Raw genomic sequence first — 268,358 nt, forward strand, 5'->3', positions numbered from 1 at the left:
CGGTGTGGTTCCAATAAGAAAGCCAAGAACCGGGGAGCCAAAGAGAGCCGCTCGGCGTGTGTGTGTGTGTGCGAGTGTGTGTGATGGAAATGGCACCAACCAGCAACGACGGCGGCAGCGACGTCGCGTCACAGCAGCGTGTTAGAAGTAACAAGGCAGCTGACACCACTGCGAGAAGAAGAAGAAGCGCGGTCTGTCAAAAGGCGAGTGGAGTGGGGTGGGCGAGTGTAGGGGGTGGCGCAGGAGAAGCTACAAAAAGGAAAAAAATAGCAGTAAATCACAGCCGCCGGGGGATAAATGGAAAATGGGGCAGGGGCGGCGCGGCGAGGGGCTGTAAGGGGGGGCCAGGCCAGTTGACAAATGACGCGCAAGCGAAAAATGCGCTTCAATGGTCAAATGTTGGCACTGTGGCGGTGGGTGGCGCTGTCGCGAAAGTGGGCGGCCAGGGCGGGCGCTCGGGGGCTAGGGGACAGCGAGACAGAGATAAAGCAGCGGAGAAGCACTTTAAGGCACAAAAGTTGACCTACAATGACCTCCAGACAATCAAAATGGCACTGCCAGAAAAATGAATAAATATTTTAGGATTTTATTGATGCTAAAATGGGTTTATTTCATAATGTCTTGATAAGGTTTAATACAAAAAATTAGGAATTAGGTGAAAGAAATATTCTTAAGTGGCTAATATAATTTAAAATGTTTTTAAATAAACAATCATTATAGTTTTTTGGTCAAATAAGAAGCTATGTATCTATGGATATCTTAAAGAAAAGAACAGCGGAACAGATAGCCCCATACGATAAATGCCACGTTTTAAGAAATTTCTGACGTTTTTAAGAAAGTTGCTTTGAAAATTGTATTAAAAATTTGCAATAAAATTAATAGTTAGAGGTTTTAATCTTGAAATCTTTAATAATAATTAATACAAAGATAAATTAATTCAAAAAGACTTGAAGAAGAAAAGGATTCCTTGGAGACTTTTTTTAAGAAAATGAAGAAACTTTGTTTTTGAAAAAATATTAAAATCTAAAATATCAGATAACATTTTGTAATGCAATTTAGATAAATTTAAAAAAAATCGATAAAAATTACCATTTGTAACGGTAAATCCAGGAAAATCTTGGGGATACGACGTGATTTTTGGGATATCCTTAATTTATTATATTTATTTATTTGTTCTCCCGTTCTCGTCCTGATGCCTGATGCCACACTTACATAAGCAAATGCCACCTACCACATGCCACCACCCCCTGACCATCGCCCCCTACCCCCCGCTAAACGCTTGTTAGCCGCTTTGGCAGCTTTTATGCGTCCAAAAATTCCGAAATGTAAACGAAAAGTAAAAAAAAAAAAATAAGTAAAATAAAAAGAATGCGAAAATAAAAAGGCAGAGGAGCTGCCAGCGGTCGGTCGGTTGGTAGCCTCAGAGCCGGCTGAGGCGATAGCAGAGACGCTGGCAGCGACGCGTGTGACAAACTTGACGCTAAGTTAAGCGCAAACGGTGGCGGTGCGAGCGAGACGGCAGCAGCGAGACACGGGGCGTCGTGCAAATGAAAGGCACAAGCTCAAGTCGCACAAACACAAATGCGGGTGCAAACACACAAATACACACACCGACAAAGAAGCCAAAAAGCAAAAACGGCAACGCAAATGTATTTTGTCACACGTTGCTCACACACAGAAGCACAAGCACACACACACACCATCACACCAATACACCCAAACAAAAAGCAAGAGACAAAGAGCGAGCCGGCAATATGGTGGCGATGGCGTGTGTAAGAAGAAGACGACAAGCTGAGAACTTGCTGGTTGCTGGTGCTGCTTCTTCTGCTTCTTCCTCTTGCTTGTGTGACAAGTTTAACCACAAACACACACACACACACACACACTAACACACAGATACACGTGCGGAACAAACACGAAGAGCGAGGCGAAGAGAGCGGCAGCTAGTTAGCACCACACCTCACAATGGCGGCCCCTCTAATTCTCTCTCACCACCACACCACCACCCTCTCTGGGCCGGAGCTGGGGGTGGGAGCGAGATGAAAGAGCCCAGGTCGCAGCAGCAGAAGCAGCAGCAACGGTGGCGGCAGCGGCGGCAGAAACAGCGGCAGCTGAGGTGACAACATTTGTTGTGTCGGTGTGAGTGTTTGTGTGTGTGTGTTTGTGGTGTGAAAAATTACAGCAGCAGCGACGTTTTCGGTTCTTCTTCTTCTGCTGTGCTTGCTGGTTGGTTTTTTGGCTCTCTTCGTTTTTTTCTTAACTTTTTTTTGTTGTTTTGGTGTTTGTTGTTGCCTCTTGAGTGGGATATTCGAATTGGAAGATTCTTCTTCTGCCCAAGAAGGGTGATAGAAAGGGGGAAGACAATAAGGACTCTGGGCTAGCTACAAGAAGAGGAGCAAGGCGTTTAATTGAAAAAAAAGAGCTTCGGAAGAAAATTTTAAGAAATTATAAATATTTTTAATACTTTTTATTATTTATTATTATTTACCCTAGTTATTTTTCACTTAATTTGATAATTAATTTATAAAATTAAAGACATTTTATATGTAATTATAATCTTTAAAAACGTCAAAAATATAGAGATTAAGATGTGGATTTTATAAGAAAATTCTTTCCAAAAGGATTTCAAACTTAAGAAATATAGCTCTAAGGAAATGATAAAATTTAGAAATAAAACTAAGTTTTTAATCATTTCTTAAAACCCCCCTAAAATCCAAAATTAAAGCCCCCTAAATCCTAAATAATAACCTAAATCCTAAGCCCAAGTACATCCAAAACAAAACATTGAAGAATCCCCAAAACAAATACCGTTAGCATCCCTTTGATGTTTAGCACAAACTTTTGTTTGAACCGGAAATGCCAACACACCATGAAAAGTCAGTGGAAGTAAAAGCAGAAAAGGTGTTAATAAACAACCAACCAAAATGCCTTCAAAAAAACAAAAAAGAATAAGCTTTGAGTTTCGAGTTCTTCAAAGAGACTGCATCTTTGCTGGCTCACTCGCTCCAGCAGGCGTCTTCTCGCTCTCTCCCGCTCGCTCTCTCTGGCGGGGTATTGATTTAGTGGCGTGTGTGTGTGTGTGTGTCGAGAGTGCCTAAGAGCGTGTGAGTGTGGTGTGTTGAAAAGCTTACACCACACACACAGCATCATCTCCTGTCTGCTCTCTCGCTCCCTCTCACTTTAATGGTGCGATTTCAAGTGATTTCTTTCTTTCTTTATATTTTTTTTTTTGTTTCTTGTTTTGTTTTGTTTGGCGCTTTGTAGCTAATTAAAAGTTTATGTGTATAAACACAAACATACCTACATACATACATACAAGTGAAAAGGGAAAATTCAAAAGAAGAAGAAAAGGGAGAAGAATCATGAAGAGAAGAAATTGGAGAAGAAGAGGGGTCTAACCAAAGTCATAATTATCCGGGAAAAACTTTATTTGGCGGCATTTATTTCACTGGCTGCCTTTTACAGCTACCCATACATCTAGCCCTCTCGCTTCCACTTGTTTATTTACTTAACATGCTTTAGTTGCCTCTCTGTGTCTGTGTTAGTGGGTGTGTGGGTGAATCTCTTCCTGTGTGTGTGTGTGTTTGTGAAAATTTACGAGAGGCGCGCGTTAAATTATCTAAATATGTTTGGGGGCAAAAAGGTGACGACGAATGGGGTTAACACTTTCAAAGTGTCTGTGTGGATATGTTTGTGTTTGTGTTGGTATTCGGTGTCGGTGTATGCTAGTTGGTCCCGTTAGAATATCCTTAATGGCAAGGATCCTGTTGAAAATGCACGAATATCTGCATTTATTCATGCAATTCCCCATCGTTGGGGATTTCCAACATTTTCATTTTAATTGGGAAATCACAAAATGTCATGATTTTAGTCTTTTCTGGTATTGAATAGGATTTAGAATTTTTCAGTTTTTGGCTTTTATGGAATTTTTGACTTTTGAGGATATTTTTTGTAAACTATTTAAGTTTGAAAAATCAAAAATCATTGTTTTAGATATATTTAAGAGTTTTAGATATCCTAGAAAATGAATTCATTAAGTCTGACCAAAAACATAATGAAAATGTCCTGCTGAATTTCCTATTAATTCTCGTCTGAAAATAAGGAGTTTAACTCTTCAAGTGTCACACGATTTCTTTTTAATTGAATAATTACCTATTTTTAGCCCTAAAGATCAATAAAATCATCTAAAATATTTCAATATATTTTGTACCATATTTTATTTAAAACTTTACTTATATGGTGTATATAACTATATGGTGTATTACTTGTATAAATGGTGTATAAGACATATTTCTATATATTTTCTATATTTTTTTTTTTTAAATATTCATAATATATAAGAAATGCATAAGAAAACTTTAATAGTTTCAAGCTTTCATAGGTACTTTTCATTTATTTACAAATAAGCTATTAATTAATATGTATATTAATACTTAAGTACTATATATGTACATTAAGTATATTAAGTACTTCAAAGTTCACCTTTCTTTAAAAATAAAATCATATGTATAACCTTATTAGACTGCTATTTTGATTTGTTTTAAAACCCCCATTTTATGAAACCTCTTCTTACAGTCTGGTATTTTCTTTATATTTCTTTCAAATAATTAGCTAAAAAAAAACAGAAAGCTTTTGCTATGAATTTTTTATAGATATATTCCTCCTTTTATCATTATTATCATTTAACGTTAATTTATGTGTTTCGCAAAGAAAACATTTCTAAAATGTGGAGTGTTCGTTTGTTTTTCTTGTTCGCTTGCTGGGGCGATCGATAAAATTAGCATAAAATTAAATGTTATATACACATAAGTATATGCATATATACATATACATACATATGTATATGGCCAAGGAAAACAATGGAAAAAAGTTGAAAAGAAGGTGGGGAAATAGCATCGCAAAATGGGGGACATGCAGAGAAAATGTCTAGCCTTATGTAAACAGCGGAAAATCCTGATAAGTAAGAGTGTGTGTGTCACATATGGTGTATGTACATATACATATGTATGTATGTGTGTTTGGTTTTCTTGTTTTCTTTGGCTATCCTTGGTTTTCTTCCATTGCTTTTGGAAAATCGAATCCGCCTTTGGTTAGTGTTTATCTGAGATATTTATGTTTATATACAGATACGTTTTGTGTGCAGATATCGTATATATGTATGTATACATACGTTATATAGAAAGCAAATGCTCTTTAGCCTTTTGCTGCTGTAGTCTTTATCCTTTTATTTTTCTCTGTTTATTTATGGTTTTTTTTTTTGCTTTAATCCAATTAGAGTTTGGTTGGAAATGTGTATTGAAAGCAAAAAAGGTTAAGAGTTCAAAAGAGCAGTCACATCAGGTGCTTAGATAAAAAATAAATACCAATTACGTCTTTAAATTTAGGACTTTATAGCTTAAATTATCTTTTTCAATTTTTTTCATTTTTTAGTAAAATATTTCTTTAGTTTTTTTTTGTTGAAACACTTTCCCTAGAAACTTTTCCCTTTGCAGATTTTCCATTGACTTTATGGAGAGTCCATAGTCTGAAAAGAATTTCTTTTGGGGGGCAGCATCCCTTTCACTCCCTTTTGACTGTCTCGTTCGCTCTCGCTGCTCTATCTCTGGCTTGCCTTGGCTGGCTGATGAGTGTTGCCTACTTTCCAGCGCCAAGTAAATTGCCAGGCCGTTTGTGGGTGGCTCGGGTGGCCTGGATGGTTTGGGTGGCGACTGCAATTGCTCAATTACAGTGCAACAGACAATGCACACACCCACACACACTTACCAACACAAACTGTGTGCCGTGTGAGTGTGTTATGTTGTGTTGAATTTCACGCCAGGCTGCCAAGTGTAGTCCGTAGTTTTTCGCCATTTTTAACGCGTCTGCGTGTGCGTGCTTGTGTGTGTGTGTGTCTGTTCTCCACAGTGTCTGTATGTGTGTGTGTATTTATTGTTTAATTAACTTTACGCCTGTCTATCGCACACACACACACACGCGCCCACCCACGCACGCCCCCTATACACACATACACATTCACTGTTACATAGACATAGCAGACAGAAATGTTGTTTGCTCTGCGCGGCTTTATCTTCTCTGTCTGCCATTTATATACACATACATACATACGTGTGAGTGTGAGTGTTAGTGTGTGTGTATGCAACTGTTTGCTTGTGCATAGTCCTTGCATCCTGCTGTTAACCCCCCCACCCCCTCCTATCCCCCAGCCCTTTGGTCACCTCCATTTTGACGCCTTTGTTGTTGTTTTACAGCTCAACACAAAAGTTAATCAGTTAGGGCAATGTGTGAAAAACAAAGTGCATTTCCCTCGAGAGTTTTCCCTCTTTTAACCACCCCCTACCCCCTCTCGCTCTCCAACCTGCCTGTCTGTTATCGTTTATCGGTGTGAGTAAAGTTGGAAAGCTGAAGGATTACGTTTCTGGAGTGGCATAATAAGTAAGTAAGCTCGTTAGCTTAACTAGACAGCTAACATTGGATTCGATTCGATTCGAGCAGAGTGGCTTTTTGGGGATTTATCGATTTAATTCGATTATCGGTCTGCCATCGATGGAGTGTTGGAAAGTGAAAAATGAAACCAGAACATGGGAGATTTGTATTTTTTAATCCATTTGGAGCTTATATGGAATATAATTACATAGAATGATTAAACAAAAAGGGGAATTTTTATTAATAAAATTTATATATTTTAAACTGGCAGCTATTCAATATCTAAAGAAAAATAAGTCCTGGATAAAGTGGTAGGATATTTACTTTTTGAAGGATGTACAATTTATAAAATTGTATATTTTTAGGTCTAAAATTTTATTTCATTTATAATTTATGCAAATATTCTATAAAAATATAGAAAGTTATAAAAAACATAAGTTTTTGTTTCTTTTGGGTTATTTCTACTCCCTTTTGTGATGCCTACTCCTACTACCTTTCTTTTCTACTACCATTTTTTGTGACTCCTACTCCTACTCCCTTTTCATTTGCTACCATTTTTTGTGTCTACTCCCAAGCTTCTTTATCCCTGCTCATTTTCTCCTCCGTTTTCCACCTTCCGGCACTTGGTCCGGGTCCGGGTCAGCTTTTGATTTTGCTTTTGTTTTGCCTCTCGATTCTCCATTCTTCATTCTCCTTTCTCCGTTCTCCATTCTTGTTTCTTGGCCCACTCCCAGCTCCCCTTTCCGCTTCCTCCTCCACCTCAACCTCCGCCTGTCTCTTTTCTTCCCGCTGTTTGGCAGTTTCCATTGAAAAGCGCTCTTCACAAGCAATTAAACACACAAAAGCGTTTTGCACGCCGCGCCGCAAGCGAAACGGACAATAAATGGGGGTACAGAGACAGGAAGAGGGGCTGCCGCCAGCGGGGATGATGCAATATTGGGCGGAGGGGCCTGTGGGGGTGGGGAGGACTAGGTGGCAAATTGGACGGACGGCCTGGAGTTGGTAGCACCAACAATGTGGCCAAGATAAATGGACGGCAAACTCCAAGCTGAGCTGCAAAACTGCAATATGAATAATCGCCTAGCTAAAAAGGGCCTGCACTGAAAGAAATTCACGGAAAATATTACGAAATTTACTTATCGATTATTTCGATAGGTTTTATGAAAGATGAGAAGAAATGCCAACATCTGTAGTAGATATTAACTTTTCTGATAAGTTCTTTAATAAATATTTTAATTATCTTTGTGTTTTAAATTTATCTTTCAATTAAATGGTATTTTAGATTATTTTTCTTCATTATAATCGATAAAATCGTACAAAAATTTTGGGATTTTTTTCAAACAAATCTATCTCTGAACAAATCTGAAATTTAGATATCTTTTATTTAGATATCTTTGAAGCATAGATATCTTTCTACGCTTCCTAAGAACTCATTATAGAGCCTTTCCTTATAAAAGATCCCAAGTTATTGAGGCTGTGTTTAATCGATTAATTAATCAATTATCGATTTAATCTTTAAAATAAGAAGTTGAAACTTGTTCTATTAATTTCTGAATAATTGATTGATATAGGTATTTTAGTAGAATTATTTTCTTTATAACTTTCCATAACCGTTAAGGTGTTTCATCGATTTTATCGAAAATATTGTAGTATTTGTACTGAATGTGATAGTTGATTAGAATTAAATATTTAGCCAATATTTTTAACAAGAAATTAGATAGCTAATAACCTAGATCTTGCCATTGACAGTGAAGCTATCATTTCATATCTATAAACACTATCGAAATAATCGATAGCCTTTCGATAAATCAAAGTCGTCTCTTTTTTTTTAGTAATAGCTTAAAAAAAGGATGGAAAAAATGCTCTCAATTTTTTTGGTGTAGGAGAGTGGGGGGGGGAGGTTTTTCCGGTCGGGAAATGGAGGTATACGGAGTGGGTGCCACAAAAGAAGGGCGGAGGGCGCAGGGGAGGAGGGAGGACTGGTGTGTGCAGCCAACACTTTTTGTGTGAAAAGCTCTGAGGGCGTAGGGAATGTCTGGGCTTCGAGTGTTTACACAAGCGATTGGCCAAGACACAGCCCGGGCTGTGTGGCACAGAGCGAGCGAGAGGGCAAATGGAGCAAGCGAGAGACACGAGGGGGGACTCAGCTCGTAGGATGACGACGAACAGAGGCGTAGGTAGGGGGTGGACCGAGGGGGAGTCGGTGGGGGTCTCAGCGGCGAAGGAGTGGCCAAAGTACACAAAATTCACACCAACACCAACACTTGACAATTTCCCACTCACACAAGCCGAAGGAAAATGGAAATGTCTGTGCCTGTGCCTGTGTCTGTGTCTGTGTTAGTGGCAGTGTGTGTGTGTGTGTGTCCCCAGACAGAGGAGGACAGCACGAGTGGCAGCCAGCGTGGGGGCGAAAGAGAGCGAACGACAGCGAGGGAGAGAGAGAGTGTAGGCGATGGCTTGCCAATGGGCAAACGGCAAAATTGTCTTCGTTTCTAAGCCAAGCCGGTCAACCTACGATATGTGAAGATACAAAGATACAAAAGCACCCACACACACACACACACTAAGAAGCACACTTGCAGATGCCCAGATACACCCACGTTCTGGAGTGGGTGTTGGGGTGTGTGGGTGTGTGTGTTGTTTTCCTTTAGCATCTGCGGATGTGTCAAGGATGCCAAAAAGAGGATCTGATCTCCATTAAAAGCTGTCATAGATACATCCGCATAAAAAGAACATAAAACACACTACAAGATACACATGAAATCTAAGATGATAGTTGGGTTCTTGGATTTAAGATATTTTTGTATCTCTCTGTAAGAGTATCTTTTTCTAGTTAATTTTTAAGCTTGAGATATATTTCATAAAATTCTGACGAAAATTTGGGAGAAAGTAATATTGAAATAAGGACCATTCCTTCCACAATACTCTCCTTAAACACTCTACCTATTTGTTAAAAAAATAATTTCATAAAAGGTATCCCCAAAATAAATAACAACTTTGTAGAAACTTATAAGAAAACTTCCTGGAGAATCTCAGAAATTATTCTTTGTACTATAATCCTAAAAAAACCTTTTTAAAAATCCATTAAAAAAATAATCTATAAAAGCTCAGAATTAACTTCTATAGAAACCTTTAAAAAAAACATCCAATTCTTCTCTAAAAACTTTATTTAAATAAAAACCAAAAAACCCCCAGTAATAGTAAACACAAATATTCCGGCACTTGATTTGATCGATAAATAAGCCAATAGAAATTTCCCAGATAGTTCTCTTAATTAATTGTACTCGTTTTCCACATTTTCCAATCGATGCCAACTTTTGAGGCAATTTCGAGAAAATCAATTTCGAGAACCCCCTCCTATCCGCCCGGAAAAACTGACTCGAAAAACAGATGAGAAAATCACATCGTTGGCCAGAAAATTAGTAGAAACCCATTTGATATTAATTATAAATCATTGGAAATTTTGTCAATCGATTTCGGAATGGATACGATATTCGAGAAAAAGAATAAAAACTAAAGGAAAACTTTCTGTTTCCCACTGCGAGTTGTGTTGGCAGCTATTGCTGTGAAGCATTTCAAAAAGTTTTATTCACATATTTATTTATTCATTTCAGTGAGTGAGTGCGAGTGTGTTTGCATTCAAGTGTCTGACTCGTGTCAGGTCTCTTTCAAAGCCAACTACGATTCCATTAACAAACAGCCCAGTCGGCCCGTCCCGGCCCGGCCCAGTCAGCAAAAGCCAAGGCAAGCCAAAAGCAACAAAACTCTCTATGACTATGACGCTCATAAAACTCGGTCTCGGGGCCCCATGCCGAGTGCATTTGCTAGAAATGCTGGAAAAGCGAGGAAAATGTGTGGGGAAAAGCGCCGGCATAGTGTGTGTGTCAAGGGGCGAAGGGGTGAAGGGGGTGTGGCAGCGGGAGCAAAGTGTAAATGAAAACATGACACCTGGCAGAACTTTTATGATGCGCTAAAAAGCAAACTTTCCGTTTATTATGCAAAGAGCATATCTGCAAAGGAAATAAAAAACAAACTAGCAAAGATTCCTATAGTGTGGATTTTCGAATAATTAATACCTAGTATATATTGACACTCTGGCGCCATTGATATGTTAAAACTTTTGAAAAAAGCATGCTTTTTGTCGAGCTTGGATTGGGTGGCGAGTAATTGGTTGATGGGATTTTTGTCTTTTTTAAGTATTTAGTCTTCATTAATGTACAAAAACCTAGTCAGCAGACTTTTGTTTCAAGATTTTTGCAAATATTTTTAATAACATTAAAAAAGCATGCTTTTTGCCAATTTTTATAAAAAGTCTTGTATTTAGTCTTCAATTGTCTTCAACAATCTAGTCTAATATATAACTAGTCTGTAACTAATAACCGCGGTAACTTATTAAGAGCTTTTTCAAAGAACAACAAAAAAGCATGCTTTTTGGAAGGTCAGATTTTTTATTTTAGTGATTATTTTTCTGATTATTGCTTCTGACTAAAGTGCTAAGTGTTTTAACTAAATTTAAAGCCAACAAGTAGTATCAATCCAAAACATAGTGACTTTCCTGGCAATATATTTCTTAAAACTAAAAAAAAAACACAAAAAAGCATGCTTTTTGAAAGCTTTTTGGTTTTTAATCATTTTAAAATCATTTTAATGTTTCCTAAATTATATTACTTTATGACTAAATAGTAGACTTTACTGACTTTTTAGAGAACATTATTTCATACCTAATCTTTAAGAAGCCCTGTCCGTTTGTCCGCCTGTCAGTTAATTTGCTTTTAAGCTAGGTACTCCCTTAATTTTTAAGCTATTGAGCTCTAATTTAGAAAACAGTCTGCTTTTTGTTATGATAAGCTTATATAAAGAAATCTAAGAAATCGGATGACTATATCCTATATAACTAACTTTGTTATATAACCAAACCATATCTTAGCTTTATTTCAGACTTTATTTATTACAAATTTTAAGAGAAAGTGTTAATGTTATTCTAGTCAAATCTTCGTATATAAAATCTATAAATATTTAAAAGCTAATCCTTAAGTAACTCCCCTTTTTTCTACAGGGTAACAAATGCCACTGGCTGAGCGCACTTGGCGCATTCTATTGGAATCCGAAGCAACCTGAAGAGGTGCGCTGACCAGCGGATAAGGAAAAGGAAAAAGAGGTGGAAAAGGAGCAGGAGTGGGAGCAGGAGCAGGACCTCATTACAGGACCTGCGGCTGTGTGCGTGTGTGCCAAGTTTGTTTGCCTGCATTTGGGGGCTGGGGCTGGAGTGAATGTGGCTTTGGGATGGCTTTGCCTTTGGATTTCACAGTCCGGTATAAACGTGTACATATGTATGTATATGCTATCGGGAAGGTTGAAGAGGGCAGTGGGCAGTGGGCAGAGGGCAGAGGGGTGGTGTTGGCCAAAGGGGCGTTGCAATAAAAAAGGCGCCAGCCCGACGACGCGTTCAGCAATTATGCCACACAATGGCTAAAATCGACGTTGGATGGTTGGATGGAGAAAACGCCAAAGTTTCCCAAAGAACGGCGACAAAGGGTCAACACACCCTCTCTGGTGCTAGACTTGGTTCTGGACTTGGGTCTTAGGTCTGGTCTCCACCTCACCCCAACCAGTCTTTATTGTAGGTGCGATGGGTAAACATAAAAACATGGCCAAGACGGGGATTTGCGTGCCATAACTAATGGAACAATTTGCTTATTTTCCATCTTGGCTTAATACTTTTTGGTTGGATAAGAAATCAGGGGCTTATATATTAGAATTGAAACTTTTAAAGATATTTTTTAAAATGAAGTACTTTTTATTTTTTTCATTTTATGAATTAAAGTGAAAAAGCATGCTTTTTTAAGGTTTTTTTTTGGTGAGTTTTCATATTTTTCTAGGAAAGTCAAAATTTTTTGGGTAGATTCTACTTGTTTGCTATGTGTTTTAGTTGAATTACTTGAAATAAAACTTTTTGTTGAAATATTTATACATATAATTAACTAACAAACAAACCAAACTTACTTAAAGCATGCTTTTTTTAAGTTTTTTGTAGAGTTTTCTTATATTGCCAGGAGAGTTGGTAGGTTATATTGGTTGGCTATATATTTTAGGCAAGTTACTTTAACTAAACCCTTTAATTTAGACATTTAAACAAATAATTAATTACCCCACCCAAAAGAACCTTTCTAAAAAAGCATGCTTTTTCAAAACCACTATTGGGCTGTTCTCTTATCTATTATGACGCATTTCTTAAACACATTTCTTTACTTTAATATTTGTTTTTTTGAAAAGCTAGCCCTTTTTTGAAGCCAGCCGCTACAGAATAGAGTTATCCTGGCCTTTAAGAATCCTTTGTATCTTTATTCCCCATATTGTATTCTGCTTTTTTCGCCAATCAACTAAATGAGTCTGGACCATCAAATGAAATCGGTGGAAAATCCATCGAAATGTCAAGCGAGAGGACAGTCATGAAGATTGTGGGTGGGTGGTGCTGCGGGTGGGTGGTGCTTGTAGCTGGTGGTGTGGTGGTGCCAGTTGAACAACAAAGCTCAAATAGCGAACAAAGGCTAAAGTGAAAGACTGGCAGAAGAAAAGCCGCGACTAGAAGAAAAGAACACTTATAAATGAAAACATGCTCATTAATGTAAAAGTCAGCAACAGCAACGGCAACGGCAGCAGTCGCCGAAAGAGATAGCCGTGGTGGCGTAGAAAGAGACGGCACGAGCAGACACTTTAGTGCTGGCAGTAAGCTCCTTTTGGCCATTATGATATTGTATTGAAAGTGCCAAGTGAGATGCTGTCATAAAAAGTTTCGCTCGGTTTGAGTTTCTGGATATCTGGATTTCAGGAAAAATAGAGAGGAAAATAAAATAGGGAAAATATAGAAGGAAAATTACAAAAAAGCAGAAACAAAGTTATGAAAAGTCGGGGAGTAGTTGTGGATAGTGGAAAATTAAATGGAGGGACTATCAGTTAAAAACATTGATTGGATTTGTTGATTTTTACTTAATTTTTTGGAAGGTTAAGACAGAGAGTAGGGTTTAATTTTTAGACTAGGACTATTTTTAGATTTTTTGAGGCTTTTTTCTAAATTATTTTTTTTAGTTATTAGGAGCCTAAGGGTTTCTATATTTTTATTTTTAAAAATATCAATAGAATCTATAGTATACTCTCATAAATTCACATTCCTAAAAAACCTCAACAAAACCCTCTTATATTTCTTTATTTCCAAATTAAAAACCTTTACACCTACTCCGCTCTTATCATCCTTTTTGAAATCCCTTTGAAATTCATACAGCAATTAAAGTTAAAGGAAACAGTCAAGTGTTTTCTTTTTTTTTTTGCAAAATTCTTAGCTTTTTTCTTAGGAAACCTCTTGAGAAGAAAAAACCAACAAACAAGGAGGAGAAATCGCGTGAAAATGCGCCAAATTGTTAGACAAAAATTTGCCAAATACATAATGCAAAGCCACTCAAATAAAAAAAAAAAGGAGAGGCGTGGGTGGGAAGGAGGAGTTTGGGGTTCAGCTGCCAAGATGTTCAAGACTTCCTCCTTTTTTCTTCTAATTTTTTTATTTTTATTTCGGCGGACAAATTATTCGAGAAATGTTGGCAAGTCGGAGAGAAGGAAGAATTTCCAGGAATTTTTAGTTCTGGCATTGTCAGACAAGGTTGGGGAGTGGGGGGTTGTGCCCCAGAGGGTGTGGGAGTGGGTGTGGGTGGTGTAGGTGATGCACTTGACAGCTGAAAAAGTTTTTTTTTTTTTTGGACGCCATCAAAAGGCTCGATGAAGTGCTTGAAGTTTTTCGAGAAGAGTCTCTCCAATTGCTAGCCCCGGAAAATCAATACGCCTTCTGGGGCAGATAGAAGATTCTTCCCTTAAAATCCACCCACCCTCCAGGACACTCTTCCAACAGCAAAAAAAAAAAAAATAGAAACCGGAAAGAAAATAGAAAAGAAGGAGAGACTTCCTACGTGTGCTTGCTTATAAATTAAATTCGTAATTGATTCCTGAATCCGCAATCCTGCAAATGGGATTACAACACGTTGGAAAATCGCCCGCATAACCACCCCCTGACAAAGCAATCATCCTGGGGATGGTCCTCCTCCCTGGGCGGAGGTGGTTTTTGGCTTTTTCGGATGGGAGATGGGGGTGGTGGAGAGGGGTTCGGCGAAAATTGCGTGCGCTGTTACTGAAGTTTGAGGCCAAAAAAGGAAGTTGCCTGGATGTCAGTCAGTTCTTGCTCTAGACAGGACTTTCTCCATCTCCTGCCCTGCCTCCTGTTTACAGTCAGCTGGCGTGTTAGTCAGTCAATAGATAGGCCAGGATACGATAGGATATCAGCCACAAAAGGATCTGGCCATTGAAAGTATACGTCAGACACAGACATGTTCAGAGATATAGGACAATTTCAAATATTATATGCTTATATCTATATAAAACTTTCTAGTTTCTTTATAATTTTTTGCATTTTTCTCGAAATTCTCTTTAAAACCCATTCTAAACCCCAAGCCCTAGACCCATTTTTGTGGACGGAAGTGTATGTGCAGCATATATGGTGCGTATTTATCGGTTAAGTGTTGTTATTATACCCTTGCAGAGGGTATTATAATTTTGGTCAAAAGTGTGCAACGCAGTGAAGGAGACATCTCCGACCCTATAAAGTATATATATTCTTGATCAGGATCACCTCCTGAGTTGATATGAGCATGTCCGTCTGTCCGTCTGTCCGTCTGTCCGTCTGTCCGTCTGTCTGTCCGTCTGTCTGTTTCTACGCGAACTAGTCTCTCAGTTTTAAAGCTATCGTCTTGAAACTTTGCACACACCCTTCTTTCCTTTGCACGCAGTATATAAGTCGGAACGGCCCGGATCGGCCGACTATATCCTATAGCTGCCATATAACTGATTGATCGGAAATGGTATAACTTTGGTGTTTTTAGAGTTAGAGAGTTCAAATTTGACATGTGAGCTATTTTTGGCAAAACATTACGTCATGCCAAATTTCATAAGGATCGGCCGACTATATCCTATAGCTGCCATATAACTGAATGATCGGAAATGACCCAACTTTCGTGTTTTTGAAGATAGAAAGCTGGAACTTAGTACAGATTTAATTCTTGGTCAGTTGATCCAACCTACCAAATTTCATTAGGATCGGCCGACTATATCCCATAGCTGCCATATAACTGAACGATCGGAAATGGTATTTGGTAGAAATATCAACTTTCGTATTTTTGAAGATAGAAGTTTGGGACTTTTTTTAGATTTTGTATTGTAATAAATTGGATTATATATTCCTATTCCCATAAGGATCGGCCAACTATATCCGATGTTTGCGATATATATCCGGTTTTAACTGCAAGGGTATATAAACTTCGGCTCCGCCCGAAGTTAGCTTTCCTTTCTTGTTGCGAACTGGTTTCAACCCCCGAAGGATAAGTACTATCCTGGCCCTGGCATCCATTCCATTCCACTCCACTCCACACTCTATACTCCACACTCTACACGCCACTCCTTGCTGCTTCATCCTTCGTCCTTCGTCCTTTCTTCCGGCGTCAATAACAACAACAATTGAAGCAACTGAAACAACAACAATGGGAGCGAGCCATTGTCGGTGCATTTTAGAGTAGAATAATACCTAATGCCTAATACCCAACAGTATCATGGATGGCTCTATATTCTATATACTTATATCCGATGAAATTCCACCCCGGAGACTGGCAGGCAGGCTCCTGCAGTGTCCGGCAATGGAAGCCTCCTCTTCGCTTCTGATTGAGTTTGAAGAGTCAGGAATTTGTAATCTGTAATTTCCAAACAGGATTGGGGAAATTTTTGGCAATTCGGAAATGGAAAATGGGATTTTCTTCAAGTTCCTTTTTGTATTTTTTTTTTAAGAGAAGTATTAATAAAATAAAGATAAACATAATTATTAGGTTTCTTTGGAAGATATCTTTCTTCAAAAATACTTAAGGTATTGCTGGGTGTCATTATTTAAGAAAAGTTTTTAGAACTCTATATTAGAAATCTATTTCAGGAAATAGTCATCTATCTTCGAACTTCAGTCTAAAATCTTTAACCTTAACTCTAAGAGTACTTTCCCTGCAGAGTCTACAGCAATTGTAGCTTGTAGTTTGTTGACTTTTTGCAATTCTTCCGCTGCAATTCTTCGATATCTGCGTGGAAATCCAGTTCTAGAGGCCCCCCCTTCTGCGGAGTGTGCGGGGCTCTTAGGCCATAAAAACCGGCTCTACTTGAGATATTATGTTTTCCGCAGCTGTCAAATTTGATTTGACAAATGTAAATAATACGATGGGGATGGATGGGGAGTGGGGAGGCTAGTCAGGCAGACAAAGAGATTGTTGACATAATGGAAGGCGAGCTGATTTACACTTTGGAGCTGAAATGAGCTGCGTGTCGAGATCTCAGATCGTGATCTCCTTTTGAAAAGCCTCCACTGCTATGAGTACTACTACTACTACTACTGCTGCACCCCCCTTTGTGTTGAGCCCCTGGCACTATGGTCATGGTTGAACAACTCGCAAATCTCCTCTCGACTGTTTGTCTGACTGCCTCCGGCTAATGGCTACAAATTGTCACATCAGTTAAGTAGCTATACGGCTACTATATTCCACAGCTACTGAGCTATATGCGAAAAACAATTGACGAGGCGATAAACTGATGATACGGACTGCAGTCACATATCGAGATATTAGCTAATTGGATAATGGTTTTTGATTCCAAGCCGATTTCGTTGCGCTCCACCGATTTCGGGGCTAGGCAGGGGCTTGTAGATACATATGTGCAGGATTAAGGACCGGTACGTCCTTATGGATTTATCAAAAAAATAGGGTTTTTATTTAATTGAATATTATTGCTAGTTATTAGTTTTATTTTTTAGTATTTTAAAATTTTTGTTAAATTAAAGACTAAAATGAAAAAACAGAAAGTTAAGAACTATATGGATAAGATCTGATGGATATGGAAAATATATAATTGAAATGGAAATTTTAAAAAAGAAAAACCTTTTTCCTAATTAAATAAAATATTTTTATTAAAAATGGCATGAAGTGGAAAACAATCTCAAGTTGAAAATCCTCGGAAAAGTTCTAAACTTTAAGTAAAATCTATATCTAATTGGTTTTCAATGAAAACATATGGTGTTCAAGGTATTCTTTTAAAAACAGGAGCTTCCAAATATTTGCAAAATAAATATAAATAAAGACCTTTTAAGACTCTCTTTTTATATAAAATATAAAATTTCTTAAAAACCAAACAAGCAACAGTTTAAGGATAAACATCCAACGAAGTTTGAAAACCTTAAAGAAGGAAGGCCTGAGAAAAAGAATCAATTCATAAAATATATGTAAGTATTTAAGAAGGTTCTTTTATTTTTCAGCTTCATAAGAAAAGATTTTAAGATGGACTTGTTTATTTTCTTATAAAAAGTATCCAAAACCCTTATGACAAACATCAATTAACACAAAACTTTCAAAACTTGTTGTTTTGATTTTCAAATCTCAAAAGCGGCTTTTCCTTTGATTTTCTGGTATAATTCCCACCTTGTTTTAAAATAGATTTTCGAATTTATTTTCAATGTTAAAATACTCCACACTTGCAAGCACTTTTTCAAGAAATTGTTAGCACTTTTTGGAATTTCTTCTCTTTTTTTTTTATTTATTTGTTTAGAAAAAAACAAAACAAAACAGAAGGTTTAAGGGTTAACCGTTTGGTGGTTCGTACCGGTTACCGGTTAACGGTTACCGATAAACACAAACACAAGCCACTATTTGCTCTTATTATTATTATTATTATTATTGTTGTTGTTGTAGTTTTGCATTGTATGTAGAGAAGGGGGGTAGAGTGGGGTGGCTGTCCAAGAGAGCGACAAAAACCGCGCTGAAAACGCGATAAAAACGCGACGGCAAAGCGGCGCTTTTTTTGCTCAAAACGTGAGTGACAGGCGGCCGAGAACGATCCGAATCCGAATCTGAATCTGAATCCGAAATCGAAATCCAAAATCCACGGGCCAAAAAACAGGGCCAAAACGCGACTGCGACGCCGGCAGAAGCAGTGGCTGTGGCAGCGCCACCGGCAGCAGCAGAAATTGTGTGGGGGGCAGTGTGGGGGGTGGCACTGGGTGCCGGGGGGGACCGGTGTGTGGATGGTGGTGGTGCCAATCCCCAATGCTACTTTTCACCACGAAAAGCTTAGTTTTTCTCGGCTGTCTCGACTGACAAGCATTTTGACACCGTTTTTGCCTTTTCCTTTTGCTTTTTGCTCCACCTCCTCTGCTTCGAAGCGAGAGCCCCCCCTTTTTTGCGATGAGACACCCCCTTGGCTTTTTTTCTGCTTTGCGTTAACAGCGATCCGTACGTCTGCCTTCCACCAGTTCTCGCTCTCAATTCGCCGGCTCGCTGGCTCTCTGCCCAGCTCTCTAACTCACCACAGCAGCGCTGTTAACGTCGACGCACGCAGTTGCTGCGGTAGCAGCAGCACCACGACTGCGGCACGAATTCGCCTCGTTTCGCCTTCGTGGGGCGAAAGAGACAGAGCGACAGGGAGGCAGAGACAGAGAAAGAGAAAGAGAGAGTGACGGTGGAGCGCAAAAAATCAAAAAGGTGTGAGTTTGAGTGCGAGTGTGTCGTAAACTTCACTCAAAACCGGTTTTTCGGCAGGATAACAGGATAACGCATCCTTGGCGCTCGCAAAGAAGCCAACGGTAAATGTGCGAGTGCGTGTGGTGGCCATTTTGGGAGCCGGGAGCCACAGGATATCCAATATTATGGCCTGCCTTCCCCCTAAAAACGAAATTGGAGCAAAAATCACACACAAAGATTAAGACAGAAGGATATTCTAACTCCTAGGAGGAAAACAAAAAAACAAACAAATCCTTTTTGTTTTTTGGGAAGTAGGGACTTTGTTTGTAGGTCCTTTGGCATTCAGGGGGAAAGGAAGAGGGCTAACTTTTTAACTAATTTTGAAGTCAACGATAATCAACTTTGGAAATCAACATATTTTTTAAAAGAAATTGGTTTTTAGAAGGATAAGTTATTTGAATTTTGAGACAAATTATTAAAGAAATGCTTCTAACAGAATAGAAATCGGATGTCCTTTTTTTGTGGCTTTCGTTTTTTGAAAGATTTTGGGATAATATCTTTATTTTTAAATGTTTTTTAAAGAAACTTTTAATATTTTGTAAGTTGTCTTTAAAATATAACAATAAAACCATTCATATTTATTTGTCTGAAATGCTTATTAAGTAGTGTTTCGGATTTGCATAGTATTATTAAATAAATCTTTGTATTAAAGAAGTCTCATAATTTTAAATAAAAAACCTTAAAAGCTTTAAATAATTTGTTTAAAGCTACAATTGCAGAATATTGAAATTTTTAAGAAGTAATTTTAACATTGTCGTTAATCTTAATAAAAAAAAAAACTAAACAATTATTTTTCTAAGAAATTAAGACAATAAAAAATAAAAGCTTGATTAGAGTAAGAGTAAAAGGTAAGGTCTTGATGGTGGTGGGGCGTTAAGGTGGCCGAGTTAACGGTTAACGGCAGCCCGAATGCCTTATGACACTTTCTTGGCATCGCTTTCATCCGCCGTCCGCCGAAGCGCCAGAACGTAATGAATAAAATATGCAATAAGCGTAAAGTAGCAGAAATATGCAAATTCGTTTACAGCGCCGCCACCTCTCTCTCGCACTCCCTCTTGCACCCACCTCACGGGCCGAACACGTCGCCCCAACGAGTTGGAGCAAGACGGCTATTGAGCAACGCCCCCTGCAAGGCGACCATTTTACAAGCATACACTACTGTGCACGAGCGAGAGGGAGAGAGCGAGAGAGTACGCTGGCCCCCTTGCTTTGCGCCAGCGTGGTGAGAGCGGGAGCGAGAGAGCCAGACAGAGCTGTGGTGAGTTTTTCTCCAGTCTCACGATCGCTTTGGGGGCGGAGTCTCTCGCTAACACGAGCGACTGTGCGACCAGGACAGAGCGAGCCTCGGGGAAAAGACTCTCTCTTACACACATACACTAACACACGAATACTTGGCGATTTTGTCACACAGCAAGAATGTCCTTTTGGTCCTTGTAGCCCGACTCCGTTGCCTCTACTTACTCACCATTTCCCACATTTCCCATTCCTTGGGCTCATTCCTCCTGCCGTCGACTCGTGTTTGGCTTTATTTTTTATTTAATTTTGCTTTTTGGCGCGAAATTTTATGCTCAAATTGGCAAGGGAGTGCATGGAAAATAAAAAAGAAAAGAAAAGGCAGGGAAAACGGCTCACCAAGCGTTTGAAGTTAAAACCATTCGAAGGGATGATGAATCCTTTTCTGCGTCTCCTATTTTTTTTTTGACATCCTTGTTCCTATCATTTCCAATCCAAGGAATCAAACAATTTATTTGGAATTTGAAAACAATTAAAAATTATTGATAGGCAAGGATTGCTCCTCGGCGAGGCAAGGATTATAAGGTATATTTTCTGATATTTCTTTTAAAGACTTACAATAGTTTCCAAAACAAAAGCAGATCTCAATAAATACATACTCCTTTATTTGTAAATATTTAATGTGTATATATTCTAAGAAAGTTATTTGAAAAATCTTCAAATATAAAACATAATCCAATACCACAAAAATCTTTTTTTTATTTTCCTTAATTTTATGCTGCAAGTGAGGAATTAACTGTAAAATGTGGCACAATGTACAATTGCTGATAATGGGGCATGTGGCGCGCATATCCTCCCGTCTTTAAATTGCGGATACGGATTCGGTTTCGGGATTCTGAATTCTGGATTCTGGCGCCTGCGCCTCGCCAGCTAATTAGTCGAAGCTCCCAACGATCCCCATGGGGATCCACTATATAAGAAATTGTATATATATAGAAGGAGACAGGCAGTACTCCATCCTTGTATTTGCTAAACTTTGCATTAAATTTTGGCGCTGCACACAGGCTGGGGCAATTAATTTGGAGGCGCAACAAGCGTTGAAAGCGTCGAAATGAAGTGTGACGCGAACCGCCGAGGAGCTGCCACAGATGCACTTCCTCAACCCCAAATGGGGAAGGCGAAATGCACTGAAACTGTCAATGAAACTATTTGAAAAATGTTACAAAAATATCTTTACTATTTTAATCTAATTTCGATTTTTTTGAATGAGTAGTTTAGGGCTTCCAAAAGGTATGAGTGCTAATTTTTATTTGGACACCTTATCTGGAATATAAACCTTAAACTATCTGGAGACCAAGCTTAAGTTCCTATAATTTGCCAATATTATGTACATATGATAGTTTTAAAATTGGAAAACATTTTTTTTGTGAAATTTTTTAGCATATTCTTTCTTTTTTTATCAAATAATTACATATAAACATATAATTTTGGAAATACCTTAATGAACCGTCTATATTGTAATATTCTTATGAAAGCTTATAAATACATGTTATATTGGTATCTACATAAAGTATTATTAATAATTATAGAACTATTTTTTCCTGCATTATCCTGGAAATAAGCTCCCAACAATTTCTTGTAGTGTGATGTTTTTTGGATAGGGAGCAATGGCTTTCCCACCTTTCCTGGACTTTCAAACCGTGACATTTTTTTTTACTTTGTATATATTCCTTACCAGAATATATACATTTTTTTTTGGGGTTCCTTGGGACGACTTGTTGTTTTTGGACTCTCCTGTCGCTTCGGCGATTTCAATGTGCGTGACTTTTGCGGAGTTGTGGGATTGTTGTTTCTATGGCTCCTCTGCCTGTTTTCCAGTTGCATCATTCAACCATGACAACAATCATCTCCTCCGCTACTGTTGCTGCCTCTTGTGTTTTTGTTTTTGTTGTTGTTTTTGTCCAAACACTAGACAACAAATTGTTGTAATTATGTTCAGGTTGCGTTTCGCTTGTCGCTTCCCGATGTCATAATGCGTCTGCCCCCTTATTTCCCTTATTTTTTTTTTTTGTCTTTTGTATCTCTTTGGCTAGCACTGCAATTATGGTAAAAGTTGCATGAAAAACAAAAAAAAAAAAAAAAACAGCAGCAGCAGCAATAATAGTAGCACTGTGGCAATAATAATGGTAACAAAACAACTACAGCAAAAAAAAAAAAAAAAAAACAGAAAACAGAAAACGTTTCATTTTCAGTTATGAATTGACAACAGTATTTTTTCTCTTCACCGCTTCACTTTGTAGATTTTCTTTTCGGAAGGGCCTGGGCTGGGGTGGATAGGCGGAAAATTGCGAGGGAATCAGGGTCTGGGAAAGACTAGATTTTCCAAGAAGTTGGTCAAGTCTTGGGTCTTAGTTTCAGGGATTTTTAAAGTGAACTTATGAGGAAGTTCCTATTGAGGAACGCCTCAACACTCTTATAAATAACTTTAGAATTTTCTAGTACCTTTTTTTAAAGAAGTTTAAGGTCCATTTAATTCCACTTTTGAATTAGAAAACATCATCATATCATCGTACTTATTATTTAATAAGGTTTATTATAATTACGAAGGTTTTTGGTACGAAGCAGTACCAGGGAAGTTAAGTATTACTAAATGTACTTTTTCAAAACTTACAAATTTTAAGAATCACCAACGAATTCTCCATCTAGTTACCTTTGAAATATTTGTGTCAAGCATTTGTCATTTCCCTTCAACCTTTTCTATAATTCATCAGTTTTCATTTAAACTCCGAAGCGTAACTTCTCCTAACTACAAAAATTTAACTGAAAAATTTCTTTAAAAAAAAAGTAAGAACAAATTTTTATAAAAAGTAAATAATGTAATCATCTAATTTTAATAAACCTACAGACGTATATCTAACTCGAGCAAAAGAAAGGACCGACTTGTCCAGGATAACCCCCAAAATGCTTCCTAATTTCTACGAGTTGGGGCGTAAAATAATTATTTTGTTATGTATTGTGTTTTTTGGTTTGGTCCTGGTTTGGTGTTTGACTACAACTTATGCATGGGTTCCTTTGAGTCTCTTGATGGCTTGGCTTTGTGTGTTCGAGTTTAATGGCCTGGGCGATGAGGCAGCTGAAATGATCTGCATCTACGTTGGTATATTGTGGACCACATCGAAGGATATACTGAACGAGCTTATGGATAAATATTTTTAAAACAAGGCAGCATATAGTGGAGCTTTTCTGTTTGGTTTTATTTGTAATTTTAAATAAATTAATATGTTTAAATAAATGTTAATATGTTAAGGTTTTGTTTTTATATTTTGGGTTTTAGAAAAAGGCTATTTTTTTTATTAAAATCTTAGTTTGTCAATATATTTTTCCAGTCCTTTATTTATTTCTTTTTTATTTCTTGACAAGATTTTCTAAAAAGGTTTGTTTTCATATCCTTGAAACATTTCTTAAGCTGCATATGTATGGAAGAATATTAATATTAACTCTTCAAAAGAAGATTAAAATAGAAACAAAAAGAAAGTCTGTCCTTTAATTAATTATCATTCCATAACCTAACCCAGAACACCTTAATAGTTTTAAGATCTAAAAATTAAGATGTTGGCAAGTTTCCTGGCAATCCTTTTACCTTTCTTGTAAACTTAAAGAATAAGACCTTAAGGATAGGACCTTAACCAATAGGCCAACATCTGTTATTCGGTTAATATTTTGATGAGCTACCTTCAAAAGTTGGCGTGTTTCAAATAGTTTGGTTTTGTTATATTTTTATAAAATAAAAGCCGCACTCGAACCTTGACACGGACACGGACATCGTCACGGGAAATGGGAAAAGGGAAAAGGCAAAAGGAGACAACACATGACACTTTGCGGAGCTGCAACTGCAACATGCAACAAGCTGTGGCTATTTTCATGATATTATTAAACTGTCGCCGTGGCTCTTCAGGAAAGTAGCGAACCATAACCGAAGTAACCGAGATAATTATGAGATGACCGTCGAGCACTTTTGACCTGGCCGCTAGCCGTCATTGCGTGTCGAAACTGTGCAAGGTTTCACTGTACTCTATGGTACATACATATATGTATGTATGTACGTACTGTGTGGCACAACATGGAATATGTGGAAGTGTGCGAGTGGTATTTGCTTTTTCCCGAGCACACGCACACACAAGTGAAATGCAATTTAGCGTAAGTGCCTCTAGACGCGACAATTGTCGTCCTTTCCCCCTCATCCTGTTCACTCTTAGCGCTTTAGCGACCGCCCCCCCCTTAACCCCTAAAAGGGGCCCTCTTGGCCCCTTTTAGCCCCACACCCCCCTTTAGCCCGTCTGAATCCTTCACATCCTTGCAGCGTCCGAAGGGTTGGACCCAAAAATTGCCCCTGGCTTGCTTACATATGCAAGTTCCGTTCAACGCTTCCGCTCCGCCTCGCAAATATTGTCTGCACTGTAAAAAAAATTTTAAGAAATTAAGCGGCTTGAGAGGGGGATTTTTTAAACAAATTTACAGTGGGGTTAATGTAAATAGTCTTTAATAAATACCATTTATCATATTTCTGCCATGTTTCTAAACACCTCTCTACAAAATATTAAATATTAAATAGTTTTGTTGGGCATAAAATTTATTTAAAATTTTTAAAATATCAAATATTTATGAATACTAAAAAATAAACCATTTTTTTGTTTAAAATCTTAAAAAAGCATCTTAAAACTTACATTCTCAGTGGCTGTCGGGGGTCAGAGGCTGCTCCGGTCGAGTGTCGAGTGTGTGGCTGGAGTGGCTGGCTCAGCACTTGGCAGCGAGTCGCCTGGCTAATGTGCCAATAATAATCATGGCCCAGAAGAAGGACGAAGGAGCCGTGGAAACAGGACCAAAAACGCACACAAACACACTCACCGAGGACCGAAAAGCATCTACGACATCAAATGGCATGCTAGATTCCCGTCTCATATACGCCCGCCCGGTACGTAAACCCCCTACCCGGAAATATTTTACCAACCAGCCGGGGCATTATTAGCTCTCATTTAGGTAAATCCCATTAAAGGAAAACAAAAAAAAAATAGGAAAAATTAGCGAGCCAGGGGAAAAGTAGCCTCGTTTGACATTTGGTTGGCTGCATTTGGGGTGTTTGGGTGGTGTTAATGCAAAGCCTTTTACGCCACCGCCCAGACCACCTAAAACCACCCAAAACCCACCCAGTTCGCCCTCCCAAGCCACCACCACTCACGTTTGCCCAAAAGCCCATTCAAGTCGCCTTCAAATGTCGAGAGAAAAAGTGGCTTTCTTGGCTGCGACAATTTCACGCCTATTTAAAGTCTGTCAAATATTGGGGTTTGTAAGCTAATCGATTTGGAAGTCATTCCTGAAGGAGAATTCAATAAATTTTATATTATAATTCAGATTTTTAGGTATCAGCAAAAAAACGTAAAATCTAGTTACCTTTTAAATATTAGAGTCAAGCAGTAGGCAATGCCTTTCAACTTGCTCTACAATTCATCAGTTTTCATTTAAACTCTAAAGCGTGTGGACTAAAAATTGAAAAAAAATTGAAAAAAAAAATCTTAAAAAAGGTAAGACATTTGCATAAAAGTAAATAATGTAATCATTCAATTTGAATAACCTTATAGACGTATATATTACTTGAAGAAATGGCGTTCTTTAACTGGGATAAGGAGGAAGAACCGCAAGTGATTACCAGCTTCTTCGATAGTTCGATACTAACTTATTTGTTGTATTTGATATATGCTGTGTTTTTTTTGTATGCCTGGAATCGAGTAGTGCGCTTTTTTGACTACGTATTTTCTGGATGTTGTCCTTGGGGCTTTATTTCTTTTATTTTGTGTTTTCTAAAGCCCATGGACTTTCTCGAAATTCTAATTAATTTCATCTGGTTCCTGGCTGATATTTTGCTGAGAATTTGGAATAATATACTGGCCCAGGGCTAAGAATGCACCAGAGGAGACAATTGTTTGATGTTTTCAAAGATCAATGTTTTATTCAAGTTTTCATCAAGTTTTCAAAGATGAATATTGTATTCAGTTTATCTTTTTTGGATTTATGTGTAATTTTAAATTATTAAATATGTATGCAAGTTAAGGTTTGGTTTTTGTTTTTGATTTGGAAGTGGTTCTTTAGGATAATTTAAGTAGTTTTGGGGCTTAACATATAAAGAATATTTAAGCCAAGGAGTTCGTCTTTAAAGGAGGGGTCCAAATCCCGCGGGCATAGGAAATTTCCCTGCCTGAGCTCTGCCACACACACACAGTATAACACACAGGTGGAAGGTGGGAGGGAGGCTAGCGGACTGGTTGGGGGGGCGTTGGCTAGGGAAAAGATGGGCGGGGTCCGGGCATAGAGAATAATAATAAAAATAATTATGCATATGCCACCCTCCGGTGTTCTCCGAAATGCTTCGCAGACTCGCCCCTCCAGTCTCTCTCGGGCTGGCCCCCTTTGACCTCTCACCCTCTTACCCTCTGAGCTTCTGATTCCCCCCATTCTGATCCCCCCTACCACCACCTCTCTACCCCTTGCCTTAGTCCGCCTTTGCTAATTTAGATGAGCATGCTCGACAGTAATTTGCATGCCAGTTTCAGTTCCATTCGCTGTTTGAAAAGGGGGTGGTGCCACCGTGCAGGAGGGGGTGGGGGGTATGGCTAGGATGGTGCTGGTGCTGGGACGACCTAGCGACCCCAGCTGAGAGCCACTTGTCTCTGCCCCATCTCTGCCATCTCCGCCAGCCCGAGCCCGCCTGCCCCCCCTTTTTGCCGTGTGACAGTTTGCAGCGTTGACAATGCCGCCTCCATGTGTCGTTTGCTGTGGATGCACTGAAAGAAATCATAAGCTTGAGGTATGAATCAGAGCTATAATTGAGGACATATTTCTGTTTATAAAGGCCTTTCTTCTTAAAACAAACGCTTTTTTCAAGTCAAAGTCTTAGTCTAATAATTTTAGATATTCTGTTTAATTTTTTAATATTTTCTTTCAGTGTAGGCTGATGTTGCTGTTGTCTCGTTGCTTTTGCTTTTGTGCATATGTCGTATATGTCGCAGCTGTCTTCCGATGGAACAGCCGCTGGCTGGGCCATGTCATTCACACACCGAGTGTGCGACTCTCTCGGCTAAAATGGCACACACTTGCACACTTCCCTCCATCACCACCCACCACCCCGGTCCCCCTCTCCACCTTCTTGGCCTCAATCAGAAGGAGGCCCCAATCCCGGGTACCCAATCCAATCCAATCCCAGAACTGAACTGAACTGAACTGAACTAAGCCTCCCCCATGGAACCTCGTTCCCCGTGCCCCGTGCCCCCCTTAGAGCGCTTGCGTTGTGGAGTGCCACTAATTGAGGCACCCAACTGCACCGAAGCACCGACAGCAATGGCGCAACTGTACCCCACACACACACACACACAGAGAACACAACACACTCATATGCCTCATTCCGTATCAAAATCTGGAAACTTGAGTTCCCGCAGGCTTAGACTTTCCCCCCAAAATTCGGACTAGGCAGTGGCTCTAAATTCTGCAAGCCTCACAATTTGAATTCCTAATCGAAATTTAAAAGTCGAATCAAGCTTAGAAAACTTAGTCTATTGTTTAGTTAGAAGATAGGTATGTATATCTAGGAAAGAATATAGACAGGGATAGAACCTCTTTAGAAAACCTTTAAGAAATCGAAAAGAAACAGGGAAACCTTATAGTTTGATTTTTTTGTTCAGTTATATTATCTTTTTACGATATACATATAGTCTATTCCATGACCTATCTATTCCATATTCCAAGACCTATTTCAAGATCTTTAAAACTTAAAACTAAGCCAACATGCGGCTACTACCATGATACTATAAGTATCCCTTGATCCCTTGAAAATGCAGTTTTCCCTATGGGGTCCACAGGGATGGCTATATCTTCCCCAATTCTCATCCGATTCTCAAGCGGAGTACCTTAAACGATTTCTGGATCGATTCGCCACCATTCTGCATCTAAATCTAGAGACAGAATATTTTTTAGATTTTTTGTCCATTTTTCGTGATGGGATCCCTTGAAAATGCAGTTTTCCCTATGGGGTCCACAGTAATGGCTGTATCTTCCCCAATTCTCATCCGATTCTTAAGCGGAGTACCTTAAATGACTTCTGGATCGATTCGCCACCATTCTGCATCTAAATCCAGAGACAAAATATTTTTTCGATTTTTTGTCCATTTTTCATGATGAGATCCCTTGAAAATGCAGTTTTCCCTATGGGGTCCACAGTAATGGCTATATCTTCCCCAATTCTCATCCGATTCTTAAGCGGAGTACCTTAAATGACTTCTGGATCGATTCGCCACCATTCTGCATCTAAATCCAGAGACAAAATATTTTTTCGATTTTTTGTCCATTTTTCATGATGAGATCCCTTGAAAATGCAGTTTTCCCTATGGGGTCCACAGTAATGGCTATATCTTCCCCAATTCGCATCCGATTCTTAAGCGGAGTACCTTAAACGATTTCTGGATCGATTCGCCACCATTCTGCATCTAAATCCAGAGACAAAATATTTTTTAGATTTTTGGTCCATTTTTCGTGATGAGATCCCTTGAAAATGGGGTCTTCCCCTGTAGGGCCCACAGGAATGGCTATATCTTCCACAATTCTCATCCGATTCTCAATTATTAATTGAGAATCTAATTATTGCAGAAAATACTCAAAATAAATGAGTCAATACTTTGCTTTTGGCCATCAACAGCCTTTTAAGCCTTTTGAGTTGCATTGTTTCGTCGTAGATGTCTATGAACATGAATGCAAATCCCAAAATCCAACAGTCAACATCCAACATACAAAATCCACAAATCCAGAACTCAGAAACCAAAATAGGTGATGGGTGACGATTGGTCTGTCTCCCTTTATAGATTCTAGAAAATAATCTTCGATATTTTTGGCATTGAATTGTTTGTGCCTTTTGTGGCACTTTTTCCCAGAAAATCGGAATTTATCCACAAAAAACCCGACCATGGATGCCAATGACAAAAGCACAAGAGTTGGCCAAGTTTTCTGGTCTTTTTGAATGGAGGAGGATGAGGAGAATGAGGAGGTGTGGTGGCCACTAAATGATCCAATGTGTGGGGCAACAACGACAACACCTTTCCAAGGGAAAATGGCAGTAAAAAAACAAAAAAAAGTGAAGGCAAAGAAAAAATTGAGGAAAATTCATGGCAGCACAGTGGTGGCAACGTCAGTCCCAAAACGGAAGCCATGCCAAAAGCCGGCAAAAAACCTAAACCAAACATGGTAATGTAAAATGGCGGACAGAGTGGGGTAAGGTTCTGGGGGACACCTGCTCCTCCTGGTAGGTGCATACGTCAAACGGTAAACTATGGAGCCGCCATCGCCATCATCACCGCTCCTCTGTGTGTGTCGAGCGCATTTTTGCCGCCCAAAGTGCGGCGACTAACGCCAAAGACCAAACAAAAAAATACTGAAAAAAGTGCAGACTCTGACTTTGGACTCCAAAGACCCAAAAGGGAAAACGGCAAATGTCAGAGGTAGTGGGGGGACGGGGTTCTGGAGACACTGAGAAATATATATTTCGATTGGGATTGGGTTGGTTTGTCACTAGTATTTGTTTAAAGTTGATGTCAATCGGACTTTTAGAGTCCGAGATGATTGTGGATTTTATTAGATTTACCACCCGAGAATATATATTTTGATATAAAAAATACGTTAAATAAGTAATAAGGTATAAAAAAAGAATACCTTATGTTATAACATCACTTAGAAGAAAGTCTATTGAATATTCAAAAGTTTGTTGTTTTCAAGTTCTTTAAACTAAAAATATATCTGGGAATTAGAATACAATCTATACTTATAAAACTAGTCTTTAATAAAAGAAACAAATCATTAAACTAAATACAAATAACAATTATATTTCAAGTCTTATTTTTGGAATTTCTTTCAATGAACTGGGAGGCGACGTATGAATATGTAACCCTGATCCGGGGACTTTGGCGACAGAGTTTTTATGGCACTCAGTCGCCTCATTGTTTTGTAGTTTGTTACCACCACTTCTCCACCCCCTCCTCACTCCACCCTTTTTTTTAGCCATCTTTTTTTCGAGTGTTTTTTTTTTTTGTTAGACGTCGACGGTTTTTACTTTACTTTGTTCAGTTTTGCGTTGAAAGCGCTACAATGGCGTGAAATAATATGCAAAATACTCTGACGTGGTGGGTGTGCTGTGCATACACTGCAAGAAAAAAAAAACGTCAATGGAGTGGGTGGGTGGTTGGTGGTGCACTCGATACCACACGAGTGGTGTTGATCGCCGCACGGCTGCTAATTAGGCCACTTAGAGCTCCGTTCGGGGCACTTTCTGCAGGAAGCCACCGAGCCTTAAAAAGGCTCTCTGGAAACCAAAAATCTCAATCATAATGGGGTGGAATTCTCAGACGATTATACATACTTTACATACACGTATGTATGTACATAAGTATGGGTAATATATAAATGCAAAAATCCCTGTGAGAAATTCCCACCCCATTTTTCGGCCATTATTTCCTAGTGGCATGTAAGTGTGTGCCACATACATGTGTGTGTGTTTTTTTTCGCGTGTGAAGAAGGTCAATGAATTGGTGGTGCCACCCGAGAATTCCCTTAAATACAAATTAAAGCCTCTGGGCATTCGAAGACGATAAGAAAATTTAATTAACATTAACAAGAACAAAATGGTCAGAAAAGAATGAAAAGCTGCTGGAAAGAATAAAGTTTTAAAAGGGTTTCAACAATTACATAAGGTGCTAATTTAAAATAAAGTTTAAAAATTAATTTTATAGTTTTTTAGTTTAGTTTTAAGAAATTATTATAATAATTTAAAGTCCCACATTCCCTTATTTTTAAGCTTGTATGCGGCTTAATCTTGAGGCTTCCTATTATTACAGATTCTTTAAGCTAGAATGTTTATTGCTAACCTTAATATTTTATTGTCCTATATTTATATTATTTGAGTTCCTTATTAAAACATTTTTTTTTCAATTTATTTCTTATTTTCTTTTTACAAAAATTGTTACTTAAAAGTCTGCACAAAGTCTGTTTCATTGACTCTTCGATTGAACGACCCATTCATTGAGGGTTTTAGGTTCTTATTCTTCCCCATACACCATAAAAAAAAGATATTTCCATATATATATGTAAATATATTTATACAAATACATATAAATAATGAGATATATGAGTATATCCTTTTTTTGGGGGGGACTTCTCAAATTACCATAAAGTTGGCAAGCCGGCAACTCTTCTCTGATCTTTTCCTGGCTGTCTAAGTTTTCGAGGCAGCTAACCCCGCCCCTCGACTTGCACCGCCCACGCCCTCGTCTCCCCCCGCCCCCTTCCCCCTCTGTCCTTTCAGCATATCCCTTGACTGAAACCGGGGATCAAAGATACCGCATATCCTGTGCTTGAGTTTCATTCATTCAAGCCAGGCGAGCAGGAGCTCGTGTAAGCTTATACGGGGTCCATTCGACTGAAGGATTCCTTCTTTTTTTTTTTTGTCTCCGATCTCTGATCCCTGATCCTTGTTTTTTTTCAAAGAGTTTGTGATGCTAATTCTCAATTTGGGCAGCTCAGAGGCCTAATTAAGTTGTTGCTATTGTTGACGTTCCAGGCTCCTTTTTGTTTTGTCTGGAGGACTAGGCTAGAAACCCTCAACTTCCAGGTGCGAAGACTTTGCGCAAAAAAAAAGTGACATCTGCCGGGGTCTTTTTTTTTTAAGTTTAGGCTCTTTTTAGATTCATTCTCCAATAATTTGCATAAAAAAAAGACAACAATAACATACATTTTTTGAGTTTTTAAGGAAGAATCTCTTAAGAAACTAGAAAATGCATGCATGGATGAAAGGCTATCGTCTTTTGAAGGCTATATCTTCGGCAATTCTTATTTGATTCTTAGCCCCAGAATAGCCCGTAGATTCATGGACTCTATAAATTTACATACAAATCTAGGGCCTACATATCTTTTCCATTTTTTCCAAGCTTCCTGGAGGGTCTCCTTTAAAATTCTAGGAAATACATGGAAAGTCCCTTTAGTCTCTCATCGAAGGCTATATCTTTGCGGAATATTATGATTTTAAAAGTTTTTTGTTTTTAAATTTTTCGAAAAATGTGACTGTAACCCAGCAGAAGGTGACTGTATGGGTCACAATAAAGTCTACCTTCTATATCTTTGAAAGTAGTAATCTTATTCTTAAACGTAGGGCTTTAGATGATTTTAAAAATGTGTATATAAGCAATTTTTTGTTTAATTTGTTGTCAATTTTTCTAGGGCGTTTTCTATAAAATGTTGGGAGTCGAACGAGATGGCCAATACGACCCCATCGATGGATATTTCTTTCTTTGCGGCCTCCTATGAAGACTATATCTTGGCCAATATTCTGCAGTTTCTAAAGGGTTATACCTTAAAAGATTTTTAGATCAATTTGTAGTACATAAAAACCCAAATAAAAAATGTTAATTAAAAATCTCTAACCCCGATCCTTCAAAGTTATGCTACTCCCGCAAAGCCCATATCTAAGCCAGTACATACATACCCCCATCTTGTAAGGAATCGTCTTATAAATCTTAATAATTCCTTATCATAATTCAACCTTATTTAATTTCAAACAAAAGAAAGTATTTATTATCGAATTTAAGGCTTCGATAGACGATTTAATGGCAAACAAGCTGGCAGATAATTATGTAAAATGTGCAAACGGAATTCTGTTTGTTTGTTGACTTTCTATAGCCATCTCTTTCGTCCTGTATGACTTTATCCTTTCCTGTCTGTGTTGGTGTCTCTGTCTGTGTGTGTGTTCCGGTGTGTGGGTGTGCTCATGTGTGTGTGAAGGTGTGAGCTTACCGTTTGAGTGGCCGGCGGCCATCATTAATGACGCAGGCGTCAGGTCAAAGGTGCAAATATTGATTGACAGCTCATATGCCATTCGCCATTCGGGGGCCGAAATGTACTTAAACTTATGAAACCATTTCGCAAATTATGGCAAAAAGCTAAGAGCATTATTTCGATTAAATTATACATGCATGTATGACATATAAAAATGATCATTCAAACAGATTTTTGGCTTGAGATTTTTAATGTTTTTTACATATGGTTGTGACTTGTATATTATTCATGTGGTTAATGGGTTAATGGAGTAATTCTTTATAAAAATAGATCTCTTTGTAGTTCTCTGAAGTGAGTGCTCAAAGCCATTTAGCATTTAAAGGCATTTTAAGTCCAAAAACATGGTTTCTTGTTGTCGGATTTAAGTCGTTTAGGACTCAAAATTGTCATTTCGAATCATTTGCATTTGGGCTGACATTTCGAGTGATTCTGGTGCGGGCTTTGGCCTTTTGTTTGAATCTAATTTGATTGACTTGTTTCGGTTTCGCTAATGACCCGGCTCGCAGTTTGACAGCCACTGGGTCGGAGCAGTATCTCCTTTTCGTCGTTTTTAAGGTTCTTTTTTTTCGGGATCATAATAAACCTGTTGATGTGGGCTTGTTAGGGCGCGGCAAATGGACCCTTTCGGGTCTCGAATGAAAAATAAAAAAAATGAGGCGAAATAACCGAATGCCAGGTCTCAGTGTCCAGTCATAAGCGTAGCTCAACTTTGTTTGTACAAGACTGGGCTTTGGCTTGGCTTGGCTTGAAGACTGGCCCGGGCCGGCAGAAGACTGGGCTTTGGTCTGGCAGACCAGACCGGAGCAGAAGACTTGCTGTGTGGCGGCCGCCTGATCTCCGGCTGTTGTTGTCGTTAAAGTCGTTATTATTATTTGTGGCTCTTTAAGTGGCTCATTCGCTAACTGCACGACGACGACGACGATGACTACGTCGGCGATATTCGTGTGCCTCCAAAAAAGCCAACAGCGAGAGGGGTCTACAGACGGGAGGGAGACTGGTACCCGTAGACTCAATACTGAAGACTAAAGACTGCAGACTGGAGACTGGCGTCGCCGCTGACAGCGACGGTGGTCCACTTGGCGCTCTCGAGAATTGATTCATAAAATATTATATAATTTTTCTTCAGTCTTCCCTCCCGTCTTACCGTCTTCCCATCTTCCTGTCTTTCTTTTTCCTTTTTTTTTTTTTGTATTTTGTGTTTTAAGCTTTTCTTTTTTGAAGCTCGTTTGAGGGTTTTGTAATTAGCGTGCATGTTTACCCGAATAATTTCACTTCATGGGGCTCGTTGAAGAAGTTATTATCAGTGCCCCTGCCATCCAATTTTTCGATTTTTTTTCTGTTTTTTTGGGTTTTTTTTGTATTGCCCAAAGCGGGCAACGTCCGCCAATTAGTTGGCCAATGTCCGAGAGAGTTACTTGGATTTTTTGTCCGATTTTTCGGGCAACTGTAACGGAAGGAAGTCGTCGTCGTCATCCCACTCTTTTTCTGGACTGATCTCTAACCCAAAGCTGGGGGCGCTGTGTTTTCTGCACAGCGGAAAAATAAATCATTAATCATTAATAAATATCTCTCTAATTTTCAGAAAATTTACCCCTAGTTAGTCAAATTATAGGTTTTTTTTTTTTTGTGGGGTAACCTGTCATCATTTAAAGTGATTTCTATTGGCAGGGAAAATATCTTTATTTGATTTTAATTTGGAGTTTTTTAAGTGGCTGGGAAAAAATCAAAACCTACAAAGTCTATAAAATATCAGTTGTATTATTGATGTATTTATTTAAATCAAATAATCATTAGAAAATTGTGCCACTTTTTATTTCTGTGTAAGGGCAATTGCATAAATCAGCTGCCAGTAAACCGCTGGCTCTTAATTGACATACATAGACCACCGTGACCGGCCGACTTTCCGCCGAACTCAGCTCGGTTCGTCTGATTCCGGGCGATCCAATTTATGGAGGCAGACAATGGCGGACAACCGGCGGACAGGAGGACAGGCGGACAGACGGACAATCGGCGGACAAAGGGTCACAGTCACATCATTGGATTTGCCCTGCGCTTGACAGCAGCTCGTAACTTCAAATTCTCAACTCCCGATTCGAAATTCGCAATTTTCAACTTTGGCAGGATCAAAAATCAGGGATATGACTCTTCAGAGAGAGAGAGAGTGTAGAGTGTAGAGGGGGTCTTGAGAATTGTCAACGAAGGCTGTTACGAAAGTTATGATCGGCTTACGATTTGCTGGGATGTCTGTTTTAAAAAGAGCAGGTGATCTTTGATGGATGGCATTTAAAGAAAAGTCTTTCAAATTCAAGTTCAATGATTAACTAACAATAATGGGTCTAAAAAAAATTATAAATAAATTTAAAAGGCAACAGAAATCTTTAGTCATATATTTAGACATATATTTTTACAGTTTTTGGTCGAAACTGAATTTATGGTTTTAAAATAATTTCAAAAATCTCTTAACCTTAATTTTCAGAAAGACTTTTGTATAGTTTTCCTTAATTTTAAATAATTCCAAACCCTACTATTTTAGGCTCTTAAATATTCCCATTAAAAACCATTCATCAATGAATTTAAATTTTGGGAAAAAGACTCACCGAAAAAAAAAGGGATAATGGATTTGAGTTTCATGTTCGAGCCAATCAAGGTTCGAACTTAAGTATGTTAATTATATTGTTTTGTCTAAACGATTATAGAAATCAGACCGTTAGGTGTTACAAATGACCCAACACGCCATTGTGAGATGGGGGGATATACTAGTATATTCAAAATATTTTTGGGGAAAAATCAAAGCCACGGCAGCGGATAAATCAGTGTGCGGTGGGGATTTCTTTTTTTTTGGGGCCAGGCCACCAGATGCGATCAAAGTTGATTAGATGACTGCGGATGCTGTACAGACGGCAGGCCTCCTCCTTCCCCTGGCCTTTTTATATTGTAGATGCACTGGGAAAAATATTAAAAATATTTTAACATATAGCATATATAGGTACATATAGCACTTAAATCGGACAATGCTAACTATGTTAAAATCGTCGTCAAAAATAAATAAAGAAACCAGTATGTCATTACCCGAAAACCTAATAGTTTCTTTGGTAAGATAGGAACCATGCATAGACCACTCTTACTGAACATATGAAATCCTTTTTTTTATTATTAAAATATATTTCCAACTAATTTTATTCTTCAGTGTATAACTTCTTGGGTGTCGGACGTGCGTGCGTGCATTTTATTACGCGCGGATGTGATGAGTCTATCGACGTGGTTGGGACGTGAACGGGGATGTGAATGTGGATTTGGATGGGGCTGGGATTGGCTTCTCCGTCCACTTGAGTCTTCGGGGCTTGTTAAAAATCGCTGAATGAGAGCATTTTACGACCCGCTTTGATGGCCATCAAATCACTAGAAAGGGCTGGGGCCGGGGGACTTAATCAGAGGGAAATCAAAGTCGGCCATATAGATACTACATTCGAGTATATGGCGGTGGTCTCAAATGTCTCAAAATTACTTTTTCCTCTTTCATTTTTTTTAAATTTAACTAGTCTAGTGGCGGCTACTGAAAAATCTTTCCTTCATTGCTTCAATTAAATTTTATTATTATTATTATCGTGTATTTTTTATTTGATAATTCAAGTGTTTATAAAAATAAAGAAAATGGAAAAAGTGTGTTTGGTTTTTGGGATTTTATTCCAACTACTAGCTAACAAGTTTTTCTGATAAAAAATATATGATTATTATTATTTTGGATTTCCATTTTTTTGTTGATTTTTTTTTATTTTCCATTCACAATTAGTGAACAGTTAGCCGGGCACTTAAAGAAAACATCTCCAACAATATTCAGCCAACTTCTGGGTGGACCACCCACCCAAAAAAACGAGCCAAAAAACTTGTCAACATTTTCATGTTTCTGTTGTTGTTTTTCTTAGCCATGGCTATTGTTGTTGTTGTTGCTAAGCTGTTGCAATGGCAGTTGTCTGTGTTGTTGTTGCAGTTGCAGGATTTTTTTTTGTTTTGGTGTCTGGAGCCTCGAATTTGTGCAATGTCCAGTGGCGAGCGGAAAGCGGCATGTGGCATGCTGCAATAGCTGTCCTAACATTTTTACACAAAAATTCAAAATTTCAGAAATTTTTAGTAAGGACAGATATTGTTTGAAATTTTTTAAAGTTCATTAATATAAGAAATTAAAAGACTTTAATATATTTTTGAAATTCATGTAAAAATTGAAAAGAAATGTTTTAAAGAAGTTGTAGGAAACTAGCTTGTTTTTCAAACGTACTGTTTAAGAAATGGCTTAATATTAAAATAAAATTTTCAATAAAAATATAAATAAAACTATATTAGAACCATAATTTTTTATACTTAACTCATTTTCTATATCTTTAATTTGTTCTCTTATTTTAATAACTTTATCAAATGCCTCTAGTCTTGGCTAGAAAATGATGATTTATTTAAAGCTTTTTGGCTCTGTGCAGTGAAGGGGCCACCCACGCTGTCAAGGGGGGGTGGTGAAAGGGGGCGGGGCCAGGCAGTGGCAGTGGCAGAGGCACAGGCAGCCGCAGATGCTGCGGGCCGATGGGGGTCTTGGTTGCTTAGAGGAGCGGCGGAGAGAGGAGGCACTTGAACAAAACGGTCATTGTTGCTTTTATTGTCTTTTTTTTCAACATTTTTGACTTGTTGTGATTTTTGGGCATAAAGGGGGAGATGGAGGGGTGGAAGCTGCAGTTGCTTTTGGCGTTGGCGTAACTGCTGCCAGTCGCTAAATTTTTGATTTTTAAATGCTTTTTTTATACTTAAAAAAATAAGGTGTTTTTCCTATAAAAATATAAACCGAAAAGCTACAAAATAAATAGAGTAAGATATCCTGTACTCTAAGAATAATACATAGATCCGGTACTTAAACATTGTAAGATGTAAGCGAAAGCTACATGATACCCGGTACTGTAAGATAGACAATTCATTATACGCGGTACTCTAAGAAAATGTATAAAAATTTAAAAATAATACCAAAAAATTCGATAGTATTATCTATAAAGATATTAAGTATTATATTATCTATCTATTATCTATAAATAATTGTAGAAAATTAAGATAATGTAAGTGTAAACAAAAGTGTGAAATTAATACCAACATGAAACTATATATTACCTGGTACTATAAATATTGTGGGAAAAGTCAGGAAAATTCAAAAACCAAAAAGCTGCGTGTTGGATCCTTGGTTCTCAAGAATACCTATGTTATTCTTGTATTTGATTTTCTTTAAAAACTATTACCTATTTTTTTTCTTAGTGCTTTTATGGCTTTTGTTGTTTGGCCTTTTGTTGTTAATATTGGGCATTGTTGTTGTTGTAGATTTGTGGGTGACCGCGCACTCTCTAAAAACGTCAATCACTCAATTAAACTTAATTATAATTGCGAAGCGATGATGGCGGGTGGGCACTACAAAAAGTTAACAAAAAAAAGCTAAACATTTTCAAGAAAACAAGACAAACCAAAGAAAGAGATGGTGCAATGGCAGAAGAAAGAGATGGGTATAGGGAGTTTATTAGGAAGAGTGGGAGTTTTTAAGTGATTGTGACGGGGGAGGGAGGGAGTGGAGATGGAGAAGGAGAAGGAGGATGGGAAACAAGATAAGGGGGCGTTCCGTTCAGATTTCAAGAAATTTCGCAGAAAATTGTAAATTCACGATGCTGCTAAAGACAATGATGATGATGATGATGGAAATCATAATAATGATGATGATGATGGCGACGCGTCGCCTCCACTTTAGTCTCAAATTTAACTGCCTTCCGCCTGGTCCTCCTGGTCCACCTCCTCCACCCACCCCCTTTATGCCATTTATACCCTCCCACTCCCCAGCTTGGAGCCCAGCTTCTTTTCTGTTCACATTTTGATTGCTAGCCTGAGAAAATGAAAGACCACCACAGACCAGACCAGAAGAAAATCTACAAAAGACACTGAGAAAAGATAAATTTTAAATTTGGTGAATTTCTTTACAAAAGTAAGACTGCCAAGTCGGCGAATTTATAAAAACTGACAATAAAAGGTCCTACATGGCGTATACTTAATATTTCTGTATAATAAAAAACACAATACATTTCTTACTTAAAATAATCTTTTAAAAATTGCAAATTCTAAGCAGAAATCAAATATTAAAGCAAATATCTTTCAAAATATAATTTTTCTTTTTGTGGAATCTTGTTGAAACCTTTGCATGCTGTTGTCGCGTTATGCAAAAATGCCCCTCTCTCGTTCTATCTCTATCACCCACTCCATAGCCATCTCTTTCTTCTGCCGAGGTGGCCACGCATTCGGTGGGCGATCGAGTGCCCACCCAGAAGACGAGTCTTCTTGAGATATTCTTGAACGACCAGAAAATGGCTTCGTGAGAGGAAATTATGATTGAAGAATTACGAAACTGAAATGCAACTTGAAAAGTTAAGTAAATTTTATTTAAGAAATACTGATTTTTTTTACATAAAAATAAATACTACAAAGAATTGGAAATATTTTATATTTTATGGACTAAAAGTTAAGAATTCCCCTGTGATACTTTCACCTAGAGCCCAGACATTGTGACTGTAAATTATAGCGGCTACTTTAGTTAAAATTAAAAAAATAAAAAAGAGCCTCCACACTCCCCTTGGGCTGTCCAGCGGTAACTTGCACAACAATTGTATTGTTTACAGTGTTCACATGGTACTTGCTACCATTTCTATAGTATCCATTATGTAAAGAGGCGACGCAACGTGTGGGCGTTAACTGGAGCGACCAGTGGAGCGGCCAATAAAATCAACACACTTGGATTTATTTTTACCTGGTACTTATACTATTTTAAGCAAAAATTTAAAAAAATGTATATATTTATATCAAATCTTTCAAATAAATAGATGTTCGTATACCTGTGTTCATACTTTTATCTTCAGATTCTTAGAGGTTACTATAATAAGGTAAAATATATACTATAGTATTTCCAAACTATGTATATACAGAGCGTTGTTTGGAAATATTCTACATATTCTCTAGAAATACAAATAATAGTTATATACATTTTTTTTTTATAAAATTTAAAATATATTACCTCTTAAAATTAAACTATATTATTTTCAATGCATTCTCCAACCAACAGTGACTTCTCTGACGTTGTCACATATTTTTACGCTTTTGCGAAAAAAAATTGTTAAAATTAAATAAAATGGGAGGGGGGAAACCAAAGGGAGGGAGGTGTGGTGACAGGGGGAGTGAGGGGGCGCCTATAAGCCTGTAATTAGGGGCGGCCTTTTGTTGTCGGTTGGCTGACAAAATGTTGGCCAACTGGGAAATTGGCAAAGAGCTCAAGTCGGTTACGAACCGAAAGGTGGAACGGTTCACTTGACTTAAATAAATGTGATACCATATAGTTTTAAAAGACATTATTGAAATTAAATAAAAAATGTATCTTTGATAAAGAATCTATCAATTCTAGAATCTAGAATCTGTCTATCACCTCTGCAAGTCTGAAGAGTATCTTCTAATTTAATCAAAGCCCATATAATTCCTATATTACCCATTTTAAGCCCCTAATTTCTTTTATAAAATAAACCTCTATAAAATGGAAAAATTCTAGAAATTTTATAGATCTTCCAGACTATTGATTACACGAGCAAACTATTTTCATCTGCGAATTCAAGTGAAATATTCGGGGGAGTGGGAGTTGAAAATTGTCGGGAAATAGAATAGGGAATTAAGTGATCTTGTCGACTCAGCCAGAGAGAGAGGGTGTGAGGAGGGGGAGTCCAGGTACTCCGAAGGACCTTCTCCCTGTCTATCTAATGGCCTTAAACGATTTGGCCCGATCCTTTGTTGGCAGTGCACCTTTTGTTGCTGTTGCTGCCTCAAAATCCCGCCCCTGCCTCATTGTTTTCGGGCATTGTTTTATTTTATTGTAATCGATATTTGGGCAAAATGCAATGCCAGCAATTGAAATTAATGAAATCGAGAACATTTCCAGATTCCAAATTCCAGATTCCACCAACAAAACAAGCCAAACAACTGAAAAACACAGACACACACACCATAATACTTGAATTGCAAAAGCGGAAAAGTGGAAAACAGAAATCTATATCCCAGGCATTCACAAAAAAAAAAAGAAAATGTTTCAGGGCCATCGGCAATTAAATCTACTTGACTGCATCCCGACAAATCCCATCTAGATCTACAGCCACCCCCATATCCGTATATCTCTCTATACTTTTCTTTCAATAATTTGCCGAAATTATCTGCAGCTGCGGAATATTTCGGATCTAGTTTTTACTAGATTAAATATCTTCTGCGGGTTGACTAAGTTTTTTGTGGCTTGAACGAAATAAATATATGGATTACATTTGAGATAACAAATATTTCCAGTTTATAATTAAATTATATGTATATGTATAATTACTCTATAAAAATGGGGGTAATATTGCATGGTAATATTTTGAAAGTTTTTATTGTGATGGTATTTCACTTGTTGTATAGATTTTGTGTTTAGAAAAAACATATTATGTACATATTTAATACTATTGCCTACCTTTGTAAGCATTTATCATTATTTAAAATGTTTAAAATTTTATTTTTCGTTAACATATACATATTTAAAATTCTTCAGTCTTAATAAAGAAGCCTTCTTGCGTTTACTACTGCTTTTGGTTCGACACCTACCGTCCGACCTTCCACAGTGATAGGAAATAGTTCCTAACTCTTAAGTAATAGATATTTATTAATATTTTACACAGTATATAACCACGTATTGTTTGTATAATCTTAACCTTTTATTTATAAAGAGAAAGTCATTAATTCAGCTTGAATTTGTTTCACTAAATATTAACCCTTAAAATATATAACACCATATACCTATTAGAAAATTAAAAGCTTTTCAAGACCCTTCTTTTTGGAATACATCCAACCTTATTTTATTTTCTTTTTTCTAACCAACTTCTTTAAAATTTTGTTAATTAATTTGTTCCCCTGTGAAAAAAAGAGTTTGTTTTTCAACCCCTCTATAATATGATTTCCAAAGTACACCCACACTGGTTTTGGCCAGTTGTTTGGACAATTTACGCGTAATTGAGGGCTCAGAACAGATCTCCTTCTCCGTCTCGATTTCCATTGCCATTTCAGTTGACATTGGGTTAGTCGTCGTCATTCATCAAAGGCCTCATCAAATCGATTGTGGAGCGAGTACAGGGTACATAGTGCACCGTGTATAGTGTACAGTGTATAGTCCCCCTTCTACTAGATGGATGATACCTATTATTTGTAGGTCATAAATTTTATTGCTCAACTGGCGTTTGTGCAATTAAATCTCAATGGCTTGACGGCGGCCGCCGTCTTTGTTATTTTGTCATTTTATTCCCGGGCCATGGATATGCGACGAGCGGCGCGACGCGTGTGCACTTGAAAAAGTCACCATATCCTATGGTTAGGGGTTGCTAGCAGCCGATACTATATATCAGATAGATAGTTATCGCTCGAAAATTTAGCAAAACCCACCCATCCGTTGGTGGCGCAAATATTTTGACAATGTTGCAGGCCAAGGATGTCTAATGACCAATTTTCGGTGGGTGGCTTCTGTTTCTGGGAAGGCGCAAAAGTCCCATCAGGATATATTCTCTCAGATACCCGATAATCAGACATTTAAAGCGTTCCTCATTAACCACAAATGTTGGCAAGAAATTACATAGATATATGTATAAATTTCTGTAGATGTTCACCCGACTCTTTTCAATAACCTCTTGACCTTTGGAGATGAAGTCATATTTTTGAAATGCCACATTCACAATTTCCTCAAACTCGCCTCCTCAAACATCTCGAAAGCCATAACTCACATGTGAGTTTATTAGCGACTCTCGAGCTGGTCCATTGAGGGAGTTCAGTTCCCTGATCCTACTGGGCTACTGGTTTTCGCCATTCACTTGCTGGCATTTGGCGGGAGAGGCGCGGCGAGGTCAGAGGGCATCTGCGACAGGGATCTTAAAAGTGGACGTGGTTATGATGTGGAGTCTGCAGTCCGGGATTTTCAACGTGAGCTATTACAGGGCACACCCTACCTACAAAAAAAAAAGGTTTTACATTTTATTTTCTTAATTTGAAGTTAAGGACTAATTTCGCTTTTAAAAATGGCCTCAAAAATTATAATTTATAGAATTTTTTTAAGGAAAAATAATAAAGTGTAATATGTTAATTTTTCGAGTGCATAAATGGGAAAAAAGTTTCTCAGTTTGGATGGCATTTTCCCAGAGGCGCCGCCATCAGGCGCTGCGATAAACGAGCTACGTGTCGCCATCATCAGGTGGCGTTGTGCCCACCCCCTCCCAGCCAGCCCCCTCTCGGCGCCAGTCCCTAATCTCCACTCGAATCTCCAGCATCATAAACATCCTCCGCTGACGGCGAAATCATCAAGCATCCTCTGGCTTGAAAATCCACAAAAAAAATATATAAAAAGGCGACTGGAACAGGCGCTTAGACAAAGTCAACCCTTTGATGAAGTTGGCGAGATGGGGGGGAGGGGAAAAGCTATGGGGGAGCTGGGGGTACTGTGGGGGCTGTGATTCTATTAGCAATTTCCGCGGAAATCGACGCTCATCTCAAGAACCGTTAGCATCAAAGGGCAGCGCCACTTGCCCGCCGCCAGGCCGTTCCGAGCCGCCAGCAAGCGAAGCGCTTCAGCGAGAACAGTAGCGCCGTACTCCCCTCGGACCACGCCCCTCTTGTCCCTAGAGAACTACCATTCAATCTACACTTAACGAAAAAGCTGTATTTTAATATATTTCATCAAAAGAACTATCATCTCTTGAAACTAGTTTATAAATGGCTTGTAAAATATCTTAAATATTTAATTTTAAAACATTTATATTTTCCCCAAGTGCACCATTCATCGACCCAGTTCCAGTGGCTGCAAAAACAAATGCTCGAGTTCAAAGCCTAATGCGAAAAATTCGCAGAAATCTGTCATCGCCTTGTCAACGCTTCGTCATCGCCATCGCAGCACAGGAAGAAGCCAGGCAATGCCACCGCCACCGGCACCGGAGCCAACTTTTCATAGGCCCCCCCTTCGGCCAGCCCCGTTCCCAGGGCTCCCCTCCAAAGTGTGGCTCCAATTGGCGCTTGACATGCCCCCGACAACGGACAAACGGACAAGCAAAAATATTGTTTCGTCACAAAAAAAACAAAAAATACAAAAATCTGGGCAAAAATCTGGCTGTTCTTGTCGGCGATCATATCAAAGCGGCGCAAATTTCCTGCCGGCAGGCAGATAAGCGAAAGGACTGCTATTTTATCCCCTCGCCCCTCTTCTCAGCCACCCCCTTAATTTTTGTCTTTTTTTTAAGGTGGGGGGAGGAGGCGGTGTAGATTGGCGACAGAAGAAGCAGCAGCAGGTCCAGGTCCCGGCCAATCTCCGGCGTCTATCAAATTGCTACCAAGATACTCTTTAAATAATACTGGTCATAGGGAATTATTTGTTGGATTGGATAAGGTTTGAAAGAACTGGTTGAAAAATAAGCTTTCTTGTAGAATTTTAAGAAATATTTAATATACATATTATTATGGTGTTTATACTTATAAACGGTTTAAGGTTTTTATATTTTAAGGAAACTATACATTAGATATGTTCTAATGTATGTATAGATATTTATGTTCTGTTTAAGAGATTTCTTAAATTATAGTTAAACTTAATATTAACCTTTATAAACAACACTTTCTTATGTTTAAAACAAGAAAGGAAAGCTAACTTCGGGCGGAGCCGAAGTTGATATACCCTTGCAGTTAAAACCGGAATATAGAATAGAATCTGTACCAAGTTCCAGCTTTCTATCTTCAAAAACACGAACGTTGGGTCATTTCCGATCGTTCAGTTATATGGCAGCTATAGGATATAGTCGGCCGATCCTTATGAAATTTGATAGGTTGGATCAACTGACAAAAAATAGAATCTGTATTAAATTCCAGCTTTCTATCTTCAAAAACACGAAAGTTGGGTCATTTTCGATCGTTCAGTTATATGGCAGCTATAGGATATAGTCGACCGATCCTTATAAAATTTGGCACGTCGTATTATTTTGCCAAAAATAGCTCTTGTGTCGAATTTGAACTCTCTAACTCTAAAAACACCAAAGTTATACCATTTCCGATCAATCAGTTATATGGCAGCTATAGGATATAGTCGGCCGATCCGGGCCGTTCCGACTTATATACTGCGTGCAAAGAAAAGAAGGGTGTGTGCAAAGTTTCAAGACGATAGCTTCAAAACTGAGAGACTAGTTCGCGTAGAAACAGACAGACAGACAGACGGACAGACGGACAGACGGACATGCTCATATCAACTCAGGAGGTGATCCTGATCAAGAATATATATACTTTATAGGGTCGGAGATGTCTCCTTCACTGCGTTGCACACTTTTGACCAAAATTATAATACCCTCTGCAAGGGTATAAAAAAAGCTCTAAAAAAACATTTCAAGAAAACTTAAATTCCTCAAATTTAAAAATTCCAAGCATTTATGATTTTTGAAAAAATATTTCAAAGTTTACAATCAGTTTATTATAAGCGATTTATTCAAAAAATATCAAATAAATAACTCGAAATATTAGGAGCTTAATTAATAATACAGTAATATTTTTTAAATAATTAATCTTTAATGCTAAATCTTAGAAGAAAGAGCATAAAATCTTTGCCTTGAACAACGCTCTCAAAATGATTTTGTTGTTCGTATCCGTACTATATATGTATGTGGCGATTTTTGTTCTCTGTGCATATATGTATATATGCCGGCCTGTTGCATGTCATTTGTGTCATTTGGCCCGAACCGAGATCTCAGACCCAAAAAGCGTCTCAGGATCGGCGCTATTTAATTCCCTTTGAAGTGAAACGCAACTGGGCGCAGAGCATTTAACGCCGAATTTCCAATTCCCAGTTCAGAATTCTGAATTCTTAATTCAGAACTAAGAATTTCGAAATTCCGGACAACAAAGACTGTCAGCAGCAAAGACTGGCAGGTAGAGGGCACATTTTTTGTCGTTAGATTTTTGTGAACTTAATTGCCGCAATTAGCGTGGGGCGCTTTGTAGTGATGCCACGCTGCAAGTGAAATGGTCCGGCAAATGCTTTATAATTCTTGTTTTTGTGTGAGCCCCCCCATCAGATACCCCTTGTGGCCGAAGATACCCTTCGCTGCCTTTTTGGGTAATTTGGCAAACGGCATAAAGGACGGAAGACTGTCAAGCGAACTAAAAGCTCAAAATTGTTCTGCCGAGAAAGTAATTAAGGATAGCATTAAAAAATAGCATTAAATTAACAACACAGTTTTTATTGCCTTATTTTATTTAGAATATAAAGAGTTTTGGTCAAGAAATGAATCTAGAAGATGGTATTTTGATATTTAATAGATTGAGTTTCTAGATATACTTAGTACATATTTCCAACTCTATTGGATTTTTATTTGGTAAACCCTCTCTTTATACTCTTCATTGATTCTAGGCGTTTTTTTTTATATATTTTATTTTTAAAATAATTTGTTGATTTTAAATAAACCAAAAAAGAGCGGGAGTTTTACACAAACTCCTTTAAACATCGAATGTATCGATAAGTAGGGACCTGAAGTATTGGACTGGATCTGAAGTATTACGCCAAAAGAAGGCGATTCACTGGATTGCTAAACATAAATTATAAATTTATTTATCTGGTTTCCAAATTATGATTCCTTTTAATTACTGGATTCTTTAAAATTTACCATAATGCATTTTTTACCAAAGTAAAACCAAAAGTAACTATTCAACAGCGACTGGCGCGACTACCTCCTCCGACCTCATACTCTCAAAGCTACTTTCCAAAAACTCCTATTAATCAATAGACTATTTATATGTTATCTTAATTAATTTTTTTTTACTTAGTAACAAGGCTCTTTATTCGCCTTATTCACACGAGTGCCAAAAGTGAATACTCATCAGCGACTCACTGGCTCCGATCTCAGATTCTCGAAGCTCTCGCCGCCAACTGGCGCTGTCAATAAAATTTGCGTCTGCTGGGAAACGGGGGATTGGGGATGCGAATATCGGGGATCCAGGGGCGTTGCAGAGCAGGGGGGGGATAAGGATGCAAAGAGGGAGGGGGTACAGGCGCCGACAAGCGACCGGCTGGCGCGCCTGTCGTGGCCGATCAAAATCAATGCGCGCCATGGAATTGCGAATCAATTGGCGGAGCCCGAAAAACTTCAACTTCAACAACGTCGAAAGAGACAGAGTTTCAGTTTCAGATACAACTCGGTCTGAATTTCGTTTTGAGCTGCAGATACAATGCAGAGGGCTACAACGTCAGCTTTTCAACTTCAGGCTTTCAGATACAGACTCCGATTCAGATTCAGATTCAGTCCCCGGCTCAGCTCAGTGGAGTTTCAACATTTCGAGCAGTCGATCAAAGACAAAGTCCCGGCACTGATCTGCTGATCCGTTGATCTGCTGTTTTCCAGCTCACAGCTCACCAGCCTGGATCCCCCAATTCTGATCCCAATCCCCAATTCCAGGCCCTATCCTCGATCCCTGTTACGATTCCTGCTACGATTCCCTAGCCATGAGCCCATGAGCCATGACAATGAGAATAATGCTCTTCTTCTGATCGGCTTGGCGATGAAGACGACGCTTCGGTTCTACTCCTTTTTTGTAGATTTGAATATTTTTTTTTTGGTTATTTTGTTTGGCGACAACAACATTGACAGCCAACAAGGTATTAAACTGGAAAAAATTGTTTAAATATAACTAAAAAATGGCTAAAATATTTAAAAAGAGGTTCAAGAAAGTGGAAAGAAGGTGATTTAAGAAGTTGACTCCAATTTTAAAACAATTTGTTTTGAAAGTAAAAACTTCTACTCATTCTTTAATGCTTCCAAATACTTTTTAATTTATTTAAATGTTTATTTTTTATAAATTGTTAATTTAAAAAATTTTATTTCATAGAAATTATGTTTTAACTTGTACAAGAACCTATTTTCTAAAGAAAACTAGACTAGATCAACGGACTAGAACTTTTCCTGAACTGGCTCCCAAATTTGTAAAAACTTATCAACATTTTTAGAGTTTTATTATTAAATTTCGTCAATTTTATTAATATTAACTTTCTTTATATTTTTCTCCTTTATCATTTAATTTTCTTTTAGTTAAAAATTTATTTAACTGCATGATCTGATTCCAATGCGAGTGCGAGTTCGGGAGTATTCAAATGGACTCTGAAAAGCCGAGATCTCATCGACTCGATTGTTTTTGTTTTTATTTGATTTTTTTAGTTGTATTTTGCCTCGTTTTTTATGGTTTTTTTTTTATGTCTGCAGCTCTGTGGCAGCAGCTTCTGGTGCCTCACGTTTCGCCTTTCTCGTCGTGGCGCTTGCAACTTGATCGATGAATGGCCACTCGGCTCTTGGCCCCTCCAGTTTCCCTCAGGGCCCCAGGTCATCATCCCAGCTCCTTGGCGTCCCCAAAAGCGGCTCCAGTCTTTCCATGCCCCAACTCCCAAAAAAAAAGAAAAAAAAAGAGAAAAATTCAACTTGAAGTTCGACTTCGGCGCCGCTGCCGTTGCGAATCCAAGCGCCGCTTTTGAGCCCGCTTCCAACACAATCGCAATCACAATGGTAACGGCCAAGAGACGAGTCAGTTTCGGGCTCAGTTCTGGTCTCAGTCTTAGCCCCATTCCCGATCCCCATTCCCATTCTCATACCCATTCCCTAAACCGATCCTCATACCAACCCCAGAGCCGACGACAGTTGTTTTTGCCTCATTTTCGGAAGCGATCAAGTCCCTCTTCACAAACACTTCAAATGCGCTACAGGGCCTTAAAATAATACAAATATTTAAGCATAATCTTTTAATGATTACTCTTAAGGTTAAATCAATTAATAATTAGGATAATTAACTAGCAAATATTTCTTTTAAAGGGTTTGAAAATAAAAGGGGACCTTCTAAAATCCTCATATTTTTAAATGAAATTTTATAGATACCAGATACTTACCAGACCAGAAAGACCTTAAATATTTTATATTATTTTACAATCTTAATAATCCCCCTTAATAGGCTATTTATAAATTCAATTAGAAATTCATTTACAACCATAATTAATTAGAAACACACTGCCAAAAAACACCTTGCTCTTTTAGGGTTACATCTTATATGCTTAACCCTTGACCCGGTTAACCCCTTTAGCCCTATTCGACATCTGCCGGCCAAGATCCCTCTAATTAGGACAAGAAATTCATTTTTCGGTGGGTGAGGTGATTAAGGCTCATTACGCTGATTCTAATCAACAACCTGTTTGTGTTTCTCTTTTTTTTTTTATTTTTTTCGGGCATCACCGCAGGGCATCTGGCTTGGTGTCAGACTGAAACCCTTTTTGCACCAAAATTCGATCGGATCCGAGGGATATAGGGATCCCGGGGGCATGACAGTGGTCATGTCCACTTTGTTTGCCTCCAAATGACAGCTGATTGCCTTTCAGCCTTTCAGGATCCGTTGCGGTTCGCCTCGGTTGCCAGTCTCCCACCGCCCGGAAACCCCAAAGTCCCCTGGAGTCCACCGACTGCTTGCCAAACCCCTAATTCCCCGTATCCTTCATCCTGCGATCCTCGAGCGACCGTTCTCAGGTTCTGTGTAAGCCGGCGCCTTTAATTGGCATTTGAATGATGTGCACACACGCTGTCTGTCCTGAGTACACTCGGAAAAATGCACTAAAAATGCACTAAGAAATGTTGTTTTGATCGTTAAGATAGATAGATAGATATTTGAAGATAAATAGCCGAGAAGTAAAGAAAATATTGAGCAAGTCTTGTCCCTAAAACAAGACTTATTCTTTTACTTGTATCCCTTTTTAGTCGCTATTTTTTTTTTTGAGTGCACTGCCTTCGGGTTGCAGCGCTCTCTGTTATCAGGCAGCAGCAACGGCAGCCTCCTTATCAAACTTGTCGATCGCCTCTGGCTGGCGCTTATCTGATGCTCGTTTTGGATAAACGCATCATTATTACTGTCGCCGCCACAGCGACGGCGTTCGGTTCTCAGTCCACCAACAACAAAAAAAAAATATATCTACAAAATACAGAACAAACTGGGAACTGAAAAAGTGAAAAAAAGGGAACCAAAGGGTTCAAAACCATTGAAGACCATTCGGATCGGAACGGATCGGATCCGTCGGAATGGTTTTTGAAACAGTCGGTGGTCGGTGCGTGGTATTCCTTTTTTTTTATGGCCACATACTGCCTATATGTTTGTTTCTTTTATCCATTCTTGTTCTGATGTTTTGCTGTTGTTGTGTTGTCATTATCGGTCGATCTCAATCGTTGCTAATTAATTTCTAGGGTATTTAAGTTAATTTACATACGAACAAGCAGCACCCGCGTACAGCTGCCACAGGCCACGAGAAAAAAATACCAAAAAATATATACAAAGTGAGTGAGAACTTATGCCACGCACTGTGGGTATGCGTAGGCGTCACTCATTTCAACATTTAGCCATTTAGCCACTTACCCATTAAGCTATTTAGCCATTTGGAAGTTTGGCTCAATTTTCGTTAATTAAAACAAATGTTCCAGCATTCCCTTCCCACGTAGTGTGAAAGAGAGGGCCGGTGGGTGGGCGAAAGAGAGGGCGAGTATGCGTAGTTGGTGAAAAACGCTCGACAATTTTCATTTCCGTGCCATTAAGCAGGCAGTTAAAGGTCCCAGCAATCGAAGCACTTCAGAAATTAGGTATAACACTCAATGCCATTTAATAAAATGCAATATTCTATGAAATAGATTAAAATTTTGGCCAAAAATATGAAGGAAAAAATTCATCTTAAAAAATGATAGCTTTTTGTTTGAAATAATAGGTTGTTTCCTGAAAAAAGTGGCATCTTTATCATAATTTTTAAGCAAAACATTTCCCAAAACATATCCAATATATATCCTTACATACATTTGAGAATATAAATTATAGGAAAAATATTTATTATTTTTTTATAAATCTTAATAAAGAATCATCTTAATAATTTGTTAAACATTTAAATAAATTCTTAAATTCTCACAAGACCCTAAACCAATTAACACTCCCTGCCCAGTTAATCCAAAATGATTGTGTGGCCAGGAATAGCTCATCGCCTTGGGATGTCCTTGGTCCGGGAATCCCCGCGGCGCACAAAGTGGCCAAAACACATTACAGATCCGATCAAATCAAATCAGCAACAACAACAACTAGTTAATAGCCAAAAACTGGCAGGACCAGCCCTATGCTCCTTCTACTCCTTCTCTATTTATTTATTTTTATTTTTTTCCTTACCATTTTTGGCAGTTGGGCGAAATGTTTTCCTTGCGATTCACATTGTTCTCCATTGCGCGACGTTTGCGATAAAAACTTAATAAATAAATTGACTTTATGGTTATGGGGCGCACACAGATACAGATACATTGGCCAGGGAGGGGGTGGTGGATACAGATACAGATACAAACATATGACGCGCTGGCGAACAATGTCCTCGAATGTCTCGAATCCTCAAGCTCTCGATTCTCGAGACCACGGCTCGTGGCAGGCTTTTGTGTTGCCACAAATAAAACCATAAATAAAACGCAAACGACGGCCCACACCCCTCTGACCCCTCTCGCTCTCTCCCTCCTACGACTATCTACCACACCCCACCCCATCCCAGAATAAAACACCCGTCAACCCCTCTCACCCCCGATAGATACACTTATCAGGCGCAAAATGTATTCATGAGTAATTGTCACGCGGGATGAATGGAAGTGGTAATAGAACTTCGAGTACATCTCTTGGTCGAGATGCACTTTGAAAAAATATTTTTAATTATTTTTAACAATTTGGGAGGAATTCTAAAACTATGAATAAATAGTTTTTAAATAAATATCAATAGTATTTCATCGGTAAAGCTTATTTTCTTGAAAACTCTTTTAACTTCTCAAGGAACCCCAAAAGTAGAATTTATAGAAAATAAGTCTTTTATATATTTCTTAGCGGTTAACAAACCTTAAGTTTTGGTAAAAACCTTATAATCAGTCGATAAATAGCGATATAATGTAATCGATTCTTTGTAAATGATTCTTACAATAAAATCCATGTTTAATTCTTATTTTTTTTTACTAAAATACCTCTTAGAATTAAAAAGTATCTTAAAATTAGAATTTATAATTAAATAAGCTTTTATTTATATTTTTTAATCATAAAAAAAGCTTTTTAAGTAATGATAATAAAATAAATCTTAAAAATCCCACCCAAGCCCAAGCCCAAGCCCTGTCATATTTTTTCCAAGTGAAGAGCTAAACAAATAGATGAAACTGGATGAACGGATGATGACTGAGTCTCTCGGACCTTGGAACCGGACCGACTCCGGTTTATTTTGAAACGGACGGAAGCTATCGGCCGGGCGGAAGTGAACGGCCGCCGCTGGAATTGGCGTTGGCGTTTCAAAATGCCACGTGATCGGAAGGAAGCTCGACTTGCGAATTGAAACATCCGACAGTGGAAACTCGATGTCAGCGACAGTGACTGTGACTGTAGCTGTGATGTCCTTTGTCGGAGGGGGTGTTGAACGGGAGTAGGGGAGTGGCTGGTGTTGGGAGAGTGACACCAAATTGTTGGCTAATCTGTCGATGACTTTTCATTAATCCCACCACCACCCGAGACCACAGTCCTGAAAGTTTGTCATGAAAAACTCAACCTCCTACCCTCGAGTGGTTTGTTTCTATTAGGGATTACACTTATATCTCTTTCAGTTTATGAAAAGTTATATATTCAGCTATTTGATAGTTTTATTAATTTTATTGAAGGTTTGTATACAATGAAAGAGGACTTTGTAAGTAGGAACCATTCTAATATCTTATTTTAGTTTGTTTTAATTACATGTATTTTATTTATTATTTTAGTTTTGTAATAAGTACTCATAAGTGCCTTAAAACTCTAAAGACTACCTCTCTGTACTCTCTAAAATATATAAAATTAGACTTTCTAAAAATGTAAAGCAAACCTTTATATAAGTTCTTAAATACCTGAATTATAGAATTTCTATAATTCTATAGAAATTAATATAATTTCTATTTTCTATAAATGTATTTTTTTTTTGAATATTTATATATTTACTTTTTAATAATTGTTTATTATATTCGCTATTTAAGATTTCTTCCCAATAGTACAGTTTGACAGCAATTGATTAATTTATAGCACATACATTTTCTTGCTTATATTTATGTTTTTCTTAATATATATTAATTTATTTCTATATATTATGTACTTTACATGCATGTGTGTTGCATGGCCATTCATTGTTGTCTTGTTGCATCATTTTGTTGCCGCTGTTGCTTTTGTTGCATAAAAAAATGTTTGACTGGCGCCACTTGAATAACTTTGCCGAAGATGTCGCTGGACATGCGGCCACAGGGGCGTTGCACAAGACGGTCGATGGTGGCAGAGGGGGGGCTAGGGGAGTACTGGACCTTCACAAAAATAAAGACGATCCACAAAAAATCGGATCCAGCAAAAAAAAAAGCGAAAAAAGACGAAAAATCGAACGAGTGCACACTTAAATGCAGAAGGACATGAAAAAAACACGACTTAAGGATGCCCCTCCAATCCGCTCCCTCTACCCCCCTGTAGAAGCTATAGTGAAACTCAAGTTTAAGGTCCCCCTGACACTCTCATCCCCCCCTTTTTTGGAAACCCTTTTGGTCAGCGGAGCCCCCCTTCTACCCTTTTTTTTTTTGCCAACGCGCTTTTGTTTTAGAGCTTTGGAGACTCCTCTTGTTGTTGGTAATGTTTGTTGTTTGTTTTACTTCTTTTGTTGTTGTTGTTATTGTTGTACATTGAAGACATTGCCGTTTGATCAGAAGCCGATGCCGCCGCCGCCTTAGCCAAGTTATGCGATTCGTTTTTTCTCTTCAGCCGGCTACTTGAGGCGCCACCAGGCTCCGCTGTCCGGCTAAAAATGCCTCCATCGTTCTGTCTCTTTTTTCAGACCATAGTCTGTCTCTTTCACAGACTGAGTATGTGTGTGTGTGTGTGTTGGCCGCAGCGCCTGGCTTTGGCGCTAAGCAACGCAGGCCAATTGGCGTCATCCTTAAAATGCCGGTGGGGATATATATTTTTACAAGTACAAGTACTTTTACATGTGACTGTGCTTATGTGTGTGTGTGAGTGTGCTTGTGTGTGTGTGTGTGGCGGCACTTGCCGCCTTCATCCTCAATTTTGTGGCAGGCACTGTAAAAAATAGATCACTTTTATCTACCTTAGTTATTTTAAAGTGCTCTTTAAAATGTGGCTAGAGTTTCTAAATAACATTTAAGAACTTAAATTAAAATTATAGTTTAAATCCTTGGATTTTGAATAAATATCTTTAAGATTTTCTTACCAGCACGATATTTAAGTTTCTGAAAAGTTTTTCTATTAATTTTGTAGCTCATAAATACATTTATTAATTCCATATATATTTTTTTTAAGATACAAAAACCTTTATTGACCTATTTAAACCAATAAAATGCCTTTTTTTAACAGTGTTACTCCACTGGCAGCCCCACTAAATCAAACAGCCGCCACAGGAACAAAAGTGGCGAGCGGCTAAAAAAAGAGGGGCGGGGAAAACCTAGGCGGTGGTCTTTTTGGAACCTACGCTTGAGGTCTCCGTACCTCACAATAAAAATCTTAAACAAAAAATATGAAAAAACTGTCGGCATATTTCTTGTTTTCATTATGCCACATTTCATTTTTGGGAGACCCCCGCAAATACCGACGCTTTTTGGCAATTTATTATATTCTGCGATCAGTGCGATGATGATTTTTATACCCTTGCAGAGGGTATTATAATTTTGTCCAAAAGCGTGCAACGCAGTGAAGGAGACATCTCCGACCCTATAAGGTATATATATTCTTGATCAGGATCACCTCCTGAGTTGATATAAGCATGTCCCCTTGAATATGGGGGGTTTTCCCCTGTAGGGCCCACAGGAATGGCTATATCTTCCCCAATTCTCATCCGATTCTTAAGCGGAGTACCTTAAACGATTTCTGGATCGATTCGCCACCATTCTGCATCAAAATCCAGAGTCAACATATTTTTTAGATTTTTTGTCCATTTTTCATGATGAACCTTGAAAATGCAGTTTTCCCTATGGGGTCCACAGTAATGGCTATATCTTCCCCAATTCTCATCCGATTCTTAAGCGGAGTACCTTAAACGATTTCTGGATCGATTCGCCACCATTCTGCATCAAAATCCAGAGACAAAATATTTTTTAGATTTTTTGTCCATTTTTCATGATGAGAGCCCTTGAAAATGCAGTTTTCCCTATGGGGTCCACAGTATTGGCTATATCTTCCCCAATTCTCATCCGATTCTCAAGCGGAGTACCTTAAACGCCTTCTGGATCGATTCGCCACCATTCTGCATCAAAATCCAGAGACAAAATATTTTTTAGATTTTTTGTCCATTTTTCATGATGAGATCCCTTGAAAATGCAGTTTTCCCTATGGGGTCCACAGTAATGGCTATATCTTTCCCAATTCTCATCCGATTCTTAAGCGGAGTACCTTAAACGATTTCTGGATCGATTCGCCACCATTCTGCATCAAAATCCAGAGACAAAATATTTTTTAGATTTTTTGTCCATTTTTCATGATGAGATCCCTTGAAAATGCAGTTTTCCCTATGGGGTCCACAGTAATGGCTGTATCTTCCCCAATTCTCATCCGATTCTTAAGCGGAGTACCTTAAACGACTTCTGGATCGATTCGCCACCATTCTGCATCAAAATCTGGAGACAAAATATTTTTTCGATTTTTTGTCCATTTTTCATGATGAACCTTGAAAATGCAGTTTTCCCTATGGGGTCCACAGTAATGGCTGTATCTTCCCCAATTCTCATCCGATTCTTAAGCGGAGTACCTTAAACGATTTCTGGATCGATTCGCCACCATTCTGCATCAAAATCCAGAGTCAACATATTTTTTAGATTTTTTGTCCATTTTTCATGATGAACCTTGAAAATGCAGTTTTCCCTATGGGGTCCACAGTAATGGCTATATCTTCCCCAATTCTCATCCGATTCTTAAGCGGAGTACCTTAAATGATTTCTGGATCGATTCGCCACCATTCTGCATCAAAATCCAGAGACAAAATATTTTTTAGATTTTTTGTCCATTTTTCATGATGAACCTTGAAAATGCAGTTTTCCCTATGGGGTCCACAGTAATGGCTATATCTTCCCCAATTCTCATCCGATTCTTAAGCGGAGTACCTTAAACGATTTCTGGATCGATTCGCCACCATTCTGCATCAAAATCCGGAGACAAAATATTTTTTCGATTTTTTGTCCATTTTTCATGATGAGATCCCTTGAAAATGCAGTTTTCCCTATGGGGTCCACAGTAATGGCTATATCTTCCCCAATTCTCATCCGATTCTTAAGCGGAGTACCTTAAACGACTTCTGGATCGATTCGCCACCATTCTGCATCAAAATCTGGAGACAAAATATTTTTTCGATTTTTTGTCCATTTTTCATGATGAGATCCCTTGAAAATGCAGTTTTCCCTATGGGGTCCACAGTAATGGCTATATCTTCCCCAATTCTCATCCGATTCTTAAGCGGAGTACCTTAAACGACTTCTGGATCGATTCGCCACCATTCTGCATCAAAATCCAGAGACAAAATATTTTTTCGATTTTTTGTCCATCTTTCATGATGAGATCCCTTGAAAATGCAGTTTTCCCTATGGGGTCCACAGTAATGGCTATATCTTCCCCAATTCTCATCCGATTCTTAAGCGGAGTACCTTAAACGATTTCTGGATCGATTCGCCACCATTCTGCATCAAAATCCAGAGACAAAATATTTTTTCGATTTTTTGTCCATTTTTCATGATGAGATCCCTTGAAAATGCAGTTTTCCCTATGGGGTCCACAGTAATGGCTATATCTTCCCCAATTCTCATCCGATTCTTAAGCGGAGTACCTTAAACGATTTCTGAATCGATTCGCCACCATTCTGCATCAAAATCCAGAGACAAAATATTTTTTCGATTTTTTGTCCATTTTTCATGATGAGATCCCTTGAAAATGCAGTTTTTCTTATGGGGTAAGCTTTCCTTTCTTGTTTTAAGTTATCATCAGTATTGATGACGAATGCAGGTCGAATGCCACTTTTATACCCTTGCAGAGGGTGTCCCTCCTTTCTTTTTTTTTTGTATAGCTTATGAGCCCAAAGTGTTTTAACAACGTAAAGCCACTTAACTTGTCTTTAACGAATTAGTAAAATTCCAAGTATCAGATGCATCCAGGCTAAGTGGCTTAGAAGATTCAATGTGGAATATAGCCAAGAAATACATACATGTATATAATGTATGTATATATAGTATATGTATAGAACGAGATATGTACTTTATTTGTGGATGCCTGGCAATTAGCTTTGTGCCACACGTAGCCGAAGCTGCAGTCTCATCATCATCTCCATCGTCATCGTCGAAAATAAAAGAACCAGGTCAAGTGCTGCTCCACTAAGATGAAGAAGCAGAAGCTGAAGATGTCACCACCTAAGCATCCAGGCACCCCACCATGCTCCACCCCCTACACACCCCACTCTTCTATCCCCCGTTTCATTTCGGACAAGTGCGCCCATTAGGCAGAAACACAGAAAATCGAGGGTAGAAGCCAGTGGCAGTGGGAAAATCAAGTGAAAAGTGGGCTGAGATGGGGAGGGGCAGAATGTTAGAGGGGGCTTTGAGGAAGTTTCCAGGGGGGGTCCTCCAGGAGATGGAGCAACAACAGAAACAACATCAGCATCATGACAAACATGACGGGGCTAAAAGTTTGACAAGCGTTGTTCTAACACAATATGCACACACACACACACATCACACACATATGAGATATAAAACCATCAACACGCACCACCCGCTAGATGGCGCTTTGCCCCAAAGACAACTTTGAGGATCCTGCACTGAAACAAGGGAATTATACTAAAATGAGTATATCTGAATTACACGAGAAAGAAGTCTTATTATTAGAGTTATATCCAAATTCCCTTTTTTTGTAATTTTTAATTTTTTATTAAATGTTTAATATTTATTATTTAATATTTAAATTAGAAAAAGACAAAAACCAAAGGGGTGTAAAAACTATATGACCGGTAGTGACACTTCTGTTTTTTATTAAAAATCCAACCTTACAAGTTTTATATTTGATATTTTGAAAACTAAATTTGTTACTAATTTTTTTCTTTATGTAGTCCTTAGGATGCAGGACACTGAACACTGGACAATGTCCTGCGGCCAGAGAAGAAGCCGTAACATGTTTGCCTTCAATTAGAAGTTTTTTCTTTCTATTTCATATTTTTCTTTTTGTGTTTTTATGTTTTTTTTGTTTTTTTTTTTGGCAGGCCCAAAACCCTTGGGCCTGTTTGTCCTGCCAGCTTGCAACACAAAAAAGTAGAGCAGATACAGAAAAAGATACAGATACATTTCAAGTTAGAGACTCAGAAGCTATAGAGGCAGGTGGCCGCAGGTGGGTGGCCCCGTTTGGTCCATTGAACCTTTTTTTGTTTCGACCAATTGAGATATTAGTGGCACTGCAGTTAGTCCCGAGAGAAATGCATGAAATCGGCAGGAGCATCAGAGCCATCCCAGCCATCCGTGGTTGCATCTTAACCAAAACCAAGTTGCAATTTGGCCAACACTCATTCATTATGTCTCACAGTTATTTGGCCCGGCTTGTCTGCAATTGGATTCAATTTAGTTACGAGACCGCTGATGGGATCGGCCCCTCCCCCCTTTTTGTAACAGAGGCTGGACAGGGGGATGGGGAGGCAGAAGGGCGGCTACGAGGGCGTGGCAGGGGCAGAAAACCAAGGAGGCAGGGAGGCAGGCAGTTTGAGAAAAACGTCCAAGACACGAACCAAGCCAAAATCGATATGACTCGATTAACGTGCCTTGGATCTCGTCTCCAGTCTTCAGTCTTTCAGAGTCTCCTCAGTCTTTCGTTTTTCGTCTTTGGTGGTGCTATTGATGGCCCATGGTGGTTCCTTGGTGGTGTAGTCTTGGTAGAGCACTCTGGCGAGCTGGAGCTGGGGAAGCTGCCGCCCCAAGCGCCCCAAGTTGCATGTTGGTGGCGCCAGCCGCAGGACGATCGAAGAGTTTTCAAAGACCTGGATAATAAATATAGGTCAGGGGAGTTTTTATATTATAATAAATTAATGTAAAATATATATTTAATCTCTTAGTAAGACATTTAATAAAAGATAGAACTTTTTGTAGAGAAAAAGTCTTAAAAAAGACTCTTTATCGAAATTTTTGCGAAAACTAAAAGTATGGAGCCTTAGGATGATTTTTAAAAATGTTTTAAATGTGTTTACGATTTTAAACTACAAGCCTCTTATTTCTTTTGTATCTTAACAAAAAGTATTACAATTTATTAGATTTCTAAAGCCTCTTCAAATCATAAATATCTTCCAAGTTAGAAACTCCCTTTTAAATCACATAATATCATTCCCCTTTTAAATCACATAATATCATTCCCCTTTTAAAGGATTGTTAACTTGGCCCTAATTAAAGGCCTTTAGGTCTTTATTTTGTGTAAACCCTTTGATTAACCCTCGACAGAGACTCTCGATCTTAAAGACTGGAGCCAGACTCGAAACCCGGAGCTCCAAACTCCCATTTCCATCTCCAAGCCCCCAAAACCTGGCCAGCTACTTCTACTTTGCGTGGTCGCGTTCATCATTTTGGTGTCTTGTTTTGTGGGTTTCATTGCCTTCGGACTTGCCCCCCCAGCCCCCTGCCTCCTATCTCTGTGTGGCAACACAGCCTGCCCCTTTGGAGTCGCCCCCCTCATCACCACCGCCTCTGTTCTCCATCCGCCAGTTGTTAAATAGCTGGGCGGAACTTGATGAGATGATGGGCAATTATCTGCGGGAGGTCCGCTCGCACAGTGCGCTTAAGTGGGCGACAAGAGGGGGGAGGGGGCTTCCAGGGAGGTAGGGTTAAGGGGGGCTCTCAGACACTGGCAACAAACTATGTCTTACAACGTTGTGGCGGCGTTGTGCGTTTTTGTTTTTGCTTTTTTTTTTTGGAGCTCCGACAATGCGATTTTGTGGTTGCGTTGCGCATGCGCGCCAGCTTCAGCGCCATCGCCATCAACGCCTCGTAACGGCTGCGGGAGCGAACGAGACGGCCTCACCTGGCCAGAAAGAGAGGCACGAGCACTTGACGAAAGAGAGGGAAAGACACGCGTGCTGGCTAACAAGCCAGGACAGCTGGGAGTCGGGGGGCATAGAGTGTGGCCCAGCCAGCCCAGGAGTGGTGCAAGCTGGAGTGGTGCAAGCCGGAGTGGTGCTGGTATCTGGGCAGAAGCAGCAGCAGCAGCCAATGATTGCCCCAAGGCCAATTTGGGGAACCTGCGTATGGTTCCATTTCTCCACCAGAGATGCCATTTCATCATCTTAAGGCTCCCATTTCTGAACATTAAGATTATGTTGATTAATAAATTGGGTTAATATTAATAATTAAGGAAACATATAGAAGTATGGAATATTTTACCAAACAAAAACTCTTTAAATATCACACTATTTTTTAATCAAACCTTATGAAAGGTTTGAAAGGACTGAACATTGCTAAATTATCTCTGAAAGATATATTATTAACAAATACTAACATGTAGAGGTACTCCCTCATAGTAATAATATAAAACTATCAAACATTTTTTAAATTAAATTCTAGGAGCGAATCAAAAATAACATAATTACTCTAGAATCTAAAATCTAAATTTTAATAGGTAAATATTATAGGAACCTATACATGTATAATATTTATCTACAGAAACGTCTTAAGAATTTATTCCTCTTGAGAATGTATAGAAAATTATTAGAATAATTAGAATATAGAATAAAATTAGAATACTCTACACCTTAAACCAGTTTTAATGATTTTCCTTAAAAAAAAATATATATTTTTTAAAATTTAGTTCATAATATTCATAATAAAAATTATAATTAAAATAAACAATTTTTTGAACAAAAGTTGGCCAATTGGGCATCGCTGTTTGGCCAGGAGAGTTGAAAAGCGGCGGCAGCCATCGTTTGGTGGGCTCATTTCGTGGTGGCGGTGGTGCCGCCGGTGGTGCTGGGGCACCGATGGTGGTAGTGGTGGTGCTAGTGTACTTGGTGGCGGTGGTGCCGGAGCTGGCGTCACTGCGGTGGCGGCTCTGACGGCTCTGGCGGCCAAACAAACACGATGAGGCGTTGTTGGCGTCAGGGAAAAACTGCAGTCTGGAGTTTGGAGTTGGTTGGTTCCGCGATGGTTCCTTGCTGCTGCCGCTGCTTCTGCAGCTCCTGCTCCTGCTCCCGCACCACCTCCCCCCAAAGCCCCCTCCCCACCCAAAATGATTCCAAACGATTCCAGCCGGCGACGCCCTGGCGACGTAACTTTGTGGTTAATATCGGGGGAACCGAGGGGCTGGTTGGAACTGGAAATTGGAAGTCTGAGGCCAAGGATGAGGCTGACACGCTGGCATTCGATAATTGCCTTGGAAAGTATGCGCTTCTCTCAGTCTACAGTTTGCAGTCTTCCGTCTGCAGGCCTCGGTCTTCAAGCCCCCTCTCGGAGTCATCAGGCTTCGATTGGTCCTCCACTTGAAGAAGCTCATCAGGGGTGGAGTGCAGTATATACCAATATACCTATATATCTTTATAAATATATACATATATATCTCAAACGACAATTAATTAGTTTTGCTCGGCAAACTGCAGAACTGCCAGCTATAGCTGTGAGAAATGATTTCATTTTGTGGCATCAACTAATTGGCCGCAAAACGCTTTCAGCTTTCTGCTTTCTGCAACTCGGAATCTTCACTGGGGAGGCTGAAGAAAGACTTCTGGAGGAGGGGGAATAGAGCGATCTCTCACTAAATTAAAATCAATTAATCTTTAATATTGACAGATTTAGGGTATTAACGTTATTTTATGAGGGGTTTTTTAGGGCTACCTTAGGGCAAGGATTTTTATAATAGGGTTTGTCTGTTTTAAGATCCAGGTTCATGAATTTATTTCTCAACTAGAATAATGTCTATCAAAAAAGCACAAAAAAAACTAAAGTTGACTATAGCTATATGAACTTCCATATAATATATGTAAGTTCTTTAAAATACATATATATATTCTTCAATAAACCCTCAATAAACGTTTTAAACCAAATAAGATGTCAACATAATCGAATTGCCCCTATTGAAGTTGTTTTGTTTTCAATTACCATTTACCAGAGGATCGCTGGGGAGTGTGCTCTTCTCTTTACGTATGTACATATATCCCTTGTGATCCTTTTGGATTATCCTGCGGCTTATCGGGGATCTATTGTGCAGTCGGCTCTTCAACTTAATTAGTGCACGCTCGACAAAAACGCCAATCGAGGAACAAAGCCATCGAACCACTGAGCCACTGAGCCACTTCAGGATGTCAACCCTAACTATTCACTTTTAAGGATAAGAAGGGGAAAATGCCAAACGGCCAAGAAGGAAGAAGGAAGAGAGAGTCGGAATGATGAATGAGGAATGACAGTCGCAGATTCGAGAAACAGAGAAGCCGGAAGCCGGAAGACGGCCAGTTGGCCATGTGATGGCTGCTGATGCATACATCCCACTCCCTCGTCCTTGCAGCCAGGATACAGTCGATCACTACAAAAAAAATGCATTCATTAATCTAGCTTGGCAAAAATATCCATTGATTTGGAATTAGAATTGGGCATTCAAGGCGACCAGATTGAATCACTTACCTGCCATTTTCTATTATTATTATTATTATTATACTTTACTATTTATTATTATTAATTTATATTAATAACTAAAATTTTAGCAAAAGAATTAGAAGCATGCAGTCCTGATGGGCCATTGAAACCATTAACCATTATAAACCATTATAAAGATTAGATTAGATTACGTTCAGTTTATTAGTTATTACATATTATTATTTACATCCTCATACACATTCCCATTATTTATTGCAAATTTAATTGTTAAGTATTTTACATTAGTTTTGTTTTTAATTTTTTGTTAAAAGTGTTTTTTTAAAATCTCAAATTCATGGCAATTCCGAAATAATATGGCTTTTAAAATATTATCGTATTAAGTATCTATAGAATAGATTTTATATCATTTATAAATATTTATAAGAATAATAGGAATTGTTAGATTTAAATCATTTTATAGTCAAAATTATGTATTAAATATACTGCCCAGGTTAGTTATGGCTTTTGTTTGTTTCTTTAAAATTAGATGTCTGAATGAGTGTTTTTTACAATTTAAAAATATTACATTGGGTCATAATTAGGTCATAAACAATTCGAGTTTAATTTTATTATGTCAAATTTAAGACTTTTGAAAAGTGCTTTAAAATGAACGACTTCTTAAATATTAATTATCTTTAATTTTATAAAGATGGTTCAAAATTAAATATTTTATTAGATTGGAATATTCCTGCCTTTAATTAATTTTCAAATAAGCATTTATCCCTGAGTTAGCCTGAATTGACATTCTTTTGGAAAATCCTTTTGTTAATCCTTTTGAAAGTCCTTTTTGTAAATATTGAGATGTGTTGTTTTTAATATGTTAGTGACTAGTTAAGTTATTGTTAATAATTATTGACTGTTGATTAATTAATTTTGTAACAGTGTATGTAACCAGGCTGGTTGATGTGAAAGATATGTCCTATCAACAGCTTGATTTTAATTTCACCTCTCCGTCGGTCGACTCTATTTGTCTTTTTTTGCAAGCAAGGATCCTTTGTGTTTTTTTGTTTGTTTTTTGCTTCTGTTGTTGTTTTCCAACTGTTTTCCCAGTGTCCTGTGTATCCTGTGCAGCCTGCATGGGCACTTCCTTCTGGCTTCTGGCGGCGTTCAGCGGAGCGGATGAGCCGCATAGTTGGCCAGCAAGGTGGAAAAATCAGAACGCCGGCGAAAGCCGCAGGATGACGATAAACGATAAGGATAACCAAAAAGGATAGGCATGTATGTGCAGCGACAGGATATACGGCATCTCGACACAGGACGGGCAGAAGAATAATTACTTTAGTATAATTATGCGATTAGTTTATAGGCCAATAAGTTTCTAAGGATTCTTGAGTATAATTGTGGCATTTACAAGAATTTTGAAAAAATCCTTGCAGATCTGTAAAAAAAAAATAAAAAAATGTATATAAGTATTGAATTGTTTAAAAATAAGTAATAAATGTAATTAAATATTAAAGAGACCAAAACAGGTAAGGGATTTTGTTCAAAATAAATTCAAATTCAAAGAATTAAAAATAAATTAGAATAAAATATTTAACAAGAAAGCAAAGCTAACTTCGGGCGGAGCCGAAGTTGATATACCCTTGCAGTTAAAACCGGATATATATCGCAAACATCGGATATAGTTGGCCGATCCTTATGAGAATAGGAATATATAATCCAATTTATTACAATACAAAATCTAAAAAAAGTCCCAAACTTCTATCTTCAAAAATACGAAAGTTGATATTTCTACCAAAAACCATTTCCGATCGTTCAGTTATATGGCAGCTATAGGATATAGTCGGCCGATCCTAATGAAATTTGGTAGGTCGGATCAACTGACCAAATATATAATCTGTACCAAGTTCCAGCTTTCTATCTTCAAAAACACGAAAGTTGGGTCATTTCCGATCGTTCAGTTATATGGCAGCTATAGGATATAGTCTGCCGATCCTTATAAAATTTGGCATGTCGTAATGTTTTGCCAAAAATAGCTCTCATGTCAAATTTGAACTCTCTAACTCTAAAAACACCAAAGTTATACCATTTCCGATCAATCAGTTATATGGCAGCTATAGGATATAGTCGGCCGATCCGGGCCGTTCCGACTTATATACTGCGTGCAAAGGAAAGAAGGGTGTGTGCAAAGTTTCAAGACGATAGCTTTAAAACTGAGAGACTAGTTTGCGTAGAAACAGACAGACGGACAGACGGACAGACGGACATGCTCATATCAACTCAGGAGGTGATCCTGATCAAGAATATATATACTTTATAGGGTCTGAGATGTCTCCTTCACTGCGTTGCACACTTTTGACCAAAATTATAATACCCTCTGCAAGGGTATAAAAATTATCCAAAAAAATAATCCCAAGATGTGTCTGCATATTTGATCATTTGTTGTAGTTCTCCTTCCAAGATCCTGCAAAGATACTTGTCCAAAAGATAAAACCGTGACTCATCCTGGCCCACAAGGACACGCAAGGATATGTCATTCTGGCACACACTGATTCAATCAGCAAATCCTGAATTTTTGTGGCCCAAAGCGAGACTAAAGCCAAAATCGCATATCGCTTTCTGGCCATCAATAAAGCGCTATCAGACTTGGCTTAAGTGCCGCATTGGTGGCATGTGGCTAGGGGGGTGGGTGGTGCAACCACCTGCTAGGGTGGCTGCCAGTTGCCAGTGATATATTTTTCACGCTCATAAAATAAATGTCAGCCATAAACCGTGACTAACTCGAGAGACAAACAAATTACTAAATAAACGCGCATCGAAAAGCGCTCAGTTCCAATGACAACTGTCCGGCTGCCAAAGACAGGGGCGTCTCTTAAGAAAAAGGGGGGTTATTTCATATTTACTTTTTAAGAAACTTAGCAAAACCTAAAATATGGTTTGTTTTTAAAATAAAAAATAGTTAGGGCTAAACAAAGTTATGTATTTTAAGGGAAAAAGGTATACGACCTTTGTCATTTTTTGTTAAATATTTTCCCTATTTCTGGACTATTTTTTAACATTTGATTTTATTTTTATTTTTCTGAAATCTTTCAAGAAAAAATCTCTTAAGCAGATACGCTCCTGCTCCTTTCGACAAGTGTCCAAATGGACACGAAAGCCAAACAGCAGAAGCACTACCACTAGCACCACCGATTAGATGACCAGTGCCCCACCCAAAGTATCCCACCACCACCACCATCGACACCACCCACATGTGAATTGGAATATCCTCTACCGTATAGATGCCACATGCTACATGCCGCATCCGCATCCAAAATGTAAATATTTAATTTTGAAACAGTGTAACTAAAGGGATTCGAAACGCGCGTGTCTGGCCAAGTGGAGCGGTCAAGGGGGCAGGGAAGGATAATGCGGTGGGGTGGCTGGCTCTGGAGGAGGATTCCACGAAAGCCGCGTCGAAATCAACGAAACCCGCAGGATTCGTTTCGGTCCATTTCCATGCCACTGTCGGTTGCGAAATTGCTCTCGTTGTGACATGTGAAAAGTTGCAATTTTCTTGCTTTTATTTTTTTTTCGTCTAGAGGGTTCTGGGGAAAAGATCAGAGATTTGGTTTCCAGTGAAGGATACTAATAAAAATTTAAAGTAGAAATGCCAAGAATTTTACAAAAAGAGCTGGAGGAATTAGAAATATCCTTCAATAGAAGGTAAGAACTCTTAGAGTCTAGTATAGACTATATGATAGCCGGTACTCTCGATCTTATTCATACAAATAATTCCTTAGTTATTGTTTCCCCTAGAATTTTCCTTTATCCTGTAAAGGATTGTCCTTTCCATTGTCTCTTTTCTGTAACTTTCTTTTTTTACTATAAATTATATGATTAAATTATCTCAAAATTTAAAAAAATGGTTAACTTTATGAATCTTTTAGCTTCTATAATTTTTCTAAAATTCATAGCCTCTAAAAATTACCATTCTGTGTACCCTACAATTTTTCCAAGTGCCTTCTGATGCCTTTAGTTTCCTTACTGGCCACATAACAAATGACATGTGTCCGTGTCCTTTTTTTTATGGCTCAATAATATCGAGATAAGCGGCGTATTAGACAAAAGCCAGCCAGGCGACTTCCTTGGTTATAGCTGCGGGTCCCTGGGGTGTAATTTTCTTACAGGACTGCTGGCCAGGACCACTCGCCATAGGTGGGCCCCTCCCGGCTCACGGCTTACAAAAGTTTGGCAGCCTTTGGTCCTTTTTTAATCGATTGATTGCTGCGTATTTAGTTTTTTATGCGGGACCTGGCCTAATCCTTTTTGTCAATCCCCTTTAAAGTCCATTACCATTACATCCTTTTCCGTCCACCTCGGGTGTCCGTTTTGGGTTTCAGGATAAAATCAAATTGCAAATTGGCTTCAGTTTGCGGCAAACTAGAAATCGAAGGTTTTTTTTTTGGCAGCTGACCAGGGAAATGGTTATTTTCGATATTAAAATGAAAGGATCTCTAATTTGTGGCAATATTTTGTGGAGATAGATTCAATTAGATTCAATATATATGTATATGCCCCCCAAGCCAAGCCAATTGCTTTTGTTTTCGCCCTTGGTTGGCTTTAAAATAAACATTTATTTAAGGCCCAAAGTCAAACTTTATGCAGATGTCCTGGCAGGACTTAACCCGAGCCCCGGCCGAGCTGGTTCCTCCCCCGGGGATTATCCTGATGGCAATCAAATGTTTCGCTAAATGTTAAAGACCGCAGCCCCAGCGGGCGATCTATGGTAAATATTTTACAAAGGGAGGGGGGTGGCTGCTGGTGGATGGATCGTTGGGTCGATGGGTAGTTGGGTGGTTGGGTGGGTGGTGCGGAGGTCACACCTCTCGGCCGGGCTGGCTATGCAAATCTGGATGCTCTGGTTAATTTTGTATGCGATGACAACAATTTAATTTGCCAAAGCCATAAAAATGAAATAAAATTTTCAATTGTAGCTGTTGGGCGTGGATTTGACTGCCAGTTGAGTGGTGGGGTGGTGGTTAGGTGGGGGGTTTGGTGGTTTGATTCCTTTTTTTTTATGGGTCTATGTGTGTGTGTGTGCTGTTTTTGTTGGATTTGAATTTCGGTTTCGGTTCTGGTGGCTGCACTTGGCAGTGGCAGTGCGCAAAGTGACGCCGTCGCTGCCAATGACACTGTCATCCGGCACAACCCTCGGCCGCCTCATCCTACACCCGTGGACCACCCCTCCGTCCCCCTGTCTCCCTGCGCCCCATCAAACGGATGACATCCTGTTGACGCCTGCAAACCGCCTGACTGGCTCAGCTTCCTTTTTGCTCAACTGCCTTTTTGACTGCCGTCGTCGGCGTTGCTCGTATTTTAGATTCTTTTCGGTATTTTTCTGTTGTTTTTTTTTTTTTTTTGACTATTCCACCCAACCACCCACTTTGCAACCCACTGGTGGTGCAACCCTCTCAGGCATAAATCACAGTGACAAACTCGTCGCATGCAAAGGCGCGGAAAGTGGCAGTGCCAGTGGAATGTTGAAAGCGTGCCATGTCATCCTGGCTGTGGCACAGTGTCCTTTTCGATTTTAATAGATTTTTTTTTTAAATCTAAGATGTCTAAATAAATTAATAATTAATAAATCTAAACAGCCAACATCTTAAGAAACAAGCTAGTAAGAAAAAAGACATCTTAACATCTTAAGAAACAAGAAAAAAAGCTAGTTTATTATACCCGGTACTTCGGGCTTCTTTTTTTGGTTACTATTATTTTTGTGAATATATTTTTTTTTTAAATGCTTTTTTCAAGAGTACAATATATTTTATTAGCTGTAAAATGTTACCTAGTTATTATTTATGTTTTTAATGATATGAAGGTAAGCCTTGGCCTACAAAAAAAAGAGCTATAAAAGAGCCTACAAAAAGGGCCTAGAGCAACAAAAAAAATTTAATAAAATTAAAAACTATATACATAGATGATTATAGAAGCAAATAAAGGACATAGCATAGATATTTAGCATTGAAATATAGAATTTAAAAAGTAAACCTTAAAGAACTTTACTTCGAAGCCTAATTTATATTATTATAAATATTATTTATATACATACATTTTCTGTACATATTCCCTAATATTTAAAAAACTAAAAAGCCCCTAAAAACAATAACTTTGTTTATCCGAGAACCTTAAAAATTTCTTCTAAAAATTCCCCTTATATTTTCACAGACAAATAATCCAAAAACCAAAGCACAGTTCCCTGGGCGACCGCGTATTAAAATGTTTCCCCATGCAAAGTAGCTTGACTTTGTCACCAAAAGCTGGGTGGCTGAAACCACTGGACCGACACCCGAACGAGCATCCTTCCAGCCAATCGGAATACGCCGGAATCCCGAATACGGAACTTATAAAATCCGGACTAGGGCATCACCACTCACCACACCTCTCCCTCGGCATATTCAAATGCAATTTGCCAGAAGTGCGCATAAGAATCCCATAAACAAATTAGGAATGATTTTTCACTTTGGTTTTGCGGGTTAGCCGTAAGATACAAAGATACACAGAGATACAGATGCGAGGGGGGGTAAGTTAGGGGTTGGGTGGCAATCAAAGGCTTAGGCACGGTCACTAATAACTTGGTGGAACGTGCCCGGCACTCGAAAGTTGTAATCCGTACTCCGGGGACCAGAGTCCGTTCGTTCGTGGCTTTTGGTATCCCCGGGATTCTGGGATTCTGAGATTGTGGGATTCCGGGGCAAACTTGTCGTCATCTATTGACAGACAATCAACATCAAGGCACTTGAGTGGCGGCATACGGACAATGGTAAATAATACACTGAAAAAAAACTGTCTATCAGGAGAAACTTAGACTTTTAAAATATATGGGCAAGGTTTTGGTTAGATGGAAGTTAGATTTTCTCGAAAAAACTGTCATTATAGTGAATTTTCAAATTAAAACTGTATATTTTTAAGCTATAAACGTAAAGGAAAAAGTAACGAATAATTATATATACTTTTTATAAGAATCTTTTGAATAAAATAAAAAAATTATTGGAGAATTAAAGCGTATATGTTTTTATTTATCAGAGGTTGGCTATCCACGTAGGTGACGCACGCGTGCTGCATTTTTAAGATAAATAAATAAATACTTTAAAAATCTATAAAAAATATTTAAAAACTTCTTTGGATGTATAGGAAATTTGGTAAAATATTGAAATTTTAACTTATTAAAAGAACTTTAAAGAACTTATGAAATCAAAGCGATTCTGAAGCGTATTTTCTTCTTGAACTTTTAGAAATATATTAACTTTAGAAATTTCCTAATAACAACCATTTTCGTATTATTTTAAATTTCTTTTTAGAATAAAATATTTTTTCCAATCTTAATTTTTTCTAGCAGCCTTGTAAACCAATTTATTTTTTTTTAGTGTCTAAGGAAAACAATCGAAATCAAAGCCCGACCGCAAGATATCACAGATTTTCATTATGAAGCATTTAAGCCAGTCCAATCCCTCACCACCGCCCAGCTGTCCAACTTGGCACCCACCACCCACTGGCCGTCCAGGAGGGTTGACTTTTCCAGGGTCTGGGCCTTGGTTTTGGATTCGGATTCGGTTTCGGTTTCGGCTTGTCTCGCAAATTAAATTAGATGCTTAATATGCAGCGAACGTTTCATTTGTTTTGCGGCTAGAAAATCAACGTGGAAAATTAGGCAAACAAAGCTCTTTAGAAGCAAAAAAAAAAAAAATAACAATACCGAAACCTTAACCAAAACCAAAAGAAAACCAACAGCCAAAAAGCAAAGGCCCACGAGCCGAAGGCAATGGAGGCATCCTGTGGCATCCTGTGCGGCATATGCTGCCTCCATCTTCGCATCGGACGATGGCTTAGCCTCTAATGAGGCACATTACTTTCTGGCCGGAGAGATTTGAAATCATTATCCCATCGGAACTAATCCAGGCCGGGATTTCGGACTTGGGGCATTTGTTAATTTTGTGCAAACATCCTCTTCCCCCAGCTCCCGGCTGAGCAAATATTGGGCATGTCCTGTCCCACGACTTGATTGCCGGTCCAAAAAGTACAAATTATTCACTAGCACTAAGAAATTGGATAAAGGTTTTCAATAAAAGGTTCTTTTAACAAATATTTTGTTCTTCGATTTTAATTCGAATCAGTAGGGAAAAGATTCATGAAACACTGAAGGTACTTCTTAAGGGAATCGGATGTGAATTGGCAAGCATACTTGTATATGGTAGACTGCGTAGGAAACCATATATGAGAATGTAAGATTTGACTAGGGGATCCCCAAAACAAATTTTTAAAAACTAATTAAAGATTTGGTTCTCAGATTAAGATTAATGTTCTTAGATTAATGGGATAAAGATCCAAAAATCGTTTAATGAATTGATCTTAAAAATCGAATTAGCATTGGAAAATATATAGACATCTTAAGTAAAAACATACGATAATCCAGCATTTTAAATAGGGTCTCAGAACATTTTTTTTTTAATTCACAAACTATTTTTCCTTTGGTTTGAATGCAGACGGATGGGGAATCGATAAACAAATATTTATAGGTATATCTATTAAGAATCAGATAAGAACTGGCAAATATATAAGTACTTTTAGAATCCATATATAAGAATCTAGTATTTCGCGAGAGGTTTGCTTTCAAAAATGGGGTAAAAATAAATTAAAATATTTGGTTGTTTGATTTTTCATGCAAAACGATGGAGAATTCATCCACAAGTCGCTTAAGGTATTCCCCTTAAGAATCGGAGAAGAATGGTCAAAGATATATACATCGCAAAAAGTCATACATAAGAATCTAGGATATTAAAAGGGGACTCCCAAACATAAATGGGGAAAAAAACAAACAAATGTGATGTTTTTATATTTTAAAGCAGATTAGCGGGTAATCGATCAATAAATCTTTATATGTATTTCCCTCAAGGATCGAATGAGAACTGACAAAGATAATGTCATTATAAGAAGCCATTCTAAAACTAAGAAACTAAGTTCCTCCAAGAGGATCGCTAGTTTGTTTCCAAATTTTAATGCAGATTGGTGAAAAATCGATCCAATAATGACATATAGTTTCTGGATCTTGAGATAGATTAATCGAAAACAGGATTAATAGAGAATAGGAATAGGTTTCCACTTAGGAACTATATAAGCAATGGAAAAGATATGAACATAGTTATTCATGGAAATAGCAAACATTGGACTTTTATAGATATGCATGACGGACTTTAAAAGGACTTTTCTTAACAATAATAACAATATCATAACTACATATATATTAACCGTTGTAGCATATAATAAAAGATAACATAGTGTTTAAAATTTCTATAAAATATTTTAGTTTCCTTCACTTACTTTGAGGATGTTATGTAGAAGGTTTTATAGTATATAGCATTTGTTCAGTGATGTTGATGTTAGTTGGCCATTTACATGTTTTTATCTGAAATGTGTTTTAAAATTTCATTAATGAATATGTTTTAAGAAAACTTAAATAAAATAATGAAATACAAACTGAAGTGGTTGATGAAGTCCTCCTGGTTGGGCTCCTCCATTTGGTAGCTAGTTTGGGGTTAGGAACTTGGTAGTTTTTTTTGGAATCTAAAGGCAGTATTAAGACTTCAGTTCACGTTCTTGTTAGATGGTGGTGGATTCTGATTTAGCTCCCGTAGCTGTTCTTGTAGCTGCTCTTGTAGCTGCTCGTAAAGTTGATCTTCAAGCACACATTCTTCCTCAGGCTGTTCCTCCACAGCATCCTTATTCTGATGCTGCTGCTGATCCTCATCGTCGTCATCGTCGTCATCATCCAGCACATGGATTACCACCGGAACGTTCTCCTCAACCTCCTTTGGGCATTCTTTCCGAAGCTGCAGCAGCAAACGCAAGGCTATGTCTTGGAAGCGACTCCTCAGAGAGTCCGAAAAAGTGCTGACGAAGGGCATCAAGCTAATCAGGAACCTGTAGTCCGAATCATTCGGATCTATCTTTACGTTCTGGGCACTGCCAGACGGCTTAGGCTTCGAGACCCCCGGCATCTCATCCTGGACGGTGACAACATTATCTACCCCCTCGACGCAGTCCGGTAAAGTCTTATCCGGGAAGATGGGATTGGGATTATGGACAAGGTCTGGGATATGAGTGGAAGCCGTGGGATTCTGGGGGACGCTGTTCGGCAAAGTATCATTTGGGCAGATGCGATTGGGAGAACGGATAAGATCTGGGGTATGAGTGGAGGCCGTGGGGGGATACTGGAGGATCGGCATCACAGAGGAATCCTCAGCGGGGCACTTGAAGGGCAAGGGGCCAAACGCGTCCCTCATGAACTCCATATCTTTGAACAGATGCCAGCGAGAGGCGGCGCCCGTAAAGGTCGAGCGGCGCAGTTCGTTCCGGAAGGTGCTTCGCATGATCTTCCACTTCCGCTTGCAATGGTCCACGTTTGAATTTACGGCCCGGGCCACCTTTACCCAGTCGCGGTTCATGACATGGCGCCGATCTCCGAGACCCAAACGCGAGTCCCAAATGGACGGGCAGACAGAGATTTCCCTTAACAAGTGTTTCCTATCCAGGTTGTTGTTACAATTCTCCATCGTCAGGCAGTTATTCTCCAGATGCGTTAGTTAAGCACTAAATTTTCACAAAGTTACGGCTTTTTGGCAGATCCACTTGTCACTTGGAATGCTTTTTTAAAACTTTCAATGAGCCCTGGTTTTGGTGATGCGCCGATAATGTGTCGATATTGCATCCCTACCTCAACAAATTATCGATAAAAACTGTTATCACAATCGACAAAGTTCTTGTTCAGCGTTCCGTTATAGGAATTTCCCCTGGAGTTAACCTCATTGTATGAAAAATTCTTTTAAAATACATTTGAATGTACATACATATATAAAAAAAAAATTGATCAAGTTTTAACTTTAACACCTGTTAGTGTTTATTTTAATATTATTGTCATAATTTGGAGTTAATGCATTCTAGCAATACATTCTACACTTACAAAAATGCAAGTCACTAAATCTTAATCTTGTTACATCTTTATAATCCTTTAACTTTTTTAAAAATAAACTTCACCAACGCCTTTCGACGATCAAGAAGCACCTTTAGCAACTAATATTTCAGAATTTTATTTTGTTTAGGATATTTTATGGATGTTGTTAGGATCTTGATGAGAAAGCCAAGCAAGCAAGCTTTCCGCAAAAAAAAAAAATGGCGAAATTTTCCCGCTATTTTTACATTTTGAGTGAAAACTGTTCTTCATAAAAAAAGGTTAAACTCCGCCATTTTTGTATGTATGTATGTTATGTATGCATGTATGTATGTATGTAACTCCAAGCTTCCAGGCAAAAAACCAACTTGATTTTTATTAAATTTGAATCTGCTTAGATTACTTCAATCATTAAAGAAGTTATCAAATTTACTTTAAAATATGGCCAAGAATTAATTAAAGAATGAATAGCCACCAGTATTTTTCAAAAAATTTCTTGAAAATTTTCTTGAAAATGTTGTATTTTCCTGTTTTCTTTGCGTTGAGAAAAAAAAAATGAAAGGAGACAAATCAGGAAAATATTGCGAGTCCTATTAAATGTTAATCCGTCTATAACTTTGCAATCCTTTCATTAATTCCAAAAATAAAAAAATTAAATCGTTCAAAAGATGATGAATAGAAAACTTACTATAAATATTTTTGTAAATTAGCTTTTTTTTTGTGTAATTTGTAGCTTTTCCGCCATTTTTTATGCTGCAGCGGCACTCGAGTGCGGTTTCAGTTAGGGTGTCTTTGTTTTTCGTATTGTGTTTTATTATTATTATTATTCCTTTATATTTCTTAAATATATCTCTTATAATTTGTTCCATAAGATCCATTACAATAACTTCAAAGTTTAAATTAATTTAATAAAAAAGAAACCACCCACGAGGATTAACAACAAAATACATTCGTCATCTGTCAAAATGTTGATTGATTAAATTTGCCAGAACACCGTCTTAGGTTTGGATGGTGGACTGGTAGTGGTGGCTCCATTCTGGTCAGTTGCGAGATGGATGCCGAGCTACCTATTGAATTCCAGCACCAAATAACGAAACCACCAAGCCGAACCGCCGAGTGACCACAAATCCAAATTGACCCTCGACTGTGTGTGTTGGTTGGATGGTTGGATGGCGACTGAAAATCGAAAACAGAATCTAAATCCAAGCCGGGACATTTGTATGCAAATTCGGTGATTGCTCTGGCGAGATCCCAGTTCCTTCTTGGCCACAGCCAGAGTCAGGCCCTGAGATCCCGAAAGGGGGAAACCACAAATGCAGGAGCCGACCACACAATAAATGGGCATAAATTACACACGACCCGACCGGAGGAGGAGGGAGGAGTCTGTTTTGGCGATGAGGGGGATCATCATTTCTGGAAGGGATGTGGCCAGAGCAGGAGCAGGAGCAGGAGGAGATGGAGACGGCCGCTGGCGCCATTGGAGTGCGGCGTTGCCACTTGAATTTTTGATTTAACAAATGCTCATTTGTAAAACGGCTCCAGCTTTTTGCTTTTCAGCCTTCGTTTCTTGCAAATTCAAATCGGTTGGCCAACAGTACCGAAGGAGAGGGGAGAGAGGGTCTATAGTCTTGGCCAAAAAGTTTGCCCACAAACTTGGCTAACTGGCTAACAGGAAAACGGGCAAACTGGCAACAATAATAATGTCACGTTTATCGTGTGCAGCTAATTACTAACAAAAAGATAGTTTGTAATCCCAGCACAGAGAGAGAGATGGCCTGTTGTTGTGGCCCAAAGGATAAAAGGGGGCGGTGCTGCTGTGGCCGAAAACCAGATCAGAGACTAGACCACCGCCAGTAGCCAGTCAGCCAGCCAGCCAGCCAGGGAGTATGGGGGTCGGAAACTTTTGGCCTAGGAAAGCAAAGCAAATCCGAGCAAAACTTGGCCAAAACATGTGCAGCTATCTCTTGGCCAGAGTTTTCGGGCATTAGCACACGCCTCACTGTCTTGGCCAAAAGTACGAGCTAAGAAAACAGAAAACAGTAACAGTAACAGAAACAGAAACCGAAACCTAAGCCGACTTTGCATTTTGGCCAACAGCTGCTTCTTATAATACAGCTGCTTATAAACTTTTTGGCAACACAGCCCCCGGCTGGTATTAGCCCGAAAACCCCACTCCGTCTATAAACAAATTTTATTTTATTTTTTTTTTTATAAATATTTTACTACAATATATATGGTTTACAAAGTCAAATTGTCTGGGTTAGTAAGTAGTATAAAAAAAAAGATCCTTCCTTAAAAAACTTTATCAAAACTTTGCTAAAGTTTTCCAATTTTTTTTTAAAGCTATAAACGAAGAAAAGCATTTTTGGTTGAGCAAACATTTTCAACATTTTCGATTTGTGCCAGTTTCGAACAAATATTCCAAATATCACGGAAGATTCTTAGTTATTTTATATCATATCATATGTCTTATATCATATATGGTTAATTGACAACGATGTATGCTTTACGTAGGAAACAAAACTTGAAACAATCATAAATATTATATTCATCAGCCTTTTTCGGTTTTGTATTTTGTATCAAAAGCAGGATTTATTCCAAAATCACATGTAAACGTTATTAATTGGCCGCAAACCGAGAAAGGCTTTTATTTTGACTTTTCTGAGCTGAACAAGTACTTGTTTTTCACTCGTTCTAGACTAGCATAGCCACTTGTTTCCTTCAAAGGGAAGTAGCTTTGCTAGACTTGATGTATATACTCCCTCCGATTTCCTCCTTTCTTTGACTAAATCGAATAATATCGCTTTGAGACTCGCTGCTTCGCTTGGCACAGCCAATTCAAAAAATGTAAGGCGACGGAGCTCTGCTCCGGATCCTCCTCCTCATAGCTCACCGCCCGTTTGGATGCCAGTGCCGGTGACCATGGTGGGGCCAGCGAAGGACAATAGATCCGCCTGATCCGGTTTGTCGCGCGTGGCATGATAGGCTTCGCGCTCGCGATCCGGAAACTTGGTGGGCAGGTTGGGTGAATGCAGGTTGACCTTGGCCTCGAATCGCACGCCAGCCACCTCGACCTCGTAGTGGCCGGAGAGCACGTACTCGTTGGTCACCGGCAGCTCCTTGCCTTCGGCATCAAAGTTTCGCACGAATCCCAGACAGACCTGCTTCTCGAACGTGTACCCATAGCCAGTGGTGGTGGTCATGCCCACGTAGACGCCGTCCCGATATATGGGCTCTCCGCCCCAGCACCACATGTCCACCTCGTGGTCATGGTCGTTGAGCAGCAGCTGGACATACATTCGCTTAACGCCCTCCTCCCGCTGCTTCAACAAAGCACTGCGTCCTATGAAGTCGATGGGTTTCTGTTGCGATTTGAGTTAAAAAATATTTTAATTAATATTTAAAAATAAAATTAGTGACTTTGCAGTCTCGACTTACATTGAACTTCACCCGCCAGCTGCGTCCGCACTCCAGGGGCGTGGTGAAGGTATCCAGATCCTGGCCCCAAAAGGCGTAGAACTTTTCGATTCTCAAGGCACGCGTGGCATAGTAGCCTGGGGTATTAAAAAATGCATTTTTTTAAGGAATTCTTAATTTAAAATTAATAATCAACCCACCAGCATGCTGTATGTTGAACTTCTGGCCCGCCTGGTAGAGTCTGGAGTAGACATGCAGGGCATACTCGTTGGGTATGTAAAGGACATAGCCCAGTTCTCCGGTGTGGGTGATGTTGAGAACCCGAATGCCATCCGCCAAGCCAACATCCAGTTCCTGGAAACGGAGGCCTTTAATAAGAACTCTTAATAAGTGGAAGGTGTAGCTCTACCTTATAGGTGAAGAAGGGGAAGCTCTTGGGCGTGAGATCCGTGTCAGTTAGCTCGGAGAGCAGGATGCGCGAGTAGGGGCCCAGGATGCAAATGGCCGTGTACATGGAGGTCACATCCGCCACGTTCACCTTGGCCCTCAGGTGGTCCGGCATGTGCTTCCTGATCCAGCACATGGAACGGGTCTGCTGGATGGTAGGGGCAATCATCATGTAGCTAGCCAGGTTATGGAGGGATGAGATTAATCATGAACTGAGGAGCCGGAATGACTCACTGTTTCTCCGATAGCCTGGCCAGGGAGCAGTCGTTCTCGTAGCCGCCGTTGGGGTTTTGCATGCCCGTATGGATGATGGACCCAACGGCCACGTCCACGTCGTTGGAGCAGAGGTACTGGAGCAGCTCCACCACCTCGTTGCCCTTCGACCAGAAGTCGTATTTGGTGAAGGAACTGTAATCGGCGATGCCTATTCTCTCGCGGCAGGCGCGATACTCGGAGGCCACATGGTCGAACCAGGGGGGTTTCCCAAAGGTCCGGGTCTGGGCGATCCGGAAGCGAGGTAAACCAAACTCATCTGAAAGGGAACTTGCATTAGAGTCTGATTTCCATGAAAAGAAACCATCACCAACCCTTTTTGTCGTTCTGATCGAAGTAGTTGGGCCTTTCGTAGCCCATAGACTGGCCGAAGACTGCACCAGCTTCCTTGAGCTGCGGATAAATGGGCGACATGCGCAGATTCCTGCCCGTTTGGAACTCCTCGAAGGGATAGTTGATCTCGAAGTGCTTGCCGGGCGCCTCCTTGCAGCGATCTCTCAGGAACTTGCGGTTGTTGTGGAGCCCCAGGAACCGGCTTATGTCCAGAATATGCAGATCCAGGTAGGTGGATCCTTTGGTAATCATGTCGGTGAGTACGCGGCCAATGCCGCCAGAGGCAGAGACGCCCATGGTCTTGTTGCCGGCTGCCACATAGTAGTTCTGTATTTCAGGCGCCTCGCCCAGAATCCACTTGCAGTCCGGCGAGAAGACCTGCAGGGAATTGGTCAGCCTGTCCAGCTTGGCCTCCCGGAAGCTGGGCACTCGCAACAGCAGGGCGTCCAGCAGTTCGTGAAAATGATCCCAGTCCGGAGGATGTTGGCGGGCCGTCTGGGACAGCGGTATGACGCCGTCCTCGTAGACCATTTTGGCTTCCCGCTCGAAGCCGCCGGCCAGGATGTGGCCCTCGCATTCGCGGAAGAAGATGCGCCCATCGAAGTCGCGCACAAACGGGGTATCAGGACTGAGTCCCTCGATGGGTTTGGTGTGAAGATAGTGATGCTCCACGGCTTTCAGGGGCACTTTGACCACTGGCTTGGACAGAGTACCCACTTCGCGGGCCCAGAAACCGGTGCAGTTGATAAAGTACTCGCAGTCGATGTCTCCGGCCGTGGTCTCCACGCGCCTCACCTTGCCGTGCTCGCTCTGGATCTTCTTGATGGCACAGTGCTCCACCACACGAACGCCCAGGCGGCGGGCTTCTTCCATGTAGGCCTGGCACACCAGGTGCGGATCACACACACCGTCCTCGGGTATCCACAGGCCGCCCTCAATGCCGTCCAGCGAGAGCAGTTCGCAGTGCTGTTTGCACTGCTCCGGCGAGAGGATTTCGCAGTGCATGCCCCAGGCAACGGCCTGGGACTTCATCCGGTTGAAGGAGGTCATCCGGTCGAAGCTGCGGGCCAGATTCAAGCTGCCCACTTGACGCCAGCCGGTGGGCAGGCCGCGTTCGGCCAAGTTCTTGATGAGATCGATGGAGTACTCGGCCAGCTTCAGCTCCGTGTAGCTGGGCTCGAAGCGTCCGGCCAGACCGCAGGCGCTCCAGGGCAGCTCTCCGCCCACTCGATCCTGTTCCACCAGCAGTGTCTCCCCGCCCCATCCGGCCAGGCCGAGATGGTAGGCCACCGAGGCGCCAGTGATGCCGCCTCCACAGATGACCACCCGAGCCTGGGACGGCAGCTGGCCGGCTAGTTCCTCCCTCAGGTCCGGGGCCTTCGAGGGCTGGAACTTACGCTTCCGCAGCACTTGCTCATCCGACGGATCCGCGGCGGCATTTCCGCTCACCAGACGGGCATTGCATCGCCTGACGGAGGCCAATCGCAGACCAATGCCGGAGCAACCGAAACCCAGGATCTTGTACATCCTCTCCAGCGGCGATTTCTCGACGGGATTCCGCCCGATATCGCAATCATACACCCACTTGCCAGGTGTCCGGGTTGTAACTCAGGTAAGCCAACAGGTTCAGTTATAGTTTCAGGTTCACCTGGTCCTCTGGTTAACTTAAAATCCTAATTAATTAAAAAGAAAAACAACCTTGTTGTTTTGTTGTTGTTTTATGTCATCAAAATCGAGACGACCGTAAAATACCAACAGAGATGCCATAGCGCGTGAGTATCTACGGCCACATTGGCAACGCTGTTATCGATAACAGTCCCAAAAGTGTCCTAAGGCGCAAAGTTTGAAATATTTAAAATTAATTGATCAAAAATAAAAAGTTAAAATTAAAAAACGCTCAATCTCAAAACTGTGTGTCTTTTAATTATTTTCCCTTTCGGGATTTTGTTAATTTTTCAAAAGCCAAATGCAAAATAAATTGAAAAAGTCTGAGAAATATTTAAATCGAAACTTAAAATTGAAAACTTAAATAAAACTTAAAATATTACCTAACTAAATGTTACGTAAAATGTTACATAAAGATAGCTTTATCCCTTATAGTCTTCGAGACCCATGCGTTCTAAATTTTAGCTCGTTTGTATGGGAAATGGTATATATATGGGTATATCTCCTCTACAAATCGGCAGATATAAAAATTTGTTTTTCACATGTTTTGATATGTATTAATTATTAAAAGAGTTTGGCATAAAAAGTTTTTTAAAAAGAACCTTTCACTATTTGTCTTAAAACTTTAACTTGTAGTGGAGTCTCCATGTCAAATCCTATAGCTCTATATCTTGTACTCTCTGTACTCGGCTGTCGATGCTAATCAAGAATAAAGTATACCATATGTACTTAATGGGGTCAAAGATGATTCTTTTTCTATGTTTAGTAGAATAACATAACTTATAATCCCATCACTGTAAGTCCAATAAAATCACAACACATTGGTTTTTCTTTAGAAGATTTATTTCCAATAACCACCAAAACACCCAGTAACTTCATAGTTGTTTTTTTCTATTTTTTTGTAGTTATCTTTGATTTTTTTTTACAATTTCTGCGCAACCCATTCAATTATTTTGTTTTTAGCGAGTTGTGTGTTTGTATTTAAAGTTTATTTAACTGGTATGCTTATGCTTTTCTGCTCGTTTCCCCAAAAAAAATCATCATACGGAAATCAGACGAAAAATCAATAGTTAACATCAATTACGAATCCATTTAACTGCATTTTGTCCATCTATATAATCTGGTATATAATTCCATAGTTTCTTTTCTTTTTCTTTGCAGAGTTTTTAAGATTTATTTTTTTGGCAAGTCGATTTCTTTGTATCTCAGTGTTTATTTTTATTTATATATTTCCACATTAACACTTGATAGGATCGATTGCTTATCAACATCATTATCAACGTCCATTAAAACTAAACTAATTTTTACAAGGACCGAAGGGTGTTATTCAAATTCAAATGCGATGATATGCGCACTAAAAACTTAATCCATACAGTAATTGCCCTTTTTGAGGGAGCTTCGTGATGGCCACAAAAATATATATATCATATTTTCCACCAAAATACTTATTAAAACCAAAAACAGTAAAGATTATCCAGTAACAAAAACAATAGGAATTTTTAGCAAATCAGTCCCATTTAAAATTGTATATTTATTTTGAAGTGGATACTGTAGACTTGCTCTGGAATTGAATTTATTGCAATTAAACTTTTACTCGCCTCTTTAACCATAATAATGATAATAACGGTAATCATAATAGTGTAATATATAGTTTATAGTATATAATCATAAGTTCATACGCAGCATTGTTAATATAAGTTAATTTCTCCGAACCATCTCGTAATCGCGACCTTTCATTAAAATATAGACATAACATTATGTTCTCGTAATCCATAATCCATAATAATATTTATACAGAAGGTGGTTTTCTCTGTTTGTTATATATATATATATATTATATATTTTTTTTATTTTTTATATTATTTTTTTGTTGTCACGTGCTCACAAACAAAATAAATCAATATATAGTTTAGTAGATACAATTACGAGTTCTCGCTACTGGCTACCGCTAATTCATAATCCATAATTCTGGGGTCGGGGGATTGATCTTATTTATTTTTAGTTTAATATTATTTTTTAGTTACTCTCACAGAATTACAAACTAGATCAATGTGGCCCCTAGTGTGGGTTACATCGTTATATCTTCATGCATATCCTGTTTTGCTCCAGCACTTCTTCATAGACTAAAGACAAAAAAAAAACAAACAAACAAAAAAAAGTTTATAAATCAAAAATCAAAAAAAAAATTGACACATTTATTTCTCTAGGTGTAAACACATCCAGGCATTTTGGAGAAGTAATGCTTAAAGTTTTTGGAAATCACCAATTTAATTGACCTGTATAAGTGCTGCATAGTGAGAAATATTCACTTTTTAGTTTAGAAAATTTCGAAAATATATTTTTTCCAACTTCCAATACGCCAGGATATAGTATATATATTCTTTTAATACAATTTCTTGTGTGCCAGATTCGAGGAATTGTCAACTAAGAGGGCTAGGCCTTTATCTAATGTATACATTATATATTTGAATAAATAAATTAGTTGTGATTTTAGTTGGATGATGTTCCATTCATTAAATTTCATTTCTGGTTTTTTGTTAACATTTTCATATGCTTTTTGTTTTTTTTTTTTTTAGATTGGCACATTATATTACATATCATACAAAGCTTCGCAATCAATTTTTCGTTCTCCTCTTGTGAAAGATGAAAATAAAGAACTTAAGAATTCCTCAAGGCGAGGGAAATACAACTACCAGTGTTGGGTAAGGCAAAAGTATTGGGTTATTTTTGAATTTTGCTTGGCTTTCAATTTTTTTCAATGTTTCTTGTTTAATTTTGCTCTGGCTGTTGTTCGTTTCGTGTAATAAAATGTAACCGCTTATCACATTCATAAAAACTTGATCAATTCTCTAAATATATAGTCGTAGGCATAGGTTAAATATAGTACATCGCTTAGTACAGTTACCTTTTATGAGTTAACTAAATGTTTTCGTTTCATTAATAGCACAGTGTAAACGCTTCTCCAATGTCTTCTTTTCGACTCAAGGGCACAATTTAATTTAATTTTAATTTTAATTTAATTTAAATTCAATTTAATTCAAGAGAAATAAACGTTTTGAACATTTTTCATTGTATGGATATTCTTTCAATTCTTATTCCATTTGTTCTTATTCCTCGTTAGCCTTTTTATTTTAATAATTTTTCTAGATTTTCTTTTTTTTTTTTGGTATTTTTTGTTTTTAGTTTAGTGTTTTACTTTTTTTGGTATTCTTGCAACAACTACAATACATGCAACAGCAAATTTTGGAGTGCAACATAAACGGTCTGACATTTAGGTGGAATTCTCGAAAAATATTCGAAAGAGAATTTTCGAAAATTCCAACTCCTTGCTTGTTTCATTTACTTTGGTATATATCTAATAGATTTTATGTATGTATATGTTTTGGCTACTCATTGTTTTGTTGTTGTTTATTTTTTGGTTGTTTGTAAACTTTGCAAAATCTTCATAACTTTTGATTCATTCAAAAAAATAACTGAATATATTTTCGTTTGATTTTTTGAATTCTTGCAAAAAAAAAAAATACATATAAATAAATAAGTATATATAATATATGTGTGTTTTGGTTTTGGTTTTGAGTGTGTTGTATATATATTTATGTATATAACTGCCGGTAGGGGTGTTTCATTGTTTGAATTACACATTTAATACTTAGGTTTTTATAACATTTACTTTATTAACTATTTTTTATGACTGTGAATGCATTTTAGTTGATTTTTTATTCTATTACATTTATTATTATCAAAAGAAATGCTTTTGATTTGACCTTATGGTTTTCTTTCTCTTTGTTTGGTTTTTTTGTTGGAAAATAAGTACAATATATAGCCTGTATATATGAAGATCTAAGTGTTTGGGTTATGGGTTCGACTTCTTCTTTTTTGAAAATAGTTTTTTTGTTTTTATTTATTTTAAGCTATTAGGTGGAAAATCGGAAACTCATGTAAGTAGTTCACTTGAAACGTACGAATTTCTTGTTTTAATTCATTTTTCTATCGGGGTTCTGGGGGGGTAAAGACTGTGTATGAAAGTGCAGTGTTGTAAAGATTTTCTTTTTCAAATACAGCCCTGAAACTAACAGTTATGTGAGAGAAGTTAGTGGTCTAAACTTATCGGTGTACCTTTATTGTGTTGTTAGCACAAAATACCTATAAAGTATTATTTTTGGTATTATTTTTAGTAATCTTTGTTTAGTTATTCAAATTAAAATACAATGGATTCGAGAGAGGGGTGTATGCTTATTTTTGATAAGCCCCATTAAGAGTTCTTTTTATCCACACACTCACACAATAATCTTTTTAGTTTTTTTTTTGCATAATTTTTTATGTCCTTCCTCTGACCGTTATAACGATCCTCTTACACAGTTTCAGAATCTTAAATAAATATAAAGCACAAAGTGTTGACTCTCCAGTTTTTTTTTCAATTCTAGTTTTTTTTAAGTATATATGTATGTTTATAGGTTATGTGTGTTTGTGTGAGTGTGGCTGTGTATGTGTGTGTAAATACAGTATATAAAGAAGTATATATGTTTTGCTTCTTTCCCGCTTATCCTTTTAGCATCTTCTGGATTATCATCTAATACATTCATTAATAGTTTGATTTTTTTTTTTGTGGTGCTCCCATAATTTTTTGAAATTTTCGGTTTTGCAATTTCTAACCTTTGACCTGCGATCGCGGTATTTTTTAGGCATAAAACTCCGTTTTTCCTTGCGTCTTATAGGCCTCCTCCTCGATTTTGTACATGTCCATAAGCTTGATTTTTTGTTCAGTGTATCAGCAGAGGTTGGAAGCGTTGATTTCAGCGGCAGCGTGACAAAACAAATACAAAAACATTTCGCAAAATAGTAAACAAATTGTGTGTGTGGGTATTTCAAATGGCACAGAAAGAGACAAAGCAACAGGGCAATTGTGTGTGTGGGAAAGAGACAGGTAAAAAAGACAAAGAGATAGAGAGAGAGAGAGACAGAGATAGAGCAAAAAATATACTTTTTAGTTTCAAATAGTTAGTTATTAAATATATTTTTAGGGCCACACAGCAAACGATAAATGACAAGGCGTTAGGGGGCGTGGTAGGTTATGTTTTTAGACAGAGACAGCCAAATATTAATGAAGATAGAGACAGCGAGAGAGAGAAAGAGAGAGAGAGTGTGAGTGATAAAGAAAGAGGGCTCGAGTAGTAGACAGAGAGAGTCAGAGAAGTATTTCGATAGTAGAGCTGCGGGATTTGGGAAATATTCCAAAGGTTCCATTTATAGAAGACACATTAAACACAAAAACTAAAAAAAAGACACATAGAAGTGAAATAACAAAGCTTCAATTGATAATATTAAGGATTTTATAAAATTTAACAGCTTTTAAATAAAGTAAAAAAACATAAAAAACAAAGATACAGGAAAAAAATTATTTAAAAATGTAAAAATTTATAAAATCCAAAGTGGAATGCTGTTATGTACTTTTAAAAGATTTTATGAAAATAGGCATCTGACTTTTAAGTTTAGTTTTAAAATGAAATTATTTAATAATCATTCCACATTTAAATCTTGAAGAAAAAAAACGCAACATTTTAAAGACGCCACACGATGGAAGCAAAATGAAAAAACATTTAACAACAAATATATAGATATGTATTCTTGAAACATATATGCATGTATATAATACACGAAATAGAAAGTAGTTAGATAATTACATCTTATCGGTTAGTGTGAAAGTTTAGCAGCTACTGACTGTTCGATTACTTTTCGGGTTAGTACGGATGGGTCTTGCGGTTTTAGGTTAGGTTTCTTTTCAGTTAGTTATCAGTTATCGGTTATCGTTTTAATCGTGTTAGCAGTTATTTGGTTATCGGTTATCGTTGATCAGAAGAAGCATTCCCAGGCGATACTCTTTCTCTCTTACACATACACTCTTTCTCTCTCTCTCTCTCTCTCTCTCTACTTCTCTAGCTCTCCCTCTCTTTCTCTCTCTCGGGACTGGGATGCTTTTCTTCACTGTGATTTGAAAAGTTAACGGTTTTGCTATCATCATGGCATTTGTTCAGTTATCGCTTATCGATTTATATCGTTTGGTTTATGATTTATGATTTATGATTTATGGTTTATCGTTTATCGTTTATCGCTCTCTAGCTATACAGATATATAGGTGTGGTTGTCTAAAGTACAGTCTCAATACTGGTTATAGTGTCGGTCTGGGGCCGAGTTTCGTTCAGTACCTTTTGCACATCGGTACTGAATTCCTCGATCTGCTTCGAATGGGCCAGCTTTAGTTTCTCCATGGCACGGCCCTGCTTAACACCGATTTGCTGAAAATTTATACAAAATATTATATATAGTCTAGTTTAAGGAATAAAATATCCTTTTACCTTTTTCTCTTCCATGAAACGCTTCACATTGTTTTGACGTTTCTCACGCAGGCGACGATCCTTCTCGTTCTTGGTCTTCAGCGTCTTGTCGTTCTGCACTTCCTTGGCGGTATCGGCCGAGGTCTTGGCCTGCTTGGCATTCAGATCCTTAATGTCCCTGGAGTTACAGTATAGTAGAGTTATAGAGTATCCACAAGGAGAATGATAATACTCTTACCTGGCATGTCGATCCTCGAGCTGCTTGATCTGGGCCGCCTGAACGGTGAGCATCAGTGCCTTCATGGCATCCTGCGAGTCCTGGACGTGTTGGCGCAGCATGTCCCACTCCTCCTTGCGGTGCCTGGCGATCATGTCCGTCCACTGCTTGGTCTGATCGTTGATGGCGTTCTTGATGTTGGCATCGTTCCGGATGTCGTCCTTGCTCTTGCCCTTGATGAGCTTGTCGATGGCGGCGTTCTGGGTCTTCTGGACGGAGGTGCGCTCCTTGGCGTGCTTCTTGCGCAGCGTGTCCAGCTCCTTGATCTGCTTCTTGCCGACCTTCTGGAAGCCCTTCTCCTGGCGCAGCGACTCCAGCGTCACCGGCTCGAACACCAACGGGGGCTCCTTCTTCTCCTCCTCCTTGGCCTTGCCGGCGTCTCGGGCGGCACCGCCACTCTGCTCCTCGATGCCCAGGGCCTTCATTTGCTCGTTCTGCTGCTTGGCCGCTCCGGCGAATCCTCGGGGATCCGACAACATGGCCATGAAGTCCTCGAAGCCGTCAGGTACGTAGATCTTAAGTTCGATATTGACGAACAGCATCGGCAGGGACATGGGGAAGTTGGCCTCCGTGCGCAGGGACACGTGCCGATAGCCCGCCTGCAGTCCATCCAGCGGCAGGATACGCTGGCCGATCATCTTGCCGCTCTCCTCATACACTCCGAACCGAAGCACGGCCAGATCGGGGAGCACCACCTTACGGAACACAAACGCATCCTCGTTGTAGACCGGGTTGAGGCCGTTGTTGGGCACCAACCGGGTGCGGAACTCCTTTTTCACCGTGTCCGAGGGCAGGCCGAACATGTCCACCTCCACGTAGGTGCCCACCTTCTTGTCCGACAAGAACTGCCCGGCTATCACCTTGACAGAGCACTGGGCGGCAATCACACCGTCCACGGGGGCATCGGCAAACGGATCAAAGTCCTTGTCCGCACGCCGCATAAAGTCCGGCTTCAGGAGGTAGCCGCATCCTCCGTTGTACTCGAACTTGCCCTGGTTGAGCTGCATGGGCAGATCGGAGGTCTGGAAGTTGAGGGACACCATCTGACAGCCGGCGTTCCAGAACACCTGCGGCATGTAGTTCGACGAGTCCGCCCTGGTGCCCTTCGGATAGATCCTAGACATCTGGCGCTTATTGTAATTGACAAAGTCGATGGAGCTCTGCTTCAGATAGTTCATGCCCGCCGATTCCGCAAACGATGACATGTTGTGGGCAATGTTTTTCTCTATGAAGGGAAGGAAATATGGAGGGTATTACTTATAGATCTTCTATATATAGAGATTCTTCAAGCAGGGCCTTAAGAAGATGGGGATTCCTTACCGATCGCCTTATCGAAGCCCTGGAACTTGATGGGCTGGGCATAATTGACCATGGACGAGAGCCAGGGGTGTACGTTGGTGGTGGATCCACTGTAGTTGGCGGCAGCTGCCTCGGCCTCTGCGCCACCCCCTCCCTCGGCGGCACCACCCTCGGCGGCGGCAGCCTCCGGTGCTGGGGCAGGGGCGGCGGCCGCCTCGGGAGGCTTGCCCGCACTGGCATCCTCCTCCGGGTCATCGTCCGTCTTCAGCTCGCCCTTCAGCCAGAGCTCCAGCTCGACCTTCTCCACCTCCGGCTTCATGCGCTTGTTTTTGATCAGGATCTTGCGTTTTAGCTTGCACGGCGGCGGCAGCGGTAGTCCTGGGTCCAGCTGCAAGGATACCACGATTAAGAGACAAGAATTGGGGATCAGATGAGGTAACCAACCGGATGCTCCGCCAGCGGCTCCTTCAACAGCAGGTCGCCGAAGAAGTCATCACAGTATTTGGCCAACTTGTATTGCTGGGCTCGGTTGCAGTGGTTCTCAAAGGACAGTATCACCGGGTACTCCGAGGACACAAAGGCGCAGTCTGCAATCGCCTGAATGCAGTCCTGATAGTTCAAATATTTTTTATTAAAAAAAGTTTAAATTATAATTAAGAGAAAGTCCAGACCTTAAAGAGAATTTCCGTGCAGTAGGCGTGACCGTGAGTCACAATCGGCTCCTCGTCCTCGCCCTTTCCATTCCAGCAATCCAGTTCCACGCAGCGACATCCCGCCAACAGGGTCTGGCGGTACATTTCCACCGAGCTCTTTCCACCGATCTGTCGACCGGACAGGTAGGTGTTATGCGAACTATTTATGTAGTAGTGGGCCAGAGGCTGATCCATCTCCATGTAGAAGTCCAAACGGTCCAGGAACACTGGCGCATTCTCATCGGACATCAGGTAGCGCTTGAATCCATCCAGCGACATTTGAACTAATGAGATTTAAGTATTAAAAATATTAATAATATCTTAATGAACTATTAGTTATTTAATGTACTTACCACTTTTCTTTTTCTCCTCATCCAGCTCGTAGTCGTTTATGATCTCCGTGCATCGCTTCTCCTCGTAGAGAGGAAACAGAATCTCATTCATTCGAGGATCTCGCTGTTTGTCGTTCATGAACTGGATAAACTGCTCTAGACTAATAAAATCTTGTTTGCCCTTGGTGCTGTAGTAGGAATAAAATATTAAGTGTAAGTAGTTTTGTTTTAAAGAATAGAGTTACTAAGGGGTTAGTATACAATACCCGATACTCAGGGCATAACACTTTATTCCCTTTTTTTGGCTTAAAAGCCTTTAATATAGGTTAGTGTGGACTACAGATAGATATAAGACTAATATAGATTATACTATATAGATTTAAGACCAAAAGGGCCTCTATGCTACTGTATAGTTTCAAGATTATAGGATTATGTTTGTCAGCTTCTTAAAAATATACAAGAATTATGAAATGTATTTTTCAAAGTATCGGGTATCGTATCATCATTAAGTCATCAACATAGTTTACTACTATAAAATAGTAGTATAGCACTTACATAGACGTAAAGAGCTCCTCGATATCGTTTCGTGGACAGACCTTGTGGTAAAGTGCATAGAACTTATCGAAGGTGAACTGCTCCTTGGTCATGGTGGCGTTTTTGTCATCCGGAAGTCCTGCATCCTTGATGCAAGTGTACACCAGCTTCTCCGTCTTGCCAGAGGCGAAGGTTTTGGCCAATGTTTTAACCGGAATCTTGCCGCTTTTCTCCACACAATAACTCAAACGCATCCAACTGTTATATTTTTATTTAAAAAAAAATGTTTTTTAAGTTTAGAAAATATTTTTTTAAAAAATTTAGAAATATTTTGCAAAGGATTTAGGGGATTAATAGGTGAAGACAGAATGTGAATAAGAAATACTACAAATACTACAACTTGAAAGGTAACTAGTTATACTTACCATCTTGAGAATTCAATTAACTCTTTAATCTACTTATTTGGCATTTAATTAGAAAATTAAAAACTAATCGAAAATTATCCTAAAATTAGCCACGAAATCGGCCAGAAATTGCTGCCAAATTCGAATGAATGAATACAAAATTGATTGGCAATCAAGTTCATGAGAAAATAATTAACAAGACTCATAATTAATCGAGTTGACATATTGAAAGCGGCTATCAGTCAATATATTTGCATTCCAAGGTGGGCTTTTAGTGGGCTTCGGTTTAGTGGATATCCTAGTGGGTCAAGTAATTGCGTCGACTGACGCATAAATAATGCAATCAAAAACAAATTGCAAACTAGGACAACTAATTTGCAATACAAACATGGCACACACGGGCGACACGCCCCCTTTGGCCTGTGGGCGGTGGGTGGTGGGCTGTGGGCTTTGGACCAAGGTGTTGCCACCTTGTTCGTTGGTTAAAACGGCTCTTCGTTCATTGGGATGCACTTTGCAACTTTGCCCCAAACCCAGCTAACCTCTGAACAGTGAGGAAAACGGTTGGTAGAGTTTCGAATTTTCTTCAAAATAAAATTATCAGATATAGATAGTACTGACAATATTTTGAATAGGTTTATACCTAAAATTTTTGATAAAATATCATTATTTTAAAGCTTAATTTTTCTCAGTGGCTTGTGTAGGTGTAGCAGGGCCGCCCAACACTCTCTGTTCCCCAAAGCCTTTTCACACACTCGAGTTAACAAAACCGAAAGGACGAGTGGGTGGTTGAGTTCGAAACAGGCAACGCATATCCAATGAACCCACACAGTTCGATTCCCGCCTCCTACCTCTGGCCTGCTGCCTGCTCCTGGCCAGTGGCCATTGAAATGCATTGAAAGCATTCGAAGGACTTGGCCAAAGTTTGGGCGTTTTAACCCAATTTTAGAGAGCCCGAGCCCAGGTACGGATTTTATGTGAAAATTCAACACCCACGCACAAGCTCAAGCCCGAAGCTTTAAAAGTCAGAAATATCCTTAAACACGAATTTAATTAAGCATTTAAAGTTTCTTTTGTTTTTCCCGCAAATATGATATTACCAGAAACACAAAAAAGGAACCACCTCACCCACCTTCCTTCCAAAATACAAAGACCCAGCCCAGAGTTTCAAACCCTTTACTTTTCCTATACTTTTACAAATAAATTGAAAATATTTTATGCTGAAGGTGAGGAGAAACCTCAACCGTAATAGTATATAGTATAAAATATGTAATTAAAAGTGGGGTGGAGATCCTGTGGGGTCTAGAGTTCCTGTTCTGGGATCGAATTGCATTTGTTTTTCCAGCGAAGTTAAAGTTCCTGGTATTTTGTAATCGCCAATCAGGAAATAAATAGCATTGGAATGCGAATAATTGACTCGAAAAGGATAAAGTTTTTAAAGGAAATTCAATGAAAAAAGTGGGTTTTAAATTACATGAAAAAATTCTTTGGATTTTAAATATGATACAGTTCAAAAAGTAAAATACCAGGAAAATTAAATATGGAACTTTACTTACCTAAGAGGTTTGGACTTATTTTGTTTAAATGGCAATAATGAATAGCAATATTTTGTAAATGTATTTATTATTTAAATACTTATAAAATAATAATTTAAAAAAATGGTAAGATAGAATTTTATTCAAACTAAATTGTTGAAAAACATTTAATGCTTGAAGAGGCACTAGTTTGAATAAATAACTTCATTAATGGATGTCGAGTTGGAATCTTAAGCCCTGAGTTCAAGTACGTCTTGAGGTTATTTTTTTTTTTTTATATATTTTTTTTTGTTAAAAATTATAGTATACTTACTGTTTCATTAAATTGGTACGCGGACACACATTTGTGGCGCGATTGTTATGCGTGATGAGACGCAAATTCTTTTGCCAGCTCTTTTATAGAGCCAAACGAAAGAATGCGCATTATAGTTGGATAGAAAGAGATAGAGTAAAGAATAAATGGCAACAGCAACAACAACAAATAGAGAAAGTAGAAAGTGCAAAGAAAGAAGAACCAGCATGCAGAAAGAAGAACAAGAGAACAAGAACAATCGATGCAATTATGTACACAGTGTAATCGAGTGAGGTGCAGCAAGTGGAATTAATGTGGCAAGGCGAAAGGATACACAGGATGCAGGACGAAAAGGAAAGTGGCTGCGAGGTGGTGAAGTGGTGGGGGAAGGCAAGAAAAAGGGCCGTGAACACGCCCACTTACTGTTTCCGCAGACACATCATGGGGCAGATATTGTTCGCTTTGACATTATGTGTGATTTTTCGTATGCCATCTAGCCAGATCTAAAAGAACAAATACGAGATACGGAATGGTTCGGTCATTTGTTTTCAGTGTATTTTAGCCAACTATGTATGCTGGACCTCTACGAGGTTATAGTTCTTATTGTTATATGGGTTTCGAAACACACTTATGGGTAATATTTGATAGGGATTCTTAAACAATTTACCACAAAAAAATAGAAAATAATCAAGAATAATAAGTAAAATTACATTTTTTTCTTGGTATTTTTCGACTTATGTAGGTCTACCTTATGAGAAGCGAGGAGGAAGGCTGTACAATATGTATAAATATTAAATATATATTTTAAAATATTTTGGTATTAATTATTACCGAATTCGTATATGGTTTTTTAACTAAACCTTATGAGAAGCGAGGAGGAGGGCGCTGTCATTTTAATTAATATGGATTGTAGTTTTATAGTATTTTTTTATTATTTTAGTATTAATTTTATGTGAACTCTTATTTTGTTTCTTAGCTATACACCATGAGAAGCGCGGTTAAAATTCATTAATTCATTAATTTTATTAAATTCAGCTAATTGGAGGTAACTATTAATGTACGATAATTTTCTAAAAAATACTATAAGCTTCATACTCTCCATAGTCACTGTTTAAAAAATATCTATTTTTTGAGTTTAAAAGGAAATGTAAAGGATGATATAGTCCTTGTTCTTAATCCTGACAGTGTCAGTAACTTCTTGATCAATAATTAAATTATAGATTTGGTGTGGTAACTAGAAGACTCACCTTGGCTGTTGCCGCATCTGGACAAATAACATGATGATATGTTATATTGATATAGTCCGTGTTCGAGCAGATCGTGAGAGATCGCTTATCCAGCTCTGGTATATTGGTTCCGTTTTTCTTTGTCACCTTGTCGAGTATCTTGGGATCCTGTAAAAAAAAATCCAAATAAACAAAATTCATTAGTCCTTGGTGAAATAACAATCGGCCAGTGTCAGCCATTTGAATGCAATTTGGCGCAGCAGCAGCAACATCAGTGGCCGACGTAGCAACAGCAACAGCAACAGTGGCAACATCATCGGAAAACATTAATCTCCGGTGGCATCATTAATCAAGACCCAGTACCAGTAGTTGCCGGGGCCCGCGGTACGTTGCAAGAGAACATTTATCAACATTTGTGCAGCATTCGCGTTGCGAAACAAATATATTTTCCTCCAATTTCCCTTTCACGTCAACAACAATTAAATGCCCGCCCTGTTGTGTGTATTTCTGCCAAACAATTTTCCCTTATTTTCACTCACTTCAATTCGCCGGTTGAGCCTTGCCCCAAAATTGATTGTCCAATAAAATGCAATTACACGATTTTTAATAAAAGCCTTGAACGCTCTTCTGAAACCGTAATCAAGGAGAGTCAATTCTTTAAACTGCAAGGACAAATTAAAGCCTTCAGTTTCTGATAATTCAGTGCGTGGACTTGTACGTGGTTTTCCTTTTCCGATTTGGGTTTAGAGGTAGAGTCTTTATTTGGTGTGAATTCGTTTGAAATTTTGTTTGCAGTAGTGACAAGAAAATGAAAGAATGTTGCAAATTTACATTTAAATAAAACTCTCCTTTTAAAAATTAAAAGAAATTGTTGGAAAGTCCAAAGTAGTTCGATACAAATTTATATTTCGAATTTCCCGGTACCTTTCTAGATTCTTCTCAATAAAGCTGACTTTTATTTCACATCTTAAAAATTTTTTAAATTAAAAAATTAAACTCAAGTTTTATGTTGGTAAGGATAATTTTTTAAAACCCCAGACCCTTGAAGACCCTTGAAAAAAATATATATAATATTATTGGTTATATTCTGTTGCTGCCTCCTGCCACCTTAAAAATATCGAATGTTGTTTCAAAGTCCTTCCACTCAAACGGTAAATTTCTTAAAGGAAATTGAATTATGCAGAAGACCCCATTGAGAGTTTTTTCCTCACCTCCGAAATACACACACACAGTCGCACACACACACACACTGTCACACATTCAATAGCTCAATCAGTTCGAGTGCAATTTGCGAAGAAAGCAAAGTGAGAGCGTCGGAGAAAGTGAGTGAAAGGACGAGGAGCAGGAACTGTAGCATACTTTCGAGTGCTAAATAAGTCAGCCTCCCACACTCACCACTCACCTCCCTCCCCCCCACACCGACGCTCGCTCCTTTGAACCAAATAAAGTGAAAGCAAATGTTATAAAAGTTTTTTCCCTTATTCTTTCTTTCATTCTTTTTTTTTTTTTATATACAAAGATGTACATATATATAAATAATTTTTTTTTGCCACTTGCTTCGTTACAGAGGAAAAAAGGTTGTAAGTTAAATGATACTTTAAAAAGAGAGTATTAATTAAAAAAAATACTTTTTATTAGCAATGTTTTTAATTTAATAATTTTGTAAATATTTTTGAAGATTTAAATAATTTTTCTCAGTGTCTCAGTGCGATGAAAGCAGAGGCAGCTTCTTGCATTATTGAAAAGCCCCAACAACTAAAAGCCATGCCACAAAAAAAAAGTGGAAGTGGGAGTGGGAGTGGGGGGCAGACAATGACAGACGGGGGCAAGCGGGAGCGGTGGGGGCGTGGCAATAACAAAACTGCAACCAAGCTCAAATTTTTCGTTTTCAATATTTCTTTTCGGTTATGCTTCAGTTTTTTGTTGCTTTTTTGTCGGATTTTTTTTTTATTCAACTGCGGTTCTCGAGCAAACGAAGCAACTTTTAATGGTTCATTGTGCCGTTATGGTTCAGTTTCTTCTCTCTCTCTCTCTAACCACTCAAGCCCCGTCTCTGTCACTCCTCATTTTAGCGAGGAGTCTGAGTGTGTGTGTGTCGCTCACTGATTTAATATTGATGACCAAACATTTCAAGTGATGGCAGAGCACTAAACGCACACAGGCACAGGACTAAGGCATACAAATAAAAGGAAATATACATATATACGAAAATCACACACACACAGACAACTCTTAAAGATTTCGGTTTTTTTCCTCCATTTTCTGTTGAAAAGTTTTTGCATTTCGTGTCTGTTGCTTTTTCTCCGCTGGCGTTTTTCTTTTGGCCATCTCATTTGTGGTCAACGAATTTGTGGTACTTACACTCAAAAAAATGCTGAAGTACTACAAAACAATATACATTTTTAACAGATTTTTAAAGCTAACAAAGAAGCAATTGAAAATATTATTGAAATGCAACGATAATGCAAAGCATGAAAGGTTACGAGGAAAAAATGTATTCTATTTCTCAGAGTGCACATTGCGAATTTCTTGCAACTTTTACTCATTGGTGTTTATTTTGCATTTTAATTGAATTTGCCAAAGGACACGAGCCAGAGGAATCAAAGGATGCCAAGCGCACACACTTTCACTCTCTCCCACACTCCCACACATTGAAGGGGTGAGCCAAGGAAGGAAGTGCTTTCTAGTTCAAGTTCTCAATAAATAAAACCGAGAACAATGCCTAAGACTTTTATGTAAATTTCAATAAAAAAAAAGGAAAAACTTTAAAGGTTTTGAACCAGTTTCTTTTGTTTATACTCATCGTTGCTTAAATTCTTTTTTAATAATTTTTATAAAATCTGTAGAAATTCAATTTGTATTCAAGTGGTATGAAGACTTGATCCTCTTATTTGTAAGTCCCTTTTCCATAGCATACTTTTTCGGGCTTATGGCAAGCAATTCCAAGGCAAACGTTTCACGATTGAATGGAGCATTACTGGACCACCACACCTGGCTGCCACATAACTGTTTTCTCTTGCCCTACCACACTTTCAACCCCTCGATCCCCCTCTAGCCATAGCCTTCCCCCCTATCAATTTCCCAGGTGCATTTTCCACCGATGCACCTGTAAACCCAAATGCACACAACTCAAAGGGCTTGCTCTGGGCTAAAATACAATTCAAAGGAGCAGGATAACTGCAAGGACTTGAAAAAGAGCTTGTCGCAGTGTTGTCAGCTGGAAACTGCCATGATATTGTGGTAAAAATATCAAATATGTGCAGGGCTTATATATAGGGCTTTTTTGCATACAGGTCGTATACGTAATGTGGCAAGTTTTTGTTTCAATAGAGTTTTAAATACATTTTTTTAAATTAAAAATTTTGATATAAGTATAATAATCTAAATGCTTATAAAAATGCAAAAATTGTAAAGGTTTTCTACATCTTGATAATGGATACTAGGCGTATACGTAATGTATTTCTTTTTTAAACGATTTTTTTATGGTTCAAGTCTGTTATATTTTGGCTCATGGATATAAAAAAATATTACAAAATAAAGACATTCCAATCAATAAAGAAAATAACTATATAGAAGAGAAGTACTTAGAAGTATAAGTGGAACTCCACTAGTCGTATACGTGATATGGAAGCTGTCTGCATTTGTATATTTATTTTTATATTTAATCATTTCAGAAAAATAGTGTAAGCCTTATATGTTATACAATAAGAGAGTCTATATATGTATATCGATTTTATAAAGAAGCTCTCAAGGCTTGAAGACAAAATCCCTTTGTTAATTCCATTTTTATTATTTATTAATATTCCCTAAACCAACTCTTTTTCTCAAAACGGCCTCTAAAAACCACATCACTATCACTAGCTGGGTGATGAAATGGAAATTAAGGCTTTGGAGAGGTATAGAATGGGCAGAGGTTGAGGCAGAGGCAGAGGCAGTTGCAAGTTGCCAGTTGGATGCACTCATCCAAAAGCCTCCATCGCCGGGCAGGCTTTAGTTTCAGTTTCACTTTCAGTCCTTCGGAAAAGTGTGTCAAATGAGAGGAAAAACAAAAAACAAAAAAAAAACCAAACATAAGAAAGAAAGACTGGACAGCAAATCTAAATTAGTTCGAGACCCAGAAGAGCAACACCTGCATTGCCCATAAATACCCACACATACATATGTATACAAGATACTATATACACTGGCGGCCAGGATATGTGCTAGGACTATATAGATGGATTGGATGGATGGCGCAAATGGTGGTTCATTTCGGGCTGTTGCTGTAGCTGTTGGCTGTTGGCTGGGTCATAAATTTCATTTAGGAGACGTCGACAGACAAACACAAATACATCACTCTATCTATAGCAGGACCCCCTGAATGTCCTGCTCGGAGGAATAAAAAAAAAAAAAAAAAAAAAAAGGAGGACTGGGCGTGGCTGGACGGTTGTGGACAATAAATCTAGCGCATGGAACAAATGCGATTCGAGTCGAAGACGGCGACTTTGATCCGATCCGCAAATGTTGGCTGAAAACAATTGAGAGCAAAAGTGACATATTGACACATTAACCCACACACCCCTACTCACACACACACACACACTTTGTCACACACTCAGGCGACAGTTTTATGGCTTTGTAATAGTTCATCCTGGCAGGATATGCCAAGGAACTGCATTCAGTCAAAACTTGGCATGAAAGTGGGACTGCGAATGGGCAGGGGGAAGGTGGCGGAAAAGGACATCGGACCTTGGATGACAGGTGTCACTAAAGAAAGCGAAAGCAGATAGGAAAAGCCAAAGAAAAGAAAGACTTTCTAGGCAAGAAAAGTGAAAAATAGAAGGTCCTTTTTAAGTTAAATTGTAATAATATTTTTCGATGTTTTAATATCTGAGAGCCACCTAGTCGTATACTTAATAATTAAAAATGTATACTTCATTTATGTAATTAAATTTCGAAAATAATAACTCACCCTTGGCGTGCCTCCTGCACGAATATCGCTCACTTGGCACAATTCAATGACATCGCCATCCTGCAGAATATAAAATATTTAAAAAATATCTAAAAAAAAAAACAACCAAGAAAGAAGTAGGAAATTAATACTCACCCTTCCTTCACTCTTCCAATACAAAAAGAAACCATACTCGTCAACCTTGAAGAGGGCATCCCTCTCAAAGTCGTTCTCCTTGGTTTCCTTCTCGTTCTCGAACCAGCGATCGAAGACACAGCCCGTGGTCAGTTCCGGTGGCACCGGAATGATCCAATCGAACTCGTACTTCTTGGTCATTATTGCTCACTTCCGGCTTTCAATTTGACTTTGGTTTCCGCTAACGCAAACGCTACCACTTCCACTTCCGTTTCCGCTTCGGTTCCGCTTCCTTTTTCCGTTTTCTCGACTGTTTCAGTTTCAGTTTCCGTTTCCTCTTCCTTTCCGTTACCGGAACAACACAAAAATGTCTCCGTTCTCATGCGATATATATATATGAAATATATCTAGTCCAGATCTAGATCTGTCCCGCAGTTCAAACTTGGCTCTTGGACATTTTCGATAATCTCATTTGCTGTCTATCGATTATCGATTTCGGGCTATCGATTAACGATTATTTTGTTTACTTTTTAATAGGTATTTATGTATGTATATATTTACAATTGCATTTATTGTAGATCACATTGTCTCTGTTTCCGCAAGACAAATAAAATAAATAAAACAGAAAAACGCTCAGAATAATTGAACTTGGTTCGATTCTGTTTAAGTTTTTCTTTATAATTCCAGATTTTTCTTTTTAATTTTATAAATTTAGTTGGTTTTTTGGTTTAGTTTTTATAATCTTTGCGATTCAGCTGCAATTAGAAGAAACAGACAAAGCCATTAGACATGACAGGCCTTCTTGAAATAATAATCCTGTGGTCGGTCACAAGCAAATATCAAAGACAAGGGAAGTTTACATTGAGAGAAATGAGTATGTAAACAAGTATATGTAATAAGTATATGCTATATAAGTATACATATGTAAGTATATGTTTGATCAGCTAAGCTGTAGATATTTTTAGAACAGAAGCCATAAGAAACGTTTTTCTGATAATTTAATTTACTTATATATATATTATAATAGATAGATATATTTTGCATATATTAGAGATAGATCTATATCATAAATAGATATATTTATCTCACTCATATCTCATATATTTATCTCATTTAATTTAATTATAAAACATAATCAAATTAAACTTAAAAACGGCCTTTAAAATTTTCTTCCTTCGTTCTTGTATTTAATTTTATGGATTTCCCTTAAACACCACCCCCTATTTTTTTCTCTGTATTTGTGTCTGGTCAAGACTCAATGAAACCCCAAAAAACTCATATGATTCTTCATGAAGACTTGGAAGTTAAGTGCATCAAGGATTTCTTTTTGAAATTCGGGATTGCACTTCAAATGCACTTCAAAAATTCAAAGAATCTTTTTTTTAGGCTTTAAATAGAAGCCAAATACCAGCCTATTTTTGTTAAAGCTTAAAAAAAATTATAATGCAAGCAAATCAGGTAATTAAATTGAAAAACCACAACCAATTGTAATTGTCATTACGAAGCCATTGCGGAGTGGCTTTGCCAATCAATTGGCAATTGGTTACGCACAATTTTCACAATTATTTCAACAACAACAAAAAAAAACTTTGCAAATTGAATTAGCCAATTTACAATATATATTTTATCACTGACACAGTTTTTTCATAAAAAAAAAGAAACACAACACTCGAAAGAATAAAAAAATTATTTATTTCTCTTTAAAGTTGAGCCTGAGATTCATGCAAATCATTGCAGGATATAGGACTCACAGGACTCCAGGTGATGGGAGTACGGTTACGGATCCGGCTGATAGCTGACAGACAACTGAACTACGGAAAATCGCCGCAGCCGGAAGCCAAGAAATATCTGGCTGTTGGCTTTTGGTTTTTGGCGACTAATGGAATTAGCGACTGACGACATTGTCAGGGCCATGGTCGCGGGATTTTCGTCTATACTTTCCATTTCAGTCTCTGGTTTTTTTTTTCTAGCCACCCATAGACGATTCGATTGGGAAGCACTTTGGGGACTTCCCAACACCCCCTCAAAAAAAAAATGGGGGCGGCGAAAAAAGTAGAGGGAAACCATCACCATGGCCATGGCCTCGTGCACCTGACTTTGACTTTTATTCGCATTTTCCACCTGGCCTTATAATTTGTGCAACAACTATTTCAATTTAATCAATAGACTTGTCAGAAGAAATCTTTAAAGTTTAAACTTAAAAGAAAAGCTCTGCTTATTTCTCTTTAAAAATAAAACAAATTTAAAGCACTTTTTAAAGCCTTATAGCTCTTAGCTTATATTTAACAATATTTTATTTAAATATCTATTTATTTTTAGCTTCTTCTACTTGCTGTAATTTGTAGAATTTAAATAAAGAGCCAAGCTTACTTGACAAGCTTATTTTCTGTGACAGACACACTTCACGGGTGTCGGAGTCCTTTGTGTGACATTTATGCGCTTTCCATGACCCCTCCTTCAGCCCACACACACACATACATATAAAATATATATATATATTTAGCTTTCGGTGACTGATTATTTGGCGCTGCTTTGAGAACCGTGATTTCTTCCGCTTTCCTTTTTCGACGGCGCTGTCATGTCACACATGACTTCAAATTCAATGAGCTGCGAAATTTCGCTCATTGTTGAACTTGGAGAGCTCGTTAGTCAGACACACACACACAGCCATACACATGTGTGTCTAAGGATAACAAAAATAAATGAAAAAAAAAAAATCAAACACCCAGAGGACTCTAAAAAGCGTACAACAATAAAAAATAAAATACTTTCACGCCCGCCCCACAAATGTTTAATGAATTTACGCTCTTTGCGCTTTTGAACTTTCGGGAACAGAACTGAGCTGGCGAATTAGCGAACAAAAGCAGCTTCAAGGACGAAGGACTAAGGACTGGGATTCCATGGAGCAAGGCAAGGGGCTTTGACAATGCACTCGTTTTAAAATATGTGCGCTCTTATATAGTATGTGAGGGCACTTTTACTTTTTCGTTAGTAAAGTTTTCTTAAAGTTCCATAATATTTATTTATAATTTAAAAAAAAAACCTTTAATAATTTAATGGAATTATTATAAATATCTAAGCCTCTTAAAATCCATAATTCTAATGGCATGTCTGTGACATTTTTGCACACTTCTCTCACCCACTTCAATAGAACTCTTGCGAAATCGAAGCACTTGAATTCATACTAAAGGATGCGCGACCATTAAATGCAGAAGCCCTGGGAGAAAGGTTGAGAATGGTTAACGGTGAAAGCACGGAGAAAGCAAAGAAGGGCAGAGAAAAGAAAAAAAAAATGAAAAAGGAAAGAACAACACGAAGGCAAATCAAAACGACAGAGGCCTTAGAAAGCACTGTCATAACTCAGTATTGACACTGAGAGAAGTTAAGGCGTTTAAAAGTTAAAATTATATTACCTAAAATTTAAGAGTCGCTCTGTTTATTAGCAACATTTTATGAGAAGCGAGGAGAAGAGTCCTGAAATTTATTCGGTACTAGTACTAGTTTAAAAATGCATACTTATATCAAGGTTTTTGGTATTTTCATATTATTTAAAGATTAATTTTGGCTTAAGACAATCTTGTAAGAAGCGAGAAAAGCTATTAAATTTAAAAAGTATCTTAGTATTTTCCATTTTTTTTTTTGGTATTTTAAACATTAAAGCTTTTAAGTGCTTTGATTTGTTTGTAAACTACCCCTTAAGAGAAGCGTGGAGGAGAGCTCTGTCATTATTAATAATTAAGTTAAATTTTTTACCTAATTAAAAGAATAAAAAAAATTAAAATTAAAAAAAGTATATTTTCCACAAAAACTTTTCTTATTTAAAAAAGAATATTTATTTTTAAGCCCTTAATTTTTTTGAATGCCTTGAGTATATGACAATGGATTCTGCCTTTCCCCCGCCACCGCCCCTCCCCCAAGTGCCACGCCTCAACACCTGTGCCCCCATCGATATGTGTGTGTGTGGGTTGGAAAATTCGGGAAAATCCAAGCGATGAGGTTCTGGGAAGGGGCTGACGGGGGCCGGGGTAAAAATAACTTGCATAAACTTTTCCTCAAAGGACACACACATCCATATAGCCAGATATATTCAGCGAGAGACGCACGTACGCCGAGAAGTGTGCTACAAATATGCTCATTACGTGCGCGCCAAGTGGCAGGACCCTCCTCCTTTGCCTGGTTTTTGCTACCGCTACCAGTGCCCCCTTCCGTCGGCCACTCCCCTTGCGCCCGCGCCCTCGCCCGCCCCCAGCGACAATTGCTCAATTTATTATTGCATACTTTGCGGCCATAAAACTTGGCAGCCATCGCACTGCTGCCTCTTGTTGCATGTATTTATAGATTGCTTTACAAAATATCCAAAGATACATATAAACGGGGAAAGTATGTACTGGATAAGGGATATCTTTAAATTCTTAAAGTTCATTCTCATTTCAAACAGTTATTTACAAGCTATTTACACAAATTATGGAATAATTTATTCCATAAAGTTTTTATAAGCCTGGCTCAAAGCTCCTCCATTTATTGGAAATCCCTTGCTGTTTAACATGCATTATTTGTATAATTTTTTTGCTCCAGCTTGTTGTTTGCGTTTTAATTACAACACAAAAAGCCTGTTATTGGTACAAGGCTGGTTTATGTGTTGTTGTTCGGATTTTAATAACTGAATTTCCATGTCGAATCAGCATGATATTTATAGCATTGTTGAATGCAACTACCATCAGAGATTCTTATATAAAATGTACCCTTTTGATTCGATTTGTTGGTGAAATTCCATACATCTTCCAACTGGACTTGAGATGTTCTTTAGACGGTTGTTGTGGCCATTACACTTACCAAATTGAATTTGCCGGCCATACAATATTTGTGAAATTGGCATTTAAATATTTGATGAGACAAGCAAAGGGAAATGCGAACTCGAACTCGAATCGCAGGTACTAAAATATTTGAGTGTCCAAGGGGCCCGAATTCGAACATTGGAACACTGATTGCACAAATGAAATATTGAGATATTGAAGGGAAAGCCAGTGGGCTGGGGAGTGGGTGGACTGTTTTAGGGTCTTTTTTGGGAGGGGAGGTGGCTCAAGGGTCACACAAGCTGACCTTGCCGGCGCCAGGCATCCATCAAATTTGATGGCAGTGCAAGCTCGCGACTCATGCACTGAGTCAGTCAGTCAATCAGTTGGTCAATCAATCAAGCCCTCGCTCAATTACATCAATCAAATGTCCAGGGAAGCAGTCCAAAGGAAAGGGCTAACGGGGGGGGAGGGAAGGTAATCCAAAACCGAAAACTAAATGCGTTACTCTGGGGGTATTAGAGTGCACTTTAAGAAAATAATAGAAAAATCTTAAAAAAGATATAATATGACTAGGGATAGGTCTTAATACGTCTTAAAGTATGGTATATTTTCTATTAAATTTTAAGATCTTTTGAAAAGATTTTTTTGTAGTATTTTTTCCAGTTTACCCGATGACTTTCAGGACCCAAAAGTAATTACATCTGATAAACAAGTTCTCGTTTATGGTATCCTGCCCGAAAGAGACAGCACAGCCAAGCAACCGACAGAGACAGACAGAGCCATGGGGAAAAGGATTTGCTGAAAAACGCATTTTGCATTTTCCCAACAAAATGGCAGGAAATAAACCAAATAACTTATCAACTTGACAGATGCAATGTTTGACTAAAATATATATATACAAAAAAATAAGAAACAAGGGTATACTCTTTAACTTTCTATTACTTTTCCTCCTCCCCCATACTCCCCCAATCTGCCACAGGATACTGTTTTCCACTGCATGTGTGGGTGGAAGTTTCGCATACTTTCGTCTCATGTTGAATGAAAAATATTCATTTAATTAAAAAAAGAAAAACACAAGTGCACATATTTGCGCAAATATTTATTCAAGCCATGTTATGGGAATTCACTTTTAAAAGGAGAACAAGTAGTCCATATGGAAAGGAGCCTGACAGGGATTTAGTTTTTTCCAAAGTAATTAGAAACCTATTTGCGGGAAAAAGTATATTCAGAAAAAACATATTTGTGTTGAGCCTTTTCCTCTAAAGGAGAAAGTACTTTCTCAAAATGAAGAAAAACATGTTTTGCTAAATAACTTTATAATAGGGTTGGTTGTTTTCAGAGAAAAACATGTTTTTTTCCAGCATCAGGAAGATCAGGAGATATATAATTATCGAAACTTTAACTGACCTAAACTTACTTTACTTAAATTAAAAAAAAATGGATCATAAGAACATCCCAAGAGATATGGATATCTTCCTTCAGTTCCGGATTTAGGTCAGGATTCCTTTAAGTTCCAGGTATCCAAATCAGAAGCATAAAACATTTTCTTCAGACCTTATATATATTATGACCTTAATATATTATATATCCAATTGTTAAAAAACTCTACAAGTACCGGGTATCACAATCGAAAGCCTAAAAACCTAATTTTGTAAAAGAATTGAAGGTCAGTTGAATCTTTTTCACTTTCTTTGTTGATTGTTTCATAATGAAAGTTTCCATTGACATTGAACCACTTGTGCCACAAATATCATTTACCACACACACTCGCCGACACTCACACACACTCCGACATACATACAGGTGACCCCATGGCGGATACGTGATGCGTGGGAATATGCAAAGTCCCGGGAGCAGAAACTCGCTTAGGCACGCACCATCCGTCAACAGAAAGCGAAGAATCCGGCAAGAAGGTGGTGGTGCCACGGCCCAAAAAAAAAAGGATGAAAGGATGGGGGCGTGGCAGAGGTCTGGGTGGGCGTGGCCGAGGCAAATCAAAACCGAATGATGGGCGGAGCGACAGTGCGGGCATCCTTCAAACCAACTGTCAGCAACTGTCAGAAGAAGTTAAACGAAAGAAGAAAAAAAACAACAAACTAAAACAAAAGGAAAGTGTAGAAAACAGAGACAGATAGAAAGAGGGGATGGAGGGGGAGAGAAAGTAAACCAAAACAAAGAAAGAAACAAAAAAATAAATGAAAATAAAATAAAAGCAAATAACATTAACAGCAGATGACACTTCAAGAAATGAATATTTTATGAAAATAAATTGAAATCAAGTGTTTTTATTTTGAAAGAAATTATAAATTTAGTGAAATATATATCTGATATTTAATATTCAAAATAATTTAAACAAAAGTATTAAAAAATTTACGTTTTTAAGAAGAATTGCATCCCTAGAAACTAAAACCCCTTAAATTAAATGAAGAATTTTTACTATTATTTTAATTTAATTTATATTTGTTCTCTTCTTTTTTTTTTGCAGTGTATAGCCCCCGAAAAAGATGCTTTTGGCCTCACTGTCATATGGCTTACAGCTGTTGGCGCACTGGCGAAGCTTGAGGTGCTTTTCCAGGAGGGGCAACTTGCCATGCAGGGGGCGGGGCGTAGGGGGAATGGCGGCAAATATATGCCAAAACGAGAGATACGATGTGGCACACAGCGGTGGTTTATTTTTAGCCCCATAGGCCGTGAAAAACTTCCAATTCCCCGAATCAAAACAATACATCATCATGAGCAGACGCATCGCCAGGAATCGGTTCGGAAGCCTCCTCCCAGGACCCACGACCCAGGACCCAGGACGCCTCCTACTTTTCAGCTGGCGTGTCCTTGGTCCTTGGTGAAATTGTGCATATTATATATATATATGACAATGAAGGAGCAAAAACCAAAACAAAACAAAGCCCAAAAAATGGCGGAAAAAACAGGAGAAAGTTTCTTAAAATAAGGGAAATGAAAGGGATGCTCTAAAATGGTTTAATTTTAATAGTTATTATTAGGAGAGTTGTTAATTAAATATGAAAATAAATATAAATAAAAATATGTATTTTAGTAATATATATTTATGTATTTTTCCAGATTTATTTCAAGTTTGGCCAACCTAACCCTATAGTCATGATTACCTTTCTGAGAAAATGCCTAAAAATATGCAAAGAGGAGGACACCATTTGCGTGTTTTGATTTGACAAAGGTTTTGGGTTTATGGGTTTGAGGGTTTGAGGTTCGGGGTTATGGTCTCCGAGGTTGTCTAAGATTTTTTTTTCAGGTTCGAGACCCAAGAACAGGAAACAAAAACCCGAATCAGAACCAGTATCCGAGTAGGAATCTGTGTGGGAGCCAGTTTTTCTTTTATTTTTATTATAAGAGTATATATATATTATATAATTTTTTCTGGGGGCTCTGAACTCTTCAAGGAACTCTTTTCCTTTTTTTTCCCCCCCCCCATCCCCCCCTTTGCTGCGGGGCAGGAGGCATTTATACTAATTTGTCGATAATTTCGTTGAGCTCGTAAAATGTTCGCTTATGTTTATGGGACACAAAGTGGCCAGAAGGCAGGCGAAACAAAACACAGAGAAGGATAATGGGTGGGAGGTCCTGGGAAGGAGCTCAGGCCGACAGGACATGGGAATTGAGCTGCCTGTGACTAAGTGAGCAGCTCTAATAGACATTTTATCGATTGCCTTTGCACAATTATATTTGATGAGCTTTTAATTGAATTGATTTACTTTCGTTTTGCTGTATAAATAGAAGGCGGCAAGGTCAGAGTGGTCGCCGCATGCGATAGATCTAAAACAGTCCTACTATTATGGTTAAATATTCAACAACAGTGGGTTGAATACTTCGAAAGTACAATAGAACTCTTAAATAACTGAAGATGAACCCGCAATACCGAGCCATGTAACTACAAAATCAAATTAATTTCCCAAGAAATTGAATTACAAAAGACAAGTTTTAATTTGTTTTCATTTGGAGCTTGGGTTTCGAAATTTCCAGTAGCTCTAAAGGGTCAGAGGTCAGGGACAATAGTTGGAGAGAAATGGAAACCCAGCCATATATCGGATATATCGCAAAGAAAAGACGATCAGGTTACAAATTGGAGCAGCCAAGTGGCAAGGCAATTGTCAGTGGCAGGAGCGAGGGCTTTTGGCGAAAACTTTTCACGATTCTTGTGCCATATAAGCATTATATATATCATATATACATTATACATCATAGTTATGTATATAGAGAGTGTATGTGTGTGTGTGTGTGTGGCAGGAAGGAAGGAGTTCATCTCATCTCATCTCATTTCGGGGCTGATGGAAATGCCAACAGCAGCCAAGTTTTCCATCAGAAAAGTTTTCATCGAAAAGTTGTAATTCCGTGCACGACGGCTTTGGTTTTTCTTTTTTTTTTTTTTCTGTTCCCGAACTTTCAACTTTTTTTTCTGTTCAGTTCTGTTCTGTACTGGCCGAATATTCCTTCTGCATTCAAAACAATTTCGTTTTCATTTTCATTTTTCACTTTCCAGTATTTTCATTTTCATTTTCCAAAGAGAGTTTGTTTTCTGGCGACCTGCCCTTTTGTTTTCGCTCTGCCGTCTCTTTCTTTCAGCCATCTAGCCACCTCTCTCGCACACCCCTTCCAGCTTTACTTGTAAGCTGCGAGCATAATTTCATTTTAATACTTTGTAAGCGCATTAATTACAAAAAAAAACCCCACACGCTCGGAAAAAATATTAAATACGAAATAAAAATTGAAAAATTGAGAGAGACAATTGAACTTGCGGCATCCCTTTCCCACAATTCAAGTGGTATAATAATAATAATAATACCAGTAGTACGAGATGAATGGTGAGAGCCCTCTGGGGGAATATGTATATATTTTTGCAGGCTTTATTGTCAACGTCTTTGGGTTTTCCTTTCATTTCCCAACTGCACTTTCCCCGGGAGCGGGGGAGGGGTGTGCGATGGCCCCGTAATGCGGTAAGCAAATAAGCAGGGATTTCCTCGACCTTGCCACCCAAGAAAGCCCTCCAACAAATAATAGTAAGTAGTCGCATTTTTTTTCGTCACAAATATTTAAATCCCAGGAATAAGACTTTGGTTGTCAAGGCTTAGGGTTTGATGATTTCTCTATAATACGATTTAAGACCTTGCCTTTAAAACTTGAAAGCTGCCACATTACGTCATAATTAAATAAAATTGTATGTTATAGTTTCCCAAAAAGCCATCAATATCAGTATCTGTATCGAGAATGATTATCGAATGGGTTGGCAAATAGTCGGCAAATCCCCTGGAAAAACATAAACAGGTGGAAATGGCGATGGTGGAAAATCGAGTCAAAATCATCGAGGCACTGAAGGCCCAATCGAAGCGCGTCAATGCCATAAATTTGGGCCAATCCATGAAGTGCAACGTATTTACGACCAGCTACTTCAATTGCACTAATTAACCGAACGAAAGCACCTCAAGGGTGGGGAGGGGGGCAAGGTGTGGCAAGGGGGCTGGCAGCTGGCAGCTGGACAGGTAACCTTCACCTGAATGGACAAACAGTGACGCCATTGCGACATCCGACACCAGAACCATTTTGCAATCGAGAGCAAGAAGGGCAGCTAGCAATGCACTGTAAACAAAAATAGACTACCGAATATATATTTATAAAATAATTTAAATTAATTATTGAGTAATTAATTATTAAAAAGTTATAAAAATAGGTATATCATACTGCATATCATCATAAAGTAATTAATTTTCGAGTAATAAATTATTTTAATTTCTCACAATGCAGTCACCACCCTGGGGTCCACCGCCCACTTTGATTAGCCGTATCCTGTTGAGTGCATCCCTCTTAGGGAAGGTAAAAATTAGAGGCCGGCTGGGAGGGAGGCTTGGCCTGCATTACGTATACGCAACGTAATCAGCTTAGTAGCTGTCGCTTAATCAAATAATCATCGCCAGCTCCTGGACGAGGCTCCGACCTTCACCTGGCCCGGTGAAACCGAAACTAAAAGGATGAGGGAAACTAGATCACTAGAGAACTGGAGGGAAATTGTGAAAATGGTTCCACTGCTCCCAGCAATTACAAAGAGTCCGAGGTCCAGTGACAATTGAATGATTAGCGAGAGTGCCAGGGATTGTATAAAAAAAAAAAACCAACTGACACTCCGAATTGGCACACACGAATGGCAAATGGGTCATGGTGAGATAATCTGGGTATGGTCAGAGTCATTTGGGCCAAGTAAGGTGTTTAAATGGAATAGCTTTAAGGGAATACGTAATAGGAGCTTAGAGGTAACGGAGGTAAGATTGTGTAAAGAGTTCTAATTAGTTAGGGACATCAAACATATCTCTTTTTTAATTCAATTCCATTTTCCACTCAATTCCAATTCCAATTCCACTCAATTTTCCCCTTCCAAGTAGCTCCTACTCCTTTTTAATAAAAATATTTATTTTCCAAAAACAAGTTAGCCTTGGAATTGTCATTGGTACCTGTCAAAGTCAGACTCCCATGCCCGGGCCGGGATAGCCTCATTATTTCACTGAAATTCATAGTGAAAACACAATAAAAATCTCTCTTTGTTTTTAGAAAGATATCAAATATTGAATTGAAATTAAAAAGCCCAAATTCAAAATTCCTAATAGACAGACACCAAATTTTTCCAAATAAAAGCAAGATGGATCGCATTACCCTTGACGAGTTCCCAGCCATCGCTGCCGTAGTCCGTGGAATGGTGGAGAAGCATCTGAAGGACAAAGCTAAGGAAGCCCAACTCCATAAAGATCGTGAGGTTGAAACACGGGAGAAACCTAAAGAGATACTGGGCTTTCGGCCATCCTTGGACGAGGACAAGGACAAGAAAACGGACTCGTGCACTAACAAGGGCCCAAGCCAGGACTTAGACCTAGAAGGTTTCAGACCAGAGCAAGACCATGAATGTAAAATGACCAAAAAAGAACTGATATCTCTGGTGGTGGCAGAGATGAAGGCAAACCAAACAGATAATGGCGATGCAGAAAAAGACGGAAGCAAAGGTCGAGAAATTCGCCGGGAGCTGCTCGCCAGGCTTAATCAGGAACTGATCCATGAGGCGGAAAAGACCGCCCTGCTTCAGAAGCAGTTACAGGAGACTCGCCAACTCGTGGCCGACTTCCAGGAGCGCACCAAGAAGGCCAATGCCGAACTCCAATTCATTCAACACATGACTTGGGAGCTCCAAGAGCGCATTGACAAGATCGACGCCGCTCGCAAGAAGAGGGCTGCCTCCAAATAGTACGAGTCCAAGGACAAGGATGGGTCTGAAGACAAGGACCTGTCCATAGCCTAGTCCTGCCAATGGCCCTCTTTCATTCCCTTAACCAGCCTCGAAGCCTACATTTCCGCGTGGGCTCTAATCGTATCTTTGAAATACATATGTATGTGCCTTTGATAAAGTATGTTTAGATCCTTTACAAGATAGACTATAGATATACTTTGTTTTATTTGGGGGACTATCTATGGGCTTTTGGAATAAAGATATTTCCATAATATGCACTTTATAATAAAGTGAAGAAAAGATAATTCGCCTCCGCCTTGCCGCTAGTCCAAACCTTTAACATTCTCGAGAACCATGATGCGTCCTTATACCTTCCATTCAGAGGGGACTTTGTTCGACCATCGCCATCTGTGAGGTCTTATGCGCTTTATAATCGATCCAATCACGATCCAATAGGCAAGTATCAGGGAGAGAAAAGGGAACTTTCCAGGACCTGGCAGGCAACCGCGGACATTCCCCTATTTTTCCCCAACATAAACCTATTTTTAAGATTCAATTCCAATTTTTCCCTTCCATGTAGCTCCTACTCCTTCTTTAAAACAATATTATTTTCCAAACCCAAGTTAGCCTTGGAACTGCCTTCGAGATCTGTCAACGTCAGACCCCCATGCCCGGCCTGAGATAGCCTCATTATTTCACTGAAACTCGTAGTGAAAACACACTAAAGATCTCCCTATTTTTGGGAAGAAAATCAAATGTTAAATTGAGCCGATATTCAAAATTTCGAACAAAAAGAAACCAACATTTTGAAATAAAAGCAAGATGGATCGCAAGACGTTTTCTTCTCAAGAAGAAACTCAAGAAGAAAATATCAATGAAGAAGACATCGATCAAGACAGGCTCCGGGAGCTGCACGATCGTATTCGTGCACTGCTGATCGATCAGTCGCCAGAGGAGTGGAAGAATACTGCCGATTGCTACCTCCAATCTCTTAAACGGAAATATCGGGGTATCCAAGAACGCAATTACGAGATAGAGGTTTTCAGATACAAGTTGGAGATCGACGACCTGAGCGAGCGCTTGAAGAATTTAAGTGACAGATATGATAAATTTGCTATTGAGATCCGTAAGCGCATTGACGAGATTAATGCCGCCCGTTTAGACACCGAGATTGATACACTTTGTACTTCATTTTTACTACTTTCAATCGGCCTTTGAAATAAATATATTTTTGTTGCAATAAAATCAATAAAAGCGTCCTCGCGAGAATCGCAGATTGAGTCGTCCTTTCAGTTCATCATCTCCATCCTATCGAATGGATAAACCTACTTATGTATGTCTCCGTTTTAGTTTCCAGATATCCGTCTGTTGACAATATATCGAGGCTCCAGCTTTCTTAAAAAAAGAATGCTGCACGGCTCGTTCTCCACCAACACAACCTCTCAAGCTTGTAACTGGTTGGCTAAGTGTCTTGAATCGTAACGTTTTTTTGTTGGAGAACTACTCAGGGATTTTTCAATAAAGATATATTGAAAATAAATGAAATTATTCCCTTAAATTTCCTGGTCAAGAAAACTAAAAGGAACTAAACTTCTCAACAAATACTTAAGTTTCTTTTAAAGAATAACTCCTTAAACCCTGAGAAAGAGAACAACAAACCATGAATATTTGTAAGCATAATCTCCAGGTTTAATAACGATTATTTATCGATAAAAGCATTCCGCAGAGTTGCACAAAAATGGAATATATTTAGTATAGTTTGCATGCCATTTTTTATTCAAAGATATAAAAGCCTTTGAACTTATTTTTGATCTCTTTGAATCAGACCTGTGGACTCCGAACTTACTTTAATCCAATTTATTTTGTTTACTGGGAGATTCGGGTGCACTAGTTGGCCGTCACTTTCGGCCCGGCTATATCTATTTTTGGTCTGTCATTTGAATGGCATTCCAGGCGGGCCGCATCCCACGCATCCATTCAAAATAATAGAAAAAAAAACACAAAACTTCTAGGGGACCCAGACAACAAAAAAAAGAGAACATATAGAAATGTGGGGGTATTTGGTATCGCATCGTAAACACATTTCCCGTTACACGTGCGGACATTTTGTTTAGTTAGTCAATTTGTATAGCTGCGTAATTACATAATGATTTATTTTCGCATACAATTCGCTTGATTTTATACATTTTCCCGGGTCGCTCTCATCGCAATGTGTGTTTTGATTTATTTACATTGAATGCGAATGCGAGGCCATCGCAGCAACATTAATTGCAAGGCAACTACAAAAAAAAAGGAAAAAAAACTAGAAACTTTAACTTGAAAGATCAATCGGAATTCAAGGATGATCAGGTCTTGTAATCGAAAGCAGCTCATTCTGCAGAGTTGCTTCTAGAGTTGGAATTTGAAATAAAACTAAAGAAATAAAAATTAAACTTTAACTTGCATAGGAATTTCAAAAGGATTTTTGGGAATTTAGACGATCCTGTCTTGTTATCAAGAGAAGCGCATTTAACAGAACTGCTTTTGTAGGAAATAGTGTTTATTCCTTGAAATCCTTTACTTAAAGGGCCGTCAGATTTATTTTAAAAATAATTTTAAACCTTAACTTGGTATTAGAATTTATTAAAATTATTCAAGGATTTATTCAAATTCCAATTCTCATTCGATTCTCAAGCGGAGTACCTTAAACGATTTCTAGATCGATTCCCCATCATTCTGCATCAAAATCCTGGGACAAAATATTTTTTAGATTTTTTGTCCATTTTTCGTGATGGGATCCCTTGAAAATGGGGTTCTCCCCTATATGGCCCAGTGGGATGGCTATATCTTTTTCAATTCTCATCCGATTCTCAAGCGGAGTACCTTAAACGATTTCTAGATCGATTCCCCATCATTCTGCATCAAAATCCTGGGACAAAATATTTTTTAGATTTTTTATCCATTTTTCGTGATGGGATCCCTTGAAAATGGGGTTTTTCCCTATATGGCCCAGTGGGATGGCTATATCTTTCTCAATTCTCATCTGATTCTCAAGCGGAATACCTTAAATGATTTCTAGATCGATTCCCCATCATTCTGCGTCAAAATCCTGAGACAAAATATTTTTTAGATTTTTTGTCCATTTTTCGTGATGGGATCCTTTGAAAATGGGGTTTTTCCCTATATGGCCCAGTGGGATGGCTATATCTTTCTCAATTCTCATCCGATTCTCAAGCGGAATACCTTAAATGATTTCTAGATCGATTCCCCATCATTCTGCATCAAAATCCTGAGACAAAATATTTTTTAGATTTTTTGTCCATTTTTCGTGATGGGATCCCTTGAAAATGGGGTTTTCCCCTATATGGCCCAGTGGGATGGCTATATCTTTCTCAATTCTCATCCGATTCTCAAGCGGAGTACCTTAAACGATTTCTAGATTGATTCCCCTTCATTCTGCATAAAAATCCTGAGACAAAATATTTTTTAGATTTTTTGTCCATTTTTCATGATAGGATCCCTTGAAAATGGGGTTTTCCCCTATATGGCCCAGTGGGATGGCTATATCTTTCTCAATTCTCATCCGATTCTCAAGCGGAGTACCTTAAACGATTTCTAGATCGATTCCCCATCATTCTGCATCAAAATCCTGAGACAAAATATTTTTTAGATTTTTTGTCCATTTTTCGTGATGGGATCCTTTGAAAATGGGGTTTTTCCCTATATGGCCCAGTGGGATGGCTATATCTTTCTCAATTCTCATCCGATTCTCAAGCGGAGTACCTTAAACGATTTCTAGATCGATTCCCCATCATTCTGCATCAAAATCCTGAGACAAAATATTTTTTAGATTTTTTGTCCATTTTTCGTGATGGGATCCCTTGAAAATGGGGTTTTTCCCTATATGGCCCAGTGGAATGGCTATATCTTTCTCAATTCTCATCCGATTCTCAAGCGGAGTACCTTAAACGATTTCTAGATCGATTCCCCATCATTCTGCATCAAAATCCTGAGACAAAATATTTTTTAGATTTTTTGTCCATTTTTCGTGATGGGATCCCTTGAAAATGGGGTTTTTCCCTATATGGCCCAGTGGGATGGCTATATCTTTCTCAATTCTCATCTGATTCTCAAGCGGAATACCTTAAATGATTTCTAGATCGATTCCCCATCATTCTGCATCAAAATCCTGAGACAAAATATTTTTTAGATTTTTTGTCCATTTTTCGTGATGGGATCCCTTGAAAATGGGGTTTTCCCCTATATGGCCCAGTGGGATGGCTATATCTTTCTCAATTCTCATCCGATTCTCAAGCGGAGTACCTTAAACGATTTCTAGATCGATTCCCCATCATTCTGCATCAAAATCCTGAGACAAAATATTTTTTAGATTTTTTGTCCATTTTTCGTGATGGGATCCCTTGAAAATGGGGTTTTCCCTATATGGCCCAGTGGGATGGCTATATCTTTCTCAATTCTCATCCGATTCTCAAGCGGAGTACCTTAAACGATTTCTAGATCGATTCCCCATCATTCTGCATCAAAATCCTGGGACAAAATATTTTTTTAGATTTTTTGTCCATTTTTCGTGATGGGATCCCTTGAAAATGGGGTTCTCCCCTATATGGCCCAGTGGGATGGCTATATCTTTCTCAATTCTCATCCGATTCTCAAGCGGAGTACCTTAAACGATTTCTAGATCGATTCTCCACCATTCTGCATCAAAACCCTGAGACAAAATATTTTTTAGATTTTTTGTCCATTTTTCGTGATGGGATCCCTTGAAAATGGGGTTTTCCCCTATATGGCCTAGTGGGATGGCTATTTCTTCCCCAATTCTCATCCGAGAATTAAAGAAGACTGTGTTTAAGGCCTGTTCTACAATACTTGAAGTTCGATTGAACTTTATTTAAAAAAATTGAGGAAAAAGCTTAAAAGATCAACTTGAAAGGATGATTAGGCCTTGTTATCGATAGCAGCAGAGTCGCATTCAGAATCGCATCTGGATCGAAGTGCTATCGAAATTAATTTGATTTATTTATTAGCTGTCTTATTTGTTTATAAACAATAAAAGCCAAAGAATGCGCATTTAGGGTTTATGAACATTTCAATTGGATTTGGCCAAAAGCAAAACACAGAACCAACACCACTAATAACAACAATTATTTTTATGGCAAATATTTATCTAACATTGGTGGGTGGGTGGCTGGGTGTCTGGGTTCTCCTTCGCCCTGCCAGCACCCCTCCTTTTATTTTTTTTTTGTGTGTAGTGGCGGCTGTCAAAGGCAAACAACAAAAGCATCGAAGGTTGTTAATGCTGAAATATTAATGTGCGTTAATTACCCGCAGACGGGGGTGTTACCCATGGAAGGGTTAAATAATCGGCAAAAGGGGGGTTATCACACAAAAATAAATGAATAAATAAATAAGAATATTTTTCATTTAAGATATACAGTTTTTTTTTTGGAATTTTTGCCCAAAATCTTTGAGAGTACATAAAAAAGTATATATAATCTCTATGTACTCGATGGCATACAAGGTACCAGTTCGAGTTCGTAGATTACGCATTTTGTTTATTATTCCGATCGAAGTGATGTTGGTGCGGCGCTATTGTACTGTATTTCTCCTCCGGCTTGTTATTGTTAATTTATTTTTACCTATAGACGGTCCAGAGCAGACCAGACCAGATTTTGGCCAACAAATGAGCCAATTGCCAAGGCAACTTCCCCAAAAAGGTTAAGCGCATCGAATTACACGCGCCGCCCGCCCCGGTACAACTCCGCTCCGGCAAGTAAATTTAATTGCAAATCAAAACATGGCCATCGCCCAAAACCTGGCCAGAAAGCCAAGGAAACCACATGGAAATCTCTAGATACTTTGTCCTATAGTTGTTCTTGTTACATTTTTCTTTTTTTTTTGGCCCGACCAGGGGACCGAAAAGGTAGGGCCTAAATGGACAGAAAGCAAAAATAAGTATAAGCAAATTTTCGGCAGGAAATCATTTTAGAGCCTTTTCATTGAGTTTGTCAAACAAAAATGGGATACATAGTAAGAAAAAATGTAGTTTTTATTATAAAAAAATATTTTAGGTCTATTTGTTTAGTTTTAAAATGAAAAAGTCTTGAAAGATATAAGGAATATGGAGTTCTTAAGAATTAAGGTGCCAGGTAAGGTATCTATACGTTTTCTTAAAAGCTTGACATAAAAAATAGACTAAAAGCCTTTAAAAAATAATTCTTTTTTAAAAAAATATATTTAAAATTAAAAAAACGCAACCTTATATAATATATTTATTCCTTAATTTGTACATTTTATATTTAAAAGCCTCCCCAAGCCTCAAAATTGATCTACTAACCATGCCCCTCATTTCTGCAAAATATGGAATCTTCTAGGACCTTTAGTCAGCCGATTTTTCCTTTTTTTTCTTCTCATTTCATCAGGACAACGAACTTTCTGGTGAAAAGCCAAAGAAATAAGGAAAAAAGCCTGGCCAAAAGCAGGGAGTCAGGAACCAGGAGCTGGGCAGAAGAAAAGCATTCGAATATTTTGACTTGGTCAATATTGAGTGGAAAATGAATGCCAAGCCTGGTGCTATTTTTTTCTTAATGGCCAACACAATGGTGTTGGCTTTGTTTGTAGAAGAATAAAAAAAATAAAATAAAACAGAAAAATGTCCAACAAAGCAATCATCAATTTAAAGGAAAAGTTCAAAGTCCTTTTGGTAGATTTGGTTCTTTTATTTATTCTTATTTTTTTTGGCCAAAAATCAATTAGCCAAAAAATTACTCATAAATAGCCAAGATTTAGGCTTGAATTTGAGGAGATAATTAAATAATATTTAAGTAGCTATAACTAGCCTTAATTATACTTCACAAATACCCCGAAAACTCATCTCATGATTTGATTGACAATTTCTCAAGTATTTTAAGGTAAATAATTACTAAAAGGTTGAAGGGCTTTAAGCCAATACCATAATTGGCTAAAGAATCTATAATCCATCATATATATATACCACTCTTTTCTCTACATATCGAAAATAAATAAATATATATATATTTAAGACGAATGAGTAAGAGAATCCAATGACAAATAATTAATTGCGCACAGTTTGATGGTTTGACGAAGGATGGAAGGTCCTTACAGAGTGTACATATATGTGTGTGTGTGGTGGTCCTGTATCCATTTATAAACGTCTCACAAATATGTCTGATGTGGCCATAGAACGAGTGCTATATCGAGCAACTCGGCCCGGCCACCAATTAACTTGGGCGTATTGTGTAAATAATGTGTCGGAACATGGTTACACATTCGAGCCGGCCATAGACACGTCGTTGGCATCGTCATCTCACTGCCTCGAGGAGGATACAGGATACGAACGGAGACGCCATCGCTTTAACAGGACTAACAGGACTACCAGCTCATCCTACGGCCGCAAGCTGCGATACGATTTTGATTGCACTCGGATCTGCTCTAATTGAAGACCAGACAAGATGGGGCTGTTGACATTGATCCGATCCAACCCACTCTGGCACTTGACTACCGCCTCCCGAAAAAAGCCCCCTCCCTGCTAGTCCTGTTGAATGTTGCTCCTTGGATCCTGGCTGAATGCTGATGCCCCTCGATTTTGCTGCCTGCTTGCTGGTAATTGCCATCAAATCGAGGGATAAAAAGCCAAAAAGAAAAAGGCTACACAACGCTACACTGAGAGAAACCAGGGTTTTTAAGTAAAAGGATGTTATTTTTTAAATATAAAGTCTACTTGATAAAGTCTACTTGAATAATAAAGTTTCATAGGTAATGGGTATAATTTATTCAAAAAGTTATTTTTAAACTTTTTGTTGAGGTGCCATGCTTTCGTCACTAATCTTTTGTAAATAATGTACATATATGTATAAGGTGTAATCTTACATTTTAAGATATGAAATGTGCATTATATAGTTATTTTACTTACAATTAGACGCTTTTCATAGATTTTTTTTTTTTAATCAAGTTTGGAAATAAATTGGGAAACAAATGATTCAAGAATTTATAAGCTTTCGTCACTAATTTTTTGTCAATCATTTATTTTGAAAATTATATTATATGGTTATATTATATATAATTACACCCCCCCCTTTTGTTTTTCTTTTAGAACGCATTTTTTTAAAGAAATTATTTGAGTTTTTATGATGCCTTCGTCACTTATCTTTTGTTAATAAAATGAGGAGAAAAGTATATAGTCAAAAATTTAGTTGATTGACTATAGTATTTAGTATTTTATGATTCTACCAATAAATTTTTCGATATTTTTAAGCGATTTCGTCACTAATCTATTATTATTAAAATATTTGGACAATTGGGTGGAAAGTAAAAAAGGTAATGTTATTGGTTTATAAAAATAGGTGCCAAAATAGGTGTTATATAATAAAATAATTAGAATTATTTATATTTTCTCTTAAAATATATTTTTAGCTTGGAAATATTATAACATATGCACTCCTTTCGTCACTTATCTATACTATAAATAAACTACAAGTAATTTCGTAGAAATTCATTGAAAAATGAACATTAAATTAAAGAATAACGATTTTGTGAGAAACAATTTCCCTAATTAATGTAAATTACACCATAAAAAAAATAAAAAATAATACGAAAGAGTTCCTGGAAAACTTAATAATTTGAAAAGCGAAACTACAAAAGGCAGCTTCCCAGAAGCCGGCAAGGCTATAGGCTGTGAATAAATTCCCGGAATGAGGCTTCCACGAATGCACTTTGTTTCTACTCTGATTTCTTGCAGTGTAAGATGAAGCCAAGTGGTGTCCTTCTGACTTGTGTGCCATGCATGTGACGGCAGCTCAGCAGGATATTTTGTAAATCATTAGTCAACAAAATGCTCGCCTTCTTGCTGTGCGTGTGTGTCAGTGTGGGTATCCTTCTTGGCGACGCCATTATTCTCTTGTTGCCCTCATTTCCGAGCAGGCCACCTCTCTATTCCCCCCTTAACCACTATAACCGTACGACCGTATCTATATCCTTAGACATTCCTGGCCTGATGAGATGCGCCGCCTGCGCAAGATTGCCCGAGCCGGAGAGCTGCCACTGCCACTGCCACAGAGTGCAAGTCTGGCACCGATGTCATCAGCATTACGAGTGCCTCAAATGGTGTCTACAAAATGATAGCCCACTGACCCACCCACCTAACCACCTAACCACAGGCCACATTAAACCACCTATGTATGCCCGGCCCAGTCGCCCGTCTAAAGACCTAAACCATCTAATCTCCTTAGAAACCCACTCACTTGCCACAATCGATCGGGCATTTTGCAAATTAAAACGGATCGGTTAGGTAGTTAGGGATGTTCTTAAGAGATTAATTATTAAATAATTAAAAAACTAAGTTTTTAAGGTAACAAATTTAAAGAAAATCTTTTACATATTCCATGATATACATAGATAGAGAGATAAGTAGAGATAATTATTTAGAGATACTTATATTAGAGAAATTATATAGAGATAAGCTACCAAATTGCTTAAATAAAAGTTTAAAAATACTATAAAATATATAAAAAATATACGATAATATATTGTTTTCTAAAAACATTTTAAAAACAAAACATTTTTGAATAAAAAACCCCTCTTTAAAGGACTCTTTCTTGAAGGCTTTTATTCTTCCCTTTCTCTAGACCTTTCTCTAATAAAATCTTGACCTTTCCTTCCCTCATAAATATATATCTCATAATATATATATATATATTTAAATAAAAACTAACTTGTACATAAATCTTAAATATATTTAATGCTAAATAACAAAAAAACACCTTAAAAACGTTTTGTAGAAAAATATAACAAAGCAGACAATAACAAAGCATGAACTATACTTGTAGCGAAGAAATTACCTGCTGAGAATTCAGTGACGAGGAAAGTTGGCTCAAATAATGAAAATGGTTAAAGAGGCAACTGAAGGGCTGGAAGGGGCGAAGGGAACACAACAGGGGGGATGAGAAAGAGGTGGCTGAGAAGAGTTTAGGCCAAGTGTGAGTTTTTCCTTGGTTGGTGGCGCGGCTAATGACGCCAACATTAGGCGGACATTTAATGTATGTGCACGTAGGCCAGGTCCATTTCACACACACACTTACTCTTACCTCTTCAAACATACAGAGGTGTCTCCGTAAGAAAGGGGGTTTAAGGATTTTTTTTAAGAAAATTAATATAAATTATAATAAAATTAAAAATAAATATCAAATATACTAAAATTAATTACTAATAATATTTAACATACTTTTAAGCTATTTATTTGGATTTATAAATAGAAGAGACTACGATATCTTTTAATTTCTTTCGTAAGAAAACTTTACCCATCATAAAAAAACTCCTATTTTTTAGAACCCCCTTTATCCCCTCTACGCCACTGTTGCATACGCATGAAAGTCAAGGCAGACAACGTCAGATGCTCGAGCATTACATAAGCGACGCAAAACTGTATGCTACACTTTTTGATGGCCGCCCATCCATCCGTCTGTGTGTGCGTTGTCTGAGTATGAAAGTGTCTGTATGTGTGTGTGTGTTATTTCTGGCCGTGGAAAAATGGTAGAGAGAGAAAGAAGGGTGGGCAGGGGGGGTAAGCTAAAGGACAGTGGTTGAGGGTCGACAAGGATACGCACGGCACGCCACTCAAAAGCCATAAGCCCGGCAAATTAACATGCCCAAATTATGACAAAAGGAAAACAAGGCTAAAACAAAGGCCCCAAAAAGCCCAGGGTGCTGCAAGGGGGCAGGGGGCAAGGGGCAGGGTAGTGGTGGACTTGGTCTCCTGTAGACCGGAAAAGGCAAAAGTGAGATTACAAAAACTTTTCGCTTTTGGCTTTTAATCAAATTCCACAAATACTCTACAGAACTAGGAATATAATTTATTTAAAAATTAAAAAAAAATATATTTTAAATATTAATAATTAATTAAACAATAATTAATATTAATTATAGGTCTAGGCCAGTTTTTGGCCAAAAGGGTCTGGCCGGGGCGCTCCTAGGGTCTGTTCCGCCTCAAGTGCAGATTACTCATCCGCCCTGTTGGCGGCAGCGGTCCGAGTCCCCAAACTCAACCGATTCAGCTTCTGATTCTGATTCTGACTCACCAGCCAGACAATCCAACTACAACCGCACACACCACACACACCACATCCAACTGTCATAATCAGGAATGGCAGCCAAACATCAACGGGAACATAAAGCCAGGATATGGCGGGGTTTTAGGTTTTGGGTTTAAGGGGGGCTAAGGGTTTTCGGAGTTTCAGGAGTTTCTGGGGGGATGATAGCAAGGGGAAGACCCCAAAAAAAGGTACAGGAACCGCAGTCATAGTTTAATATCCATTTAACATGCTCGTGTTGTTGCTTCTGCTTTACACTGAGAAAAATTGGATTCTAAAGATCAAAGTTAAATAATCAAGAAACTAATTTTTAAAGGCTTAGTTCAGAACCTTTTTAAGCTTTTTCCAACAATTTCTCTCAGTGTCTTTCTGTTGTTTTCTGCGTGGGGGCTCTCTGGAAGAATGGGGTGGGAAGATGGGGAGGAAAATTCCCAAAGTGATTATATTAATACAACATGAGCCACAAGTGTGTTGCATACATCGGGGCGTGTCGACTTGAGCCAGAGAATCCATGACAAAACTTTTGCCTGTCGTGGCCTGGCCTGGTCGGTCCTGGCCGGGTCCTGGCCGAGTCCTGCCTTGTGCGTGTGGCATATGAAATATACATAAAGCAACGGGCCAACGAACCAGCTCTAATAATAATAATAAAATAATAAAAACCATAAACAAAACAAAAGTAAAACTTTCCAGCCCCATGCTTAAAAGCTGTGACCAAGAAACTAAAACAATAGTTTCCCATCTTTCCGCCCCAGAAAAGAGATACCAAAACGATACCCAAAACCAGACTTAACTTTCTACCTATTAAGTCGAGTTTAATTATTTAATTGAAGTTGTATAATCTATATCAACTTGTATGAAACTTACCCCTTTTGAAGAGAAAGCTGGGCGCAGGATTTGCGATGAACTGGAAATGAAAAAAAAAGAAATGTCAGAATTTTAGTTTCAAGTCCCGCAGCCACGGCAGGCTTTGGCCTTAATTTTAAAAATAAAAGAAAAGACTAGTTCACAAGTGTGCAGATTGCATTCCGCTTGTAAGCGTATATGTGTGTTGAGTGAAGGTCATCCATGTTGCATCTCCCGGTGGTGCCTCCTCCACACACAGCCAAACTCATACATACATACACCAGGACACACGCCCACACACCCACCAGCAGACAAAGTGAATCAACGCTGTGCCTAATGAACTAAATTTACATTTCTCTGCCTGCCTTTTGGTTCAAGTTTTTAGGACACTGAGAATAATTTTAATGCATTAAGCAGAAGGGAAAAAGGTTTTAAATTCAAGCGAAGAAAAGCCAGATGAACCGAGAATTGAACTATAGATAATGCGGATGAATGAACGTTGAAATAAACCAAAAGATGGACAGACCAATGAATAAATTAATGCAAGTGAGTAAAATAAATGGATAAATATTTTTAAGGGAAGGATGAACTTTCACATGGACCTACTAATGAACTGCTAAATGAACTATCAAATGAATTAACATAAAAATGATTGGCTGAGAAAAGATGGATGGAAAATGAACAGATAAAATGAACATGAAATTTACTAATGTTAAACTTTTAATAAGTTTATGTAAATGTACGGATTTAATGATTCAATGATTACAAATTGTATTGGTCCTCCTCTTAAAACCCTCTCTATATACATATGTACCCTTTACACCCCACAAGTACCGGTTATAAATAATCTAGCATCTCAGTAACTCTGAGCTCAAGACATAATTTATTTAAAAATAAATTATAAAGATATATAGACCCATCAAAAAATTAAATAAACAAATGTAATCTAATGGGCTATTTGTGGTTTATTTTTATATTTTTATGGTTTTTTTTAACTAACCAATAAATGTTAAATAAATTTTATTTGCTGTGTTTTAATCTTTATGCCGTACATTTGTGTTTGGTGTATGCTTTCTGCTCCAGCTGCCAGCCCCCAGAACCCCATTCGCCTTGCCCTTGCCTAATACAAAAAAAATATATATATAAATATATGTTTATATATGTATATATATATATGTATAAAATATATACGAAATGCGGCAAAAACGGAAAAGAACAGAAACTCAGCTGGCGTTCCCTCTTCGCTGTTTATCTCGCTCGCTGTGCACATTAACCTCTTTGTTAATCATTTACAAACAAATGCAAATAAAATAAAATACACCAGAAGCGGCAGTAGCCGAAGCCGAGGCAGCCAGCCCAGGTGAGTAGCTAAAGGTAACCAGAGTGCACTGAGAGAAATGGTTTTTAAATGGAGGAAGGAAATGTACTTATAAGGTATAGAGTTCGAAACAGAAGTATATTTAAAGTTAGAAAATGGAAATATTTTGAATAAAATATAATAATAGATTAATAGTAAATGGTAATATATAGTAGATAAAAATATATATTTAAAAAAAAATTAAAACTAAACCTATTTATAAAAATTATTTTAAAAAAAAGTTATAAAATATATTTAACATAAGAAAGGCCATCTTATAATTTTAAAAATGTATATAAATAATTCAAGACATCAATATAATCCCCTAGAAATTTATAGATTTCTCTCAGTGCATCAACAACAAGCCACGATGACGACAACGGCTATGCAAATAAAAAGGCAGGCAAATGAGCAGCGAAATTGCAAAAAGGGCCAGGCTTCTTGCGGGGGAGGAGCAGGTCTGGGGCTTGAGTTAGACTGGAGCAGGGGGTGGATGGGTGGATGGGTGTAAGGGTGGAAGGATAGCAGGCTAAAAGGAGGGGTAGGCTATAAGGTCTGGGATAAGCTCCGAGAGCTTTAAGGCATACACAAAAATAAGGGGGCAAGCGAAGCAAGCTGGGAGTGAGCCACGCCCACACTGTCGCGGATATTTTACGTGATTTTTCCACCTACCACCCACTATGAACCTCCCCCTACACCGCCCCCCTTTTCATTTAAAAGATCCCCGAAAATCCGGAATTTCAGTTGTGGCCCCGCAGTTGAAAAATTCATCTTGAAACGCTGCGGAATGGCAGCTTTGAATAATTCAGCGAAACTTTTGTGACTCTTTGACTGCAAATTGCATTTTGGCCTGGTCAAAACCAGCGGCATTTTCACCCCGTGTTGACTTTGCGAAAAACTTTTAATCAATGCAGGGGCGCCGACCGGAGAGCCAGAAGAGGGGTGCTATAGTACATGGCTAGCAACGGGCAACGTTCCAATTTCCCAACTGCTTTCATATGCAAAAGATACTCGACTTCCAGCTCGGTCTTGTTCATAATTAGTTTGATGATGTTTGCAGGCAAACCTTTCTCCTTCGTCCTTTCCCCATCCTTTCTCCTTCCATGGCCTCCTTTTACACCCCACCTCCACCCCCCCACCGACCACACACACTTTCTGTCTTTGGCTTAGTGCGTTGCCAAGGCTCGGTAGATTTATACCACCAGACTAATGATATTTTAATTAAAACTATGTAACCCACGACCCCACGCCCCATTTCTTGATATCCAATGCCTTAGAGATGGTAAAAATAACGATTATTTATGATTATTTTTTGTATTAATCACAAACTTAAATAACTATGGGATATTTTATTTAAAAAATTGCTTTTGAAAGGTCTACATACTACAAGATTAAAGTAATCGTTCTTGTCCTCTATAAATTCAACACTTTTTTTAAATCGATAACCCTCGATTGATTTTGATTTTATGATTAAATGCTGTTAAGTTATGTCTTTAATATTTTTCTAGATAAATAACATGCTTAAGGCTTAAGTTTTTGTAATGCTTATAACTATTTTTTTACTATATTTAATATTCTTTTGAAACCTTCAGATCGATATTTTTAATAAAAAAAAGTTATTTTACAATTTGTATGTACTATTTATTTACATTTACCTTTCGCTGACTATCCTTGAAAAAATTAAGTACAAAAGAAAAACTAGACATCTAACTATTGTATCTAAAATATCGATAATTTTGATAAAAGACAGTCCCATAATAGGTACGTAATAATATTGAACATAACCAAAAAAGTCTGAAATATTCAAACTTATGTGCATTTTTATCACTCTTCCTAATTCCTCTAAAGCAATTTGGAATCTTTTACAATCATAACCTTTTATGTTACATATGATATCGATAAATTCGATGAAAGACAGTCTTAAAATAGGTATTTTATAATTTATGTTGCAAATGAAATCGATAAACCCGATAGAAGACAGTCCCATAAAAGTTTCTTTATAATATTGTATTAAACCAACATATACTTAACCGATACGTATTGAACCAATTAATCTTCAATTCTCAAACTTAAAACAACTATGATTATATATGATGATGCACTATGAGAGGTATATCGATAAATTCGATAAAACACGCTCCCAAAACAGGTTACTTAAAATATAGTATTTAAACAATAAAGTCTTAAATACTCAAACCTACATATATTTCCATCCATCTTCCTTTTTGAATATCCTTTAAAAAACCATAACCTTTGATGTTGCACACAAAATCGATAAATTCGATAGAAGACATTTCCTCTCCATTTACATCTCTATTCAGTTTATCAATTGGTCATTCCGTCAGTTAGTCAATCGCTGCGGATTGGCCGGAACACGGTAGCTTTAATAAAATTGTTCACTTTCCCTTCCTGTCAGTGTGTGTGTGTGTGTTAGTGTGTGTGTGTGGTTGGGGCTTGATTCGATTTTCGTTGATTTCCCAGAATTTTCCCACCCCCCCACCTCACAACCTAGCCAGCAAAACATTCTACTTGCCTTCGGGGCCTGGGTTTTGTTGAATTTATTTGCTGGCCTAGCCTCCTTGTTGCGGCGGCAATCTTTGATCAAATCGAAAACGAAAGCAAAAGCCAGCCGGGCCGTAAACGTATCCATGAGATACTTATGGATGGATACCTTGAGATACTTTTCGCCCAACAGCAAAACACAAGAACAACATATACACGCCACTTGTGAATGATGGCAATTATCTAGTAATTGAGACAGGTCAACACCAAAAATAATAAAAGAAATTTCGATTTGAGATTCATCTTCAATTTGAATCGAACTTTAAGCTCTTGAGATACATTTGGGTCAAGCTCGTAGTTGGTGAATGAATATTTTTACAATTTCCGGTTTCTGGCTTAGTGCTTATCTGGCCAGATGATCCCTTAATCCCCCCCAAAGATAAATATCTTCGAGGGCCGCCTTCGAGCTGCAACTGCAACGTTGACAGGCCATCAAAAATGTATCCGAGTATCTTCAGTATCTGTGTATCTGAAAGTGCTTCCGTCTCGTATCTAATCTCCTTTGGCATGTATCTGTCGCCGTTTTGTGTGTCAGGTAATTGCCCGTCCCATCCCGTCCCGTCCTGGCCTGGCCAACAAAAAAAAAAAACCCCCCAACCCCCCTTTTGATATCACAGAGTCCCCGTTAGCATTTATCAGTAACGGTGACGCTGACGTCGACGCTGGAGTTGACGCTGCCACTGACGCTAACGGTGAAGTTGGCCGGGCTGTCAGCGCCATGCCGCCTAACGGTTTATTTGCAAAGCGTTCAAACTGTCAAAATGGCGTGCGGTGCGGCGGGGGGCGGTGTGGCATGGGGCGGTGCGGTGCGCCTTGGCCATAAAAAAACGCTAAAAACCCGGCCAAGCCCAACAAGTCGCGGTTTTTATGCCCTTCCTTCCTTCCGGTGGGCTTCATCGAATTAAATTTTAAAGAAAATAAAAACATTTTTGTTTTCTTTTTCTAGAAGATAAATATAGTTGTTTTTTTATTTACAAGTATTTCTTGAATCTTTTAAGACTTTCTATAATTATTTTAATTTATCCTATTAGCTTTAAAATATTATAAATATTGGTATATTTAAAAAAAAAAACAACATATCCGATAGCCCATTATAATAAGAGCTTCTTTAAATTAGTCATATTTTTTAAGCCCTTTAGAGGGTAATCCCCTTAAAAGAAAAAGTTTTATTTTAAGCCTTTATCCTATAAGCCTATGTTTTAAATTGTTATATTTTTGTAACTTTTAGTTGTTAGTTGGTAATTTATTTTGTTCTTATAGTTTGGAATATATTTTTTAACTTTAATACATATCTCTCATATATCTATTTCATCTATCAATGATATCTTTTATCATTTCTTATAAAAATTAAAAAAAAAAACAATAATACAATTAATTTTTCCTTAGCTTCAACAACCTTCTCTATACAAACCAAACTACCCTCTAAGTGTAGGGTATTCGAAACCAAACCAAAACACAGAACCCAAACCCCAAAACGAGAGAAACAGGAAGAGCAACAGAGGAACTGAAACAGAAACAGGGCAACGACGTCATTGAGTCAATAATGTAATTTTCTCGTTTGATATTTTTCGCTACATACACATACACCAAAAAAAAAAAACAAGGAAATACATACACATATATATATTTACCCAAATATATATGTATTAGCAGGAAAAGCGGAAGAGCGAGTGGGGAAATGAGTTAAAGGCAAGTCATTAAATGTAACCAGAAAGAGCATTTCTCGAAAAAGCCGTTTTTGTAGAGTCACTATTTGAATTAAAGTGGCCAACAAAAGTGGCTATAATGCCCCAGAGGTTATTTCTTAAGATTTGTAAACTTTTTATGAAAGTTTTTAAGCAAAACCTAAAATTTTACATTCTTAAAAACTCCTAGAGCTAAAAAAACGGACGAAATGCAAGCTTGAATAATAATTCCCAACTGGTTATGGCTGTGTGAGTTATAAAAACTGTCTTAAGACTTTTGGGATGTGTATTAAGATTGGTTAAAATATGGAGAAATATGGTTTTTAAAAAGTTTTAAAAAAAGAGTCATTAGTAGTGTTGAAGCTTTCACTGTAAGTCCCAACAGGCTCCATCTATGACAGCTTTAAGAACTACCTCAAGAATGGAGAAAAACCAAAACATATTTCTTAAAAAACCTCATACTTTTCCGGTAGAAAAAAAATTTCAAAAATAGTAGCCATTGGAATATACATTCCATTATGTCAACACCGACATCTCAGCGAAGTAGCTCACACTCGCACGTTGAGACAGTTCAGATTAAATTCCCACCTCACCAAAACACACAATATTTTCGGCAAGTTTAGTTTATTAGAACCAATACTAGTATAAATATTAAAAAAGAACAACAAAAGCTGCGAACCTGCGCCTAGCAAGGAGAAGGATCCATTGCATTTGTTGCCCTCTGAATTAGTTCGATTTGGCCATTATTGGAATTTGAATCTGAACAGGGCATTTGGATCAGGGCAGGAGTTAAGAGCCAGGATCCAGAATCAGTTAACTACACATCGAATCGAATATCGAGCGATCATAATGTCGGCAGGAAGAGCCCAAGAAGAGCAGCTACCGGCCACGAGTGCCATTCGTGTTCACAAAGATCCGCGCAACCTGCGCGATCATCTCAAGGAACAGTTGGAGGAACAGGCTCAGCAGATGCGACTCGAGGAAGAGCAGGAGAAACAGCAAGCCCTGGCGATTGCCCAGCAACAGGCTCAGCAGCCGGACCAGCAGCCGGACCAGCCCCAAGGTCAACCACAAGGCCAACAAGCGGAGCAACAACCGATCCCAGCACACGGCCCAGCCGGTCCCGGGGAACGCCAGCCAGCCTGGTGGAATATGGAGCGTGACCTGGATGCAGGTCTCAAGGAGCTGCAGCGCATCGTTGACCTCTTGACCCCTCCACCCTCCAACGTGGACACTCATTTCCTCGTGGCACAGCCACTTCTACCGGCTCTGCCACCTGCCGAGGACGAACCCGCTGCCGAGCAACCGGTTCAACCACCACCACCCCCAGCACAGCAGCTGCCGCCCCCTCCCCAGCTCATAGGCGGGGGCTTCGATGAGCTGCCAGTGGGCGTGGCAGCCAGTTCGAGGAACGCCACCCATCGCATCTACAACCCGATCATAAATCCCATTCCAATTCCGCAGCAGCCGCAGGCGCCGGCTCAGGGCCAGGAACTGGTGCCGCACGTGTCTCTGGAGACGGCATCCGACGAGGAGGAAGAGGAGCAGTGGGCTCTCACGGCTGTGGAAACGGAGACGCGTCTCGAGGCCAGCAAGTTCTTCAACCTGATGCTGGCCAAGCTCCTGAGACGCCGCAAGGCTGAAGTCTTTGATCTTCACACCCTGGTGCGACGCTACCAGGATTATGTGAGTTTTGTGAATCTTTTAAGGGGTTTTGGTTCTAGGAACGGGGCTTTGGGAAACAAAAGATAAAGCATGCTTTTTAGACTATTTTCGATATTGAAACTAAAGGAAGTAAAGGACAAAGCATGCTTTTTATAGAAATTGGTGAATCTATTCCATATATCACAGCACATAATTTTAGAAACTAAGATTAAGGAAATACACGAAAAAGCATGCTTTTAAGGGTATCTTAGCTAAAGAAACTATAATAGCTCTAGAAAATAAAGAAGAAAGCAATGCAATATCCTTTCTAATTAAACCACAATTCTCCTCCTTTAAGGCCCTCCGGACGCACACTGAGCTGGTCTCCCGAAACCAGGTCTGCCACACTGAACAGAAACGGACCGAGCACCTCACCGTTCAACTGATGGGTGCTCTTAACCGGGTCCGTGTCTACATGGACAACTGCACCTCAATCGGCAACGAGCTTAAGGCACTCAAGAAGCGCGAGAGGGTCCTCCGCAAGGACCTCAGTGCCAAGACGACGGAGTGCGAATACTTTTCCGAGATGCTGGACAACTGCCGAACGGAGATGTTCCGCGAATTGGCCAGATACCGGGAGGGGGCCAGCGAGCTGGCCAACCAGCAGCGTCGCGCCTTCGAGCTGGAGCGCCTAAATGCCCAACTGGAGGATGAACTGCTAACCATCAAGGATCGATTCCTGCAGCAGAACGATCAAATGTCCGTGGCCCTGGGCGCCAAACAGGAGCAACTAGATACGGCCTATGAAACATTGAAACATTGCGAGCAGGAGTTGGCCAACTTGGAATTGTAAGTCTTCCATTGGGGGTTAGGGGTATAGTTATGACTAATAAGGGAAGTCAGTTTTGGGGTCTGTTATGGGGTTTCCTAGGCAACTAATTAAGTGGCTTTAGGAGATAGATGGAGCTATGTTCAAAAGAGCACTATTCCCATAGTTTCAAAGCTATTGATCTCAAACTTGGCAGAGCCTTTTCTTATATATTTACCCTAAAAATAACTAAAAAAGGACTCAATAGCCCAACTATGTATACCTAACCGGCCTTAAATCCTCTACAACTGCATTCCCATAATATTCCATTTTTTTAAACCAAGACTTGATTCAGTCACCATTGGCAGGGAATAACTTTTATTTATGCCTAAAATAACCACCTTCAGTCTATTTAGTTAAGCCTTTTTTGTGTTGTATTTGGCAGGAAACACAACGAAGTGCTCCGCCTCAACGAGATCGATGCGGAACTGCAGGCAGAGATCACGGAACTGAAGCGTAACATGGGACTGTCCCGCTATTTGCTATTCTACCTGTCCGCCCGCAACTGGGGCTCCTTCCACGTGTGCATGTACCACGTGGTGGCCGGATCCATGGACTGTTTAGTACCCGCCTTCACTGCCCCGCCCATGACCGACAATTTGGTGCGATTGGCGTTCGCTGTTGTTTTCCTGTTGGCCGCCATGTATTGATGATGCCCGACAACAACAAAAACATCAACCAAAACAAAAACAAACAAAAATCTGATGTCAGGATACAAAAAAGCTGGGCGGTAACAACAATAACAACAACAACAAGGATAACAACAAGGACGATGACGTGCATATGTGGGCATGAAGAGCGATATATATAGTTCATTTCGGGTAGAATATTTTTGGGCGATATTTGGGCGGTGCTTGGGGTTTGTGAGATTTCCGTAAAGCTCGACAGTAAATTTTTGTCGCTTTTCGTTATTTTCTTTGTCACTGGAATTGCCAGAAAAATCTCCCCTAGCTTCAAATTATAAAGATTAAATTAACAAAAAAAAAAGTAATAAAGACAAAACTATTCAACAATTCAATAATTTATTTATTTATTTAAGGGAATCTAACTATTAAATCGGTAGAACAAGGTTAAGTTTTGCTGATAAAATGGAGTTACTAAGGGTTAAGCTTTCATTTAAATTTTAAATATTAAACTAAACAGTTTCCCATTAAAAATGTATGGAAAATAAAGGTGGGAACATGGCTGACGACTCTTAAAGAGAAAGATGCTCTGATAACAAAAAAAGGTTTAATAATTTAGTTCCTGGACGACTTCCCCGGGATTTGAGGAGCTCAAACTCAAAACTTAATAGGTAGTAAGTACTACTACTAATACTAAAAGGTAGTATAGTATTACGTATATAAGATAGTCTCGTCGACAAAATGTAGTCCCTTAACCTGGGTCTTCAAATAATAACTCCAAGTCTGAAAGCAATAAACAAAGAAACCATTTTTGTAAATTCTTTTAATGTACAAATAAAAAAATAATTTCTTAACTTTTTATATTTTTTACAATAAAAAAAACCTTAGACTGTTCCTAGGGTTTCATTTGTTCTTCAATAATGAAAAGACATAATTTTCTCTATGAAGTGATGTTACTCATCTTAATATGGAGAATACCCCATATGGTTCTTTAATATAATATAATGAACCATAAAAATTCTTTTCAATTCGAGTGTTTTTAACAATAATTTTTATATATAAATGTTGATTTAAAATATTATATATTTTAAATATTTGTGCCTCCTACTGCAATGTTTTTTTTATAATAATATATGTGTATCAAAGTTATGCTAATTTGCTTTGTTGCTCCCATTTTAGACCAACACTCAACTCCTCCAATGAGTTTGCAACAAATATTTGAAAAATTCTTATTTTTTACACACAGTAAAGGTTAAAACTGTATTTAAAATTCACTTTACAACACTGAATGTTAGCAAACAAACAAACCAATGATATGTCAACTGCCTTGAATCATGACCCTGCGTTTTGTCTATTTGCTTAACCCTTTGATGAACCCCTTTTAGTTTTCCAACTCAATTATTCGATTTCAGGTTTAAAGATTTCTGAAGAGAAACAAAAACCCTAAAGAACCCAACCGTTTTTACGATGAATTTCTCACAAAGAAGTAATGTGTGATTAAGAATTTAATCAAGTATACATTTATTTGATGCGAGTATGAAGAATTCCGAAAGAAAAGAAGTAGAAATGAAAATCAAATCAAGTGTATTTCTGTGAAAATTCTATAGCTATAAACAAATTGTAAACAGCAAAATACCCAGAAATCACTTAATACTGTGAGGCTGTGTTAATAAAAACACACTAGTACGATTAAGAAATCAAGCTGGGGATAAAGATTTAATATCTCGAATTTTATAATGGCTCTATTGTAAGTCATATTGGCTTGTGCCGTGATTGCGTTGAAAATTACGCATACGCCGCGTTGTACACTTGGACGGTTCCCATTCAGAGTGTGCTGCTGCTCTGGTGTGCTGGAATTGGCTTCAACTCAATCGAGGTGAACTGAGCCGGTCGGTCGGTGGGTCGAATAAAAGGCCTCGTCGAATTGACGGCATTAACTCGATTAATGCATAATACAATGCGAACCATAATTGTCGCAATGCGAATGGGAATGGAAATGGAAATGGATGGTGGAAATCGACATGGAAATGAAAGTCACTCCATTCGGGGCTAATGTAGATAGACAGGTTGGCTGATATATATAATCTATTGGCTGACCATACTGACCGACCGCAGTACACCCCAGCGCCACTTTAATTAAACAAAATAATCGGTAATTGGGAATGTAACCCAATATGTCAGGTGTACATGCCACCTGCAACTTGAATATCTTTTATAAACAATCTATATATCCACAGAGTGAGTTGTTTTTTATTTTTTTTTTATCATAGATCCCTTGTAATCCTCAACGATTTTCGATAATTTATGATAATTCGAGTTTATTTATTGCATACAACACCATAAATTGTTGCCAAGCGATACACGAGCGATATTTTCTAGCCATTATCTATTACAAAATATGGTCTGGGGATAAAGATCAGGGTATCGCCAGGGTCAGGGTATACTATTCTCCAAATACTGCTTCTCGAGTGTTTCTCTAAAAATATCTTTTATTGATTTTTGGATTTTAATCAATATACAATAGTATAGCTGGGCGTGTTTTTTACTTACGTTTTTTTTTTTAAATTAATTTCCCTCTCTTTGTTTTTTTGTTTGTTTGTTATTGTTTTCTCTTTGCTTTTGTTTGTTTTTCCGCGCCTGGCGATCCAAGTTTGAGAAGCACTGGCCGAGTGTGACTAAACTTTGAGCAGCTCTGCTCGATCGCCAATTCTCTCGTTAATTCGCCCCCCCACTCTCTGGCCTCTCTCTTAACAGGTGACACCTGATTGTTGTTGTTGTTTTTCTTTTCGCTCACTTTCTTAATAACTCACTGCAAAAAAAAAATAAATAATATAAAAAAACACTGGGATTTTCTTAGCTGGCAGCAATTTTCACAATGTAATCACAGAAAATACAATGGAAAATGGAAAATGCTGGCCAGAGACAATGGCAAAAAAAAAAAAAAAAAAAAATCCCCAACCTGTGCGGCAAGCAAAACCGAAACCGAAACCAAAACCGAAACACGTTGCTCCGTACCGTGGCGTGCCGCCCACCGCCGCCGCCGCCCCCTTTCGCGGTGCTGTGCGTCCTCTCTCCCGCGCTCTCCCCGGTCCGCCTTCACTTGGCTCCACTGTTTATCGCAACGGCGGCTAACGGAAAAGCTTCGCGGGCTTCTGCTGACCAACTGAGAAAGGAGAACGCCGAACGGCCCCCTAAGAACACCGAACGGAGCACGGAGAGCCCAGAATGGTGTTTATCGGAGTACAGTGATCGCACTCTTGCAAGGACTCGATCTTAATCAGGGTTGATGGGCTTATTAATGCAATTTTCAAGATCATGAAATGAAAAAAATGAAAAGTAATGAGAATTTATCATGAAAAACACTATAATGGTTTAATATCAAAAGTTCAAATAACAGGAAATATTTTTAATTTCACAATTTTAAGTTAAGTTATAAAGTTTTTACATTTTCTAGTGAAAAATACAAAGAATATTTACTTAATTTTTGACTAAAAGTCCACCGAACTATAACGAAATGGTAAACTTCCAATATTACCTATTTTTTATGTCAAAATTTTGCAGATAAATCCTTTAATTTATATGTTTTTAATTCCTTATTTTCCTTAAAAATTAGTCTTCAAACATTAGAAAAACTTTCAAGTATTATTATAGCCAGTAATGAAGTTATAAATGAAAAATTACCCAAATTTAAAATTGAAGTAATAATGTACATTTTATAACGCTATTTATATAATATAGTTAATTGTTAATATATATATTATGTATTAAAACACAGAATTTATTATTTTGAATTTAAAGCCTCTTACCCTATCTCTAGGGAAAAAATCCCTATCTTGCTTAGGGAAGGATCACTGTACTGTTCAAACGAAAACGAAAACAATGCCGTTCGCCACTCTCGGCACTGCTCTCTCTTGCATTCTTCCCCGCTCTCTTTAGATGTGCGTGGGTGCTGATCGTGTGTGTTGGTGAGAGAGCGAGTGCAAATATGATTATTGTTCTTTGGCTGACCCCCTCCTTATACCGCCCCCTGCCCCCTGATACCCCACCCCCTTTAATGGCCACTGAATGTGCGTGTCTATGAATATATTCATGTACATGTGTGTCGGTGTATGTGTGTGTGTGTGCGGATTAATGTAATGCCGCACGGTTTTGTTTGTTGTTGTAGCTTTATTGCACAATCCGATCCCAGAGCCCCAGTCCCCCACTGCACCCCCCTTCTCTGGGGCTTTGGCAAACAAACAAAGGGAAATGGCAGAAGGAGAAAAAAAAAAATACAACCACCGATCGCGCACACTTGCCGTGCACCCAGAAACTTCAGCAGAGCGCCAAATTGCACTACAGTGAGCTCCAGCTAATTGATTACGGTCAGAAAATTGTGAGGTAATCGCATTTTGTTAGCAAGCCGCTAGAAACAGCTGCGTATTTAGGCCCTAAAGTGCTTTTTAAAAAAATATCACGTATACGTAATGTGTGCTCGTAATGCAAAAAAAAAAAAAAAAAAATACTATAAATTATATAAATTAGTTAAAAAGTGAGTACTTAGTATTTGGGGGCCAAATTTTGTGGGCAACCATTTTTTGTTGCGGTGCTGCAGTCGGCGTCGCTGCCGACGTCAGGTGGAAACAAGTGTCCGATGCGCGTGCAAGCAGCATGGGGCTATGGGGCTATGGGGCAGGTGGGGGTGTGCGAGCGCGAGGGAGCGAGAAACGGTGCGTGTGTAAATTTTCAGTGCTTCAGTTTTTATGTGTGTTCTCTTTACCTCCCCATCCACCCACATCATGCCCCCATACCACCCCCCCACCCACTTTATGCCTTCGTGTCTGCCTCGCAAGTAAATTTCTTCTAATTTAATATTTTGTTTACATTATTTATTCATTTACTTATGTATTTGCGTAGCTTCCTCTTCGCGTACTCGTTTGTTTATGTATTTTACCTGCCTCCCCCTGCTCCGCCGCCTCCCTCTCCCGGTCTGTCTGCTGCCCCTCCCTTGCCATCCGGTTTTTGGCCAAAATATGGAGGATTTCGACCAAGATCAGCCTTTTAAAAATATTGACAAGTACGAACATTTTTATTTGCTTCCATTTTCCAGTAATTATTTGGGTCAACAATAAAAGGAGAAAAAAATTGGATAAAAAGGATTCTGTTTTGTTGGGGATTTTAGAACCCGAGGCTTAAGATACATTCTTTAAAATAACCATTTTTATTATTCTTATAGATAATGCTAGTTATTTATTAAAATTTTACCAAATAACAAAAAAAATGACTAAAATACTTGATATTTTCTTAAAGATAAGAGTCCTAATTTCCCTAAAAAATATGGATAAAAATAAGAATTCCATTTAAGGAGTTTATAACTCAAGACTTTATCTATAACTTTGACTTAAACTTATTTAAGTTATAGTTATTCTTTAATATTAATAACTAAACTAATCATAATTCAAATAAACTATCCAAAACATGATGACTTTTTTATGATTTTGGGCTTCTAGATACATAAAAATTATTTTAATAAACTACTTAAATAATAGTTTTTTAATTGTATTCAATTTCTAATTTAATTCATTTTTGAGCTTAGATATTGAGATTATTATTATCCTTAATCCTTATATGTATCTACTCTACTACTTATATCCTTTTTATTCTTATATTAGATATCAAATCCTTATCTAATCTATATCTCTACCTAGAGAGAAGGTAATAGGTGTTTGCTGTTATTTTAATATTGTTTATATATTTTATTCTGTTATTTATTCTTTTCTTGTATTCCTTATTCCTTATTAATTGCCTTATTTTCCTTATGTTATATACATATGTACATATTTTATTTATTTCTCCATATTTTTATTAGAAATGTTTAGTGGATTTTAAGGACTATATATCTGTTTTTGTGGCTTTCTTGAACAAGTTTATATAATTTAAGTTTAAAAATTAATTTTAAGTTAAACTAATATATATATTCCTCCACACTTTTACCAAAAACTAAGACTAATCTAGTCTTTATTTAAGAGGTTTATATGATTAAGACCAATCTGAATGATTTTTCTTAAATTAGTTAAGGTTCTTCTTCTATAATTATTAAGGAAATTGTAACAAAATTAGCCAATTCTATTAGTTATCCTCTCTTACACCTCATACCCTACATTTAAACCCATTACTACCATCATACCTAACAAAAAACAACCAAAATCACCAAATTTTTCCTCATTTCAGACAGCAAGATGTTCCTGAATTATCCTGGCAGGATGTCATTTGAAGTTGGGCGCCCAAAAGCGTGCTTTAAGATTATTCCATTTCAGCAACCCCTCCTCGCAGGCACACACACACGCACAAATACCCATGCAAAGATGAGAGGACTTCGATTGCAGTTAGGAATTCTGCATTTAAGGATTTATTTGTGAGGCTCTCTTACCTTTTCTGCTTCTTGCTCTTGGGCTCCCACCCCTCGTTTTCGCCTCCTGGCTGGCTGGCTCCTTCACGTGTGTGTTTTGTGATTTAAATTCTGTTTTGTTGATTTGTTTATGGCTGGCTCTCTCTCTCTTTCTCTTTCTCTGTGTGTGTGTTTGTGTTTTTATTTTATTTTTTTTTTAACTTTTTTTTTTGTTTTGGTTTTGCACTTTAATTTACACCGCTATGTAAATAACAACAAAAACACATTCAAAAAAAAATACCAAAAAATATATTCATATTTTGGATTGCACGCGCGTTAATATTGTTTCTTAATTATTTTAGAATTTTTAAAGTTAAATCTTAATAAAAACAAATTCATAAAAAAAAACAAAAAGGAAAACAAAAGCGCTGCACTAGCAAGGAGGTTCCCGATTTGCAAAAAAAAAAAAACACAAAAAAGCGCGTGCGGCGCTGATTTTTGCAAACTTTTTTTTTTACGAAACTTGCGCTTTTTGTTTTGATTTTTGTTTGTTGTCCAATTGCCACCCACGGGGGCCACGGGGGTCGTGTCACCTCTATGGCGATGGTGTTATAAGAGGGAGTTACTGCTTTTTGGGGTTTTTGGATATTGGGCTTCTTCTGGTCTTAGTTGACTGTTTATTGTTTTGTTCTTCGGGGTTATCTGTTTTCTGGTCCGCAGCGGGTGAAAGTTCGCGTCCGCCTTGCACGAGTTTCGCTGCCAGAATGCGAATCTGAAATGGCCAGAGTGACCGTTCGCAGGAGCATGGCCGTATTCCACCCGCTTTGCTTTTGATACCCTTTCCAAAGGATACTTATATTATTTGGTATTTGAGGAAAATATCTTTAAAAAAATTTAAAATAAAAACTGAAATTGTACTCTATATTGATTGTAGAACTCTATTCTAAAAGTGATTTAAATAGAAAAATTATTTAAGCTAAACTTTATTATCAAGTATTAAATAATTAACTAAATAACTTAAACATAAACATTTATTTTTAATTATTAACTGAAAGCGCATTACATCTTCGGCTTGATTACAAATTAGCTTTTATTTCTTATGTTTTTTATTGTGCTTTTGCTTTGGCGTTACTTTTGAACAGCTGCTGTGCTCTATCTTGCCCGCTCTATAACGCGCTCTCTCACTCCCTTACGACTGAAAGCTTTTGCCAGACAGTGGTGTCCTGCAGAAATGGGAATAGCTTTTGAATAATATGTATTATTTTAATTTTAATATCTTATTATAAAATTTATTAAAATGTATAAAATATTTAACCAAAAAAACTTAAAAAATTTGTAATATTTACCCTCACCCTCACATAATTCTACCACATTATCCTTAAGCCAGGACTCTTTTGGTGGCTTTTACTGTTCTCCAGGCATTTGTTTTTGTTTGGCTTCGGAAAGTTGATGCTGCGCAAAGCTTTTGAGATTTTGACCCAGGCTGCAGGACCTCCGAAAACAGAGAGAAACAGTGAGAGAGAGAAATATACTGAACGAGAGCTTTAAGAGCAGTGTTGGCTAAGAGCAAAAGCCAGTCAGCAATCCTTGCACAGCTGCTCAGCGAAAATGCAAAAAATAAAAGCCAGCGACGTTTCATTGGCCAATTGGCGTCATTGTTTAAGGTTATGTAGTCTTGGCCTGACCCTGACAATGAGTCCTTTCGCCCTCCCACCCACCGAACGCCCTTAGCCACCTTATCTTCGCCTGAACTTGACAGGACGTGTTATTTAATTTAATTTGTGGCAGCTTTTGAAAGCGGAAGCGGAAAAAGGTTTCAAGTGGAACTTCAAAATCTAATTAGGGGGGGTTTATTAAAGACAAATAGATATACAAATATTTTAAAAATAAAATACAAATACATTTTAAACAGTCTTTTATTAAATATACTTATAAAATTTGCAATTTTTTTTTTTTTTTAGATAGTTGCTTTTATTTTTCCATTTAGAGTCTTAAATATTTTATTTATAATTTTCAGCCCTGTTTTATCTAAAGTCTGTGGTCTTTCCTTGATATAGATCAGAGGTCGGCACGGCCCTATCTCGGGGGCATAGGAAATTTCTCTGCCCGAGCTCTGCCACACACACACAGTATACATGTGTGAAACGTCATGCACACAGCCTACTTTCTGCTATTCGTTACTAACACTAATGCGGTAAAATCATATCAATGTATTGGGGTGCCGATCCCTGATATAGATGCTATTTGAAGTCATTCCCTATTTTGGCCACAGTATTTAAATTACGCGCCATAAAAAGCTTTCGTCTGCGACCATCTGGCAACACTAGTTTTCTTAACTGGCCAAAGATGTTTTCAAATGTAATTTTTTTGTCATTTCTTTTCGATTTTCTTTAACCTTAAAAGAAAATAAATATTATATATTATAAAATAAACATTATTTTCCAAGTATATCCCAACTAATAGGCTTTGTATATTATTATTAGCGGGGTATTTTAAGCAAAGCAGTGTTCTAAAGCCAAAAATTAAGTGTTTGACAACAACATCCATTTCACAGGGTGATTATGGCCATAACGGAAATGCTAGCGGTTGCCAGATAATAAGAAAAAGGTAGGAGTTTTGGAGTTTTGGAGTTCATTATAGAATTTATGTTTTTCTATATTTATTTTTACCCATGTATACATAAAAGATTTAAATATTAAGGCTCTGATTTCGTTTTCATTAAAAAAATGTAACTATTAAGAAAAAAACGTTAGCATTAGTGTCGTTGTCGTTAGTCTGTTTTTATTATAGGGTATTATCGTTGTTTTTAATTATTTTAGATGTATTACTTTGTGAGTTTTTATTAAAATAGTATTTGTCGTTGAAAAATGGGCTATTTCGGCTCTATATCTTAGTTTATTTATCTGGCAACGCTATTTTTTAAAAAATTCCGCCAAGTAGAGAGTACTTCTTTAGTGTGACCAAATTATTCGGCTGGTTACACTAAATCGCGGAAAAACATAGTGCCTCCTACTATAATATCCCCACTGCTCGACCGGATCGGACGGCGCGTTGTCGGTGGCGGGTCGAAAAGTGGTTTGAAATTTGAAAAGAGCGGAGGAACTGTCGCGTGAAACTTTTAATTGAAAAAAGGCGGTTGCCGTCGTGGTTGTTTATATATTTTGAGCGCGAAAATCTTAAGCCGTTTCGTCCGATTTTAAAGATATATCTTTTTTTTTGGTGTGACATGGTTCTTGATTTTTTTTGGAGTGCGTGAAGTGGGAGTTGTGTGACACAACAAAAACAACGAGGCCAATTTATGTGAAGCATCTCGCATACACACATATAAGTACATAAATAAAAGCGCGTATATATATATATTTGGGAGTCGTGATTTTTGTCGTCGTCGATTTTAAAAATAATACACCAAAATAAAATATATATATACACACACACACACAGACAAGTGCAGTAAAGTTTCTGGTTTCGTCGCGTTAACAACAACAACAACAACTCCAATATGCCGGCCTTCAGCGAAGAATATTAACAAAAACAACAATAATACTACAGAAAAAAAACAACAAAAACAATTTTTGTTAATAAATCTGAGCCGGAGTTTTGTTGCCGCCTCCCGCAACCCCGCCTCTCTCGCGCTCTGGCCCTCTCTCAAATGGCTCTCAGCTGTTGGGCATAAATAGGGCCAACAAACACAACATCAACAAACAACAACAACAATTGTAAGATAATCATCGGTAAATCGGCAAACATAAGTAAGAGAGGAGAGAAGAGGTGGGTGAGGTGGTGCGGTGGAGAGAGCGAGGGCAGAGATGGAGAATAAAGCACGGGTTCGTGCGTGGAAACAAAGAGCGGAATCAAAATCAACGTAAAAATCAAAATCAAAAAAACAAAAACAAAACAAATATTAAAGAAAACAACAACAACCTGCTCTTGGTCTTGAATCGAAGGAAATATAACGATTTTTGGAGCCTCGACAAGTCGTCTCGGATTTTTATTTGTTTTGCTTTAATCTTTTGTTTTACAAGTGCAATAAAAAATAAAACAAAAACAAAACACCAACAACCTGCCACAAAATCAATATTCAAATTAAGCAGCCAAAACAACAACAACAACAACAGCAAGAGGAACTGCAACAACAACCACTCGTCGAGTCGATAAGCCCGCAGATAAGTGAGAGAACGAGTACGGTAGAGAAATAACGGTAAAAGGGGGAAGGAAAAAAAAAGGAGCAAGTGGGTGCACACAATCGACCCCAAACCCAAAAAGGGAGAGACCAAGAGAGAAAGCAGCCACCCATCAACCATAAGAGAGAGTCTGCAGGAGAGAGTTCTCGCAGCATCCACGCGTATAACGAGATACATATACATACATACATATATAAGTATATAGCCACCACCCCCTCTCATCGTCATCATCATGGGACGTCGCGCATATCTGAGCCGGGCTTCTTCCATTTCCTACCCCAGCCGAATCGAAGGATGGCTGGATGTATGCGGTAAGTCTGTCCCCCTGTCCCCAGAAATGGACATAATAAGGGTATTATTGTCACAAATGGGTAATATTAGTAGAGCTGCATAATCCAAGCATCTAGTAAAGAAGGACTTGATGGGCTTAAGGTTTTCCCAGGACTTTAAGAGGACCAGGTCTCAGGAGAATCAATAGATGGAATAGAAGAGAATATCATACAAATAGATATATAGATTAAATATTAGATTGATTTGGTTATTTCCTCAATTTTGGAGCTTAAGTCTGGAGGATAAAGAGTTCATAGAAATCCAACTGATGTGGGTTGATCTTATAAAGTAACCTTATAACCTTTAGTACTCAGAACAAATAAGAATTCACATAAATAAAACAGCTTGTTTTTAAATATTTTAAAAAGAAAAGTATCCATAAATTATAGAAAAATAATAGAAATCCATAAATAAAGAAGTAATACTCATCAATGTTCCAAATGTACCTATAAGTATTATAGCTGTACCTAGAAATCTAATAAATATAATTACGTTATATTAGGAAACATAAGTACAAATCAGATAAATATTAATAAAAGAAAGGTAAAAGTTCTTAAAAGTATGAATGAAATATATTCATATGTATAGTATTATAAAGAATACAATATGAATATGTGTATGTACAAATATCCCTATATTAGATCACTAATATACATAAGAGTTCATCAATTAATATTCAAGTTAAGGTAAAAATTTAATTGAAAAATCTCAAGTTTATTTTATAATAATCACTAAATTTAAGTCAAAATCCAGATCCAAATCCAAAATATTTATCAATCTTTATAGATATATTCTCTATAGATAATAAACAATATCAGCCCCAAAAGAACAAGAGCTTCTACAATAATATTATATCAATATTAATACGTCCCCAAGCAAAATTAAAACTTAATAGAAATTACTCGAAAATAGTTGAAAGTTGGTAGTTGAAATAGTCTGTCTTAAGTTGAAACAATACAAAATAGTAACATTAAACTATAAACAATATTAAATAGAGTTTAATGAACTAGCGATTAGAATCACCATAATACAATACATATTTTAATTCCTAACCAAAATAAAATCAGTTCTATAGAACACAAATGATTTCATGGATACCATACCACCCATACTATTTTATAATCGTATCAAAATCTAAGTTATGGGAGCAATAACCCAAAAGTCAACAATTATTCAACGCCCTAATGGGGGTTCCATTAAAATTAAATGTCAAACAAGCACGTTCCGAAATTCAGTTTCTCCGATTCATTATTTTGTGGCTAGTCCAGGTGCTTGTCAGCCACATGTTGGCTATAATTTTTGATGACTTGTTTTGTTTTAAAATAAATCACCCCTTAACTAATTAGCAACTTGAGTTTTAGTGACTTGAAGTAAAAAAAAAAGAGAAGAAACAAGTGGCTTGGCGCTACCGTAAAATTAACTTCATTAGTTGCAGTTTTTTTCTATTATTTTTAACTATTTTAGTTTTGAAAGAAAACAAGTGGGGACTATTTTAAAATATTTTATTTGGGGCGGATGTGAAATGCGGTTGCGGATGTGGATGTGGATATGGATGGATGGATTATAATGCTCTTGAGGGCATCATCTTCGCTTCGTGTCACCTGTGCAAATTCCTTGGCCTGGGAACCCAGTCTGGTGACTGGGTCTGGTGCCTGGGCCGTAGTATGAGCCCACATTTTCCGCTTTTCCGTCTCTACATTTTCCAGGCATTGCGTTTTCCCCGTTATCTTGCCTGCTGTTCGCATTTTTACCTGTCGCTGTTGTACCTGTTGTTTTTGTACCATTTCCATAGAGGGGTTGCTTTTGGCTTGTTTGTTTGTCCCTCGAAAAAAAGCAAAAAAGGTAGAAACAAACACACTAATACCAACATACACACAGATACGGCAAATAGCCTGGCAAATAGTCTATGAACCAAGGCCCTAGGCCGGCTCTATGGGCCTGCACAGGCGACCAAATTGTCAAAGGCATTTTGTGGTAGGGCTTTAATTTTTTGTAGTTTGGAATGCGGGACTAGAAAATAAGGCAGTGGATTTTAAACATTATACATTATAAGATGTCTTTATCTAACCAGCTACTTTTTCTAAGCATTCTTACCTTTTTTACATTTAATTTTCTTAGTTTTGTATAATTTTAAAACTTATACATACATGAAAATGTAGTACCAGTTCAGTAGAAACATACAATATGTTCTTTCTAGAATCTTTAAGATTACATAGACTCTATAGACTCTATAATGTAGAGTAGAGTTCCTACAAACTTATGGAACTTTATTTCAATTTATTAATAAACGTTGAAAAATAATATACTTCTTTTGGAAAGCCAATAGATCCATTGTCAAAAGTTCTTATAAAATGGGATCTACCAAACTCATTTGTTATTTGAATTTAAAAAAATATAAATTTATATTTAAACAACATTAAAAAAATAGAAGAAAAGTGGCTTTAAAAGTGGGGGTATATAAGAGTTATAAGAGGTTTCATAGGCAAGACTTAAAAAATATTTTATGTTTCTAACAATTAGACACAAGTTTAATACATTTTAGATAAAAATATGCTTGGTTAGAGGTTAAAAATATAGAAAAAATACAAAAAGATGAAGAAAGTATAGATTATAATTGAATTTTTTTTAAAACACATGTATGATCATAACAGTTATGTACATCATGTTACAGGTTATATATAATAGCATAATATAATATATAATAGGTTATATATAATATCTAGCATATGATACTATATTATATATAAAAGATGGGTAATCATAGTCCTCTCAATGATATTAAAATTCAATAACCACCATGACCTTAAACCGACTCTTGTCTTGAAACCCTGGCTCTTCATGGCTCCTTCCAGCCATTGATGCTTTTGTCGCCTGTGGCTGATACATCTTGGAACGGCTTACCACTAGCATGGGGCATTCAAGGGGCACGTATCACCCACACTAGCCAACAAAATAAATGTGTGTACGATCGCGATATGTGACTAAAAAAAAAGGCTACCACCTTCGCCTTGAAGTCGCTCTCTTATTGCCGTTTTCGGGTTTCGTTATTTTTTTTTTTATTTTTTTGTGTGTTACGGTTATCTGCACGCAGCGGAAGGAAGGTGTGTTTACGTTTCCAGGTGAGCATACAGGTACGATTGTATCTCTGTCTGTGTGTGTTTTAGGGTTGGTGTGTCAAGGTCATCGATGGCATTCTCCGGGCAACCTTTTGTCCATTTCTTGCCAACCTACACATGACCCGACAAAGCCACCGACAGTCGCTCGAGTCGATTGAGTTTCAGATACAAAAGAACAGAAATCGGTACAGATTCGATATATATATATATACGACACACAGACATATATATATTTGTATAGAGAGTGGGGTATACCATATGGTTGTTCCTGTTGTGTTTTGTGATTCGTGCTTCGTGTTATTTGTTGCCCGCTGGCTTGACATCATTTCTGTCATGTTTCGTGTTGTAGTTGGCTTTTTATTTGGTCGCTTGTCGGTTGTTAGTTGGCCACAGTAAATATTGGCTAAGACAGTCGCCTCTGCCCCCAACATGAGGGGCTCATGGGAAATGTACACAGTAGTGATACTTTTAGAAATGGGATATGATATGATATTCTTTGGGGAGAGATTTGTAGAGTGGGATAGATTATAGATATTAACAATTATTCCTTAAAAAAATATACATTTCGTTGAGAATTATTCAACATTTTTTGAATTTTTTTTTAAATATTTATCAAAAATAAATGTATGTTTTAGTTTTAGGTTTATTTCTTAGATAACACAAGATTGTTGCATTTTTTTAAATTTCCTACTCACTCAGATTAAAACAATTACTGATTAAATTTTATATCAAAATGTGTATTTTGTTTGATTTTTTTTATTAAATTTTTGGAAGAAAAGTTCCCCAAACCTACAAAGTTTGTTGCAAAAATCGTGACTGTGATGGCATTTTTTGAAAACTTTTAATACGCACGTTTTAAGGCTAGAAAAAAATTACTGATAAATGTTATAAGTATTGTGTCATTTTATTTTATATAAACATATTTGATTTTGGGTTTTATAAGATGGAGGGGAAACGTGACAGAAACTTGCCAAGATAATACTAAAAAGTGAGCCAAACAAACCAAGTTAATACGGAAAGGTGATCCAAATTATAGGGACTTCTTATTCGAAGGTGACTCAAGCTGATTTTAAGAAAAGGATAACCTAAACCAAACAAAAAAAGTAACAAAAGGTGGCCGAAAATATAGGAATTAATACCAAAAATGTGACCAAAACTAAGTAAAAGCAAAGGATGTGAGTTAGCCACAAGTTAGCCATACCCAAACTATAATACTAAAAGTAACTAAACCCTTTAGAATATAATAAATGCCAAAAGGTGACCCAAACTAAAAATATACTGAGAAACAAAAATACTAAAAATTTACCAAAATCGTAAAAAATGTATACGGAGAGGTATTAGAGAGATATAACAATGATTTATACAGAGGAAGAGATATAATAAGTAAGATAGAAGTACTATGCAGTGACCCAGTCGAAATAAAAGAAAATGGTGACCCAAACCTACAATTTTTACAGAATAAGGTGACCCCAATCTTACTAAGATCATACTAAAAGGTGACCCAAACCAATAAATAATGCTAAAGGTGACTCAGACGCTAAGGTATAAAGGACCCAATCCATTAGAACCTAATACTAAAAGGTGATCCGACAAAGAAAAAGACAAATGATCACCACTACCATGAAGATAATACTTCAAAGTATGCATGACCCAAACCTTAAAAAGATAATGCCAAAAGGTGACTCAAACAAAGTACCAAAAAATACTAAAAGGTGACCTTAGCCATAGGAAGTTATTACTAAAAGGAGACAAAATCAAAAATAATAGTATTAAAAGGTGACCCAAACCAAATAAAATAAATACCAAAAGGTGACCCCAACACACAAGCTCCTATAGCTAAAGCCAATCTCATAATCATAAGATGAAAGCTAACCCCTAGCAGTCTCCACTGTACTTCTTGGCCCGCCCATGCCGCCCCCTTTCGACTTTTGGCTTGCATGTCACTTGGCCATGTCGAACTCTTCCTCTTGACCAGTCTTGGTTCTGACTGGGCATTGGCGTTTAGAAATTGGTTATGGGGCCATTTGCGTACAAAAAATGAAAAGAAAGACTGGCTGACTGGCCGAGTGACGGACTCAGAAGGCCCATGCCAAAAGCGTTAAAAGGAGAAATCGAAGCGACTGGGCCGAAAGGCTGATGGTGGCAGTACTATGCTATATTGGCCATATACCAACCAACCAGCTAACCAACCTACCTACCTTACCTACCTATATAGTGTATACGATGGAGCAGAACGATAAATGTTTGGTTCGAAGCGACACTCCAAAGCAAAGAGCCAAGATGATGGCGTCATTAACTTGGCCGAAAGCTTACCGGCTGACACACTTTTTGGCTCAAACCACTTGCTCTTGATGTTGCTGGTGATGATTGTTGTGCGGTTCGATTTTTATGGGTTAAACCATCAGATTGCACCTGCTGGCTCAGAAATTGCAGCCAAACGAAAATATTTGGAATATTTCAATATTTCACAAATGTGTAAACACTGTTTTTGGGGAATTGTTTTTAGAAATAAATATTTGTTGGAAAAATAAGCTTTGGATTGGTATTGGTGTTTTGTAGGGGTTATGGATCTCTATATAAATCATTCAATAGTTTTTCTGGAAATAAAATAAAGATTTGGTTATTTTTGAAAAGTTTTAGAAATTTTGATTTGAAAATGGGACTAATATTTTTATACACCTAATGGTTAAAAGATGTTATTCACATTTTCTTTGTTTTTAATTTAAAAATCAAAATAATCTTGAAACTAATGAGGTTAGCGGACAAACGGACTTGCGGACACACGGACAAAAAAATTAATTCCTAAAAGCTTCTCAAACATTAAGAAGAATATTAAAAGACCTTAGATATGTATTATTCTTATCGATAGAATATAAAATTACCTAAAAATGTAGAATTTTAAAATATTTCTTTTAAAGCTCGCGGACAGACGGACACACGGACACACTAAACTCTTTAATTCAACTTGTTTATAAAAAAATAAGACTGAGCAGTAACTTGTCATAAAGTGAGAATACTGACCTTACTAAATGAAAATAAATTAAATCACATATAAAGATAACTTGTTAAAATAAATCTAATAAAATTGGCGGACAGACGGACACACGGACACACTCATCTCATTAAATAAACTTGAAAAAAATCAAATGTCTGAAGAGTAACTCCCTTTATAGCTTAAACAATTACCTATACCCTCCGATAGAGTATAAAAAATTAATTGAAAAATTTGTATAGCTGCGCCCAAAGGTCATTGCTCTCTAGAGACGGAGACAGACAGCAGACTCTACAACTTTCGTTTGAAGAAAACCTTTCCAATTGCAATCCATCTTTAATCTGGCTGGGGGATCTGCCGCCTTGGAGCTGGAGCTTGACCCACTGCATTGGCTAGAAAGTGAAACATGGATTACCTGTTCGGCTGTTGGGGTGGTGGCCGGCCACTGGCCAGGTGTATATAGAAAGAGAGGGGAACAGGAAAAGCGACAGAGATAGAGACAGAAACAGGCAGATAGGCAGACCGGCAGACAGGCAGACAGGAGGGGAATCTACTACAATTTTCTATTTTCAAGTATCGAATGCGTTTGGTGTCGCCGTTGCAAATGTTGCCCAACAACTTTCTATGAAAAAATTCACTTTTTCCTCCAAAGACCATCAAGCACACACACACACACACACTGTAGCATTTCTGGGGGTCCACAGAGAAGCCGGCTTCTTTTTTTTTATTTTATTTATTTATCGTTTTTTTTTTTTAAGTTAGTTTTTGTTGGGCTTTTAGCAAATCGAACTGGAAACAGATTAACACGTTGCCTGAAACAAAAGGGAAACTTTAAGTCTTTTTCGGTGAAAGAAAACCAGTTTTTTGTACAAAAAAACTTACTAAAAAAAACAAACTCTTAGCTATAAAAAAAAACAAAGTCTATCCATATGGAAGTCATCGGAAAAATAAGAAGAAACAAAAACACACAACTCTCTGGGAGAAATTGAATCATCTTTTCGAAAGGAAGGGGTTGCCAAAGAAAAACACTTGTTCTTTTCTTTTTTTTTTTTTTAACATCCGATCCCATACGAATCGTATCAAAATAAATCCATCCGGAATGTAAACACCTTTCGATGGGGACTTTGATTTCAAGTTTAATTAAAACAAAGGCCCAGTCAGAGCCCTCTAAGAAAACAATTCAGTGGCCAAGAATTCGCTTGCCAATCGATGGGGAATGAAGTGTCGCCTTTACAGGTTCTTCTGCGCCACAAATGAGGTGATTCTACCAAGAATTTGAGGGTTTTGCTGTTTTTCGGAAATAAACAAACAAATGAGGCAGTTTTGAGGAAGGGTTAGTTGTGGGAAAGGTATGACTTAGCTGAGGTAGCTTGGGGTTTGTATTCTGAGCTCAGTAGCAGGTTGTTGAGGAAATAATAATACTTCTATAAAGGTTCTATAGCCACTATAATTAGTTAGTGCTATGGAAATTTTTTTAATATTTTTTTTAAAGCCAAATAGAGTCTCTGAAGTCTAAAAAAGAACTTAGCTCATTAAAGGAATGGTACTCGAATGGTACTAGAATGGTGTTCAATAAATTCTTTAAAAACCATTAACAATTAATTATCTAACATAAGAAATTAGCTTATGAAAAAAAATATAAACTTAAGTGCCATATTTAAAAACCTGCATATGTATACATTTTTTACAATTTTTCAAAGCCAAATAGAAACTCTGAAAATAGAAAAAGTACTTACCTTTTACCTTCATAAACCTAGACAAGTAGTCAAGTGAATTCTTTACAAAATCGGTAAGAATTAATAAGTTAAAATATAAAACATTAGCCTACCAAATAAAAAATCAACTTTAAAACAAATGTACAACTATGTATCTCTAAGATGTTCATCTTCTTTTAGTCTTTAATCAAAATAATAAATCAAAAGCTTATCACAAGAGCCCATAGAAGAGTTATACCATCCATACCCACAAAAATCAGCAAAAAATCATATAATTATATATTATTTTTTTATAAGAAAAAAAAATATCTATAGATGTATGGGGACTGAAAGACTGGGAAAAAGTTGAAAGAGAAGCGAAAAAAAAATCTATAAATGAATTGACAAATCAAATGCAAGCAGGTCGCCAGCGACTCGCAAGCTGCTATTACATGACGCGAAATCCGAGTTATGCTATAATTCTGCATTGTTTGGGGCCTATGATGAAAGCGGCAAAGGCAAGGGGGTCTGCGAATAGGCGGGGTCTTGCGAAGTGAGGGAACACCGGTTTCTTTTCTTCTCTAGCTATGTTTTTTTTTTTGCCCGGTTGTGTTTAGTTTTTCGAACGATTCGCATATTTCCCATAAACCTAATTAAATGCGTTTGTTCGTTCGTTTACGCAACGATTTGTGTGTCGGGATTGCGTGCCATAACGACATCCATATAAACAGATGTCTGGGCCTATATCCCCTACCCAGAGTAGTGTGTTTTTATATGCATCTGGGTCGGGCGGGTCACCGCCCAAAATGCAACATGTTGTTTGTTGTCTAGGGGGTGGCGGTGGTGCCCAGAAGATGATGTGGGACAGCTGCACATGCGGAAGCAGTAGCATCTAGAGTGCACTTAAAAAAATGTTATATAGAATAGTTCTGGAGAAAACAAATAATAGCTTTGGGCGTAGGATCGGTAAGATCTTCAAAGAAGTCAAGGGGTTTATTATACTGGGGGTTTTAAGATGGGAACTAAAAGAAAGAAATAAAAGAAAAAAATATTTTTCAAAAACTCAGGGCGTAGTCGAACCTTGTGCACCTTGTAAATCCAGGTTGTAGCTTAGTACATATCTACATATATCATATATCTAAATAAATATCTAGTAATACTCTAAGAAGCGTAATCGAACTCTTTGCATTTAAGGAAGTATCTAAGGCTTTTTTTTTAAAGTTAGAACATAAAAGGAGGGCAATAAAAAACCTTTAAAATATATTCTTTAAAAAAGAAAAACCCTTAAGAATTCTTTAAGCATTTTCCAAGCTATTTTTAAAGGTAAAAGATATAGTTAAAATACTATAATCCCAATTATTTTCATACGCATGTAGGTCTATTCTTAAATCTACCTATTAAATATTAAAAAAATTACTTTAAAAAACCTTAAGATAGAAAGAAAGAGTATGTTTTAGCTTCCTAGAAACCCAAGCAGACAGAAGAACTATCTCCATAGACCCTCAAAAATAAACCCGATCAGAAATATATATAATTTATAGTGTCAGGGATGTCGACGTCACTTCGTGACACACTTTTCGGCTTACAAGGAAGTAAATATGTTAAGAGATTTCTATTTTTTTTTTTCTGAATGCACTCTAATACAAGGTGCTAGTCACGCCCCCATTTGTTGAGGGCGGCGCCCTGTAATGCGACAGCAAACAAAACCGCATGACAAGAAAATAACAAAAAAAAAAAAAATGGAAAAACAAGAAAGACATTTCATTGCTGCGGTTTTTCAAGAGGGGGACCCAACTTCATTTCAACCAAATCGACACCCTAGGTCCCCCCCTCCCACTCCATGTTGAGAGCCGAAAACACCCACACAGAACCACATATGACGCAGAGCATAAATTATTTTAAATTAGTTTTAATTGGCAATGTCTTTTTCTTTTTTTTTCGCTTCGCCTTAACATTTAATAATTTAATTTCCTGGAATGGGAAAGGGGTTTTCCTTCTGGCACTTGGGTGATTTTTGAAGAAATCTATACTAACTGATATAGAGAGTGGAAGCTGAGGAATTATCGGAGCCAGTGGGAAAATTATACAAGATTCCGATTCACCGATTTCGATGATGTCATTAATTATGTGCCATGATAACGAAACGAGAAGAAAAATACAAAATAAGCGCGCTGCTCGGCATGGTAATGAGATAATTTCAATTAACGTTCCATTCTTGAGGCACTTACAGTGCGTTTCGTCACTGGAAAATTATACTGCGACTGCGGAGTATGGGGTATGGGGTATGGGGAGAAATTAAAAACTGTTGAGTAGTTAATAATGGGCTGGGTCTGGCGAGTGGAAGCTGGGAAAATGGTTAAATGATTGTGATGGATGGCTGTGTTTATTTCTTAATTATTGTGTTAAAAATTTTAACTTCAAATAAGTTGTGGGCATTTATGTTTTGTTTAAAGGATGAAAGAGATGTCTTCAATCTTCAAGAGATTTGTTTTTTGTGTCTTTAAGGGTTATAACCATGTCCGTTTGTCCGCATGTCCGAGAAATGGCTCATTAACTCACTACTTTTATATTTTTAAAGGTAAAGAATGGCACAAATTAAATTTTAACTACAATATAAACATTAAGAATAACCAGAATAAAAAATAAACGTTTTTAAGACTATAATTATTATGATTTTATCTATGGTTATCTATTATCTATCTCTTATTATCCATCTATCTATTATTATACTACTATTATATGATTTACATGATTTATGAAACCTTAAAATTTAATGGTTATTAAAATATAAAAATAAGCTTTCTATAAAAATCAACTACCTCTATTCAGAGTTCAGAGGTAGTTCCTTGTTAATAGAAAGCTTTATACCAAACCTTACTGCTTGACCTAGAAAACTCAGAGACTTATAGTTCTGAAACGCACTGTATCTCAGCAGTGATCACGACGAGAAGAGGTTGAAGTGGAATTGGAAATCTGTCGGTTGGTTGTATCTTATCTTCGAACCCTGACGGTCATATACGAATGTACACAAGTACATACTATATATACATATATACGGATTTGTATAAAATACCAATGGAATAAAAAAAAAAGAGAGATAATAAAAAACCACAAATTGCTCGAATACTTGCCAAGATTTTCATATCAAAGTTATAAAACACTTGTTTTCCACGTTTTCCAAAGTGATTACTTTTTTTTTTTTTTGCATTTTCCATATACTATCCATTGACCATCCAAACCGAAAAAACCTCAAAGCCCAACAGCCCCTCAAACCCCCCCGCGCCAACACCTGTTGCCATGTGCAGAAAGAAAAACCGCTGACACAGTGCATTGAACTCGAGAACTCAAAAAGCGAGAAATTCTTATGCAAAAAAATATATAAAAAAAAAAAGAAATGTTAAAAAAAAGAGAGCGTGCAAAAAATGAGAAAAATTTATAATAAAGAAACAAACGACCCAAGCGAGCATTTAAAAAAAAAAAACTGAAAAATTAACGCAAACTTGCTGAGCAACGACTTGGATATATATAGTATTTTTTTATATTTTTAGTTTTTTTTCCTTCCACCCAGCTCTTTCTATTCATGCTGAGGCGGTCTCTTTCTAGCACTAGCATCGACGTCATCGCTTCACTTAGTCTTGCATCTTGTAGTTATTATTGTAATGTTGTTGTTGTTGTTGTTGTTGTTGTTGTCTTCGCAATTACTTACAATATTTATGTTAAATGGGCAGACGGCGCCGGACTTGAAAAATACGACTCATATGTATGTGAAATAATTCGAGGCTTAAATAGAAGAAAATGCGGAATAAAAAATAAATAAGAGACGCACTCAACGAGTCGGTGGGCCAACTGCCCAGACACGAAGTCGCACTTTAAATGCACTGAACAAAAATATGAGGTTTTAATAAGGCAGAAGTTTAGTCATAGTATAGGCATATCTGATAATAGACTAAAAGAAAGAAAGCCGAAAGTAATATTTTTATTATTAATTTATTCGTATAATGCTAATCTAAAGTGAAGCTTGCCTGATAACATAGAATTTTGGGCTTTTTATAGTATTTTTTTGGTGTTTAATTGCTTTATTTGAACTTAAATACTCTAAAAAATAACAATTAAACAACTAAAAGAGTGATTTTGGAGATTATAGATATATTTAGGGTTATAAGCATACTTTTTAGCTTGTTATTGAGCCTATTGTGATTATAGATCTGTATTATTTTAAAGCTAACCATGTAATTTATAGAGTTTCTTAACAGAAGAAATATAAAACCGATTTACGAAGTGATTAAATTTTTAAAAAATAACAAATATACAAAGAAGGATTTCAGAGCTTATAGACAGCTTTAAGGTTATAGGCATCATAAGCTTATTATTGAGCCTATTGTGATTAAAGAACCTATTGTGATTACTATTATAAAGTTAAAAACGCAATTTTTAGAGTTTCTCAAAAAAAGATTTTGGGTATTTGAAGAAGTTCTCACATTATTAATACTTCAAAGAATTAAGATTAAAGAAAAACTTTAATTATAAATATATATATTTATAGAACATTTTTAAATTAATTAATGATTGAAAAAACTGATGAAATTAATAGCTTTTTTCAAAATGAAATGGATTTGATACAGATTTTGGTTAAAAGATACAACTTGGAAGATTAATAAGGCCAACAATGGCCATTAAATTAATATACCATACTAACTTTACAACTTCATAAGTAATTATATATAATAGAATCTAATAGTATGTATATCTAACTAAGAAGTACTCGATACTTACTTAAAAGCTTACTATAGCTAGATACTTATTTAAAACTTCTGTAAAATTTTATACTAATAATAATACATTATTATTGAGAAAACTTATGATTACAACATTTTTAAATAACTAAGTTTCCTCAATAATTATATAGTATTATTAGTATAAAATGTTGTAGTATTTTCAAACCAAAAATAATCATTTTTTTTGGTCTTTAATGAAAAGGAAAGAAACAAGAGTCTTGAAATAAATTTTAATTATTTTGTCAATATTTGTTCACCCACTCGGTGCCGCTGCCGCTGCCTCTTCCGCCCACGTGTCACGCACTCACCTCCAGCAAGTACAACTTCAAATTAAAACCGTTTCTTCTGCATGCCGTCTCTTCACATTGTTATCTCATCGCGTGGCCAGGAGAAAGGAGAAAGGAGGAGGCGGAAGACAGTAGAAGAAAGCACGAAGAGGAGTGAAACGAACTTTGAGAACTTTGAAGAACGCAAAGTAGAAAATAAATTATAAAAAAAAAAAACTTGGATTGAATCATAATAGAGAAGCGAGAGCGAGAAGGTAGATCGTTCAACTTGGCTTAACAATTCCCATTGCCGGCTTTGTTGCTGTTTTTTTTTTTGCATTTTTTCCATAGAACTTTTAGCCACTATTGTATCTCATTTATTATTATTTTTTTTGTTCGCTTTATCCACTATCCACTTAGCCGGCAGGTAAATTCTGAAGCTAACAATTTTCGCATTAGAAACGGTTTTAAAGTCCAAAGTTGCAATTGCGATTGCGATGCCGATGCAGATACAGATGCAGATGCATAAATATAAATCTCGTGGCTGCCGGTTGCAGGTAGCAACTTACTAATTAATTTGCAACACGCATGCGCCACATTTTCCAGGCTGGGCCTAATTACATAGCATTTACATGGTATTATTATGGTATTTTAACGGAAGCTCAAGCTTTCTCAAGCCATATAAATAGTTAAGAACTTAAGATAGTTATTAAAAAAAATTAGGAATATATTTTTTTAAATTATAGTCTTTCATTAAATTAAAATATAAATAGATTTAAACCAAAAGCCTATAAGATTTGGTATTTTTACATGCTTTTTTACATGTGTGTAAAATAGGAAGCCTATAAGCAGGCAATGGTTTTTTTAAAAGGGTAGTTGCTTCCGCTTAACGTTAGATGGCGCCACAACTTAGACTATGGAATATGTTTGTTCTTTTAAACTTAATGTCTTAGTGAGCTTAAATTAATTATTTAAATTTGATTTTTTTTGCAGAAACTGAAGGAGAACTCACTCGCTTAATAAAAACACTTCCCTGGGGCCCACTCTACTGTGTCCTGCAGCAGGACGATCAAACTTTCACTGCCTATTGCAGCGAAGAAATATCGGTGAGTATTATAGTAAGTCTATAATCTAAATACATATAATTAAACACTTGAAAAAAATATTTATTCAAAAACTAATACCTACACACACTGGCTTGTAAGCTAACTGTAAACCTGTAAACTGTAAACATATCAAGTTCATTGGCTTTGTATTCGCCGTCTCTGTACATTTTATCCCTGTCTCTTTCTCTCTCTCACCATTGCACACTATTGCTAACAAAATATGGATGTACGATAAAAAAATAAATACTTTATATATTAAATTATATAAAAACTACGCTACTAACCTGTAGATTTTTCCGGCAACGCCTAAAAAAGAGGTGGGTAGTTAGATATAATCTTAAAAATAAATTTTATTAATTTAAATTTAAAATATTAAAATAAAATCATAGATAAATAAATAAAGAAAATCTAAATTATATTCCCATTTTAATAAATAATTTTGATGAAACCCTACCTATAGCTGGGTGATGTGTGCTATGAGGACATTCCAAGGATACGCCTGGACCGTGTCCGACGTCCTGCCAAGGCCCTTTGGGATGGACCACCCACTCTGGCGGAGGAGAACGAGGACTCGGATTCCTGTATCGGAAGCGGAAGTGGCGGCATGAGCGGAATCAACGACATCGTTCTTAACACAACGCTGTATAATGAATTAGGTGAGTTTTATTAAAAATAATACATACCATATAAGGGTTTTATGAGGATCTGTGGGGTTATCATAGATTAGGTTTTAAGGAAAAGGGTTTGAAGGTTCGAATCCTAACTTAGGATCCAGATCTATGGTATAGGATCCAGAAACTTGGTAGAGAAGTTTATGAAGAAATTGTATACTTGCAACAAAGTAGTATATTTTTGATGTGTGGAAGGTGGGTTTTACTTATATCCAAAGTCTAGATAGAGGATTAAGTCTTCCTCTATAAGATCTATAAAGAAATAGATCTTATTTAAAAAATAATCAATACTTAATACAATAAAATACTATTATACTAAAGTATAAAATTATAGTGTAAAAGTATGCAATACAAAAAGAAAGGATAAAATTAGTATATGGTATATATTTTCAAAAGAATATAAAGTCAAAACATGAGCTTAACCATTTTTATAAATCGGGAAAAGCTATTATTTCAAAGACTCTCTTTTCTATTTTAAAAGATATATAGAGATCTCTTCAAAGAGTTGCATTGTACATAGATATATGTACATATGTAGATATAAATTATAATATACCTAGATTATACAAAGATACCTTTTATAGTAGAAGGGTTAAAACCTATGCGTAAAACCTCCTAAACCTCATAAAGAACCTGTTACAAATCAAGGGGAAGTAAGTAGTATCTATTTGATACAAAATATTGTATATCCCCTAGGTGGGTGTTGTGTAACACCAATACCCGATCGCCCAATGGTGGTGGTCAAGCGGCGCTTTAATTGCATTTGACCGGCAAGCTAGCTCATCGGTGCTCATCAGTAATTGCATTTTTTTTCTATATTTTTTTTTAGGTGTTTCTGTTTTTATTTCTTTTTGTTGTAACACTTTTCGATCGTATCTAAACTCTATAGTGTGTGTATGTGTGTGTGTATCAGTTTCTGGCCAAGAGAGTAGTCAGGAAATTTGTTTGTACCGCCATCGTCACGCATGCCGGAGCATTAGGCACAATGGGCGGTGGGATGGTGGGATGGTGGGGTGGAGTGTTGGGTGGGTGGTTTTTGGAGCCATGTGGAGCCATGTGGAAGGTGCCGTCGTCCAGCCCACACAATCGTCAAAAGCGAGATCGTTTCCTGCCAAGTGTCGGCTTATTGTGTTCGAAACTGCATTAGATAACCTTCAAGACCTACAACTATAAGCTTTGGGCTTTTTTCTAAGCAGTTCTTGCAGACCATACACTGAGAAAAATTAGAGAGAAGTACATAAAGTAAATACTAAAATAATTAGAATAAGAATTATTCTATAATTTTTATAATTTTTAAATCTACCTAAAGAGAAAGTCTCTTTAACTTGTTGTCCTAGTCCTTAAAAATTTCTCTTAGTGTGCAGTTGCATGTTTTCTTCGCCTCTTTTCTTTTCTTCTCTGTTTGTTTCACTTGCCCAAGCGTTCCATCAATGAAGCCCCCAGCTGGAGAGAGAGACCAAGAGAGTTGCATCGAGAGAGAGTGTGTGGGGTGGGGGGGAGGCCCAAAAGACAGTGGGGCGGAAGAGAGAGAGGATGGGAGTGAGAGAACGGACACAGCTGACGAGTGACCTTTCCACGCTCGTTTCCGTTTCGTTCCGTCTCACGCCGTTGTTGTCTCTGCTCTTGACTCTTTTTCTTTTTTCTGTTTTTTCTTGGCTCTGATGTTGTTGTTGTTGTTGGTAGTGTTTCCCAGTGTTTCGACCAGTTGTTTGCTGGCTGGCGTTTCTCAGGCGTTTCTGTCGCGTTTTCTACCGCTCAGTCGACTTTAAGCTTCCGGCGCAGGCGGTTCAAATCGCTACCGTTCGTGCGGTTCGTTCGTTGGTTTTTTTTTGTTGAAATTCTTTGTTTTTAAGTTTTCACAGCTGAGTGACTGGCCTGGCTAATAAAAACAACAACAAAAAATATTCATACTTGAGTTTATAAAAACAGTTTTCTTTTTTTTTTGTTGAATAATTTTTGTTTAGTGAGGTGTGTGTTTGGAAAATGGCTGAAAAACATACCAAAAACTATGCGGAACGTGTGTTTTAATGTGTGCGTTTGCGTGTGCGTTGCGAATTCGAAAATGTTCTAAAAATAAATGCAAACAAAAACAAACAGAATGTGAAAATCTCCTAGTTAAAAAAAAAAATATGTACAAATTTCAAAAAAAAAAAAAATGGGCAACTACAAAGGCAAACATGCGAGTGCAAATTCTTCCCCCCCCCCAAACACACCCCCCAAGTATTTGTATTTCGGTTGTAACCCCCACGCCCTCGCATTCTGACATGGCTCACCATCTGGCTATAAATTTAGCAAAAAAAAAAATATATATATTTATATATATTTAAAAAAAAAACTATAGAATGACCAGAATTTCACATTTCCTTAGTCTGCGACTTGGTAGCGTTTTTGGGCGCGTTTCATGGGCGGCCAAAACAAAAAAAGCCACCAAATTAAGTCCCAAAAAGAAAGGAAAACAAAAGGCCCAGACACAAGAATGAAAATGTTAACTAAATTAGGGAAATGAGCGCTTGACACCATTTAAAGGGACACCGGAAAGTCGCGGTGTTTTTGTCGCCATTTTACTGTTAAACCGTTTACGGCCATAATCGTATCCGGATTAGCCACCAACATTTTTCGGTCTTGAAGAATTTGGGACATTTGGGAGGGGAGAGAGAGGTGAGGGAGAGGAAGAGGAAGAGCTCGAGGAGGTGGTAGGGTTGTGGGTGGTGGTTGGGGAATCGTGTATTGTTGGGGAGCTTCTGGCAAGTGTTATTTGTTGTTTGTATAGTTGTTAGTTGTTATTGCTGCAATCACAAGCCGCTGACACACATATCAGCAGGTTTCAATTTGTTGTATTTTATACACTAAAAAAAATAATAGTAGTTTTTAATGGTAGTCTTTAACTAGGAAAGAAATAGGTTAAATAATAGGGGAAAGTTTAAAAAAAAGATAGATTTTTGGTTAAAACAAAATAAATAATTTATTCTGGTAGATAAATGTAATGTTTTTGGTATTTCTGGTATTGTTTTAAAAAATTTTTGTAATTCAATTATTTTATAAAATGATTTATTTTTAAAAAGCCATACCAAGAATCTTACAATATTTTCAATAAAAAGGAAGTAAATATATCTGTCTCTTAAAAAAAGAATATTTATTTATTTAAAAAATGAAAAGTTAAAGATTATTCATGTTTTTCTGTCTAAGAAAGTATTAAATATTTTCTTATTACAAATATGGTATGGTATTTTATGGTATTATTTATCTAAAATGTTATACAATAAATTATAGATTATATAAAGTGAGCATGGGGTTAAAATATCATTAAATTTTTTAGATTTTTATTAAAATAAGTGTATAGGGAGTAAGGTTCTATAGCAAAAATACTTTAAAAGTAAAAATAATAGGGAAAAAATTCTAAAATTCACTACAAACTTAAAAAGTAAACAAAATCAACAAAGATTTTATTATATTGAAATTTTTAGAAACATTTTCAATCTCAAAAAGTCACCCACACTTTTTCCCAGTGCGCCTTGCGTTCCATCAAATTTTCGAGGCCCATGCAAATCACACAAAAGTGTCAAGCCCGGCTTATAGAGACAGTAACAACAACAACAACCTAAACAAGTTGTAGACAGTTGCAGCTGCAACATCGAGTAACGGCTTAACAACGGAAATCGGTATCGAAAAGGAAAGAAAAGAAAAGCGAGCGAAAAGCTAAAAGCTGAAAAGCGAAAAGAAAAATCCAACGCCAATTGACACCAATTAAATAATTTGATGCACATGACCCACATTTTATTTATACATATATATATATATATATATCGTGTATATGTATATTGTTTATATGTCTATATAGACTGGGGATTATGCTGCGAAACCTCAAGAACAGATGCAATTGCAACTGCAACTGAGAACTGCAACAAGAGTTGATGAAAATATATGTTTGTTTTTTTAAAAATAGCCAACCATCGAGCATTTCAATTCATCTAGCCCTGACTGATATATAGTTGCCATCTCTTGCCCCCTTGGGTAGTGCCATCTCTATCGTTTTGTGGCAATAGCTTTTGATTTGAGACAATTGTGGGCTGTCGACAAAATTCCACAACTTGCTAAAAATTCATCAACTGCTGAGGTTAACAGCTTGTCAATAATATGCCTGATGGGTTTGGGAAAATGTCTCTGGGGTTTTCTTTGTCAGATTTAAGATTTCGGATTTAATTGAGGTTTTAAAGAATAGGCTGTGAAGTGTTTTAATTATGAGAAATCATTGTAGTTTAGAGTCTGGGTTTGGGTATTTTGATGATTAAAGAGAAGAGTCTTAAGAGTTTTAAGAAGTAGAGTCTACTAGAGTTAGTAAACAGTACTAGAGTTAGTTACATCCTAGTTAGTAGCATACTAGTTCTACCAAAGTTGCTCAATTGTTTGCTTGTAAATCGCTTTATAGGTTTTAAATTATATTCCTTAACCTGGTTACCCCCTGGAACAAGTACACACATATCACACTGTCCGTCTGTCCGCTAAATTTGGATTCTATTTGAGTCCTAACTATCCCACCTCTAGTTATATCATCCTAGTCTTATTAAAGATGCTTCCTTTTAGCTAAATAATATCTTAAAAAATCTTTAATTATATTCCTCGATCAGGACATATTTTTGGAATATGTCACACTGTCCGTGTGTCCGCCAAAGCATAGACTTTCTGTTACCTCCAGTTATATCGTCGTAGTCTTACGAAAGTTTATGACTTTTAGCTAAATAATATTCTTATAAAAACATTTAATTATATTCCCTAATCAGGACCTCTTTTTGGACATGTAACACTGTCCATGTGTCCGCGGACACTTCGACTTTCTTTAGTACAACCTACGATTATACCTCTTCTTGAATAAAATTATCAATCTCTTCAACTTCAATGAAATCCCCTAAAATATTCCAAGTCCCCATCCCTTCCTTTCTAGCTAGCCCTGTCCGCCTGTCCGTTTGTCCGCCAAAACCCAAACTTCCCCTCTCTTGAAGAGTACTTATGGTTATATCATCCTTGGCTTATTTTAGTTGATCACTTCGAGTCACTGCGATTTCCCAGCAGTCGATCAAATTTGTGGTAATCATCTTTTGTTCGAAACTGGTGTGTAATTGTTTCTGATCTTCATTTATTTTTTGTTTTTTTTTGTTTTTTTTTTTACAATTTAATTTTTTGTTTTGTTTTGAGTTGCCCTTCTCTTTGCTTTGTTGTCTGTCAGCTGTGTTTAATTTTTTTTGTTGTATTTTTCATTACAACGCTTCCTTTTTAGTGTTTTTTTGTGTTGGGGGTTGTGTGAGTTTGTGGAGTTCAGGGAGACAAAGCTTTTGTATTTTTTGCATTGGTTCAGTAACGATTGTCACTTTGGCGGAGAGCTTTTTGAGTTATTGTTGTATCCGAAAGTGTATGTATCTGTATCTGCCATCCGTATCTGTAGTCTGGCTTGGGGCCTAACCCTCGAGATGCTCGCATATTGTATCTCATTGTTGCGGGTGAAATTTTGCCAGACAATGCACAGTCCCCCTTCCATTTTTTGCTCTTTTTAGCTTTTTTTTACCTGGCTGTTGTTAATTATATGCACAAATAGTTAAAGTCAAATTAAAATGCATTGCAATGGGTGGCGGACGCTTGGCAGTTGTTTTTTTTTAGTTCCAGGCTTTGGCTCGGCTCTGGTGACTGGCGGAATGCGCTGCAATTAATGAACAAAGCGAGGAAATGAGGCATTACAAAATGTTCATCAGTTAGAATTTGTTTTTCTTACCAGGGACTGAGAGGTTTCAAATTGGGGGACTTCTTCAATTCGAATCCAAAGCTGAGTTTAGTCATTAATTACTGATTAATCGGTTGGGTCTGTTTTTCTTCTTCTGTAAGGGTATAGTAGAGTGGTCTTGAATAAATGAGTAATATATGAATAATTTATGAGTAATATTCAAGTAATACTTTCTTTCGATTTTGGATTTTTTCAATGAAACATAAATGAACTTTATTGTATTATTCATAAAAAAGTGAATAATTCTGAATTTTATTTCAAACTTGTAGTTTTAACTTAAATAATGCTATAATTCTCATCTAGTTCTAGCATAGAAAATTAAAATAATAAAGCAGGAAGCTCTAATAGACTTTTTAAATTAATTCTTTTAATAAAATATAGCCATTTCTTGCAAGTAAATACTTCGAACATTTTTCACAATTTTTGAAACCCCATTACAGGGTATTTTAGGAACTTCTCCTCCCCAAAGCCCCTTCCTTTTCTTTGTTTTTGCATTTCCGTTACTTTGAAGTGGCTATATGTTGATTTTGAGGCTGCTGAAATTGAATAATTTGAGTCATAACCGCCACAAAAAGCAAAAAAAAAAAAACCAAATGCAATAGCAACAATTAGTGGCGCAGCTTAGTAATTCATATGTCATAAATCTATCTGTCATTCAGTCAGTCAGTCAGTCAGTCATTCAGTTTGTCAGTCCTTCACTTTATTCAGTTCGTTCATCCATTGCCTGGGCATTTTGCGTATCCATATGTATCCATAGCCATAGCCATAGCCATATCCATATCTGTATCTGTATCTTCCACTTGTCTGGTCGGGTCTGGTCTGGTCATGGCTTGCCACACATCTGAGAGATGTCGTCATCATCCTCATCACCATGCACAGATGTATAACAATCATCCGCTTTTCAATAGCCCACGGGACACGCCCCGATCTATATTATGGCATACTATATATATATATATGGGGGGGATATACCATGATTATATGGTGGCAATTGCCGCCAACAAAACATCAAATTAAGTCGATTGTATAATCAAGTGAAGGAGGCACCAACACTGCACCACTGGCTGCCTCTAATCGCTCTAGTAAATGAGTGATAAACCAGATGATGATGGATCATCATTCTCTGCAATTTTCTTTCTAAAATAGCTCCCAAAATTAACCCTAGCTTTGGCCACACAACAAGCGAGGGGTAATTATTGTTATTATTTGGGTTTAATTTTTTGTTTAGGTATATGAAAGGTTTTCTTGGAATTTGTAAGCTTAGAATTAGATAGATAAAGAGGTTCCTGAGAGGTACTTACTCTGAAGATAACCCAAGAGTTAGTTGATTTAATCTGTTGAAACGAATGGTCCTTTAATATTATAAACTTGTAATCCCTTTTGGGGTTTTTATTGGAATTTTCAAGCCTAGATTGAGAAAGATTATTATATGGAGGTTCCTAAGAGGTCCTAACTCTCATGATCCTCAAAACTTAATCCTGTTGTTAATGTCCATTAATATTATTAGCTTGTACTCTTTTTGGATATTTTTATTAGAATTTTTAGGCTGAAATAAGTACAGAAAGGAATACAAATTAAATAGAGGTTCCTGAGAGATCCTAACTCTGAAGATCCCTAGATATGTTTAATAAAATCAGCTGAAACCAAATCCCTTTCATTTTAATAAACTTGTCACCATTTTTTGGGCATATTTTTGAAATTATTTAGTTTAAATATTACATAGATTATTATATAGAGGTCCTAACTGTTAAGATCCCTAGATTTGTTTAATTAAATCTACTAAAACCAAAGCATTCCCAATATTATACATTTTAACCCCTTATTGGGGATTTCTTTGAGTTAATAAGGTTGAAATTACATAAATTTCTGAGATATAGAGGTTCCTGCGAGATCCCCTGATTTGTTTAATTAAATCTGCTGAAACCAAACACCCTCATTATTATAAACTTTTAACCCTGTTTTTATGGAATAATACTCTCTATTTGTTGTTACTAACCCGGAACGTAAACAAGAATCCCTAGTTGGCCCGGTCCAACTGATATTCTGTTTATATTTTGTGTTGTGGACGAGGCAGAATGAGAATTTGGTCGAATCGCTTGATTTGTTTACATCGGTCGAGAAATTTGTTTATTTCGCACCTTGAGATGCGTTTGAAATCATTTCCAAAAATACACCATCGCCAAGTTTTCCAAAGCTCTCAATTGCGATGATCATCTCTCTTTTTTTGGATTTTTTTTCCCAATTTTTTTTTCATTTAAACATTACGCTGTGTGATAAATTTAGCAAAAATAAAAAAAAGGAGAACACGGAGAAAATAATCGCATAAACAAGTAAACTAAAAACAGCCTCTACTGAACACCGAAGCGGCACCAAGTTCACACAGTTCTGCCATTAAAATAATATAAGGTCTCTGGAAAAAAAAAATAGATATACTTATAGAGAGTTCCCGCTCATTGTGGGGAAGGGCAAAAAAAAAAAAAAAACATTAAAACAGTTAAAATTGCTTTATGTATTTCAACATGGCCAACAATGTTGATGGGCCCACATTGGGGCGCTACTTGGAGAAAGAGAAAGATGCCCGGTCGCAGAGAGAGATGGGGATAAGCCCAGCCAAGACAATGAGGTTTGCGCTCCTCTTTTTTTTTTAGCTTTCTGCCGGGCAAATAATTTACATAATATGCAACACATGTTGACACGAATATATCGGGGAGGAGGTCTGGAAAAATGGGGGCTACTACGTCTATGGTACCATCGTGTGAAAATTGCGTCTTGTTTCAGTTTTTTTTTTTTTATTTTTTTGTGAAAGCCAAGTGGCAAGTCTGATGACAGGTTCTAACGGTTCTAATCCGAGTGGCAAGTAGTAGTCATCAGGGAAATGGGCGTTTGCGATTAGCAAGGGACTAGAAATTACAACCTTTTTTTTTTTTTTTTTTTTTTTTATCAATCAATCAATAGTTATATTTAAAATCTGTCCGAAGTTATGGACAATAATTAAATTGTATAATGGGACCTTAACTTAATGAAATATTGAGTAGTACAATGTTTGCTTATCCTAGGAAACTAATTTTAACAGTAGACCTTAGCGATAGAATTCAAGTTAATTATTGTCGGGCCCTTTAGTGGGCCTTGTTAGTTTTTCAACTGCAGCTCAGTCCCGTTCGCCCGAGTGTCAGAGGTCCAGTGGGTGGGTCCGTTTCAGCCTCCTTGTGGTGTAGCTGTTGTCCAGAAGATTGATGGCCTCAGGGTTAGGATGTCGGTCCAGCCTTACCACGTACCTATTGGCGAATCTCTGAACTTCTTCGCTCACATATGGGACTCTCAGTTGGGCGTGGATTGTCGCATTGTCGTGGAACGGATGAGCTCCAGTTAAAGTTCTTAGGGCCTTGTTTTGGGCGATCTGAATGATCCTTCGGTTGCTTTGACACGCCGTCCCCCATAGCTGGATACCATATGTCCAGATTGGCTTTACAATGGCCTTATATATAAGGAGCTTGATTCTTAGCTTCAGCCTGGACCTCCTTCCAATGAGCCAGTTGAGCTGACGCAGCTTGATCCGGATTTGCGTCCGTTTGCGCTGCAGGTGGGTTCTCCAGGTGAGCCTTCTATCCAGGGTCATACCCAGATATTTGGGTGTAGGGCTGGCTGGAATTGGGGTGCCTCCGAGACTGACTCCAGGACAGTCGCCTCTCTTCATTGTAAACGTCGTTTGGCCTGACTTCTCATGGTTGACGGCGATGTTCCACCGTCGAAGCCACGGGTCAAGGATGTCCAGCTGGCGTTGGAGTCGTGCAGAAGCCTCCTCTGGCAAGATTGAAGAGGCCAAAAATGCCGTGTCGTCGGCATATGTAGCCACTAGAAGGCCCTCCTCTTCAGCGACAGGCATGTCGGCTGTGTACATGGTGTACAGGATGGGACCAAGTACACTGCCCTGCGGAACACCAGCTTCAATGGGCCTGTACTCCGATGTCGCATTTCCGCTTCTGACCCTGAACTTCCTGTCGGTCAAGTACGAGTTAAGGAAATCGTAATACTTTTGTGGCAGGTTCCTCTTGAGCTTCGCTTTTAGACCAGGGTGCCAGACCCTGTCAAACGCCTGCTTGACATCCAGGAAAACAGCACAGCAGTAATGTTTTCTTTCGAGGCTGTCCAGGATTTTTGCCACGATCCTGTGGCATTGCTCGGGGGTGGAGTGAGAGCGCCTGAAACCAAACTGGTGATCTGGGATCAAACCAGCCTCGTCCAGTACTGTCTGCAATCTGCGCAAAAATACTCTCTCGAGTATTTTGGAGATTACAGACAGTAAACTAATCGGCCTATATGAGGCGAGATTAGTTTCTGGCTTTCCAGGCTTTGGGATCAGGATGACCTCCGCCTGTTTCCAGCAAGTGGGGAAGTGTCCACTCTCTAGGCACGCATTATAGATCGTTGTGAGCCTTCTTATTCCTGAAGGTGGGAGAAGCTTGACCGCGAGTGCCTCTATCCCATCTGCACCCGGAGATTTTTTGGCGTTAAGGCCTGACACCTCCTCCTTGACCTCTTCCTCCGATACGGGCTCCATCTGGCTAAGGTCCGTGGGTGGTAGGGCCAGTACGAACTCCGTTTCTGCTCTGTCCTCTTCCGTGCACATGTTGAATGGCTTGAAGGCTGCTTCGAGGTGAGCAGCGAAAGCATCGGCCCTTTCCTGATCCGAACGACACCATCCACCGTCGGATTTTCGTATTTGGGCGACCCTTTGCTTGGGACGCTTTAAATGGCGGGTTAAGTTCCACAAGTTGTGATGGGGGTCCCAAAAGTGCCTCCACGCCAGCCTCCTCGGGCCTGGTGGCCATGTGTAGCCACAAACAGCAACAAGTACACTTGAAAAAAGCTTAGGAGATTACTTGTTATGGATGGTTAAAAAATATAGAAAATTAAAGGAAGGGGGTGGCCTCTGAAGAGGCTTTTTTAGAGGCCTGTCCGTCAGTTTTCTTTGTATTCTTCACTCCTCGTTAAAAGATTTAATAAAAATATAGGTATACAACTTTCTAAAGTTTTATTCCCTATAAAAATACAACATTTAAGGCCATTTCTTTTTTATTGATCTTAAGTTCCAAAGAGCTCTATACTGGCATGTCCGTTTGTCCACCTGTCCGTCGATTCTTATTGATTTTTCCCTCCTAGTTAAATTTTTTTATTAAAACCTAACTTCACAAAAATAATATTTTTTCTTACATAATTGATCGAAAGCTTACTAGTCTGTCCATTAGTTACTATGTTGTTAGTTAGTTACTATATCCGTTAGTTACCATGCTTGTTTCTGAGCTAATATTAAAAGCTATCCTTATAAAACTTATTGAACAAACTTTATAGATATTACATATGTGTTTTTTGTATAGAATCTTTTGGCATTTTCCGAATCTAATTCTTCAAAATGTTGTAGGGAAATGTTCGTACATACTATAATTGTCTGACAGAATTTCTTGGCCTTTCTTGAATTTCTTTAATTATTAAAAATTATTTCTTTCTGTGCCTTCAACTTCAAAGTAAAATTGCAGTTTGATTGGAGAGAGTATTAAACATTACCGAGAAGAGAATTACAAGAATTCTATGTGGAAGAATTTGTTTGTGGAAGAAGCTTTGCTTTTTATGGCTTTGCCGAATTTGGCTTGTCTAACCAAAAAAAGAGTGTAGTTTAGATAATATATTTAAAATAAATAAAATTTAAATTTAGCTTGAAAAAATATAGTTTTCTATTTTTTTTAGAAGTATTGTTAGTTTCTGCGTGAAACATTTCCCATATATTGTCTGTTTGTATCTTTGTATCTATGCATCTTTGTATCTTTGTATCTTTTTCCCGACCATTTTATCATCATTCAGCAGTGCGTGTGCCCAAATGTGTGTGTGTGTGTGTGTGTGTGTGTCGCAATTATCACCGCAATCATTGTGGTCCATTTTGATCTCATCACTAACGTCAATTACGCCGCGACTTCAATTCGCCGTTTGCCGGCTAAAATGAAAAAAAAAATTGAAGAAAAAAATCCATCCAGAAGAAAATAAAAATGTTGCTGAAGAAGAAGAAAAAATACAAGAAACAGAGGTGGGGGTACAGTGGCTCCCAGTGTAGATGCGAAAAAAACGAAAAGATGAAAGAAATGCCATAATAGAAATCTAAGATCTTTGGCTTTGCCTTATTTTACTTAGCTTGGCTTTTGTTTTTGTATTTTCTGGCCATGTTCTCCATGATCCCAGAGAGAGGGAAATGACCTAGGACCGACCGGAGCTGCAGAGCCCACGGCCCTTTTTCTTCAATATCGTAATTCCATACAACCTCCCTATCATAATACCTGCCATGATCTGCGCAATAATGCACTGGGAGAAATACCTAAAAATTGGGGTGCTTTTATTTTTGAAATTAATAATCAGAACTTATTAACATGTAGTTTTTATTAATTTTTAAGGCTTTTCTTCAATGAAAATATTTAAACAAATATTAAACATCATGTATTTCTTAAAAAGTTGTGGAAAAATATCTGCTGTTTTCAATAAAAATATTTTCCAGAAATCATAAAAACATATTAATTTCTTCATAAATTCGATATAATCTTCTGAAGTATCTTTGTTCAAAATTTAGTTTTGTAGACTTGCAGTTAATGACTTGTGTTCGAAAACTTTGTTGAAATTTGTTTTAAAATTGAAAAGCTACTCTTATTTCTATTCAAAAATATTTAGAAAACTACTAGCAGTTATACTATAGCTCCAAACATTTTTTTAAAAAAGACAACACTCTTTTTTAAACTTTATATAATTATTTTTCAGTATCTATATATTTTTCTTGGTGCACGCTTGCATAACACCCTGGCATAGTTGGTTGCGCTTTACTGGCGCTTGGCGTTTTCGTTGGCGTCTCTGCCAGCATTCGCTATTATTGTCAGTCGTTGTTGGTGGTTCTATCATATTATAGTTATAGTTCTAGCGACAATAGATGGAAATTTTCCCACGTCCCCGCAGCGGCCAGAGAGTGCCTATTATAAGGCGATACTCATTATAATATATATTAGCCATAAACCTAATGAGCTTGGGCTTGAGCTCCTCCTCGCAGTCGGGGTCTCTTCCAAATTCGCTGGAACATTAATTTGCAAAAAGTAACAAAAGTAACAAAAACTAAAATTATAAAGAGCTAAACAAAGAGCGGCTAAAATTTTTAAAAATTATATGAAAAGTCCAAAAAACTATTGTCTTTGAAATGTCCAAACTCTGGTATTTTTATGGCTTTACTTAAAAAAGACTATAATTTAAAGATAAATATTTAAAAATTCTGAAAAACAATGAAAATAGAAGGCAAAACTTGGTTTTTAAAGAATGATTTTCAAGGTTTAGCTTAAATTGCATGATAATATATTAAAATAAAATATAATACTCCTAAGGTCTTGCAGTGTGGGAAGCTTAAAACCTCTTCCAAAAAATGTCATAATTGTACAACCTCATATTACACTCGATTTTAATCAAACTCCCCTTTGTATCCAACTGATTCATAAAGAAATACAGTGTTGTTTTGGGTTCATGGGAAGTTGTTGGAAAAAGCGAAAGCCTTATCTGATTTCTTGGGATTTATGAGGAGGAAATGCTAGGTTTTCCTGAAGCTGCTGATCATTTATCATCTGTTAAAACAGTCTCTCTCTTAACTTTTTCCTTCCTTCTGTTTTTATCTAGCTGTTGTTCTTTACACCTTTACCTGAGTCATCCATCCTCTGTATTTTCTTTCTTTATATAGCTTATCACTTGGCTTTTTTTTTACCTGGAAGCTCTATTATCCCAGGCCCAGGCAGAGGCCCGCCCCCAAGTGCAATTATAGAAAGAGAGATATATTGTAGACCTGCATACATGCATACATAATCAGTAATGTCTGGGCAAAGTCTACGTATGGATTGACGTCGCTGTTTTTGACGTTTTTATACTCTTTCCACCTAGGAGGGTATGGTGGAAAATGTTAATATCTTTGTAAATCTTGCTAAGATATAGCTATAACATTGAGCTCTTTTATAATTTAATATACGTATACTCGGGCTCAAAGTTCCAAAACTATGAAGCTAATAATAATTCTTAAATGAACCTAGCACAAAGTATATAAAAGATCCTGAACCTCCTTACGATAGTCTTTTTATCGGATTTGAACTTTAGCTTTCATAACTAACAAGGCCAAAACCTAAGCTCATAAAAACCTTCATAGGCCCATTAATTTATAGCTCTAATTATAGCTTTTAAACTACGTTAGGAACTACGATAGTTTCTGGTATTTATTTGTTGAAAAATTAGAGTGACCATAAAAGCATACACTTTTTATCAACCTCTAGCGTTCTTAGTTTCAAAACTCGCAAGCCCCAGTACCTATACTATATCTTCTCTCTCAGTCCCTATAGAAATAATAAGGTTATTTGTAAACTTTTTCCTCCTAAAAATAGAGTGACCATAAAGAGAATATAGAATATAGATTCTTATTTAAAAACTATCAATTTTGATATCGATCTTATCATCTATAATCTATAAAACCACAAATCTTGTATCTTCTTAAGGAATAGCCTTGATCCTTAGAATAATGCCCCATATGACCCCCACAGCCTAAGACCCATATTATCCTACACAAAGAACCAAATTTACTTTTGGTATTTTTTTTTTAATAGAGTGACCATAAATTATAGAGTGATCATAAAAATAGAGTGACCATAAATTATAGAGTGATCATAAAAATAGAGTGACCATAAAATTCGTATCCCCCCTTAGGTTTCTTAGTTTCAATCCTATCAAGCCCAAAACCTGCATAAACTATACAAGCCACCTTCTCTCTTAGCCCCTATAGGAATAACCTTAACCTTTGTAATTTTTTTATTTTTCTAAAAATAGAGTGACCATAAGAGCATACAGCTTTCGGTTCCGCCGGAAGTTGAGGCTTTCCTTTCGTGTATTTTTTTTTTCTTTTGGTGCCTGTTATCGACAACGTGCAAAAATGCATCTCTGTCAAATTATTCATTATGCAGACGGGATGCTTCCAAATTTAACAAAAAAAAATTTTAAATGAAAAAAATATATATGTATATCCAACACAATGTGACGCCAACGCCTTTTGTTGTTAAAACCACAACAACAACAACAACAAAAACAAATAATAAATCGGAAAAAAAGAGCTTTCAGCTTTGAAGCGTTGCATGCTTCTGCTGCCTTTATATGGCGCATCCGTTGCAGTTGCCGCTTTTGTTTGGAGTTTTTCTCATTTTCCCATACAAAAAAAAAAAAAGAAAAAAATATAAATAAAAAATACACTGGCCAGCAGCAGCCGCAAGAGGAGTCATGTATCCGTATATATACAAAGATATACACAGATATATGTACGTATGTACACTTTGTATAGGAACTGACTTGGGACTCAGGGCAGCATATCGAATTCTGAGCACTTCTGGCCATTGGCTTGCACTTCCGTTTAAATAAAGGTGGAAAAAAGGAACAAAAAACCAGTGGAAAGAGACAGCGAAAGTGGCCAGAACTGTCTGGGCGTACAGGTGCCGATGTAGGCGTCTCGCTTGAGAGAGTAAAAAAAAAACAGGACATTAATATACACGGGGAGAAATAGTATTCGGTTTTATGTTTACAAAAAATCAAGTTTCTGAAAGAATGTGGCAGTTTCTTAAGCTTTTAAATTATATTTTAGAATCAAATACTAAAAAAATAATATTTCAAATATATATGGGTAAAGAAATAAGAGACAACATATGGTAGTTTGAGAAATATTTACAATATTCTGCAGAAAAATGAAATATTTAACAAATAAACTACGAGATATACATATTTGGCTCTTTATTAATTTTCTTCCTTAAGGAAATCTGATAAAATTAAAGTAATTAATGTTGTTTTATATAATATGACATAAAATACTATACCTATTAGGTAGATAACTAAGGAAACTTTTTAACTTTTCATAGAATTTGAGGTTTTCTATTTAAAATTAAAAAGATTCTTTGATATTTTCAACATTTTAAGATATAAAGCCACAAAGTAAATGTCCAAAAACTTCATATTTTACTCAGTACCCCTCATAAATCTCTTCCCCAAAATCCCTTTCACATAAAATAGAAACCATAAAAAATGTCCCCATATTTTCTCCCAGTGTAGAGCAAAGAAGAAAGAGAGATAGTGGAGAGAACAGCTGCTGCGTGTCTGTCGTAGCTACTGTGTTGGAGAAAGTAACAAAAAAATAGTCAAGTCTGGCGAAATTTATGTTTATCACCAGAGCACGCACAGGGAGAGAGGGAGGGGGGTGGGGAAAAAAAACTAGAAAATTAATATATAAATATGCGATGATGGTAGCCAGTTTTCTTTTTGGGCACGCAGCAATTGAAACCAAAAACGGGGCAATATGGAAAATTATTTTAATGGCAATAAAATAAGAAATAATAAGAAACGCACACGCAAGAGGAAAATCGAGTAATGGAAATCAGCAAACCACAAAATTGAGGCCTAGAATTCACACCCAAGGGGGGGAGGGGGAGGTGGAAAAAATGCAAAAACCAAACAAGAGAAAGCCAAAACCAAAAACCGAGGCTACACACGGGCCTCTAAAATCATTACTGATTTTCAACGCCTTGGGCCGGTTGCATACATTATGCTGGGCTCTGGCTATAATTGGCCAGCATTTATCGATTGGCGCCTCGATTACTCGATGGTTTAAGTGAAACCCGCCAAGTGAATGATAAATTAGACCTAATGGTCTGTTATTAAGGCTTGGGTGAGGGTATTCAAGGTTTTGTTTGCTTTTCAAGACTGTATTTACAAATTGTGGCTTGAAAGCTTAGTTTAATAGACTTTATCGATAATTACCGATGATACAGAATTGTATTTTTATATTATATGCAGGTCTTATCGAAGATTTTTCAAATTTTCAGTCATTTTCTTGAACTTTTTTTAAACTTTAAGGTTATTTTAAAGTAATAAAAGTTCTAAATTATAATTCTAAATGTCTTTTCCATAAGTTTAACTTTTTAAAGAGTGTATTCTTTGAGTTTATCATTAAAACTCTCAAACTAAACAAAATTTTGAAAAAATACCACTTAAATACCACAACTCAGATACCTAAAAAAAATACTCTAGTTCCAATTCCATTCGTTCCTAACCCCCAACCTTCTTTTTTTGTTCCGTTTCCATTGCACTCAACGGTCGAAAGCCAACGAGCGTGAAATTGTACAAGTTAAAAGGAAAATTTAAGCCAGAATAATGGCTCTGGGTTGGTTTTTGTGAAAATTCATTGCGCAGTCGCGCGTGTGCAGAACAAGAACCGAAACCGAAGCCGAAACCCAAACCGAAGTAGAAAAGCCACTACGAAAAATTAGCTAGGCAATTTTAGAGTCACAAAAAAAGAGCCAAAAGAATAATACTACATGTGTATATATATTTTTTTTCGGGGGTGGAGCACAGGGAAACACCAGTAGGGGTGCTCGCCTACAGGGGCCAACACGCCATGACCATAAATCTTAATTGCCGGAGCAGGCAAGCGAAACCGAAACCGTCGATGTCAGATGGCCCAAGCCATAAGACATAAAAAAATAAATATTAAAAAAAATAACAAGGAAAAGACCAACACAACAGCCTAAAAACAAAGCCAGACCAGTTACTCAATATTCGCGTGTGTAGAGAAAAAAATTACAATTTTTTTGATTAAATTTCGTACAGGAAACCATGTCAAGTTTAGGGATAAACTAAAGCCCACACAAGCAACTTAAACCAAAAAATCACAAAAATCAAATAAAAACTCAAAACATTGTGAAAATTGTGACTAGAAAGGATACCAAAAATAATCAACCAAAATCCAAAACCAAAATACAAGAAAATGAACTGCGGTGCTTTGCGCGCAATTAGCGACGAGGTGCAAATGCAGTCAGTGGCGGAAAATGCCACAAACCAGCAAAGGAAAATGCACTCCATGCCCCGCAGCACGCAGCCCCCCCAGCACCATCACCAGCAGCAGCAGCAACAACCTCAGTTGTTGCCACACAACCAGCAGACGACGCCACAAACGACAACGGCTCTGCGTCGCAGCACTATGCCACGGGGCAGGGGCCTGGCCTCCTGTCTGCGGGGCGAGCGGGACGATGCCCCCACGCCGCCCATTCATGAGGTGCACTGCGATGTGCAGCAGTTGCAGATGTTGCAACAACCGCAGCAGCTGCAGCAGGATCAGCTACTGCACCAGCAGGATCGCAGCTCGGGGGCTGGATCGGCGGCATCTACGCTGGAAAATGCGGGCAGGAGTAAGTAACAATACGGGAAGGAAGGGGTTTTTGCAAAAATTTAAATATTAAAAAATATAAATATATATTAATATACATAGCTCTATGAATATTTTTTAAAATGTTTCAATATTTTTATTCGTTTTTTCTTAAAGTTGGAACCCTTTTTCTTATCAAAATATTATTTAATATCTTGGAAAGATTTTCAAGATGTTCAACTCAAAAATTCAAGAATATTCCTATAATAATATGTTATTTTTGAAATAACCCTTATATGAATACATTTTTGGAAAACCCTTATTTGAAAACTTAATACATTTTTAGTTTAGTAACGCCTTTGGAAAATGAATACAAAATTGTATTAACTTATAAGTTATAAATACTATATTGCCTATAATTTTTATCAAACCTCTTCTCTTAAAAAAACCCTCTAAAATAACTTTGAAATTTCAAAAATTTAACTATATATCCGATCCGCTTACTCATTATTCATTGAACAAAAATGTAAACATGCTGATAAAAATAGAAAAAAACCAAAAATTCATTAGTTATAAATATACCAGCAAAAAATATATAAAGATTAAAAATAATAGAACCTTTGGAACTAAAAAACTATAACCTTGAAATAAAAAATTCGGAAGAGGAGAGTTCTTCCTAAAGAAGGGAAGGATGGATGGGTGGATGGATGGGATGGAGGGAATGACGGATGTGACATCATCGAGAATCCGCAATCATCATTGCTGGGCAGATGGATGGTATCTGACGGATCTCTGGGGGTCGTTCGGTCATTCCGCTTTGAAGTCAATTGTGTGGCGGCATAATTTTTACAGTTACACAGTTACGGAGTGATGACCCGCGGAAAAGTAGATAATGCAGCAAAAAAAACGAAAAAAAAGAGTGTTGGGAAAAGTGTCAACGCATAATGACGGGTTGATGGGAAACCCAGTAGAGTCAAGTATAAAGTGGCGACTCAGACGCCGTCTAGAGTGGAGATCTCGGTCTCCCCCGGGTCACCTACGACAATTGCACAACTTATGAGTTTGGCCCACATGCCCAGTGCTTTTTAACTTTCTAGTTGTGTTTTTTTGTTCGCGCCAGCAATTTATAATTTGCATTTAATTGAAATGAATTCACAACAAGAGTCAGAAAGTCAGAGGTCAGGTCATGTAAATGGGTCGACAACATGCTTACTTTGGCTTGCCAATTAAAGATAGTCTACATTACTTAATACCCGTCTAATGTTTATATAAACTCATTGTTTTCTTTTTGCTTTTTTTTGTCATTACAGGTGAGTACAAATCGAAGACACTGCCTCGGATTCATTTCGATACGGCGCTAAATGATACATCTTTGAACGAAGGTAACACAACACAACAAGCCTGATTGTTTGAGGGCTTGAATATCGAAACAGCACTCCCCTATGTATATATATTTTTATATATATAATAATTACTCAGCTACTCTCTTATTTGTATGTATATCCACATCTCAATGTCGCGACATTGTTCCCCCGATTACCATGTGGCGCTACAACAAAAAAAAAAAAATGAAAAACCAGAACCCAAAACCCAGAAGACCAGACCTAGAAACCCACAAATGCTCGACTTTTTTTTAAAGCCAGCTCAGCTACAAAAATTATATTATATTTTTTCCCCTAATTCCCGATGAGCTCAACACTGATCTGAGCCATAATCCACACATAGTGTTTTTTTATGACAAAGAGTGTCTGTTTTTGGGTGGGACAACTTTTCAAAACTCGTTTGATTTGCAAGTGAAAATTAATTAAGTAGATATCTTTTCGAGATTGATAGTGCCGGTTCTCCTATCATTAATATTTATATAGACCAGATGATAGTAATTGATTCTACAAACCGTTTCCGATCTTAGTCCGCGACTAAGCCCTGTCAGAAACTAGTTTTAAATCAATCACCTACTGATTGAGATATAAATTAAGTAACGTCAGTTACTGGCTTGACAGTTTTTAATTTAATTTCTGTGTTTTTTTTAAAGGAATTTAAACTATTTCTCCTCTTGAATATTCAAACTCTACACTCTACATACTCTACATACTTTTCTACACAAAAATACTGCACTTTCTGTTGTGTCCCAAAAGTATGCTGCAGTATTTTGTGCTGCATACCTTGAGAGTGCCATTCTTCTACCACCGTTATGTTAATGTAACGGAATTTCTTGTGACAGGATGTTGATTATATAACGATCGGTGGTCAAGGGTTGAAAACGCACCAACTCGCCCCCTACTTGGTGCGACCCGTATTTTCGTATCGCAACCCCTCTGAGAGTTTCCCAGCCCCGTTCGTTGGGCCCGGCCCTATGCTAATAATGCCCATGGATATAATGGGTAGGGAAATGAAAGAATGGTTACTTTCGAGTCGCCCATAAACAAGTCTTCCGCTTTTATTTTGTATTTTTTTTTCAAAGGCACTGGCGAAGGAGGTGAACGTGTCACATAAAACCCCATAGTCACGCACTTCCGCAGCCAAAGAAGGAAAAATTCAAATGGAGGTAACGAGCGTTACCGCGCGAGGGAACGGCCTCGGGGTTCCCCCTAATTTGTATTATGCGTTTGCCCTGCTGCCTAAGTAGTCATACACTAGGGGTTGAGAATTTAGGTTCTTCAAAATAAATATTGATTTAAAAAAAATTAAAATAGTAATATTTGTATCATAAGAAATACAGAACTGTTTAGGGATAATAATAAATGTTAGATATTGAATACAATTGCAATACATAAGAATACGAATTATTTTCAATATTGGTCAGGGTTCGAACTTTACTAGAACTTTATAGTAAAAAATATGTAGAATAATATTCATATATTATTATTTATATTCTTTTATTTATAGTAAAAGGAAATATGTATGAAAATATTCAAAACTTCAGTAAAATCTTTAAAATATTGGTTGTTAAAAAAAAAATATGGAAAATTCTACTATAATTAACTTAGATCGTGGTTTAAAGCTTATTTTGTGGGAAAAATCATTTTTTTTTTAATATTATGAAAAGTATTGTGGTTTAAATTTAAAAATATAACAATAAATGTCTTCTTAACCAAACACAGGAAGAATATGGTGGATTTAATTTGTATTAATAATTGTAATTTAATAATTATAATTTATTAATTATACATTTTTTTAAACAAAAATCCCTTTCATGCTTCTGTAAATATAGAAAATGAAGATACTTAGTTTTCTTCTTGTCACTATTTTCCTGACCACCACTGTGCATCTTATTTACATAAACGCAGACACAGACACAAAAGTGCGAGTGTGTCGGTGTGTGTATCTGTACCTGCTCTCAATTAGATCAATTACGAGGCACATTGCCACTCACGCCCTTATGTTGCGTTCGCCTTTAGTTTGTAGTCTCCGCTTCGTTTCGTAGGTTTTTCTTTTTCTTTTTTTTTCAATCCAATTTCTTACACTCTGCCAGTAAGTCGGGTATTTGGGGGGGGAAAAAAAAAGATACTATCTATCGGTATTCCATAGATACAGAATGCGGCATACAGCATATGGCACATGGTCGGCATTCGTCGATCAATGCCCTGCAGGGAGTCTGGCGTCGAAAATTGACACTGTAGGGTCAACTCTCACGGCGGGATACTTTTCAATTGCTTTCGCCCAGCCAGAGAGATAAAAATAAGAAGAAGAAACAAAAGCCAGTAAAAGTGCGATTATGTAGTCGGCTAAAACCAACTGGCTCCTTGAATATTTCCTCTAATTACTTTTCACAAAGAAAAATGGTTTAATTTCGTTCGGGAAATTGGCAAGAAGATAAAATTCTCTTATCTTTCTAGATGGTCTTTGGAATTTGTATAGTTTAACCGCTATCTTCTCTTAAAGTGCTAGGCTCTCTCTCTGGTATCTACTGACATCCTGCTTAACCCTTAAGGGAGCAACATGTCTGAATGTGTTTACAAAAAATGTTCTTTTTAAAAACAAAAAAATATAAATAATAAAATAAAGTATTAAAAGCCATTACCTTAAATTTTAAACAAAATTTAAAAAATTAGACCCTTTGAATCCTAAAAAGATATTATTACTAATATGGGTTAATGTAATATTTTCCCATAGAATTAGTATATTTTGTTATGATTCCTCTTAGCCCATTGGTACATACATTTTAGCGAAAGGGAGTATTATAATTACAGTGTTTTTATTTTAATTACAAGACTATTATTACTCTTACACATATAAGCTATCTCATTCGCACTCATAGAAAGATAAAAGAGAGCACTGATCGTGAGAGAGAGGGACACAGGGTGACTGTGGCAGTTAAAGTAAAAGCCACAGGGTGACTAGCTCAAAGATCAAAATAGTGTTGCCTGTTTTATACCGTTTTATTAAAATAAAACACATAAAAAAGGAGTTTTAAATAAGAGTTAATATTTTTATAAATAAAAGCTTTTGTAAACCTTCTATTTTATGGAAGAAAATCCTTTCTTCTTATATATTTCTTTGAAAAAAACCGTTGCTTGTCTTAACTGAAACAGCTGGCAACACTGGCTCTCTGGCAACCCTGCGAGATCAGGGTAGGAATCGGCTCTCTGTTTTGGTTACTATATTTCCACTTCTCGACCGAATCGGATGGTCTTCAGGCCAGAATCGCGATCGGGTCGAAACGTACTCGGTTTTTTTTTTTGTTTGTTTCAAACCAAAAACGGTTGCAGTCGCCGAGTAATTAGCATAACAGATCCTCTTCGACAGCTCCTGGCGCTCTCCCGAAGCGCGTGCGCGTCGTTTTTTTTGGCCATTTTCCGCGAAGTTCGTTGTCCTGTTTTCGGATTTATTTATTTTTTTTTTCTGTTTTTTCTAAATTGTTGTGGCGAGTGTTGTTGGTGTTGTTTTAATTGTGGATTTTAAAGATAACCCAAATTCGAGCGCATTCCTGCAAACAAAACAATGCGTGCAGTGCGTGTGTATTAGTGCATGCATCGCCCCTCTCTATCTGCTTATTTGTATATGTTTGTGTGTGTGTGTGGTTGCTGCAACTAAAAACCAAAATTAAACAAAACAACAGAGAATGGAAAGAAAAACTTAACCAAGCGACAATGTGATGCGATGCAGCGATAAACAAAAACAAAAGCACGACCACTGCCACTGCAGAAGAAGCAAAAAAAAAAAAAACGCGGAAATGCACTTGAGCGCATAATTTTTATAAGCCAAGCGACAAACGCACACTTAAAAAAAATTAAAATAAAAAAAAAAGCAAATCTACAGAAGGAATACAAATAGAAGAAGAAGCACCAGAATTAAGAGTCAGCAAAATAAAAAAAAAAAAAAAAGATCAAGAAGCAGCGCTGCAGCGTCAACAAACACACGGGAGCGGAAGGGGGGAGAAAAAAAAAGAGAGCCAGATACCTGCTAGCCTCTCTCACTCCAGAGTCGCTCTCTCTCTCTGTCACTCACTTTTTTTTCGGGCTCTCTTGTGAAATATGAGTGTGCGTGTGTGTGACCTACACTGAGCGAAAAAACACGGCGCCCACAAAATGTTGCAGGCGGCTTGTGAAGCAACAACAACAACAACAACAACAATAGTAGGTACAACAAACCAGGATCAGAGTACGGATCACAACAACACTGCAGTGACAGTGGTGGCAACACCGGAAGAGAAGACCCAACGGAGACGATCGACATTCTATGTGCCGCTGGTGATCGAGGACGAGGAGGAAGGCGAGGAGCAGCCCAAGGACCTGCCCCAGAAGTCGGCCAGCAACTCGAGCCTGAGCAGCAGCTCGGAGAGCAAGTCGGCCCGGAACTACAGCCTCCGGAAGTCGGGGAGTTCGGTGAAGAGCGGCGTGGCCAAGATCAACGCCCTCTTCGAGAGGAAGTCATCCTCGGCGACGCCGAAGATGTCGCCACCCTGCGGCTTCAACTGGAGCATCAGTGGCTCGGAGAACGCCGGCCAGTACTCGGACTCGGACGAGGACGAGGAGAACTCCTCGGAGGCGCGCCACCGGGAGCAGCTCCTCAAGTCCCTGCCCATCGCGAGCAGTGCCGCCGCCGCCGCCAACTCCTCCTCCTCGCCCTCCAAACTGAAGCGCTACGGCATCGTCCTCAACGTGATCAGCCTGAACGGCAGTGACGGGGAATCGGGATCGGTGGCAGTTCCAGCGCTGCCGCCCACAGCGGCACCCCGCACCCACTTCAACGAGGACAACGACATAGTCCTGGCCACGCCGCCCAAGCCGAAGGCCCAGGAGAGCACCGGCATGGCCCACGACTACGACGATGAGTCGGAGATTAGTCGGATGCAAACCAATACCTCGACGCCGATAAAGCTGATGAAGTCCAGGTCGCGAACCAATATACTGGCCGTGCCGCTGCCCTCCGTCGAAAGGGGTCTGGCGTCAACGGCAGCGTCAGCAGTGACGTCATCGCCGTCTAATAAAAACACGACTACGACCACGACAACGATTACACTCCGGGCCAAGTCGAAGACTCTGCCGCAGAACCTATCGCCCTCAGTTGTACTGCGAGAGGCGGCGGCTCTGGATGAGCTGGAGCGCAAGCGGGAAAGCCGGGAGAAGCACCACGACCACGATCGCGAGAATCGCGAAAAGCAACGCCAGCTGTTCGGATCGGGACTAGTGTCCGGGTCGCCGTATAAGCTGCAGAACAGCTCGTCGGCCACCTCCATACTGACGCACAGCTTCCCGCCGAAGAACCTCTTCCTGCTGAAGTCGACGCCGAAGCTGTCACCGGACGTGGCAGCCGCGCCACCGCCCATTGCGGCCATCGCCTCGCCCCCCAAGAAGTCCCTCAGCTTCATCCGGCGCGCCCACTCCACCAAAGTATCCCGAAGCAACTCCCTCCTCAAGTCCGGCCAGAACAGCGGCCTCCAAGGGGGCGCGGTGTGCGGCATCGGGGGCGGTATAGCTGCTACCGGCGGCGCCATGCACCAGGGATCCCTGTCCAGCTGTGCGGGTGGAGGGGGTGGTGGCAGCGACAGCTCCAGCGGCTACGGCAGCTGGGGGAAACACTTCTACCAGCCCTACGACGTCTGCCCCCTGAGCCTGGACGAGCTCAACTGCTACTTCCAGGCGGATCACTGCGAGGAGCTGATCTGCGAGCGCTTCAAGATCAAGGATCTGGCCATACACCTGGCCTCCACATCCGTATCCGTATCGGGAGCTGGAGCTGGAGCTGGAGGGGATCTCTCTGTCAACGAAACCGGAGATTCAACGGCAACGGTCACGGCTGCGGCGGATGACGATGCAGGACATCATTCTGGTAGGTGGCTCGAAATGGACTTCCGGTTCCCCCTCCCCCCGGGAAGGGGAAAGGGGAAGGAAAACCAACCCCCGATTCGATCGAACGATCCCCGGGTGTCGTACAATGGGGTTTATGTATCGAGCACGACGATCACGTTTGCTTCGGTATTCCTCCTCTATCTGGGCAGGGTCACGATAAGATAGTACCGTGTCCACCCTCCACCCTCCGCCCCTGATGCCCCTGCAAGTACAGCAGAGGTCAATGGTGTAGGACCAGTTGTCTTTAAGGGAATATGTGGAGTTTATAACAAAATTTTGTTGGGGATGAGTGAATATTTTATAGATCTTATAGGGGATCTTGAGATCTATAGAATTATTATAATAATCATTGAAAAATTGAGTATTATTTAGTTACTGAGAGAACTCTATTTAATCTTTTTGGTTTTAATCTCTCAGATCTTTGAGATTAGCTCTTGGAATATTGTAATATTAGCTCTAGGGGTATACCAACTTATAGAGTATTATATATACTTTTAAAGGTTGAAACTTGAATATCCAGAAACTTGAATTATTTTATCAATTTTTCAGAATTCTATACCATGATTTGAGTTATTATCTATTAGTTCTTCAACATTACCTTAATAGATTCTTTGAGAAAATATAAGCTCTATTTATAAGGGTTTAGAAACTACCCTATATAAAAGAATAAAAATATTAGAAACTTGTATATATCAAAATTTAAGATTATTAAAACAATTTTTTTAGATAAACCATATATAGTACACTACATTTTACTATATTAGAGTTTCTTTTTTTTTTAGCTATAATTTCTTAGTTCTTTGATTTAAACTTTGAAATATTAAGTTACAAACTGTCTGGGTAAACGTTATATGGGGATGTATTTAATCAGAAATTTGGATATCCAAAAACTTGCATTATTTATCCAGACACTATAGCATGTTTTTAGTTATAATCTTTTAGATTTTCAAGATTACTTTCAAATTCCTTAAGAAATGTTGTTATTAAGGCCCTATTAGTATCAGAACCTTATATAAAAGAACCCGAAACTGGAATATCCACAATTTTGAATTTTTTAGTCAGTTATTTGGGAAACTATATTATCTTTTGGGTCATAAAGTCGTCTAAGTTCTTCAAGGTTTAATTTTAAAAGTCTTGAAGTACCTTAATATATGCGCTATAAGGGATCTATAACAATGCTATATAAGGATCAAGAATTTAAAACGTAGTTATTCAGAAACTTTTTTACTTTATTCAGAATAATTGCAAACCTTATATTATCTTTTTAGCTTTAAATGTTATAGATCTTCAAGATAACCTTTCAAAATATAATAATATATTATAATAAGCACTATGAGGGACAAGAAACCATTCTTAGGGATAAGGATAAGGGATCAGAACCTTGAATATTCAGGATTTGAAGATTACTGATTCAGTTATTTGGAAGTTTATTTTATATTTGAAGTTACGATATTATCTCAAAGATCTTTAAGATAATCTTTTGAAATATCTAAATATCGCTATAGAGCAATAAAAGCTTTATCATCTATAAGAAACTATCCTCTATAAGATGTTTAGTAACATGGATTCTTTAGCCAACTATTAAGAACTCCCTACAGTTCTTTAGGCTATACTCTCTGACCTCTTGACCTCTATAACCTCTTCTGAGATCTACAACTAAACCCTATAACTAAACTATACAAAGGACAAGGGTTCCAAATGTTGGATAGCCCACCGTCTCCTGCTAATAGGCATAGGAGTGATTAAAAAAAAGTGATTAGAGCTGCGTAAATTACAGCATTTAATGGGTCGGGTCGGGCTATAGCGCGGGTTTTTATTTTATGGCCAGATGTTGTAAGGGCTATTATGTTGACCGCAGCTGTTTCCCTTCCTCTCTCTTTCGTTTTTTTTGGTTTTTTTGTGTTTTTTTGTGTTTCTTGCGTTCTTCACACTTTCTGGCGGCTTTTATTAAGCCTTCCTGTGCGTTTCTTTTGCGACGTTTGCTACTTTATTTACACACGATCGGAGGTGAGCCTCCCCCTTCTATATATATATATATATATACAATGTATCAGTATGTACATTCTTTTCGAACGTACCCCAATTGTGCGGCTCAATTGTAGCTCAATTGGATGGCCCTGGAGGGCACTGAAGCGTCGCACCATGGGCGTATGTATGTATGTATATGATATATATGATATATATACATATGTATATATGGATGTATTGGTGATTCGATAGGAAAGTGATTAGAGAAAGGAAATAATGTAATGCTCGAGTAGTGTGCATCCCATTGCATTTTGATTTTTTATTCCAAGAATCTATTCTTCAGTCTTCTGTGTTCTGTGTTCTGTCTTCTGCGGGCTGTCTTCTATTCTCTTCTCCCATTGCTGGCCATTGAATCGGAATCAGTTTTCTATACTTGGAATAGGCCATCCAATCCATTGCATTACAATGACTTCTAGGGGGGTGGGGGGGATTACGGAGAAACCGTTAAAGAAGCAGCCCATCGTCGATTATGGCCAATTGTCGATCGTTCAGATCCGTTTCAGTTCCACTGTGCGGCGTCTTTCGGCTTATACGCTCTCTCTCGCTCTCTCTCTCTCGAGATCGGAGAGAGGGTGGTCGTGCTGGCCACAATTTCAATTTCGTTGCCGCTTTTTTTTTTTTTTTTTGTTATTTTAATATGATTCACACACACCCGCACCAGAAACCAGTTTGTTGTGGAGTGCGAGCAGGACAGAGTGCCGACAGAGGGCGGAGTGGGAGGAGGGGAGGAGGGGAGGAGGGGTATACCTACAAACGAGTCGCTTTATTCGAGAAAAAAATGAGACGAAATTATGGCTGGCTCTTGTTTTGGCTTTGTTTCCAGATGCAGTGGCTTGGGTTTTCAATAAAATTAAGGGTTTTTAAGGTTGTAGGGAAGGAAACCCTTTAAAATAAGGGAGCACTTATTTAAGAAGAAAATTAATTAAAGAAATCATCTAAAAATCAATAAAAATAATAGTTAGAACCCTATATAATTAGACACCAAATATCTTAACTATCTAACTATCTAAATATTTGATAGTTTTCTTACCTTAATGAAAGAAATCCTACTGATGAACTTAAGGAATAAAGAAAATCCTGAAGAAATAATAATAATGAACTAAATATAGTAGTATATATTAGTAGTAGAATACTTCAATTTATACATAGTATATCAATTTATTTATTTGAAAATTAAGGATTATCAAACAAATAAATAGCACAAAATTATTATATATACATAAATTAAAGTATTAAATATTATTAATTTTAAACCATAATATAGATATAATTTATTAACCATTAATTATACAAGTAAAAAGCATTAGCAACTACAAATGGGCATCAAAGATTTTACATTCTTTAAAAAATGAGAGAAATAAGATACTGTTTTTTGTTAATAATTCTAACACACATACTTTAGATGATTGTATTATTATTTTTTTAAATTCAAATAGTTCAAATAGTTTTGGTTTTGAATTTCAATGGAATAGGATCAAAAATTTTAGATGGGATGTTTAATTGTTGAAACATAGATCCAGAAATACTCCCCTAGTTGTACCTTATTGAACTTAGAAAGTCGGGTAGTTGCAGAATAGTTAGGAAAATTAGACCAAAATTTGTCTAAACATAGTACACCTTATAGTAGTCACTAATGGAGATTAGGGAGCTATAAAACTTAAAAAAAATAGTAACTCTTATTATTGATTTTTGAAAAACAATTCCAAAATAACTCTTATTATTAATTTCCTCTATTTCATTATCTAAATGGAAATATAAATCTTATTTTGAATTTCTTTTATATTTGGTATCAAAATTGGAGTCTAACTTTTGAAATATATATTAAAACGGTATTATTATATTCCCTACGATAGAACTAAACAGACATTATATCAGCCAAGTCCCCCAACTAATAATCTCAAAGAATATAAACAATATTTCCACAACTATGCAAATAAAATCAATTAAATTAGTAATCCTAATCCCCAATCCCCTGGGAATATTTATATAATATTTTGACTATCAAAACTCAGTATTAATAACTGCATTTTAATTTATCTTTGTTAGCTAATAAAGCTGGATGGCTCTATAATATTTCTATTTTGATGAGTTACACAAGACCCCAAGATCCGAGACCCCAAGTCTCGAGAGCCAGCAAACATGATCTCCCCCTAGACGCCATCTTACTCTAGTGGCTCCAGCTTTTCTTTATTTATTTTTTTTTGTGAGGCGATAAGGAGGACCAAACACTTCTCAAACCATATTTGTTATTTTTATTTATTTTATTTTTTATTTATAAGCATGTCGATAAAGCGACGAACGACGATGGGAAAATATTTTATGATAGACAAGGGTCGAAATGTTTATAATTTTCTATCAGAGACTGCAACTGAGACCGGGACTGAGACTGGGGATGTGTCTGGAAGAAAGCCAAATATTAATATTTATTGATTGATGATACCTTATCGGAGGAGGGTTAGGGGAGGTGGAGATCCCGGCACATCACATCACTCACCGGAGAGTGTGTGTTGACATTCGTGAGATAGAGTCTCGGGCCTGTGGAGGGCCATATATCTGCCACGATCGGTGGCTAGTTTCATTTATCAGAGCCAGAGCCCGTCTCGGCGATAATTGAGGCGGCCCGGCCGCCTGACCTTATCGCACAGTTAGCATCTGCCCAAGGGTATCAATCAATGACTGCTTTCTTTTTCTCTTATTTTTTTTTTTTCACTTAAATCCGTTTTAATTATCTCAAAGAAATGCTTCCCCAAAAATCCAACAAAATACCCAAGAACTGTGACTCAAGCAGATGAGCAATCGTGAATGGGGTCTGAGGTCCGGTGGCATGGTCATCTCTGGTGATCTGGCCAAAAAAAAAAAAAGCTTGATTACACACAGATCATGTGTGTAATAGGCCCTAACCCGATCTCCGCTGACTTCATCGCACTATATAAGCCAACTAGACCTGACCAGACCTTATAGAGCACTGGGCTTAAGGTAAGCGGTTAGGATTGAGGTATTAGTTAGTTTAAAGTGGAGTGGAGTTTAAAGTTTTCAATTTTAAAATTAAATATTAATTATGAGCGAGCTTAAAAGTCTGGTCTGAGGTACATAGAGCTCGAATAAAATTTAAACATTTTCAAAGCAGATAATAAACTATTTTTTAAGGGGCTATGCGCAGTTAGGATGTTAAAAAAGATCTACATTTTTTGTACTTTGTTCTAAGATACATATGTACATGTCTTTTTCAATTTTGAACTTAATCCGATATATATTTCAGAGCTATTGGTTAGCTAAAGGTACCAGCTAAAGTTAGCAAAGGGTACTAGGTGCGTTTTTCTTAAAACGGAGTTTCTAAAGGCGGTGATCTCGATTTTGGTCTGAAATTTTTACACTATCTTTATGAATATATTCCCGAAGTAATAAACAAAGGAATTTGATTTCAAAAAGGTATTACCAATTTTAGTCGACAATTTAGTTGAAAAGTTTCAGCAAAATGTTGTCAAAAATGGGAGTTCTTTAAAACTTTTCATTCATTACCTGCATTGATGTATTCTTAACCCATTATTTTGATGGATTTCATTTATGGATTTTAAATATTCCAAGCAGACAAAAGCGAGATCACCGAAAAGTAGCTCTTTTCTTACAAATTTTACAAAAGTGGAATTAGGGAAATATATTTACATGATAATTTTACATGATTTTACTCAACATTATCCTCTTAAAAGTAGCCACTAATTCAGTAAATAACAATTACCATAAAGTAGCTTAAGTTCTCTTCGAAAGAAATATTAAAAAAGGCAAATCAACTTTTTTTGGTCAAAAAATACTACTATAACCCTTGCTAGAGTCTCGAGACCTCATCGATTGACCTCTCCAATAAGAGGTTGGCTCTAAAATAAAACTGCCAGGCCTTTCTGAAGGAAACTGCTGCAATAAAGCATAATCGTTCCCCCATTCCCTGCTTGGGAAATATGATAAGCTCTAGTTTTGCCCTAGATTGTGGTTGGAAAATATGAGAAAAAGTATACATAACTGTATAACTGTACATATATATATATATATATATACGTATATATGGTTCCGCATAGATAAGATCCGTTTCTTATATACCAGAAATCCTTTCATAGAAATTATTTTTTTCCTTTTTTTTGCTTCTTTATGGATTTTTTGCTTTGGCTTCTTTTTTATTTATTTATTTATTTACTTTTTTGGGCTTAGCAAGCCTATATTCTAGATTTGGCATATCTCTGGGGGCGTGGAACACCCACCTGGTACAAAAACGGCATAAATGCGCCATATTCGTCTCACCTTTTGGATTTTGTTTGCTTTTTTTTTGTTTTTTTTTTTTGCTTTTTGCTCAACGGGCGGTGAAGATTAAGATGATGATACAGTTGCTCATCAACGAGTTTTGATCTTATATAGGAATATTTCATAAATTGTGCCCCAGACGGCCGCACAGCTCTTCTCCGGGTCCGGGTATTAATAGAAGTTGCCCATCGGTTGCGTGTGTGTGGGGCTGGCTTCTTTTGAATCAAAAATTTATAAAATGACACAATTTTTTTTGGAGTGAATGACAAATCAGTATGTTTGCATCTGGCCATTGAAATGAATCAACCTGTGAACTGATGAACTCCGGAAGACGAGCCCAGTCCGAGGCTCATAAAAAATGAATGAATGACCATTTTGCATGCCATCGCCATCAAAAATCAAGGGGAGGTTGCCAAAGAAATGGTGTCTTTCCCTCCCAGCCCCAGATGAGTCACGGGATGTGTGTGCGGATGTGTTCTCTACTCGGGGTTCCGCCTCCGCCATCGTTCAACTCATCAAATCCAACAAATCCCAGAAATCCAAGCAACCCATCCCCCCATACTACTGTACTTTGTAGGTGGCCTGGCCTGCCTTCGACAAGGTCGCTTTGTTTTCTCTAGGCTGTGTGTACCCTCTAGGTCTCTAGTCTCCAGTCTACCGTCTTTCTTCTTGATGTTCCTTTGTGGACCGCACTTTATGCGGGCGGCGATGTAAAGAGCCAACGGGGAAGGATGATGGCGATGCCACAGAGACGAAGAAACCTGTTTTTGGGCCTCGGATTCCCGTTTACCTTCAGTTACAGGGGTTCACTAAGAGAAAATGTTCTCAAAAACTAGGTTTGCCCTATGAATTACTAGAATTGTACCTGAAAGGAAGTATTTTTATCTGCGAGTTATCGATTTTATCGATAAGTTATTGAAAAAGTGCCTAAAGCAGGGCTGGTGGGGTAGGGAAGTCTCTTTAAAAAAGAAAGAAGCTTTTTTTATTATAAATTTTAAAGAAAAATGATTAGAATCAAGTTTTATTTTAACTAAGGTTTATCGGTTTTATCGATAAGTTTTTTTAAAATTGCATTAAATGGGAAGTCTCTCATTTTTAATGACTTTTTTAACCACATAGTTAATCTTTTAACAACAAAATATATATTTCAACGTTTTATCGATCAGATCTATAAGCCATAATTAAAAATTCAAGCATTTCTCTTCATAGATAAGGGGTTTTAGAGACCTAAACAGTAGGTGTAGGACACTTAATTTACACACCTAAATAGCATTTTTAGAGACTTCTTAAAGGCAAATTCCATGTTTTAATGCAATATTTCAGTAATTTATCGATAAAATCGATGTCTGAATTTAAGATACTTTTTATTATTTTTCCTTCCAAAAGGAAAAAGGGGTTTTTAAATTCAAAAGTCTCTGAAAATGCGTTTCTACAAAAAGAAACAATACCAACAATGAAGTATTTTAAACCTAGGGTTATGGGCTTATCGTTTTTATCGATAAATTATCAAGAATATCATTTAAAAATGAATCAAATGGGCTATGTGGATTAAGAAGCTTATAAAGAGTCTTTGTTATAACAAAAATATGATTATTATTTACAATTACGATTTAAAATAATTCGATTAATTACTGATTATTTTGATAAATAACAGTAAAGGCTTATGTAATCGATTTAGTCATCGATATCACAGCCTGACATTTGAAGAATCTCATCTGAACTGCATTTGATATTCAAACCAACAGGTTTTTTGGGCAAAAAGCAGACTCTTTCTGGTTTGAAATGCGTTGTATTTTGTTCTTTTTTTTCGAGTGTATCTGATGCGAGCATCTTGCCACGGTAATGAGGCACATGATGAATCATGGGTACCTGCCCCTGCTGCCCCTGCCACTCCAAACTACCACTCCGGCTGTTGTTATTTTTGTTTTGAAATTTTTTTCTTCTTTTTTTTTTTTTTTTTGCGGCAGGTGATGCCACAGTGCCGAGTTGGGTTTTGGGCTTTGGATCATTTGTCGAGCAGCTGCTGCAGCTCCTTATTGTTTCTTTTGTTGTCGGGCCGAGGAGGAGGAGGGAGAACCGAGGAGCGGGACCGAACCGAACCGGTTTCCTCCGAAAACCCAAGCCGATTTACGCAAAAAAATTTCAGTTTTGTGGAATGCGGCGGAGAGGGTCGGGATTACTTGAGGGGGGAGGGGTCAACTGCCTTAATCCGGATCTAATGCGAACATCCTTTGTTTTTCCTCCTTGCAGATACTTCCTACGAGAAGGCTTGCCGCCGCGGATCCGCACCCACAACGCCCATCCTGGGCAGCAAACAGCATCAGACGGAGCACAATGCTACCTCCAGGTTCACAAATTTCTTTTCCAAAAAGTGAGTATCCATCACAGCCCATTATCCCAGTTCTATAGCCCATTCTTTCGTCCAGGTCTAATCCCCTGAAGCGGACCAAGTCGGTGACCAAACTGGAGCGCACCAAGCGCGGCTCTGGCGGCCTGAGGGGCTCCCGTTCCCACGAGAGTCTGCTGTCCAGCCATGCCGTCATGTCCACCATTGGTAAGTGGTCCACTTCTCTCTCTTGAGACTTCCAACTACATCCTAATCCTTTGCAGATCTCTCGTGCACGGGAGCGGTGGGCGTGGCACCGGTGCATCAGTCGGTGCTGGGACGCAGGCACTGCTTCCAGGTGCGCGGCGGGCCGCGGGGCGAGCGGTACTACTCGTGCGGATCGCGCCAGGAGCGCGACCTGTGGATCTACTCGCTGCGCAAGTCGATAGCCCCCAACGCCGAGCACACCCGGCGCACCGACAACTCCCTCAAGATGTGGGTCTACGAGGCCAAGAACCTGCCGCCCAAGAAGCGCTACTTCTGCGAGCTCCAGCTCGACAAGACCCTCTACGGCCGGACCTCCGTCAAGCTGCAAACGGACCTGCTCTTCTGGGGCGAGCACTTCGACTTCCCGGACATCCCCGAGATCAATGTCATCACCGTGAACGTGTTCCGTGAGGTGGACAAGAAGAAGAAGCGCGACAAGTACCAGTTCGTCGGCTCCGTGAAGATCCCAGTGCATGAGGTGACCTCGAGGCTGCCCTGCGAGCACTGGTATCCGATACTGAGCGAGAAGGCCGGCGACAGCCTGGGACGGCAGTCGGGCGGCGGGGGCGGCAGCTCCAAGGAGAAGGAGCAGGTGCCGACGCTGCGGATCAAGTGCCGCTTCCAGAGCACCGACATCCTGCCCATCAACATCTACGCCAACTTCCTGGCCTACCTCAAGGAGAACTACAAGAAGGTGTGCGAGACCCTGGAGCCGGTCATCGGCGTCAAGGCCAAGGAGGACATTGGCCAGGCCCTCGTCCTGCTAATGCACGCCCAGGGCTTGGCCGGCGCCTTTCTCACCGACGTGGTGGCCCTCGACCTGCTCCGTGTCGGCGACCAGCGACTGACCTTCCGCGGCAACTCGCTGGCCACCAAGAGCATGGAGGCCTTCCTCAAGCTGACCGGCGAGCAGTATCTCCAGGACACGCTCTCGACCCCCATCTGTGAGCTGATCCAGTCGGAGCGCGACTGCGAGGTGGACCCCACCAAGGCCACCGGCTCCTCGGCCGGATCGCTGCAGCGCCAGCAGGCCGCTCTGCGCAGTGCAGTGCGGGGGGCGTGGCAGTGCATCTTCGAGTCGCACAAGCACTTCCCCGCCCAGCTGCGCAACTGCTTCGCCACGTTCCGGGAACGGCTGCAGCAGCTGGGGCGCCAGGACATGGCCGACAACCTGATCTCGGCCAGCATCTTCCTGCGCTTCCTGTGCCCCGCGATCCTGTCGCCGTCGCTCTTCAACATCACCAGCGAACTGCCGTCGGCGCGGGCCACCCGCAACCTGACCCTGGTGGCCAAGACCCTGCAGACCCTGGCCAACTTTACGCGGTTCCAGGGCAAGGAGAACTTCATGGAGTTCCTCAACGACTTCCTCGAGCAGGAGGCGGGACGCATGCAGCAGTTTCTGGAGATCATCTCCACCCGGCCGGAGCACCCTGCCCCCGATTCGATACTCGACTGGGCGGGCTACATCGACCAGGGTAAGCAGCTGTCCATCCTGCACAGCCTGCTGAGCGAGAGCCTGGCCAAGCTGCCGGAGGCCAGGCAGCACGAGCTGGACCCCCTGCAGCACATTCTCGACGAGATCACGCGCGCCAAGGAGCAGGGCAACCTGGGCATGGCTCTGCCGGGCGGCTACCTGCCAGCCACATCGTCCACCCACTCGATAGCCAGTGAGAACCAGGAGAACCGCAATCCGGGCGGCGTTGGCTCCAATTCCGGATCGGTTCCAGTGGCGGGCTCCTCCAATCCGGAGCAGCTGATGCAACAGCAGAGCCAGCTGGCGCAGCCGCAGCATGCGATCGTGAGCAAGCCACTGTCGGCGGAGAGGGGCATCATGAGGGGCGTCCTCACGCCGAACTCCCTGGAGAAGAACATATTCCGGTACAATGATCCCACCGTGTTTGGCCTGCTGCAGCAGGAGCAGATGCAGCAGCAGCAGCAGCAGCAGATGCAGATGCAACAGATCCACCAGCAACACTTCAACTCGCTCCTGTCCAACTCGCAGACCTCCATTGCCGGCAACCAGTTCATCAGCTCACCCGTCGGCGGCGGCGGAGGAGGAGGAGGTGGCGGAGGTGGCCTGCAGCACGCCCAGTCCCAGACATCGATGGCGTCGTCATCCCTCAACGGCAGCAGCAGCAACCTGTTGCATCACCACGCCCAGCAGCTGCATCCGGGCCATCACTGCCCGCCGGCGCCCCAGACCAGCGCCTCCAGCACCATGGAGCGCATGGATCGCCTCAACTATCCCATGTACGGCAACAATGGCAACGACTACGAGGCTACTAGTACTCCATCCAGTACCCGATCCAGGACACTGCCAAGGAATGCCAACAACATGGCCAACACCACCACCACTACCAACAACAACAACAACAATAACAACAACCAGAGTGGCAGCTACGACGACATGCATGGGGAGTTCCAGATCCAGATCTCTGGCCTGGACACGAGCAGTGCCTTCGTCTGCAAGTCCCCCACCCCGATGATGAAGTCTATGGGGGCGGCCGGTGGCCAGGGGGGCGGGGGAAGGCATAAGCTTAACCTGGGCATTCCCGATCATTCCGGGGGTCACTATGCCCGCGGCAACAGCCTGAATCCCAACTCGAATATGCCCAAGAATCTGGAGGACCTGGACGATCTGTTCAAGTACGCCGAGGAGCACGACGTGGCGGAACAGTCGGCCATGGCCGGCCACCACCACCAGCTGCATCCCATGAGCCAGAGCCACCTGCTGAAGCCCCAGAACGGCAGTAATCCCGGCAAGGAGCAGCTGTCCGCGAAGAGCAGCCACTGCAGCTCCGGCTACCAGAGCATCTCCACCAATCCGTCGCCCTCGCAGTCCTCCAGTCCCGTGGAGAGCCAGCTGAAGGCAGCGATGGGTCACATTGCGCCGCTGGCCTTCAAGAATCCCTCTTACCAGCTGCAGCCCAACCAGAGCTCGACAGGATCGACGGGAAGAGGCAACGGAGGAGGAGGCGGTGGCGGTGGTGGGGTAGTCTCTGGCGGCAATCGGGAGCAGTTCTCTAGCCAGCGCTTGAAGCCCCTGGGCGGAGGTCTGGTGGCGGCCCGGGCTGCCTTCTTAAACAGCGGCGGTACCCTGGACGCGGCCACCCTGACGCCCAGCTCCTCGGACGAGCAACTCTCGGCGGACAACTACTACACCTATGCGGCGGCAGCGGCAGCCGGTGCTGGCATGTCCGCCTCCAAGCTGGAAGCTCAGCGATCTCTGAGCGGCGGCAGCAGCTCCTCCACCTCCGCTTCCACCTCGAATCTGGGCAAGGCCTCGGCAGCCTACGGGCGCCTGAACGGAGCCCTCAAGCGGGAGGATGTCTACGGCAGTGGCTACGGCGGGAGCAGCGGAAATCTGGGCTACGGAATGGCCACGCCCGGGGGCGGTGTCCAGCACCCGCATCAGCGGGACAGAGAGCGCGAGAGGGAGAGAGAAAGGGAGCGCGAACGAGAGCGGGAGCAGGAACTGAAGCAGTTTGGAGGCAACGGAGGAGGCAGTGGTGCCGGCAACTCGGCGGCCCAGCGGCGTCTTAGCCTGGACTCGGCACGCACGCTCTCGGACAGTAGCACGGATACAGAGGGTGAGTGTGAACTGGGGGATCCTAGAGGAACCAATCTCTAACAGGGGGTATCTGTTACCTTTCCAGGACACTGCAACCAACTGCAGGAGGGAAAACGACGTCGCCACCTGCGCAGCAGCGGCGGCAGCAACGGGGGCGGAAGTGGCGGCGTTCCGGGCCAGGATCAGGCCGGCCTCAGCAAGGGCTATGACCAAAACGGAGAGATCCAGCTGCTGCAGCAGACGCTGGACACGCTCCGGCACACCCTCGACCGGGACGAGGCCGAGCTGCGTGACTCCAGTGACGAGCTGTTCGGCTTGCAGCGCCCGGCCGGACAAAATGGCTCCAACGGAGCCAACAACCTGAGCCTACAGTCCGAGTCCACCATGCGCAGCATTATCGACAGGTAAGGATGAAGTTAGAAAGTCTGTTAAGAAAGTGTGTTGAAAACTAGTAGTGTCACGGTCGCCATAATTCCAAACTTATGTTTTTGTTTGCTGCATCCACAGACTCATCACCATGGAGGAGGAACTGCGTCGCGAGCAGCTCAAGATGTCGCTGGCACTGTCCCACAAGCAGCGGGTGATCGAGGAGCAGGGCCAGCAGATAGCGGCACTGGACGCGGCCAACAGCCGGCTGTTAAGCGCCCTGACCGCCCTGCGGCAGCGCTACGAGACCCAGCAACAGGCCCAGCAGCAGCAACAGACCCAGCAGCAGCAGCAGCACCAAGCACCACCAAAGAAATAGAAGACCAGGAAGAGCAGGGAGATGGCTCCATATGTGGAGCAGATTACGAATAATTCGGAGACCAAGAAGAAATCGAAAGAAACCCTTTTTGACGGTGGCATCCAAAGATGCCCACACACCATTTTCGGGAGCGATGTCTTTTTGTTTATTTTTTTTTAGCTATTTTTTTTGTATGCTACATAAATTATACTACATGTTTAATATATAAATTGCACATAACATACACAACATAAAACTATGAATAATTTCTCAATCTATGCTATAAAAATGTGAAGAGCTAAGCCCAGAGGTGGCACTATGATGATATAATGTATGATTCTTGAAAGATCGGAGCATGGCAGAACGAATGATAGAAGCAAGAACAAGTTAAGATAATGAATAAAATTATAACCAAAGTTAGACAAAAAATGCATGTTTCAATTAATTATTTAACTGGAGGCTATTTTTACTGTTATTCAACACTATTATGCGACAAGTGTGACCATATATCATTTAGTCCAGTAAGCCTTTACAACCTTGGTAGAAGGATTGGTAGACTCTTGGCGAAAATCATGTTGTGGGTCACATCGGTCACAACTTCTTTATATTTTTATACTCTTGCAGAGGGTATTATAACTTTGTCCCTATAAAGTATATATATTCTTGATCAGGATCGCCTCCTGAGTTAATATAAATATGTCCGTCTGTATGCTATAAGCTATCGTCTTGAAACTTTGCACACACCCTTCTTTCCTTTGCACGCAGTAAATAAGTCGGGATCGGCCGACTATATTCTATAGCTGCCATATAACTAAACGATCGGAAATGGTTTTTAGTAGAAATGCCAAATTTGGAATTTTTGAAGATAGAAGTTTGGGACTTTTTTTAGATTTTGTATTGTAATAAATTGGATTTCATAAATTGGATATTCATATTCCCATAAGGATCGGTCAACTATATCCGATGTTTGCGATATACATCCGGTTTTAACTGCAAGAGTATATAAACTTCGGCTCCGCCCGAAGTAAGCTATCCTTTATTGTTCATTTTCAATGAGATCCCTTGAAAATGCGGTCTTCCCCCGTAGGGTCCACAGTAATGGCTATATCTTCCCAAATTCTCATCCGATTCTCAAGCGGAGTACCTTAAACGACTTCTGGATCGATTCGCCACCATACTGCATCAAAATCCGGAGACAAAATATTTTTTAGATTTTTTGTCCATTTTTCCTGATGGGATCCCTTGAAAATGCAGTTTTCCCTATTGGGTTCACAGTAATGGCTATATATTCCCAAATTCTCATCCGGTTCTCAAGCGGAGTACCTTAAACGACTTCTGGATCGATTCGCCACCATTGTGCATCAAAATCCGGAGACAAAATATTTTTTAGATTTTTTGTCCATTGTTCATGATGGGATCCCTTGAAAATGCAGTTTTCCCTATGGGGTCCGCAGTAATGGCTATATCTTCCCCAATTCTCATCCGATTCTCAAGCGGAGTACCTTAAACGACTTCTGGATCGATTCGCCACCATTGTGCATCAAAATCCGGAGACAAAATATTTTTTAGATTTTTTGTCCATTTTTCCTGATGGGATCCCTTGAAAATGCAGTTTTCCCTATTGGGTTCACAGTAATGGCTATATATTCCCAAATTCTCATCCGGTTCTCAAGCGGAGTACCTTAAACGACTTCTGGATCGATTCGCCACCATTGTGCATTAAAATCCGGAGACAAAATATTTTTTAGATTTTTTGTCCATTTTTCCTGATGGGATCCCTTGAAAATGCGGTTTCCCCCTATGTGGTCCGCAGTAATGGCTATATCTTTCCCAATTCTCATCCGATTCTCAAGTGGAGTACCTTAAACGACTTCTGGATCGATTCGCCACCATTCTGCATCAAAATCCGGAGACAAAATACTTTTTCGATTTTTTGTCCATTTTTCCTGATGGGATCCCTTGAAAATGCAGTTTTCCCTATTGGGTTCACAGTAATGGCTATATCTTCCCAAATTCTCATCCGATTCTCAAGCGGAGTACCTTAAACGACTTCTGGATCGATTCGCCACCATTGTGCATTAAAATCCGGAGACAAAATATTTTTTAGATTTTTTGTCCATTTTTCCTGATGGGATCCCTTGAAAATGCAGTTTTCCCTATTGGGTTCACAGTAATGGCTATATCTTCCCAAATTCTCATCCGATTCTCAAGCGGAGTACCTTAAACGACTTCTGGATCGATTCGCCACCATTCTGCATCAAAATCCGGAGACAAAATATTTTTTAGATTTTTTGTCCATTTTTCCTGATGGGATCCCTTGAAAATGCGGTTTTCCCTATGGGGTCCGCAGTAATGGCTATATCTTCCCCAATTCTCATCCGATTCTCAAGAGGAGTACCTTAAACGACTTCTGGATCGATTCGCCACCATTGTGCATCAAAATCCGGAGACAAAATATTTTTTAGATTTTTTGTCCATTTTTCCTGATGGGATCCCTTGAAAATGCAGTTTTCCCTATGGGGTCCGCAGTAATGGCTATATCTTCCCCAATTCTCATCCGATTCTCAAGAGGAGTACCTTAAACGACTTCTGGATCGATTCGCCACCATTGTGCATCAAAATCCGGAGACAAAATATTTTTTAGATTTTTTGTCCATTTTTCCTGATGGGATCCCTTGAAAATGCAGTTTTCCCTATGGGGTCCGCAGTAATGGCTATATCTTCCCCAATTCTCATCCGATTCTCAAGAGGAGTACCTTAAACGACTTCTGGATCGATTCGCCACCATTCTGCATCAAAATCCGGAGACAAAATATTTTTTAGATTTTTTGTCCATTTTTCCTGATGGGATCCCTTGAAAATGCGGTTTTCCCTATGGGGTCCGCAGTAATGGCTATATCTTCCCCAATTCTCATCCGATTCTCAAGAGGAGTACCTTAAACGACTTCTGGATCGATTCGCCACCATTCTGCATCAAAATCCGGAGACAAAATATTTTTTAGATTTTTTGTCCATTTTTCCTGATGGGATCCCTTGAAAATGCGGTTTCCCCCTATGTGGTCCGCAGTAATGGCTATATCTTTCCCAATTCTCATCCGATTCTCAAGCGGAGTACCTTAAACGACTTCTGGGTCGATTCGCCACCATTCTGCATCAAAATCCGGAGACAAAATACTTTTTCGATTTTTTGTCCATTTTTCCTGATGGGATCCCTTGAAAATGCGGTTTTCCCTATGGGGTCCGCAGTAATGGCTATATCTTCCCCAATTCTCATCCGATTCTCAAGAGGAGTACCTTAAACGACTTCTGGATCGATTCGCCACCATTCTGCATCAAAATCCGGAAACTAAATATTTTTTAGATTTTTTGTCCATTTTTCCTGATGGGATCCCTTGAAAATGCGGTTTTCCCTATGGGGTCCGCAGTAATGGCTATATCTTCCCCAATTCTCATCCGATTCTCAAGCGGAGTACCTTAAACGACTTCTGGATCGATTCGCCACCATTCTGCATCAAAATCCGGAGACAAAATACTTTTTCGATTTTTTGTCCATTTTTCCTGATGGACATTTTCGCATTTTCGCATTTTCCCTTGAAAATGCGGTTTTCCCTATGGGGTCCGCAGTAATGGCTATATCTTTCCCAATTCTCATCCGATTCTCAAGCGGAGTACCTTAAACGACTTCTGGGTCGATTCGCCACCATTCTGCATCAAAATCCGGAGACAAAATACTTTTTCGATTTTTTGTCCATTTTTCCTGATGGGATCCCTTGAAAATGCGGTTTTCCCTATGGGGTCCGCAGTAATGGCTATATCTTCCCAAATTCTCATCCGATTCTCAAGCGGAGTACCTTAAACGACTTCTGGATCGATTCGCCACCATTCTGCATCAAAATCCGAAGACAAAATACTTTTTCGATTTTTTGTCCATTTTTCCTGATGGACATTTTCGCATTTTCGCATTTTCCCTTGAAAATGCGGTTTTCCCTATGGGGTCCGCAGTAATGGCTATATCTTTCCCAATTCTCATCCGATTCTCAAGCGGAGTACCTTAAACGACTTCTGGGTCGATTCGCCACCATTGTGCATTAAAATCCAGAGACAAAATATTTTTTAGATTTTTTGTCCATTTTTCATGATGAGATCCCTTCAAAATGCGGTTTTCCCTATGGGGTCCGCAGTAATGGCTATATCTTTCCCAATTCTCATCCGATTCTCAAGCGGAGTACCTTAAACGACTTCTGGATCGATTCGCCACCATTCTGCATCAAAATCCGAAGACAAAATACTTTTTCGATTTTTTGTCCATTTTTCCTGATGGGATCCCTTGAAAATGCGGTTTTCCCTATGGGGTTCACAGTAATGGCTATATCTTCCCAAATTCTCATCCGATTCTCAAGCGGAGTACCTTAAACGACTTCTGGGTCGATTCGCCACCATTGTGCATTAAAATCCAGAGACAAAATATTTTTTAGATTTTTTGTCCATTTTTCCTGATGGGATCCCTTCAAAATGCGGTTTTCCCTATGGGGTCCGCAGTAATGGCTATATCTTCCCCAATTCTCATCCGATTCTCAAGCGGAGTACCTTAAACGACTTCTGGATCGATTCGCCACCATTCTGCATCAAAATCCGGAAACTAAATATTTTTTAGATTTTTTGTCCATTTTTCGTGATGGGATCCCTTGAAAATGCGGTTTCCCCCTATGTGGTCCGCAGTAATGGCTATATCTTTCCCAATTCTCATCCGATTCTCAAGCGGAGTACCTTAAACGACTTCTGGGTCGATTCGCCACCATTCTGCATCAAAATCTGGAGACAAAATACTTTTTCGATTTTTTGTCCATTTTTCCTGATGGGATCCCTTGAAAATGCGGTTTTCCCTATGGGGTCCGCAGTAATGGCTATATCTTTCCCAATTCTCATCCGATTCTCAAGCGGAGTACCTTAAACGACTTCTGGATCGATTCGCCACCATTCTGCATCAAAATCCGGAGACAAAATACTTTTTCGATTTTTTGTCCATTTTTCCTGATGGGATCCCTTGAAAATGCGGTTTTCCCTATGGGGTCCGCAGTAATGGCTATATCTTCCCCAATTCTCATCCGATTCTCAAGCGGAGTACCTTAAACGACTTCTGGATCGATTCGCCACCATTCTGCATCAAAATCCGGAAACTAAATATTTTTTAGATTTTTTGTCCATTTTTCGTGATGGGATCCCTTGAAAATGCGGTTTCCCCCTATGTGGTCCGCAGTAATGGCTATATCTTTCCCAATTCTCATCCGATTCTCAAGCGGAGTACCTTAAACGACTTCTGGGTCGATTCGCCACCATTCTGCATCAAAATCCGGAGACAAAATACTTTTTCGATTTTTTGTCCATTTTTCCTGATGGGATCCCTTGAAAATGCGGTTTTCCCTATGGGGTCCGCAGTAATGGCTATATCTTCCCCAATTCTCATCCGATTCTCAAGCGGAGTACCTTAAACGACTTCTGGATCGATTCGCCACCATTCTGCATCTAAATCCAGAGACAAAATATTTTTTAGATTTTTTGTCCATTTTTCCTGATGGGATCCCTTGAAAATGCGGTTTTCCCTATGGGGTCCGCAGTAATGGCTATATCTTTCCCAATTCTCATCCGATTCTCAAGCGGAGTACCTTAAACGACTTCTGGATCGATTCGCCACCATTCTGCATCAAAATCCGGAGACAAAATACTTTTTCGATTTTTTGACCATTTTTCCTGATGGGATCCCTTGAAAATGCGGTTTTCCCTATGGGGTCCGCAGTAATGGCTATATCTTTCCCAATTCTCATCCGATTCTCAAGCGGAGTACCTTAAACGACTTCTGGATCGATTCGCCACCATTCTGCATCAAAATCCGGAGACAAAATATTTTTTCGATTTTTTGTCCATTTTTCCTGATGGGATCCCTTGAAAATGCGGTTTTCCCTATGGGGTCCGCAGTAATGGCTATATCTTTCCCAATTCTCATCCGATTCTCAAGCGGAGTACCTTAAACGACTTCTGGATCGATTCGCCACCATTCTGCATCTAAATCCGGAAACTAAATATTTTTTAGATTTTTTGTCCATTTTTCGTGATGGGATCCCTTGAAAATGCGGTTTTCCCTATGGGGTCCGCAGTAATGGCTATATCTTTCCCAATTCTCATTCGATTCTCAAGCGGAGTACCTTAAACGACTTCTGGATCGATTCGCCACCATTCTGCATCTAAATCCGGAGACAAAATACTTTTTCGATTTTTTGACCATTTTTCCTGATGGGATCCCTTGAAAATGCGGTTTTCCCTATGGGGTCCGCAGTAATGGCTATATCTTCCCCAATTCTCATCCGATTCTCAAGCGGAGTACCTTAAACGACTTCTGGATCGATTCGCCACCATTCTGCATCTAAATCCGGAAACTAAATATTTTTTAGATTTTTTGTCCATTTTTCCTGATGGGATCCCTTGAAAATGCGGTTTTCCCTATGGGGTCCGCAGTAATGGCTATATCTTTCCCAATTCTCATCCGATTCTCAAGCGGAGTACCTTAAACGACTTCTGGATCGATTCGCCACCATTCTGCATCTAAATCCGGAAACTAAATATTTTTTAGATTTTTTGTCCATTTTTCGTGATGGGATCCCTTGAAAATGCGGTTTTCCCTATGGGGTCCGCAGTAATGGCTATATCTTCCCAAATTCTCATCCGATTCTCAAGCGGAGTACCTTAAACGACTTCTGGATCGATTCGCCACCATTCTGCATCAAAATCCGGAGACAATATATTTTTTCGATTTTTTGACCATTTTTCCTGATGGGATCCCTTGAAAATGGGGTCTTCCCCTTAAACGATTTTTGGATCGATTCGCCACCATTCCCTTGAACGCAGTATATAAGTCGGAACGACCGGGATCGGCCGACTATATCCTATAGCTGCCATATAACTGATTGATCGGAAATGATATAACTTTGGTGTTTTTAGAGTTAGAAAGTTCAAATTTTAGTTTAGTTTTAGTTCGTATATGTTGTGCGTTACAATGTTTATGTAAAGTTTTAAATTTATGTAAAGCTTCTACTCCTTATTACGAGTAGTAACAATATTATTTTTCAAAACCTAGTTAGCCTTGGAACTGACTTTGGGATCTGTCAAAATCAGATCCCCATGCCCGGCCTGGGATAGTCTCATTATTTCATTGAAACTCGTAGTGAAAACACACTATAGATTTTTTTGGAAAAAAAATCAAATATTAAATTGAAAATAAAAGGCCGAATTTCAAAATTTCAAACAAAAAACACAAAAAGACACCAAAATAAAATCAAGATGGATCGCAAGACGTATTCTTGTGATGGTTTTGCTCCGGAGTTTCCAACTGAAGAAGATAAAATCAATGAACAAGACATCGATCAAGACACGCTCCGGGAGCTCCGGGCCAGGATTAATCGGCTGCTGATCAATGAGTCGCCAGAGGAAATGCAGAAACGTGTGCAGAATAATCGCAAGCTCGTGGGCAAATACAATAAGCTCGCCAAGAAGGTTGTTCAATACATCAGATGCATTCAATACGCAACTCGGGAGGTCAACAAACGCATTGATAAGATGGAGGCTGCTCCCAAGAAGAGCGCTGCCCTCGTGGCCGATATACTGGAGCACACCGAGAAGTTTTGTGCCGACATGCGAAGCATTACACTCCTCGAAGGACCCATTGATGAGATGAAGACGGCTTGCAAGAAGAGGGTTGCCCTCGTGGCCGATATGCAGGAGCGCACCGATACGTTTCGTGTCCACCTTCAGCTGATGGATTTGAAGTTAAAGGAGCGCATTGACACGACCAAGTCAGACATCCGATTCATTGAATGGTTGAAAGTTGGAATAAAAGAATTCCTTGACAAGATGGAGGCTATCCGCAAGATCACAATCGACAAGGTTGCCCTCTTGGTCGACATGCAGGAGCGCACCAAGAAGATTCGAACCGAATTCCATCTCAGGGATGCAAAGGTCCAGCGATGCATTGACAGGGCACAGGCCACCCTAGAACGGTACGAGCTTATAGCCTAGTACTGCCAATAGACCTTTTCACGCTTTTTAGATATATTGCACATATTTACATGATATGGAAATATATTATATTAGAATTAACAAGATACCACAGATATACTTTCTGTTTTATTTGGAGGACTTTCTATGGGATTTTGGAATAAAGATATTTTCACAAAATCAATAAAAGCGTCCTCACGACAGGAAATTGACAAGGTACTCAAGCGGAGTACCTTAAACGACTTCTGGATCGATTCGCCACCATTCTGCATCAAAATCCGGAGACAAAATATTTTTTAGATTTGTTGTCCATTTTTCGTGATGGGATCCCTTGAAAATGCGGTTTTCCCTATGGGGTCCGCAGTAATGGCTATATCTTTCCCAATTCTCATCCGATTCTCAAGCGGAGTACCTTAAACGACTTCTGGATCGATTCGCCACCATTCTGCATCAAAATCTGGAGACAAAATATTTTTTAGATTTTTTGTCCATTATTCCTGATGGGATCCCTTGAAAATGCGGTTTTCCCTATGGGGTCCGCAGTAATGGCTATATCTTTCCCAATTCTCATCCTATTCTCAAGCGGAGTACCTTAAACGACTTCTAGATCGATTCGCCACCATTCTGCATCAAAATCCGGAGACAATATATTTTTTCGATTTTTGTCCATTTTTCGTGATGGGATCCCTTGAAAATGCGGTTTCCCCCTATGTGGTCCGCAGTAATGGCTATATCTTTCCCAATTCTCATCCGATTCTCAAGCGGAGTACCTTAAACGACTTCTGGATCAATTCGCCACCATTCTGCATCAAAATCCGGAGACAAAATATTTTTTAGATTTTTTGTCCATTTTTCCTGATGGATCCCTTGAAAATGCGGTTTTCCCTATGGGGTCCGCAGTAATGGCTATATCTTTCCCAATTCTCATCCGATTCTCAAGCGGAGTGCCTTAAACGACTTCTGGATCGATTCGCCACCATTCTGCATCAAAATCCGGAGACAAAATATTTTTTAGATTTTTTGTCCATTATTCCTGATGGGATCCCTTGAAAATGCGGTTTTCCCTATGGGGTCCGCAGTAATGGCTATATCTTTCCCAATTCTCATCCGATTCTCAAGCGGAGTACCTTAAACGACTTCTGGATCGATTCGCCACCATTCTGCATCAAAATCCGGAGACAAAATATTTTTTAGATTTGTTGTCCATTTTTCCTGATGGGATCCCTTGAAAATGCGGTTTTCCCTATGGGGTCCGCAGTAATGGCTATATCTTTCCCAATTCTCATCCGATTCTCAAGCGGAGTACCTTAAACGACTTCTGGATCGATTCGCCACCATTCTGCATCAAAATCCGGAGACAAAATATTTTTTAGATTTGTTGTCCATTTTTCCTGATGGGATCCCTTGAAAATGCGGTTTTCCCTATGGGGTCCGCAGTAATGGCTATATCTTTCCCAATTCTCATCCGATTCTCAAGCGGAGTACCTTAAACGACTTCTGGATCGATTCGCCACCATTCTGCATCAAAATCTGGAGACAAAATATTTTTTAGATTTTTTGTCCATTATTCCTGATGGGATCCCTTGAAAATGCGGTTTTCCCTATGGGGTCCGCAGTAATGGCTATATCTTTCCCAATTCTCATCCGATTCTCAAGCGGAGTGCCTTAAACGACTTCTGGATCGATTCGCCACCATTCTGCATCAAAATCCGGAGACAAAATATTTTTTAGATTTGTTGTCCATTTTTCGTGATGGGATCCCTTGAAAATGCGGTTTCCCCCTATGTGGTCCGCAGTAATGGCTATATCTTTCCCAATTCTCATCCTATTCTCAAGCGGAGTACCTTAAACGACTTCTGGATCGATTCGCCACCATTCTGCATCAAAATCCGGAGACAAAATATTTTTTAGATTTTTTGTCCATTTTTCCTGATGGATCCCTTGAAAATGCGGTTTTCCCTATGGGGTCCGCAGTAATGGCTATATCTTTCCCAATTCTCATCCGATTCTCAAGCGGAGTGCCTTAAACGACTTCTGGATCGATTCGCCACCATTCTGCATCAAAATCCGGAGACAAAATATTTTTTAGATTTGTTGTCCATTTTTCGTGATGGGATCCCTTGAAAATGCGGTTTTCCCTATGGGGTCCGCAGTAATGGCTATATCTTTCCCAATTCTCATCCGATTCTCAAGCGGAGTGCCTTAAACGACTTCTGGATCGATTCGCCACCATTCTGCATCAAAATCCGGAGACAAAATATTTTTTAGATTTGTTGTCCATTTTTCGTGATGGGATCCCTTGAAAATGCGGTTTTCCCTATGGGGTCCGCAGTAATGGCTATATCTTTCCCAATTATCATCCGATTCTCAAGCGGAGTACCGTAAACGACTTCTGGATCGATTCGCCACCGTTCTGCATCTAAATCCAGAGACAAAATATTTTTTAGATTTTTTGTCCATTTTTCGTGATGGGATCCCTTGAAAATGCGGTTTTCCCTATGGGGTCCGCAGTAATGGCTATATCTTTCCCAATTATCATCCGATTCTCAAGCGGAGTACCTTAAACGACTTCTGGATCGATTCGCCACCATTCCCTTGTACGCAGTATATAAGTCGGAACGACCGGGATCGGCCGACTATATCCTATAGCTGCCATATAACTGATTGATCGGAAATGATATAACTTTGGTGTTTTTAGAGTTAGAAAGTTCAAATTTTAGTTTAGTTTTAGTTCGTATATGTTGTGCGTTACAATGTTTATGTAAAGTTTTAAATTTATGTAAAGCTTCTACTCCTTATTACGAGTAGTAACAATATTATTTTTCAAAACCTAGTTAGCCTTGGAACTGACTTTGGGATCTGTCAAAATCAGATCCCCATGCCCGGCCTGGGATAGTCTCATTATTTCATTGAAACTCGTAGTGAAAACACACTATAGATTTTTTTGGAAAAAAAATCAAATATTAAATTGAAAATAAAAGGCCGAATTTCAAAATTTCAAACAAAAAACACAAAAAGACACCAAAATAAAATCAAGATGGATCGCAAGACGTATTCTTGTGATGGTTTTGCTCCGGAGTTTCCAACTGAAGAAGATAAAATCAATGAACAAGACATCGATCAAGACACGCTCCGGGAGCTCCGGGCCAGGATTAATCGGCTGCTGATCAATGAGTCGCCAGAGGAAATGCAGAAACGTGTGCAGAATAATCGCAAGCTCGTGGGCAAATACAATAAGCTCGCCAAGAAGGTTGTTCAATACATCAGATGCATTCAATACGCAACTCGGGAGGTCAACAAACGCATTGATAAGATGGAGGCTGCTCCCAAGAAGAGCGCTGCCCTCGTGGCCGATATACTGGAGCACACCGAGAAGTTTTGTGCCGACATGCGAAGCATTACACTCCTCGAAGGACCCATTGATGAGATGAAGACGGCTTGCAAGAAGAGGGTTGCCCTCGTGGCCGATATGCAGGAGCGCACCGATACGTTTCGTGTCCACCTTCAGCTGATGGATTTGAAGTTAAAGGAGCGCATTGACACGACCAAGTCAGACATCCGATTCATTGAATGGTTGAAAGTTGGAATAAAAGAATTTCTTGACAAGATGGAGGCTATCCGCAAGATCACAATCGACAAGGTTGCCCTCTTGGTCGACATGCAGGAGCGCACCAAGAAGATTCGAACCGAATTCCATCTCAGGGATGCAAAGGTCCAGCGATGCATTGACAGGGCACAGGCCACCCTAGAACGGTACGAGCTTATAGCCTAGTACTGCCAATAGACCTTTTCACGCTTTTTAGATATATTGCACATATTTACATGATATGGAAATATATTATATTAGAATTAACAAGATACCACAGATATACTTTCTGTTTTATTTGGAGGACTTTCTATGGGATTTTGGAATAAAGATATTTTTACAAAATCAATAAAAGCGTCCTCACGACAGGAAATTGACAAGGTACTAGTATTTGGAGAGGTACTAGAATTAACCAACACTAGGTAATTTATTTTAGTGTTGTAAAGACGGTTTTTAAACACTGATAGCTGATAATATCAATTCTTCCAAATCCAAGTGAGCCTTGCCTTTTTCCGATATGTTGGCCCCTTGGCGAAAATCATTAAATGGGTCATAACAATCACCGCTCTCGGGCGGAAAGGTTCTATACCTGCTCTTACTTCCATATTTTTATTTTATCGGTTTTTATTTATTTTATTCTTGACTTTTCTCCTTTTTTTTATTTCGAAATGGAACCTCAAAGGTTAACTCAAACTGAAGTGGGTTGTTTTTTATTTTTTTAATTTATATTTACTTTTTTTATTTTAAAGTAAATGGCTTTTCTGATCCTGGTGTATATTTTGCCTAACTGTTTTCATAATTTAATTATTTTTAAATAAACCTGGTTTCTCAATATGTGGCAGTGGAGATGTCCTATTAATGTTTTTTTGGTTCTTGGTTAACTTGGTTCTTTTTATCATTTTTTTTAGTATTATGAAAATTATTCGTTGGGACCTCGGATTCTTCGATTCTTCCATCCCTGCGAAGTATGTATATTTTGCTTAAATGTTTTCTTAATTTAATTATTTTTAAATAAACCTGGTTTCTCAATATGTGGCAGTGGAGATGTCCTATTAATGTTTTTTTGGTTCTTGGTTAACTTGGTTCTTTTTATCATTTTTTTTGGAATTATGAAAATTATTCGTTGGGACCTCGGATTCTTCGATTCTTCCATCCCTGCGAAGTATGTATATTTTTTTTAAATGTTTTCTTAATTTAATTATTTTTAAATAAACCTGGTTTCTCAATATGTGGCAGTGGAGATGTTCCATTAATGTTTTTTTGGTTCTTGATTAACTTGGTTCTTTTTATCATTTTTTTTTGGAATTATGAAAATTATTCGTTGGGACCTCGGATTCTTCGATTCTTCCATCCCTGCGAAGTATGTATATTTTGCTTAAATGTTTTCTTAATTTAATTATTTTTAAATAAACCTGGTTTCTCAATATGTGGCAGTGGAGATGTCCTATTAATGTTTTTTTGGTTCTTGGTTAACTTGGTTCTTTTTATCATTTTTTTTGGAATTATGAAAATTATTCGTTGGGACCTCGGATTCTTCGATTCTTCCATCCCTGCGAAGTATGTATATTTTTTTTAAATGTTTTCTTAATTTAATTATTTTTAAATAAACCTGGTTTCTCAATATGTGGCAGTGGAGATGTCCTATTAATGTTTTTTTGGTTCTTGGTTAACTTGGTTCTTTTTATCATTTTTTTTGGAATTATGAAAATTATTCGTTGGGACCTCGGATTCTTCGATTCTTCCATCCTTGCGAAGTATGTATATTTTGCTTAAATGTTTTCTTAATTTAATTATTTTTAAATAAACCTGGTTTCTCAATATGTGGCAGTGGAGATGTCCTATTAATGTTTTTTTGGTTCTTGGTTAACTTGGTTCTTTTTATCATTTTTTTAGTATTATGAACATTATTCGTTGGGACCTCGGATTCTTCGATTCTTCCATCCCTGCGAAGTATGTATATTTTGCTTAAATGTTTTCTTAATTTAATTATTTTTAAATAAACCTGGTTTCTCAATATGTGGCAGTGGAGATGTCCTATTAATGTTTTTTTGGTTCTTGGTTAACTTGGTTCTTTTTATCATTTTTTTTGGAATTATGAAAATTATTCGTTGGGACCTCGGATTCTTCGATTCTTCCATCCCTGCGAAGTATGTATATTTTTTTTAAATGTTTTCTTAATTTAATTATTTTTAAATAAACCTGGTTTCTCAATATGTGGCAGTGGAGATGTCCTATTAATGTTTTTTTGGTTCTTGGTTAACTTGGTTCTTTTTATCATTTTTTTTGGAATTATGAAAATTATTCGTTGGGACCTCGGATTCTTCGATTCTTCCATCCCTGCGAAGTATGTATATTTTTTTTAAATGTTTTCTTAATTTAATTATTTTTAAATAAACCTGGTTTCTCAATATGTGGCAGTGGAGATGTTCCATTAATGTTTTTTTGGTTCTTCATTAACTTGGTTCTTTTTATCATTTTTTTTTGAATTATGAAAATTATTCGTTGGGACCTCGGATTCTTCGATTCTTCCATCCCTGCGAAGTATGTATATTTTGCTTAAATGTTTTCTTAATTTAATTATTTTTAAATAAACCTGATTTCTCAATATGTGGCAGTGGAGATGTCCTATTAATGTTTTTTTGGTTCTTGGTTAACTTGGTTCTTTTTATCATTTTTTTTTGGAATTATGAAAATTATTCGTTGGGACCTCGGATTCTTCGATTCTTCCATCCCTGCGAAGTATGTATATTTTTTTTAAATGTTTTCTTAATTTAATTATTTTTAAATAAACCTGGTTCCTCAATATGTGGCAGTGGAGATGTTCCATTAATGTTTTGGTTCTTTTTATCATTTTTTTTAGTATTATGAACATTATTCATTGGGACCTCGGATTCTTCGATTCTTCCATTCCTGAAACTGCGCGTTGAAATTAATTATTTATTTATTTTTTTATTTTTATTTTTTGTAATTTTATTTTGGGTTGGATTAAATGTCGGTGCACAATGTCGATGGATTAAAGTAACTGGCGTCTAACTATATATTCTTATATATATATATTTTATATATTCTTTGTTTGTTGTTTATATTGTATCCAAGTGGCTCTAAAAGCGCCATCTATTTCTCATATTAGGCAGCTGCGCTCTCTTTTGTGTCAAATGTTATACTGTTATACAGTGGTCACCTTTTTAAAAGAAGTCTGTAATCCACATCTGAAATGTAGATGGCGACAGTCGTTCTTATATCAAATTTTTATTTAATTTTAAATTATTTTTATAAATTTTATGGACTTTAATTTTAATAAAATTTTATTTTTGTATTTTTCTTTGACTTTAAAATCCATCCATAAAACTATGTAATTTACATTTTGGAATTCCAAGACTGCTTATCAGTTGCCTTTATCCTGCGGTTTTACCTCAAATTATTCTCAATTAACTTGTGTTTAACCAAGTCTGAGATCCTAGGTATACGGCATACCCCTCGGGAATAAGAAACCCAGAAAACGGTCCAGAAACTGTATTACGCAATAATAAAAACTGTCAACGGCCGGCCGGCCGGCATCAGTGATACATTTTTCAGGTAATAACCCAGCAGACACTAAAAGATCAATGGCGGGAAATCCCTGGGGATTTCCGGGCGCCTTGGCCATTCATAAAACCTGAAACACGTGTTGGCAATTACCTGGATCCTGTTGATCCGATCCTAGGTAGGGATTTGGGCCAGGTACTTTGTTGGATGAATGAACGGGACTTGGGACTCGCATATATAAGGTAAAGGTCCTTTGCCAGGACAATCAGAACCCAATACAGCACCAGCCTAGACACATCGTTCTATACTTGAGGAGCAAAATGATGTTAAGGACATTCGTTGGCATTATCCTGTTGCTGTGTATTTGGAGCGAACGTGCGCAGGGCGCCGTTATTGCACCGCAGGACCTTCGCACAGAGTCGCCAAATCATCCGGAATCCTTGCCAGAACGCTACCAAAGGATCGCCCAATGTCGCAAGCTCTGCTACCGCGAGTCCTTGCCAGTGATAACGCCGCCGTTCCTCTGCCGATCCCGGCCAGAGTGCTACATGTGCCACGACTACTGCCGAGTCCTGGCCGTGGCCCAAAGAAGCCTGGCCACTTCCATGTGCGCGGACCGGGAGTTCTGCACCCGGGGCTGCCGGGTGGCTTGTTCCTACCATCGCCTCTGGATCCATCAGCACCAGAACGACAATGTGGTCTCCAAGAAGTAGACTTCAAGGACAAAATTAATGACTAATTATAATTATTTATATGTAAATAGAAAATACGGGCTAAAGAATAATTTAAGTAAATGTACAGCTTACTTTTAAAATTAAATGATAATTAAAAATTATAAAATATGTCTTTGAATGAATGAATCTTGAATGATTTTTATAAATAGCGTAAAATATCAAATAATATTTTTTTAATTGGAAAAAACCTATGATAGTGATAAGGATTTATATTAGAATAAGGACTTATATTAAAAGTCGAAAAAGAAAATTAAAGTTTCAACACACGATACACACGATAGTGTCGATGGACATAAAAATAGATATATCCAAGTTATTTTGAAGGAGATGTACTCATGTATATACCTTTTTCCATACAAACGAGCTACAGATTTGAACGCATTTCGATGATTAAAATAGATAAAACTATCAGATTTGGAACATGGAATCGTATAATATTCGCGCAGATCCAGTTTGTGTCAAAATTTTTCCAGTCCACTCCCATTGTAGCCCATTTGTATACCTTCGTATCTTAAATGGAAAAATATTTCAAATTTACTTGGTAGTCTCTAGGATCCTCTTATTTTATTATTTTTCATTTAATAGTCTTATGTTTTAGTCTTTATTAGTCTTAATCCTTGGAATATCGTGACTCTGATCGGAGCCTCCATAATCCTAAACATTATTTTGCTTTTTTCATTCCTAGCATCTAAAAATTTTATGAACATGGGAGTATATTAACTATAAATTATTCCTTTTTCCTTATTTTTTTTAATTAATGTTTTTTATTTTTCCAAATATTTTATGAAAAGTCAGTTAGTCAGTTGAATGGGTTTTTGGCATCTTCTCACGAACGAAAGGAATCGAACCGGGCCAAGAGCAGTCTGTTGCCAACAGCTGTTGTAGTGGCCGGACCCGAACCCGACTTGAAGCCCTATTCCGATACGATACCGATCCCGATCCAGATCCCGATCCGGTCTGTGGGATAATGGCTTTATTAATCACCGACCAGAGCCATGAGGCTCGAAGTTCAACTTAAAGTCTGGCAGAAATAATTTAAGCTGCCATATACATATGTACAAATATGTATACTTGTGAGAGTGTTTGTGCGGCAGAAAGTAATGAAAAAAAATTAAATTAAAAATTTTGCGATGGTGCAACATAGAAAAAAAGGACACAACAGGTGGCCCGATCCATTGGGGTTCGCCCGACCGGATATTGGCTGGCCTTTTAACTTTCCAACTCCAACTCTGACAGCATATGGCCAAAATATATATGTTTTCGTATTTCGTATTTAATTTCTTACTCTTGATGCCAGTGCATCGATAAGAAAGCCAGACCTAACGGTCTCCCATCATCACAATCATCATTTTCATCACAATAATAATAATAATGATAATCGGCAGCGGGCGGCAGCATCAATATTTTGTGACCCCTTCAAATTGTTTGCCTTAACACCTAATTACATAATTACATAAAAAAAAATGCATCCCAATGCCACAAAAAAAGCCGTATGGGTTAACCTAACCCCCAACCAGACCCCCGCTGCTCTGCCTGTCACATAAAACCGTGGCAAGCGCATAAAAAGCGGCAACAATGATCGTAAAAAAATCGATTTGAAGTCTATAAAAATCATATCATACAAATTTTTATATGCCATTCTCATTTTAAAATGTCACGATGTGGAGAAAATTAAGGTGCATTGACTGGGAGGGGCAGTAGGGGGATCCAAAGAGGCTGAGCTCCAAACAAAAGTGAAAAAAAAGAAAACAATATTCAAAAAAAAGAGTAGAGTTTGTAGAGTTTTGAGTTGAAAATTAAATGCCCTTTTTTTTTTAATTTAAATTTGAGTTTAAACTTAAGAGTTTGATTTATTTTGAAGGAATTTTTCTGTTTTCGAGAAACAGTTTCTATATTTGAAACATAAGTACACAATTTTCAAAAAAATTTATAATCCAAAAATTACCAAAAAATGTAAGTCCACCTCTTAGAATGTCTCTATAACTCTATTTCAAAAACTATTTTTTAATAATTTTTGGTGCAAAACTATTCAAAAGACTTATTTATATCTAGAAACCAAAGTTCAACAAAATCGGATGATTTTTAAAGAAGTTATAGATGTGGCTGTTGTGCTGCCTTAATGCCTGGTTCCGAAGCACTCTGAAGTATGCAACAAATTTTTAAAGGCTATAGCCCTCCTTACTCATTACCTCCATATAGCCTAGTAATCTTGATTAAATTCAATATAAAATCCCTGAAGAAAGAGTATTTAAATTTTGTATGATAAAAAATAGAAAGAAAATCATAATTTCGAAATGAAAAACTAAGCTGGCTTTTGAAAGCAAATTAAAAGCCACGACAAATGGCGTAAAAGAAATGACAAATAAATTTTCTCCATTTGACCAACAGGTGCCGGGTGTTAGGGGCTCTTCTTTTGTGTAATCTCAGGTCGCCTCACCCCCTCCATCTGCCGCGTTATTGGATCCCCCTTTCTTGACTTCGCCAGCGAATTGAAAACTTTTCTCGATGATGCAATAAATTCACAGATAAATGTTAATTTACGAGTCGAGGAGGGCGCGCACAGGCGGCGGGGGGCGTCGGGGATTGAAAAAGAGGGAGTTGGCATTGCGACAGGCTGTCTGGCGGGTTTTCGAGATATATAGTAGGTATGCCTTATACCTTAGACTTCTTAACTCCCCATACCTTCCGAGATTATGATTATTGAAATATATACATTTTTTCTTTGTTTTTTTTTCGGCGGGCGTGCAAATCACGAAGTGCTATATCCAAATCCGTTTATTTTATACCTGTATTTGTACATGTGCTTGCTCAGGTATGCGGTATATACATATATTAATTAATTATAAGCTACAGAACACTACAGAAACGACCGACAATGGACGTTGGATGGACACCTTCCATAACATAACGTGCACGAAGGTGAGAAATCAATTTTCAGTATCTCGCTTTGTGTTTAATATTTTTCCAGTGAAATGCGACGACCCAGAGACGGAAGACGAAAGGCCAAAACGGACAGAAACGGCCAACAAAACGGGCCAACGACGATGATGAGACTTTGGTTTCAGTTTCAGCATTGGCTTTAGTTTTTTAGTCTTATTTTTTTATATTTTTTCCATAGCCCCAGGGCAGCGGTTGTTGTGACTGAGGTTTGAACTCGGCACTTGCAGAAATGTTTACAAAATATTTAATAAAAGATTAAATTCGAGAATATAAAACACAAATTGATAAAATAAAGGATACAGTAGAGGATAAACTTGTATTTAAGAAGTGAAATATTTTTTAAAGATTTTTTAAGGACAAACAGCGCAAATAAATGTCAAGCTCGGTTTTAAACTAGGCTTTACTATATGATATCCAATACTTTTGGCTTTACTCAGTTCTTGCCTGGGTAGCCTCAGGGTTCTATAAAATACTACTCGAATAATTACCTAAAAAATATATATGAATAATTTAAACTTATTAAAAAACACATAGAATTAAAACACATTGAATTAAAATTGTATTATGTTTGTATCTATGTTTTATTATCCAAGTGTAGTTGTCGTATTACATTTAAGGAAGTATATTTAATGAAGAAATATTCAAAAAAAGGATGTTATTACCTTTCCTAAATTATTGAAAAAAACTAAAAAACCTTTAGTTGTTTTTGATTCTATTTATATAACGAAAATTTCTCTCAGTGCTTTACCCAGTCCCTTGGAACTCTGTCTGTTTAGGTCTCTGTTCTGGGGCACGTAAATTAGGATAACAACGTGAAACATAATTATTACTTTGGACAGATATGGCAGCTCCAGGTCCAGCTTCAGCTCCAGCTCAAGCTTCGGCTCTCCCGTCTCCAGACAAAGTTCAAGTCCCCAGTCACAATCCTGGCCCAAATAAATGTATTAAACTTGGTTAACGCCTTCATTTCGAGCTGGCCCGAAAATGTAGGTGTAATAAAAAGTATGAATTGTTGACCGAAACGGGCACAAAAATCATTTAAATGATGCGAATCCCAAATAGAATTCGTGTGAAATGCTTTGGAGAGTGCGGGTTTATTAGGGTCTAATTCAATTAGTGGGAAACTGGTCTACCAATTAACCAATTGGCCCAGTATCGGCCCAGAGCTGGCTAATTAGCCACCCGCTGGCATTTCGCATTCACACTGACTGCAGTTGTTGATCTCTTTGGCCCAAGGATCTCGAAAGGAAATGCCGCGAAATTGAAAATCCAAAAGCCAATTGGCAACGCAGACTGCGAGTGGCTCTTCTGGATTTCTTTTTGGCCTAAAAGCTGTTTTTTATTTTGTTTTTTTTCTACCATTTTTAGAGATGAAGACCGTGGCTGTGCGTAATGAAGACGTTAAGCTTGGAAGTTGTGGCTTCAAGAAGGAGCAGGAGTTGCTTGGATGGAGGATGGAGGAGCTGCCAGGCATGAGTTCCAAACCCCAGACCAGACCTACCTAAAAATATGCTCTTTACCGCTTACCAGGGCACTGGAAAAAAATTAGGGATTAGCTACTAAGGAGCTATTGTCTACTAATACATTGTCTACAAATATTCCACATTAAGTTCATGAAATGAAGCCACTTGTCATACTTTAAACCTTTAAATAATAACCAGAATATGATTATAATATTTTACCAAAAATTCTAACGAATCAATGCAACATTTTTTCTCACTGTGTGCGTAACTCTTTGAGGCTCGTTTCGGTTCCGCTCGCATGTTAACTGAAAATTCGTATGAAGGCGAGAAATTAATGAATCATTCACACCTGCATGACGGATTGTCTGCATTACTCTCCGGGCTCCATTTTGTACAACTGCAAATGCCTGGCCAGGTCTGGCAAAGGATGCCCAGCCCCGATCCTGGCCAGAGTGCGAGTGCCAGTGCGAACGGGGGGCGCGGCTTACCTGACGCTTCTGCCGAAGGAGTTGCCTTCTAATTTATTTGCCTGATGTGTGTATTACATTTGTGAGTCGTCCGATGTCCGATGTCCGCTATTCTTGCCTCTTTTTTTCCTCAAAAAGCCCCTATCTCTGTCTGTCTCTGAGTTGCATTTTGTTGAATTTACCTTGGGGGCATCCAACTCCCCAGATTTCGACTGTGACTGCGACTGATGCTGGAGATACCATGGAAGCAGATTCCGAGATATGTTACGAAATATATTGTTTCCAGATAATTTAAAATATATTATTTATTGAAAGATTAAATTATTAAAAATTCAAGCTAGAAACAAGCCTTAAAAGGCTCTCGAAATTTTAATCTTTTTTATTTTTTATATTTTATTCAAGTTTTTTCCCAACCCTTTCCACAGTGGCTAGCTGCGTGTGAACTTGATGGATGCACTGCCGCCGCCTTCTCACCCAGCCACGCCTCCTAACCGATTCTCAGCCCCCACCCCTTTAACGCCTTAACATTTCCCTAGCCCCTGGGCAGTTGGCTGGAAATTAAAATTCAAGAATATTCATAACCGCACGCTTCAAGAAGTCCAGGGGAGACTGTATCATACCTGGTACTGTTACACTTGAAAAAAACTCAAAAACTCCATAATTACATATAATGAATATATAAATGTATATATTTCTTAGATAAGCCACCACATACACCAAAAACTAATCCTATAGACACACAATATCCGATATTCGTTATGAACCCAGCAGGGATTCGATGCTGAAGGGTGAGTTGTAGATGCTTTTGTTTTTGTTTTGGGGCGGCTCTGTCTCCAGCTTGATGGGCACTCGAATGTCCTCTTCGGGATCTTCAGGATCTTCGGGCTCTTCCGGTTCCACGTCCGCTTCGCTGCCAGTACTGCTCTTCGGATATGTCCGAGAGGAACAAAACGAATTATCCTGGCTGCCGTCCTGAGGATCGCCGACCACATCGATGGGCAGATCATCGTCCTCATAGCTGCCCATGTCGTCCAGGTCGTGGTCCTCGTCCTGATGATTCGGCAGCCAGTGGTCCTTGTGAGCCGCCAAGTAGTCGGCTTTCAGCCTCTCCAAGTCCACTTCGATGCCTTTCAGACGCAATTTCCGGGCCTGCCGTTCGATGGCTTTTCCCATTCGTTTGCTTCTCTGGGCCCTGGATGGATGAAATATTGATTATATATAATATAATTATAATTATATAATTATAATAATTTTTGAATTACCTCTCTCTGGCCCGCAACTCACTCAGGGGTATGGGCGCTCCACTGCAGCTCTGGGGCTGGGCGTTGTGAGCTGGGCGTCCAGGACCTTTTTTCGTGTGCTCCTTTTTGCGCCACTTGGCTCGTCGGTTCTGGAACCAGACCTGTAAGTACATATATGGTTTATATTTTACTTAAGATTTACAAAGAGTCTACACATCGTTTAAGGTAATGCGCTTAGTAATTAGATGAATGTTGGTAAAGATATAGACATCGTTCAGGGTAATAAGTAAATATTCCAAAAATTTAAAAAAATATATAGAAAGTTAACATATTTAAACAGTCACTTTCGAAAGACTTCGATGGAGAATAGAACTAAAATCTTTTAATGTATTCCAATCAATAAGGAGGTGATCCTGATCAAGAATATATATACTTTATAGGGTCGAAGATGTCTCCAAAACTTCAGTTTTGGAAAAAAACCACAGGAAAATGGAAAACTTTAGTGGAGCATCTCCACTGCCACAAATGGAGAAACCCAGTTGATAAGGTTTAAAAAAATTATTAGAATAAAGTTGCCAACTGATACAGCGATTTGGTGAACGGTTCCAAAGTATAATTTAATGGAAAACTTTCATGGAGCATCTCCACTTCAGGTCTAAAAAAAAAATAAAATCAAATCATTATAAACCTGGTTTATAGATTTTAAGAATTCAAAAAGCAAAAAAATTCAGAATATAGTTCCCATCTGGTACTGCGATTTGAAGAACGCTTTACAAACTGGTACCGAGAATTAGGGAACGATTGCAAAGTATAATTACAACAAAAATATGGTTTATAAGGTCTTAAGAATTCAAAAAGTAAAAAAATTAAGAATATAGTTTCCATCTGGTACTGCGATTTAAAGAACGCTTTACAAACTGGTACAGGGACTTGAGAAACGATTGCAAAGTATAATTAAAACAAAAATAAACGAAAATATGGTTTGTAAGAATTCAAGAATTCAAAAAGCGTTAAGAATTCAAAAAGCAAACAAATTAAGAATATAGTTTCCATATGGTACTGCGATTTGAAGAACGCTTGAAAACTTGTACCGGGATATGAAAAACGATTGCAAAGTATAATTACAACAAAAATATGGTTTATAAGGTCTTAAAAATTCAAAAAGCAAAAAAATTAAGAATATATTTTCCATCAGGTACTGCGATTTGAAGAACGCTTTACAATCTGGTACCGCGACTTGAAGGACGATTGCAAAGTATAATTAAAAAAAAAAAACAAAAGGAAAAAGAAAAACTTTAATGGAACATCTCCACTGCCACATATTGAGAAACCAGGTTAATATAAAATATAAAAATACAAAATATTGGTTGCAAAATATATTCAGAATCATTAAAAGCCATGGGCTTTAAAATAAAATTTAAATATAAAAATAAAAAAGAACCCACTTCAGTTTGAGTTAACCTTTGAGGTTTCATTCCGAAATTAAAAAACAAAAAAAATGAAAATAAATAAAAAACGATTCAATATAAAAGATAAAATAAGAGAAGGTATAGAACCTTTCCGCCCGAGAGCGGTGACTATTATGACAAATTGAATGATTTTGCCGAGGGCCCAACATATTCATCTTCTTCCTTATTTCATAACAGTGTTCAAAAACAGATTTTAACACTAGCAGTGCTTAAATAGTATTGGTTAATACTAATACCTCTTCGGAACTTATATGGAAATGCGCCGATATATACTTTATGGTATCGGATGCGACTACTACATATGTATTCTACCATATATAGCCGTTGGGAGTGGGAAGCCTTCGCTATTGTCACATTTTTATACCCTTGCAGGGGGTATTATAATTTTGGTCAAAATTTTGGTATCTGATATATAACTGAAAGATCGGAAATCGGTATTTGCTAAAAATTCCTTGATAGAAGAGGGAAGAAGAGATATAAGCTTGGTATTTTTTTCAACGATCGTCAAACTATATCGGATGTTTGTGATTTACATCCGATCTTAAATGCAAGGATATACCCTTGCTTTCCTTTCTTATTCCCTTTTTTTTAGAAAAAATCTAAAAAATATTTCGGTTTTAGATTTTAATCCAGAGTAATGAAAAAAATATCGAAAAATCGTTTATGATGGTCCCCTTAAAAATCGGATGAATAATGGCAAAAATATAAACTTCGCCTTCGTCGTATTGAAAGTCTTTTAAAATATAACCCAGAGGTTTATTGGAGAAAATATCTCAAATAATCTTATAACTATTTTTTTTAAATTCTTAAGCTGAGCTAGTTTTTTAAGTCAGTGAGTTATTAATTTTATACGAAAAGAGAGTGAAAATGTTGTAAAATAGTTAAGGTAAATACGCGATTAGGTGCTGGAACATATCCATTACCAGAACACCGAAAAAACAGCTCTCCAGTAATTTCATTTCAATAAGCAACGAGACCAAGGGCAATACAAATAAGGCACTGCGAGAAACTACGGTCTTAAAAGCAGTTATATGAATAAATTTTGTATTTTTATAATCTATATTAGTTAGTATATACTAGCTTAAATATTTTATATTTGAAAAATACAATATTTTACTCAAAAGTTAACTTCTCCTCTAAGAGGTACATATTTTTCAGTGTCGCAACACGTATAGCCCATAGTAGAGCTATTTTGTCATGCGTTTTGGAGCTTCTATGGCTGGTGATGATTATCGGGCCCCTCGTGATGATGGGGATGGCTGCCTTGGTTAGTTGGAGTCATAAACAAGATGGCGTCGCTAATTTACCTGCAGTTTTTCCGGGAGACTCAAGCGTGACACTTTGGAGCGGTGTATGGGTGGATGGCGGTGACAATTCCAATGCATATGTATACCATTCATATAGCTATTTAAAGTACATACATAGGCAGAGGTCTGTGCGACAATTTAAAGTCATTTGCATGCATTGTGCACTTTTTTTTCTCTTTGTATTTAATGTGCAACAAATTGTTTTCGAACGGCGGCATGCAATGCTTTTTCGTAACGAGGGCCTCCCTTTTTTTTTTTGGCAAATTGAGTGACTGACTGAATGACGAACGGACAGAGCGACTTACGGACAGACGGACATACGGACAGACTGTCGCTGTCTTGTCGCTTGCATTGACAAATTGATATGTCATGTCAAGAAACAATTTCAGACACAAAGCGTAGCCAAATGTCCCGACCTCCCCATACCTCTATATAGTCCCCATACCGTACTCCGAACCCAGACCCATGCGATAGAGACGGACAGCAATGCCCAGAAAGAGACAGAGCCATGATAATCACACGACTGACATGCAAAGTTGCCTACAAAGGGTTAAGCTCCGGCTATGGGCTATGGGCTATGGGCTATGGGAATGCAATTGAAATCATTACAACAACAAGCGACACGAAACGCAATTGCAAATGAAATAAAATGAATTATAATGGATAAAAATAGTCAGGTAATTGGTTTTATTGAGTAATTGAGTTCCAGTTTGCCACCAAATTGTTTTACCATGCTCACGCAAATGTTATCGAAGCTCGGAAATAAGATATAAAAATCGAATGTTGTGTCTACATATGTTTATGGTATTGTGGTGCTCACCGCTATTCGTCCTTCTTTCAAGTCGAGTCGCATGGCCAGTGCTTCCCTCATGAATACATCCGGATAGTGATTGCCCAGGAAGGCTCGTTCCAGCTCTTCCAGTTGCCATGAGTTGAAGTTCGTCCGGCAACGTCTCCGCTTCAAGGCCTCCGACTCTACGGTTTCTTCGTCCGGATAAGGGAAAGAGCCCAACTCCTTGTCCGGATTCTCCGGTTCTTGGTCACTATTAGCCTCCTCCTCATGACTGGAGTCTAAAAGAAAGAAAAATTCCATCATAACTATTGAAAAATGTTTTGTGGCGACCGTGACAATTAGGGATACAACTCTTATGACGACCGCGACAATAAAGCACAGTCCTACGGCGACCGTGACAATTAAAAAAGTCACCTTAAAACACATTAAGAAAACTATTTTCCATTGATTGTTTCCTCAAAAAAAAAAACTAATACAATTACCAGCTTAAAATCATTTAGATTCGCTAATGGCCATAACTAACTAGTAACTGGTATCTGTTGGATACCAAAATGTGCAAATGGCTGGGCGAGAATGTCGGGGCTCGTGTCTGTCTCGTTTTATAATTGCAAACAATTAAAGTCTATTTATGCAAATTTCCAAGATATGCTCAGGCCCAGGCCTAGGCCCGAGTCCGGGCCAGTGCCTACGGCCCATGTGTTTAAGGGGTATGAGTGGATATACTACCAGAAACCCCAAACCGGGTATCCTCAATCTGAAAATCGCAGCTGGTACAGGAACAGGAACTGGCCACGCCCACCGCATACCGCCCCCTAAAGGAGGTGGCAGAAGGAAAGGCAGGAGCCAGGAGTCGTTTGTCTTTCTAATTTATAGCGGCGCAAATTGGTTTCCACAATTAGGAAGTGGTGGGTGTTGCTCGGATATGTTTAAAGCTGCAATGGCGGAAGTAAATTACCCGTATTTTAGGGGGGGGACTACTGTCTCCTACTCTCTATTCCTTTTCAACTGCCAAAAGGCAGGGGCTTAGTCACGTCAGTGGGGGGGAGCTTGTTATTTGAACTCAAGGTTTAAAATATTTCGGATTAGAATTTAATCATATTTATAATATCTAATAATAGTAATGGTCTAGAGGTTTCGATTTTAACTATTTTCAAATGAAAAATGACTTTTACTAGTTTTTGGCATATTTTGGCGATTATAGTAAAATATATATTAAAAGTTTTTATTAAGACTTTGGAAATTTCATACATAATTCTTTGAATATTTTCTTGAATTTTTTGTTATTTTCGAGCTTAGGATATTTAAAGGACTTTCTTAAAAAGTTAGAAAAGAATTAGTTAAATACTTTGAAACCATTAAAATCCACGAGTTTCCAAGTTTTAAAATATACCAGTTTCTTAAATTCCTAAGAAAGAAAAAGAAGACTTTTAGCTAAAAGCCTTTATATACCAAGCATAAAAAATACATATGTATAAACACATTCCATAAAAATATATATAAATAATTCATAAATAATGTTAACTTAAAACCTTAACCAAACCCCCTTTTATTGAAGTGCACCCTACGCCCCATTATCTCTTCGGAACCCCTTCGTTCGTCGACTTGAATATCCATCGCTTAGTTGCAGTTTTAAGTGAAATTTAATTGCAAAAATTTGCCAGACCAACTGCTGTTAGTCCTGCTGACTAACCAATTACAACCCAGCGAGTCCGACGGGGGGGTGGATGGAGACTAAATGGCCCAAAGTCGCTCGGAGCTGGGGAGCCACTGGGCTAACCACTGCAACCGCAGAGTGTTTTCCCATCATCAGCAGCGGGTGGTCCCAAGACCTCATCACGGGTGTGGAGGCATCAACAGAAATGCTTAAAAAATATACACGATAATAAAAAAAAATTATGAAAAATTAAAATCAAGTGGCCAAGGATGCGATAGGGAGGTGTTATGGGTCATAATGAAAGAGATACGGAGACTACGTGATTTTTGGAGGAAGCAAATGCACACAGATTTTGACAATTTACAAACACATCTGTTAGGAAATCGAAGGAGACCTGAGCAGAGTCCTGTGCGTCCTGCCGGTCCTGCCGGGCCTGCTGATGGTCCTTGCCAGAGAGAGAAGGAAAACCCAGACCAGAGCCGGAAAAATTCCAACCCTCATTCAAGCCCAAGACCAGCAAACCCAAAACACGACGAGAAAAAAAAAAGAATAACAATACAAAAGGGGCAGGTCCCTGACAAGGACTCTTTGGTATCGCTTCAGGTCCATCCCCCCCCTCTGTCCCCCTTCCCCCCTGACCACTCCCCGCTGGCCCTGGTCCTGGCCAAACAAAAACATGCCCCTTCGACCTCATCATCACACTTGAAAGAGTAAATAAAATATAATTCCTCAAGGGTGTTATAAATAAAATTATCTGAATTATGGTTTTTGTTGACTTTCCCACTTTACCCCTTAAAGGGGGGGTACTACACACACACACACACACACACAGACTGGTATATATATGTTTCAGTATCTGGCATAGTTTTCCGAGGGGTTTGTCCTTCTAATTTGCCACAAAGATTTCATTCGAAACAGGTCCTTTGTTTCGACTCTAGTTTTGATTCTATATTTTCGGGGAGGGGGGCTTTCAGTCTGGGATTTGGGGATTTGGAAGGCAATCGATTTGGCCAGGAGGCGGCTGTTGTGGGCTAAAGCGGGCGTGGCCCGGTTAATGGTTAAAACATTTGCCGGGCATTTAGAAAACTGCCACCAGAGAGGTGCCCAGAACTGAATGAGACCCCCAAGGATTGATGGGGCCCGGCCTGTCCAGGCAGTCGTTCAAGAACTCATTGAAACTACTACTACTGGACAGTGTGGGGGCATAAATAAACAAACGAAGAGGGAGAGGCCTATAAATGGGCACAGAATGGCCTAAATAAATCATTTAAATGGTCCAAAGCAAAGGTGAGTTTTCTACAAAAATGTTTGGGCCTTTTTGGATATTTTTGAAATTTTTGTTTTGAAGAGTGGAGAGTAAGAAATTAGAATATTTCAACTTATTTAGGTTTAATATATACTATTTTAAAGTTGAGAAACCAATACTACTATAAACAACTAGACAAAGTCTTCCAGAAATGTTTACAAAATACAAATTTTAAAATTCAAGATTTTCTTGTGCAAAATATGCATAAAATATACGCGTTTAATATTATTATTACCAGTACTATTTATTTTAATTTAAGGAGATCTTTTGAAGAACATTAATTTGAAGAACATTAATCATTTATCAAGATACCTATGTATCCCAAAAAATGAGGGAAGAAAAGGTCGTGTCCTGCTTGACACTCCTGTGAATATGAGGAACACAAAAAAATAATAAATTTTAATCCTTATGAATGACTCTACGGCAAACTAAAAAACCCTAGAATAAATTAAGTTTTTCCATTATAAAGAAAGAAGAAATAGAGAGACATTTAAGGAATATTATTGCCTAATGCCTAATAATTATTACCAGTAAGTTCGCTTATTAGAACGTAAGATATCTTGTTAACAGTATCGACAAAAAGTAGTTTCGAATAAAACACGTTTAATGTTTTAGTTCTTTTCTTAACGGGTCTACATCCATGAAACTGAAACGGATATAATTTCGAAAAAAACAAAACTTTTTTAAAATCCTTTTAGGGAGGTATAATTAAACATCTAAACTTGAGTTATGAGTCAGCATAACTCAAGATAACTCAGCAAACAAACAAATATTCAGACTAGAAGACCCCCTAGACTAGAATATATATAAAAAAAAATTGCCTGTATAGTTGTAACAACTTAAATAAAGTTATATTAGGTACCAAAGTAAAATAAATATTTCTGGTCGCCCTAACCTCGAATCTAGCTCTACAATATACGGTATAGGGCCGTACGATTTGTGGCAGCGCTCGGTTTAGCAAGGAAGAGCCTCTCAAAAAATTATAATACCAATCTTCTCATTATCCAATATTCTTAGCCTTTTGTCTCTTTAGCCTTGACATGATTTGCTCATTTTTTTTTAAGGAAAACTCATTACATTTAATTAGTTTATTTTATGAACTTTCAACCCCCTCTCATTACTGGGCCGGCTAATTAAAAACATTAACCCAATTTAAATTGGGCCAGCAAATGGCGAATCTCCAGCCCGAAACAAATGAGTCTGATCGACTCAAAATTTGCATACAAACTGTATAAATTTCCGACTGTTGTCTGACTCGTCTTGTCCAGTCAGAACCCTAAACCCAGAAAAAAGTATAAAGCCCAATCTCAGCGAAGAGGTAGCAACCCCAGGATCAAGGCCCAAGGACCAAGTACCAAGGGGAAAAAACATCCTTTGGCCCTTGGTTTGTGCCTAATTTCAAAGGTCGTTAAACAAACAAACTCAAGTGGAACAAAATGCACACGCAGGATGAGGAAAGGAAGGAGGCCCTCGGGACGCCAATGATGATGCTGATGATGATTTTCGGTGAATCCTGTAGTAGCTAGTATCCGGAAGCCTTAAAATTGTGACTGTCTAGGCAACACTAGCGCATCAAAACGACCCACAAAAAATTACCCAACAAATGCCCGTAAAAATCTATAAAAAACAACGACCAACAAAAAAAAATTAGGAAAAAATTCTAAACAAAAAACGTGAGGGCTCATTAGCATTTATGGGCTAGCTGGGAACTGGATTCTAAAAAGGACTTCTTCTGAGGTTCATTAGAAGCTTGTCACATGATTTGATTTGCATTCGAAAATTCAAAACTATTCCAAATAAAACACCCAAAAGTCAACAAAAAAAAAAGGGAGAAATATCGTTAGGCATTAGGCCACATAAACTATTAGGGCTGCTAATTGTGTGACCCTTCGTTTTTTTTTATTCTCTCCTTTCTGGGTGAGTCAACCCCCTAACGAAAATCAAAAACAAAAAAAAGGTGAAAAAATAACGCCCAGAATCAGGCATAAAGTCAGACACGCGCTCCTGACACGGCGATTTTGATCCTTTTTCGGCTTTTTTGTTTTCCACAAAATAGTAACCCCTTTTTTTTCTACCATTTAACATTTTAACATTCTAGCATTTTACCATTTACCGTTTGCCTTTTCCTATTTTCTATTCCCTAACGCTTTTCATTGCCTGTCAAAGGCGTTTAGTTCCCGGTCACATTGATGGATTGTCCGAATATCCTTTTTCCTCCTGCACCTCGTCCTCGTCCTCCTCCTTATCCTTGCTGAGTGCGTATTTTTTGCAAGTGTGTTAAATTGTTTGTTTATCACACTTGGAACGTGGGAAGCTGATTAAGGGGTTGTTGTTTCAAAAATATAATGGATTTGCAAATAATACAAGTGGCTTGGGAGAGGTTTGAAAATATTTTGAAACTTTTAGGAAAAGGTTAAGATGTTTAGTTTTAAACTTGAATTTTAAATTAAAGAAGTTTTATTTCTACCCAGAAACACAAAAGGCTTTATAAACCTATCTAAACATGTTCTTTCAACTTAAATATATATTTACTGTCTCTAACCCTCTAACACACATATGTAAATATTGATACCCGGTACTCATGATACTCGGTACTTGGTTTTTAAAAAAATGTATAAAGAAATATACAGATTAGTACAGATATATTTTAAATATCTATTATTTAATTTTTATTGTACTATAATTAGGCTTTTAAAATTTAGTAAATATCACATAAAGAATCATTTATACAATCCTCATAATAAAACATATTCATTTTCGGTACTCATACGTATAAATGGTTTAAGTATTATATATAAGAAAGAAAGGGTTCAAATGCCATCATTATTCATAAAATTATAAAATATTCAGGCTGATACTAATGACTTATAGTTAAAGTGGCTTTAAGAAAAAAATACAAATTCTAAATTAAATACAATGTTGTTTTTTATAAAAAAACTCTGTTATAATAACAAAATCCCTCCCTAGAAGTCTCTAACCCAAGTTCCAAGTCCTAGTCTAGCCCCAAAATAATTAACAAATTGAAGTTTTTAAACTTAATAGAAATCCAGTTAAGTAGTTTATGAAATGGGCTAGCCACTTTGCCACCCCAAGAGCCCAGAGGCTGGAGGCTGGAGACTGGTGCCTGGTCGATCGCTGGAGTCCATCATCATTAGGCCGATGGCAGTTACAGTAGACACCCGGACAATCGCCATTTGCGAGAGGTGCCTAGTAATTTGTCTAGGCCCCGCGACTGGGCCGACTGAGCCGACTGCGACTTCTGACGCCGTCACTCAACTCCCAGGCGATCCCCTTTGGTGTCCTGATCCTCCAGGCAGCCAGTGCACTGGCCAGTTGCAAGTGGCAAGTTGCAAGTTTCAAGTCCCATTTCCGTCGGTGGCTTTATGGGCGAGCAATAATAACCGCAATCCAAAAAGGCACCGCACAGTGGGCCACAAATGTGTGGCACTTAATTTAATGAATTTCTTTGCACTTTGCCTGAAAAAGGTGCCTCTTACCATTTGGCCAGGCTGCCGGGCGGCCAGGTTGCCAGGCGGCCAGGTTGCAAGTTACCAGTTTTTGTTGTTGTTGTTTCCTTGCAATTTCCAAGAAGGTATCAGGCTGGCTGCCCACTTGCCACATGAATTTATACGAGTTGTTTGCATTAAAACGAATTGATCGACACGACGAGCGAGTGAAATCGACAGCCGACTGGTATATATTTTGTATTATGGGGAGTATGGGGGCATATACACAGGTTCTTAGCTCTTCTGGGCAGATCTGCGGTGTAGTTTGGGCCCGTTCTTGGGTCCTGCTTCGGGTTCGGGTCATTGCTCATCTGCCAGGCCAGGCACGTCAACGCGGCAAATTACTTTGCCCTGCTGCTGCGATGCAAAATTGAAAATTCAACTGGAAGTGGCCGAAGTGGTTAACTTGGCAACATGCTAGCCATCTACCATCTACCAGGTTTGGTATACACTTCAAGAAATTTTAGGAACCATACAAAAATATTAGGTCTTTGAAACCTTAAGTACAAGACATAGAATTTTTTATGTAAAAATTAGTATTGATTGATTTTTAAATATTCTTCACATGCTCATAGGTAGTACTCAAAACATACTTATATATAGAGCCTTTATTAAGGGTCTCTTATTTTTGTGATATTTTCTTTCCTTTTCTTTTCAACTGAGTTCTAGTATTTTTTTAATATTTTAAGAATCATTCTATTTATTCTTCTAAATCTTCTTAATTTTGGTTTAAAAACTATTAAAAAACATCCTTAAAAATCTTCATATATGGGCTTAAATATGTATAATAACCAATTGTAATAATTAAAAACTTTCTATGTATATTTTAAGATACAACTTTAGGACGTTTTCCTTTTTTTAGGACTAATTACTTTTACAGTTCCTATTCACAACACAGTTTTACATTTTTTTAAATTTTGTAAGAATTGTTCTCTTTTGTATCTTATTGCCCTTATTTAAGAGACAATTGAATTCTATACTATCCAGATAAGATACTCTACTATATATAAACCAAAAAATATATATTTTTTTCAGTGCATCTTTGACTCTTGTATGTTGGCTGCATGTTATGATTAAATTTTGATAGCCAACAACAATCAAGTCAAAGAAAATCAATAATTTTTACGCATCTTGTTACGATGTTGCCAGCTGCCTCCCCTCTCGAAGCCCCGTTCAGGACCCCCGTCTACAGATCCAAGCCCCTTGACCCCCCTGCCCCCACTGCGGTCTTGGCCCGGAGGAGAAAAGTCTGCTGCCATGACGAACTGCCTCTCAAAAACGATCTACCAGCTACGATCGACATGCCAAAGCGGCGCATAAATGTTTTGTTGTTTTAATGAAGACGTCCATGGGGCTTTCGACTCTTGAGTCTTCAGTGTTCAGTCTTCAGACTTTGGTCTTCTGTCTTCTGGAGTCGAAGAAGACATCAAGGCGTTGCATGCCACATTTTTTACCTCGTTTTTACTTCTTTTTTTTTTGTTGCACATTTTTTTTGCAAAGGGGCGCGTCAGCGTCTGCACGCCAGAAAGGTTCGGGCTGGAGTTCGAGTTCGGGGTGTTCGGGGCCTCTATCGCTATCTCTATCCGGTTGGGCATCGGGCCCTCTCTTTCCCCCACTGGCTGCTTGTGGCGCATTATTACGAATAGGGTCTAATTATTGTGGCAAGCCCCTGAGCTATAATTTGCCTGATTGATTTACATAACGATCGAAAATGATCAAGACATTAATTTCTTATTAACGTCGTTTCGTTCGCTCCTCTCATGCTCCTTCAGATCTTACATATATATCGTATATATATAGGTTCGAGAGTCTTGGAGTCTCTAGAGGACTCGATCGATGCGCCTACGTCTGGTTTTCTGGTCAGGTTTTCCCTGACTCCTCCGAAGGCGTAACCCTGGACTTGTTTTCTTCTTTTCTTTCAGCTCTAACGACTTTCCACCGACGATGCCGTTGGGTCTTCTGGATTCTATACTATATTGTACATACAATATAGGGGCTAATATCAGATCGGGGGGCGCCACCAGAGCCACTTACAGTGTTGCATGTCCTGGCTCCATCTTTCTCTCTATTTGCGTTGCATGCCACTTGCGCCTCCTCTTGGCCTCTTCTATTGCCAATTTTCATTTCATTTAGCTGCTTTAAACGCTCTCTTATTTGACAGTTATTAATTCGAAATGCCCCAGCCGGTTACGGTCATTATAATCGACTTGATTTACTCACATTCTCGGTTTCATTATCTAGTTAATAGATTGATTTTTTTACAAAAGAGACTATACAGAAGAGAGAGGCAGGTCTCTGCTTAACAGTGTACGGCGGGGATTTAACGGGTATTTCGAAAGATTCTTTCTATAATATGGTATTATTTTAAAAGAAAGTATTTTCAAAATAAAGAGTTGATTGGAAATCCTAGTAATTCTTGCCCTTTTTATCTAGAAGTGATGTAAAATATGTTAATTTGTTTATAATAAATAATACCAATTATACTAAAACATTTTAAATCACTTTTTTAAACATATTTCTTAAGGAAATATCCACAAAGTTGAAATATTTAAACTCCCAGACCTTATTTTTAGCTCGAAAGACTAATGCATATTTTTTTAAAAATCACCTAAATACAATAAATATATTCAGAATTGATATTTAAATTTAGTAACTATATACATAAGTTTAAATTTTTATATATATTTAATTCCCCAAAAATATATATTTTTGCATAACAACTGTTGCCTGTTTGCCAAAATATTTTTGGTTCTCTCTTTACTTTTTTTTTTTGGCCAATTTGTGTTTTTGGCCATGTCTTCGTTGTGCCCCTACCTCCTGCAACCCACACCCCCCTCCCCCCCTCCATCCTTCCGCATTCCGGCTCTGGCTCTGGCTCTGGCCCTGGCCCGATCGTTTTGTTCGTTTCGGACATAATTAATGTTAGTTTTAACGCTGCTTGAAAATGTTATTTCCCTTGATTATAGGAGGGCTGCCGTCTGCTCTTCCTCTTCCTCTTCGCGAATGCAGTGCGCTGCTCTGCTTCTTCCTGCGACTTGGCCGCGGCCGCTGTTTACGGCCGCTGATTGTTGGGTGTTTTTCCTTTTTTTTTGAATACCCTTCCTTTTTGGAGGAACCTTTGCAGGTGATTGTTTAGGATATTGGATCTTATTAAATACAAATTTTAATATTTAGACAAATTTTTTAAAATATATGTTTTTTATAGGAAGGTTTGAAATTATAATTATCATTTAATTGAAAGTATGGAAAATACAGAATGAATCAAGTTTTTGCACAAAAATATTCCTCAAAACTAAAACCAGTTGTTTCTATTTTGATTAAAGCTTTTCTTAACTTTAAATTGTACAATTTACATATATTTTTTATCTCTTTTTTAACTAAAAGGTTTATAGAAGCTGGGGATTTAAGCTCAGATTTATCTGTTCTTATATAAAATTGCTCAAACTTATGTATGATTCCTGAAAAGGATTTTAAACTTAAGACTTTTAAAGTAGTTTTTTTTTTAAAGCTGTACCAAAAAGCGTGGTAAAAAATTGTGAAATCATTATTAAAAATATAAATATTTTTTACAATGGAGTAGAGAAATGGAAACCCTGCTTTAAAAAACAGTATTAGAGTAACAAAAGTATCGGCTATCATTTAGTAGAACAAAAATGTTGCTATAGAAACATTGTTAGCTATTATTATGCAAATTTAATGATTTATTTTATAGAGCATACAAAATTTGTCATATTGGTTTTGAAACAATCTTGTTGAAATTTTTTGAGTTTGGCGTTGGCTGCACTGCTCTGCCACCGCCTCTGCTTCTGCCGCAGCCGCTGCCGCTGCGGGCAGTCATGGGGAAACATTTTATGACGATTACTGTAATTCGTTGCCGCAAACAATAATTACTTTCCATTACGAAAATGGCGGGCATATTATCACCTGAATATCACACACACACACACTTATATAGATGTGGAGTTACAGGATCGAAAATACAGGTGTGAAGCGTCGATCCCCAATACCAATACGGATGCAAGGAGTTCGCTGAGGAAAATGAGACGTTTGCTGCTGCAACGTTGTCTAAAATTTTCGGTAATAAAATATGACAACTCAATCAAGGCCCATAAAAGGCCCAACCAAGCAAAAGCAAAAGCAACAAAAACAATGACGATTTTGGGGCGTTACCAAAGACCCAGAAACAACAACAACAACAACAACAACTGAAAGCTCAACAATTTGCAGAGGCTGCAAAGACGATCAAAATTTACGATCATTTTGTTTTCAAAATCAATTTAGAAAGGAAGCGCGGCAAAGATCAGGCCGGGCCCCGAAAGAGATGCCAGTTAAGCGGGTAGAAAGAGATAGCAGATTGTGAATTGAGTTCTTAAGTTGTTTTGGGGACTTTAACCGGCATTAACTTTAACTCGAGATCATCGGGTATCCCTATAAATTTTGTTCTTCGTTTTCGGTCTCTTCACTGAGATTCTCGTTCGGTTTCTCCACCATCCGATCTTTTTTTTATTCGCCAGTTATTAGCCTGGTAAAACACGAGTCTTGCACATTTGAGAGCTTGTAATTTACTTAATTTGATTACGACGAGGGTCTGGAATGGAAAGGGGCCCAGAAAGCAATAAAGGGACTTCTATATTATGGTGTGAGGCTTAAGAATTTTATAAATATAAAATCCTTAAATGGAGAAGCGAAAAATTATTAATTATCTGACAATTAAAAAGTATAAAACATTATTTTTGTAAAGATTTTAAGATTTATTTTCCAGAAATGTGATGAGTTTGAATAAGGACGCTACTATATAATGTACTTTTGGTGATATTTTGAATAGAAACTACAATAAACATACAGTAAATAACACTTTCTTTGGAATTTTGAATTAAACTATTCCCCAGTCCCCATATTTTATATCCTTAAACATATATATATGATCTAAAAACCTTCAACTTCAAATCCCCAACCAAATAGAATTAATTATTACAAAATGTGAAACCACTTCTAAACAAAATTGGTGAAAAGACTTGGCTATAATAGAACCTTGTCTAGGCCAAGTGTAAAATACACTGCCTACCCGGCACTATAATGGCCAATAAAACATTAATTTTAATTTGCTAACCAAATCCACTTGCACGAATATGCTGAACCAGTTTCTGGTCTGAAGGCTCATCTTGTTATACACATATTATTATGGCCCGAAATTCCATTGGGACGGTTCCCCAAGTCCAATTAGGTTCTTTGTATAATTAATTGTGCAAACAAACTCGCACAGAGCAGCAGCCAAAGGCAAAATGGCAAAAGCCAAAAACCAAAAACCATAAGCCCAAGCACAAAATCTATTAATATAGACAATAGTTTATTAATTGAAAGTTATGTCTGACCCGGTCCAATGATTTATGCCCAGTTTGAAAACCAAACCAAAAACAATCATAATGCCAACATTTGAGCTTCAGAAAAAACGGAAACCACAAAATGTATTAGGGATGGAAAAATTAAAAAAAATATTACGTATACGTTATAAAAAAATTTAATTATATTAAGATTATAGTTCTTGGTTTTTGTTATAAATAGAATTTTATTCAAAAAACTACTAACCAAATACGAATTTCAAAAGAATTTTGAAAAATACTATGCATACTTAATATTTAAGACATTGATATTTTTCGATTTATTCGATAACTACTAAATTTTGAGGGTTAGGTAGAGAAATTGTTCAATAAATACATATATTATACATATATAATAATATTGTTCAATATCAACCAAATAGAAATACACAGACTAATTATTTTGAAAAAAAAAAAAATTACGTATACGCAATATTTCTGTCATCGATATTTTTCTTTTCTTTTCTTGAACTACCGATAATACATAAATTTATAGAAAGTATAGAGGATACTAAAATAATTACTACTTTCAGGAAGTAAGATTATCAAATAAAATGGTAATAATTATTAAAATCTCTCAAAACTTCATATATTACGTATACGTCTATATAGCTCTATAAATCTCTAACCAAACTAATAAATCGATATTTATCGATATTAATTATAACAAGAGTTTTTTTTTGGTGAATATGTATGTGTGCATCCCTATAAATCGCAAAAAGCGAAAACAACGACGAGGCGAGCATAAAAATTGATTTCTGCTGCTGCTTTTAATGAATTCTTCCCCAGCAACAACAACAACAACAACAAAAAAAGCAGTAACAGTAACAGCAACAGCAACAACACAATCTCAATCAATTTCAAGTCGCACATCACATCAAAACAAATTACCAAGGAATTAATTTGCCATCGGAATCACGCAAGCGCAGATTTGAGGCAGTGCGAGGGAAAAGGCAAGGACTAACCGGGCACCCGAGTGACCGAGCGGGATGGAGACATGAAACGAGAGAGGATTTGGCCGCAGGATTCCAAGCACAACGAGTTTTGGGGCGATGGCGATTAATAGAGCGCAAGGGTGGTGGGGGGCTGGTTGGCGAAGGAGAGTGGGAGAATGGGAAAGGTAGGTAGGTAGGTAGGTGCCGTGATTAATACATGAGGATTTAATTAACTTGCCATCGCACTATCTCTTTCGCTCATCTCGCCTGCTTTTCGCTTTTGCTTTCCGTTTTTCGTTCTACTGGATTGCACAAACTATGGCGGCGGGCGGAAGGAAGAGAGAGTGTGAGAGCGAGCGGAAGAGAGACGGCGGCGCAGAGACAGAGAGAGCAACTTGTTGTAAATGGTAGGTGTATTATAAGCGGAGCAGGTGTGTCTGTGTTTGTGCCTGTGTTTGTGTGCGTGTAATTGAAACGTGTTTCGTTGTTGTTTCCAATGTTGTTGTTGTTGTTGTTGCCATTGAACGCCTGCAGCGCGAAAATCGGTGGCATGTATAATTTTTATCACCTTTAATTAACTTTTCAATTAATAAAAAAACGCAGCAACAACAGCGCCAAACACGTTGAATGCATGTTAAGCGGAAAAGTCGCAGCTGCCAAAGCCACAACCGAAAAGCGTCAGCAGAGCGACAGAGATAGAGCCGGTGAAAGAGATGGAGCAGAGCCGAGCAGACCAGACAGAATTGCCGACGGCATTTGGCCAAAAAACATGCAAAAATAACGGCAAAGTCCAGACCGATTAGATGAGGGATACCATGAAGAATGATAGGGCTAACATGGTGAAACATGGTAAGATACGGCTAGGACATATTGGTAACAGGAATGAGAAGAAAAAAAGTATTTTTTTATGTAAAAGAGAAACATTAAAGAAGATCTATGACACCTTTAAACAGTTATAACGAACTTAGGTACAGTAGTTACATGGCGAGTAGTTGGGGGATTAGAAAGAACGAGTGGATTAGGATATTGATGAAATAATAGTAACAGAAGAAATTCTCAAGGACATGAATCTATCATAATTCAATAAATAACCAGAACTTTTAAAATAAACTCATTAAAGAACATCTATTCAAAATAAACATACACAGTTATAAAGAACATAAACCTACATATTTCCATGGCGAATAGTTAGGAACGAGTAGAAGGAACGAGTAATTAGAGAAACTAGTTACATTTAAGATACAGAGCAGGACAACCTTCTTAAAAGAAAGATTTTGTGGAGTAATACAATGCTCAACAATATGCAAAGAGATATATTATAAAATATCTATTAAAGAACAAAAAAGATACATGAAACATATACACATAGTTGCATAGCGAGCACTTAAGAACCGAGTAAGAACGAGTAGATTAAGAACGAGTAGTTGTAACCAGTTGAAGTTAAAGTTAAAGCCTAAGCTAGAAAGGTTAAAATTAATAATACAAATTAAGAAAAATATTTGATTAATTTAAAAAAATTAAGAAACAAAATAATCTCAATAAAAAGCAGTAGCCATCATTACTTTCAACCAAAACCCAATACAAATTCGATTTATCTATCAAACTCCTTCTCCAATCGTATTTTTTTATCGAGTCACGCACGTTTGGTCTATTTCCAAGTAAAGCCAAGTCAATCGTTTCACAAAAATTGATTAAAAACCACATAGACTCGTGAAGAACAATAAACAGTAGAGTTCAAAAGAAAAACAAAAAAAAACACAAAGCCGAAAAGCACGAACGGAAACGGAAATGAACACCAGTTCTCACACAGACACACAGACACACACACACCAACACTCCAATACACAGACAGTAAGGGGGGAAATGGCTTCAAAGTCAGCTAAAAGTGTCATTACAACTCACAGAAACCAGAAAGCAAAGCATGGAAAAAGCAAAGAAATCAAGAAAGCAAAAGTAAAGCAAAGCTATGTGAGGTAAATAACAACAACAACAACCACAAGCAGAGCCAAAAACTTTCAGGGACGTCTGCCACCCTCCAGCCCACGCCTCCACGCCTATTTCGCTTTGTAACCTCCCTAGGCATACGGCTCAATTCAATTTTATCGTTTCAATATTAACCCAAAACAACCCCACAATATTGCCTTCATTTAAGGTTTATTAGATACAACGACAACGTCGTTGTGGAGGCAGCTTAAGGCTGAGATTGAGGTGGGGCCCTCTTTTCCAGGGGGCGGTGAGATTCATATGAGAAGGGAGTGGGGGGTTGGCTGAAAACGAGGGGGCAGTCGAGTAGACAGCCAACGAGCGGAACGCTCTTGGATACAAGAAATATTGTGATTCCAGCAACGAGGCAGAAATGGAAAGTTGATACGAATTGCAGTTACCTCGGAGTTAAGTTTAAGGATAAGTGTATATAGTGTATACATATATTCAAATAATTATATTTTTTAAGGCTATATACTCATAAGATAATTTCCCTAGGTATCCTGCCCGTCTTATACCGAATCCTTAAAATTCAGATCCCGTGAAGCAAAATTTTCCAATTTACAAGCAAAAGCCAGCGGGAGAAAGGAAGCCAGCGAAAGAGAGCAGAGGCAGTAGACAGGACGATGTATAACAAGGATAAATGCCGGAGTATGCTTCTATGTCTGCGTATATGTACATATGTGTGTGTGTGTATGTCCTTCTAGGTGTGTGTGTGTGTGTGTATAATGGCATAAACATTGATCCAACCGTAAAACTGGCTGACAATCGAGCTGGCTGGCAAAGAGAGAAGAGAGCGTAGAAAAGCCAGAGTCCTGCCAATCCACCGCTCCTCCCCCCACCCCCGCTGCCAGGCCCCCTTGTTTTGGCCATGGCAGTAAGCCAAACCGAAACGACGCCAAGCCAAGTGTATAAATTGTATTAGCCCCGAAGTGTCGTGCGGCTTTTCTGGGTTTCTTTTTTCGAGGAGAGGGGGGCGGGAAGGAGCGTGGGTGGTTGTCAGGGTAGGCAATTTGCTTGCAACCCCCCCTGCCCCCAAAACCCCCATCCATGCCGCTGAGCCACGTTCTCCGGGTGGTTGATGCTCGTCACACGCACGCAAAAAAAAAAAGGACATAGGTGTGGGGGACCACATGGCGGATACGCAATATGGCCGCCATCGTCGTCTTTCGCTGCCAGACAAGGGGGAGGATGAGAGAGGTAGAGGGTAGTGGGTGGTTGGTGGTGGGTGGTGGGGAGAGAGAAAACCAGGAGCTGTGACAAGCCCCACCGAGTGTCGGTGTCATTTGCAGCAAATTGCAAACCGCAACAATTTCACAAAGGACAACGAGGCACAGGCCCAGGCGTTGCCACTAACACACACACACACACACGCACAAGGATAACAAGGACATGAGCAGCCAGGATGCTGGGAATAGAATGGAATGAAATGTACGGGAATGGAATGGAATGGCAGAGCAATCTGTTTCAATATAAACGCACATGAGGCATTTACGAGAGAATCCAACAAGCGTCGAGGGGATCCTGTATCCAGCGTCCTTTTTGTATATGTGTGTGTGTACGTGTCTCGCTGCGTGTGTCTGTGTGCGGGTGGACTTTGCCATCCCGAAGAAGAAAAAAAGTAGCTGCCACTTAAATGCTTCTACATTCTGTTGTTTGGTCAACAGTTTTTAGTTGATTTTTATTTATTTTTTGAGTTTGGATTTATTTTTAGATACTCTACCTCGAGTTGTACTAAGAGAGTAAGTGAAACTAATTAAACTAATTAATCATCATATATTAGATTAGATTATAAAGATTATGAATAATTTATTTTATACGTTTTTATGTCTACAAGAATTTTTTTAATGGAAATAATAAAATATATATTCAATGAGATGAAAATAATCTCTAAACCGAGTCTGAATTCTAATATTTTAATTAAATTATATTTTCGAAAACCTAAATATATATTCCTAAATAAATTTGTATATTAAATATTAAAAAATACTGCATTAAATTTAATAATATTATTTTTTGTTAACTAAAAAGTGTTTAAAATAATAATTTAGTTTATAAGACCTGCTCTACCTTTTAGGATATTCAGACTACGTCTCGAGTTTCAAAACCTTATATCCCCAAGTCCTGATTTAATGCCAGGGGTTGCTGCACCACTACACCACCAAAATCACCCACACACACTTACATATATAAGCAGGAACACACACATATCCTGGCACTCCCCAGGGTGTCATAATTCTTGACGAGCTCATCTTTTACTTAAGTTTTACATAATTTTCATGTCGTCGAGGACGAACGGAGGGCTGTTTTGGTTTAGTCCTTGGAGATAACATAAAAATCAAAACGTGTGTGGGTGTGTGTGTTTGGGCTTTGTGTGTGTATATATTTATTTTTCCTTTTGAGTGGGTGGCTGGGGTGGTTTTTGGGTGGGCTTAACTTTTGCGGTAAAACGCTCGATTCTACGTGCTTGCGGCTTTTCCGCTTAGCATTTCCTCCGGTCGTCCTGGGAGGACTTTTCATCCTGATTTCGGGTCGTGTAATTGCCTTGATTTCTTGACACTTGTCGACGCAGATTGCCCAAAAAAAGTGAGGGGTGTTTTCCTGATTGATTGGCCATTTCATATAAATTATTGTATAAATTTGAGTCTTGATCGGATATCTATGGTCGGACCTCTCGCCATCCCCCCGCCACCCCACCACAAAAAACAGTTATTAAACAATAAGCCAAAAAGGCTCGAAATCGCTTAGGAGCTAATAAATTCCACCATTACAAGCCTTTATTTTTCTGGGTTTCTTACCCTAATTTGCTAATCTGGGAAACGAGTTGTGCAATTGCGAGGGGCTAGCGGAAGGGGTCGGGATAAGTGGGGGTGGTAGGTGTGCTTTTGGGGCGTGGCACTTGTAATGGTATTTAAGAAGAAAACAAAAAATAACGCCTCGAAACTGTAAATGGCCAAAAGCCAACAAAGAAAAAATGAAAAACAAGTCAAGTGGCCGACAAAAATACAACCAAAAAAAAAAAATAACAAGAGAGACCTTCCCAATAAAAACAAAACCTCTTAATTTTTGATGCACTGGAAACTTGAATAAACGATAAATATATACAGATTTTGAACAAATAGAGTGCAAATATTTTTAATCATTTAGAGAGTTATTTTAAAACAAGAATTTTTCTTAAAACCAACACAACTTTAGCTTATTCTTGAGATATGAGATAACCGCTACTAACAGAATTTGTAATATAATATCACCAGTACCTTCTTAAATAAAGGTTAATTTCTTTATTTTTCTTAATAAGGCTAAAGATACATTTGAAAAAGAAAGTTTTTATTTTCAACAACATTTTATTGCCTACTTATTTGGGTTTTTAAGGTATTTGGGTTTTACTGGAACATAATCTTAAATCATAACTTAATTAACTCATTAAGATCCAACATTAAGGCAGAGTACTATTATATTTCTATAATTTCATGAATTCGTATTACATTCCTTATTAAAATTAAGTTTTTTAATTAAGTAGGAAATTCCCTACCATTGTCAAGTACCGGGTATACACATTCAAGGATATTGTCTTATAATATAGATTCTCTTTATAATTTCCCTTTTATCAACAAGTCAAAACTTTAAGCTTTCAGTGTAAAATTCGTGGCGTTGTTGTTTGTTCATTTTGTATTTCGTTTTTTTTATTTTGGACAAAAAATGTTTTTATCTAGCGCCGCCATCTTTGTGCTAAACGGTAATTCAACAATGTTATAGGGTAAAAAGGATATGGGCTTATGGGGGGAAGAGGCAGTGGCAGAGGCATGAGCTGGGGACTAAGCCAAATCCGCCCCTTGAAGTGTTTATCCTTTACCGTTTCGGTTTTTGGGGCCGGACCAGGCCCAAAGTGTTTTCAATTTAAGTTTAGAGAACAAAACGCCTTTTGATTTTTATTAGCTAACTGGGTGGGTTAAAAAAAAATGAAAAATTAGCCAAGTGGGAGGGGGGTGAGTGAAATAAATACAAAATAAAATTGGAGGGGTGGGCGAAAATTAAGTGAGCTGCCAAAATGCATTCGGAGAAGGCCTAGAACAGTTTGGTTATTTTTTGGCTGGCTGGCTGACTGGCTGGCTGCCATTGGCAAGGATTTATGGCCCCCGGCCAGGGTTGTCGCCCTCATAAATTATGCAAATGTTAATTCAAATGCAAGGACGTGGGTGGGTTGGTTTTTGGCTTCATTGTTCCTTCTCTTCTGTTCTAATTTCTTTATTTTCTTTTCTTTTTTTTTGGCAATCGCCTAAATGGTCGGCCACTTAAATAATTATCATTTCCCGGAGAATCCAGTCCGAACTCGTCAAAAGCTCATCAGTCGCTAGTAGTTTCGGCGATCGGACCAATTAGTGCCCAACGAGGAGCCCACTGAGCGTTTTATTAATTAGCCGAGGAAAATCTCTGTGGAAATTGGACCAATAGACCCTTTTTCCTCCTCCACCACCTCTCCTTCCATCTCGGTGGAGAATTACGAACAAGAGTCCCATTAGTAGCTGATGTTGATGGGATTTTTGGGCTTCCAGTCTTGTTTTCTTCAAAAAACTTTTCGTTCGCCCATTCACTCCGATCGAGTCAATCTTTCACTTTTTGGTTTGGTTTCAGGCCAAAGAAATCTTCGGATCAGCACTCTTTTATTTGTGGCCATACAGGTTACACGGAGAGAAACAAGTTTAAAGGTTTTTCCAAAGATTTTGGATAATTTTTAAAAACCAAGATCTGGTTTAATTTGAAAGAGTTTTTTGACTTATTTCGAAAAAAAAGTCAGTATTTATTTTTGAAAAACGTTAATTTCAATTCTTTTGAGATTTTGCGTATAAAATGTATATTAATTTCTAAAGTCACCCCTAGTTATTCCGTGTGTAGGCAGCTTCATCTTCATTTTCCTCTCGACACAATCACAATTAATCTAGGGACCCTGGGCAGTGTTGTAGTAGTTCGTTCTACCAATTTGCCCCCCCTCTCGGCCCTCTGGCTATCCACGGGAGTAGCCCGACCTCGGGTTTGACCCCGTACCGTCCCGCCCCGCCCCCTGGGAAATGATGGCAATTACCAGAAGCGCTCGCGGTCAGTTCTGTCTAATGATCGGCCATCGGAATTGAGTGGAGCGGATCACCTGGGCTTTGAGATCTACGGATCCAGTAGATCCACAACTCAATTCATTCATCACCCAAAAAAACAAAAAAAATGCCTTGATGATCGTTTGTCAGGGAGGGGGCCCCAAAAAAATAGAAAAAGAAACCTGACGGGGCGTGCCAATGGCGTTCTTATTAATTTGCCCAATTTCCACAACCAGAGGAAAACCCAGTGAGGGGCGAGTGGGCGGGGGGAAAACTTAATTAAAATGTCGTAAACGAAAATTGTATGTTTTAGGCACGGGGTAGGTGGAGGGAGGAGGGGCCCGAGGAGGGGCAGGGCAGTTGGTTGGCTACCAAAAATAATTAAGACATTTTGCTTCTTGTTCGACCTTTTTTTTTCGTTTTTCCTTAATATATGTTAAGAAAAATTACTTTCCACAAATTGTTTGGCTGCCCAATTTCCCTCACCGACTTTTCACCTATTTTTCTTCTTTTCCTTTTCTTTCTTTTCTTTTTCTATTCTTTTAAGTATTATTATATATATTTTTTGTGTTCTTGTTATTTCGGGGCCGCGACCGAAAACAATAAAAATGACTAATGGCAGCTAATTTCCCGTCGTCGAGCCAAAAAATAGGATGAGGCCTCCAATTTGAAGAGTTTCCCATTTGGAATTCGGAATTCGGAATTGGATGCGCCTCCGAAAGTGGTTCACTTCAGTTGCCAAAAAAGGCTAAAAGGAAAACGAGGGGCGTTTCCCGGCCAGGGCGTGACCTGCCCAGTGGGTAGCAACAAAAAAAAAATCCAAGAAAAAGGAACCAGACTTCACCTGTCTCTGCTCATTTACCTTTTCATCAGCCAGGTGCTACTTCGCACTTCCGAAGTTACAAATTGTTGCAGTTTTTTCTGCAGCTTGGATTGGAAGAATTATATCAGGTCTTTGGGGTGGGGTTTTTTGAATAAAAAATGGTATGGAAGGTATTTTTTATGAAATTTTAGAATAGAAGATTAGAAGGTATTAGAATAGAAGGTATAATAAAGTCTCTAGGATTGGAAATTATTTATGAACATTGTCCAAATTGATTTAATTTAATGAGAAGAATATAAATGTTATAACTAGAATAATTATTTTTTTTGACAAATTTAGTAAATATCAAATTTATAACAATACTGTATACAATATACAACTGTAACAATACGCTATATAAACATACAGTTTCAATTGTTCAACATCAAATAAAGTGTAAGACAAATAGTCTAGAATTTTTAACATAAAAAATAAGCTTCATGAATTTTTAAGAAATATTCAACGATTAAATTTTAGATGTACATAGCTCCTTTATTCTAGGAGTTACTTATATTGAAGTTTATCTGTGAAGTCAATCTTTGAGCTGTGATGCACTGTATGTCATTATTCCTTGGGGCTCAAAATCAAATATGTCCTTTCATGAAGTTCAAAAGAAAAATACTAAGTAAGTATAAAATTGTTTGATTGTTAGTATTTTTACTTGACTTCCACTATGGAAGACAACTAATTTTTAAAATATATTGAAAAGAAAACCAAAATATAGTTAAATAAGTTTAAATTTGTTAACTGTATGATATCGGTAATACTGAGCTTTAAAGATAATGGTAAATAAAATAAAAGCTTGGGAAAGAAGGCACTATATTTTATGAATTGAATACCCAAAGAATACAATTATTTATTTATTTATTTATTTATTTCGCCAATGGACAAATCCTTACATGGCTACATAACATAACAACTTACACCTAATAAATAAAACTACAAAATTAACAAAAACTTAATAAATGCCTTAATAACTTGTGTTTTAACACACCCTTATCTGAGCCCCACTCAGTTCGGAGGCTAGGCGGCAAAGAATTAAAATAAGAAAGAGCCCGCTCTATCGGCTCATTTAAGAAATAATTGGCCCTATGACATTTGACCCGAAAGGGGGCAAAGGTACGAAGGTCCCTTTGAGGAACATTAAAATTAACGAGTCCCAACAAAAAAGGACAATCAATGTTATTAACGATTAAATTATTTAAAAAGGTTAACGCTGCCAGTTTACGCCGATCCTCCAACGTGCAAACGTTCAGAAGAAGGCAACGGCTCTGGTAAGAAGGAACAGGATCCTGAAACCTTAGAGGCAGAAGTGCAAATTTTAAAAATTTTTTCTGGAGTCGCTCAATTCTATTGGAACGAACTTTACACTCCGGGTTCCAAATGATTGAGGCATATTCCAGCCTCGACCGAATGAATGCAGCATAGACGCTGAGGCTCGAGTATGGACTTTTAAACTGGTTCACGTGCCTCTTAACAAAGCCCAGCATAGCATACGCTTTAGGTAAAATGTAGTCTAAGTGACCCGAAAATTTAAATTTGCTGTCGAATAAGACACCAAGGTCTAACACCTCTTCTTTAGCTGCCAAATTATAATTGTTGATGGAATAACCCGTACAGATTTCAAGAGACCGCCTACTGTAACGGGTAAACAAACACTTAGATAAGTTTAATGGAAGAAGATTGCGGGAGCACCATGAGTAAACTCTGGATATATCCTCCTGTAACAAGTAACTGTCACTAATGCAGCTAATCTCTTTATAGATTTTAAGGTCATCCGCATACATTAAAAAGTGCGAATGACGAAAGCATGACGAGATGTCATTAATGAAAATTATAAATAGAAGAGGTCCAAGAGAGCTGCCTTGTGGAAGACCAGAGGAGGTGACAAATGGACTTGAGATAGCGTCTCCAACAGTAACGTGGCAAGGTCGGTCAGCCAGATAAGACTCGAACCAACTTAATAGGCAGGAATGAATACCTAATTTATATAATTTGGCCAGAAGGGCAGCATGACACACTTTGTCGAAGGCTTTGGAGAAGTCGGTGTAAATGGCATCAACCTGAAATCGGTTTTCAAAAGCTTCAAAGCAGTGCTTAGAAAAGACAGCTAAATTAGTGGTAGTGGACCTCCCAGGCAGAAAACCATGCTGGTTGGGGGATATGAAATTGCGAGCCAGAAAAGTCAATTTTTTAGTTACTATCCGCTCCAGTATCTTAGCGACGTTGCAAATTTTGGCTATAGGTCGATAGTTAGTAACATCACACCTACTGCCACCTTTGTGAATAGGCGATATAGAAGTAATCTTCCACCGGTGGGGGAATCTACCAGAAGAGAGCGAAAAGGAGAACAGCAGTTGAAGGGGAGTAGAAAGAGAAGCGATACTCCTCTTAAGAAAGAATGGGGAGATACCGTCCACGTCAGGTGTGAGCGACTCGGTCAGATGTCCAGTGGCTTCAACTAGGTCACCGTCCAAAACGTCCATGTTACTCACATTAAGAAAAGGCTCAATGCTAAGAAGAGTTTCATGATCACTCCAAGGAACCTTCGGCTCCAAGTTAGAGGCAAAGTATTTTGCAAAAAGATCAGAAACGCCCTGATCCGAGTCGGCTGCTAAATTACCATAACATATGGATGAAGGTATGTCCGATTTTGACTTTTTGCTGTTAACAAACCGCCAAAAAGCTTTAGGATTGGATCGAAGGCTAGCTTCGACATCGGATATATACTGATTGTAGAGGAACTTATTAAGGAAATCAAATTCCCGCTTAAATTGCCGGTACAGCTCTCCTGCTCGAGTCTCACCTGTCAATATAAATCGTTTGTAGTGCTTATCCCTTCTATTCTTTAAGTTTTTTAAACCTTTTGTGTACCAGGGAAGCCTATAGGATCTTCGTACCCTCACAGGGGCATAAGTATCAATAATATTAAAAAGGGCAACCAAGAACTTAGTATAACAATCATCGATTGAGCCATCCGAAAAAAGGGAAACCCAATCAAAGGCTGAAATAGAGGCGTTAATAAGTGACAAGTTAGTATCATTCAGATGATAATATGGAATGGGGGAAGCAGAAGGCAAAAAACTATAAAACTCAATATTAATTACCAACGGCTTGTGGTGCATATCACAAGGACTTAATGGTACATTGCATAATTCTACTGTACTATTAATCAAATTATTTAAAAATATAAGATCAAGAATTTTGGATAAATCATTAAAAATATTATTTACTTGGGAGAGGCCCAGACTAAAAATATCATCTAAAACTACAATTTCATGACTCTGGTGAACGTTGCTAGGTAGCATGCAGGGAGATTCCGGGTCCCAAGACCAGACAATGGAGCTCAGGTTGAAATCGCCAGCTACCATCAAAGCGGTAGGGTCCGACGTTCTAGCACAGACACTAGTGATGTTTTCCATATGCGCATGATATATACTGAATGCGCTGTTCGGAGGGATGTATGATGCAATGATGACGAACGGGCCATGGACGCCCTGGATTGAGACCGCAAGCTGATCCAGTAAAGGGTCGGCCACCGGAAGGCGCAGTGGTGTAGCCTGAAGAGATCGACGGATAGCGATGATCACACCTCCACCTCGCTCACACTGGGTACTGAATGCATCTCGGTCCTTTCGAAATACATGGTACAAATTAGGCTCGAAGAACTCAGAGGAGCTGAATTTGTCATTGAGCCAGGTTTCCACAAGGATGATTACATCAAAATCGCAGGCAGAAGAATTGAGGAATACCATCCGGGTCTTGGTTCTCATTCCCGATATATTTTGGAATAGAACTTTTAGGCTTTTATTAGGGTCCAAGGACGACGAGTAGCTACAGTCCAAACTGGGAATTGGACGGCAAGGCGGTGATGGTGAAAGTGCACTCCTGGTACTGGTGCATGTGGAGGCATATCCAATACGCATAGCTTGCAAAATAGCCGACAAGGACACATAGAAATTTCCATTAGACTCATCAGTAGACCAGCGAGAGTCCAGTAGCAAGGCAGATTCCGTGCCAGGTGAAAACATTGAGCGTTCATATTCAGGCACATCCAAACGCAGCAAAGATCCACCCACGGGTCCAAAACGTAAATAAACATCTTCCATCGGCGAAAAGAAAGCACCAGCGAGTGGCCCAACGAAAAGAGATAAGATAAGCGATGCGCTGCCAACGTCTCGATTACCATCGTCTTGTTGTTGCTGGGCATCCACAAGAAGTGAAGATAAGAAATAAACAACTCGCCTTGAAAAAAGTTGTTGTTGAAGAATATAGATCAGCAAACGAAGCCAATTATTGGAGGAATTGAAGACAGCGTCAACCGTTACCATGAACGCCCACGCCGATTGTTGTTGGTGGCGCAGCAGAGAGCAATCGGGGTGACGAACTGCAGCTTGAGAAGAAAACGATGTAACGGCGCCAGCGGCGCCGCTTACTGGGGGTTTTTTGAAGATTGCGAATGCGGTAAAGGTAGAATCGCCGGGAGGTCAATAACCTTAGCCGGCTCTCTATGAACAAACCGGCTGACTTTTACCGACATAGGCCAAAAATCGTCATTGAAGACTGTTGGGAAATTTTGCTCCGGAACTCCCAATTTAAAATTGACGAACTTGAGGGCGTTGATGTCAGCATCCTTTTTGATCAGCCTAGCACAGACTAAATCATTGGGCTCCACGTTCAGCTTATCTGCGACAAATTTGCACAATGCATCCGGTTGGGTAGACGTCGCGAATTTACCCACATGAAGGTATTTCAAGGTGGGAAGCACTTGAAGTTGAGCGCAACTGGGAGCTTGTCCCAGAATGCGCCTATTAGGGTTGATCCGCTTCTTCTTCTTCGGGACAGCCCCCTTAGATGCCGTTGGGGCCTGCCCCAGAGCAGCCTTTATGCTCCCTGTGCTGGTGGGCATAGCAGGGGGAGCAACAACTTGCACCCCAGCCGAGGAGGCGCGTCCAGCGGGCACAGCCGCTCCATTTACCAGGGCTAGGTCAACTTTGGCATTAAGGCTTTCGAAGCGGGACTCCAGATCTTGAACTTTATGATTTAGCTCATCAATTTTGGAATGCGAATCATTTCCAATGACGCAGCTATCACATTGCCACATTAAGTTCGGAATGTTAATAAGTAGTTTTATAGCCTCCGAGGGCAAATCAACACAAGCGGTGTGATAGGCACGCCGGCAGATCGACGCGCACCTAACGGCCTCACACCCACGAAGTTGGGTAGCAGTAACTTCTGCACTGCACTCGGTGCAAACGAGAGGCGACATGAGCGAAAAAGTAGACGTCCGAACTCAAAGAAAGCTAGATGAAGACTTGGATCAGTGAACAGTGAATTATCACTGTGAATGAAACGCAATAGTACATATCCTAATTTGAAAGTTAAAATTAAATTAAAAATTATGAACCTTTAATAAAATTTCCCAATTATATGATACTAGAATCTAGTAACTAGATGGTACAGGTCCTGACAAAGGAAGACAATATGTTTTATTAAATAACAACATCAAGAATATATTTGTTTTAAAAATCGAAATTTATGGTTCTACATATAGAGTCTAAATAGCTGTATTTAGATAGAAAATTTCTATTAGAAATATCATGTTATACTATAGATATTATAAGTTATAGTAATAGAAAATTGTTTATTATTATAGTTACTAAAAAAGAGAAGAAAAAAGCTGTTTTTCCTATAATTTCCCTCCAAAAAATTCTCCACTTTTATACATTTTTTAGTCCCTCTTTTAACTTTTAACCACTTGGCCATTAAATCGCAAGCGTAGTCCATTGTGGTCTCTAAACCATATCGCATTTGGCCAAAATACACGAAATTGCAGGCCAAATTTAATTACGCGCATAATCAACAAGCCAGCAACAACCACACAGGATATACATACATACATATACTATAATACCCATGTATGTATAAACGCATTAAAATTTTGGCCGAAAGGCAAAAATAATGCTCATGCCGCTTGGCTGGTTGATTAAAAATTGATCAAAAAACATCAAACAAACAAATTATGCATGGCTGTGTGCTGGTGTGGCGGGGAATTGATTAAAAAGAGCAATTCGATTGAAATTTTATTGGTAAATTGAATAAAGTACGCCCGGCCGAGTTGGCCGAGTTGGCAGAAAACTCCTTTTTTTTTGCCCAAAACCACCAGCGGAAAATGCCATTATCCTGGCGCATGTTTTGTGTGTCTGGCTGGGAAAGTTAATGAATATATTGAATGGCCAAATGAGTGAACCGGAAGCAGGAGCTGGGGCAGGACATGGGCCAGGACATGTACCAGAAAAATAGTCCGTTTATAAATAATGCCATTTTGTGCCTCTAATTGCTTTTTAAAGTTTCTTAAATTTATTACCATTGACCTCATTTATGTTTTAAAATTAAAATTAAAAACTAACTCACCTTCCTGTTTAAGCAGCGAGTGCCTACTGGCAGGTCCTTGCTTTTTAAAGGACTTTTTGGAATCCAAATCCCGTTCCCTCTCTCTTTCTTGATCTTGATCCTGGTTCCTTTGGTCCTGGAGGGCGGCTGCTGCGGCCGCAGCATTGGCCCGCTGCATTAGCGCCATCTGGCGGAGCATGTAGACCGAGGAGGAGGTACTGCCGCCACTTCCGGTGCCGGGCCCTGGCCCAGATCCAGTTGGACTTAGAAAGGGCGACCAGCCGGGCACGCGCAGATTGGCGGCAGCGGCAGCCGCATAAAGTTGCAACGCGGACGCTGCCTGCGGATGCGGATGTGCGGATATGGGACTGTGGGATGCCACCTGGCCGTGGACTTGGGCCTGGGCGGCAGCGGCCAGTTGCAATTGTTTGATTAATTGATCCATTTTTTGGTTCTTGTATCTAGTAGATGCAGTATCTAGTGTAGCATCTAGTATGTTTTGGTATATTCCAACTACCGGGTATTTGTGGTATTTTTGAAGGCTTAAGTTTTATGTTTTTGGTTTCCTTTTCTTCGTTTTTTTTACTTATTTTTTTAAGTTTTAATATTTATTTTAAATTTCACAGTTACTTAAATTTTATATCTTAAGTTCATAAAACTTTAAACTTAATTTAAGTTTTCAGTTCTTTTATGATTTTTTATCCTTTTATTCTCTAATTTAGATATTTTTATTAAAAAAAAATATTTTTTAGTTAATAAGTAGAGTTACCACCTTTTGTTAATATATTTCATTTAATTTTTATAACTTTTCTGTGATATCCTTGTTCAAGGATATCGACTGTATTTGAACTTGATAGCTCCAACACACACACACACACACACACTGACACACAGACACTTTGACACTGACACTAATAAAAAATTGGCCCGCATCCGTGTTTCTTAGGGGATCCTTTTGGGGATAGGCATCGGCGTGGTGGTAGTGAGCCGCACAGTGGATCCGGATCGGCCGAGTGTGCCCACTGTGCCAAAATGGTCGACTCTGTGCAGCGGCCGCGGCGGCGGCGACAAACAAATTGATTCGAATTAAAATTACGCCCGTAGTGGAGCTCCGTAGTGGAGTGGAAGTGGAGCTGGTAGCTTGGTAGCTGGTGGCTTTGGAGCGTGGAGCGTGGAGCATGGAGCCTCTCGGTACCTACCGGAAGGTATGTGTAGCTGGGAGCGCGCTTGGGGAGTTGTTTGTGGATTTTGTGCGAGCGAGACAACTGGCCCCTCCCCCCCGTGCCACTGGAGCTTGGCCGCGTTGGAGCGAGATGCACTGCCAGCCGGAGATCTCTGACGTTTAAATGAAAAATGTGCAGAGAAGCTACAGTCTTTATTGCTGTTTTTGTCCTTTTGTGTTGTATTTGTTTGTTTAATAAAAAAAATGCATACATACGTGTGGAAGCATATGGATGAGGGGGGAGAGGGGAGGTGGAGCAGGTGGCGAGCGAAGAAGTGGAGAAAAAGAAAAAGTGTCACCACTGCTTTGGTTGGCTGCTCTCCGTGTTAAAAAGTGAGATGGCGACACCTGCTGCTGCCTCTGCTGTTGCTGCTGCTGCTGCAACAACTACAACACTTTCAACACTTGCTGGTCAGCTGTTGTTTTATTTTTTATTTTATTTTTATTTTTATTTTTTTAAGCAAGCAAAAATCATTAACACTGAAATTTATGTGCGCCAAAGCGAGAAATAACAAAGCGAACAAGACGATAAGGGGGATGGGATGGCAAGTGGAAGACAAGTGGGGGGGCTCCCAGAATCATCATCAGCAGAGACTGTGGCAGCGGCAGAGACAGAGCGACTGCGACTGCGGCAGAGCAATAAAAAGAAAAATGGTTTCACTTAACAAACATTCGAAGGCGCCGCCGTCCGCAAAACGCAAATGCAACACCCCCCGCCCGCAACAATCCTCCACCGCCCCCGCCACCCAGCCCATTCCAGAGCCCCCTCGCCCAGCCACCCAAAAAATGGCCAATGCAATAATGGTATATTTTTCTGGCTCACTGAGTTGCGAGAGTGTGCGTGAGCGAGAGAGAGAGAGAGAGAGAGCGACGGCAGGACACAGGGAGCCAGCTGGCAGGGGGGAGGGAGAGTCAGTGAGTGAGTGAGAGAGAGAGAGCAGTGCGCAACAGTCCCTTCTGGGTTTGTGAAAATGAAATGAAAAACGTTAAAAAAAATTGATTTAAAGTGAATCGCAGTGTGTGTGTCAGTGCGGTGAGAGAAACTCTCACCAAAAGAAAGTCTCCAGCAGCGAGAGAGACAGCTGCATACAGAGCCCATGCAGGAGCGAGCGAGACAGCTAGAGGCAGCTGGGCAGGCGTGGCCAAGTGAAAAATACTGGGAAATTTTGACTACACAACGATTATGGCCAATTTAAGCTGGCCAAGACAAAGCCAGTTAAGAAGAATAACAAAAAGAAAAGAAGAACTTGAGACAGAGACAGTGTAAGAGAGAGAGAGAAAGCTGGGCAGCGCTGCTTCTGTGGGCAGAGGAAAAACTGACATTTTATTGATTGTTTTATGCGATTATAATGTAATAATGTCTTAAATATGCAATGGACTGAGGATACCACCCCTCACCCCCCACCCACATCCATCCTGGCACACACTCTTCTTTGGAGAGTTCTCCAATTGGAGTTCATTGCGCAGCTGCCGTCTTTGGAAATGAATTATGGCAGCGCGTGTGCGAAAGAGATGGCCTGGCCGAAACGAGAGAGCCATATATGGGGGAGTGCTGACCAACTCCCCCCCCCTCAAGCACTTGGCCCTGTGATTGGGAAAAAAAAAATAATAAAATAAAAAGAATTTTCCAATTTTTCTACACTCTCTTGTGCTTCCTTCTTCTTCTTCTACAGCCTGCCACCCACAATATACCATTGCGCGACCCCCTTCCCCCCGCCGCCTAACCATCTCGGCACTCAACTCAATTCAATTAATTTTCACTTGATTTTTCCACACACAAACAAATTTTCATTTAATTTGCTGCGGGGCGTTGGTTGGCTGACTTTTCTCTTTAGCTTTTCCATTTCCTCGCCCATTTTCCTCGCCTTTTCTGCCTCTTGCCATTCCTGTTCTTTTTTTTTTTGGTTTTGGCTGCTCCATCATCCGCTTATCGGACGCCATTTTCTTGCGCTTGATTTTCTATTAAGTTTTCCAGCTCTATTCCCCAAACAACTTTTCTCTGCTAATAGGGGCACACAGGACCTGCTCCTCCCCCTGGCCCACGCCTCCTGCTTCCTTCTTCTTGGCTTTCCCATCCTTTTAAGATCCTTTCTTGGCTTCTTTGTAGTTGTAGAAAAGTAAATTTGTTGCGACACTTTGTGGCAATTTGATTATTATGTAGTGGCATCTTCACTTGGAAACACTATGATTTGCTAATATTATATGATTCTAATAGGTTTTAATGGGTCTTATTAGGGTTGCAAATAGGTCGAGTGTTCTAGGGATATAAATAAGAGAACAAATCTGTTTCTAAATCTGTATTTCAATACCTTCAATACCAGTATCATATTCGAGGATTTGGGGTTAAATACTACATATGTATGTATGTACTTATAAAGTCTTATCCTTATTTATCTTGACATTTTTATTTAACATAAATCTATGATTTGCTAATATTATATGATTCTAATGGGTTTTATAAGGGTTTCAAATAGTAATAGTATTCTAGGGATATAAATAAGAGAGAATAAGATATATAGTAAGAGAAAAATGAGTTTCTTCAATAATTTTTGAGAATTTTTGAAGGAAAAATGTTACTTGTGTACATATGAATAATAAATAGTAACCTTATATGTACTTATATCTTAACATGTCTCAAAAGAAATAAATATAAACTAAACAAATGTATCCAAAAAATCAACATTATCTTGGAACCCTATAATTTTACTATTTTGTTCGTTTTTAATAGATTTTGTTCACTTTTATTAGGTATATTAAGAGTTAGAAATAGTTATGGTATTCGCTATCCCCAGTATCACATTCGAGGATTTTAACCCCAAATCCTACATATTTACTTAAAAAATCTTAGCCTTATCTATCTTGACTTATCCTTATCTAAGTCATCTTCATTTTAAACCACTATGATTTGCCAAAATTATTTGGTTGGAATCGGTTTTATAAGGACACAAATATTTAAAGTATTTTTGAAATTCTGGAGAACCCGGAACTAAATAAATAAAATATTTTTGAAACCGCCAAAACTTAAAATCTACAAAACTACAAATGACAGATTAAAAAATATAAAATTAAAAACATTCAATAATAAAGAGATATATGTAGGTATATGGGTATATAAATATCGAATATTTTTTAATATAGTATAGATAGATAATATAGAAGCTTCAAAAACTGAATAAAACTTAAAAAATAACCAAAAACTTGAACCCTTGAATTAAATCCCCAGAAACAAAGAATAATTGGTGCATATGAGAGGGATAGAGGTCACCAAGGTCGCATTTCAAATTAATTACATTCTAGGTAATTATATTTTAAATGGATTCGCTGTTTAATTATGGCTGCTGGCCTCCATTAATATAAGCCACTCCACCTTCCCTCCCCCACCTCTAGCTATTTTATTTTTAATTTTTTTTAAATGACATAATGTTTTTGGGGTTTCGCTTCATTTACTTGGTTTATCAAATCGTTGCAATCGCAAATCAATTATTATTAAAAGCGCATTAAAAACAATAAAAATGTCATTATAGCAAACACGGAAAGCACATAAAAAGTATATGAATATTCAATACAGGCGAACGAATGAGCAGGAAAAAATATATATAACAAATACCACTAAATGAATATTAAGTTTTAATCATTTCGCATTCACATTCGATTAACTAAATCAAGTCCCATTCGGACTGTGCCTCTTATCGCCGCATATCGACAGAGCCCCATCCCCATCCCCATCCCCAGGTCCAGGTCCGCCCCCGCCTGTGTCTGACTCTGATTTTTATTACACTTTATTATTATTTACCTACTGTCGACTAATTTGTTTTTAATTTGTGCTGATAAAATTTATGAATAAATAAAATGGACAGCGAGCAAATAACGAAATTAATAAGTGCCACTGGGGCCGAGGCAGGTGGGTGGGTGGCAGGTATCTAGGGGGTGAACAGGTGACGGGGGCATGGAGTTACCAAAATGCGGGGCAATCACTGGAATTGTGACATTAGTTGCCCGATTGATTTGTCAAATCATAAACATTTATTGAAGTCGCATTTGTCAAAAAAGCCATGGCTATTTCTACTCGGGTAGGGGTAAAATGAGGGTTACGAGCGGTATTACCATTAAGAGGTCAGGGTGTTTCGGCTATATAGTTCTATCAAATGTCCTATAGCAAGGACTTTACAATAGGAAGTCCATTATCAAGCTTACCTTATCATTTAAAAGAAATATGGTCTAAATAGAAATATGGCGACCGTGACATTTTAAGACCTAAGTCAATTTCTTTGGAATATTTCTTAAATAAGTTTTTGAAAATTTTACATTTTATTTATTTCTAGGGCTTTGTACATATGTAATAAAGCCCGTGCCCGTTAGCTCTTATATTGGAGGTTAATTTATTCTTTAGCAACAGTTTGATGAAGTGGAATATGGAAGATCTAGAAAAGTAATGAATTTTAGAAATAACATTTTTTTTAAATTTTAATAAAGACAAAAATATTGTATTTAAGAAAATCGTAATACAAACCCATATGCCACACCTGCTTTTAGGGAATCCCCTACACCTGATCCTATACAATTTGGTTAGATATCAGTGCCTTTTGTTGCTCCACCTCCGGGCCCATATTATCCAAAATGTGGATATGTCTCTGGTCAGGTTTTTGTGCGACAGCCGGGGCCGTGATGGGGGCGGGAGGTCTCTAATAACTTCATTAGGTGAGCGTTACTCATACAAAATGTCACATGACAATGAGGGCGGGCAAAAGGGGGCCACGGAGGACATGGGCGGTGTGCGTTGATTTGTTTTGGGTGATAAGCACTTAAATTAAGTCTTAATACAAATGCCGCTTGTCGCACACGTGTCGCATCGTCATCGAGGTCGAGGGGTCGGTTTCAGATTCCGTTGCCAGATTCGGGCGGAATGTATTTTTCGGGTACCGGGTAACGGGTGACGGGTGACGGTGGCTGCCTGTGAAATGGACATTTAATTATTTGCCGTGATTAAACACAGAATGAGAGCATACCACCAGAAACCAACCCCCAACTCCCTAAAGCCACAAACCCTATATAGACGACGACGTTCCCTATTCGGAAACCCTCCCCCCCTCCTCGAAATGGGTGCATGTCTAATTCGTGGCAGCCTCATATTCCAATTATTTATCTTATCTCCTCGTATCTTGCAGTTTTGGGAATACATGCATAGAGTTTGTCGGGCAACCGCAGACACCCCATAGAGAAGCCAGAATCCCTAGCCAGAAAACTCTCAAATCCATACAATTCAAGCTTCTGACAATTTGACAGTTGCATCAGGATATAACGATTCTTATCCTTGGGGAAGATCTCTCATGGAAATATTTACGTTTCCCAGAAATCCGAGTCCTTGTCAAATTAATGAGATTCTGCTTTTTGATTTCTGATGGATCGATTTTTGCAACCAACCCTCATGCTTTCCGAAAAGTGTTAACCTAAACATCCAATTATACAAAATAGCAGGTGGTAAACTGGTACACTTTTGGCCAAAAAAATCACACCCATGGGGTAGCGCCCAAAAGCCCTATTTACATACCCCCAAGTAGATGGGTTTTCTTTTTATTTGGTTGGCAAGTTGACAATCATAATAGAAGTGTTAAAAAGACACCCACAACATAAATAACAAACGAATACAACACAAAAAACAATCTCAAACTCAAATCGACTTCTAAAAGCAGCAAAATCAGCAAAAAATTTGCATTTCAATAAACGATTATCGTAACTTTTGTGTACGGTTTTTGGTTACGCTACATTTTTTTTTTTTTTTTGTATATTTTTCGTTGCTATTTGGAAAATGGTTACGGTTACGGATTACGGATTACGTATGTATGGCGTTACGGGTTAGGGTTAGGGGTTACCTACGGTCTATAGGGCGTCGGGGTCACCACCGGATGGGTGGGTGGCTCTGGAAAGAATAAAGGTTTACGACCGTAGCCTCGCAAGCCTCACAAATTGTTGCTGTAAAAGTCAAATGTGGAAAATTTATTTTATATTCTTATTGTTGGCTTTCAAATTAAATAAAGTTTCTCCAGGCTAGGCCTTTTGTCACCTCGCCATTGGCTTTTTGAGTTTCCATACACGTTTCTGTTGCTGGGCCTTTGGACTCTTTGGGGTTTATTGTTTAGGCGTTTTATGGGGAAACCGAAGGAACCTCTGCCACCAATCACGTACAGCTCTTAAATATCCTGCTCGTTTCATGTCCGCTTCGTGTCCAGCCAAAGGAGCCAATGTATGTATATGTCCTGTGTGTGTGTTAAGGCTGCAGCTATCCTTTCCATCCTTCAGTTCTGCATGCAAACGCAATTTGATAACGAGCGAACGTATTAATATCATTGGTCGCCATTATTTCACTGGTCCTCCACTCGAGTCCTGTCGGAGTCCCATTTCTTTGCTCTTTTTTGGACAGGATTGCCTCGAAAAGCTGGAAAAAAATGATGTTCATTTGAGTCTCAAAAACAAAATAACTGAAAGGCAAGGATATCAAGTCGTTGTCTGATACTCTTTCTCCTTAAAATTAATATTAAATGGGAGAATTAATATAAATAGAATATTAAATAAATTATTTTAATAATAATTGTATTTTATTTTTAATATTTAATCTTCAAATCAGGGATCTTCAACAAAGGGTAGCCCAAAAATCATCCAGAGGTCCTGTTAGCATACAAATCCTTCTCCAGGGACAGCTCAGGGGAAAGGGACGGGGGCATGTGGCATGTGGGAGCTGAAGCGGAACAGCTTATCGGGGCGCGTGTGCAACATATTGCCACAATTCGTTGCCACTGCCCGGACATTGGCAATTGTGACTGATGGCCAATAAATTTTTACAGCCATGAATGCGAAAAGCCGGACAACCGAAAAAAATATGGAAATGGATATGTGTTCGAGATGTTGCCGCTTTATCAGGAGAGTCTGTACGAGAGTCTGTTTCCCCATCCCCCCTAGAATTCTTGCTTTTTTTTAGACCTCCACATGCCACATAAATCCATGCACCCAATTATCTCATTTGTCTAAAACGGAAATCGGAGAATTAATGACAAGCCACCGATCCTCACAGACATTTCATTTCATTTTTAATTTTTTCTTATTTATTTATTCATTTTTTTTTCCTTCCAGAAAGATGCATTTCAATTGCTAGTTGCGGGTTCGAGAGTCAAGTCCCCCGGGAAGGAAAGAAACACAAGACTTGTCTTTGAATTTTTTATTTATTTTGATTTTTATACAATCCCCCCTTTATGTTTCTTTTTTTTTTTTTTGTCTTATCAGTCGACCGTTTCAGTTTTCTTATCAACGAAATGCCAGCAAAGCAGAACTTGAATTATGGGGGGTGTGGTGGGGGGTGCGGAGAAGAAACCCCAAGAGGGGTTACAGGGTTACGAGAGGGGTACGACGGGTATGACTTCAATAACAATTTGCCCATGACTAATTGGATTTATTGGAATCGAATTTATTGTGCCATGCTTATTTAATATTAAATTTATGCGCTGTTTATTTTTAAGAAAAAAAAAAGCAATCCAGACGATTTCCGTTTCAGATTCTGCTTCTTCTTCTTCTTCTGAGGCCAAAGGGGAAAGTTTTTCATCCCACTAAAAGTAAGAAGAAGAAATATAGACTGGAGAGGGGGCAGGAGTGGCGGGGTAGAGCTCAAAGGTAAAGTCCTTTTTCCAGGAGGCGTGTTCGAGGCTTCGCTAATGACCCTAATAAACAGTTTTGTGTCCGCCTCGCATACTAATGAGTCCTCGGACCAAGAAATAAATGCCCAGGACCAAGGAGCCAAGGAGCCAGGAGCCAGGACCTCTGCCAGTCAGTAGCCACAATAGCCAGAGATCCTAGCACTGAAAAAAATAAATACAAAACATATAAGACTTAAACTTAAAAGAAAACTAAAGAAAAGGTTAGAATTCGCCTCAAACAAGTTCGAACATGTCTCAGCATTAACCTCACTTATTTATATACAAGTCATATAACCTCACTTTTTTTTCTCAGTTTACCTAGAAGAGCTATAACAATAATAATACCAAGTGCAGGACGTCAACACCTTACGCTCCACATCCCTCATCCCCCTCCTCTCCTATTTTCCACCAACCCCTGGGGTTGGAAGACCCTGGACGCAGGACACCCACACAAATAGGTATTCATCTGGTTTTTTGGCCAAAAACATAATGAGCAATCCATCTGCAACAACACCCGCACGTAGTTTAGTGAAATTTCCTTGATTTACATGACTCCTCCCTGTCCCCGTCCCCCGACCAGGCCTGCCTCCTGCGGGATAGTTATGGCGAGGTCCTGGCATGTGTGAGTCCTGCTGGGCTCCTGGCTTAATAAATTGTTTGCCATTAATAACAATAAAAATAGATAATCTCCGTATAACAAATTAATGATGTGCGTCCCGCGACAGAGACGGCTAGATATGACAGCAGCGGGTGCGACTGGGAGGTGAATAGAGTGGCTTTTTTTTAGGGTGGCTCAAAATATGAAAAACTTTGACTTTGCTTGGGTTTTACACTGGACTACAGGATGATGATACAGGTTATTAAAATAGAAGTGTAGAAGTCTTAAAAAGATTTATCTTAAAAAATTGAAATATTTAAACCAAGCTAAAAAATATATATTTAATTTATAAATACGTAAATAAATAAATAATTATGTCATTTATTAAATATGATAACTTGTAATGTTTGCTGTAAATATATGCGAATACAAAAAGTGAAATATTTCTAATACTGCTTCTAAATAATATTTGAAAAACATTCATATATGCATAGTTTTGAACTCAAACTTAAATATATTTGTTTATTTTATTTAAATATTTATATCTAAATTACAAACGAAATCAAAATCAAAATAATAATTTTGTCAACTAGTGTCTTTCTTTATGGTGGTGGACAGGACACTGAGGCTTGTCGAGTCAAGTTTGTTGCACTTGCTACTTGCCACAATGGTGTGGCAAGCAGGCGAGGCAAACGACCAAGGTCTGACAGTGCTGGCAGGACCCACAGGACTCGCAGGACCTCGAACAACTCCCACAGGATGTAGTCATGTAGTTGAGTACGGATTTGAAGTAAATTAAAAGTCACTCACACCCTCCCGTCCCGGTATCCTGGCATCCCGGCATCCTGGCATCCCGGAGAATTTTCGAGTTCATTATTATGATATTTTGTGTCAGCGCCAACCCCGTATATGTCGAGAATATATATCCAGCAGATACTCTCTAGGGCGTGGCACCACAACCAGCAACAGAGTGAAAAAGAAGATAAAAACCAAAACTCAATTATAACAATATGCTCAGATTTTCCCTCGAAAACAACGAAAACGAGAAAAAAACAACAAGAAGAGGGGGTTTCTGTTTTCAATTTGTTCAATGTCTTAGGTTACCTGCTACCTGGAAATGTAACAATAAAGCGGATGATCCAAAAAGTCATAAACTATAACCAATAACCATAACTATGAACTAATAAGGCCGAGTTTTCAAACCGAAAGTGGAGCAACTGGTCGGTTGGTCGGTTTTATGGAAGAAATGCTGCTAATCATCGCACAATGAAATAAATTACAAAACATTTGGAGATCGAAAGAGGTTCGGGGATGACCTGCTGTGAAAATTGAAAAGCCTTACCAAACTTTCAAAAGGGTTAAATAGAAAATGTATCTTGTATTTGATACACTTTGAGAGGAAAGAAGTCCTAAGATAGTCCGTTTGTCCCCTAATTCGTTTCTTTAGAAAGGCTTGAACCTTCTGGTCTAAGACTTGATATATATAGAAGTATATAGTATATTGAAGTATATTGTGGTAGTCAACTTAAGCCAAAAGTAGTTAATCCTATCCTATATCTTTGAGCACTCAAAAGCTTCTCTAAAAATGGATTTTTAATAAAATTTATTTCCAATTAGGACTATATGTATGAGACCTGGAATTCCAAACGAATTCTTACATATATAGTTTTGAAGATTTTCTTTAGTATTTTGCCTGAAAGACCTCGAAAAAGACCTCCTTAAAATCAACAAACTGTCGACCACAAAATACAAAAAAAAGAGTGTCTAATCTTCGACTCTATCCAAAACTAGTCTTCCCTACTAGTTTTAAATACATGAAGCAGAAAAATAACAGATATGGGGGCAGAGGCGCAAAGATTAACACCAGTCCCTCCACAATCCGAGTCATGTTGCACGTTTATTCGTTTATTCCGAGAGTGTGAATAAATTAAGGCATCAAAAATCATAATACAAACGATCGGAGCACGATAAACACTTTGATTAGCGTTCGGGTGACTCCTGCTGTGAAATTGAAATGGAAGCAACTCCCGGGGCACCCAACAGATCTCCTCACATCTCACTTCTTCTCACATCCCAGGGCCCGGATCCCAGTTCCCATTAGTAGAAAAATGGAATACGGAAAAAAAAAACGTCAAGAGAGCGGCAAACACCAAAATACCAAAATGCCCATAATTATGACAATCATCTTCTGGGGCATCCAAAAATCTGGTTTTCTTTATATTATTTTGATATTTTTTTTTTCATTTTTGTGCCCCTTTACCTTTTTGATGGAGCGCTAATCCCTATTGTTGGGGCCTGTTGTTTGGGGGCTCTTGTTGTTGGCTTAAGAATCTGTTACAGAAAACTTAAAAGCGTCGCTTTAAGGATGTAGTCTCATGTGTGAGGTTGAAAAAATCGATTTTTTTTTTTTCAACACATTTCGATAGTAATGTTTATTAAGAATGTACTGTTAAAGTTTCAAATAAAAATATCAAATAATGACAGAGATACAGCCCATAATCGAGAGCGCGCCTACACCGAAAAGTATGAGTTTCTCGGTAGCTTCTAAACTTTAAACGAGTTTTTCTCGGAACGACATTTTTGTGTGCGGCGCAGGTGATTCACAAAATTCTATGGTACCGATCTAGCTGAAATTTGGATATGTTGTTCTTAAAAGTAACACCTCTGTCCCGTACTAGAATCATTTATTTTTAATGATTAGTTTTTTTTTTATCATTAATTTAAGATAAATTTTTTAAATTAAAAAAAATTTTTTTTTTTGTGAGCTTGCCATTTTGTTGTTTATTGATGAAAATATTTCATTCTAGTACGGGACAGAGCCATAAGCTTACAAAACAATAATCTATTCTAATTTTTTGTTTCGGATGACTCTAGCAGTCGAAATCACCTGCGCCAGGGACCTACCTTTTTTTTTTATATGCATACTTTGGCATGCTATAAAGTGTATTAAACTACACAAGAATAAATTAAACAAAATATTTTCAAATAGTTTATGATGCCTATAAAAACATATGTGAAAATTGGAACGATCGCATTATTTTCTATTACAAAAAAAAATTTTTGAAATAACCTCTAAAAAGTAGGCCGGAACATGAGACTACATCCTTAATAACTTTATTGATTTCGATTAAGCGCTATAAGGTAGGGTGCTGGCTGCTCATCATCATCATCATTGAATTTTATGGTGGAATTGGTGTCGGCTATTTAGGTTTTAGATACGCCGATTCTTAGGGGGTTTTGCTTTAGAATTCCATTTAAGAAATCAGTGCTTAACCCTTTTTCATTAGGAGTTTCTGTAGTTTAGTTAGAAAAACATTTATTTATAGTATTATTAATGATTTTATCTAAATGATTTTATTTGAAAAATTGTTATATTTAATTCAATCATAGTTACAATTACATAAATCCCATTTAAATGTAAAGTCTTGATAGAAATACTTTATAATATTGTGTAAAATAATACAAAATATTTGTTAAACTATATGAGACTTTTAGTTTGCTTTTAACTTCCTAAATATTACACTATTTTTGAAACTTTAAAACTGTTTTTAAAAAAGACTATTTACTTGTATATTCTAAAGGCTTGTATAAGAATTAGTTTGGAGTACCGGGTATCATATTGTCGTAAAAACAAGCTTTAAAAAATTGTAAAGAGGTAAATTTTGGTGAAAATCAATTTTTAGAGAAGAATCTAAAGATTCTAGAGAATATAAAATTTTATAAGAATATTCCTAGAGCAGTACGGGGTATCATTACAAAAGAAGTAGAAGAAGCGTAATTTGATATTTCCAACTAAAGGAATGCTTAAAATCTTTCTTTTTTAAATCAAACTCTTAAATATCCAAATTAAAATATATTTCCTACTAATTCTTTCTGAAATATCCCCCTTAAACGTAGGGGATTCCACAGCCTTCAATGTCCAAGACCAATCGGAGAAACCAAACAACCAATAAACAATCACACAATGAACAATAAGCTTAACAAAAATATTTTCAGCTCAATAAAAAACTCATTTACAAAAATGCTTGAGTTTTTTTGGGGGAAAGACCATGGAAGAGTGTCTTCCAGTTAGTTTGGAGCTTAAGGAGCTGGGAATCTGAACCTGAATCGGAATCGGAATCCGAATCGGATTCGGCTATACGGACAAATAAACTTAATGAAAAACGTGTGAAGAATAGTTAAGAGCGACCAATTTGATTTGCATCGAAAAGTAATTGAGCCACAAAACCGAATCAAAAAAAATCGAAAATAATAAATAAATAAAATTGGGAGAAGAAATGCTAAAGAAGTTATGAACGCTCCACGGGGGCACGAGTCTCGGGAGAATGTTGAACGATGAAGACCCGAAGACTGAAGACTGTAAGACTGTAGATTGAAGATGAAGATGTGGAAAATCTTCCAAATCATGCACAATTATTAAAATCCATAAACGTAATAATCATATCAACAGGCTCCGGGTTTTTTTGATTTTTTTTTTTGAGATCAACAATCACAACCAGGTGGAGTCATTAACAACATGCCACAAATAAAGTTCAGGGGGGGCGGCGGTGTAAGCCAAAAAGGGGGAAAGACAGTGGTATTATCTACACAAAATAAAGTTATTTTTTTGAGTTTTTAAAAAGTGTATAAGCTATTTTAGAGGCAATAACTATTAAATATAGTATGAAAATTATGAAAAAATCCCAAAGGATAGTAGAATAACCCCCTTTTATATAAACCCACTCCACTGTACAACTTTAACTGGAAAAAATACTACAAAAAAAATCCAAAAAGGTAAGAATCAAAGCGCGAACACTGAAAAATTAATAAGCAATAAAATTGCCATGAAATGAACTAAACCACAAATTCCCATGAAAGCGGACCGCTCCGGGCCGCCATGCCCCTACACCGCCCCTGTGGGGATGTACCGCCGCCGCCTCCCCCGCTGGGCGGTGAACCCGAAACGGTTAATCGGTTGTACCGTTTCGGCCAAGAAGGAGATTGGCCGAAAACCGAATGCAAATTCAATTGACACCTTGCCGGCCTTCGACTTTTTGGGACAGGTTTCCTGCCACTCTTTTTTTATGGCCAGTCCCCTCCCCATGGGGTCTGAGCCCCACTCACCCACCCTCCCCCCCTCCAGCCAGCCTGGTTAACTGTCTTAACTGCGTCTGCTCAACCACAAATTGGCTATCGGCCCGGCCCGGCCCGCTCTCCTTTAAAGCCGGGGATGGATCTGCGGCTGATTAATGGGATTACCCGGTACTAATTCGGGGAGCATCTTGATTTTTAACAAGTTTTCAACAAGTTTTTTAACGAGGTTTTTATTAAATTAAATTTTAAATGAGGCTTCCAACTAAATATCTTTAGAAAGTTTAAATATTTATAAGCACTTACATTCAAATTAGTTAATTTAAATGAAATTAAAATTTTCCCTGCAAAATTGTGGGTTTTCCTAATTTTCGTACTTTTGCTCCTTCTGATGGCCATAGCTCTGCCAATTTGTATCCGATCAGGAAATAAAGTACCATTTAGTAATCAGCAAACCCAAAAGCAACTTTCCTCATTCAAAACATTGCTGAAATATCGTTTTCTAATTTTTCGATTTTTTTCCAAGGGGATCCTCTGCAAAATTGTGGGTTTTCCTAATTTTCGCACTTTTGCTCCTTCTGATGGCCATAGCTCTGCCAATTTGTATCCGATCAGGAAATAAAGTACCATTTAGTAATCAGCGAACCCAAAAGCGACTTTCCTCATTCAAAACATTGCTGAAAAGTCGTTTTCTAATTTTTGATTTTTTTCCAAGGAGATCCCCTGCAAAATTGTGGGTTTTCCTAATTTTCGTACTTTTGCTCCTTCTGATGGCCATAGCTCTGCCAATTTGTATCCGATCAGGAAATAAAGTACCATATAGTAATCAGCAAACCCAAAAGCAACTTTTCTCATTCAAAACATTGCTGAAAAGTCGTTTTCTAATTTTTCGATTTTTTTCCAAGGGGATCCCCTGCAAAATTGTGGGTTTTCCTAATTTTCGTACTTTTGCTCCTTCTCATGGCCATAGCTCTGCCAATTTGTATCCGATCAGGAAATAAAGTACCATATAGCAATCAGCAAACCCAAAAGCAACTTTCCTCATTCAAAACATTGCTGAAATATCGTTTTCTAATTTTTCGATTTTTTTCCAAGGGGATCCCCTGCAAAATTGTGGGTTTTCCTAATTTTCGTACTTTTGCTCCTTCTGATGGCCATAGCTCTGCCAATTTATATCCGATCAGGAAATAAAGTACCATTTAGTAATCAGCAAACCCAAAAGCAACTTTCCTCATTTAAAACATTGCTGAAAAGTCGTTTTCTAATTTTTGATTTTTTTTCAAGGAGATCCCCTGCAAAATTGTGGGTTTTCCTAATTTTCGTACTTTTGCTCCTTCTAATGGCCATAGCTCTGCCAATTTGTATCCGATCAGGAAATAAAGTACCATATAGTAATCAGCAAACCCAAAAGCAACTTTCCTCATTCAAAACATTGCTGAAATATCGTTTTCTAATTTTTCGATTTTTTTCCAAGGGGATCCCCTGCAAAATTGTGGGTTTTCCTAATTTTCGTACTTTTGCTCCTTCTCATGGCCATAGCTCTGCCAATTTGTATCCGATCAGGAAATAAAGTACCATATAGTAATCAGCAAACCCAAAAGCAACTTTCCTCATTTAAAACATTGCTGAAAAGTCGTTTTCTAATTTTTGATTTTTTTTCAAGGAGATCCCCGCAAAATTGTGGGTTTTCCTAATTTTCGTACTTTTGCTCCTTCTAATGGCCATAGCTCTGCCAATTTGTATCCGATCAGGAAATAAAGTACAATTTAGTAATCAGCAAACCCAAAAGCAACTTTCCTCATTCAAAACATTGCTGAAATATCGTTTTCTAATTTTTCGATTTTTTTCCAAGGGGATCCTCTGCAAAATTGTGGGTTTTCCTAATTTTCGTACTTTTGCTCCTTCTAATGGCCATAGCTCTGCCAATTTATATCCGATCAGGAAATAAAGTACCATTTAGTAATCAGCAAACCCAAAAGCAACTTTCCTCATTCAAAACATTGCTGAAATATCGTTTTCTAATTTTTCGATTTTTTTCCAAGGGGATCCCCTGCAAAATTGTGGGTTTTCCTAATTTTCGTACTTTTGCTCCTTCTGATGACCATAGCTCTGCCAATTTGTATCCGATCAGAAAATAAAGTACCATTTAGTAATCAGCGAACCCAAAAGCAACTTTCCTCATTCAAAACATTGCTGAAAAGTCGTTTTCTAATTTTTCGATTTTTTTCCAAGGGGATCCCCTGCAAAATTGTGGGTTTTCCTAATTTTCGCACTTTTGCTCCTTCTGATGGCCATAGCTCTGCCAATTTGTATCCGATCAGGAAATAAAGTACCATTTAGTAATCAGCGAACCCAAAAGCGACTTTCCTCATTCAAAACATTGCTGAAATATCGTTTTCTAATTTTTCGATTTTTTTCCAAGGGGATCCTCTGCAAAATTGTGGGTTTTCCTAATTTTCGTACTTTTGCTCCTTCTAATGGCCATAGCTCTGCCAATTTATATCCGATCAGGAAATAAAGTACCATTTAGTAATCAGCAAACCCAAAAGCAACTTTCCTCATTCAAAACATTGCTGAAATATCGTTTTCTAATTTTTCGATTTTTTTCCAAGGGATCCCCTGCAAAATTGTGGGTTTTCCTAATTTTCGTACTTTTGCTCCTTCTGATGGCCATAGCTCTGCCAATTTGTATCCGATCAGGAAATAAAGTACCATTTAGTAATCAGCAAACCCAAAAGCAACTTTCCTTATTCAAAACATTGCTGAAAAGTCGTTTTCTAATTTTTCGATTTTTTTCCAAGGGGATCCCCTGCAAAATTGTGGGTTTTCCTAATTTTCGTACTTTTGCTGCTTCTGATGGCCATAGCTCTGCCAATTTGTATCCGATCAGGAAATAAAGTACCATTTAGTAATCAGCGAACCCAAAAGCGACTTTCCTCATTCAAAACATTGCTGAAATATCGTTTTCTAATTTTTCGATTTTTTTCCAAGGGGATCCTCTGCAAAATTGTGGGTTTTCCTAATTTTCGTACTTTTGCTCCTTCTAATGGCCATAGCTCTGCCAATTTGTATCCGATCAGGAAATAAAGTACCATTTAGTAATCAGCGAACCCAAAAGCAACTTTCCTCATTCAAAACATTGCTGAAATATCGTTTTCTAATTTTTCGATTTTTTTCCAAGGGGATCCCCTGCAAAATTGTGGGTTTTCCTAATTTTCGTACTTTTGCTCCTTCTGATGGCCATAGCTCTGCCAATTTGTATCCGATCAGGAAATAAAGTACCATTTAGTAATCAGCGAACCCAAAAGCGACTTTCCTCATTCAAAACATTGCTGAAATATCGTTTTCTAATTTTTCGATTTTTTTCCAAGGGGATCCCCTGCAAAATTGTGGGTTTTCCTAATTTTCGTACTTTTGCTGCTTCTGATGGCCATAGCTCTGCCAATTTGTATCCGATCAGGAAATAAAGTACCATTTAGTAATCAGCGAACCCAAAAGCAACTTTCCTCATTCAAAACATTGCTGAAATATCGTTTTCTAATTTTTCGATTTTTTTCCAAGGGATCCCCTGCAAAATTGTGGGTTTTCCTAATTTTCGTACTTTTGCTCCTTCTGATGGCCATAGCTCTGCCAATTTGTATCCGATCAGGAAATAAAGTACCATTTAGTAATCAGCGAACCCAAAAGCGACTTTCCTCATTCAAAACATTGCTGAAATATCGTTTTCTAATTTTTCGATTTTTTTCCAAGGGGATCCCCTGCAAAATTGTGGGTTTTCCTAATTTTCGTACTTTTGCTGCTTCTGATGGCCATAGCTCTGCCAATTTGTATCCGATCAGGAAATAAAGTACCATTTAGTAATCAGCGAACCCAAAAGCGACTTTCCTCATTCAAAACATTGCTGAAATATCGTTTTCTAATTTTTCGATTTTTTTCCAAGGGGATCCCCTGCAAAATTGTGGGTTTTCCTAATTTTCGTACTTTTGCTGCTTCTGATGGCCATAGCTCTGCCAATTTGTATCCGATCAGGAAATAAAGTACCATTTAGTAATCAGCAAACCCAAAAGCAACTTTCCTCATTCAAAACATTGCTGAAAAGTCGTTTTCTAATTTGTCGATTTTTTTCCAAGGGGATCCCCTGCAAAATTGTGGGTTTTCCTAATTTTCGTACTTTTGCTGCTTCTGATGGCCATAGCTCTGCCAATTTGTATCCGATCAGGAAATAAAGTACCATTTAGTAATCAGCAAACCCAAAAGCAACTTTCCTCATTCAAAACATTGCTGAAAAGTCGTTTTCTAATTTGTCGATTTTTTTCCAAGGGGATCCCCTGCAAAATTGTGGGTTTTCCTAATTTTCGTACTTTTGCTGCTTCTGATGGCCATAGCTCTGCCAATTTGTATCCGATCAGGAAATAAAGTACCATTTAGTAATCAGCAAACCCAAAAGCAACTTTCCTCATTCAAAACATTGCTGAAAAGTCGTTTTCTAATTTTTCGATTTTTTTCCAAGGGGATCCCCTGCAAAATTGTGGGTTTTCCTAATTTTCGTACTTTTGCTCCTTCTGATGGCCATAGCCCTGCCAATTTATATCCGATCAGGAAATAAAGTACCATTTAGTAATCAGCAAACCCAAAAGCAACTTTCCTCATTCAAAACATTGCTGAAAAGTCGTTTTCTAATTTTTCGACTTTTTTCCAAGGGGATCCCCTGCAAAATTGTGGGTTTTCCTAATTTTCGTACTTTTGCTCCTTCTGATGACCATAGCTCTGCCAATTTGTATCCGATCAGGAAATAAAGTACCATTTAGTAATCAGCAAACCCAAAAGCAACTTTCCTCATTCAAAACATTGCTGAAAAGTCGTTTTCTAATTTTTCGATTTTTTTCCAAGGGGATCCCCTGCAAAATTGTGGGTTTTCCTAATTTTCGCACTTTTGCTCCTTCTGATGGCCATAGCTCTGCCAATTTGTATCCGATCAGGGAATAAAGTACCATTTAGTAATCAGCGAACCCAAACGCGACTTTCCTCATTCAAAACATTGCTGAAAAGTCGTTTTCTAATTTTTCGATTTTTTTCCAAGGGGATCCCCTGCAAAATTGTGGGTTTTCCTAATTTTCGCACTTTTGCTCCTTCTGATGGCCATAGCTCTGCCAATTTGTATCCGATCAGGAAATAAAGTACCATTTAATACCATAATCAGTGAACCCAAAAGCGACTTTCCTTATTCAAAACATTGCTGAAAAGTCGTTTTCTAATTTTTCGACTTTTTTCCAAGGGGATCCCCTGCAAAATTGTGGGTTTTCCTAATTTTCGTACTTTTGCTCCTTCTGATGATCATAGCTCTGCCAATTTGTATTCGATCAGAACACAAAGTACCATTTAGTAATCAGCGAACCCAAAAGCGACTTTCCTCATTCAAAACATTGCTGAAATGTCGTTTTCTAATTTTTCGATTTTTTTCCAAGGGGATCCCCTGCAAAATTGTGGGTTTTCCTAATTTTCGCACTTTTGCTCCTACTGAATTTGTTTTCCGGAATTTTAAATTAAAGTTTTGAATATTTGAAACTTTTTCTTTGCTAAAGCCTTTCAAATTGTATATAATGCCAATAAGGTTGACTGATTATTTCATAAGTTTAAATAGCTCTTAAGAGCTCTACAGATAAAAGAAACTTTATCGAAGTCTTCAAAATTAGTAACACAAATAGAGATCTTCAACAAAAATCACAACACAACTCAAACACACAAAAACATATGTTTTCAATATGTATTAATATTGAAATATATTTTAATAACTAATTTTAATTTTAATTTAAAATTTTAATTTTTAATAATAATTTTAATTTTAATTTAATAAACACCTCAACAAATATTTAATACAAACCTTCTTTGACTGTAAGCTTTTTGAATGATTACAAGGAATACAAAAATTATATCCCAATTTTATACGTTACCCTTTCTTCGTCTTTTTATGCCACAATTTAGTGTCCTGAAATCGGTTGATTTGATGGCGAAGAACACATATTTATTTATGTCCTGACCCTCGTCTCTTAATGTCCTGTAAAACAGACCCATTAGATGATTCTCGTCGCATAATTCGACAGCCACTTGAAGAAAACACATTGGAGTTTCGCATTTAAGTGTATTTTTTATCGCCATTTATTGAATTTGTACCGAGATCGGCTCAAATTTTTTTTTATTTTTTGGGTAATGTTTTGTGTAATATTTCTGGGGACTTGCGCAGTTTTTTAAGCTCGAAAATAATGGATTTTTAGAGGGGGGGTTTCTGGGTGGATGGGTGGTATAAATAATAATCGTATTTGTTGTTTATGTGATTTTTCTGATTTTTACAGATTT

At 38.3% G+C, this 268,358-nt stretch overlaps 7 protein-coding genes and 2 long non-coding RNA genes across 18 annotated transcripts; 5 read left to right on the forward strand and 4 right to left on the reverse strand.

Annotated features, from left to right (window-relative positions):
- The first annotated feature begins 22,990 nt into the window (after positions 1-22,990).
- Positions 22,991-23,600, forward strand: LOC138926250 (uncharacterized). Its single transcript, XR_011442700.1, has 2 exons — positions 22,991-23,138; positions 23,200-23,600. It is a non-coding gene; the product is annotated as an uncharacterized lncRNA (long non-coding RNA).
- A 2,036-nt stretch (positions 23,601-25,636) lies between these two features.
- LOC108133588 (uncharacterized) lies at positions 25,637-26,399 on the forward strand. The gene is made up of 2 exons (XR_001773753.3): positions 25,637-25,873; positions 25,931-26,399. It is a non-coding gene; the product is annotated as an uncharacterized lncRNA (long non-coding RNA).
- A 46,056-nt stretch (positions 26,400-72,455) lies between these two features.
- Positions 72,456-73,665, reverse strand: LOC122320936 (uncharacterized). Its single transcript, XM_043209849.2, has one exon. It carries the CDS (start codon positions 73,528-73,530, stop codon positions 72,562-72,564), a length of 969 nt encoding a protein of 322 aa, XP_043065784.2. The 5' UTR covers positions 73,531-73,665; the 3' UTR covers positions 72,456-72,561.
- Positions 73,666-76,143: 2,478 nt separating this feature from the next.
- On the reverse strand, positions 76,144-80,123 carry LOC108130610 (pyruvate dehydrogenase phosphatase regulatory subunit, mitochondrial). The gene is made up of 6 exons (XM_017249163.3): positions 78,377-80,123; positions 78,024-78,321; positions 77,752-77,965; positions 77,543-77,696; positions 77,364-77,479; positions 76,144-77,287 (listed from the first exon to the last, which is right to left on the reverse strand). Exons 1-6 carry the CDS (start codon positions 79,920-79,922, stop codon positions 76,808-76,810), a joined length of 2,808 nt encoding a protein of 935 aa, XP_017104652.2. The 5' UTR covers positions 79,923-80,123; the 3' UTR covers positions 76,144-76,807.
- Positions 80,124-80,885: 762 nt separating this feature from the next.
- norpA (no receptor potential A) lies at positions 80,886-137,885 on the reverse strand. Of its 5 annotated transcripts, XM_070278289.1 has the most exons (16): positions 137,723-137,885; positions 137,172-137,390; positions 122,045-122,084; positions 98,070-98,803; positions 97,935-97,994; positions 93,005-93,151; positions 92,181-92,260; positions 89,548-89,784; positions 89,014-89,180; positions 88,640-88,944; positions 88,413-88,577; positions 87,990-88,356; positions 86,631-87,894; positions 86,414-86,570; positions 86,264-86,353; positions 80,886-84,807 (listed from the first exon to the last, which is right to left on the reverse strand). In XM_070278289.1, exons 4-16 carry the CDS (start codon positions 98,247-98,249, stop codon positions 84,739-84,741), a joined length of 3,288 nt encoding a protein of 1,095 aa, XP_070134390.1. In that variant the 5' UTR covers positions 98,250-98,803; positions 122,045-122,084; positions 137,172-137,390; positions 137,723-137,885; the 3' UTR covers positions 80,886-84,738. The 5 variants fall into 5 exon arrangements, with proteins under 5 accessions (XP_070134390.1, XP_070134434.1, XP_070134444.1 ...); XM_070278333.1 differs by lacking the exon at positions 92,181-92,260 and adding an exon at positions 91,779-91,858 and having other exon boundaries at positions 137,172-137,885; XM_070278343.1 differs by having other exon boundaries at positions 80,886-82,183; positions 137,172-137,885.
- Positions 128,145-130,904, forward strand: LOC108119417 (uncharacterized). The gene is made up of 3 exons (XM_017232599.3): positions 128,145-129,313; positions 129,630-130,120; positions 130,525-130,904. The coding sequence occupies exons 1-3, from the start codon at positions 128,477-128,479 to the stop codon at positions 130,787-130,789; spliced, it is 1,593 nt and encodes a 530-aa protein (XP_017088088.3). The 5' UTR covers positions 128,145-128,476; the 3' UTR covers positions 130,790-130,904.
- Positions 137,886-140,149: 2,264 nt separating the features above from the next.
- On the forward strand, positions 140,150-195,186 carry raskol (Ras GTPase-activating protein raskol). Of its 6 annotated transcripts, XM_043210095.2 has the most exons (10): positions 140,150-141,621; positions 155,477-155,589; positions 155,880-155,906; positions 156,050-156,245; positions 175,570-175,641; positions 190,120-190,240; positions 190,296-190,423; positions 190,480-194,052; positions 194,119-194,437; positions 194,541-195,186. In XM_043210095.2, exons 1-10 carry the CDS (start codon positions 141,543-141,545, stop codon positions 194,776-194,778), a joined length of 4,866 nt encoding a protein of 1,621 aa, XP_043066030.1. In that variant the 5' UTR covers positions 140,150-141,542; the 3' UTR covers positions 194,779-195,186. The 6 variants fall into 6 exon arrangements, with proteins under 6 accessions (XP_043066030.1, XP_043066032.1, XP_043066031.1 ...); XM_043210097.2 differs by lacking the exon at positions 175,570-175,641; XM_043210096.2 differs by lacking the exon at positions 155,880-155,906.
- A 14,740-nt stretch (positions 195,187-209,926) lies between these two features.
- Positions 209,927-210,674, forward strand: LOC108124127 (uncharacterized). Its single transcript, XM_017239681.3, has one exon. The coding sequence runs from the start codon at positions 210,235-210,237 to the stop codon at positions 210,625-210,627; it is 393 nt and encodes a 130-aa protein (XP_017095170.2). The 5' UTR covers positions 209,927-210,234; the 3' UTR covers positions 210,628-210,674.
- A 5,554-nt stretch (positions 210,675-216,228) lies between these two features.
- OdsH (Ods-site homeobox) lies at positions 216,229-220,532 on the reverse strand (the record flags this gene model as incomplete). The annotated part of the gene is made up of 3 exons (XM_017239680.3): positions 216,229-216,710; positions 216,781-216,920; positions 220,356-220,532. Coding segments are annotated over 3 exons (753 nt in total), but the record flags the coding sequence as incomplete, so codon positions are not given.
- Positions 220,533-268,358: the final 47,826 nt, after the last annotated feature.

The sequence above is a fragment of the Drosophila bipectinata genome, chromosome XL (assembly GCF_030179905.1).
Source record: "Drosophila bipectinata strain 14024-0381.07 chromosome XL, DbipHiC1v2, whole genome shotgun sequence".
Taxonomy (NCBI): domain Eukaryota; kingdom Metazoa; phylum Arthropoda; class Insecta; order Diptera; family Drosophilidae; genus Drosophila; species Drosophila bipectinata.

What these genes read in the sequence shown, in the direction of transcription:
- LOC122320936 (XM_043209849.2), bottom strand. Translation starts at nt 73,530, where the DNA reads ATGGAGAATTGTAACAACAACCTGGATAGGAAACACTTGTTAAGGGAA.
- LOC108130610 (XM_017249163.3), bottom strand. Translation starts at nt 79,922, where the DNA reads ATGTACAAGATCCTGGGTTTCGGTTGCTCCGGCATTGGTCTGCGATTG. An exon ending in CGATCAGAACGACAAAAAGG is followed by an intron (nt 78,322 to 78,376) that starts GTTGGTGATGGT and finishes GTTCCCTTTCAG; the next exon opens with ATGAGTTTGGTTTACCTCGC. An exon ending in GCTGGCGGGTGAAGTTCAAT is followed by an intron (nt 77,288 to 77,363) that starts GTAAGTCGAGAC and finishes AAATCGCAACAG; the next exon opens with AAACCCATCGACTTCATAGG.
- norpA (XM_070278289.1), bottom strand. Translation starts at nt 98,249, where the DNA reads ATGACCAAGAAGTACGAGTTCGATTGGATCATTCCGGTGCCACCGGAA. An exon ending in ATGATGTGTCTGCGGAAACA is followed by an intron (nt 89,785 to 92,180) that starts GTAAGTGGGCGT and finishes AAAATATAACAG; the next exon opens with TTGGATGCGTTTGAGTTATT. An exon ending in GTTTCATGGAAGAGAAAAAG is followed by an intron (nt 86,354 to 86,413) that starts GTAAAAGGATAT and finishes ATAAATTTTCAG; the next exon opens with CAAATCGGTGTTAAGCAGGG.
- LOC108119417 (XM_017232599.3), top strand. Translation starts at nt 128,477, where the DNA reads ATGTCGGCAGGAAGAGCCCAAGAAGAGCAGCTACCGGCCACGAGTGCC. An exon ending in TGCGACGCTACCAGGATTAT is followed by an intron (nt 129,314 to 129,629) that starts GTGAGTTTTGTG and finishes TCCTCCTTTAAG; the next exon opens with GCCCTCCGGACGCACACTGA. An exon ending in GAGTTGGCCAACTTGGAATT is followed by an intron (nt 130,121 to 130,524) that starts GTAAGTCTTCCA and finishes TGTATTTGGCAG; the next exon opens with GAAACACAACGAAGTGCTCC.
- raskol (XM_017239682.3), top strand. Translation starts at nt 179,788, where the DNA reads ATGTTGCAGGCGGCTTGTGAAGCAACAACAACAACAACAACAACAATA. An exon ending in ACAAATTTCTTTTCCAAAAA is followed by an intron (nt 190,241 to 190,295) that starts GTGAGTATCCAT and finishes TCTTTCGTCCAG; the next exon opens with GTCTAATCCCCTGAAGCGGA. An exon ending in TGCCGTCATGTCCACCATTG is followed by an intron (nt 190,424 to 190,479) that starts GTAAGTGGTCCA and finishes AATCCTTTGCAG; the next exon opens with ATCTCTCGTGCACGGGAGCG.
- LOC108124127 (XM_017239681.3), top strand. Translation starts at nt 210,235, where the DNA reads ATGATGTTAAGGACATTCGTTGGCATTATCCTGTTGCTGTGTATTTGG.